The sequence below is a fragment of the Chlamydotis macqueenii genome, chromosome 1 (genome assembly GCF_036417535.1).
Source record: "Chlamydotis macqueenii isolate bChlMac1 chromosome 1, bChlMac1.mat, whole genome shotgun sequence".
Taxonomy (NCBI): Eukaryota; Metazoa; Chordata; class Aves; order Otidiformes; family Otididae; genus Chlamydotis; species Chlamydotis macqueenii.
Window position 1 is genome coordinate 53,445,968 of NC_141556.1, and position 227,769 is coordinate 53,673,736.

A 227,769-nucleotide genomic window follows, 5' to 3' on the forward strand; every position below is an offset into this window, starting at 1 on the left:
AGATATACAATCTCTATTCACCTTTTGATAGATCCTTGTTCCTGGTGGGCTTAATGGAAAGCTGGCTTGCCTGCAACAGCAGGTGCGGCAGGTGTTCTCATGCCCATGAGATGCTGGAAGATGTTGAAGATGCTGGAGGCTGGTGGGTGGCAACCTGTCCCTCTGCTTATGATGTAGGAGGCTGTGAGCTCACAGAGGCCAGGCCAGCATCCCCAGCCAGCTAGGAGAGCCGCCCATGACCTCATAGAGGGGTATGGCAACATCCAGCCACAACAAGGTAGTTTTGAGGTAAAAAACCTGCCAATCAGCTTGGGACCTTCCCAAACTCTTTCCCACAACTCTATCAATAAGAAAATCCATGGGATTTATTTCCTTTACCGACAATGACTCTGCCACGTACATGATGAGCAAAATCCCAAGGCACTGAGAGCTCCCAAAGTCCTAGCTCGAAGGATACTCCTGGGCTGGCCATCTGCTCACTTGGATTTTTGTGCACTTTGCAACTAATGTTGGTGTTAATGCAATGCATTGCTTATAATTTTGCTTTTAGTCACCCTGCAATGATCCTTCATAAAGTTCCAAGTTTGTCAACTAAATCTCCATTATTTGAAAAACTGTAACAACATTGTGTTGCATGGCACATCCATCCAGACCAAGGGATCTACAAATCCTGCTCAGAGATCAGACCACCTCTGCTCCCAGATGCATCTGTGAAAATGTTCTTCCTACTCCTCCCTCCAGCATATTAATTCTTAAAGCCTGCACCCACACTTTATTGCTTGCCCCTTCCTTATCCACAGTGATGCTACTGGTATCGATGGAGATGCTCCATGTATCTTTATCTGGGTTCTTCATGTGTCTGAGGGCTTTTGCTGGGAGAGTCACTTTGGGCAATGAGGCAGAACGGTTCCCACCAAGCGCTCACCAGCCTCTGCAAAGCTGGTCACCAGTTTGCTGCAGGGCCTTCCATGGCAGAGGGAAAGACAAATAACAGAGCAGCTCCTGTGATCCCTCCTGGAACTAAACTAGCCCTCGTCTTCTCTTTGTGTGGCCGTAGTTGCCAGAGGAACGTCATCTGGTCACTTTTCTCCAGCAGTCCCCTGAAACAGCAGCTGGCACAGGAGCCTAATGGAGGGATGCCGGCCGCACTTGCAGGGGCACTGTTTTCAGGCCAAACCCAACAAGAAACATATGGAAACCACCAGGAACTCCTTCGCCCTCAGCGTTTTGCCTTTATTCCCCACGAACAGAGGTTTTTCACACATCCCTCGGCTCTACCTTGTCCCAGGACAGGAGAACATTTTGTAGGATCTCCTCTACAGCGTGGGAGAAGAGTGACCGCGCTCACAGGCCTTCTCTCCTGCCCCAGCGCATTTCCAGCCGCCTTCTCCCCATACCCCCCCCTAACTGCGCCTTCCCCCGCCCCGGAGCCCGGTGGGGGGGGGATGGAGGCCCCCTGTTTCCCCCTCCCTCTCCGCCGCTTGAACGGCCGCGCCCAACGGCCGCGCCCAACGGCCCACGCCGCTCACGTGATCCCCGACCGGCGCGCGGGGCCCCGAACCACGCCTCCTCCCTCCCGCCCGCCCGCCCAACCACAGAGGAGCCTGCGCGCGGCGGAGAGAAGCGGACCGGAACCATAGAGTTGGCGCGAGCGCGCTAAAGCCCTCGCTTCCGGAGCGCGGTCCCGCGCGGCGCGGCGCGGCAGCCGCGCTTTACGGCAGCGCGCCACTCGGTCCCCGCTCAAGATGGCGGTGGGGCCGCGGCGGCAAGGAGCGCGGGGGTTGTAGAGGCCGTTGCAGCGGGAGGGACCCGGGCTGCCCCGCCCCGGCCGGGCGGAGGGGTGAGAGGAGCGGGACGGGACGAGACGGGGGCTGGGAGGAAAAGGAGAAGGGAAACGAGGAGAAGGCGGCGTTCTGCAGCCTTCTTTTCCTCTCTCCTTCGGGGGAGGAGGGGAGGCTTTCGTGTGCCTCATGGGAGGCTTTCTGCCTCGTTTCCCAGTGGCCAGAAAAATCCTAAATTTAGTGGTCGATTTTTTTTTTTTCTTTCCTCCTACGGCTGTTGACTTGTTGCGTTGATGCTCTTTGCTTTGTGTCCTAAAAGGATTTGAGATCGAGGTTTCAAAAGTTTATTCTCTCCCTTTACCCTTTAAATGTTAGAAATCTGGGAAACGCGGGGCGTAAAGGTAACTCCTGCCTCTGTTTGGTGAGGTTCCCACCTCAAGAAATGATAGTGTTTTGCAAGAAAATCAGTGTAATCTTATAAGTAGGAAATGTGTTACTGGTGATCACAAACCATGGGGTGCTCTTTCAAGCAGCAGGCCAGCTGGGAGCATAAGATGCTGGTATAAACCATGAGCAGAGCTGTGTAGACTTTTACTAGTCAGTGCATTGAATGTGGCCGGTTCTTGGAGGGTTCTTGCTAGGAACCCATTCAGTGAGATGCTGTGCTTAAATTTCTTTTCAGGTGGTAAAGGGAGGTGCGTCATCTAGTGGTTTGAAAGTGGCATCTTCTGTAATTAGGGAAGAAGGATGGACATAATGACTGCAGTGAGGCTGGGGAAGGCTTCAAACTGAACTTGTGAATAGTTTCACTTTAGTTACTGTCTATTTGAATGCAGTATGGTGACTACAATACTGTGTCTCGTCAGCTCCCAAATTTCAGAGGTTGTTTTAGATTTTCAGGTGGAATCTGTTGGATGTTGTGGAAGGGTTTTTGTGGGTTTTGTTTTTGATGATTTTTTTTTCCGGTGGTATTTTGGCAGGGAAGTAGGGTTGGAGGTAGGGGGAGATTAGAACTGTGAAAGAGGCAACATCCCTGCCTGTAGTGTGGACACAATGTCTGTGAATTCAAGAAATGTCTAAAGACAAGAAATAGTTCTTTCCAGAATAACCTTTTATTCTCTGTTTGTCCTGACACAGCCTGAAATAATACTGATGGAGGTAGAGAGCATAAGGATAGTGGTGTAGCAGTGGTCTATGGGGAGGAGAAAAAGACACGGATTTGTGCAGAGCACATAGTGGATGCTGGGGAGAGAAATAAAGGGCAGCTTAAAAATCTGAGGAAAGGGGGAAATTTGTGGGAAACACTTGAAAATTAGAGGAATGGAAAGGTAGAAATTGAAGAGCTCTTATGAGAGTGAATGAAAAGCTAGAAGGGCTCTGATACGCTCTTAGAAAAACAGAATGTGTATTTCACCCTCCCCTGTGCCCCTCTGTAGTGTAAACAAGAGCCGTTTTGGTTTGAGTCTTGGAGTGAATAACAAGCTTTAAAATAAGTACTTAGTAAAGGAGTGGTAAGTAGGTACTTAATTAAATCGTATGATTTAGTGAAAGTAAGGTGATTTTGATGTGAATGTCAGACCTTTTAGTAGGGTTTGAGGACTTCAAGAGTATTTGAGGATTTTGGGGGAGCAACTCTGCTGATATAGAGAAGAGAAATAAGCATACTCAAGATTCTGGTACATAGAACCTGAAACCATGTCATCTTTTCCAGGTCTCTCCCTCTTTTTTTTTTTTTTTTTTTTTTTTTTTTGAGTCGGAAGGAAACAGTCAAAATGGGACGGAGATCTACATCATCCACCAAGAGTGGGAAGTTTATGAATCCCACGGATCAGGCCCGTAAGTATCTTAAAAGCTAAGTAGATGGGAATAGGGGTGGGTCCTAGGGAAGCAGATAAAAAGCTTTCTCTGAAGATAAGATTCTCATTTATGAATCAGAACTGAGTTTCCATAACTTCAAAAATATCACCTCAGTTTTAAGTGGTGTAAAATCTTCCTGAGAAGGCTGCTTGCTTGGATACTGTTGCTTTTCTGAGTATTTACTTCTTATTTTTTTTCTGTAGTTACCAATGTTCAGAAGTCTTTGTACTTAGCTATTGGCTAACTGCAAGCTGCTTCTTGGGGCATAGTTAATTTGTTGGAGGCTAGAATTTGAGGAACAAGTCAAATTTTGCAGATGCTATGATGAGGGAGTTGTCTAACTGTGTTTTTACCTTTTGGTAACATGCTGGATGTTATCAGTGCTAAGCAGATAAAGAAAATCCAGAATTCCATGGTGAATATGCTTTATTTCAGATGCATACTCAAAGCCTGCGTATTTTTAAAGTGCATTGTCTGTTGTTGGCTCTGTTTCAGCTTCTGGGCAGCAATCCTTTCATGACTGCGCACATCACTATGACTTTTGCTCCCTATTGTTCTTTTTTTATATAGAAACACCCCTTCTTCTAGAGAAATAAAGACTACTATATTTTGTTTTCTTTCTGTATGACACACATGAAATAGAAATCTATTTCATACTGTGTTTCTCGCTCAGTGGGAAGATAAGTTAAAGATATGTATAGTCTTTGTAAAATGAGTGGACTATTGAGAAACAGCACTAGTCTTGATGAAGGAAAGGTTCTTCATGGATTTGATTGTCTCTTTCAAGTTACTGTTTTCTCTTTCTTTTTCCCACCTCTCTAGGGAAGGAGGCTCGGAAAAGGGAACTAAAGAAGGTAAATAAAGACATCAGGAATGTTTACTTGGCATTCCTTGTACTGTGTATCATGTTTATGATTGTAATGGGCTCTGACTGATAAATAAACTACAGATGTTTTGGTTGATATCTTAAGGATTCATTTTGGAAAATACTATCCAAACAAGTAGTTTAAGAAAGCTTAGACAGAAATCTTGTTTTAAGCAACCATATCTCATCATGTACTGTTTTAAAACTTGTGATGATTACAGGTTTTTGAAGCATTGTTGTCAGTACTTGGGAATTAAAAAAAACTGCAACACTCCCCCACCCCAAATCAAACCACAAGGTAGTTGATCTTGTTGATTGTATGTATCTTAATTGGAGTGAATGATTTATAGAAGCATTTGTAAATAGCAAGATAGTGGAATTAAAATTCCCAGAAGTTTTAATTACCTTTGCTGCTGATGTGTGCCATGGTTAATATTTGCAGGACACTTTGAGGTGTGTGTAGGTTTTTTCTGCAGACTGGGATTATTGAGAGGGGAGTATTTGGTTCAAATATTCTGTGTTTCTCCTGTGACGTTTTCCTGTTCTCCTTGATCTCTGATCTTCTTAGAACAAAAAGCAACGCATGATGGTACGAGCAGCTGTACTAAAGATGAAAGATCCAAAGCAGATTATCCGGGACATGGAGAAATTGGATGAGATGGGTGAGTGAGAGGTACCAGGTGTTGGACTTAGACAGTGCTTTATGTAGGTGCATAACAGAGTTTCAAGGGATGACTGGGAGACTGAAATACAGTTATATTTTTGCTTTCCTATTAGAAGGGGACATTCTATGAATAATTAGGGATTGATTAGGATTTGATGTAGTGCTATCAAAGATGACCTTTTTTTTTTAAGAAGATGGCTGATATAAAGAATGGGGAGTGTTTGCAATAGTGACTTAGAGTTGAAGGAGGGGATTGTCATAAGGATGAAGACTTCCTGAAAATACGTATTGGAAGTTGTTTGCTTTGAAATTGTTTCATTCCTCACAGTTGTGGAGTAGAGTAACTAAAGAATTTTTTTTTTGTTTGTTTGGTTGTTTTTTTTTCTGTCTTGGATTAGAGTTTAACCCAGTACAGCAGCCACAACTTAATGAAAAAGTGCTGAAGGATAAACGCAAAAAACTCCGTGAGACTTTCGAGCGCATCTTGCGGCTCTACGAGAAGGAGAATCCTGACATCTATAAAGAACTGCGGAAGCTGGAAGTGGAATATGAGCAGAAGAGAGCGCAACTCAGCCAGTATTTTGATGCTGTCAAGGTAATGGTTATTATTTTGGTATTGTATATTCTTTGTCTGCTCGTTGGGTTTGACAGTTACAAGGAAAGGGAACTTTGTAAGAGACCAGTGTATATGTTATGTGTACTTATATTAACTACGTATGTAAGTATGTATATACATATATAAGTGTATGTAAGTACAATATAAGTACTTATATTAATTTGAATAGTATCTGCAGTTACAGCATTTAAATGAAGGTAGCATGGAGGTTGTCAATCTGTATTTGTCACTGGTATACTGATTTTGTTCAACAAGAAACTAAATGGGAGAGGAAATTTTATGTTACAAATCAACAATATCAGAATTTGTTTTCTCTTTTAAAGAAAGCAAGTCTGTGAGTATGCAGTTGATATTCTTGTGAATATCTGCTAAATCTGTTGCTAGAAATAATGAGAATCCTTTGGCATTCCTTTAAAGAGCTTTCTTTGACATGCTTCCCTACCATATTGGAGAACATAATGTTGCCCAAGTGCAAGTGTTTGTAATTACCGCCCCCCCTGCTTCGGAATGTGCAGCAGCCTGTGATTTGTGCCTTCTGGATATTTTTCTCTAAAAAAAATACAACTATATCTGTCTGCAAGCTCTTTGCTTTGGCGACTGAAGTTCTAAAGGGAGATGAGAACCTGACTGGGTTTTGACTGAAATACTAAAGCCTTTAATGGGTGCACTGGTTGTGATTTGTTTTGTGTTGAAAGCTTTTATTGTTGACTTTCACAAATGTTTTTCATGGACTGCTGCAAGATAATGTGCTCTCAGAACAGATAACTTTGGCCACTGATGGCGGGTCCCATGCATTTTGTACTCTGATAGATAACGAAGTTTCACAGTAAATTCTGTGGGAGTAACTTATTCTCTTTTTTTTTATTTATTTATTTATTTTTTTTTTTTTTCCTTCTCTCTTCCTAGAATGCTCAGCATGTTGAAGTGGAAAGTATCCCATTACCAGATATGCCACATGCTCCCTCCAACATCCTCATACAGGACATTCCCCTTCCGGGGGCCCAGCCACCTTCTATACTCAAGAAGACATCAGCCTATGGGTAAGAGGGGGGAAAAAAAACCCAAAACTTTTACAGAAGGTGAACTAGAAGCAGAGGTAATATATTGACTAGGAGATGTCAGGAGTTCGGTGCGAACGAATTGTACCTTTTTTAACCAAAGCACTTCTTAATTTTTCTCTACTATTACAGATTTTTGTTTAAATTGGTTTATGAGTAATATACTGTGTCTTCTAGCATTTGTCTTTCTGCATATCGGTAAAACTTAAAGCCTTGCAACTATGCGCTTTAAATTGTCGTATATGTGTTCTTTTGTTCTGTCAGTATATTCAGTTTAAGCTCCTAGTTTACTTGTTTGTCAGGTTTCTCGTTACTAGTTCTTTACTGTTTCATTACTGGTTCTGTTTTCACCAACTTTGTGGTTACTTCATTCTGTTTCTGTGGCAGGGTTCAATACTAGCTTTTTTTCAGTCTTCTCTTCAGTTTGAGAAGCTTGCTTTTGTCTGGTCTTCGGCAACCATGTCTTTGTATGAAGTTGTAAAGTCCTTGGGACAAATCTGTACTTTGTGATCGTTCATGTTTCTTTTTAGAAGGCTTCGGTGTAAGCAATGATGAGAGAAGGCTAAAGAATTCTATTAAGCTCATACTTGTGTTCTTGTATTTCTCACTGCCTTTCTTATTTCCAGACCACCAGTTCGGTCCATTTCTGTACTTCCTCCTCCTGGACTTGGTGTTCCACGTTTACCTCCAGGCAGAAAGCCCCCTGGACCTCCTCCAGGGCCACCCCCACCTCAAGTCCTACAGATGTATGGCCGTAAAGTGGGTTTCACCTTGGAGATGGCTCCTCGAAGGCGAGAAGAGGAGATTTCTTACAGTTCTGAAGCAGGTAAGGGCTTTTATTATTACTGTCTGGGGTTTTCTTGACCTCTGTGTTTTACTCTAGATGGTACTGTTGTGAACATAGTGTATCCTAGATAAGGTGTTCTCCAGCAATATGTTAAGGCTACTTGAAGGACTCTTCTTAAATGATTGTACCTCTGAGGTGATTCTAGTATATTTTGTAATACCTGCAATTTTGTTGTTATTTTGTATTTTTAAATGCTGAAACCTCTAGTTACAGTTTTCAGATACTTTTTTTTCATGATGTTGCACAGATGATTTGCACAGAGGTGTTCTCCCATGTAGTCTTAACAAGGCTGAAACATTGTACTTATTATGCCTTTAAAAAAACTAAAACAACCGCCATGTAAAAAAACTCCAACTTTATCCGAGAAGTCTTCCCTTTTCAGAAACCCAAACAAACAAAAACCAAAAACAAACTAAAAAAACCAAACAGAATCCCCAAAAATCTGAGTGAAGCCTGAGTATGGATTTGGTATGAGAACTGAAGTCCTCCTTTTTAATGCGACTGCTTATCTTTCCTAGAAGCTTTTGTGGATGGGTAGAGCAGCTTTATTGCATACCAGAAAGCGTTGAAGTATTTCAGTGGTGAACTAATGAGTTGTGGGTTGCCTTCACTTGTTTGCTGTGCAAATGAACCAGCTGGTTGATAGGAAATCTTATAAATAGAGTTGATAGGAAATCTTATAAATAGAATCTCTAAAATATCCTTTAAGAATGTGTGCTGAACAGTAAAGAGTTGAAAATATATCCATGCTGTTGCTAGGGGAATTTTTCTAACTGTAGACAGACGCTGGTGTGAAAAACAGAATATTTTGTATTTGTAGTTCATCCATTTCCTAATACTGTGCTTCCTGCAGGACAGCGAGGACATGATGATGATATGTCCAGTACCAGTGAAGATGAAGGTTATCCTGAGGATATGGATCAAGACAAGCATGATGAGAGTAGCGACGATAGCGACAGCGATAGGTCAGATGCAGACAGTGAAGGCGAGGACTTCCTGCATCGTGATAATGACAAAGAGAGGGAAGGTGGTGAAGAAAAGAAATCGGGTATGATGGGAAGTTACAGACTGGAGTGTTGTGTGGTGGTGTGGTTTTTTTTTTCTTTTTTTTCTTTTTTTTTTTTTTTTTTTTTTTCCTTCTTCCTTCCCCTTCCTCCCCCCTCTCCCCTAAAAGAGAAACACTACTTAACAGAGTTTGTGTCTGTTTTCCTGACTGGAAGGGAAAGTAGTTTATTTAGCGAGCTAACTCTGTTCTAACTCACCTAAATTCCAGATGAAGAATTTTTATTAGTAAACAGATCAGAAGGAATCTGTCTGAAATTGAAGTATCTTTTTCAGGTGGATCAGTTTTCTTAACAGTTGAGTTAACTTAGTAAAGTCGCAAGCCATTTCTCACCTGCAAAAATTAAGCCTCTCTTCAGTGACTTGAACAACGATGACAGCTAAGTTTGACATTGATAATATTTTTGGATAACTTTTTTTTTTTTTTTCTCGATTGCTTGAGAAAGACCAATTGATAGAGAATACTAGGTTAGCCAAACTTCAAATAATCAGTAACAACCAATGTTAACTCTTATGTAAGGAGCATCGTTATATTAGAATTGATACATTATCCGTACCAGGTAGAAGTCTTAAATCTATCTGATTTCTGTTATTTTCTTCCCACCTCCCACCACCCTTGCCCATGCTTTGCTTTCCCCAGGTCATAGCGTACGGTTTGCAGACATGCCTGGGAAGTCACGAAAAAAGAAGAAGAATATGAAAGAGCTGACTCCACTCCAGGCTATGATGTTACGAATGGCAGGTGAGTGAGATTGATGTGTTAAGTGGAGATATGACGTTAGGTTTCCAGTTAAAGTTTCTCTGGTAAGTTGAAGTTACAGTAGTAACTTAAGGGTTTTTTTTATGTACTGGGATTTTCTTCTTCTAAATTTCATCTTGCTTAACTTTTAAACAATTGCTCAAATGAAATATTAACCTCCTAGTGAAAAAGAAGGGTGAGATTGTGTGTTGGCTCAGTCTGTAACCTGTAAGGATTTGTACTCCCTAAAAACACCCTTTTTGCAGAAATAAGTTAACCAATAGAGGGAAGACTTTTGGTTTGTTCTTTTTTAGAAAGACACCCCAGTATCTTTCAAAGGCAGATTATGTTTATTTTGAGGTTGTGTCCTTGTCTGCATTCTCCACCTTCCTCATGAACTTCCACAAACCATAGATCAAATAACTGCAGTTCAGTTGGTAGTAGAAGCTTCAGCTCCCACAGGAGCACATAGCTCTTGGTGGCAGAGAACTGGAACTGTGGTGGGTTTTGTTTGTGGGTTTTGGTTTTTTGGGGTTTTTTTTTTGGGGGGGGGTGGTGTTGTTTTTTTTTTTTTTAATTTTCTGTTTAACAGTAAGGTGTGGTCAGTTTCTTTCCTTTGAAGTAAGGCTTATCTTTATCTTCTTTTTATTTTATTTTCCATGCTTAAGTTTCTCTGATGTTCACAAAGATACTACCTGTAGACTGATTTTATAAGTATGTGTCCATTTCCAGGTCAGGAAATTCCAGAAGAAGGGAGAGAAGTGGAGGAGTATTCAGAAGAAGAGGAGGAGGAGGAAGAGGACTCGGAGTCTGAAGAGACATCACAACAACAACAGCAACAACTCAGTGAGGAAGCTCTTGCAGACACTGGGTCATCTACTGCAACATCCCAGGCACAACAGCAACAACAGCCTCCACAGGCTGTTCCTCCAACTCAGATACAGGCACCTCCTATGCCTGGGCCACCACCGCTAGGACCACCTCCAGCCCCTCCGCTGAGGCCTCCTGGCCCACCCACTGGCCTTCCTCCTGGCCCTCCACCAGGTAAATACTTGATTTACTCTGGTTTGAAGGGTACAGACTCTCAGTACTGCGAAGAGTATATCAGTTTAGAAGTTTTGAACCTGCAGAATGTGTTGCAGAAGAGGTACAAGATCCCGGTGTGGTGCTTGCTGAGACCTGTGTGATCTCTTCTGTGGTCAGTCTATTGTTCTGTGCTTTTGAGGCATCAAGCTCCTCTAGCTGTAGTCTGCCTGATGGGCATTGGCTTGTTCGTTAGCACCTAACACTGACAGGCAGCAGTGGAGCCAGTGATGGAGTATGAGCAAGGCCTGGTGCCATGTGCGTCTCCAGTCTGGTGGGGTTTTTTTATTTATTTCTTTTTATTTCAATTTTTTTTTCTTCCTTGTGTTATTCCTGTCACTCCCTACTCCAAATGAGACATGCTAAACAGGTTTGGGAGCTACTACCTAGTTGTAGGCTTTGATGGGTTTTTGTGGTTTATTTTTTGTTTTGTTGTGTTTTTTAACGAGCTACAGTGTGAAGGCTTTTCTGCTCTATCTCCTGAATGTATTTCAGTTTTATTAGGGAAGAAAACTATCCTCAGATGAAATAAGTACTAAATTTGAATTTATGTCAATATTAGACTGCTTGGAGACTGTTAGCAATGGGCCCAATCAGTACCTTTTCTTAATAGTGTATGGCTTTTTGGAGGGCAAATGCTTGAGTGATTTTGATTTAGAGAAAGACAGCAGTTTATTTTCTGTAACTAGAGGGGTTACCGTACAGCTGAACTGGGTAACATTAACAACTTGTTTTGTAGTTTTAAAAAAGTGTATAAATCAGTCTCTTGAGTTCTTATACTTGCATTGCAAAGATCAATAGTTAGACTATAGTGAGAAGCAGTATATACTATGATTTTAATGTATCTTTTTCTATATGTGTACATTAACAATGATTTTCTTTTTTTTTTTTTTCCAAGGGGAGTAGGGGGAGAGCAAAGTTCTTTCTGTTTAAATTCTCGCAACCTCAGCTCAGTAGCTGTTCTCTGCTATTGTTTCGTTACATGGGGAAGAGCCCTTTTTACAAGTGAGAGAAGATCCTTGACTATTATGAAGAAACTTTCCTCTAAGTCTAAAAACTGCTGCCTCTTTTTGAGAATTTTTTTTTTTTTTAGAAGATATATTTGATCTGGCAGTTGGCTAGCATTAGAACAGCTTTCAAGTTCCTGTTGAGGATCTTATTATTAGCTGATGGGATAGTTTGAGGTTTTCTTAACCATGAACTACATTTCTCTTTAATTTCAGGAGCTCCTCCGTTCCTGAGACCTCCTGGCTTACCAGGACTGCGTGGGCCTTTACCTCGACTTCTACCACCAGGCCCTCCACCTGGGCGACCACCTGGCCCTCCCCCAGGCCCCCCACCGGGTCTGCCCCCAGGTCCTCCTCCACGTGGGCCTCCTCCTCGCTTGCCCCCTCCTGCTCCACCAGGTGAAATATTCTGTTTGCTTCAGCTCCAAGTCTCTCCCTGTTTCATTTTCCCAGTTTTTGCTGGTATGACCAAGCCAGGAAGTGTAAGCGGCTACCAGCTTGCCTTCCTGTCTGTGCGGCTGCATTGTACTGTATCTTTCTCTCAGTAACAACAAGTAATTCCATAGTGCTGTGTGTACTTTGGTAGCAAGAAATCTGTCCTCAAAAGGGGAATTTTAGAGTTTAAACTTTTGCTGGACTGTTTCTGAATAACCCCAGGGTGCTATAATGGTGCTCCATTTAATGAGTTGGAGGTAGGGTTATTTATTTTTTTTTCCTACATGGGCATACATTTCTGATGACTGAAATTCCAGTGGGATGGATCATCAAACTTTATTTTCAGATTTTAACTTTAAAATTTGAAAGGGAGCAATCCACAGGCTCCTGTAGCTTTCAAAGTCCAAGGATCAGCAGCATTTTCAACCCAGCATTTGGTACAGGGTTGAAAACTTTTTGGGTTTTTTTTGGTTGTGTTTTTTTTTTTTAAAAAAAAAAACAATGCTACTGTGGCTTGTTGGTTTATTTTTGTTTTGTTTTTGCTTCTTAGCTTTCTGAGCCTGTGCACTTCTTTTGACCAAAGATTTTAAGACTCACGGGTGTGGAGGCAGCTCATACTTTCTTTTTTTCTTACAGGTATCCCTCCTCCTCGCCCAGGCATGTTACGGCCACCTCTGGTGCCTCCATTAGGACCTGCCCCACCTGGGCTTTTCCCACCAGCTCCCATTCCAAATCCTGGGGTACTGAGTGCCCCACCCAGCTTGATTCAGCGCCCCAAGGCGGATGACACCAGTGCGGCCACCATTGAGAAGAAAGCTACGGCCACTATCAGCGCCAAGCCGCAGATCACTAATCCTAAGGCAGAGATCACTCGTTTTGTGCCTACTGCCTTGCGAGTGCGCCGGGAGAATAAAGGGGCTTCAGCTGCCTCCCAGAGAAAACAGGATGATGAGCCTGCTCTCCCATTAACCAAAGCTGCCCCTAAGGCTGGATCATCTGCCCCTATCTCTGTACAGACAAAGGATGATGTGTATGAAGCCTTCATGAAGGAAATGGAAGGTCTCCTGTGACCTATCATAGTCCTAGTCAGCTTTCCTGCACCTCTGAACACAGATCAGACCACCATGGAGGGAGAAGGAGGAAAGGTCCTCCTGCAAGCGATGGAAGGGCTCGCATGATAGGGAGTAGTTCCCTACCCACAGGTTAACTTGCCAGTATGCTCTGAACAGACTGCTGCAGATGAGATGTGGCTGGAGACCTCCTTTCAGAGCTAGTGTGTCCACTTGGTGGAAGGAAATTACAGTCAAGAAGGTGATGCTGCTTCCCCTGAGTCCTCCCCCTTCCTTGGAGGGAGATAATGGTACTCTGGGGAGGGAGGTGTGGGAGTAGGGGGGGGTGACTATGCTCTGTCTAAATCATATACATCCATCCTGAATGCTCTGGTGAGGGTAGTGGAACAGGTTTTTAAGGAGCCAGAAGAATGTTAGCAGCATTTCATACACATATGGTTGTCCAGCTTTTATTTTCTGTACTGTTCTTTTCTGTAAATATTTTAAATCCCGGTTTTTAGTTGCAGTGAGATTGATCAATCATCTTTCTTCCAGGGTAGTCAGGGAGGTAATTTGTTGTGTATACTGTACACTGGAATTTTGCACCCTGTCCCCTTTATGGTCATCTTGATGGCTTTTCATCTGTGGGGAAACTTCATTTTGTCTTTTGAAAGACAATAAATGTTCAGTGTATCAAAATACTGGTTTCTTTGTGATTTGTCTGAAACTAGCATGTAGCTGGAAAGGGGGGAAGTTCTTTGCTGGCCTTGGGGGAAGATAGAGGCATTCTGAACCTCAGAAAAGGAAAGCAATATCTACATTATAAATAATATATACTTTTTAAAAACTAAATTTCTGCTATATTATTTTTTAAGTCCCTAAACATCCCCTTAAACCTTTGTTGGTAGCTAGTAGAAACCTATGTCCTGAAATACTACTAATTACAAAATTATTTATTTCATATACTGTTGTTCAAAGGCTTACTCCTTATCAAGCCTCAGATATCCCTGGATGCATCTTGGACAGGCCAACTTAAGCAAAAATTGGTTAAAAAATTTTCACTCTAAAAGCTGGGCAGAAAATTGTACTTGTGGAAAATCTCTTGATTTCAAATTCTATGAAGTCAGTACTTTTAAGTGCAGATATTTTTTAAAAAGAGCTTTCACATTTCCAGCTTAAAAAAGAATTTTTTTCTGTTTTGGTGGAAGTATTCCTTTAGCTTAACTCACTATGCTGGCAGCCAAATATACCAATAACCCTTACCACATGCAAGAAACAAATGTTTATTCTCACTTGAAACAGATTGCAAAATCTGGGATCTTGTAGACAAATTAATTTTAAGATCAGTGGGATCAGTTGTGTTGGCAATAAGTCTCTCCCAAATGAGCTGCTGCTTCAGAGAGAGAAAGATTTTAAAAATGCGAAGTTTTGTCTGGAACACTGAATTTGAGCACAAAACCTAGCGTTAGTAGTTAGCTATTTATGTGGGTGTCTTCATCCTGTTAGAAAAGAAAAGTGTGAGTTAGTGTTGTAAGTATGATAGAGTATGAAAGAGTGAGAAAACTTGTCCCTGTTGAAGAGCTTGTGGTGAATGTCTTAGTAACTGTTAAGAGTGAATCCTCTAACCGTTATCAATTTCTAGGTGAATATATCCAGACTTGTGGATTTTTAGATTTTTAATAAAGAGAATTTAAGCTGCCAGACTAGTAGATATCTCAAGCAATACCTCTAGTTGTTTGTAAGCCTCAGACTTAGCTGAATGCTCAATGTTTTGAGGTTAAATCTGTTCTAAGGAGTCAAAATTATTAGCTACCCAAACTTACACTTGAAAACTTTGATTCTGTTTTCACGAGCTCTGGACACAAATAGGTTTGTACAACAGTTCTCTTCATGGTGCAGGAATTAATTGCAATTGTGTTAGTAGCATCTTAATTTTTTTTTTTAATATTTGTGCACTATGCTTTTTATGTTTTACCTTTAAAAATGCTTTTTTTTTTTTCTTTATTCTTTAATAACTGAAATGTGTGAATGGTGGTTTTGGGGGGAAGGGGCATCATTGTGGTACCTCAGACTCTCGGTTTGGTAGTAGTAATATTGACCCTCCCTCTCACAATGCAGCCTGAGGAGAAGAGGAATTGTGTTCTGGGATGAGAACCTCCCCTCCCCATTCACCGTCATCCCCGCAGCCCTGTCATTACATTAGTAACCTGCAGGAGTCGCTTGATTCATTCCGTTCCTCCACTTAAGTCTGGGTTTCTTTTAAATCTTTTTTTTTTTTTTTTTAATGTTCTTTTGGCCATATTCTCAGATAGGTGAGCCACTTTTTCTTCTTTTGTGACAGAGTGAACACTTGTTTATTGTTGTATCTATTCCTCTTCAGACTGAGGCGAAAGGATTTGAATTTGCTACGTGTTTAAATAGGCATGGAAGAGTAAATTTCATGGACAAGGCATGTGCATAATATCAGAAAGGTAATTTCCTCACCCTGCCTAGGGTGAAGGGGGGTTGTAAAGGAGGTAGACAGTTTCCTACAACTGATAGACCTCTAAAATGGCCTGGGGACAGGTGGGGGGCGTGGAGAAGAGAGGTGGAGGTGAGGTGGAGAGAGTTCTCCTTGAATGGACTTTGAGACCACACAGAAGAGCTGGATTGACAATTCAAATTATCCAGGAGATACGAGATTTTTTTTTTCTTTTTTTTTTTTTTTTTTTTTTTCTGGAAAGAATGCAAGGCCAGGTTGCCTACTGCCCCTTATCTGGCTCTCATACAGGCAGCTTCTTGCATTCTGTTGTGGTTTTGTTTTCAGACAAATACATGAGGTCAGGAGCTGTCTGACTAGCTGGGACTGTGTGTAGAAACTGGCTGTGCTTGGGGCTGATATTTCACCTGACTGACCAGAACTCTGGTTTGTCTTCAGCTAAATTAATACAGGGCATTTTTTTTTTTTTTTCTTCCTTCCTTAACTTTAACACAGTTCTAAGTGGAAAGAGCACAAAGGTTGAAGCTCTTCCTGTTGCTTTTATCAAAGCAATAGGACCTGTGGATGCTCTGACTTCAGTCCATGCATTCAGGTAATCATCCGGTTCTTCACCAGTCACATGTATGATAGGCCATAGCAGAATCATCAAATCCAGCTTTGAGGACCACTGACAACCCCAGTGTCAGAAACAATTGTAAAGCAATATAATTGCAAAATTGACAAAACTTGCATCAGCTAAATAATTTTTTCCTCTTTATTCACATGTTATCTTTGGCCTGTAGTAACGACTCTGAGGGGGACCCTGGCGGGGGTGGATGGGGGACCACAATAGAAAGCTTGTGGCATATTCAAGAACAGTCTGTGTTGAAACACAGCCTGTGGAAACAATTATGTATTTACCTTACGATGGCTCTGATCATAGACACAACCTTGTAATGCCATCTTCTTTACAACTCCACAACAGATATTCCCAGCTCTGGACAATGGGTAACGTAAAGCAGGCCAATTTGCTCTTGTCTTTGTATCATGGTCATGCAGAGCTTTGGGATTCTGCTCTGTAATACTGCCTCCATCTTGGGGTCCTGTTTTTAATCTGTAGCTCTGAGTAGTGTTCACAGAAGAAGAAAAGATCGGGGGAGGAAAAGGGCTGGGAAGAGACTCAGGCACAGAGAAGTGATGTGCCTTGCCCTGTGTATCAGTGAAGATTAGTGATGGACATAAAGGTAGAAATATAGAATAATTCCTGAGATTTGTTAATTTGACATAACCCACCAAATCACACCACTAAAGAAAGATGCTTTCTAAATTTTACTGAACCTTCAGAACAGGTAGCTTGTCTTAGTTGTGCAGACATAAACAGGTTGCAGCTGTACCTTGTGTGTGCTATTAAGTTATTTTTATTTTGCTTTGTTTGTAATCATCCTGCCATGATTGGCATACTCTGAACAGTTTAGATAGGGATTCCTACGATCGTACCCTTCTGGAGGGAAGGACACAGTTCTCCTTTGCTCTCTGACTAGAGATGAAAGAAGATCATTTAGAAGATGAAATGTTGTCTTTTGGGTGTTTTGTGGGTTGGTTTGTTTTGGTAGGTTGTCATGGATGTCTTGATGGGAGTCATGTCTTTGTGCTTTCCCTGAAATATGACAATGCTGGTATCCAGGGTAAGTGGCATAGTCTGGTACGCACATTACTCACTTCACAAGTTAAAGTACAAAAACATCAAGGAATGAAGGTGGGGAAAAATATAATGCAGCACTGGAACTTATGGAAAGAAAAGCAGAATTTGAAGTTATCAGGAAAGTGGAGGAAGAGCCTGCTGTGCAACACTTGGGTAGCAGAAGGATGTGGTGAAGTCTAGGAGGCCGGTTCCTTCACTGCTTTAGATAAGGATAGTGTCCACTATTGCTAGAAACGCATGGAAGAAACAGGAAATGGAACAAAAAGAAAGCATGAAAAATTAAATCAAAGAAGGAAAAATTACCAGGAATGTCTTTTGGTATAGTCCCACTCTGACAAACATCCTGAATCTTTATAAAGTAATTCAAGCTTACCAGTGCAGCGAGATATTATCTAGTTTCAATAAAAGCATCATAACCTGGCTTCTAAAGCTCTGCAGAGTAGCCTTGCAACTAAAACCACGTTAGTTTGGTTAAAGTAATATTTGAGTGATTTGTATGCAGAATCAGAGAAATTAGCTCTGTTACATGTTTCTGCCTGGTTTCTACACATATCAGTAACACAGGGTTGCAAATGTTCCTACAGAAAGGAACTTTTCTATTTTGTAATAATAATAATATTATTGTTTTTTAATTAATTCTGTAGTAGCATTTCTGAGGCTCTAAATACAGGTTGATTTTCCAAAACAGCAGCGCCGGCATTAGAAGAAGCTGCCCTGGTTCCTGAGAAGCGGCTGCGCGCCTCTCCCCTCCTCAGGCAGGCCGGGACAGGCTTCCCTATAAGACGTCTTTCCCTACAAAACGGAGCGCGTCCCGCGGGGAGCGGGGCTGCTGGGCGGAAGCGAGCCACGACCGGAGCCAGGAGGGGTTTGAGCCCGCGGGCAGGCGGGGGCAGCTCGGCGGGGAGGGCCGCGCTCCTGCTCCCCCATTGGGCGGATTTGGATCCTCAGCTCCATTGGTCGGAGCGAAGAAAACCCCTCTACAGCCAATCAGAAAGCTGGCTGGGGCGCTCGAGGAAGCTATAAAAGGGGCCCGGCGCGGGGCGTAGCGACCCGTGTTTCACGTCAGTGTGGGCGGTGGCTGCGGAAGAGCATCGGCAGCGATGTCCGGGCGCGGGAAGCAGGGCGGGAAGGCGCGGGCCAAGGCCAAGTCGCGCTCGTCGCGGGCCGGGCTGCAGTTCCCCGTGGGCCGCGTGCACCGGCTGCTGCGCAAGGGCAACTACGCGGAGCGGGTGGGCGCCGGCGCCCCGGTGTACCTGGCGGCCGTGCTGGAGTACCTGACGGCCGAGATCCTGGAGCTGGCGGGCAACGCGGCCCGCGACAACAAGAAGACGCGCATCATCCCCCGCCACCTGCAGCTGGCCATCCGCAACGACGAGGAGCTCAACAAGCTGCTGGGCAAGGTGACCATCGCGCAGGGCGGGGTGCTGCCCAACATCCAGGCCGTGCTGCTGCCCAAGAAGACCGACAGCCACAAGGCCAAGAGCAAGTAAAACCGACCTGAGGGGGCGTTCCCACCTCAAAAAGTAACCCAAAGGCTCTTTTCAGAGCCACCCACTGCCTCATTAAAGGAGCTGTAGATCCTACGAAAAAAATGACAAAAAATGTGGTTGTCTTTGCTGTTGAAAATCACATTTGTGTACTCGACATAAAACAACCAACAAGACTTTTTTTTTATTTTAAAGAATTAAACTTCAATAATGTAGGACAATTTATTATTTACTGGGAAATCCATACTAAAAATCAGGTTTACGTGAAAGGAATAATTTGTTCTGGTAGGAGTGAGAATGGTGTGAGGTTGGAGGTTACTGTAAGCAGGAACCCCGTGGCCTCTCCTGTACCAGTTTAGCCCTATATGAACCTGAGGTAACTCCCTGATGTCTTCGAAAACAAGCCTGCCCCCCTCTAAAAAACCTTTTGGCCTGCAGACTTTTGGGTTTTTTTGGGTGTGGGTTTTTTTTTTTTTTTCCATAACAATAGGCATTTGGAATTAGTAATTTTTAATAAAATTTTCTCATGGCTTTGTCTGAGCTGCCGTGCCCATCTTCTGCTGAACACGTTTGAGAGCTGTCAGTCACGGCTAGACAGGCCGTTTGCGGTAAAAAGAGCTGTTGTCAGTTTGGATTCTGCCTTATATTTAGTGCTGAACACTGTCATAAAGATGTTGAAATACAAACAACAACAACACCATCAGTGCTCAGTAAACACATTTTAATAATTACCCATTTGAAAACATAAATGATTTGAATCACACCATTGTACAAAATTTTAGTTCCACTGAGTTACAATAGCAAGTGGTAACAGTTTACAGACCTTCGGCAAAACAAAGGGTTGTAGGCAATAATGAAAATATCAGAGAATAGTTATTTGAATTCTGTGTGCTCTGAAAAATAAAATGCATTGTTTTTTAATTTGTTTAAGCACGACCTTGGTAAAGTGCAGGTGGAGAGTTTCCCTCTCTTGCTAGCAGCCAGTCATTTTAGAATAGCAGATGCATCAGTTTGACACATTATATTTAATATTCTTTCCAATGCAGGAATTGGTCACTGGGCAGTAAAAAATCGAGTATTTCACAATCTGCTGTGAAACGGGAGCCCTAACTGGTAACTTGAACAAGTTTTATTTTGTAAATTATGGAAAAATCAGCTGCAGCAGTGTCTCCCTAGATAACGATGACTCAGATTTTCACCAATCAAACTGTATCAAAATAAAACCACTGATAAATTATGAAGCAATAGGGCACTGACTATAACTGTTAACAAAACCGGGCCTTGTTAAGTTCTTATTTCACCTAATTTATTAAGAAAACAAACATTTCTGTAGCGGAGCACTAGGGAACCATGTCTGCTTTGTGCACACTGAGCAACACAGCACAAGGTGCTACGCTTTAAGAAGTCATCTCCTTCTAGGGCATAAACAGCCCTTCACAGGACTTTCATCTGCTTCTTCCCTTGTTGCATAATGCACTAATTTAATTTATTTTAGTTATTTTGAAAGGGGTAAAGGACTTTGGACAAAGAAGCTAATTTCTAATCCATATTCAGTGCTCAAGATGAGCCTGTGTTACTTCCTCCTCTTTGAAATCAATTTGCGATTAAAATATCGATTCAAATCGCTGATTTTCAGTTCAGGTTAAGAGAAGACCCTTTAAAGAATAACAATTAATTACTTTGGAGATTTAGTTGCCCACGTCGCGGATTTTATTTGGAAGGAAAAACAAAAGTTTCTGTCTCCCGAGGTCTCCCTAGGTCCAGGACTCGGGGTTTATCGCCTCTTTTTTAACTCACCTTTTGCCTCTTCGAGGGGAAACTTTGCTGAGGGGAACAACAATCTGTCTTTTCCACGCCGCGGCGAACTAAAGGGGGGTCGGTGCCAGAAATTCTGCTAAAAACAGGCTTTTTTGAGTCCTAAGAAACACAAAATGAGCGGGGAGAAGGGACCATTCTGCCGTGCAGCGGGGCGGGCGCTGCAACGCACCAATCACCGCCCGGCTCCGCTCTATAAATACGAGGCCGCGGAGTTGCTCCAGGCCCAGTGGTTTCCCCTGATTCGTGGACGACGGCTGCCGCCATGTCGGAGACCGCGCCTGTTGCCGCTCCCGCTGTCTCCGCTCCCGGGGCGAAAGCCGCCGCCAAGAAGCCGAAGAAGGCGGCGAGCGGCTCCAAAGCCCGCAGGCCGGCGGGCCCCAGCGTCACCGAGCTGATCACCAAGGCCGTGTCCGCCTCCAAGGAGCGCAAGGGGCTCTCCCTCGCCGCCCTCAAGAAGGCGCTGGCCGCCGGCGGCTACGATGTGGAGAAGAACAACAGCCGCATCAAGCTGGGGCTCAAGAGCCTCGTCAGCAAGGGCACCCTGGTGCAGACCAAGGGCACCGGGGCCTCGGGGTCCTTTAAGCTGAACAAGAAACCCGGTGAGACAAAGGAGAAAGCAACCAAGAAAAAGCCGGCGGCCAAGCCCAAGAAGCCTGCAGCCAAGAAGCCCGCCAGCGCCGCCAAGAAGCCCAAGAAAGCGGCTGCCGTGAAGAAGAGCCCCAAGAAAGCCAAGAAGCCGGCGGCCACCGCGGCCAAGAAAGCAGCCAAGAGCCCGAAGAAGACAGCGAAGGCAGGACGCCCCAAGAAGGCAGCCAAGAGCCCGGCCAAGGCGAAGGCAGTGAAGCCCAAAGCAGCCAAGCCTAAGGCAGCTAAGCCCAAAGCAGCCAAGGCGAAGAAGGCGGCGCCCAAAAAGAAGTAAAGCGCCTGAGAAGTTTAGAGTTTACTCACTTAAATAAACCCAAAGGCTCTTTTAAGAGCCACCCACTTATTCTCAAAAAGAGCTGGAACGCTACAGTAACCGCAGCGGCAAAAGCAAACGTTTCCAAGGTAGAAACTGTTTCAGTAGCAATTTATACAGAAACAAAGTTACCATTTTCGAAACGTGCGTGTTCGGTTCAGCCTGCGTGGGCTCTTCCTTAAAGAGCCCGTGTCTTCCCTAGGTGCCATCCCGTAGCCCTGCGGTGGCCGCGGCGCTGGCTCCGCCCCGCCTCAAGGGACCGGCGCAGCCCTGAGCGGCAGAAGACGGCGGCCCGGACCCTTTCGCTGCGGCGCCGGGGGGAGTTTAAAAGTCCCGCGCTGGGCCAGGATTGGCCCCTTTCGCCCACCCAGCCCTGCCTTTCCATCCCGCCAGGCCCCGCCCCGTAGGGCGGTGACCCCCCCTCTCTCCCGGTGCCCCCTCGCCCCGCCTCCGCCCGGGGAGCGAGCGCTGCTCTCTCGGTTACGTGCGGCAACACATCGACCCCTCCCTCCCCCTTCTCACGGGCCCCGGGGCCGGGTGTGTTTAGGGGCTGGGGGATCAGAAACGTGCCCTGGCTCTGCCTTTGCCCCTCGGAGAAAGGCGGTCTTGTCCGGCAGCAAGAAGAGCTGTGGCTCCAAAATCTGTTACTGCCAGCCCCGGCTATCTTGCACATCCCCGACCGACACCCTAGCTTCACCCCTATAACTTTAAAAAAAACCAACCAAACAAAAAAAAAAAACAACAGCAGCAAAAAAAAAAACCAAACAACCAAAACCGCACCCCCACCCCCCCCCCCCCCCAAAAAAAAAAAAAACCAACATCACAAAAAACACCACAAAGCCCCCAAACCAAAGAACCAACTCCTGCTGAAGTTTGGACGCTGGTGTTTTAAACCAGAAAACTCCACCTAAAGAAAAAAAAACAAACTTCCCTATTATCTAACCGAGTACGGAGAGCTACTTCACTGAAAAAAAAATGGTAATGTTGGCGGGGGTGGGTGCACTGGAACACACGCGAAAAAAATAAAACAAGCTGCAAACGGGTCTAGAAGTCTTGCTTCAGAAACTACTTGCAAAATATTTATTAGTTACTGAAAAAGGCAGAAACAGCATTTTTATTTTACAGGCATAGTGCACAGAAAGCGAGTTATTGATGTCATCTAGCTTTCTCTACCGGATCTATCTAGTAAGAGGAATTAAAACCCTCAAAAAATAAAAGACTACCTACCATCCCCTCACGGAACTTCCGAGTTCTGAAAACGGAGAGCTCTTAAAGTGCAACTGTGTGCCAAGTATAGGCCGTTAACAAAGTCTTCCGCACTTCAAAATTTACATTTCAGCTACTTAAGAAGCCGAGTACTTAACTTTTCAGTAACATGCAAATAAACAGGCTACTTACATACCGCCCCAGGGGAAAAAAAAAAAAAAAACAACAAAAAAACCCACACCAAAACAAACAAACAAAAAAAAAAAAACCAAAAAAAACCCCACAAAAAAACCCCCACACCGATCAGTAATTTAGCCCTTCTACTTGAAAAATTGGTGGCTCTTAAAAGAGCCTTTGGGTTAAAACTGACGATGCGAGATGCCCTACTTGGAGCTGGTGTACTTGGTGACAGCCTTGGTGCCCTCGGACACGGCGTGCTTGGCCAGCTCGCCGGGCAGCAGCAGCCGCACGGCCGTCTGGATCTCCCGCGAGGTGATGGTGGAGCGCTTGTTGTAGTGCGCCAGGCGCGAGGCCTCGCCGGCGATGCGCTCGAAGATGTCGTTGACAAAGGAGTTCATGATGCCCATGGCCTTGGACGAGATGCCCGTGTCCGGGTGCACCTGCTTCAGCACCTTGTACACGTAGATGGAGTAGCTCTCCTTGCGGCTCTTCTTGCGCTTCTTGTCGCCCTTCTTCTGCGTCTTGGTCACCGCCTTCTTGGAGCCCTTCTTGGGCGCGGGGGCGGACTTGGCGGGTTCGGGCATGGCGAAAGCTCCGGGATCGCTGTGAACACCAGAATGCCCGATAACGTGATTACTCTCGTATTTATAGGGGCCGTATGCAAATCTCTGGCCTGAGGTATCGGCTTTTCTATTGGATAATATGGCAGTGACGTCACGCCCGACGCGAACGGCTTTGTAATTGGTCCTTTTCAAGTCCTACTCTATTATTGGTTAATATTAGAGTCTTCTCGACCAATCACAATAATCTCTTTCAATCCGGTGGTGAAGCTCGTCCTCCTCTGTCTGGCCTGGCCCCGTCCCTGGCGTCACCCCGGAGCGTCCGGGCTCCTCTGTCTCCTCCAGCTGCCTGCTCGAGCAGATTTGTACGTGCAAAGTGTGGATATGGGCAATTTGACCAGGAAAAAAACAAAACAAAACAAAACAAAACCCGAGATGAAATTGCAAGAGGTTTTGCTACTCTTTTTTTTTTCTTCGGAAAAATGTAAACTTGCATACTTCAGTTAATAGCCTGCACGTGTTAATAGCCACATGTTAAACATAAAAAGGAAAAATATAACCAGAAAAGGTAACAGATTCTCCGGAATACTAAACTTTGTTAACTGCATTTGAAATTAATTCTTCTGGCCCACAGAACATGGCTTGTTTTTCAGGACTCCAAATGAGATGGAAATTCTGAACTGATTTGTTAGTCAGAAGAACGTGGCCTTCTTTTGGGATGTAATAAATGTTGAATTAAGTTGTTTAAGTCAAAATCAAGATATTCCTGGTAATAAAAATAAATTGTGGATTTAAAATTGAATTTTGAATTTATTGCAAATCAGAAATTCTGCCTGTTTTCTTTTTAAGTTGACTTAATTGTGCAAGAAGAAATTATAATTATTTAAACAGACTGAAATTATTTTATTATATTACATGGTAATTTTTTAATATAGTAGAGTAAATATTGTTTAATATAGCATTTGTCTGTATGTAGAAAAAAGGTAATAATTTATTTAAATTAAAGTACTATGTGGCAACCTTATAAATTACAATTGTAAATTAATTAATCTGTAATTTAGAACACTATAATCCACTTTTAAATGGATTGAGTTAATTTGTGGTTGACTCAAGCTAGGACTGGATAATTTGGTATCATATAGGCAGTGCTATAATGATGTTATCTGCTTTTGGAACCCTTAAGAGCCATTCAAAGTCTAGACTTTCTTGGTGTTAGAGGAGACTGATGGTATGGGACTATATAAGAAACCTATCTGACATAGGTACATGCAGTTAAAGGTTGGTGAAACTGCTAGAATAATAAGAAACTAACTGTTCAAGGAGATTTGTAAGGACAGTGAGAGAAATTCTGGATACGGCTACCAGCAATAACAAGATCCATCACCTTACCTGGCTGGTTTTGCTTCTACTTTTTTTTTCCTTTTACCTTTCTGGACAGAATTTTGGATGCACAAAGGTTTCCAGTATACATTTAAAACAGTGCTGTCTGAAAAAAAATGAGCCAGGTGAGGAAAGAGTGGGGCCTTTCTCCTTCCCAGTGAGGAAGGTTTATTTGCAAGTGCTTCTGCTGTGCTTAACACCGAAACTGGGCAGACAAAAGCAGCCACCCGTGTTGCAGAGAGCAGCTTCATGCTGCTTCTGTGATGCTACAGCTCTCTGGTTTTATGTCCATCCCCCCAGCCAGCCCTGCTCCCTCTCATCAGGAACAGGGATGGGGTGGATACTCATCTATGTCCATTTGGTCTCCCTCCCCCCAAGCTGCCTTTAGCAGCTCAGTCAGCTTGGAGAAAATCTGGTAAGGCAGGAGGGAGCTGAATCTGTCTTTTTGAGAGAAAAAAAAAAAAAAAAAGTAGTTCTCTCTTTTTCAGTAAAGCAAGAAGGGAAGCCAGAGCAGCCCATTTCTGAACATTTAACTCCTCACATATCCTGTGAACTTGATGACTTTCTTTTGGTGACAACATTACCTGGAAAGGCAGTTCACTGAGAATACCTCTTCCTGGTAACAGGAGTTCTTTTGTGAACATCTGCGAAAGTCCACAACTTGACAAGCCACTCTGGGACAATGCGATGTAGGATCTCCAGTTTTGTTTCCACAAGAGCAAAAAAAAGCTGTTGCTCTGGTTACCCTGCTGTGAAAGAGAAAATACAGAATAATACCGGATGATGTCAGCAATGTAAAGTCCATAGATCCAGAAAGAAGAGACATTAAAAACGAAACAAAAAAAACCCCTCAAACACAAAAACTAGCTTAGGCAAACACACACCTCCCCCAGTCTTAATCTTTTCAAGTCTATTGATCAATTCCAACAAAAATTACAATTGATCCAGGTCTCAGATATTCTCAGTCCTAACAAGATTTGTAAAGATCAGCTATGGAGAAGAAAGACATCCAGGTAAGAGCTCCATTGAGGAAAGGTGGCTACAGCGAACTGAACAGCTACTGCTTGCTTTTGGCTTTCCAGCTAAAAAATCTGTTAAAACAAACAGCACCCTGCCCCCAAGAAAAACCGAAGAGGTGAACACTAACTGGTGGCCAGTCAGTCCTCATGCAGTGTCATTATGCATGCTGCCCCTTCACAGAGAGGTACTACTGGAGAGTGCTAAAAGCAAAATAATTCTGGAGAGGAACAGGGAAAGGGTTAAGAGATGTTTATAAAGGGAAATCAAGTTCTTGGAAAAAAATGATTGTGGAAGCTTTATCAATGGCAGTGGAAAAGCTGAGTTTACTACATTGTTTAGAAAATCAGGATGTATGGTCAGGAAAAACAGATATTCATTTTTCTTTTGACAGTCTGAAAAAAAAACCCATGTTGACTAAAGAAAATGAATGCAAACTCATTAACATCCACTCACATACCATCCACCACACTTCGATTACAATGAAGTTTCCAGTGACTGTTCAAGGATTTGAAGTATCCAAAATAAATAATCCTTCAGAGTCAGGAAACTTAAGTCTAATGGGAGGGAACAGAGAAAAGGCTTCAAGAACAGCTCCAGAACACTCAAGGATGTCAGAGCTTGAAGGAGTCTATTGCATGTTACTAAATGGTATGAATTGTGGGACTCCAACTTTTTCCCCTGTTGGTGCATCTCCTCCCAGTGAAGATGTTGTGCTACAGGCTTTCAGCTTTCTCCTGTTCCGATAACTGCTCCAGCTAAAAGTTTCCGGGAGCCAATGGGAAGAAACAAAGGAAAACCTCCTGTTAGTGTTTTGCCACTACAGATCCTGGGTAAAGTCTACATAGATATTTGTGGAAAATGTTCTTTCTTACTCCAAAATCTCAAGTCAGAAAGATAGTTCCTTTCTGTCTGTGCATATTGCCTAAATGGGCTTCAACAACAACAAAAAAAATTTCGAGTAGTATCTTGGCTTTAATTATCCCACCTTCTGCAGCCTCTTCAGTCAGAAATGCTGGAGGACCACTTATATGATGAGGGAAAGTCAAACAACTGTGTATTATGTTGGGCTTACAGAGTACATCTTGACAATGTCAAATGCTCCTGAAAAACAAAAAGCCAAAAAACATTAACCAAAGTAAACACACAGACATGAAAAGGTAGACTTTTAAGCATAGTAGGGTAAGTGTTGGGTATTTAGATTGGTTTCTGAATGTGTTTTAATTTCAATCTGGTGCATTCCTCTCTGTGGAATACAGTGAAAAGAACTGAGAAGTCCCAAGAGAGGTTATAGAACAACTAGACCATCAACAGAAAACAGCACACAGCATTAGAGATTATTACAAATATATTGAGAAAGAGGCACAGCTGTCTAGAGGTTGTGATTATTTTGGAAAATTTCTAAAGTGTGTGATGCACCTTAGAAGCACATTTGAGAAGTCTAGTTTTAAGGTTGTGGTAGCTACTGTAGATCTCTTGTATGTTGAGACTGAAATATTAAACAGAACTGTGTTATACACTGCATAACTTCCTATCTATAGCTGTAAGGTTTTTAGCTTTGTAAACTTCTGAGTGTTGCTATCGTCTGAAGACCTTATAACTACTTTAGAGAATCAGCAAACAGACAGGTAACATTTGAGCAGCAGAAAATAACTGCACTGAAAAAGCCAGAAGATGAAAGGAAAGTATAAAGGAGGAAGAGGAAATTGCCATGAATTTTCCAAAATTAGTTGCATTTGGACACTTGAAAACTTTAAAGAGAGTTAAGATGATGCAACTAACTAAAATGATGTGGCCTTCCCTGTCAATGTAGCTGTAGAACTACAACTAATAAAAGTACTGGCTTGTGTTCAAAAGGTAAAACTAGATGAAGGAAAAAAAAAAACAGCAAAAGGAATACTTGGAAATATTGTGAGTTAATAAAGGGTAAGAAGGTGAGAACGAAAAAACACAAGCCACATTTTTAAAGCACATGAAGCAGCATAGACTTTTAACACTGGTACGTTAACAAGAGATGCAAATAACTTTCTTTGTCAGCACCTCAGTCACATGAACAAACAAACAAACACATCCACAAAATTCTTAAATTAAAGGCGTGGGACACGCAAATGACTTCACCACCAACAAAAAATACACCTGTCATCCATACGCAAAAGGGAGCGGATTAATAACGTTATTCAGGTAGCGGTGTAAAAGTGGGGATTTAGTGAAGCACAGAGAGCACGGCCGGTCCCTGCCCATCCCCGGCCGGGCCCTTTGTTTCAGCGCAGCGAAATGGCGGCGGCGGAGCGCGGGCGGGGCGGGGCGGCACCGCGCGGGCGGGAAGCGGCGCTGCGGCCCCGCCGCCCCCATTGGCTGGATTTTGCTGCAGCCCCGCGGCCGCCGGGGCCCCGCTCCCCCGCTGCCCCCGAGCGCCGCAACGGCGGGACCGGGAAGCCGGGCCGTGCGCAGCGGGAAGGAGGGTGTCGTCCCCTCCCCGGGGACGTGCTGCGACGGCGCCCAGGTCGAGCTGGCGGCGCAGCCGGCTGCCTCCCGGCGCCAGCACCGCGCCGCCCGCCCCCTGTCGAAGGTGATGACGCGCACGTCCCTGCCCGCAGGGGGAAGGGCGCGGAGAAGAGCCCGCCCTTGCCCTGCCCCGCCGCAGTCCTCAACCAGGTCGGATCGCGCGCGATATAGCCAGGCGCCGGCGCCTGTTCCCGCCACACGCAGCTGGTGTTGTTTGTGCTGAGACCATGTCTGGCAGAGGCAAGGGCGGGAAGGGGCTGGGCAAGGGGGGCGCCAAGCGGCACCGCAAGGTGCTGCGCGACAACATCCAGGGCATCACCAAGCCGGCCATCCGCCGCCTGGCTCGGCGCGGCGGCGTCAAGCGCATCTCGGGGCTCATCTACGAGGAGACGCGCGGCGTGCTGAAGGTCTTCCTGGAGAACGTGATCCGCGACGCCGTCACCTACACGGAGCACGCCAAGAGGAAGACGGTCACGGCCATGGACGTGGTCTACGCCCTCAAGCGCCAGGGACGCACCCTCTACGGCTTCGGCGGCTAAACTCGATTCCTGGGACAGATTACCATTTCGGAACACAAAGGCTCTTTTCAGAGCCACCCACGCTCTCCGGAAAAGAGCCTTAATCACTGCTCTTGTGTGTGTTGTGCTGCTGCAGAAGCAGTAAAATGGGAGGGCTTGGGGGAGGGGGGGATCAGGGGTGTTGAGCTTTCGCCGTTGGCTCGGTGCAGCCTCTGCTGTCCACGATCCTTCTCCCAACTCCGAGCCTCGAGCAACAGGCGATGCTTGAGATGGAGAATGTGTCTCGTTGCCCTCTCCGCGAAAAACACCAGGGCAACAGCTGTAGGGCTTGGTACTTGGGATTCTGGGCTCGAGAGAAACATTGTGGGTTATGAAAGATCGGTACGTCTTTCACCCCCACCCACCCTCCTCCTTGCCCCCCTCCCGATCTCCCCCACCCGTGACTCCCTGTTGTCTTTCAGAGTGGGAATGGCAGGGAGAGGCAGGCAAGCGCTATAGAGCGAGCTGCTCCCCCACCACCAGCTCCCCTGCAGCAGCCTGAAACAGGAAGCTCATGAAATGGCGGCGCTCTCCTCTGCCGTGCAGGGGGCGGGACAAAGCGGGAAGGAGAAACAGCTCAGAGCATCCCTAGCGCCCCGGGGACTGCAGAGAAAAGAGGCTGAGAGTCCTGTGTGAAAACTCCTTCCTGGTCCTCCTCTCCTTCTGCTCAAAGGCTGCCTGTTCTCTGGCCACCAACCCCGACCCCTCTCATCACCCCCACCATCCCCTCAGCATCTTGAAAATAAGGAACGTCAGACCGGACAGCACCCATCTGTCGGGGGGTGGGGGGTGGGAGGGGTGAGGTGGGCAAGCCCACGATCTCTGTAACCGGAAACTCCCCCCTGTTATCCCAGAACCAGTGCTGTCTCGAGCACGGGGAAGCGCGCTCAGAACAGGCTGCCTATGCCTGCTACAAAAACAGAGACACAGCTCTCTCCAGTGGCCGTGTGGTGGCTCTTAAAAGAGCCTTTGGGTTTGGTGGCAACAAAGCAAGGCGCTCAGGCGCGCTCTCCGCGGATGCGGCGGGCCAGCTGGATGTCCTTGGGCATGATGGTGACGCGCTTGGCGTGGATGGCGCAGAGGTTGGTGTCCTCGAAGAGCCCCACCAGGTAGGCCTCGCTGGCCTCCTGCAGCGCCATGACGGCCGAGCTCTGGAAGCGCAGGTCGGTCTTGAAGTCCTGCGCGATCTCGCGCACCAGGCGCTGGAAGGGCAGCTTGCGGATCAGCAGCTCCGTCGACTTCTGGTAGCGCCGGATCTCGCGCAGCGCCACCGTGCCGGGCCGGTACCGGTGCGGCTTCTTCACGCCGCCCGTGGCCGGCGCGCTCTTGCGGGCCGCCTTGGTGGCCAGCTGCTTGCGGGGCGCCTTCCCGCCCGTCGACTTACGCGCCGTCTGCTTCGTACGAGCCATTCTAGCTGTACTTTAGGGCGTCGGAAAAAAAAGGCGAAGTGATTTTTGCGACTGCTATTTATAGAAAGTGAGGCCCCGCCTTCCCGTCTCTGATTGGTCAAAAAATGAAGACTTTCATTGGATAATTCGCAACGTCCCGCAACCACTGCGGTGCTGATGGAGCCCCGGCCGCAGCCCTTTACAAACAAAAGTAGTCCTTTTTTTTTTTTTCTTTCTTTCTTTCTTTTCTTTTCTTTTCCTTTTTTCCCTCAGGGAAGCCTGAAGGTCTTTTAAAGTTTTATTTCTCTAGCATTTCTTTCTTCTGTTTATTTTTCCTCTCCCTCATTTGTTTGAGACTCTCAGTTGTGCTCGCCAGGTCCATGTTTTAAATACATGATATGATAATGTATATCATCTTAACTGCTAAAATCCTCACACTAATATGGGACTTTTATTTTTGCATTGCAAATAAAATATTCGTTTCCTCCCGAATACTCCCCTAAGTAATTTAGGACGACAAAATAGAAGTGATTCCTTTCTTCATACTTAGGTTTTACTAAGTAACCTGAAGAAACTATTATTCTTGTGACAAACAGAAAATGTTAGCTTTAATTTTTGCTGGTCGTTGGTAGCAGACTCCTTTTGAGGATGGTGTGAGAAGTTGATAATTAAGTTGATGAAAGGCACAATTAGTAAGGAAGAGTCCTTAAAAAAATAGTAGCCAAAAAACGGAAGATTCAAAGATGACGTTTGTGTTCTTAACTATTACAGAGCACATTCAGCATAGAGAGGGTTAACGGGGGATTTTCAAATTGGCCCAATGAGCTGGGCTCTTTCCATCAGCCAATGAAGACGCAGAGATCGGACATAAAAAGGCATCGCTGCCGGTTCTGTGTATCACTGTTTTGTAGTTAGACGGGGGTTACTGCGGGGAAGTGGACGAAAAGCAATGGCTCGCACGAAGCAGACGGCGCGTAAGTCGACGGGCGGGAAGGCGCCCCGCAAGCAGCTGGCCACCAAGGCGGCCCGCAAGAGCGCGCCGGCCACGGGCGGCGTGAAGAAGCCGCACCGGTACCGGCCCGGCACGGTGGCGCTGCGCGAGATCCGGCGCTACCAGAAGTCGACGGAGCTGCTGATCCGCAAGCTGCCCTTCCAGCGCCTGGTGCGCGAGATCGCGCAGGACTTCAAGACCGACCTGCGCTTCCAGAGCTCGGCCGTCATGGCGCTGCAGGAGGCCAGCGAGGCCTACCTGGTGGGGCTCTTCGAGGACACCAACCTCTGCGCCATCCACGCCAAGCGCGTCACCATCATGCCCAAGGACATCCAGCTGGCCCGCCGCATCCGCGGAGAGCGCGCCTGAGCGCCTTGCTTTGTTGCCACCAAACCCAAAGGCTCTTTTAAGAGCCACCACACGGCCACTGGAGAGAGCTGTGTCTCTGGTTTTGTAGCAGGCATAGGCAGCCTGTTCTGAGCGCGCTTTCCCGTGCTCGAGACAGCACTGGTTCTGGGATAACAGGGGGGAGTTTCCGGTTACAGAGATCATGGGCTGCCCACCTCACCCCCCCCACCCCCCGACAGATGGGTGCTGTCCGGTCTGACGTTCCTTATTTTCAAGATGCTGAGGGGATGGTGGGGGTGATGAGAGGGGTCGAGGTTGGTGGCCAGAGAACAGGCAGCCTTTGAGCAGAAGGAGAGGAGGACCAGGAAGGAGTTTTCACACAGGACTCTCAGCCTCTTTTCTCTGCAGTCCCCGGGGCGCTAGGGATGCTCTGAGCTGTTTCTCCTTCCCGCTTTGTCCCGCCCCCTGCACGGCAGAGGAGAGCGCCGCCATTTCATGAGCTTCCTGTTTCAGGCTGCTGCAGGGGAGCTGGTGGTGGGGGAGCAGCTCGCTCTATAGCGCTTGCCTGCCTCTCCCTGCCATTCCCACTCTGAAAGACAACAGGGAGTCACGGGTGGGGGAGATCGGGAGGGGGGCAAGGAGGATGGGTGGGGGTGAAAGACGTACCGATCTTTCATAACCCACAATGTTTCTCTCGAGCCCAGAATCCCAAGTACCAAGCCCTACAGCTGTTGCCCTGGTGTTTTTCGCGGAGAGGGCAACGAGACACATTCTCCATCTCAAGCATCGCCTGTTGCTCGAGGCTCGGAGTTGGGAGAAGGATCGTGGACAGCAGAGGCTGCACCGAGCCAACAGCGAAAGCTCAACACCCCTGATCCCCCCCTCCCCCAAGCCCTCCCATTTTACTGCTTCTACAGCAGCACAACACACACAAGAGCAGTGATTAAGGCTCTTTTCCGGAGAGCGTGGGTGGCTCTGAAAAGAGCCTTTGTGTTCCGAAATGGTAATCTGTCCCAGGAATCGAGTTTAGCCGCCGAAGCCGTAGAGGGTGCGTCCCTGGCGCTTGAGGGCGTAGACCACGTCCATGGCCGTGACCGTCTTCCTCTTGGCGTGCTCCGTGTAGGTGACGGCGTCGCGGATCACGTTCTCCAGGAAGACCTTCAGCACGCCGCGCGTCTCCTCGTAGATGAGCCCCGAGATGCGCTTGACGCCGCCGCGCCGAGCCAGGCGGCGGATGGCCGGCTTGGTGATGCCCTGGATGTTGTCGCGCAGCACCTTGCGGTGCCGCTTGGCGCCCCCCTTGCCCAGCCCCTTCCCGCCCTTGCCTCTGCCAGACATGGTCTCAGCACAAACAACACCCGCTGCGTGTGGCGGGAACAGGCGCCGGCGCCTGGCTATATCGCGCGCGATCCGACCTGGTTGAGGACTGCGGCGGGGCAGGGCAAGGGCGGGCTCTTCTCCGCGCCCTTCCCCCTGCGGGCAGGGACGTGCGCGTCATCACCTTCGACAGGGGGCGGGCGGCGCGGTGCTGGCGCCGGGAGGCAGCCGGCTGCGCCTCCAGCTCGACCTGGGCGCCGTCGCAGCACGTCCCCGGGGAGGGGACGACACCCTCCTTCCCGCCGCGCACGGCCCGGCTTCCCGGTCCCGCCGTTGCGGCGCTCGGGGGCAGCGGGGGAGCGGGGCCCCGGCGGCCGCGGGGCTGCAGCAAAATCCAGCCAATGGGGGCGGCGGGGCCGGGAGCGCCGCTTCCCGCCCGCGCGGTGCCGCCCCGCCCCGCCCGCGCTCCGCCGCCGCCATTTCGCTGCGCTGAAACAAAGGGCCCGGCCGGGGCGGACTCGGAGGCTGCGGTGGTGCCGTTCTGGTCAGTCGATGTTTTCGACTTAGGGGAGGTCACTGTTGGGTAACGTTCCCTATGGTACCGGCCTTTCTTTTACTTATATATTTGGAGCCTTGAACCCTCGCGATACACTGCGTTAGCAGCTTTGTCGTTTTGGGAAAACATGTTGGTTTTTGCTGGAGTCCGAGGTGCAGGATCTGCTCTTGTGACTCCTGGATTCCTGGATGCATGAGTGGTGTAGAAAGCCCTCAAACCCTGCGTGTGCACACACACTGTTTCACTTTTTCTGTCTGAGTTAGTATTTAAATTTACCATGAATGTATATTTGAGAGTATTTTTAATTCGTTCTTGAAGGATAATAAAATAAATGCTATCCCTCCCTAACTATATATGTGTACAATACACAGATTTTATTTTTAATGTTTGGTTGGTCATGTATTTGTCATTTTGTTTTATATCCCCCCCTGCCTTCTTTCCCTGTTTCCTAATGGGTCCCCACAACTGTAATGCTTCCTAGTGGTGAAAAGCTTTTGCTTGATAATTTCACAGCCTTTTCCCTTTGATTTGTCACTTTTTTTTTTTGGTCCGTTTTCATCAATTTTTCTTGGAAGAATTTTATCTGTCTTTGGGGTTTTGGAGGGGATGTGGTTTAGGATCTCTCTGTCTCTCTCTCTCTCTTTCTCTCCGTCTCTCTCTCTCTCTCTCGTATGTGTGTTATTTAATTCATCTTATGTTTGACCAGCATCGTGATAAGTCGATTTTCATGTGTCGATAGCCAGCTTTGTAGTGTTTATATTAAACTTTCTTAATATCACCTCATTTATTTCTACAGAAACAGCGAAAACCTGGTTATCTTTGCATATCAGCCTTAATGGTGCTATTGGCACAGATGAAGCTCTTCAGTTTCTGTTAGAATCACTGTGTCTTTGCACACTATTTATCAGTTCACCTTTTGAGAAAAAAAAAAAGTTAATTGATATGCAGCCTTTTTCTCTCCCCCATTTACTGATTACAGCATGAACAGTATACAACAGAGAGCTCAGTAAAGCTTCTTCATAACTATAAAGTGTACTCTTTCCTGCCTATTACTTCTTTCAGTATATGATATCATACACCTTTTCCTTGGCAGTGATTAGTGTGTTTTTTTCCTTTTCTTGTCTAAATTCAAAGAGGCTCTTGTTTTCTTCAGGACCGCTGAAAGAATTATTTTTCCCTTCTTATCGGGCACATTTGGTTTTAATCACGTAATTTTTTGCAGATCTTTTCTATAACTTTGCTTTCCTTTCACTTAACAGCTTCAAATGGGGTAGGTGTTGATATTCTTGTGTATTTTCCACTTAAACGATTAAATTCTCTTTATGTGGGTTAGTGGGAATAGGTATTCTGCCTTGCAAACTGCCCTATTCTCCTCTCATGTCTGGTTTTAATTGGCACTTTAACAAAAAGTTGCAATCTCTTTTGATATCCATTTCTCCCTTCTTTTTAGTTCATTAGAGCTCTTTGTGGCATTTATTGTGTGGTTCGTATTTTTTTTTTCCATGAAGTTTAACCTTTGCTTATTTTTACATAGTGCTCTCTTGATCCTCTCAATATTAGACTTTCTTAAATAACCAACTTTTCATCCTTATAACCGAGGTCCGTTACCTCTTAAGAGTGACAACCCAGCTAAAGAACCGAAACAGTTAACATGGTAATTTGCTCCTGACCTAAGCAGAGGCTTAGCCTCAAAAGGGATAAAAAACACAGATGGTTTGAAGCATGAAATTTTATTATGACTTGTCTACGAGGATTCTGGGTAAAGTATGATAGCGATGTACAGGCACATGGAATAGACTGCTGCATTACAGTCTGCTTGGGTTATTTGAAGAAATATTATTCTATATTTCATGATTGTTAAAGTCAAGTTATGCTTACCCAATTTTATTTTTTTTTTCCCCACACCAAACAATGGACAGATTAATTGTCTTGTTTTTATTTTAGCATGTACATGTGGTATTTTTTCTAAACTTTTCACTGGCAGCTGTAGGTATGAAATAACAGTGTGTGTTATTGAACTTTTGGGGCACTTCTTAAAATAGAAAAAAAAAATACAAAAAGGAGAGGTAAACATCCTGTTTACAGGAGCTCAAACCTTCCAATGTTCTGGAAAAGAAGCTCTGAACAATTTGGATTGACTGAATTCTAGAGTAACACTTCATCTTCTAATATGACATCTTGGTCTCATGTTTTGTGACCATTGTTCACCCTTCACTCCTGATGACTAACTTGTTTAACACTGTTTAATTAAAGACAGAATGTACAAAGAACAGAGGGGCCTTGAACAGATAATGGGAATAATGTTGAGAAAGGGTGAAAGTGTTCACTGAGCTCATCCTGGGATGAAGGGGGATCTGCATGGGAAGGAAAAAACAAGGTAAGCAGAGTAACATGGCAGACGTGGCCCTGAAAGAGCGAGATGATGGCATAAATCTGCCAGAACAAAGAGACACTGAGATAAGCTCAAGGAGAGCAGACCTGCTGAAGAAATCCAAGCAGATAAGGAGGGATCTGGAGCACAAGAACATTTATGAAACTAAGGGGATGTGTATCCTTGCAGGTGCAGAACATCGATAAAGGTTGTGAATGATCAGCAAAATCCCACTAATTAGTGTCCCCAAAGTGAACTCTCTCATTATAAGATGAAAACTACAGCTCTAGTTCTAAAATCACCCCTTCCTCAGATAGTGACTCCTACTCACTGAGCACATGTAGTAAATTTAAGAAGCATTGTATCTTATACGTAATATGAGAAAATAATTAACCATTTGTAGCTAAGTAGATGTAACTGAGAGATGGAACTGTTATTCTGAATTGTATAAATATATAACGTGATTGTAACCAGGCATGCTAGCTTTGTGGATTTACCACCTAGCACCCATCTTTGCGTAAACATGAAATAAACAAACACCTCAACTCTGTGTGTGATCAGCTCTCTGCACACTGCATAAAGAACCCAGATTTGGGACAACACTCCCGGTGGTTCATTTACATGGATTTTGTTGCTCCAACATGTGAGTATACAAACTACCCCACTAATTTTTTTTTTTTTTAACAATTCAGCTTTTCCCATTAATCAAGGGAAGGGTGAAAAGTTCTGTTTTTCTCTTCCTGATCAGGCAGCATTAGTTGCAAGAGCCTTGTGCTATTTCCCACGGTGTGGGAGGGCAGCCAGGGCTCACTGGATTGAAGAAGCAGGTTGGGCAATGGCAGGAAGGAGAGAGGAAACTACTCTATTCCTCTTCTCACTCCAGGTATGTTATAGCAGATCATAGAGCTCTGCTTCCCTTCTGCATCAGTTTTCAATCTCTCATCCTACCATTTCTGCTAATACTTCTGGCCTTCCCAAAAGACACTCATCCCCTTAAGGAGGCTGTTGAGTAATGTGATTTTCAAAATTTATTTTCTCTTCAGTGATCTACTTTTCTTTGGAAGTCTGAGGAAAACTATGTAGTTATTTGAAGAAGCTGCTGATCTCTCAGTAGATCTGCCACCACATTTGTTTTCAGTTCAATAGAAGAATTAATGTCTACTTAGAAAATCTCTGTGGTGTGTTTTTTAAACCATCTAAAAGTATTGTAGTAGAAATGTTGCAATTTGGAGATACAGATTTGCTTCACCTCCTAAAGCAGAAGCTTGTGATAAATGTGCTGTTTTACTTCCGTGAGACATTTGTGAGGGAAAGGAAGAAAATAGTGACATCTTCCTTGGGAAATGTAAGCGTTTTCAGACCATAATCACACGAAGTGTAGAAGTCCGAAGAAAAGTGGAAATGGATTTTTGCTAGAGTGGTAATCAACATGATGAAAATATTGTTAAAAAAAAATCACAGGCTGTCTGGGTGCCTGGTATTATCACCATGGTTCAAACCCCAGGTTTTCCACAGCAAAGTCTCAGACATCAGATCTTAAATAAAATTTAAAAAAAAAAAAAAATTACTTAAAAGGTACAGCCCGTGGAAAAAAGCAGCTTGAGCTGGGTGCCTCTGGAAATGGATCCAGATCAAATAAGTCTCTGGACAATTACACTCTTACAATCCCTGCAGTCACCCCTCCCTCACACCCTCTTAGGGTGCCTTACACATGCCTTTTGGTCCAATAGTAAATACTGGTCTGGGGTCTTCTAAGACCCATTGGATTCCTTCTGTGTCTCCAGAAAGAGCATTAACTGTCCACATCTTGCCCAGCTGCAGCAGCTAATAATAGCTGGTTTATCAAAATTTTATCAAAATAAAACCAGCCAAGAAACACAAGATCATTCTGGTGTTATCTGCTGCGGCCTCCTTGTCTTCTGATTTGTGCTGGCCTGAGGTTCATCCTTTACATAACTCCGTGAAAGTATGTAAACTCAGTAAACACTCAGTGAAAGTTCACAGCTTGCAGGCTAAGGTTTCTGTAAATCTAGCCACTTGTGCAAGGTAAGCAATGCAAAGCAGATAGCATACCAAATCACACGTTCTATGATTCTTACATCCTAATGCTAAACGGTTGGCCCTAACATATCCATTCTATTTCTAACATCTCATTTAAGCTGAATGACTAGTATTTCTTAATAATGTTATGGAAATTGTCTAATTTTATAGGAAAAAAAATAAACTATTGTTGTAAGTTGCATCACAAATTTGCTAATTAAAGCACAAGCAAAATTCATGCTCTGTGCATCCTACTCATATGAAGACTTCAAGCTGTAAAATCTCTGCCCAGGCCATCCACCTACACCTCTGCACAGGCCATCTGCTTGTCTGAAGACAGGCCCATCAGCATGACTGGTGGTTATCCCCTCAATGTAAAGGAGAACGCCACATTTTGCACCCCAGAGCTCAATTTAGAGAAACTACTGCTGGACTGCCTGAATTTTGGTCAGCTTAACCCCAATTTTCATTTTCATTCACCTGAACTAATCTCATGGACCTGGCACCTGGACTGACCACTCCCCATGGGTCTGTCTGCCTCAGTGTGTAACCGGTTCATAGGATTCCTATGCACAAAGTTCACGCAACATATGATATTTAAAAGCACAACAGTATTTATTGCTCTATTATAGCCTTGCATAAGCAGTTACCAGCATAAGCAGTTACAGTTCCTAGCATAAGCGGTTAGCAGCGTATTGTTTTCCCTTTGTGAGAGTATTACCACCCCGACTAAGCTGGAGACACCGCCGAGCAGGAGGATGATGATCAGCCGGGTCAAAGCAGAGAAGGGAGGTAGGCACAGCACGCTCAGGGTGTCCCCTGTTGTTCGTAGAGTGAGCTCTGGGTCCTTTCTCTCCCTCTGCTCTGAGCTGCCCCTGTTCATACCCTCAGCAGATTCAGTGGCAGAGTACTGACCAGGTGTTGGTGCACGCGTGGCCAGTGCATGCAGCAAGGCCTGCCAAGTATGTGCCCTGCTGGCTAACAGCGGTTCCCAGATACCAGCAACATCCTGCTCAATAACAACCCTCCAAGCTCCCCTCTCTGAGATAACAACCCTCCTAGCTCCCCGCTCCAAGGTCAAATTCTCGCAGCTGTGTGCAGCTTGTAATTTCCCACAGTGGCCCTACACTGACCATCACTGAAATGCCTCACACACACAGCACAACAGAGTTTCTTCTGGGTGTGCATTTGCCTCCAAGCTTTACTTGCACCTGTGTGCTGAAGCCACTGCTTGCGCATTCAAAGTTGCTTTCCTCCAGGTGGAAGCTGGAGATCCTCATGTGATGTGGATCGTAGCAGCTCCTACCCCAGGAACTGTGGGGTCCACCTCTGACAAAGATTTATAAACCTCACTAAAATTATACATGTATTTATTAATTATGGGTGCTTAAAAGTTTTACTTTTTTTATGCATCGGTGTGTTTATGCAGTAACTCTTAGTAGCCCTTGCTGGTTATTCCCAAACTCACAGAGACGGACAAGGGACAGCTTGGGTTGAAAGCAGAAAAAAGCATGTAGGAAAATGTTACAAAATCCTTTTTGAGGTAATGACCTATCCACCCCCCCCCATTTTTTTTTTCAATATATAGTAAATAAATATCAGTCTTATTAGTATCACCTTGATAATAATTATCCTACGCTGTTGTTCTATATGATACTGTGCTTTTACACCTCCAGCATGTTATACGTGCATGCGCAATACACACACATCCATGCATCTATTATGACATTTTCAGTTTAATCCCTTCCACCTAAAAAAGCACTAGAGCTGCTCTGATGTAGCTGCAAGGTTGTTCAGCAGTTAGCAGTCTGCATACACACAGTGAGTGCCTAGGACTAACAACCGTTGGGAACTTCACTGCCTATAGAGGTATGTGGACTTAGACTTCTGGATCATACTGGATGGTGACAAATCAAACCATCTTTTGATTATAAACAAAATCTCCATTTGCCTGACAGTATTCTTGCCATGGTCTTTACAGCGTACTGATCTTGGAATCTCCAAGTTTTTGGAGTTTTAGATGCCATTAAACGAAAATAAACTTCAGCCTTCTCATTTCTTCGTTTTCTTTTGATCATAGTTTTCAGTTTCACTGCCTATCCCCCAGCCCTGGTCTCTGACTCAGTCTTCAGAACTGTTTTACTATCGTCTTCCACCTTCACCGAAACCTCTGGGTTAATCCTAATAAAAATATACTCCCACAACATAAAATAATAAATAAATAAATAAATGGTTTATTCAATGGGCAAAAGTACTAAAATGAAAATAACTTGAATGTCAAGAATCACTAGAAAATTAACAGAGAGCAAAACAGAGGATATTGTATCTTTCTAGTGTTGTGTGAAATAGTTGCACCTTGAGTACTGTGCATATTTGGGACCTTTAAAGAAAAAAAAAAATATATGTAGCACAACTGGAAAAGAAAGTTCTGAGAAAAGTGATAAGATGATTAAAGGTCTAAAATGACTTCCCTACTAAGGATACTAGGACACTTTCAGAACAGGAACAACTGTTGGGTGAAGATGTCCTTGTGTATCTTCTTTACTCTCTATAAAGTCAGTGGCTAAATCTGTCAAATTCAGTGAAGTTCAATCTAATAATAAAGTTAGTTACTAAACAAAAGGTTACTGAGACCAGACAAGCTGCCTAAATATCACAGGCTGTTCCCTTAAGTAAATGGACTTCTTATGCTATAGCCTTTTTCAAAATGATAGAGAAGAATAGAAGATGACTAGTCAAAAGGTGCGGATGGAGTTGTCTCTGTCCTCTGCAGCAATGAATTCTGGAGAACACAGCTGCTTGCATAACTATGAACTCTTCCTGACACTGGTGTTAAATGGTTCTCATCTCTTAAGACTTCTACACTGATCTCCGATGATATCAGTTGTCATCCAATTACAAGTACTTGTTGAGGATCAGTCTCCAGCAAACAATCCCCCCAAAATAAGCAGCCTCCTGCCCTGCTCTGCCCCTACAACCTGCTATTCACTTAACTTTTTTTTTTTTTTTTTTTTTCCCCAGGGATTCCAAGTTACTTAGTGTCCTGGTTTGTATAGATATTCTCATAGTTCTCTCATAAACTACTTGGGGATGCAATAGAGGAAGTTCTATGGCAGGAAAAAGCTGCAGCATCTGTAGGAAGTGCGAAGGACTTAATTTCTGTTTGAAATCCTTCCCCACATGTCATGAGTAATAGCATTCATACGCAGAGTGCAGAGACTTGAAACAATCAAATTCTTAAAGAGGTGATATAGAGAAATGCTGTCTGCTGAGGACAAATATTTGTATGCATAAGTCTAATTAGTATGGTAGGGTTGTTTCTGTACCATGCAGCCATGTGTCAAGTTTTCTATGGCAGAATGAGCAAAGGGGGAAACACGCTAATGATTATGGGGTCCTTATGGAAGCAGTTTATCAAGCAGAATGGCCTGTTGCTCTCTCAGTGGTGAAGTTTGTAGAATCAAAATAACATTTTCAGAGTCATAGAATCATAGAATAGTTTGGGTTGGAAGTGACCTTTAAATGTCATCTAGTCCAACCCCCCTGCAAGGAGCAGGGACATCTCCAACTGGATCAGGTTGCTCAAAGCCCCATCCAACCTGGCCTTGAATGTTTCTGGGGATGGGACATCCACCACCTCTCTGGGCAACCTGTTCCAGTCTTCCACCATCGTCACGGTAAACTTTTTTTTCCTAATATCTAATTTAAATCTACTACTCTCTATTTTATAACCATTACCACTTGTTCTGTCACAACATTAATTATTACATCAATGTGATTATATTATTATTAGAATAATTATTAAAATATAATATTATTATGATATAATTACAATATAAATATTACATTAATTATTAACATTAATATTTCTAATAAAGCAAGCTGGAGCCCTGACTGCCCCTTGGTTGGTTTTGGTGGTTTTTTGGTGTGTTTTTTTTTTTGTTTGTTTGTTTGTTTTTACCCTGGGCAGCACTCACAGTATATATAAAGCACAGTCAAAATAGAACCAACAGGCGACACAAGGAACACTGGAGGCATTCAAAACAGAGGTTGCTTTTAACGGCAACAAGGGCGGGGTGCTCACCGCCTCACGGCGCTGGCATCCATCACATTCACCGCCCTTGCCTGGGGATTAATTTGGGGAGGTGAGGGGAGGGGGTGGCGGAGAAGGTAACCGGAGGGACAGAGATTGGAAGAGAGGGAGAGAAGGATGAGGAGGAGGCAAAGCTCCTTACCGGTCAGGATTGGTCAAAAATTGCCGCAGCGGGGGCGCAGCGGAGCCGGGCGGGCGGTGCCGGGGGCAGGCCCACCCCGCTGGGCTCCGGCTGCTTCGGCTGAGCCTCCGCTGCCTGACGGGGCTGAAAGGAAATCCCCCCAAATATATGGACCCCCCCCCCCCCCGTTGCTCAGCTCTGCGACAGTACTAATAGGGAGAATCTGTGAAGATGCAAACAGAAAGTGGTCCAAAGAATTAGCTACAGTTTACGGCAACATGCTATTTTGTTGATGTTAGATACACTCAGAGAATTTCTTGTTACTGGCAGCTGCAGATTTCTGCTGTGTTTCTACAGCTATAATGCAATTGACTTTCAGTCTTAACTCCCGTCATTCAAATTTCCTGAATGTTAACATCAGTGCCTCTGAAACTGTGAATGGAGACGTGCGAGTTTTTCATGTTTACCAATGGCTAAACTGATCCTGTACTCTACACCTAAGAGAAATAAACAATATCAATAACTTTTAAACCTCATTAGTGTCTAAACAGGCCTGTTTTCAAGGAAGAACAAAAAGTAAATTACTAATTACAGTATTCAAAAGGTTTCTATATATTACACGGGATTTGTAAGATATTCATACTTGATTGTATTTTGGTTTCCTATATAAGATTATAGAAAGGTACTACATATGGTTGTAGAAAGATACTAAAGGAACTAAACATTTGAGTGAAGGGGTTTGAGAGTAATTTATGAATAGACCTGTAAATATTTAAGCTTTATGTCAATTGTGTCATATAAATGTTCAAATAAGTTTTATAAAGAACGAACCATGGTTTCATGGATATATCCTCAGTGACAGGCAAATAGTTCCGTTCATTTTTGCAAACAAATGCTCTAACTTGCATACATTTTTGTAAATACAGTAGCCTAAAACAAATTCTCCCCCAGAAAGATGGGGGGGGGGGGCGGTGAACTAAAAAAAAAAAAAAACAAACAAAAAAAACCACAAAAAATCAACACCCCCAAAATACCCCTTCCCTAATTTCCAAGAGAAACAAAATAGATCTACTTCTTTCTCTGTCACTTCAGTGTAAGAATTGGTCCTGGAAAGAGAGAAATGCTCCCTCCTCACAGTGTGTTTCTGAGGGCAAGAATGAAACCAGGGAGGCCTCCGTTTCAAAAGACAGGATTTTCAAATGGCCCAATCAGGACCACATACAAGTCAATCATCTGCTTCAGACCCACGCAATCTCTTCCCTGATAACTAAATATCCACCATTATAAGGTTATTTTGCTCAATATACTACATGTTAAAAAAAAAAAAATAAACAATAAGCAATCCTCAAATGCTTTAAGGCTCGTTCTAAGCCTCAAATTTCAGCATGGCTACTACTAAAGCCCATCTTTGAACAGTAGGTGTTCAGTACCTAATAATATTTATTTCAACAATACAGGACTGGTAAAAATAATCATAATTAAAAAAAAAAAAGTTATCTGCCTGTTTCGGGAAAAAAAAACAACCAACCAAACAAAACCCAAACAAATAGAAACCCCAATATACCCGAACAAAAACACGAAAATTGTGTAAGAAGCGAGTACTATTTAAAACCAGTCCCGCGGTTTCTCTTGTTTCCAAGCGACGCTTCAGCAGGGCACTCCCGTGTTACCTCCCTCTGCTCGAAAAACATTTTCGATTAATATGTTGCCATGATGACTCACTCCTCTGCCTCCCGAGAGAGGCCACTGCAAAAAGAAGCACGGTTTTCCTCCCCTTGTTTCTCCAGGGGCACTTTTAAAGAACAAAGAGCACAGCCCCTCCCCCAGCCTTCAGGCAGCTCGGGGGCTCCCAGGGGCCCCCTCCTGGCTCCCCTCCCGGCAGTTTTGTTTTCTTCCCCAGGAAACACTACTGAATGATAAAGAAGTCAAACCCAGTTTTACCTACGTGTGCTTAACAACAGAAGGAATGCAGTGTCCCTTAGAATGGAAGGGAAAACAAAAAAACAAAAAAACCAAACAAACAAAAAAAAAACCACAAGGAAAAAAAAACAAGAAAAAAAAAATCTCTTCCGAGTAAAGAGAGGGGAGAGGAGCCTCCGCTACCTTCCAGCGAGGCAGAATCCCCGAGGCACGAATGGCAGAAAGGCTCCTCCCTATAAATACCGTCCTCTGGCCGATTATCTTCATTTATATCCCCCTGACACCCTTTCTCCCCTTTTTTTTTGAGACAATGTCCGATATTCTGCCCGCCGCTCCGGCCCCCACCGTCAAGCCGCCGGAAGCGGTGCTGGGCGGCTCCAAAGCCCGCGGGCCCCGACGTCACCGAGCCGATGGCCGGGGCTGCGTCCCCCTCTAAGGAACGCGAGGGGCTCCCACGCTCAAGAACGCCAAGGCAGCGAGGAAAAGCAGCAAGCAATCGGCTGCTGCCGTGGCAAAGAGCCTCAAAAGGGCCACACCAAAAAGCGCGGCCACATTGAAGGTGGCACCCCAGGAGGTCATACTGTAAGAGGGCAGGAAAATTTTGCAGATTCAATGGTCGGTATAGAAGCCACTGACACTGTCAGAAAAAAAAGAAAGGACTGAAACATCGGTTCAAGTCCACATATGTACAAGATGACCTCCCTGCCACATATATTTCAGTAGTGCTTCTGTAGCAACTCAAACGCTGTGGAAAATTCAATTTTGATCTGTTTTATTTCAACTTATGACCCTCCATTACCATTTCCATGCCCCTGCATCACTTACTCAGAATAACTGACGTTGTCCTTAGCAAATAGCCCTGCGTTAGTTACGGGACAGCATTGCCGTGAAGTATTTCTAATTTACCTCTAGCGCCTGAAAGCCGTAAATTGCAAAGAAACAGAAAAAGAACCCCATGAGGCAAAAAAAAAAAAAAAACAAAAAAAACACAAAAAAAAACCAAAAAACCCCAAAACAAACCCCCAAACCCAGCCACTACGTACAAGGCGCTCGGACTCCCTTTCCGCCCCTAAAACGGGGCAGTAGCGGCTGCGCCGGGAGGAGAGCGCGCCCCATCCCGCCCGGGGTTTGAAAACCGCGCGCTCTGCCCGGATTGGCCAGTAGAGGCCCAACCCCAGCAGCAGGTGGGCACGGAAACCCCGCCCCCTCGCCCACCGCCCAGATTAGAGATGTTTCCCCCCGCTGAAGCTATGGAGTGGAAAGCATCGAGCCCACTTTTCCCATGTTCTCCTCTCATCTCCTTACACCACGCTGCGATGACAATCACATCAATCTTAAAAGCTGTCTTTTATTGGCGTTTTTTTCGTTTAGTTTTTTTTTTTTTTAGAAATGTCGAACTGAGAGACATTTACATAAGGACATTAACTTCCTAGATTAAAAAAAAAACAAACGCAGGAACCTACAGGGATTACCAAAACAAAAATGAAGCTACACACAGTTACTGGATATATCAAAAAACACGTTTCCAGAGAAGTTAAGTATTGCTCAGGTGCTTCTGCTCTTTCTGGGAAGATGTGGGTGGCTCTGAAAAGAGCCTTTGGGTTGTTTGTTGCGAGAGAGCTTTACTTGGCTTTTGCCTTGTGGCTGTCGGTCTTCTTGGGCAGCAGCACGGCCTGGATGTTGGGCAGCACCCCGCCCTGCGCGATGGTCACCTTGCCCAGCAGCTTGTTGAGCTCCTCGTCGTTGCGGATGGCCAGCTGCAGGTGGCGGGGGATGATGCGCGTCTTCTTGTTGTCGCGGGCCGCGTTGCCCGCCAGCTCCAGGATCTCGGCCGTCAGGTACTCCAGCACGGCCGCCAGGTACACCGGGGCGCCGGCGCCCACCCGCTCCGCGTAGTTGCCCTTGCGCAGCAGCCGGTGCACGCGGCCCACGGGGAACTGCAGCCCGGCCCGCGACGAGCGCGACTTGGCCTTGGCCCGCGCCTTCCCGCCCTGCTTCCCGCGCCCGGACATACTTAAAAAAAAAAAAAAAAAAAGTTTGAAAGAAAAAAAAAGAAAAAACCTACGTAAAAAGCCGCAAAAACAGAAGAAATGCAGCAAGACCTTCCACCCTGCCTTTTTATCCCTTCCTTCTGGGGTTCAGTGTGACTTCTGATTGGCGCAGGCTGAGATTGTGAGGTTAACCAATGGAAAGACAGATTAAATAGAGACCAATCGAAGGCGCTGGATGGTTTGACATCACGAACACGGGCTGTCCAATAGGCAAGAACAGCCTTGAGTCATCTCATTTGCATACCGTCCCTATAAATAAGGGGGTCGTCGCTATTGTATTTACGTCGTTCCTGCGGTAGACAGGTACTGACAGACTTGTAAAATGCCGGAACCAGCCAAATCCGCTCCTGCTCCGAAGAAGGGCTCTAAGAAGGCCGTCACTAAGACGCAGAAGAAGGGTGACAAGAAACGTAGAAAGACTAGGAAGGAGAGCTACTCCATCTACGTGTACAAGGTGCTGAAGCAGGTGCACCCGGACACGGGCATCTCGTCCAAGGCCATGGGCATCATGAACTCCTTTGTCAACGACATCTTCGAGCGCATCGCCGGCGAGGCCTCGCGCCTGGCGCACTACAACAAGCGCTCCACCATCACCTCGCGGGAGATCCAGACGGCCGTGCGGCTGCTGCTGCCCGGCGAGCTGGCCAAGCACGCCGTGTCCGAGGGCACCAAGGCTGTCACCAAGTACACCAGCTCCAAGTAAATCTCTGAAAGACCGTCTCAACCAAAGGCTCTTTTAAGAGCCACCCATATATTCAGTAAAAGAGTTGTTCACGCTGGTTTAGTCCGGTGAGTGGTACTCTTGTTTGGTGTTGTTTTAGTTCCTAGTCAAGGCATGCTGTTTATAGCAGGGAAAATGTTTCTCAAGTTAAAGTACTAGGAATTATTTGGGTTGTATTGTGTGTGCCCTACCCTGACTGTTCATCAGGAAAGTCTATAAAAAGCATGTTAAGTATCTAATCCAGCTGTAAAGCTATTAAAGTTGTCTTTCCTCATTTAAGAGTAATTATCTTAGCGCTATTTCTTGAGTTAAGTACAGGGGAACATGTACAGCAGCATTTAAGGTGCATAGCCCCCCCCCCGCTGTTCCAATATGAAGTAAAGCAGATTTTTTTTTTATTTGTTTTTGTATACAGTACTAGCCTTATCCTAACGCAGTTTATACATTTTCTAATAAAATGTCGTTGTCCCATTTAAACATTAGCTGTCCTTCTCAAACGACTTGGCTGCAAGCCAGAGCAGCTTGTTTACTCGGAGAGCTCCGTAGGGATTAGTCTGCGTACATATGATATTTGGAAGACAGCGTTAACTGAACTTAATCATGCCATGCACATCAGAATTGAAATGTAATAGACAAAAAAAATATTTTATTAATCTTCAAGATTTCGTAGAGTAGTTTTTTTTTTTCTGTTGTCCCTTTACTAGTGAATAAGGGCAGCAGAACAAAGAGGTTCCTCGTAATTCTTTAAGCAATAAAATGATACGAGAACAGAAGTAACAAATAAAGGGTGCTTTAAAAAAAAACAAACAACAAAACAAACTGAACAGGGGTGCTTTAGAGAATTTCAAGTGGTGCAGGACGTACAGGAAAGGCTTTTTTTTAATTCTTTTTTTTTTTTTTTTTTCGAAAAAGCCTTTTGCAAGTGCAAAATCCTGGGCACCCGGGACAGAGAAGGAAGTAAAAGGGTCTATTGCGGGGCCGGACTTAAAACTGCGTACGCTGGGCGAGTTACCGCCGTGGCGAGGCTCGCGGCTGCTGGCGGGGCAGCGCTGAGGGAAGAGAAACCCGAAAGCGCAGCCGCTTCCAGGCAGGAGGGGGGGGGGGGAGCACTGCGGAGGGGGAAGCGGCCGTTGGCTCTCCACCCCGTCCGACGGCGGGCTTTTCAAATCCTTCCTATTGGCCAATGGAATTTGCTCCTTTCCGCTATCCAATCACAGGGCGGTGACGTCTATAAATAGCGGCCCCCCGGCTGCTTTCTGCAGAGTGTCGTTGGGCGGTGGTAGGTGGCTGTTTCGGGAAGATGGCTCGCACGAAGCAGACGGCGCGTAAGTCGACGGGCGGGAAGGCGCCCCGCAAGCAGCTGGCCACCAAGGCGGCCCGCAAGAGCGCGCCGGCCACGGGCGGCGTGAAGAAGCCGCACCGGTACCGGCCCGGCACGGTGGCGCTGCGCGAGATCCGGCGCTACCAGAAGTCGACGGAGCTGCTGATCCGCAAGCTGCCCTTCCAGCGCCTGGTGCGCGAGATCGCGCAGGACTTCAAGACCGACCTGCGCTTCCAGAGCTCGGCCGTCATGGCGCTGCAGGAGGCCAGCGAGGCCTACCTGGTGGGGCTCTTCGAGGACACCAACCTCTGCGCCATCCACGCCAAGCGCGTCACCATCATGCCCAAGGACATCCAGCTGGCCCGCCGCATCCGCGGAGAGCGCGCCTAAGCTGCTAGCAAACGGATTTTTCAGACTACCGAAAACCCAAAGGCTCTTTTAAGAGCCACCACATCGCCACTAAAGAGAGCTGTAAACTCTTGTTAGTGCTTTGTAGGAAGCGGTGTTTCCCTGTGTGTTTTCCTGGTAGTTTTACAGTGACCAAGAGCTCGTATCTCATCAAGTAAGTACCAAACAAAATGTGTAATTCACGTTTTAAAGGGGCTGGAAAGGATCCTGACTGTAGCGAATCCATATGATATGGTTAATTCCTGTTAAATGTGATGGTGCCTGGGACAAATCTTTGTTCAGAGGGAAAACTGCTTTCTATAGCCTTTTTTTTTTTTTTTTTTTTGAGGACTTGCTTTTTAGCTGTTAAGGAAAAAGTTGTAACTGTGAGCTTTCTCTTTCTGGAGGAGAAGATACCTAGCTCTAAAAGATTATATATACCTTTAAATATTTGACTGTTAAAAGCTATTATTACAGCATTGAACACGTACAGCTCTGTGTTTGCAATTGAAGAAGATGCATTCAGAGGTAAGTGCATTGTACGTGCCTCCTGCTGTGCCACGTTTACTCAGTGGTGTTACCATAAGAACACAACAGTTTATTGTCTGATAGAAATACCGTTTTCCTTTCGAAACCCTTCGTGTGTTGTTCTGTTGGGTTTAGACGGTGGTTTTTTTTTTTTTGGTAGGAGTGTTATTTCGGAAGGCACAATAAGTCCTTTCCCACCATTTCAGGAAAAGTGCTTAGTCAGTAGTTTTCTCAGTGCTTTATCACTCATGATCTGATTGTCGCTGTCGTGAGTGATGCCCCCTCCCGCCCCCGCGTATCTCCAGCCCTTCTCAAGCACTTGCAATTTTTGTTTTTCGTTTTGTTTTGGTTTTTTTTTTTTTTGAGATAAATGTTATTTTTTCCAGACAGAGCTTGGGTTAGGATGTCTCTGACTCCCGTTTTCATGAGGTGTGCTTTCGGCTAGTGTTTTCTCTGGGACGCGCTCATGGCATCCTTGATAGTTCTGGGTATCCTGTGCAAATGGTTAGAAATGCTTGTTTAGATTAAATTTCTCCATCTGTGTTTAGGATCCTGAAAATATTCATTTAAAGAAGCACAGAAGTGTTTCCAGAGGAATATTAGTGACTAAAAACCTGACATCAAATGCAGAATTATTATAAATAAAGACTTTTCCTTATCTGCTATACTCGCTGATTTCTGTGAATCTACCTGGAAAACAGGGTTTCCTCCTGATTGGCTTCACAATCCCTTGCCCTCCTACTCAATAAGTCTGTAGGTGATACCTGAACAATGTAAATTGCAAAATTACTTCTGACTTTCTCTTGTGGGTTTTTTTTTTTAAGAAAAAAAAACTGCAGGCTTTTTAATGCAATTTCCGGAACTTACTTTGCTATTGAAGTATTGGAAATAACGTCTTTTTTTTTTTTTTTTTTTTAAATGCTGCAAACGAGTAGCTGTGGTTTTAAGGAGCTATTGGCTTGAGTTGAATACGGTTGTAATTTAAGCCTAGAAACAGGGAGTCAAGGAGAATTGTTTGGACTGAATATTTCTTTTGGAAAGCCTAAACCTGCAAGATTCTTGGTTTTGTGTTAGTTGCTAATACGCTCCATCTTAGGAAATCTTCCTTCCTCTGTGTGAGGAACTTGGACTCTGCAGCAAAATCTGACCAATCAAGTGCCTTGACACACCATTTTCCTGCCCTTGTTTTTCTTACTTTCAGCCATTTTCTGTTACTTAACCTCAGAGGAGGAAAAGGGAGGGAAGAATGTCTCAGGAATAGTACTTCAGTAATTAAGATATTCTATGTGATTTATTCCCCCCCCCCCCTTATTTGTTAATTGACATAGGATTTTTTTCTGTATATGATTACCACTGTGATTGCAGAGATGAGTCTTGATGAAAACAAACTAATTTCCTGTTACTCTCTCTGATAGTGACATATTTATATTATTTAGATATGTTTATGATAAAATGCTTAATAATTAAAGTAAAACAACTATTTTTAATACTTTATATAGTGGATATTTAATATCTTGTATAACCCAAAGATCAGAATAATTAAATTTCAGTAGAAGTTCGGGTCAAAAAATCACGCTGTTTTGCATGTTCAAGAAATAAATGATGTCTGAGGAATTAGAAAAATAAATGGTTTTTGTTAGTCTTAAGCTCTATAATTTTTCTCCTTGTCTTTTGAAGACCTTAGACTGTTTTAATAAATACAGTATTACTTGGTTTCATTCTAAGAGCTGCATGCTTGAATCATAAAAGAACACTAAGTCTCTGCTAGCGGAGGAGGAAAGAGATGTGCAAGTTTGTGGGTTTTTTTTTATTGGTTGTTTTTTTTTTTTTTCTGCAGGAAGGGCGAGCTCATATGAACCTGAAATCATATGAATTCGAAGCTACAATTCCTGCGTTTGAAATAGTTTTGGGGTGTAATACGTTATGAAAGAACTAATAATAACCTAGCATAACTTGCCCTACAGGACTAGGCTAGCAATTAGGAAGAATTTACCGTGTGCGGTTTGAAGTCTGTAACAGCTGCAGATGGTTGTGGAAGTGATATGAAGAACAGTGGTAGACTTACTGTAGCTTGTACAGTGGGCTTTGCTCTTCCCTTCTTATCAAATGCAATCTGGAATCCTATCAGTTTGCACATGATGTTGAATCACTTAACTGTAAAAAGCAACAATGAAAATCCCAAAATAGACGCAGGCTGTGGGGAGGGGGTGGAAGTCTTTCATAAAGTATGAATAAGAACGGATATCAAGGGTATTCAATTAAGACTTTTTATTTTTATTTTGAGCAAAGATAAATTACTTAAATAACTTATGGACATCTTACACTTGCTATAAAATTCAGAGAACCTAGATGTCAGTTAAATCTGATACAGAGTAGATCCTGGAAGGTATTTGCTAAAATAAAAAAAACCAAACATAATGAATGAGAAATAAAATTGAATTTGCAATAGAGTTTAGTTGACATAACATTTGTTTAGTCTAAGATACACATGTCACTTGGAGGAAGATTTCCTAACTCAAAGTGAGAATAAAAGTGGAGGTTCATTTGGTACCATCAGTCCAGCAGCATTTCTGTGCTTTTTTTTCAGGAGAGGCTGAGCTGATGAATACTGCCAGCTAGAAGCTGGCTGTGTGCAAGACCAGTGTGCTGACCGGCCGAGGACTGGCTTGCAAGCTGCCGGTGATTTGCTCCTCGTGGATGCTGGCAATCATGCAAGATGTTTTTGCAGGTCATTTTTAGATGCACAGTGTCTCAAATCAATGCTTGGAAGAATGTACTTCCTAACAGTTCCATGGGTAAGATAAAGCATGACCACTGAGGTCCTGGTGAAATACTTCCTTTCTTCAGAAATATATAAAAGAAGGTCTGATTAAAACTTTTTTTCTAGAAAAATGTTTCATCAACCCTGCTTGACATTTATTAGTTTCTGAACAACTCTGAGCAGGTATATCCATATATACTAAAAAAACCCAAACAAACCCACAAACAAAAAGCACCCAAGGTTTTCATTTGAACTAACTATTGTAATGTAAAAACTTTGTAAAGTGGTATGATGGCTTCCACGCAAGCTAGTATGTAAAGATAAATCCTAAACCTCCTATCCCATTCTTCTTATTTGCAAATACCTCTCTTCAGGGCTGCCTCACAAGTGAATCGCCTGTTGGTTACAGGCTTCAGCAACCACAAATAGTGAAGCTTGAGCTCAGTCAGTCTCAGCTCTCCTATCAGCCCAGAGAGTACTGCCTTGCTGCGTCCTTTTTTAGCATTTCTTTCTCACTTTCAAGTCATGCTATATCCTCAGATGGATATAGGCATTTTTCAGCTTGTAGATGTGCAAACATCACTGCCACAACAGTATGAACATTTACGGAGTTTTTGTTACATATAGGTGAGCTTTAGGAAGTACTGTTTGTCAGCTAATATGAAGCAAATAGTCAAATGGGAAGCTCAGTTCTCAGCACAGCTGTTACTGAAGTAAAAATGACTAATAATAAAAAGGCAACCTATTCGAGGAACATAAGATACAAACCAATGCAAACCAAACCCAAATTTAATGAAAACAGGTGCTGGTTGAAAACTAAGCTCAATTTGATACTTTGGCTTTGAGAGGCAAACTCTAACTATAAAACTATTTTGTTATGGTGTTCTGTATATTGTAAATGATGTGTTACCCTAGAAGTTCTAAAACTGGATTCAACAAACACTTCCACACCTTTTTTTAAAAGTTAGAAAAATGTAACACAGTACAGGCCACAAAGAACTGTAGCAGGTACTGCTTGTCAGTGTATAAAGTTCATTGTAATGTGAAAGTCCAGATGAGATGGCTCTAGCCTCTTTAATCTCATTTATCAAGAGACAGTTATTGCTCACAGAGCAGCATTGTGGCAAAGTCCCTAAACACCTGGGTTGCAGTCTATGTGAAAACTCTCAGCTCACACTGTAGGAGTGTTCTAATGTCATTGGTGATAGTACAGAGCTGCAGTAAGCAGCAGCCTTACAAAGAACATTTTCCTGACTTTTGGTGAATGCTTCACTATTCTGTAGCTGCTGAAATCTGAAGCCTTAACCTCACTCAGAAAAGAGTGGTGGCTGTTACCACTCTGAGTACTTTTACAACATTAATCACTGGAAAAAAAACACATTTGCCCAGAAATGTGAAAAATACATATTCATACAATTCAGGAAATAAGTAGTATATGCCAACAGCAGGAAAAAAAATAGCTGAAGAATAGCTGTAAGTATAGACTGTGTCAGTAAAGGTAACAAAGATCTCAAAATATGTACCTGCAGCTCTTCTGGAACACTCAGCCTATGAAAACAAAGCACAGCACAAAACGAAGGACAGTATAAACTAAAGCAACTGAGAGAAGATGACAGGAAGATAACGATCAGTGCTGGACAAACAAGGCATTCGGCTATGGAGACAATAGTTGGTGAGTAAATTCTAATGGTCACAGATGTGTTAGATGCTGGAGACACAGAAGAATAGAAATGCTGTCAGCTTCTAAACTGTGCCAGGAGCCTTTCAAAGACCAGTACACTGTAGCCAACAGCTCCCCCTCCCTGGAGATCTACTGGAGGCCCATAGTAAGCATTCCTTGTCCTGCCTGTCCCTGCAACCAACACTGGTCTGCCCACTTGGAAACCTGCCTGGTGTTTTCAGATTGTGTGTGTGGGTTTTAGGATGAATGAATGAACTCACTCTTGCTTTAAAAATAAAATTACTTCCCCTCTGTTTTAGTTCAGCCCAGATCGGGACCAGACTACGCAGTCTCTCTCTCACTCCCCCCACCTTCCGAGAGAATAGGAGGAGATAATATAAGAAAAATGACTCAAGGTTTGAGATAAGGACAGGGAGAAATCCTTAAAGTTACCGTCACGGGCAAAACAGACTTGACTTGGGGAAAACTATTCATTTATTTCTAAAATTAGCAGGAGAATGAGACAAGGAACAAGATAACCTCACCCCCACCCCTCCCTCTTCCCGAGCTTAACATTATCTCTACTACCTTTCCCTCCCGAGAGGCACAGAGGGGAAGAGGGAATGGGGGTCCTGGTCAGTTCATCATGTGTTGTTTTATGCTACTACTTCGTCTTTGGGGGAAGAACTCCTCACATTCCTCCTCTGCTCCATCGTGGGGTCCTTCCCACAGGCCGCAATCCTTCGTGAAACTGTTCCGGCGTGGGTCATCTCTTCCATGGGGTGCCGTCCCTCCAGAACAGCTGCCCCAGCGGGCCCTCCAAGAGCCACAGCCTCCTTCAGGCCTCCACCTGCCCTGGTGTGGGGTCCTCCATGGGCTGCAGGTGGATCTCTGCTCCGCCATGGACCTCCATGGTCTGCAGGAGGACAGCCTGCTCCACCATGGTCACCACCACAGGTTGCAGGGGAATCTTGGCCAGGAGCCGCATTACTCCTCCCCCTCCTTCTTCACTGACCTTGGCATCTGCAGCCTTTCCTCTCACAAGAAAAATTCTTCTCAACAGGCTGGCAGACGCCTCTCAGGATCTTTTTTACATCTCATTCACTTCTCATCTCCTCTCCACTTCTTGCAGCCAGGCCGGGGCCAAGTTGGGCCCAGTTGGCTGCCTGGCGGGAGGCCAGAGGGTGAGGCCTACAAGGCCCGCCCCTCCCCCTCTCTGTCCCTGCTCTACTGCTTCACATCTTCTCCCCTTTTTTTTTCTGTTTTCCCCTTCTTAAATACGTTATCGCAGAGGTGTTATCACGGAACGTTCTCCTACCAATTGGCTCAGCCTTGGCCAGCAGCGGGTCTGCCCTAGGCCCATCCCAGTCTACTGAGCAAAGGGGAGCGACTTCTAGCAGTTTCCTACAGAAGCTGCCACCTTAGGCTCCCCCTCACTAAACAAAACCAGAACACCCTCCTTGTTTGTTCTTGCATTGAGCTTTGCTGCAGCACAGCAGCGTTTAGGTGATGCGGGGTTTTTTTGCTTTCTTTTTTTCTCAACATCAGTAAATAGTAATAGAGAAATAACTACTTATGTTGTCCAGCTTTCAGGCAGTGGTATGCTTCAGTTCCAGAATGGATTCCCTGTCTTGCAGGTTGTTTTACCGCCAAGCACTGTGAGAAGTTGCTAGCGTGGGTCTGGGAAGATGCTAAAGAAAATGGGCCGCTGGGTTTGATCACTCCATCTTTGTACATGAGAAAAGGCTGTACCATACTGAGCTGTGTCCTCTGTTCTGAAGCTATTGATGCACATGTGGAGATCAAATATCGTCAAGATATTAAAGTTGCTCAAGTCTTCTCTGTATCTTTTTTTTTTTTGCTACAATTTGACCTTTATCTGGACCAATTGCTATACTTCTCTGAAGATTTTCCAACACTTTCTTGCATGCTTACCTCATCATGAATATTTAAGATATCCTCCTTCTCCCTGCTCCTCCATTTTTGCTTGTTACTCTAAACACACCACTCTCATCTGTCAGGTGTGGACCAGTAAAGCTATACAAAATGCTGGCCAGTAATAGCTTCAATCTGTGAGGTCATTAAGATGGAGGACATTTTTCCAGAGGGCACATTGTTACATGATAAAAAAGATGAATCAACATAATTTTAGAATAATATGTTTCTTGAAAATTAAATATCAACATGCGGTGATTCTTGCTAACTATAGAACTGGAGTCACATAGATTAAATTTTATATGACATCTTTTTATCCTTAAAGAGAATGGAGAGTTTTAGAATTTTTAAGAAAATACAATATTTTGTTTGTTAGAAGTTAGCCTAACATATCTGGGGTAATAAAGAAAGTTGGTAGAACAAAGGCAGGCCTCGAATACCAGATGTGAAAACAGGCCCTGAGCCAACACTTTGGTGTGAGAAAACCAAGGAGCAATGCGACCTGTTCCCAAGACCATAAATGGAGATTTTAAGGAGGGATTCAACCAGCAAATTTGAGGAGGGGGTACTCGGACTACCTTCGGGACCAGCAGACGACCCTCGACTCAAAAGACTGAGCATGCGCAAGCAGGTGGGGAATATTATCATAATTTCTAGGAAAACTGATGATTATGTATTAGTATTCAGGGAATTATTGACGATTATGTATGAAATCACTAAATATATTCTGTCCAGATTTCCAGACCAGCATGCACACTAGGTGGAAGGATACCCCATGCATCTGGTGTAACAATAGAGAATGCCTGCTTCTTAATGCTACGTTGTTGTTAAGGAGTTTGATTCCCAACTTCGGTGACATGAGACAATTTTCAGTAAGTGTTCAGTATGGTCCCATGGATTTTTAGCACAGCATGCCAGTATTGCAATGAACATGCAGATATATGCTGTAAGAAGCATGATGAAAAAGGGAAGAAGGATGGTTTCTGTGGGACAGACTTTCAGAAACAGCCAAAAATCAAATGCAAAAATTTCCATAGGTTTTAGATGCCAGTTCAATTAGCTGAGCTCTGAATACTTCCAGAATTAATTCAGACTACTGATAGTCCATAAAAAAAGCATGTAAGATCCCCAGTGTACTAATGCAATAAGTAGCGTTTGAGAATGTCTATATGCTTCACTGCAGCCAACTAGCTCATTATCAAAATCCCGGTCTTACTGAGATTAAAGGACTTCTAAGCAAAGAACCATGCTAACTACAGTTCAAGTTAGTTATATAGTGAAATAAAAAAATTAAGAAAGCTTTGCCCCCTTTTTTTTCTTTTTTTTTTTTTTCTTTTCCCTTCCTCCTAAATGAAGTATAGTGTTGGTAGTTGACAACTAATATTGTTTTCCTTAGTGATGCCAATTTTGATCTTCCCATCAGTTGTCCCAAGCAGGATCATCGCACAGGTTGGTTTGTTAGTTTTGCTTTTAGGGAAAGGGAACATGTTGAGAAAAAAAAAAAGAAAAAGAAAGAAAAAAGAAAAAGGAGCTCATTTACATGGATATGGACTAGTCCACTTCTAGAATAGATGTTTTAAAAAGTCTGAGAGAGGTAATTATACAGACACCAAAGAAAAACGTAGGGGATGGCAACTTTTGGCACTCTCAGGCTACTTGTAATCTCAGTCTAGGCCGATGTAACACAGAAGTTTCACCAGACCACTTGTGTCACCCGACTTCTTCATCTAATGCCTGGAAATTGTAAGACAGTCACCAGTGTTACCAGGCCAGTTCTTGCCGTTTCAGTGCTTGTTTAGGCAGGTGTGTGCAGCTTTTGCGTTCACCTTGCAGAAGCACAGGTGACATCTACACAGAAATAAAATGAACAGCCAGTTTAATGTGAAGTAGCCAATACAGACTACAATTGTTATACGTGTGAGTGTATGTGCATCTGCATCTGCAGTTATTATACATTTTCAGATACCTATAACTTCTGGGATCTTTAGACTTAGCCCAAACAGAAGTTCCTTAACATATCCCTATAAAATTGATGCGACAGGGATGGCCCTGGAATGAACGTCACTAAGACAATATTACAAGTATTTTAAAATACATTGTATTTTGCAAACACTTGTATACACTGTATTTTAAGAACAATTTTATACATTGTATTTTAAGAACACTTCTGAATACTGATACTTTGTGTGCTTAAAAGCTTGGGGAGAAGGGGTTGGGTTTTGGAAACATATTAGAAATAACATTTAAGAGTTACTATTTATCAAGTACTTAACTGAAAGTCCGGGTTGAAGTTCCCACTTTTTCATCACACTCTCCTAGTACACATGGAAAACTCCACTACTATTCTATGTAGCACAGCCACCCTCACTCGTATGCCCCAGAAATGTAAAGCAGAACTCCCAGAGCTTGCCTGACACCATTAATGAGGCTTCTCTGGGTATTTGCTGTTGCAAAAGGGCTGGTATTGTTCACTTTTGCTCTGATTTCGACTGGATGGAGTTTATTTTCATTTTTACAACCACGCATTTTGGATTTCAGATGTGAAGAATATTGATAAACACACTGATGCTATGAGTTGTTGCTAATGAGACCAAGGACCCTGTCTGGCTTTCCAGGTCTCACTAATGTGCAGGAGCAGGAAGCTGGGAGAGATATAGACAGAATTGACCCAAACTGGCCGAAGAGAGTATTCCATGCCATAAATGTTACGCTCAGTATGTAAGTGGGGTTTGCCCCAGGGCGGGGCGTGTGCGGGAGGGGGGAGCGTCTCTCTCACTGGGTCATTCGCTTGATGCTCGGTTTTGTTTCCATGATCACTGCTCAGGATGGGCTGTATCGATCATTAGGACATCAGGTGGTTGTGCGTTGCTGATTTTGTGTATTTTATTATCCTTATATTCTGTGATCACTGTAATTTTCATTTACTATTTTAGTAAACTGTCTTCATCTCAACCCATGAGTTTTCCTTTCTTCCCAATTCTCTCCCCCGTCCTGCTGGGGAGGTGGAGGGAGATGAAAAAACTGTGTGGTGACTAGGGATAAACCACAGCACCTTTATCCTTCTTGAGATATCTTTCCATAACTGTTTCATTTATCCATCAGTCCTATGGATGTCTTTACTTAACATTCTGATTTGGATTTTGAAGTTCCTAGTTGCTTTTGCTTTCTAAATATAAGAGGCTCACCTGACTGGAAGCTGACACACACATGCTAATGGATCTGTCGCTTTGTTGAAGAAACCTTGCTGGGTTAAATGTAGGAATGAAACAGAAAGCTGACTGGTGGTGTTTATACGAAGGTGACTAAGTGGAAAAGCCAAGAGGGCCTCATATAAATGAAGGAAAAAAAAAAAAAAAAAAGGCTATGACACTTCCCTAAATGCTCTAGTCACAATTCCAAAACAGATGGTTGCCCAAATTATAAAAGAGATTTCATCAACAGATTTACACAATTTCATAAAAGAGACTGAAGAGTTTTGAGCAAGGTTATGTCTTGTGAGGAGCAAAATGTAAAAAGAACTAAAAGGTAACAACTGAGATTTAAAGGAACACACTACTGTTTTATGTTTCCGTACTGGGAGAAAACTAATATATAAAAAAGATATATAGAAATACATAAATATTTTCTAAAAAGATAGCTATTTTCTTTTGGTGCATGCACTTTCTATGGGGGGGGGGGGGGGGGGGTCAGCACTGCTCAACTGAAACACTTTTCTTTCTTCTGTTTTCCAAAGAAGTTACATAAAATTATGACAGTGAAGATCTGATGTAATAATATGAGTTCTCAGAATATGAAGACTAAATGCAAATTAAAACAGAAACTACACCAAAACAAAATCACTGAAAAATTATTCAGTACATTATTGCTTTCACAGTTCTTGAAGGCTTACTTATCTTTATTTCAATATTTATCTACTAAATGGAAAAATGTTTATTGTTACATAATAATTGGAAATGTGTAAAAATCTGTGCTGTTAAAAACAAACAAACAAAAATAAGTAAAAAACCAAGTAGCCCCAAACTCTATATTTTCCCTTTTCTTAAACTGTTTTTAATCATGGTATAAAATAGTTTATTATTATCTGTTTCAGAGATTAAAGTTCATTACTTTGAGCAAGCCTGTCCTAAGCCAGGAAAGTTACTAACAATAAAATACTGACCTATATTTTGTTGTGAACCGTTAAAAACATATGTAGCATTTCTGTTCTAATTGGCAAATGTTTAGCAAGGGCATAACCCGAGGATTAGTGTGCGATGATTGGAATAGTATTCTGCTTCCCTTAAGGCGCTAAGCAAGAATGAGTCTCTTGCTTCCCCAGTAGGAAGCATTCCCAAAACATGACATTGCGAGTTATTCTCACAATGATCTGTTTCCTTAGAAGAGTTCTGTAGGTTTTTAGCTTTTCTCGCAAAGGTCAAAATTATGCTTGATATGTAAAGGTATAACAGATATATGGCAGATATATGTGTTTGTATGTGTGTGTGCATGTGCTGTGAGAAAAAAAAAACAAAAACAAAAACAAAAAAACCCCACCACAGAACAACACCTCATCATGTTTTAATCCACAGGAAGGAAATACTGTGTTATACAAGAAAAGGAAAAAAAAACAAACACACCCTTCTCTTATCACACGGCTTGAGTGTTTCGTTCTTCTCCTACTTTAAGCAACTGAGTCTGTAGAAGGACATAGTAACAGAAAGAAACTGTAGGTCGAAGAAGAGAAAGCTGGCAGATATTATTTAAAAATATTTGTGGAAGGCCTCTATGCAAGCAAAGAATAATAAATAATAATAATAATTTAAAAAAAAAAGCAACACGTGAAGCATCCAAAGCAGAACCGCAGCCGGGCTGGGACCAGCGGCGCGGTGGGGGGGTGGTAGGGGGGCGGCAGGGCCGAGCGCGGCCCCGGATTGGTCGGATTTTGCCGCAGACCCGCGGGCAGCGGGGAGGGACGCGGCCGGGGCCCGCGGCGCCGCAGCCCCAAACGCCCGCCCGGGGCCGCCGCCGCCCCCCTCTCCTGCCACCGGCGGAGACCCGGAGCTGCCTGGGAACAGTCACCCGCGCGGGGCGGGCGGGGAGGGGGCGTACGGGGACGGGAAAGAAGCGAAGGGACGCGCGGGCGGGCAGGCGCGGCCCGAGGGCGGGAGGCGCGGGGCGGGAGCCCAGCACAGCCCCGCTCGCCAGAGGCAGAGCCGGCCGACGCCTCCCGGGGGCCGGGGCCGGAGCCTCGGCCGCCGTCTCGGGGGAAGCCGCTGCCCGGCCGCGCGGGGGCCGCCGGGGGGCGGCGGGCGGAGCAGAGGGCGGAGACCGCGGCCGAGCCCCCGCCTCCCCGCCGCCCGCCACGCGCCGCAGTCCTCAACCAGGTCGGCTCCCGCGAAATATACCGAGGCTCCGCGGTGCTAGCGGCCGTGCGGTGTGAGGCTGCGGCTGGCGTTACCATGTCTGGCAGAGGCAAGGGCGGGAAGGGGCTGGGCAAGGGGGGCGCCAAGCGGCACCGCAAGGTGCTGCGGGATAACATCCAGGGCATCACCAAGCCGGCCATCCGCCGCCTGGCTCGGCGCGGCGGCGTCAAGCGCATCTCGGGGCTCATCTACGAGGAGACGCGCGGCGTGCTGAAGGTCTTCCTGGAGAACGTGATCCGCGACGCCGTCACCTACACGGAGCACGCCAAGAGGAAGACGGTCACGGCCATGGACGTGGTCTACGCCCTCAAGCGCCAGGGACGCACTCTCTACGGCTTCGGCGGCTAAACTCGAATTTAGAAACTTACACTGTTAAAACACCAAGGCTCTTTTCAGAGCCACCCACAAAGTTCACTACGAGAGCTGTTTATTACTGAACTTTTGAGTTTCAGAAGTTTTTTAATGCGCCTAAAATGTTAAGTAGTTTTTCAGTTACAAGCAGTTTGAAAATTTGACATCTATGAGTCTCCCTCTCTAAACCTTGTTCTGAATAAGTACTGTAAAATGCCGATTGTACTAAGATCTGTCATTCTAAATAGTTCCACTAGCAAGCTCAGTGATGATTTAATTATGTATTTAGATTTTTTTTTTTTTTTCTTAGTGAAGGCAGTATGCCATCACCGTAGATGCAGAGCACAAGTGCTGTACGTGCAGCGCCTAATCTGTGGTGGTTACAGGATGGAAGTGCCTGTAATTACGTTAAAATTTTTTACTCCAATAGGAATAGCATGATATAATCCCCTAATTTGCATAGCGCCCTTATAAATAGAGGGGTCAGGCGCCATTTTCCACGCTGTTGAAATAGAGTGAAGGTCTTTTAGAAAGAAACTTTTAAAGATGCCCGAGCCAGCGAAATCTGCTCCAGCAGCGAAGAAAGGCTCCAAGAAAGCTGTCACTAAGACACAGAAGAAGGGTGACAAGAAGCGAAAGAGAACAAGGAAGGAGAGCTACTCTATCTACGTGTACAAGGTGCTGAAGCAGGTGCACCCAGACACGGGTATCTCATCCAAAGCCATGAGCATCATGAACTCCTTTGTCAACGACATCTTCGAGCGCATCGCCGGCGAGGCCTCACGCCTGGCGCACTACAACAAGCGCTCCACCATCACCTCGCGGGAGATCCAGACGGCCGTGCGGCTGCTGCTGCCCGGCGAGCTGGCCAAGCACGCTGTGTCCGAGGGCACCAAGGCTGTCACCAAGTACACCAGCTCCAAGTAAACTGATTTTAAATTATAACCCAAACGGCTCTTTTAAGAGCCCCCCACATTTTCTTAAAAAGGGCTGCATTTGCAAAGACGTTGGTGTTCTAAGATTCTCTAGATGAGTTCTTGCATACATAGCCAGTAGTATACATTGCATGAAACAGAACACATTGAACAACTTTGACATGGATTTAGATTCTGCATAACTGGTACTTTTAGTTTTTTTTGTAGTAATAAACAGCTCTCGTAGTGAACTTTGTGGGTGGCTCTGAAAAGAGCCTTGGTGTTTTAACAGTGTAAGTTTCTAAATTCGAGTTTAGCCGCCGAAGCCGTAGAGGGTGCGTCCCTGGCGCTTGAGGGCGTAGACCACGTCCATGGCCGTGACCGTCTTCCTCTTGGCGTGCTCCGTGTAGGTGACGGCGTCGCGGATCACGTTCTCCAGGAAAACCTTCAGCACGCCGCGCGTCTCCTCGTAGATGAGCCCCGAGATGCGCTTGACGCCGCCGCGCCGAGCCAGGCGGCGGATGGCCGGCTTGGTGATGCCCTGGATGTTGTCGCGCAGCACCTTGCGGTGCCGCTTGGCGCCCCCCTTGCCCAGCCCCTTCCCGCCCTTGCCTCTGCCAGACATGGTAACGCCAGCCGCAGCCTCACACCGCACGGCCGCTAGCACCGCGGAGCCTCGGTATATTTCGCGGGAGCCGACCTGGTTGAGGACTGCGGCGCGTGGCGGGCGGCGGGGAGGCGGGGGCTCGGCCGCGGTCTCCGCCCTCTGCTCCGCCCGCCGCCCCCCGGCGGCCCCCGCGCGGCCGGGCAGCGGCTTCCCCCGAGACGGCGGCCGAGGCTCCGGCCCCGGCCCCCGGGAGGCGTCGGCCGGCTCTGCCTCTGGCGAGCGGGGCTGTGCTGGGCTCCCGCCCCGCGCCTCCCGCCCTCGGGCCGCCCCTGCCCGCCCGCGCGTCCCTTCGCTTCTTTCCCGTCCCCGTACGCCCCCTCCCCGCCCGCCCCGCGCGGGTGACTGTTCCCAGGCAGCTCCGGGTCTCCGCCGGTGGCAGGAGAGGGGGGCGGCGGCGGCCCCGGGCGGGCGTTTGGGGCTGCGGCGCCGCGGGCCCCGGCCGCGTCCCTCCCCGCTGCCCGCGGGTCTGCGGCAAAATCCGACCAATCCGGGGCCGCGCTCGGCCCTGCCGCCCCGCCCCCGCCACGCCGCCGGTCCCCGCATCCGCTTGTTTGGAACCGGTGGGGAAACGCGTTGTGGGCAGCGCTCTCTTTGTTCACTTCGGCCATGGCGACTACGCCTTTTCTTTGTCTACGCAGATATGGAGCCTGCGCTCCCGTGAGCTGCCTTCCTCCGTGCAGCCCTACGGGCCGGGCCCCGAGCGTTCCGCGCTCTTACGTCTGCACGGAGCGACCTGCGGGTCGGTGAGAGAGGGAGCAGGGACAGACGCCCTAAGCGGCATGGAAAATAGTCAGGGAGAGCCTCCCGTGGGAAAGGCTTAGTCCTGAGGCTCCTGTGAAGGCAACTCGGAGCGGCTGCGTGGGAGCGCAGGAGCCCCCTCCCGCCTTTCCCCTCTTCAGGCACCCCCAGCCTCGCAGCGCGGCCCGACGCGCAGCGCTGGCCTCAGGGTGCCGGGCTCCCTCCGGGAAACTGCCGGCCTCTGAAATAGAGAACGGCTTGCTAACGTGCAGGTGGATTCAACAAGAGAAATAAAACATTAAAGACACTACCAACAAACGTCTGTATGGCATCTCAATAGTGGACCATAACCCTATTTTTTTTTTTCTTCAAATGAGCAATCTATAAATTTCGCTGCATATTTCACAGTTGTGGTAACAAATCTGGCCTATATGCTACTTACAGTATGTTGGACTGTTTTTGAAAAGTGGCTGAATAAATACTGAAAGTTATGAGGCTGTATTTTTAAAAGAATTGTACTAAGAATTTTAAAGTTACTCACATATTCAGAATAGAAGCAATATGACTATTACATCTAGCACTTTTTATATTATTAGTATTTTATGTAGTTCAAACAGGTCTAGCTTTTAAAAATGATTGATAGCCTTTTAAATTTATACAGTTATTTCTGTAATTTCATCCCCAAACTTTATTTACAGAACATAGGTGACTTATCCAGAGTATTTATTGACAGAATACATTCCCTAAATTCAAGTGAAAATGTGATTGAGATACTCATGTATTAAGTTACAGGAGTCCAAAAAAGTACAATATTCTCTATGAATGTAATTATCACTGTAAATTCTATTTTCATTCAAACTGTTATTTTAAACAGATTAAAGTGAAAGAATTGCCACTCAAATATATATGACATGAGCAGAGAAACTAGCTTTAATATAAATTATATTTCCTCTTTGACTAAAGAGAATGAACTAAAAAATTTTATAGACTATCTGGAAGGTTTGTCACTAGCTGACCTGCTAGGCTGGTGTCTAACACTACTGTTTGGCTCCATAAAGTCTGCTTTGTTCTGTATACCTGAAGATCTCTCTCTAGATAGGTTTCATGAGACAGTTATAAAGAATCTCCTGAATTCTCAAGAAAGCCTAAAGGAATTACACAAAATCTCATAGTGTGTCAAAACTATAATTTCTTCATAATTCCTCCTAAGTGCAGGGTGAGTATTCTAGTATAACCTTTCCCTCTAGCAGTATTACCACCGTAAGACTTGAAAAATCATCTTCCAAAGTGTCCTGGCAGAAATGGGTGATGCAGAGCCTGAGACCAGTAACTTACAGATCGATTAACTGCAAACCCCTTTCCCCAAAGTCTGGGGAACATTTGGTATAATTTAATATCATGTTTTCCAGAAGGCCGTCATGCCTGTTGGTTGCTACAAGTGGCCATAGATGTGTTTTCCAAGTGTTTCTGTGAGTGGTATAGTTGGTTCTCTCACGTCCCAGAGGGCCAATAGACAAAAACTATTAAACTTGAAAGAAAATTTTACTGCTGGGTATAATTCCTAGTAAGGTTACTTTTACTGTGTATTGGATGAAATAATTGTTATTTGGATCGAAGTTTAGGATCCAATCCCCAGATTATAGAAACTACATCCTGCTTATGAATTTGGACATGTAGTACTAGGAGTTAAATTAAAAAGGAAATCTTTGCAAAACCCTGCTCCATTTCAAAAAAGAACTATAGCTTTTCAAGTGTGCTTTAATTAGGACAGTTACTCTTTTTCCTCATTAAACTATAATGAGGAAGTTACATTTGTTTGTTGCAATAAAGCAACATCGCACCATGACTGCACAATAAAGTATATAATCAGTAAAAAAAAAAAAAAAATCATTACACCAGTGTATTATATCCAACAGCAAAATTGCTCTTGATTTTCTTGAGAGCTTATATGGCAAGTTAAATCCATATCTGTATCTGTTACACCTGTAATAATAATAATACATGCAAACTAAAGTAATGTAAGATCTTTTAAATACAGTACATTATTCCTAACTCTGCAAATAAAGTAGAAGTGAAAATGGATAGAAAAGCCTTTATATTTACTTTTTAACTATGTAATTCCAAGACTTTTGATAAATAGACTGACATTACCAAGCTGTCCCTAAACAGAACTGTGATCTATAAAATTTGAGGGAGCTTGGTTGGAAGCTTTTTTGCATCAGAAGTTCTTTAGAATATGAAGGTGTATTGGAACCTGGTGCCACAGCTGAGGCACCGTATGGTCTGGATCTCCTCTTTACTACTGTATGTTGTATACACGAATGAGAGAAAGCTCATTTATTTAAACTTGCTTTGCTACATTCCTTCATCCGGTGGAATTTGCCTGAAAGTCAAGAGTCTTTAATACAGGCACATTTATCTTATAATATAGCCCATCTCATTTATAGGACTTTCACATTTAAGACCTCATCCGTGCGATGGCAGCACCGGGTTCACAACAGGTACAACCAGCAGTTAAGAATAAAAATAGGGAACGCTAAGTAGTGGTGTCATGATTTAACTCCAGTCAACAAGAGCATCATGCAGCTGCTTGCTCCCCCTCCACCTTCCCAGAGGGATGGGTGAGAGAATCATGAAGAAAGGAAAACTCGTGGGTTGAGATGAAGACAGCTTACTAAAATAGCAAATGAAAACTACAATAATAACAAAATATAAGATTATTAAAATATACAAAATGAACAGTGCACAGTTTCTCACCACCCAATGTCCCAATGACTGATACAGTGCATCCTGAGCAGCAGTCACAGAAATGAAACCGAGCAGGAAGCAAAGGAGCAAGAGGGAGAGATACGACCCCCTGTCCAACCTCCACTTACATACTGAGCACAACGTTTATGGCATGGAGTAGTCTCTTTGGCCAGTTTGGGTCAATTCTTCTGGCTGTATCCCTCCCAGCTTCCTGCATCCACACTTTGGCAAGACTAGGAAAGCCAGACAGTGACCTTGCTCTCTTTAGCAACAACTCACAACTTTAGTGTGTTTATCAGCATTCTTCACATACCAAATCCCATACTAAATCCAAAACACAGTAGCCACTGGGAAGAAAATTACCTCCCCCAGGCAAAACCAGGACAAGTAGACCTAAATATCATAGTGGGTGATATTCAAGTTACTGTGGTGACCAACGCACAGAGGGAAATAAGAAGTGTTCAGAATGAAATTCTGAAGAAAATAAGGAGATTCTTGTCAGATGGACAAGAGAATTTGGAAAGAGATGCTGGACTTACTTCCACACTCAGAGAAGGGCAGGGACCTCTTCTGTGGTACCAACTCTGATTTCCACATATAGGAACAGAGAAATCCCACTCCTAGATACTGATACCTCCCCTCCATAGGCTTTCTCTGGAATTCCAGTGCTTTGTCTAGAGATGTGCACTTGTGGCCCATAAAGCAAATCATATCCTGGGCTGCTTAAAAAGCAGCATGACTGGCAGGCTGGGGGAGGCAATTCTCCCCTTTTACTCTGCTGTCTTGAAAACCTAGCTGGAGTACTGCATCCAGCTCTGGGGTCCACTGCACAAGGAGCACTTAGAGTGGGTCCAGAGGAGGGTCACAAAAACAGTCAGAGGGCTGGAACACCTCTGCTATGAAGAAAGGCTGAGAGAGTGGGGGTTGTTCAGCCTGGGGAAGAGCAGGCTTTGGGGAGACCTTATTGCAGCCTCTCAACATAGAAAACAGGAGAGACACGGGGCAATGGTCTTAAACTAAAGGAGGGAAAATGTAGATTAGACAGAACAATTTTTTTTTTTTTTTTTTTTGTGTGATGAGGATGGTGTGACACCAGACCAGGTTACCCAGAGAAGTTGTGAATGCCCCATTTCTGGAAGTGTTTAAAGTCAGGTTGGGCAGCATTTAAAGCAACCTGATCTAGAGGAAGATGTTCTTGCCCATGGCAGGGGGCTGGACTAGATTATCTTTGATGATCCATTCCAATCCAAACCATTCTATGACTGCAATCTTCTGACACACACATATGCAGAGATCTGTTCTGGAAACTAAATATGGAAGACTCATGCACATTAAAACTATTTTTATGCCATCATAGTTCTTCAAGAAGAGAAGCAGAAGTGCCAGAAAATACATGACTGCAGCTAATGTGGATCACTAAAACATCATAATGAAAGCATTACTGTTCTAAATGTATCCATTTGTAAATAAAATCCTTAGGCATGGATACTGTCACTGTATTGGAATATTATGGTGCTCCAGACAGTTCTCTTCCTTTATGTCTTTCTCCACAAGTGATCCCTGGTGTGCCAACTCTGTTCATGGTACAGTCCTACCTAAAAAGCCTCTCTGCCACAACTTAGGGGTGGAGAGGAGAGGCACAGGGGGTAGTATCTTGCTATAGGTGGTATGTCCCTTCCTCCAGGTCCAGAGCATTCTTCTTTCTCCTCAGGGAATGGGGAGGGCAAAAGTGCTGCCACAGCAGGAGCTATGGCCTTGATGCCGTGTGCTGCACACCATCATGTACAGCTTCTGGGAACATCCTAGCAAGAGCAATCAGCTAGACGGTCTTTCTCAGGATTTATAGTGACTTGACTCTAAAGAACTTTAACATGGTAGTCTTAGGTGATACTTGTGCCAACAATATAGAATATTAATTCAAACAATATTGCCTACTGTTACCTGATATAACAAGAGGAATAGCTATGCACAGTGAGGGAATTTAAGAATGACAAGGATGGAAATCCCACTTAAAACAGAAACATACCAGTACTGCACAGAGTTTGTCTGAATGGAAAGATGCTACATTATTGTAAGTCTGATTAATTAAAAATCTAGATCAAAATGAGCCATTTCCCCTAAAGCATTTCTCGTTTTATTTCTAAATAAAGTTAAGTCACAGGGAAGCTTTACATCTTTAAAGAACAAAGGAAGCCTTTCTGCATTTCTAGATATAAATATGCAGGTTAGGAGTGGTCTCCTATTTATTTTCATGCTCTATAGCTTTTCCCACCCCTCCTCAATCTCTTAGCTACTCCTCTCCCTCATTTTTCACACCATAAGTTGCCTGTGAAGTCACAGCAGTTCAGCAAATTCAACAATAAGAACAAGTGCTTTACTCATCCTGTTACCAGACAGATACAGAATTAGTAAGTCACTACAACGTAATTAGAGATCTTTCATTGAAAAAGGATGAGCAGTTAGAAAAGAAATGTATTTAATAGGACAAAAAGTTTTAAGACATCGCTATAGAACAGGGTTTTATCTCCCTAACAAAGACAACACATAAGAAACACTGACATCAAAACACTTTTGTAAAGGAAGCAACACAACTCTTTTCCGAGGATGTGGGTGGCTCTGAAAAGAGCCTTTGGGTTATAATGTTATGTTGTGAAAAGTCTGAGCAGCTCTGCTCGGTGAGCTTACTTGCTCTTGGCCTTGTGGCTCTCAGTCTTCTTGGGCAGCAGCACGGCCTGGATGTTGGGCAGCACCCCGCCCTGCGCGATGGTCACCTTGCCCAGCAGCTTGTTGAGCTCCTCGTCGTTGCGGATGGCCAGCTGCAGGTGGCGGGGGATGATGCGCGTCTTCTTGTTGTCGCGGGCCGCGTTGCCCGCCAGCTCCAGGATCTCGGCCGTCAGGTACTCCAGCACGGCCGCCATGTAAACGGGCGCTCCAGCCCCAACCCGCTCCGCGTAGTTACCTTTTCGGAGAAGCCGGTGCACGCGGCCCACGGGGAACTGCAGCCCGGCCCGCGACGAGCGCGACTTGGCCTTGGCTCGGACTTTGCCTCCCTGCTTCCCGCGGCCGGACATGCTGTAGACACTTGAATAACTACAACCTCCGCCGCTAAAACAAGACTGAGGAAATCATACTGACGCAACACCCCTTCCCATTTTATCCCTTCCTTGGGCGGGATTAGTGTTTGCTGATTGGCTGGAAGCCGTCGTTGCTTATACAACCAATGAGAAGACGGATCGCGTTATGACCAATCAGAGACAAAGATACACCCCCGTACGAGAAGGTCCAATCGACTTGTAGGAGTTAGAAGCCTGGTATTTGCATAGCAGCGCTATAAATAGAGGAACCTGCGGCCATTTTAGGTACCGATCCTGTCCTGAAACCTGGGAAGAGCGTTGTCAAAATGCCTGAACCCGCTAAGTCCGCCCCCGCGCCGAAGAAGGGCTCCAAGAAGGCGGTGACCAAGACGCAGAAGAAGGGCGACAAGAAGCGCAAGAAGAGCCGCAAGGAGAGCTACTCCATTTACGTGTACAAGGTGCTGAAGCAGGTGCACCCGGACACGGGCATCTCGTCCAAGGCCATGGGCATCATGAACTCCTTTGTCAATGACATCTTCGAGCGCATCGCCGGCGAGGCCTCGCGCCTGGCGCATTACAACAAGCGCTCCACCATCACCTCGCGGGAGATCCAGACGGCCGTGCGGCTGCTGCTGCCCGGCGAGCTGGCCAAGCACGCCGTGTCCGAGGGCACCAAGGCTGTCACCAAGTACACCAGCTCCAAGTAAATACTTGTTGGAAAAACCTTTGAACCCAAAGGCTCTTTTAAGAGCCACTGACATAATCCCTGAAGGAGCTTTAACGCTAATGTCTCGGTCTCTTTAGGGGTGAAAATGTACTTAAGATACGGTAAATAGAATTTGAAATAAGGCTGTTAAATCAGTTACTAGAGCTTGCAGTGATTAAAGATTTATCTGTGAAATCTTTGACGAATGTTTCACAGCTTAAAAAAAATAAAATGCGTTAACTGTTACTTCACAAACGTTAACTTTCAATAGAGGTGTGAGTCATACGTGTTCTATCATAAATAAGAAATTCACATACCTTCCAGTAGATGTAGTAACAAACCCGCCGCAAAACATGAGGATGAGGGAAAAACAAAAGACCCTGGTTTTTTTTTTTTTTTTTTTTTTTTCTTCATAGCTGTCCCGGGAATTTTTTTTTTTCTTTCCATATGAGAAGACAGGAAGCAGCCTTGTAGATTAGAAGACGAGGAGAAGCGAGGACGCCTCTGAGGCGCTGTTTACGCTTTGGGAAAAGACGAGCTGTTCGGGACTCGCGGACCCCGGATCGCCAGCAGGCGCGGAGCCGGCGCGGGCAGCGCTCCGTATCCCGCCCGCCGCGCGGGCTTTTCGAAATTTTCCAATCGCCCAATAAAGCGGCTGCGGCTTCTCCCATCAGCCAATCACAACCGGACTCAGGCTCAGCACTCCCGGAGCTACCGGTGCTGCGGTGAGCTCGCTTTGCCTCCGCGCTCCTACCGGGTGCAGAAGCCCCGGACCCAAACCGCAGCGGCTCAGGACAGCTTCTCGGCAGCCAGAGCTCCCTGTCGCTCCGGCTGCACCGCCACCAGGCCGGCGTGGTGCGGGAGAGGACCGGTGGTAGCTCTACCCGCCTCCTGCCATCTCCTTCTCAAAAAGCAGGTCGGGGAAGTCACGCAGAAATTAAGACCTGCCCCGCCACAGCGCTGCCAAGCGGAAAGGTCATTGCCAAGGAAGAGGAGGAGACGTGCTGACAGCTTCCAGCTACGGTCACTAAGAGGTGTGGCAGTCGCTCCCGGGCTGTTAGGGACCGCCCTGGTTAAAGCACCGAAAGGAGCCTCCGCGCCCCAGAGCGATACCCGCCCTAAGCAGTCCCTTTAACACATACACTTTTCGGTGCTAAAAAAAAAGTCAGCCTTTAGAAAGCGGTTTCGCAGGGAATGTAAACTTTATTTTTTCCAAGTAACCACGGCCGGAAGTTTAGCGTCCTATCCACTCCACAGACGAACGTCCCACACGGATTAGTGGCGTGTGATTAGCTGTGCTGCAGGCACGGAGCTCGGTGACGGAGTGTATCAGCCCTTTTCGGGACAATAGTGGGTGGCTCTTAAAAGAGCCGTTGGGTTTAAGTACGTCCACTTCAACACCTCACTTCTTGGGCGCCGCCTTCTTCGCCTTGGCTGCTTTGGGCTTGGCCGCCTTAGGCTTGGCTGCTTTGGGCTTCACCGCCTTCGCCTTGGCCGGGCTCTTGGCTGCTGCCGCCGCCTTCTTGGGCTTCGCAGCCTTCGTCGCCTTCTTGGGGCTCTTGGCTGCTTTCTTGGCAGCGCTGGCCGCCGGCTTCTTGGCTTTCTTGGGGCTCTTCTTCGCTGTCACCGCTTTCTTGGGCTTCTTGGCAGCACTGGCGGGCTTCTTGGCTGCCGGCTTCTTGGGCTTGGCCGCGGCTGCCCGCTTCTTGGGGGCTTTTTCCTTCACTTCTCCAGGTTTCTTGTTGAGGCGGAAGGAGCCGGAGGCGCCCGTGCCCTTGGTCTGCACCAGGGTGCCCTTGCCGACGAGGCTCTTGAGCCCCAGCTTGATGCGGCTGTTGTTCTTCTCCACATCGTAGCCGCCGGCGGCCAGCGCCTTCTTGAGGGCGGCGAGGGAGAGCCCCTTGCGCTCCTTGGAGGCGGACACGGCCTTGGTGATCAGCTCGGTGACGCTGGGGCCCGCGGGCTTGCGGGCTTTGGAGCCGCTCGCCGCCTTCTTCGGCTTCTTGGCGGCGGCCTTGGCGGCGGGGGCCGCGACAGCGGGAGCGGCGGCGGGAGCGGTCTCCGACATCGCTGCAGAGACTTCTTCCTAATCAAAAGAAAGTAATTGGGCTACAGTAACCCCGATGCCTGAATTTATAGCGAAGCGGTGATCTGTGATTGGTGCTTTGCAGAGCCCGCCTAACTGTTAGCCAGGAAGAGCTTTTAGTCCTCCGAGTCTGTGTTTCTTCGGAGTTATAAATTCATATTTTTCTTAAAATGGGCGGCACGAAATCACCCCAATTTCTTGGGAGAGTGAAGAGAAGACGGTGGACTTTCATTTGGGGGAGTTTCTTGCTGTCGGGACCCCAGATGAGGGAGAAAAGATGTGTTTAACCCCGCGTTGTGAAGCCAGAGAGACCCCGAGAACGGCAAACTTTTGTTTTTCCTTCTAAATTAAAATAAAATCCGTAGATAAAAAGTCTCTCTCGTAATGCAGAGTTAATCTTTAGGGGGTTTTCTCCAGATTAGGGTAGAAACCGAGGGGGCAGCTTTAGTATTTTTGTCGTAAATTGATTTCAAAGAGAAGGAAGTAACACAATTTCATGGCTGAGCTTTGAATATGGATAAAGATTCAGCTCCCTTAACCATATCTTTAACTATTAAGGATACAGTATTTCTACAGAATTTCGTGTTTTGGGAAAATAAGAGACTTTCAGAGGAATGTATATACTGTTGAAAAGTGTTTGGAACTTGCCAGGGCTCTTCATTTTTTGTGGTGTTCTGCAAGTGAGTAGTAAGATTTTGATATTTTTACAAATAGTCTCTGTTGATTAAATGAAGCTATCAATGCCTAGCTAATGCATATAAATTCATCATAAACTGCTACTTTAACGCTTTTTCAATTACAGTAGTGTATACTATTATTCTTTAAGACTTGTAGAAGTCAGATGCAGACTTGTAGGAGAAAAAATTCAAACAGGCAGAGATGCACTAATAAGTATCGGATGCTACTGAAACACCAATGGAGCCAGCTGAAGCCTCAGTTCTCCCCGCAAAAGTTAAATAAAGTAGAAATTTGGCTTATGTGAACAGAATGCTTCAGATGCAATGTTACTTATAAATATTTGGACATAATGGATGGATTGTTTGTTTGCTTGTTTGTTTTTCTTTTTTTTTTTTCCATCGGTTTTATAAAACCTATCATTCTCTTCTTTAATGGAAAGGACAACAATTTAGGTTTTCATTCAAAATCTCCGAATATTGAAATAATTTTCAGACAATCTTAATAAATCAGAATTAGCTTTAATTATCATGATGCCACTTAATTTTTAAGTCTCACAAAGTGACAATAGAAATGATTTTTTCTTTTTTCAGGATTGCTATGAATTGTTTGGGATAATTTGTTTTATTAAAGCAGAAGACAAAAGCCTTGATTGGCTTCTAATTAAAAAGCAGTCAGCATTTTTTTTTCCTAGTTGAAAAGGAAGAACTAAACCCAAACCTAATATTTTGTGCCATTGTACTTTGTAAAAAATTCTCATGTAAAACGTCAGTGATCTGTTTCAGCAAAGGAGCATCTCTTCTAGCACAGATTAATTTGAGATTCTAGAAGACAAGTAGTATGTTGCAAAAGACCCTGGCATTTATTTTCACATATTGAATGTTGAAGACACAATTAAGTTATACTTAATAGTAAGTAGTTTTAATTGAAATTGGATAGATTAAAATGGCAAGAATAAATGAGATACATTAGAATAACAAAAGTGAAAACAATTAACTGTCACTTTGTCATATTCTTTTCTAGTTCTGTTTTTATTTTGTTGTGTCTGCATGCAGGCCAGCTAATAAAGACTTTAAAGGAGAGAAGGAGAGAAAGGGAAAAGCACAGAAAGGGAACAATTAGGCTTTTCAGTACACCACAGTAAAAATCAGGCTGAAAGACATAACGAACTGGATTGCAAAATGTGTTATGCTTCTCATATGCATGATGTCATTGCCACCTAAGCAACTAGACTAGATCCAGAGTAGCCATAGAATTTGAGAGTTTGGGCTGGTAACTCAAATGAAGAGTAGGAATATTTTTCTGAGAGGTAAAAAGGTAGTTGCTGGTAGCAAGGTGAGGTCATTATGCTTATTTTCCAGGTTAAGTGGATGGAGATGGGCATGAAGTGGAATCAGACTATGATACAAAAGGCAGAGCTAGGAAGGGTTGTCATCTATCTAGGTCTATTTAATGTAATGCACATTCTTCTGGGAATTAGGACTGAAGGAGGCTTAATGTGCCGTAATCTCTGTAGCTGTGATGATTTAGTGTTAGATCTCTACGAATCTAGTTTATTACACTAGAAATTGGTCAGGAAGCTGCAAGCAACAGGGAATGGACAATAACCGCTGGTGAAAGAGCACAGCTGTAGACCAGAGGGTGGGTCCTTTTCACCAGCTCCATCCCTCACATCCACATGTTTGGGCAAGTTTCCCTTCAAGCTTGCTTTTTGTAAACCTGTTCTCACTCCATCAGGAAAGATTTCCTTCCATTCACTCATAAATAGGTTGCAGCTTACAAAGACAGGACATAAAAAGAGATGGGAAAAGAGCTCTCAGATCTTGGTCCCTAACTAGGAGTGGTCATTTGTATTCCATCCATAGCACATAGGGATTGCTTTCCCTAGTCCGCGACAAATTTTGAGGGATCTGGTTTTGTAAGGAAAGCAGATGAAGAAAGTACTGATCTGAGGATTTCAAAAAGCAGAATTTAGGACTTCTCCCAGCATTAGTTCTGAATGGATCCGTGCAAATGTGCAGGTCTTTTAACTAGTTCCCTGCTCCAGGTGCTGAATATTTTCAGTTGCTCTTTGGAAGTTCTTTGCCTTTCCCTAGTAGCCTGAGACACCGGAAAACTTGGCAACTGACCTCTTGCATTGCATGTCAGCATCCTTTATTGTATCTATTCCTCAACCATTAAACCAGCCCTGTTCTGTACAAATAATTTTTCCTGGCCTACTTCTGAGTGGTGAGATGTTTCCTGGTCTTACCAAGCATTTCTGGAAAAATGCAATCTTTTATTAAAGAGAGGGGCTTTAGAGGTGGCGTGAAAACGGGACATTTTTCTAATGTTTTTTCACCCTCTGGCACCAGCAATGACATTTGGTAGTTAATTGGGTGAAATAAACTTGTCAGAAGCTCTGAACAATTTTTAGGTTTACATTGCAGGAAATAGCTGTTAAATGCTACACTGGACCAAAATAACATTTCTCACTTTTTAGAGAGACCAATCACAACCTACCTTGAAATACCATTGATATTGCCCTGCATATTTTACAGATAAGGGGAAAAAAGAAATAGAAAGGCAAAGAAAACACTCAACCACATAACTTAGCAGATCAGTGGTAGAGAGTGGAATATTTTTTCAACCTGATAAAAAAAATTTCTTACTGCCAAGCAACATTACTTGAAAAAAAAGGTTTGAGTCTGAGCTGGTAATAAATATTGTTTGCAATTTCCATACGAAGAAATAAATATTTAAATCTGACTCCTTTTACACTAAATTTCAATCAAAACCAAAGATTGAAGGTTCTGTTTTTCCTTCCCAAGGGGAAAGGTATCTTACAAATTTTTTAAGACAGTGCCTCCAATTTGTCAATTCATAAATTGTCCCCCATCATTCTAGCATTTCTTTGCCTGTTGGTACTCATAGCACTTCTATACATGCCTAGTAGACCATAATTCAAATAATAAATAAATTTATACTAGTTGTAGGACTGATCCTTGCAGTTCTCTGTCTGAAACAGCATTTTAATTTTGTAATTGACAATCATAAACATTTAAATGTAACTTTTTACACTTGGGGGTTGGGGGGGGCAGTGGGGGTGGTGGGGGTGTGATAGACCAAGTTTCCCTGATTATTAGTTTCACTTCTACTATTTTTCCAAAATTAAATAAAATGAAACAAAGAGAAAATCTGCAGTGTATCAGCTGTCCCTAGGGAGACATTGCATCCTTTACTGAGACTCTTTCTACAGTCAATTTTGGAGCAGGCCAGTTAAACATGGTTTTAATTTCTTCTCTTAAACAAAGTGATGCCTGTTCTGGCTACTGTAAATTCTTGTTTTATTCACAGATTATGTTTAAGGAGAGTTTGCTGTGTTTCAGTTTGTGCCCGTTGCCTCTCGTCCTGGGCAGTACTAAGAGGACTCTGGTTCTGTCTCCTTTATTCCCCTCCATCAGGTATCTGAATACATGGATAAGACTCCTCCAAGACTTCTTTTCCGAGTGACAGTCTCAGCTCTCATATGAGGGGTGCTCCAGGCCCTTAATCATTTTTGTGGCCCCTCGCTGGTCTCACTTCTGTTATATCCATATCTCTGTTGGACTGAGGAGCCCAGAACTGGACACAGCACTCCAGATGGGTCTCACCAGTGCTGATTGGAGGGAAATAATCATTGTCCTCAGTACTATTTTGCAAATAATACTTCTCCAGGTTAATTTCTGAAGGATGCAATGTCTCCCTAGGGACAGCTGATTCACTGCAGATTTTCTCTTTGTTTCATTTTATTTAATTTTGGAAAAATATTAGAAGTGAAACTAATAATCAGGGAAACTTGGTCTAGGACATCCCCACCACCCCCCCACTGCCCCCCCCCCAGTATAAAAAGTTACATTTAAATGTTTATGATTGTCAATTACAAAATTAAAATGCTATTTCAGACAGAGAACTGCAAGCATCAGTCCTACAACTAGTATAAATTTATTTATTATCTGAATTATGGTCTACTAGGCATGTACAGAAGTGCTATGAGTACCAACAGGCAAAGAAATGCTAGAATGATGGAGGACAATTTATGAATTGACAAATGCCTCATAAATTGGAGGCACTGTCTTAAAAAATTTGTAATCTACTTTACTTGGAAAGAAACATATGAAATATATCAGTATTGGACAGCAGCAGTTGACTAGCACCTGAGTAGATCTGGATCATCAGGGTGTTGTTACAAGTTGTCAGTGAATCAACAACAGGATGTTACTAGGGACTTGGAAAGGAATACAATAACATCTACAAGACAGATGAAGAAGTTCTTACTCTGTAGTCAGAAATGTTATGTCTCACAGTTTTAGGCCTAGTTTTTAGTGATGAACTTCAGGTAATTAGAAGTGAACAATGAGAGGATACACAGAAGATACCAACAGTAATTATCAGATACATCTCAGAACTATTCCCTAAAGGGAAGGCTTTTACTGTTGGAGTTCCCTGATACAAAGTGAAGTCTGAAAAAAACCAAAATTTTGTCTCGAAAACTGAAAACATGAAGAGGAAATAAATCTTCTTTCCTCAGTACACATTGTAGGAAATACAAGAACAGATGTTCTTCGCTGCAGCAAGTTAGCAGTAAGGAAATAGTTTCTAATACGGAATAGAGTAACACATTAGAAAATGTTACTTGGGAAGATAGCAGGGCCTCCAAGAATCATTGACACTGAGCAACTGTCAGAAGTAAAATGTACTCAGTTGACTCCTGATGATGGGTGGAAAGCAACAAAAATAGCTGATGTCTAGGTACTGGTAATTTCCACAGAACTGTAGATCAGATGTAATCTATGGGACAGAAAAGGAGTGCGGGATGCAATACACTGGATATTTGGTAAGGTTTTTGGAACCGTCTCACACAACATTCTGATTAGCAGTCTGAGGGAGTATGGGCATGATCAGCAGGCTGTTAAATGTGTGAAAATTGGCTGTAGAACAGAGTCCAAGGGCTGTAGTTAACAACTTAGTGACTACGGGCACTCAGCAAATAAAAAAAATGCCCCCTTAGCATGTGTGGATGATATTAAGTTAGGGAGGGTAGAGCCAAAAGTAAGACATTCAGTTTAAAGGGACTCTAATAAACTTGAGGTGTGGGCCAAAAAAAAATTTTGTGCAGTTTGTCAAAGAGAAGTGCAAAGTTCTGCACATGGACTAGAACAACTACTTGCATCAGCATGGGCTGGGAAATGACTGGTCTGACCTGGACAGAGCCTGGGCTTTATGGTGGCTTTCTCAACTGCTGGATTCTTAAAGGCAAGCCTGCTGCTGTGCCCAGAGCCTAAGCATAAATAAAACTCTGTAACCGGCTGGGGTTTCCAACTGAAATATTTGGTTTTCCAACCAAGTATTACTGTAATAAAGACAAGGCACAGCAGTAGTGTCTGGAGACACCGACACAATGCACGTCACCATTTTCCAGACTTGGCTTCCTCCAGAAACACACAACCCAAGACCAAATTCAATACTTTCCTATAGGGATGCCCACAGTAGATTCATTACTTGGAAAATTATGTCCCAGAGAGACTGTTTGGGCAGCGCAGTACTTCAGCTGTTGTTAAGTACTTACAACTCTGTAAGAGTTGGCAGAGTTCAACGGGAAAACTTACTGGCCAGTGCAGCTCTGCGGGAGCCAGGCAAGGAGAGGAGCTGCTCAGTCTCAGCTAAGCAAGAAACATTGTGATTACAGTGCTTTCATGACATGTCTTTCTAGCTTAACCAATGGCCAATGTATCAGAAGACCTACGCTGCTTCAAATGTCAGTTTAGAAAGCAAAGTAAGGATTTAAGTGAAGCAGTCAGTTGTTAGCTGTGGTTACCAAGTAGCTGGTTTGCTCTTTGCTGTCCCTTATCCAAATGCAGGAGCAAATCTGCATGGTGTGCTACATAGCTTTGAACTCCATGGGCCACGTTGTTCCTGGGAAACCACCTGGAGTGTCTATTGGAGAGGTCTGGCTGGGTTTGATCCTTTGTTGTCTTCCTGGGCGAAGCCTAGAGCTCAGGGAGGAAAACAACACGGGCAAAGGGTTGCCCCTGTCCCTTCTCTCCCAAATTCCTAAAATAGCTTTGCATGAGAAACTGGGTGTATTACCATCTTCCCAACATCTCAAATACAGTATACGAGTTCCTCCAGCCTTTCCTCATAGACTTATTCAGCTATACCAGCTATTCAGTGAGTCTGCCAGCACCCTGCCCACGCTAAGGGAGCCAACAGGCTGTAGATGTGGAGAACTGCCTGGCTGTAATCAGACATTGGAGTGGATGTTTCCTAAAACTTTGATGATGGGGGAAGGAGGGATCTACGTATCTTGGTAAGGTTGCAGCTTGTGCATGGTGTGGTGGGGATAAGGCCCATGTAAGCCTTCTTGTTCCAAGGCAAAGTGAGACACATCACTCTCACTACTGTAAAGTCATGCTAGGCTGGCCATGAACAGCTGTCGTGACACCTGGTATGTTGAGAGAAACACCCTAAAAAGTGTGTTTTTTGCAATTCTAGCACAAAGAGCATTGCTTTGAAAGGAACCTTGAAACATCTGGCTTGTTCAGGAGGAGGTGTGAGTGGTGGCAGGGCCATGCAAGTGCTTGGGTGTTGGTTTCTGCCAAGCACAACATTCCTGCGGAAGTGCATGTGCAGTGTCCCTTCCTGTGACCCACTGTGGTGGAGACTAATCCTATGATGTTGTTTTCCATGAGGAAGCAGCATTCAGCTCCTGCTGGTTTGCAGAACAACACAGAAGTGACTCAGACAACATGCACTTACCCTTGCCCGCAGCTGGTATGGCACAGGGGAGACAAGATGATTTCTGAAAGATTTTGCCTCTGTGTGGTTTATCTGCTGATCTGTATGAAATCACTCCCTGTGCATGGTAAACTGAATCCTCAAAGGTCAGCCGAGGCTGCTGGACCACAACAGAGGTCTTTTTTTTTTTTGATTTATCAGTCCCTGTGAAGTTCCTGAACATGTCAGCAAGAGGAAGGTTGGAAACAGACCAAACCAGGGCTGCAGCCCAACCTTTTGTATCTCTGACTGAGAGAAGCCTTTAAATAAAAAGGTGAGACTGGGGCTCTCCACCTCTGACTGTCTCAGACAGTCGGGGAAGGGGGAAGTGAGAGACAAAATCAGTTATCAAAGTACTGGTCATTAGACTAAATTCATAATCACAGTCCCTCCAAATCTCTTGTCCTACCTGTCAAACAGATAGACATGATCAACACATTGGGAAGTTGATCACCATAACATTTAAATATTTAAATAATAGGTGACACTGTTTGCTAGTTTTACTTAAGCAACACAAACCATTTCTGCAACTATGCCACTGCCAGGAGATTCCTTCCAAATGGCAAATCCAGACATTGACTTGGGCCTCAGTCTCAAGACAAAAGCTTTCTGTGCTTAAAATATTCCTTACCAAAATCATGTGGTCTGCTCGATCTCAGTACACACAGCTTTGTAGTGTGGCTTACATGCTGAATTGAAAGTGGAGTATGATGGCATGGGGCTGTAGAGAATGAGGACTACTGAGGTAGCTTTAGAAACCTAAAGTGTACCAAGAAGTCGCATCTTGTGCAGTTTACAGTCTTGCCCACATGGAGAGATATGTCTCAGTTGATCACATCTCCGTGCTGCCAGAGTTGGATATGCTCAAACCAGGTTCTTTTAGATATTACACATGAGGAGAGTTTAATGTTTAATATAAAATTTCCTTATTAAGTATATTTGGCATTACATGGTATTTTGATTTAGCAGAGTGATACAGCAATGTACTGAAATCACATCACAAACATAATCCAGCATTTGCAACACACAGTCAAATCCCAGTGCAAACATGATTCTCGTAACTGGTCTCCATACGCTGTCAAAATGCTGGGCCTCCCCAGCTGCTGGGAAGGAATATGTTGGTTGAAGCCATTTCAAGCCCGTTGCTCTCTTCAAACATTATTTTATTTGTTGTCCAGTTTTTATACTTCATGTTGGGCTGAGACAGATATACACCGCCCCTCCTCTCCACCCCTCATGCTGGTCCAGCTCGCTCAGGAAGACTTTGTTCTTTGTGAGGCCTCTGAGGGAACCTGATGACTCACTGGTGTAACTGTCCTGCCTAAAACCATGGTAACCCTCCAGTCTCCCTGGTGCTGAGGTAAGTTCAGCTTTCTTTACAGTATATTGTTCCTCACGCTCGTTGTCTTTTTCCCCTTCTTCTCGAAGCACTCTTCCATTGTGGGGGTGTACTGCTCTATCGAAAGTGCCCAGGTTTTCAGTACAATGGAACAATTTGTTTCATTTACCCAGATTCTCCAGATGAGATCTAGTATGTTTTCAGCATGGCAGACTGCAGGGTCATGGTAACAGTCCAAAGTAGGGGTCTGTACAACCTGTTTCATTCACAAAGGGCATATTTTTCCTTTGGAAGTGACAGAATATTTTGAAAAGGGAATGAAGCACCAGCCTCCAGTGAGTGGAAAGCACAAGGAATACAAAATCCTGTCCAGTACTCTATAAAATTCAAAACTACTAGTTTGAAAAATATGAATACCTTTCCAGATGGTTATTCATATATATTCTTACAACATAATAGCTGACAGTATTTTTTTTCCTAATGTTAATCTAAGAGTTGAAGCTTTAAATTCTATTTCCATTTCATGAATTATGGGGTTTTTTTTAAAGTCAGGATTAAATTAATAACTGTATATTATAATTTCTTACCCTGAGGTTGTCAATACAGACACAATACACTACAGGAGCCGTATCTTATAAGCTAAACATACAAATTAATTAGTCAGAGGATGTAAAACCAAAGCATAAGCAAGGCAGCTGAAAACTTACAAACAGAGACCAAAAGCTGAGTGTAGAAATCATGGGGATAGACAGCAAGTGTTCTCAGCACACTAGAGGCTTAGTCATTTGCATCTGCCTTGCAGAATTAAATCTGTCTCGATTCCATCTTGTTGTGAATCTGTCCTTAGTCTACATATGTGCTAAATGTACAAAATTTGAGGTGCTTTTTTTGAGCACTGTCACTATTAAGTATGAGCAGGGGTTGGGGAGCAGAAACCTAGGGGTACTGAAACGCAGTGTTCTGCTGCCAATGAAGCACTGGTGAATGAAGAAAATAAGTTATAATTTGAAAAGGGAAAAAAGAAAAACAAAACAACAACACAAACCAAAACTATTCTGGAATCGTTCTCTAGCCTAGTAAGAGCAGAAAGGGCCTGAGATTTTTTGTGGTTTTGTGACTTGTCACTTTGGCATAAACAAGAAAGGTAGCAAGCATAACAAATTTTTTAAGCTCCAGTATCATACTCAGCTGACCTGTTCACTCCTCCCAGGAAGAGAAAGGAGGTATACAAAGGACTACAGCAAATCTAAGGAGACTCTCCACTATACCTAAGCATTCCTCTATACCTGTGGAGAAGCACCGTTGCTACAGCCTGGGTAAAAGCTGTAGGTGAAAAATAGTAACTGATTAGAAGAATTCAGTGAGGGCTGCTTCATCCTGTAAGAGGGGAAAAGCAAAGGTCATTCCAATGTTTCTTAATATACTCCTTTTCTGAAGTGATACAGATTAGCTAGGAAGAAGAAATTTCTCATTTAAATAATATTTGCTAATTTAATCTCAAAAAACCCAAACAACAATGAAACAAAAAAATACCCCGACACCCCAAAAGATGTAAATTTGATAAGGACCATGAAAATATCTAGAGACAGTATTTGAACTAATATCTGAGATGTTAGGATAATTAGCTCTTCTTTCAAGCTTTTAATATGACCATAGAGAGAAAATCACTCCTTTGGGTTTTATGATGGAATTACATTACATCATTGTTAAATAGACTGAGGGACACTGATGACCGGTGACGGAAGTAAAAAAAAAAAACGGTGGGAACCCCGCCCCTCCTAGCTGCAGTCCCCAACCAGGTCGGCTCCCACCGCATAAAGGCCGCGGCGCAGCCGGCTGCTGCTGACAACTCGTCCCGGGCAGAGAGTAGTGACGATGTCTGGCAGAGGCAAGGGCGGGAAGGGGCTGGGCAAGGGGGGCGCCAAGCGGCACCGCAAGGTGCTGCGCGACAACATCCAGGGCATCACCAAGCCGGCCATCCGCCGCCTGGCTCGGCGCGGCGGCGTCAAGCGCATCTCGGGGCTCATCTACGAGGAGACGCGCGGCGTGCTGAAGGTCTTCCTGGAGAACGTGATCCGCGACGCCGTCACCTACACGGAGCACGCCAAGAGGAAGACGGTCACGGCCATGGACGTGGTCTACGCCCTCAAGCGCCAGGGACGCACCCTCTACGGCTTCGGCGGCTAAAGCCTCTCGCTCCGGCACCATCTCGGCAACCCAAAGGCTCTTTTCAGAGCCACCCACTTAAGCCGGAAAAGAGCTGTATTGCTTCAGAGCTGTGAAGCGTAGGAGAAGCGGTTTCCCTCTTTGTTTTCGTTAATCGCATGGTTTCTTTGATGAATTGTTCTTAAGGTTAACAAGTTGATAATTAACTAAGCGTGTGTTTGCTAATGCGTTAGGGACCATCATCGTTACCGAACATGCAAAGCTATTTGTTCCGATAGTAGTGTAATTGAAATCTAATTAGTTCAATACTTATTCTTTGAAAAATTAAATTGAATAGCAAAACACTCTAAACTTAACGTTCCTGTTTCGAGCTGGTGAGCTGTCTCGGCTCAGTGACACGTACGCATCGCCCTGCGGGCATCTGTCGTGGTGGTCTGTTTTTCACTGAGTAAACCGTAGCTGAAGCAGATACCAGCTGGTATTTAAATTATGTTAACCCCTGTACGGGCGCGGGCTCGGAGGTGTCACAGCTGATCGTCCCCTGAGCCCCTTCCCATAAAATCTTAAATACTGCAATGATCCAAAGTCTGTCCTCTTAAATTGTTTTTTAGGGAGTCGTCCATTATTATGTGTGTGTTTGGTGCGTTAAAGCTTAGGAAGCTTCTTTCAATTTAGGGCTGCTGAAGCCGGAGCAGTTTTCTATATCCAGTGTCAGCACCGATGCTTTCTTCGCCTAAAAGCTCTTCTCTGCTTGATCTCTAAGGACAACTCTACTGGATAGGAAAACGTAACAGAAATATACAGTGGGGAAAATGGAAAGCTCATGGACTATAAAGTTTGTATTTCAGCAAAGAACAGCCCAGGAATTCTTCATATGCTGCAAGAAATTCCAAGTCATTGAAAACACTATTCTTTAAATTAGAGCATTTTCACGTGCAATTCGTGTGAATTAAAAAACCTGTACCATATCAGCTACAGTATTAATATTTACTTTTTACATGTTACTGTTACTCTATAGAAAGAGAAAAAAACAAAACAAAACACAACCACAGCAATTCCAATCCCCCCCTTCCCCCCCCCCCCAAAAAAAAAAAAAGAAAATCCGATCAACTCCCCAAATACCATTTTAAGGATTCTTATTGAGAAAAACCTGTAAAACGCTTATATTTCAAAGCTAAAATCTCAGTGAATTAAAATACAGTAAACATGAATCTTCCATCCATTGAATACAACATAATTTGCAATTCATCATTCCCTTTTTGAGCAGCTTTGCTAAAGGTATTTATTTTCCAGACATACTGTAAAAATTGCTTTAAGAAATAAATAAAGATAAAAGAGCGGCGGAAGCAAGACAGGGGGAGGGTGAGAGCCGCTGGGCCGTTGGTGAATAGGCGCGCTTTCCAGGCGGGCTTTTCGAATTTAAAAGTATCCAATAAAAATTTTCACGGTAGCCAATGAGGTCGCGTTTCCCGTTGTCCAATCAGAGACGAGGCGCCTCTATAAATATCGGCGCTCCGCAGTCCGCTTCAGTCAGTGCTGTGTTTATTGGAGGGAAGTTTGTGGCTGCTTGGAGATGGCTCGCACGAAGCAGACGGCGCGTAAGTCGACGGGCGGGAAGGCGCCCCGCAAGCAGCTGGCCACCAAGGCGGCCCGCAAGAGCGCGCCGGCCACGGGCGGCGTGAAGAAGCCGCACCGGTACCGGCCCGGCACGGTGGCGCTGCGCGAGATCCGGCGCTACCAGAAGTCGACGGAGCTGCTGATCCGCAAGCTGCCCTTCCAGCGCCTGGTGCGCGAGATCGCGCAGGACTTCAAGACCGACCTGCGCTTCCAGAGCTCGGCCGTCATGGCGCTGCAGGAGGCCAGCGAGGCCTACCTGGTGGGGCTCTTCGAGGACACCAACCTCTGCGCCATCCACGCCAAGCGCGTCACCATCATGCCCAAGGACATCCAGCTGGCCCGCCGCATCCGCGGAGAGCGCGCCTGAGCCTCCCACCACAGGGCCACCCTTCCGTGATCCTTTATCCCTGCACCCTAAAGGCTCTTTTAAGAGCCACCACGTTGCACAAGAGGGCTGTGACACGGTTTTCTTGATACTGTGATACATGACTAAATCATTATCAAGTTTTTTTAAGGTAACATAAGTCTTTTAGTACCGTATTCCCATCGTTCAGTTTGTTTTTCTTACATGCTGTATGCTCAGCTGATTTGTCTGAACCCTTGTCAAGAGAGCTTTGCAATAAGGTAACACAATTTCAGTGAAAATATGCTTGTAAATCTTCTTAAGCTGTTGTCTCAAAAGGCTTGATTTTACTGAGCATACAGTGTTACACGGGCTGGTTTAGTAAGGGGCTTGGAAATAGCTATTAAACTACACAGAGTAAGTAGCTGCACAATTCAAAAAATGGGTGTTCAGAAAAAGTAAATGAAATATACGCAGGACAGAAAGCCTGCAGTAGTTATTCCATGACCACTTCCCCAGACTTGATGTTTCCTTTAAGATAACTTTATTTGCAGTAGTTTTTATGGACCAGTTCATGTTTTTACTATTGAGAAATGTGGAAGGCGTAACCTGATTTAGTATTGGAAAAGAAGCTTCAAACGACATTTTATTAAAGAAACAGTGGTGTAAATATGCTTTATCATTGCTCTGAGTAGGATATACTCCGGAAATCCTGCCACTGTACTAGATATCTTAGAGTCCTACCTCTCTGAGATGAATAAAACAAAAGCGCTAAGAAGACTGATGCAAGGGATAAAAGTGGAATATTCAATAAATTTTTCTAATGATGATCTATGGTCTCAATTTTCTGTGTCTGTAGAGGAGAAAGGAGAGCTTGGACAAAGCAGAGAACTTTGGTGGATGATCCTAAGAAGCCTGCCCTCGCGTTTTCCAAATACACAGGGAGCACTGGCACAGGAGAAAGATTTTGTGGCTTTTGTTTGGGACCAAAGCAGGTAGGGAAAAGGAATCGGCTGTCAAGCCTTGGCAGCTTTGTAACCCCTTAGTGGCCTGTAGCAATTACATTTATATTGCTTTGAGAATTGAGGGCAAGCTTTTTTTTTTTGTTTGGTGATAAAAAGAAGGTAGATTCCATAGAAGAATACACATGGAGGGGATCAGAAGGCCAACATTTGCTAGAACTCAGTTGGTTCAATAAATGTTGGTGGTCAGGAAATTACTCATGGCCTTTACTTTGCTTCAATTTCTTGGTTGATTGTGTCGAGTCTAGCAAATTTTAGCTGCTTCAGTATTTCATAGAAGTCACCTTTTTTATTAATTCATAAATAAAACATTCAGATTTCTATGAGTTTTGCTTCTTTGTTATCTTTTCCTCTGCCCTTGATAACAGTATCTATCTGGCCTGTCCAATACTCTTCTGTAAAAGTTACCAGCCAATTTGAGCTGAAGTGAAAGCTCAGGTATTTGAATGTGGCATTTGGGGAACTCTGCAAGAGGTTTCATAGAGTGTGTTCCAGAAATAGTACACAGGAGGTAAAACATGGTAGAAACTACTAACATTCATGGCATAACAAGGTAGATATGAATGTATATACACACATATATGTATGTATTTTTTATATGTGTATACATATATAAAAGCACATGTATATGCTTTTCCTTCACTTACAAATTTTAATTCTTCTCAGTATCCATCCACCTCTGTCTCTTTCCCAGTCCCCTTTGCCTCAGCAGCACCTAGCTTTACCTATATCTTTATTTTTTGGGTTCCAAAAATGTTATGTAGTAGATCAAAGAAAACACTTTGCAGATGGACTAGATCATGGTTGTACACCCTGAAATAACTGAAATATTCTATTCTATCTCTGTGTACACCACCACTTAAAGAGGAAGAGGGGACAATTCTATGAAGTTGAAAGTGGAAGTTCTTCCTCTGGAATAGCATAGAGAATGTGCCTATAAGTATAATTTGAAATGAATTACATGATTATAATTTTTAAATTAACTATTTGTCTGGATACACTCTAAGACCTCAGTAGGTTCCATCCTGATTGTAATTGTTGTTCCACATTGGCAGTGTATTATTAACTGAAATTACTTAAGTTTGTAGCTATGCACCACTTTGAGGTGTTGAAGTGTTCGAGGCCAGGATGGACGTGGCTTTGAGCAACTTGGTCTAGTGGAAGGTGCCCCTGCCATGGCAGGGAGGTTGGAACTAGATGATTTTAAGATCCCTTCCAACCCAAAGCATTCTGCAATTCTGTGAAATTGGAAAAGGTTATGATGGTTAAAACCTCAGACTTGTTACAATCGTAAATAAAAAGAGTGATGTCATGAGATTAACAAAAATAACCTTCCTAGAACAGACATTAGTGCCTGCTTACAGAGCACACCCAGGCTCTGTAAAGAGCCCTCACTGATACCAGACTGTGGAGCCTGCTCTCAAAAGTGAATGAAGAGATTCTTAATCATGACTGAGAAGTAGTAATATCTCATCTATATTCCCAGGTATCAGTTCTTGCTAGTAAGACTGCTAAGAAGAACTGTGTAGAATCTCACAGTGTTAACAAGGTGATACTTGTTAGAAATAAGAGAGTTGCTGGGGTTTTTTTGTGGTGTTTTTTTTTTTTGTTGTTGTTTTTTTTTGGGGTTTTTTTTGTCTCCTGATAAACATTAAATATGCTGCAGGACAACTGAGCCAGTAGAAGCAAAGACTGAGGTTAGGCTTTTGCCATCTGACTTTTAACAGAAAAGAGAACTTTTATGTCCTACTGCAAGGTTTCCTTGACTCTCCAGACTATAAACAAAAAGTCTCTTCTCACATCATGCTGCCTTTTAAAAAGGAGAAATCTTAGTTATGCTGTAGTACAAAAATTCAATTCCAAAGCCAGGCTTTTTTTTTTTTTTTATGCACCATTTGTGTTTCTTTTATTTTGATCCACTGTGAACTCAGAAAATCATAGAATCATAGAATAGTTTCAGTTGGAACAGATCTTTAAAGGTCACCTAGTCCAACTCCCCTACTTCATGTCTTACATCCCTGACTAGATCAGGTTGCTCAGAGCCTCGTCCAACCTGGCCTTAAATGTTTCCAGTGATGGGCCATCTGCCACCTCTCTGGGCAAACTGTTCCAAGGTACCACCACCCTCATTGTAAAAAAGTTTTTCCTTATGTCCAGTCTGAATCTGCTCCCTTCCATTTTAAAACCATTACCCCTTTTCCTATCACAACAGGCCCTGCTAAAGAGTTTCTACCCATCTTTTCTGTAAGCCCCCTTTAGTTACTGGAATGTTGTTATAAATTCTTCCCAGAGCCTTCTCTTCCCCAGGCTGAACAGCCCCAACTCCCAGCCTGTCCTCACAGGAGAGGTGCTCCAGCCCTCTGATCATCTTCGTGGCCCTCCTCTGGACCCTCTCCAACTGGTCCATGTCCTTATGTTGGGGGCTCCAGAGCTGAACGCAGTACTCCAGGTGGGGTCTCATGAGAGTGGAGTAGATAGGCACAATCTCCTCCTCCTACCTGCTGGCCACGCTTCTTTTGATGCAGCCCAGGATGCGGTTGTATGCATTGCTGGCTCATGTCCAGCTTTTTTGTCCACCGGTACTCCCAAGTCCTTCTCCTCAGGGCTGCTCTCAATCCATTCTCTGCCCAGCCTGTATTTGTGCCTGGGATTGCCCCAAACCATGTACAGGACCTTGCACTTGGACTAATTGAACTTCATGAGGTTGGCGTGGGCCCACCTCTCCAGCCTGTCAAGGTACATCTGGATGGCATTCTTTCCCTCCAGCATGTCAACTGCACCACACAGCTTGGTGTCATTGGCAAATATTCTGAGAGTGCACTCAATCCTACTGTCCATATCACTGAGAAGGACTTTAAACAGAGCCGGTCCCAATACTGACCGCTGAGGAATGCCATTTGTCAGTGATCTCCACTTGGATATGTAGCCATTGACCACCACTCTCTGAGTGCGGGCATCTAGCCAATTCCTTATCCACCAGGTGGTCAGTCCATCAAATCCATGTATTGTCAGTTTAGAGACAAGGATGTCATGAAGGACAGTGTCAAATGCTTTACACAAGTCCAGGTAGATTACATCAGTGGCTTGTCGCTTGTCCACTGATGCTGTAACCCCGTCACAGAAGGTCACCAAATTAGTCAGGCACAATCTGCCCTTGGTGAAGCCATGGTGGCTGTCACCACTCACCTCCTTATTTTTCATGTGCCTTAGCACGGTTTCCAGGAGAATCTGCTCCATGACCTTGCCAGGCATGGAGGTGAGTCTGACCGGCCTGTAGTTCCTCAGGTCTTCCTTGTTTCCCTTTTTAAAAATGGGGGCTAAGCTACCCCTTTTCCAGTCATTGGGAAACTCACCAGACTGCCACAACTTTTCAAATATGATGGACAGTGACTTGGTAACTTCATCTGCCGGTTCCCTCAGGACCTGCGCATGCATCTCATCACATCCCACATAAAGTTTTTACTTTACATACAAATAGAGGTGGAATCTATCTTAAAAAAAAAAATACTTACATATTTGTTTTAAAAATTCAGAATAATAAGGATTAACAGCTCTTTTTATTGTACATGTGGTGGCTCTTAAAAGAGCCTTTGGGTTTGGTGGCAACAAAGCAAGGCGCTCAGGCGCGCTCTCCGCGGATGCGGCGGGCCAGCTGGATGTCCTTGGGCATGATGGTGACGCGCTTGGCGTGGATGGCGCAGAGGTTGGTGTCCTCGAAGAGCCCCACCAGGTAGGCCTCGCTGGCCTCCTGCAGCGCCATGACGGCCGAGCTCTGGAAGCGCAGGTCGGTCTTGAAGTCCTGCGCGATCTCGCGCACCAGGCGCTGGAAGGGCAGCTTGCGGATCAGCAGCTCCGTCGACTTCTGGTAGCGCCGGATCTCGCGCAGCGCCACCGTGCCGGGCCGGTACCGGTGCGGCTTCTTCACGCCGCCCGTGGCCGGCGCGCTCTTGCGGGCCGCCTTGGTGGCCAGCTGCTTGCGGGGCGCCTTCCCGCCCGTCGACTTACGCGCCGTCTGCTTCGTGCGAGCCATCTCCAAGCGGCCACAAACTTTCCTCCAATAAACACAGCACTGACTGAAGCGGACTGCGGAGCGCCGATATTTATAGAGGCGCCTCGTCTCTGATTGGACAACGGGAAACGCAACCTCATTGGCTACCGTGAAAATCCATCCTGGGCCAAGGAAGCCGAATTCTCCGCTCCTGCGCTGTCCCCCACCCCCACTCCGACCCAGCTCTAGGTCACAGCTCGCTCGGTACTTGTCTAAGGTTTGTGTGGGGGGAGTAGTTCAGACACAGCGCTCATATCCCTTCTGCTGCTCCGGCTTTCCCCCTCCGCCAGGCTCCTGACATGTTAAAAGCCCTGTGGAGGCTGGAATGCGGGAGCTGTTGTTAAAACTGCAAATTATGTTAGTAGGTTTTTTTTTTTTTTTTTTGGTGAACTGATAAGAAAAGTTCCTTCATTGTCATACAGAGCTGCCTCTTACAGTAACAGGCACCTAATCTGCAAGGGAAAGATCGCCTGGTACCTCAAAACACAGACACAGACGCTTAAGAAACCTTTATATGCAAGTTCGTAGCTGTAACAGTCCAGAAGCATCTTCTAAGCTGTTTTTCTCCTGTTGTTTTATTTTCTCCGGGAAAATGGACATTAATGATTATAAATATCATCAAGTGAAACCGTGACTATGAGAATAGTTACAAAAGAGACTAATTTCTGAGATGGAGAGCTGAAAAAGGAACACGTAATTACTCTATTATCTAATTTGCCCCTACTTGCTAAGGCTGTGAGAAAACCAGAAGTGACCGCGAATATGCATTAATCACTTTTTTTTTTTTTTGGTACATGGTCAATGGCTACCGATAGTTTTATATCAACCTGAAAAATGTGGTTTTGTCCGTTTTACCTCCGGTGACAAAGAAAACAGAACAAAAATATTTTAGCAGCGCTCCTTGGAGGAGAACTCGGGAGAATCAGGAGAATGAGAGAAGCCTTTGCACAAGACTCCTTTTGACGCATTTTCTTAATGTGTGTTACCAGGGACATAGTTGTCAGTCTTGTTTACAACCCTTTCTCCACCAAATAGGCACTCTAGAAAACGGTATTTGATTTACTCCTGAAATTACTTTTAGAATTTTTTTTAAATGAAAAAAAAAATGAACTGAAAACAAGTTATAGCAAAGAAAAACATTTATTTAGAAACATCAGGAAAAAAAAAAGTCCATCTTGGAGCAACTTTCATGTTTTTCTCTAGATGATAAAGCAGCTTCTCTTTGTTCCTTGCAGAGGGTTATCTACTGTTAGTCAAACGAAAATTTTAAAGGTCAAGACAGCGCATATTCTAGATTGCTATGCTCAAATCAGTGAGGAATTTTTAAAAAAAGTGAAGAGAACATTGTCTTGATTACAAAGAGCACCGAGTAATTTTTAGCGAGGTACAGGATTTGCAACGGTATTTAAGAGTACACACAGAAAAAGCTTCTTCTACACAGCAAAGGCAATTACATCATTAACAACACAACCAAAACATTTCGTTTTTCTAACCACAAAGCTTTCCACCGGTGTTCCGCAAGAATCAGTTTTACAAAACCTTACAAACTGGATAGCACACACTTCAAACGCCTTTTCAGGAAAAAAAAATGTCACAGCTCTCCTTAAGAACAAAGTGGGTGGCTCTGAAAAGAGCCTTTGGGTTGCCGAGATGGTGCCGGAGCGAGAGGCTTTAGCCGCCGAAGCCGTAGAGGGTGCGTCCCTGGCGCTTGAGGGCGTAGACCACGTCCATGGCCGTGACCGTCTTCCTCTTGGCGTGCTCCGTGTAGGTGACGGCGTCGCGGATCACGTTCTCCAGGAAGACCTTCAGCACGCCGCGCGTCTCCTCGTAGATGAGCCCCGAGATGCGCTTGACGCCGCCGCGCCGAGCCAGGCGGCGGATGGCCGGCTTGGTGATGCCCTGGATGTTGTCGCGCAGCACCTTGCGGTGCCGCTTGGCGCCCCCCTTGCCCAGCCCCTTCCCGCCCTTGCCTCTGCCAGACATGCTGCCGCTGGATCCGGGGTGAGAACGAGTGTGGGGAGCGTGGCTGCGCTGCGGCTTTTATGTGATAGGAGCCGACCTGGTTGGGGACTGCAGCGAGGAGGGGCGGGGCTTGGGGTTCGCTCCCGCCAGATCGCCCCCCTTCCTCTATCGCGCGCCGCGCTAACACAAAACTTAAGTTTTCGTGTGAGTTTCCATTTCCGCGGCACAAGCGCTTCGGTGTTGCTGCCTGTTTTCAGTACCCTCGTAGGTTGTTTTTTTTTTTTTTTTTTTTTTTTCAGATAGTAGAGACATTGAGCCTGCATGTATAATATTTTATAGATTAAAAAAAAAAATCCACACGTCATGATCATTTAGAAATAAAACCTCGATCATAGAAAGGTATCCCAGCTACTGAATCACTTTAATTAGTCTTTGATTTTTTACTATAGTTGTTATTTTAAAATATGAGTATGCCTTATGTGTTGCAATTTCATCCCGTTGTATTGATCCTCAGCTGTGGCTTCGGTGTTTTAAACAGCTTCCCCTCATGTTTTTTTTTTTTTTTTAATGGCTTATCTTGCAGCAAAATCTGTCCAATCTTTTTTTTTTTTTTTCTGAGAATTTCTGCTTCTTTAATTTCTTTTATTACATTTCCAGGCCTTTCTGTACATTTTTTTCAAGGAGAGTTTAGCAGTAAACTAAACCAAGAATTTAACATTTAAGCACTCCATTTTATTTTATTTTTTTAAGGTAAAATGGTTCTTTGGGATGAACAATTTTACAGTACTTTCCATTCTTGTGGTGCCATAGATAATAACGTGGTTATTTTTTAGACAGATTTAAGAAATTAAACACATAAAAGAAGAGTGGTTTTGTCCTTCAGAATTCATCTCTGACTATACTTTCTTTTGGGGAGGAAGATCTTCTGAGGTTTTATTATTGAAAAGAAGAAACAGTATTTAACATTCAGTAGCTAGCTTTCAACCTGAAAGTGACCAGGAAAGGTGAAAAAAAAATCCAGTATTGAGTGTTTGCTGCCCTCTCATGGACGCTGTTTGGTTTTGTTGTTTTTTGTTGTTTCCCTCGACCCCCCCTCCTCCCCCCCGCAAGATGAGTGGCTAGATACAATGTGTCCTTACGTAAAGATACAAGAAAAGATTAATCAATAATCAGTCTCTATTTTCTCAGAGGCCAAAGATACAGATGTTGCATCTTCTATGGAACTTCACTGTTCCTGTGGACCTTCACTGGTATATTAAAATAATGTAGTCCGACATGTTGTTCATGCATTATCTTTTCAGCATAGGCCCACAGGAAACCCAAATGGAGCAATACAAAAACCAGGACTCTGAAGGAGATGTCACAGAATCCTGGAAACAGGAACAATCTGGGCAGCAGGAGTAGGGAAGTAATCGTTCCTTTGTACTTGGCATTGGTGAGGCTGCACTGTGGGAACAGAGAGTGCAGTACAGCTGCCTGATATTGAAGGATTTGAGCTATGTCCTTGAACACCACTTGCTCAATAACAAAAAAAAAAAAAAAGCAATTAGAACAAGATAAGTAAATACCAAAGGCAAAAATAGTAAAGACAACTAAAATTCTATAACCAATCCAAATGAAGTTTAAGGAGCGTGAACAGTATATTGCTACCAATTGAATTAGATGATTAAGCGCATGCATTCTGTGTGTAACTGAGAAAAGATATAGAAGACTTAGGCTGACGGACAATAAAGGTCTCCGGTACGCCATCCAAGGAGTCCGTGCCCTTATTGCAACACCGCACCTCGATTACTGTGTTCAGTTTTGTGCCTCTCAGTACAAGAAGGATGTTGAGTTGCTGGAGCGCATACAGAGAAGGGCAACGAAGCTGACAAAGGGTCTGGAGAACAAATCTTATGAGGAGTGGCTGAGGGAACTGAGACTTAGTCTGGAGAAGAGGCTAAAGGGAGACCTCCTCATTCTCTATAGCTACCTGAATAGAGGTTGTAGTGAGGTGGATGTTGGTCTCTTCTCCCAAATAACTAGTGATATGATGAGAGGAAATGCCCTCAAATTACCTTAAGTCAAGGGAGGTTTATACTGAATATAAGAAAAATTTCTTTGCTGAAAGAGTGATCAGGCATTGGAACAGGCTGCCCAGGGAAGTGGTGGAGTCACCATCCCTGGAGGTGTTCAAAAGATGTGTAGGTATGGCACTTTGGGATATGGTTTAGTAGGCATGGTGGTGTTGCATTGACAGTTGGACTTGATGATCTTAGAGGTCTTTTCCAACCCTAATGAATCCTAAAGGCTCAAACTGGTTGCAAGTGTCCTGTTCCACAAGGAACTTGACAGTATCCAAGGTCAGGCTACGGAGTACAGTGGGAATGCCATGGCTAAGTTCATGGTGCTCCCTTTTCTAAGGCCAGTTTCTCCTTCCAGGGAGGGAAGTTAAAGGACTGTGACTGGACTGTTGTGGGATACCAAGCCACCGTGAGAAAGTGGGCACTCTGTAGTCAGGTCCTTTGGCATTCCCAGGAGATTTTGAGAGTAAAGTAGCTGTATTCTGCACTGGTAAGGAAAGACACGTGGTGTAACACTTGCTGCAGGCTTTAACACTCTAAGACTTTAACACCAGGATGTTACTAGCAGGGTAATTTAGCACTACCTGCCGCAGAGCTCCCTGAATCCACTCTGCCATGAACATCCATTTTTTCAGTCTACTCAATCCCTAGGAATCTGATTGTATCACAGGACCTTCCCAGGAGTTTTTAGCACTTGCAGACCGCTACCATGAGATTACCAGACAATTCTGCGTTTCACCCAATCACTTCCCAATGCAGTCCCTGATGAGTTGCTCCGCTCTGGAAAATCGAATTTTTGTTTCTGCTCTTTTCCATTGGATAGAATTAAGTTAGAGCTTCATGCTATAACTCTGCTTTATAATGAGCTGTTTCTGCCCAGGAATCTGTGACTACATACAATATTTTCCCCTGTGTCTTCCTATCTGTCTCGTTGTCTCCATGGTCTCCTTGGCAAAATGTCAGAAACGGAATTTTTTTAAAAAAGTAGATACATACTTGTTCATAGCATTTTTTTTAACACACGACAAAAATAAATCTAATAAAGTGAAGCAAGGTTGGAGACAAATTCCCTCTCTTCTTCCCTCTCAAGTGATTCCAAATCATATATCAAATTTCATCTGGTCTCTTAGATCTGTCTGACAAAATTAAACTTTAACTGTAACCTGAAATAGAAATGTAACATCTTCTGGAAAGTTGCTAAGATTCATAGAATGATATGCATTGGGAGGGACATTCAAAGATCATCTAGACTCACTCCCTTGCTGTGGGCAGGGAGATCTTCCACTAGAACAAGTGAAGGCCCCATACAGCCTGACTTTGAAAACTTCCAGGGACGGGACACCCGAAAATTTTCTGGAAAACTTGGTCCAGTGTCCCACCACCTTCACGATAAAAAGATTTCTTACTTAAGTCCAATCCAAATCTACCCTCTTTCCATTTAAAACTTTTGTCCCCTTGTCCTGTCACTAAAGGCCATTCTGAAAAGTCTTTCTCCATCTTTCTCATAAGCTCCCTTCCCATACCAAAAGGCCACAATAAGGTCTTGCTACAGCCTTTTCTTCTCCGGGCTGAAAAGCCCCAACTCTCTCAGCCTTTCTGTATGGGAAAGGTGCCATAGTCCTCTGATTGTTTTTCTGGCTGTTCATAAGGTTCACATGGGCTCACTCCTCAGGCCTGTCAAGGTCACTCTGGATGGCGTCCCTTCCCTCTAGCAACTCAGCTGCACCAGTCTGCTTAGTGTCATCCACAGACTTGCTCAGGCTGTGCTCCATCTCACTATCTATGTCACTGATGAAGATATTAAACAGTATTGGTCTCAGTACAGATCCTAGAGAGACACCACTCTTTACCAGTTTCCATTTACACCTTGAGCCGTTGGCTGCAACTCTTTGGATACATCCATCTAGCCAATTCCTTTTCCATTTAACAATCCACCCATCAAATCCATACTTCTCCAATTTAGAGGTAAGAACATTGTGGGAGACCATTGCAAAGGCCTTACAGAAGTCCAGGTAGATTATATCAGCCACTCTTCCCTTATCCAGTGATGAAGTCACTCTATTTTAAAAGGCCACTAGATTAGTGTTGTAGTTCAGCCCTGACTGGGACCAGACTACACAGTCTCTCTCTTACACTCCCCACCCTCTGAGGGAACAGGGAGAGATCATATAAGAAAAAAAATTCTCAAGGTTTGAGATAAGAACAGGGACAGATCCTTAAGTTACCGTTACAGGTAAAACAGACTCAACTTGGGGAAGTCTATTCATTTATTATTAAAACCAAAGCAGGATAATGAGAAAGAGAACAAGATAACTTCCCCACACTTCTCCCGCTTCCAAGGATTAACATTACCTTTACCTCCTTCTCCCTCGAGTGGCACAGAGGGGAAGAGGGAATGGGGGTTATGGTCAGTTCATCACACGTTGCTTTATGCTGCTCCTTCCTCCTCAGGCGAAGAACTCTTCACATTCCTCCCTTGCTCCAGTGTGGGATCCCACCCACGAGCTACAGTTCTTCATTAACTGCTCCAGTGTGGGATATTTTTTCCACGGGGTGCAGTCCCTCAGGAACCAGCTGCCCCAGCAGGCCCTCCATAGGCCTCAGACTCCTTCAGTCATCTGCCTGCCCTGGCACGGGGTCCTCCACAGGCTGCAGGTGGATCTCTGCTCCTCCGTCGGCCTCCATGGGCTACAGGGAGACAGCCGGCTTCACCATGGGCTGCACCGCGGGCTGCAGAGGAATCTTGGCAGGAGCAGCATTACTGCTGCTCCTCCTTCTACACTGACCTTGGAGTCTGCAGCCGTTCCTCTCACAAGAAATTCTTCACAATCGGTTCAGGCAGACACCTCTCAGGATCTTTTCACATCTCACCTCCTCTCCACTTCTTGCAGCTGGGCTGGGCCAAGTCGGGCCCAGACGGCTGCGTGGTTGGAGCCCACATGGCTCGCGCCTCCCCCTTTCTGCCCCCGCTTAGCGTCTTCACATCTTCTTCCTTTTTTCCCCCTTCTTAAATACGTTACTTACAGAGGCTTTATCACAGAACATTCTGCTACCACTTGGCTTGGCCCTGGCCAGTAGCAGGTCCACCCTAGGCCTGGCCGAGTCCACTGGACAAAGGGGAAACTTCTAGAAGCTTCTTACAGAAGTTGTCACTGTAGCCCCCCCTCATTAAATAAAACCAGGACAATTAGTCAGGCATGATTTACCCTTAGTAAAGCCATATTTGCTGTCTTTAACAACCTCTTTGTCTTCCATGTGTTTCGACATAGCTTCTAGAAGGATCCGTTCCATGATCTTCCAGGCACTGAGTTGAGGCTGACTGGTCTGTGTGATCCGGGATTCTCTTTATTATCCTTTTTAAAAATGTGTATTCTCTTTTTTTTCCAGTCTCTGGAAACCTCACCTGACTGCAATGACTTTTCAAATATGATGAAGAGTGGCTTAGCATCTACGTCTGTCATTTCCCTAGGACCCTAGGATGCACCTTATCAGGCCCCATAGACTTGTGTACGTTCATGTTCTTCAAATGGTCAAATTGTCTCAAACTTGATCTTGTATGATGGAAGGGACTTTGTTCCCCGAGTCCCTGCCTTGAGGTCCAGGGACTTGACAGATGTGGGAAGAGTGATTGCCAGTGAAAACTGAGGCAAAAAAAGTGTTGAGTACCTCAGCCTTCTCCACATGCGCTGTCACTAGTTTGCCTGTCTTATTTATTTTGGGAGGGAGGAGGCTGGTGGGGTGTGTCTGTAGAGGGCCATGTTTTGTTTAATCTTCTTTTTCTGAGACAAAAAAAAAAAAAAAAAACAACAGTATCAAAAAAAAAAGATTCTTTACCATCCTTGTGTAGCTTGCTTTTCATACCCAGGCAATTAGGATTTTTCAGATAGTTGTCACACGGAATACATTGTCAGCTTTTCTTCGGCACTAGAGAAGAGGAAATACATTTGAAACACACTCCCTTTTAATGAAAGAAGTCTCCTGCCTCAGGAATGCACAAAGTCACCAGATCTGGTCCTAACAGGAGAGAGATGTTGGTGACAGTGAAGTGTTCTCTCTGACAGAAGGAGAGAAATATTTAAAGAGTTAAGATCCAAGTGGCCAAAGGTAGGCAACCAGGGAATGGGCACAGAGTTCTGTTATGAAGACTGTAAGTATACAGTGGAGAAAACAGAGAAGCAGGGAAGATTTGTCAAAACACTACAATGGTAATAGCAATTTGCATTTTTACTAGGGCAGTTGTGTACAACCCAGCATGAATATGCAGTATGAAGATCAAGTATTTACAGCCTTGGTTGACTAGTGCCGGCATACACTGGTTGCTGAAAGAACAGCAGGAACTCCTCTTTTTTTTTTTTTTTTTTTTTTTTATGGCCAGTGCAGGTCCTGACCTATGTTTTGCTTATTTTTATTGTTTTCAGTGTTTGATGAGGACAATAATCCTATTATTATTTTTATATATTTCATTTTTTTCCACAGCTCCTGGCAGCCCAATCCTGAAATCATTGAAAAGCAAAACCCTGCAGTCCTTGGGAAAACCAAGCCCTGGAGTTTCACCGATATTCCAGGAGAAGGCCTGCAGGAGTGATGAACAAAGCTTGTAAGGCACTGGAAGTGCAAAGAGATCACAAAAGAAAACAATCTGCAGAGGGAAAATTGGTATGAAACACAGCTCCAAATCTAGAAAGAGTTGTCTAAAATTGAGTATGGAGAGCAAATGAGGACCCCAGGAGAAGTCATACAGATTACTTTGTTGTGCTTTGACAATATACTCTGCAGATGAGGTATCTCAAATCCCCACGGTGAAACATGGCTGGTATCCCTCAGTACCCAGCACTGGTCTGGGTGCATTGTGATCTACGTAGTCAAACAAACAAACAAACAAAAAAAACTTGTGACAGAAAAACTCTATTGTGTAATCTTGCTAAGTCAAACGTGCCTAGGTGGAAAGTGGTTCCGCACCCGAACTCAAGCTGGCCTAAATCTGTACAGCCATGTAAGCAGCAGAGAATATGTCTGGTATTAATGATATTGATGTCGCACTCTGACTTTTGGAGAAGCAACACTGGCTGTTTCCACCTCCCTGGCCATACACTATAGCTCTCTCCCCATTCATCTCCTTCCTTTTGAGAACCTGTAAATTTGGTCTTGAAATCTGCATATTCACATCTCTCCATTTGTTCAGCCCAGGATACTACGAAGGGCCTTTTCCCTCCTTTATGCAGCTTAAGGTGCTCACTAATACTGAGGATGTGCAACAACAGCACATCCCTATTTTACATGTCTTTGAGCCTTAACTATTATCATTCCGCCTTTTATCAAAGACTAGCTTCCAGTTTTCTCTTAACAAATGCAGAAGCTTTTTTTTATCTTAGTATTGGAATAGTTTCACTTAAAATAAAGCCCCAGCCTTGATGTTTTTAAGAAGCGAACCTCTAAGGGAGTCTTTATTATTATTTTTCAAAGACATGCTGAGGCTATGCAGAATAAAGTCTTACTCTCACATGACAACAACTATAGTAAAAGACACAGAGATACATAAAAAGCATGGGAGTAACAGAACCCACTAACAGAGAACAAAGAGATAAAGAAGTACATGTACAGAAATTACCTTGTTTCGTGGTAATCTGACAGGCAATCTGTCTTTGTGGTGATTAATGCCGATGAAAAATTCTGTAACCCCCATAATACAAAAATACTCACCAGTGCAAAGTGATTTATTATTCTGTGACAGATTAACTATTTGAATAGAATTATTTTCACATTGCTGAGAGTCTGTTCTGCTATACGTAGACCTTTATCTAACTCATGGATTTATTTGCCATTATTTTCTTTTCCCATTTCTACTTTCAGTGCTGGAACATCTCATACTATTGATATCACCATTTACTAAGTAAGCAAATCTCTGAAACAAAAAGCTGACCCTAAGAAAGAGAAAACAAATGAAAGTAGGTCTTCCTTGTAGTAATTTGCAATTCTGAACCTTTTTTTTTTTTTTTTACTTTCCTCCTGATTTTTGAGCAGCTTAGCACTTAAAATCATAAAGTAGATACTTGTGTTTTCTGTCAAAGTATGACCACTGACTAAACACTGGCTTTTTTTTGCCTCCTGTTAAGCCACCTCCTCTTTGACCACTAGCAGCTCAGTTCTCCATGTCACATCGTTGCACAGAATCACTGACCAGTCTGATTCCAATCCAGCTCCCGGGTCAGAACTATTCACAGAAGACAAAATGTGTTTTGTGCCCGAGATCCATATTACCTGGGTTCCAGGCAGTGGTATTTACATTTCTTAGAGTCTGTAGTGTGGGGAAATGTCCATGCAGTGAGGGCACTGTAGAAATTTAATAAATCTGCTGTTCATCTCAGAATATACATCAGTCTGAGCACTTTGCAAATGTGGAACAGGCCAGGGACATGACATAGCCTATATAAACAGTTGAATAAATAGAAGCTACATGGCCACAAAGATGTGATGTCTCATCATATAATACAAAGTCTTGTTGTAATCTTATTTTTGGCTATTAATAGAACCTTTGAACGTGCTAGGAACTGTCTAGGGAAGTTTCTGCTAAAGTGACCAGGCCTGAATAACAGGCCTGAGCCAGAGCTGACCTGTGGATGATTCGTGTTTCATTGCTATGTTCAGCAGGATTGTGTTGTTTTAATTATAACTTCTTCAGTATACACAGAGTGTGAGAAAGTACATCATAAAAATAAGTAACAACTCCTTAGCCCTGTGTTGTTTTAATTATCACTTCTTCGGTATACTCAGAGTATAAGAAAGTACATGATAAGAATGGATAACAACTCTTTGTGTGTATGAAAAATAGAAGATACACAAGAGATGTGTTGCATCACAGCAACTCCCTTGTTTCCTCTTTCGAGCTGTGGCCAAGCTCTGGGGGCGGGGGCAATGGGGTAACTGAAACCAGATGATTCTAAATTTTAGAATAATGAAAGAGATGTCTTTATTTAGCACTATAAAAGGCTGGACCCTCTTGCAATGACTTTGGAGCCCTCACCTATGAGTGGACACACTGCATAGGACCTCCCAATTGCCAGGACATGCTCTCCAAATCCTCACTGCAACTGGGGCAGCTGATCTGGGTGATGGTAACGTACTAATAGGGCAATTGATGATGTATCTTTCTTAATCACTATACTTATTTTCATGTAGTAATAATTAGATGCATTACCTTTAAATGCTATTGCTGTTAATCCGTTGAAAATCACTACTAATCTTTTATTACTTTCTCTATTTGAATAAATCAAGTGAAACTTAATTTTGTGGAGTATTTTGGTATTTGAATCTTTTGCGCTGATCTTGCTCTGTGGTAAAACATCTGCTCATTGGTTCTTAGAAAAGGACACTCAGTTAAGAGAGAGATGGAGATAAGGGCATGATGAGCGAGGAAGATGTTCTTTGTAACAAATGTATCCAAGGTCCAAAAACTGAACAGATTATCAGTATTACAAGAAAACAAAATAAAACAATATTAACCCCTCTTGGCTGTTTTGAGGCTTGAGTTTTCCTTACTAGCACGTATCCCAAGTCCTCTTCAAGCAGCCCATCTTAGCGCATGGCACATCTTGGAACATACTGAGCAGAGCTCTTCTGTTTTCCTTCTTTCCACAGGTTCATGAGGCATCTTAACAGGTTTGAGAAAATAAATGAATGCCCAGATGTCCAAAAAGGATGTCATACAACAGTGAGATGTGTTACCTCTTCACTGCCATCATAATTCACATACTTGAAGCTCAGCTCAGCAGGTTAGCTAGAAATTTGAACCACAACAGCAAAATAGTATCCCTTGATTTTTTCTTAGGATGTCAACTTCTCTTACGATCAGAATAGGAAACTGCTCAGGTAGCTGGAGAGCAGCCTGTTGAAGATCATGTGGGGCCCTGAGGGTCACACGGTGATAGGACATTGTAGCACTGACTTGGTAATTTGAGATAAACTCTTTATGAGGGAGAATCAGTCTGGAATTGTGCACACCTACCTCGGTAACTGAGTAGGAATCCACAGGGCTAGCAGTGCACAGGCTGAGGGGAAGGACGATGAGAAAGGATTAATTAAGGGTACTGACTGATAGGCCAGTGGTGCAGTTTGCATTAACATGACATTACCCTTGTCATTGCAAGCTTGTCTTCCTCAGGCCATTCTTGCTCTTTGTCACTGCAGTCCCCTTTTCCAGCTGGGAAAAACAACCTCCAGTAGGTACCTGTGCTACATTGCCCAGTTCAGGTTTACAAATTAAACAGGATTTTTTTTTTGTTTTATTTTAATTTTGCCCCTCTACTTGACCGTATATCTAGCAGAGCCTATATAGCTAGTGCATTCAGTATTCCTGCATACACATACACTTCCTTGCTGTAGTGTCGAACAATCTCTTACATTATTTGGCAGCTATCTCCAGCTGAGGACTATAAAGTCTATTTAGCTGAACCCACGGCTCTATACTCTTTCACTTTAAAGGCATTTTAGACTGGTATCATTATACTTAGGCTGGTGTTCTCAGTCATCCCTTGTGTTCAGTGATGTGCCAGTCTTCTAAATCTCAACTACTGCAATGTCCAAGGTGGGTAACTGCTCCAACTGAATTTTCCTAAAAACAACAACAACAAAAAAATTATAATAAATCGAGTTTTCTATCTTACCTCCCAGAAAAGCAAAAGAAGCACCCTGATGCTTCCTCTAAATGAGGAGGGAAGGTAAGTTGAAACAGGCAGAGAGTGAACTGCTGTCACTCATGACTGACCTTGACTCATTTCAGAAGCCAAAATGTTTATTCCAGGGCCATCCTGCTGAGGTCAATTCAATTAGCAGGGATGTGTGATGCAGTTTTGCCTATGCTAGTGTAATTTGGTTTCACCTTTTTGGGCTCAGCTGTGAAGAAATAAATTAAGCATGAATATCATATTCGCTACAGCAGTGTGTCTGTTGTTTGACTGTACTCAGCAAAACTCTACTTTTTTTCCCATCAGTTGTAAAGGGCTGAAAAATTGCTGTTGACCCACTCTCCTCGGGTCAGTGCATCCATCTAGTTGGGTGAAACCCTTTGGGAATTAATGGGTGCGACTCCAAACACCCTTTGCTTATGGTAACTATGAGAGTATAGTAGGCACATCTCCATCCCAAACAGGGGCACAGGCATATGAGCTCAGGAATTCGGGTTGTCAGGGTGCAGTGATATGGCCCGATAATTTCAGACAAAAAGGTGGGATGTGTATGCAGGTTTGTATGTGATATATAGGAAAAGGTCGTAAACCTGAGCAAGGACTGAAATGTTGGATGCACCCTAAGAGGCAATGTAGAAGAAGAGCAAGAACAGCCTTTCCGGAACATGACTTAAAAATAGAGGCTCTGTTTTTTATTTTACTTCTTTTTAGTACAAGGATTTAAGACATGGACAGTCTTTGCAAAAACACGAGTACCAGAGAAATCCGATCCCACTATTTCTCCTCCAAACTGCAGGAACCTCGTTTCCGTGTAATCCCTGCAGATATAGGAGGTTAACAGCTACAGACTTTAGATTAGCAGTCTTTGTTGGGAGTTTAACAGGTAATTCCACGAAATTCTCCGTTTTCCTGCCCGCTGGGGAAGCGGTGGTACCGGGAGCGTGACTTCAGTGAATAAACAGCCTCTGCCCCAAAACTTATCCCCGACTGCTTCTCACTGCTGGCGCCCAGGCAGAGCCAAGCGGGGCGAAGGGCATCGCTTCTGCCCACCGCGCCCAGGGCTGGCTGCGAGCGGCTCCGCTACCCAAATGAGCCCCCGGCTATGAACCCACCCCGGCAACTCCAAAGCGCCAGAGGTTCAGCACCGCATCCGAGGAGCGGCGGGCAACACCAAGGTGCTCAAAAGGAAACTGGAAGCACCCGTGCCGTACGATTTCCAGGGAAAGGACGTGTTCACAAGGGACAGAACCGGACTGGGAGTGACAAAGCCACCATAGGAGGGGAGGCGAGCACGTACCCAGGAAGTTCATAAGCCTCTACCGCTGAGAGAGGAAGAAAAAGAAAAAAAAAAAAAAAAAAAAAGAGCGTCTGTTTAACCCTAAAACTGCTGTGCTCCAGAAGAGCCCGAGAGTCGCGGCCAATCTATGAGGAGCGCGGGCTTTTCGAAATGGGTACAGCTCCAGGAGGCGGGCGGTAGCGCCTCAGAGCGCGGATCTTCCTCCCCCGGCCGACCGGAGAGAAACTACTGGGAGCTGCGGCGCCCACCTACACTCCCCCGACTCCTCCTCAAAAGCCAGGGTGCCGTGAAAGCTGCCCAGCTTCCGCGGGGACTTTGGGCTCGCACCGATTTCTGGCGGCTAACGGGAAGGTATTTACACCCAAACCCGCGGGGGGAGTACTGAAGTGAGCTGTACCGCGGTGAGCACTGCCGCGGATGTTTATAGTTACCGCACCGACTTCAAGCAAAGAGCAGTGCCTAAAAAAGGGAAGTTCAAAGAGCGCTAGCACACACACAATAGAAATACAAATAGAGTATTTCAGCTCTTTTCAGGAAAACTTGGGTGGCTCTTAAAAGAGCCGTTGGGTTTATCTGCAAAGCAGATGGATTTGTTTCAGGGTGATTTATTTCTTCTTGGGAGCCGCCTTCTTCGCCTTGGCTGCTTTGGGCTTGGCCGCCTTAGGCTTGGCTGCTTTGGGCTTCACCGCCTTCGCCTTGGCCGGGCTCTTGGCTGCTGCCGCCGCCTTCTTGGGCTTCGCAGCCTTCGTCGCCTTCTTGGGGCTCTTGGCTGCTTTCTTGGCCGCGCTGGCCGCCGGCTTCTTGGCTTTCTTGGGGCTCTTCTTCGCTGTCACCGCCTTCTTGGGCTTCTTGGCAGCACTGGCGGGCTTCTTGGCTGCCGGCTTCTTGGGCTTGGCCGCAGCGACTGCCCGCTTTTTGGGGGCCTTTTCCTTCACTTCTCCAGGTTTCTTGCTGAGGCGGAAGGAGCCGGAGGCGCCCGTGCCCTTGGTCTGCACCAGGGTGCCCTTGCTGACGAGGCTCTTGAGTCCCAGCTTGATGCGGCTGTTGCTTTTTTCAACATCGTAGCCGCCGGCGGCCAGCGCCTTCTTGAGGGCGGCGAGGGAGAGCCCCTTGCGCTCCTTGGAGGCGGACACGGCCTTGGTGATCAGCTCGGTGACGCTGGGCCCCGCGGGCTTGCGGGCTTTGGAGCCGCCCGCCGCCTTCTTCGGCTTCTTGGCGGCGGCCTTGGCCGGAGCCGGCGCAGCGGCTGCGACATCGGGCGCGGCGACAGGAGCAGTCTCGGACATGGCGGCTGCTGCGGACTCGGCGCGAACAATAGCGGCGCCGCTGCCGCTGCCCCCTTTTATAGCGGAGCCCCGCGCGCTGATTGGTGCGGCCCGCCCCGCCCCGCCGCTCGCCGCCGCGCCCGTTGTGTTTCTTCCCGCTCCAAAAAGGGCTTTTTCCTCCCGAAATTTACAGCCCATGCACCCCGTTTCTTTCCGAGCCGGGAGAGGGGCGCCTGTCCTACCAGCTAACTAAGTTTCCCGTTGGAAGGAGCAGAAATTAGGGAAAAGCGACCCCAGAAACCCTGCGGCGTGGAGCCGCAGAGACCTCCAGACAGAGAAACTTTCGTTTTATCTTTTAAATTAAAATTATACCATCGGGTAAATATGAACAGCCGGCGTGAAATCTTGTTCTTCAGAAAGTTCTCTCCAGATTAAGGCAAAAAGCAGAGCTATTTGAGGGGTTTGTCTCAGGGGAAATTGATGTTAAAGCCGAGGAAGTAACACAGCTTCGCTCCCCGGGTCCCAGGCGCGGATGCAGAGCCGGCTCCCTCGGCCGAGCCGCTTCCCTCCGAAATCGCAAAAACCCACGCAATGTCTCTTCAGCCACCTCGGTGTCTTCCCTAATGCTTTTTGGGGAGACGCCTATGGTTTAGCAGGGTGTGTGAAAGCCGCTGCTACTTTACGTCTGCTTAAGTATTTCAGTGGAACAAAGCACCGACCTGACCTTCTGAAGGCTGATGTTCTTGTCATTGCACTTCCAGCGTAACCTTGCATGAAATATCTTTCGTTTGTTAAATTCAGAAGTCAGCGTAGTTACAATTGCAATATATCGATTTTTAGTCCTAAAACGTAGAAAATTATTTGTCTCTTCATCGCCATTTGATGGAATCCCTTGGGAAACACGATCTGGGGTGTAATGAAATTTGAACTGGACGGCGAGTTCGGTAATTAGGACACTTCATTATGCAAAACTAATTGCTTTGTTGTGATGAATGAATGTTGATTCTATAAATGTTTAGCTTTCTAACAGCATCTAGTGATTCGCCCCTTTGCTCCTTTCAAAAGTAAGATAATAATTTGCACCTTTTCAAGATAATTCCTTCCCTGAGTCAGTGGCGGCTTCATTTTCCAAACAATGAAGGAATTCTCACTTTCTTCCTTTGTTTCAATTGCAAGTTGCTTTCTTTTTAATACGAAACAGTGAACAGTCTGTCTGCACTAACCCTGTGTTTCATACACTAGGTACCGAGCTATCATTATCCCGTAAAAGCGGGTGAGGAGATCAATTCCAGGCTAAAAGAAAGTGGAACAGAGCGAATTAAATGACAGTACAAGGTGGAGGTCCCGCTACCTGGGACTGTGAAAATATACAAATACGCTGACTTGAATCTCCGTGTGACATTCGAGAAATGTCACATTATTTTCTGATTATGTATGTTTAACTGAAAATGCTAGAAGGCTACAATCAAAGCAAGGAATAGAGTTATTCTAGTAATGTGACATACTGTGATTTTTTTTTCTCTACTTGGAGGTGAAATGTGGGAAGAAATAGGGCTCTCCCAGAGAATGCATCTCAGCCTGTGTTACGAAATTAAATATGTGTTTTGAGTGACCTGGCTGCGATAACGAGCACGATGGAACAGCAAAGTGCGAGACTGCAAAACTGTGCATTGTGTATTGATTAAACGCAGAAACTGGTAGCGGATTTTAATGCCCGTTTTATCTGATGGTTATTTCCTATAATAGGGGAGGGTTAAGGTCCTCAGTGACGTGACTGAACATTGTAGTAGAACTGCTGGCATTCTGACAAAAATATTTTTTTTCTAAACCAGTAGTAGTGACTCCACTGTAACAAAGAATGGAGATTTAAAGTGCTTCCGGAGGCAGTGGAGCCAACATTTTGTAACTATCACATTGACAACTGTATATAAGTGGTTTGTTTGTCTCAAGCTATTCACGTTTAATTACAGCTTTCTGTCAATTCTCTGGACTTATACAACAAGGAATATTGTCATCCTTATCAGTCTTTGAAAGATTCCTACTAATATTTCTATTTTTTTTTTCCAAATTCTTCAAGGCAGAAACGGACTCTGAGATTCCTGGAAACAGAAACAAAACACTCATTTTTTTTTCTTTCATTGTCATGATTGTTTGGTTTTTTTTTTACTTATTTAGAAATTGGGAAATGTTTAGAGTTTTTATTCTGATCTTTCAAGCCCATCATTTTTACACGTAAAATACATTTCTGTACATCAGAGATTATCTCTGTCCACTATGCAAGAGATTTGTGGCCAAGAAAAGACAGATTGGTAGTATCAGGCTGTGGGTTCTCATAGGAAAAAAAAAAAAAAGTTATTATCTCCCCTACAATGTAGGTCAAATCAAAGACGGGCATAAACCAGAAGATAGGAAGAGCAAACCTCAGTGCTGAAGCAACTCACAGATCATTTTCCTCCCTCTGGCTCTTTCATTCAGTTACATTTTCCTCTTGGATGTTCAAGTATAATATCCTAGAATTATCTGAGTATTTGGATTGTAATCCAGTAAGTGGATTTAAATTTCTCAGCCACAGTAGACTAAAATTTAATTTTTCAGCTACTGTACAACATAACACAAAACAGAGCGCAGGTACTCAACACAGGAACTTGGTGCAATTACATAGGTACAACAGGAAGGCTTACCCAAGCTTTGATATTCCATTACTTCTTCAGGCAGAAATCATGTTCGGACTTGTGGGGATAGTCACTCCGTCCATCTTTCCTTCGTATTTAGAATCAGTGTCAACAAAAATACTGAAATATTATCCTAAAACATTATTACTTTATTTCCAGGAAATAAACTCTTTAAGGAATTAGCACAGGCCTACAGAGAGATTCTATTCAGAACTTCCATAAGAGGGTATTTGAAAAAAAAAAAAGAATCATTCACGGGAGAATATGATGGGCTCAGGTTCTACACCAAAAACCCCACACCTGCTTTAGATCAATTCAACTTTATGCAGATTGGTTAGTGAAATTGGACATCTACCTTTCATCCTATTCCATGGAAGAACATGGTAGGTAGTACCACACGATTGTTCCCCTGTGTTTTAAAGCCCTCTTTCAAAGCTTGGGCCAAGCACAGGTGTCTTAAGAATCAGTAAATCAAGAATCCCTGGTTCCTTCTGCTTAAAAGAGTCTCAGCTCCCCTTGTTTTCCTCTGCGCCTACTGACATGCATTTTCCTGAATTACTAGGTGATGAAAAATGTCCTATAATAAATGGCGATGCAGTATTTCAATTACCACCATGCACAAATGAACAGCAGCCAATTTCTTCACTGTGAATGGCGGCTTCTGCTATGATGAGCCTCTTGGCTTGGTAATCTTATTTCATTCTTCTGACAAATTTCTGGATACAGCTCATGGTGAGACATGCACTACAAAATGTTCAGAAGAGTCTGTAACATTTGTGTGAGGGATTTCAGTGATGGTACATGTAGGGCCACTGTGGGAAATTACAAGCTGCACACAGCTGTGGGAACGTGACCTTGGAGAGGGGAGCTCGGAGGGTTGTTATTGAGCAGGATGTTGCTGGTATCTGGGAACCGCTGTTAGCCAGCAGGGCACATACTTGGCAGGCCTTGCTGCATGCACTGGCCACGCGTGCACCAACACCTGGTCAGTACTCTGCCACTGAATCTGCTGAGGGTATGAACAGGGGCAGCTCAGAGCAGAGGGAGAGAAAGGACCCAGAGCTCACTCTACGAACAACAGGGGACACTCTGAAGGTGCTGCACCTACCTTCCTTCTCTGCTCTGACCCCGCTGATCATCATCCTCCTGCTCGGCGGTGTCTCCAGCTTAGTCGGGGTGGTAAGACTCATAAAGGGAAAACAATACACTGGTAACTGTTTATGCTAGGAACTGTAACTGCTTATGCTGGTAACTGCTTATGCAAGGTTATAATAGAGCAATACTGTTGTGCTTTTAAATATCATATGTTGCGTGAACTTTGTGCATAGCAATCCTACAAACCGGTTACAACATTTGAAAGACACTTCAAAGTAATGGCTTTTTTTTATACAACAGAACATACCCTGTTGTCAGGAAATTGAACTATTTTTAAAATCACAAAAACATCATTCAAATACAGATAAGAACTACTTCTCTATCTTCCAGCCTTTGTCCAGTAGCACTCTTGAGAGGATGGAAACCCTACAACTCAGCATGCGGAAGTTCCAATAGACTAGAACTTTCAGTTTTTCTTTTTCTGTCACAGGGAGCAAATGGAATTTCTGACACAACATTAGACCTAACAGCTGCTGCTGGACCTGGCTTAATGGCACAAGGATGAGAATGACATGAAGGAACAATTTATGTATACTTGGCAGTACAGATTTGATAATAAGTATGGCCTAGAAAGAATCGTTTTCCGGGTCGCAGATTCCCAAAGCTGATTGAAGAATGAGGTGACCTGCAGTGTTTTTCTAAAAAACATATTAGAGCTCCTTCGAGAATTGCAGGGTTAGGATGTGAATGGAGCCTTCTTGTCCACAAGCAACTGGCAGTTATTGCCCTTTGGAAACTCCAGATATGGCACAAGCAGATAAAGTTTTGGACAGCAGTGAGGGAACTCAAGAATGTCTACGAAACTCCTAATGCACTTGTAATTTTTTTTTTCCTTTTAATCTACATGGCAAAAGCAGTACATGGAGTTCCTCAACTGCATTGATATCTGCTGGACTAATTCCTATTACTGTGTAAGAGCCCGAGTTTTGAGACTACCTTAGACCAATCTCCAGCTATTTCTACACTGAAAGGAAAATATATTTGCTTCAAAGCCTATTAAAACAATGCTGTAGTTTTAACACTAAAAAAAAAAATTAAAAAATTGTGACGTAAGAACGTAACATGACTTTTCTTTCACTTTCTACTATACTAACATAAAATGCCAATTGTCTCTTTCGTTAAGAGATTTTTTGTTGTTGTTAAAAGAGAGATACTTACATTCCTCCTTTAATTCTTGAAGTGGCTCTTGTCCTTTAATACAACTGAATGATTAATCTTTTGTCTGAGCGTTTACGTAACAAAAGAGAATTATTTATCTATAACCTAATGGGTACAAACTGACAGCAGAACAAGGCAAAGCTGTCAAGACAGCTTCCATCCAGTTTTTGGAGCTTGGAATTTGTGAGTAAACCTCCAAAATTCAGAGGACAGCGTGTCTCAGCAGCCTAAACCCTGCCACATTACTTTTTTTTTTTTTTTTTTTTTTGTGAAGAATTTAACCTGACACATATAAGGAAATTATCAGGTGAACTCTTCAGCATGTATTGAATTAGAGAGAATGAGGAAAGATAATCAGACGAGACATAACTGAGTGGAAATGTAATCAAGAAAACTGCCACATACAAAGTGAGCAAAACACTGATTTCTAAGGCTCTGCATATTTGGAAGCATTTAGGGGCATATTCAGAATAAAAGGCCAGAGTAGACCTTTAGAAAATTACTTCTATTGTTTGCTGCATTAGGGAGTCACTTTGAAATTCATTTTACAGCTGACACGCTCACTTTTCACATCTTCAATGCTGGTCCTCATTGATGAAATATAGAGATCAACTTTGTGTTTGTAACACACAAATCAGATTTTTTTTTTCTGCGTATGGAAATATTTTTGTCCTGATTTTCTGAAAAACAAATACACATCTCCCCATCCCAAACCAAACCTACAAGTTGTGGTCTCTAGCCTGATGATTTATGAAGGTAAGAAGCTAAGAAGAAATTGTAAGAACAATTTAAATTGAGATAATCTAAAAGAGAAGGGAATAGAATTGAGGGAAAAAAAACATAAGAATTTCTGGATTTTCACTGATAGTAATAACATACTGGCTATAGTTAGCCTACTACTTTACAAATTATTATAAATTGTTCATTATCTTATGGACAATGTATATTTCTTTTTGTATGGAATGCTATTTAGAAGAGTTCCAGGATACATGTGTATCCCCAATCCCCATTTATCTATAAAAGAAAAGTGGATGAAAGGAAAATAAAATCAACCTATTGTTTCTACATGATCACATTCACTGTAAACTCTAATTGTTCCAGGTAGTTTATAACCTACTGTCATGTTCATCCCCTGTTCACAGTACACAGCACCAAAAGAGCTAAAGATAAACAGTTCAAGGATTTAGTGCTAAGCACAAAGGAAAACACAACCAACCAAACCATGAGATCTGTACCCATTCTTGGAAATAGCACCCACGAGTGACGTGGCGACTTGTAAAAAAATGTGGACATGCAAAAGGTTGTGCTGCACATACAGCAATACCATACTGTTCAAAATATTCATGAAAACACTGGGAAAAAAAAAAAAAAACCCAGCAAGAATAGAAAGTTCAATAGATGCTCTTAACAGTTAATGTTATCTTGTTGAAAAAGCGATGAGAAAATGTTTGAAGAAAATGAAATGATACCCAGCAGATGGCAGGAGAGAATGAGATCGGTGAAGTGAAGGAAAGCAGCTCCTAACCCTTTTTGGCACCACTCTCCTAGGCAAAGGCTGTGCTCAAAAGGTGGGGGACAGAAGACGGCCATCTCCTGGGTCATGGACACGTTAAGGTACAACCCATGGAGGCGCTTGAGACAGGGCCCCAGCACCTCCAGAGCGAGGCAGCCATAGGAGCATTCAAGAACCCTCGTAAAAGGAAGGTCTGGGCTCCCTCAGGCCACCCAGAGCCCTTTATCCTGAAAAATCTCCTCTGTCTCTGTGTGGATAACGATGTGTGTATCTGGCTGAGATGAATACAACCAAATTCTCTATATTGAAATTACATTAACCTCATAGCCTCAGTGGGCCCTGAGCTACAAAAAGGAAGATTACAAGGACAGCCAGCAGAAAAGAAGTACAAATTTAACCGTCATTATGACCGATTTTCAGAGCCATGAATTTGTATCAAAAAACCAAGGAGAAATATTGTTGCTGACACTGGTGGAAGGAAAACATATTACATGAAAGAAAGAGTGTCTATCGACTCAGAATTATGTCAGGGCTTTGAGCACATGGAGGTATTACCATAAAAGTTTGTCAAGAAACTCTAAGACTCAATTTGGAGTTTTAGAAAACAGGCGTTCTTTATTACAGTTCCTGATGTACAGGGGATAGCTCCACCTAACATGCATGCCATTGTCTGAAAACAAAGAAAATATATAGAGGTTATACATAAAAATTAAATAGCTTTCAGAAAAATCATTAGTATACTCATCACATTTCCTGGAACTATTTAGCATATTTAAATATCCTTTGTGCATGCATAGTGAAATGGATTCGTCGTCCTCTGGGGGTCTCCGGTGGCCACAGACCCCCAAAACTCAACGTCCTTTAGTTGAACTCTTTGCTGGCACATGCTCAGTATACATCCTGAATCTGTTGCCAAATGTCTACCAGCCCAAATTGGGTCAAAACCTCTATTCTCCTTGTTCAGGCCTTGAGCAAGGAGCTACCTATCTAAGAAAAACATTACTATCTAGCTAAGTTCAGCAACTATTCAACTTGGAGTATCACTAAACAAGTTGTCCTTTTAGTCTGGTGATTTTCTCGCTACACTCCCCTTGCAGAGAAGGAATATCTGTGAATAACTTGTTCTTTTAGTCCGCTATCAATTCTTCCTTTTCTTTAAAGGTGTTAGGTTCCAGCTGTGCCTGTATATTCCGAAGGTTACAGTGATGTAGCATATTATAGAAAAAAAGTGTTAGTGAAACATTTTACTTACAATTTCATTTTACTTACAGAGGTACACATGTACAGATCTGAAATAGGAATTTTTATTGTGCATTTGGCATGCAAGACTGATTTTAATCCAGCTAGGAGCAGCAATCTAAATAGAAATCTTATGCTTTTTGAAAGTGAGCAGGATGTCTAGGACTTAACTTGAATCAACATTCACGAGACAGGAGAGAAAATAAAGGTCCTTCTCCAGTTTCATGCTGAAAAAGCACTTTGCAGAGTAGACAGTGATTTTTCTAGTCTGAGTCAGGCACAGCCGGGATCTGGGGAAACATGGAGGCTTCCTTTCTGGTCTGAGGTGAACGCACAGATGTGATTTTCCTGGTGCTTTGCAGCATCAGCCAAATAGTAACACGAAGCCAGCGAGGCGACCTGTCAATTCTTACGTTCAGCAGCCGGTTGTCAAGACGGCCATGGAGTGCTTGGGATGTGACCTCAGAGCCGTGGCGATCCGGTCAGCGTGACCTTAACAGCGGCCCACGGGGGCCGCGAGGCCGCCGGCTCCAGAGCACGGGCGCCACCGGTCCCTCGGAGCTGCAAGGTCTGTGCGCCGGCGCCGCGCCCGGAGGAGAAAAGGCCGGGAAAGGGAGCTTCGGGGGCAGCGGGGCTGGGGGAAGGCGAGCGAGCCGGAGGCGGAGACAAAGGCGGGGACCGTGGCGGCCAAGCCGCCCGGGGCCCCGGGGAGGTGGCCGAGAGCAGCGAGGGGCGAAGGCCCCGCCTCGCCGCGGCCGCCTGGCGGGCGGAAGCCCAGGACCCGCCCCCTGCCCGTGCCCGCCCCTGCTCCCAATCAGGTCGGCTCCCACCGCATAAAGGCCGCGGCGCAGCCGGCTGCGGCTGACAACTCGTCGCGGGCAGAGAGTAGTGAGGATGTCTGGCAGAGGCAAGGGCGGGAAGGGGCTGGGCAAGGGGGGCGCCAAGCGGCACCGCAAGGTGCTGCGCGACAACATCCAGGGCATCACCAAGCCGGCCATTCGCCGCCTGGCTCGGCGCGGCGGCGTCAAGCGCATCTCGGGGCTCATCTACGAGGAGACGCGCGGCGTGCTGAAGGTCTTCCTGGAGAACGTGATCCGCGACGCCGTCACCTACACGGAGCACGCCAAGAGGAAGACGGTCACGGCCATGGACGTGGTCTACGCCCTCAAGCGCCAGGGACGCACCCTCTACGGCTTCGGCGGCTAAAGCCTCTCGCTCCGGCACCATCTCGGCAACCCAAAGGCTCTTTTAAGAGCCACCCACTTTGTTATTTGAAAGAGCTGTGTCACTTTGTGTTAAGCTTCTAAGGTATGGATGCTCCAGAGTTCTACACACTTCTGTGTCCCTTCTTTCCTTTCCTTTCTCTGCACCCTCAGACATTCGTGCAGAGCTGCATCCGGACCTGGCTGGCCCTGCAATTCGGCTCTGCCTTCCTCTAGTGCTTGGCCTCACCATTTCCCTTTTCTACTTGCTCTCCTCTGCAGCAGCTGCCTTCAGGAGAGCTGGCCTGCGGGCACCCCAGCCTTTCAGCGAGCGTTGTGTCCGTTTGAGGCTCTTTCTGAGGCGCTTAGAGGCGCCAGGAAGCCCTGGAACCTGCCGCGACCGGGAGGGTGAGCTTAGTGCCTTCCTTCGGGGGCTTCAGCGAGCAGCCCCCAGCTCCTCCCGCCTCGCAAAAAAAAGCTGGCAAAAAGGCTCTGGTCTCCCACGTTCCCTGCCGCAGCGCCGCGGAGCCTTATTTTCCCCACGCGCGAGCGGGGACGCGGCAGTGACACGCGGGGTTCGCTCCGGCCCGCGGGGCGAGGAAGCGGCCTCCTCGTTCTCGCGCGCGGTTGGCGGCGTCTGCGGCCGAGCCCCGCCTCCGGTCGCGAGCGGGTTAAGCGCCATCGCCCTTTCGGAAGGCCCGCGCGGGCGACGATTGGCTCCGAGCGGCCGCGCGCCCAGCAGAGCCCGCGCTCCGCTCCCCGAGCGGTCTCCCAGCACCGCCCCGGCCGCTGCTCGCTCAGCCCGGTAGCGCCGTCCTCCGCCCGCCGGACGGGGTGCAGCTGCGGGGCCAGCGGGGAAAGCGCCGGCTTCCCGGCCACGCCTGAGCTCTGCGGCGCAACAGGGCCAGGACAGCTGAAGAGGGAAGAACCTCCCACCGCCAAAAACACAATGCCCACCTGCCTGTCCCGCGGCAAAAACGCACACACTCACGCCCTGCCCCCGCCGCCCACGCAGTAGCGCCTCAAGCTCCTTCTCGACACTGTGGGTGGCTCTGAAAAGAGCCTTTGGGTTTTGCTTCTGTGCCGGGGACGCTTCCCCGCGACCAGCCTACTTGCTCTTGGCCTTGTGGCTCTCAGTCTTCTTGGGCAGCAGCACGGCCTGGATGTTGGGCAGCACCCCGCCCTGCGCGATGGTCACCTTGCCCAGCAGCTTGTTGAGCTCCTCGTCGTTGCGGATGGCCAGCTGCAGGTGGCGGGGGATGATGCGCGTCTTCTTGTTGTCGCGGGCCGCGTTGCCCGCCAGCTCCAGGATCTCGGCCGTCAGGTACTCCAGCACGGCCGCCAGGTACACCGGGGCGCCGGCGCCCACCCGCTCCGCGTAGTTGCCCTTGCGCAGCAGCCGGTGCACGCGGCCCACGGGGAACTGCAGCCCGGCCCGCGACGAGCGCGACTTGGCCTTGGCCCGCGCCTTCCCGCCCTGCTTCCCGCGCCCGGACATCCTCGCTCAGCAACACAGACCCCGCGCTGCAACAGAAAAACAAGGCACGCTCCCGCGCCCTGAGCACCGCCCTTATATCCCTTCCCTTTGCGCGGCCGCCGCCTCCTGATAGGCCGAGGCGCCGACCGGCGAACGCACACCCAATGGCGGAGCGAATCTCGTCCCGCCCAATAGCGAGAAGCGCAGCGCTGACAGACTTGCGCCCGCGCGCTGCAGGCGGCCAATTACGAGGCGGGGCGGGCGGGCTTCGGCGGACGGCTCCGCCCGACGGGAATGCCCGCTCCCGCCGCCGCTCCCCGGACCCACGCAGCCGCGCCGACCCCTGCTTGTATTTTCTCTTTAAAAGGAAGTTTAAAAAAATTGAGCAGCTGGGTCGTCAAAGAGCGGGCTTGGAGGGGAGAGTTGAGTACGTAGAGACGAACGAGGAGGTTACCGGGACAGGGGACATGCGCTGCACCTTCCCGTGCCCCGGTTGTTTCACTCTGGGTCTTCCCCCGTACGTAATATTTCTCCCCTTTCAAACACCAGCTCACCCCAACGTTTTCCGACTGATGAAACCGTACCAGCTTCCTTGCTTCAGGAAACCGCCACAGCTCGCTCCCACCTATCGTCTCCCCCCTCCAGCGCGCAGGCGGACAATGTCATTGCTTGTTCCTGTTGGATGTGTTCCTTTGCTATTGATAGAGAGAGAAAACAGTAGAAGTATTTCGTTCTTTGATTTTTTCTTTTATTTCCTGTTGTTCATTACTCTTTAATTTTTTTTTTCTTTTTTACATCGAGCATAATTTTTCTCTGTATTTTTTAATGTTCCATATGTTTCTGTAACATTTTAGCGTATTTAAAAATGATTCATACAGCTTCCAGAGCTATTAGTCTTTGTAGTTCTGCATGCAAATAACAATTATAAAAAAAAAAAAATCACAGTGAAAAAAAAAATTTTAAAAATTGCTTAAGTCATTTACTGCTTTCAAAATTCAGTATCAGTGATTTATAAAAGGTTTCCAGAAAAAAAAAATAATTAAAAAAAAAAAGCTAACAGAGTGATTTACTTAGTCAGTACAAAGTGTGCAGCAAGAACAAAGACATAAAAGGACAGGCTGTACAAGCCAGTGGCGGGACTTTTAAACTTTGAATCCACCAATTAGAGCCAGCCTCTCCCATCCGCCTATCAGCGAACGGGCCGGTGCTATATATGCTGCTTGAACTGAGGCAGGCTGTCAGTGCTTCTGGCCGTTGTTACCAGAGTTTGCTGGTGAGGGATGGCTCGCACGAAGCAGACGGCGCGTAAGTCGACGGGCGGGAAGGCGCCCCGCAAGCAGCTGGCCACCAAGGCGGCCCGCAAGAGCGCGCCGGCCACGGGCGGCGTGAAGAAGCCGCACCGGTACCGGCCCGGCACGGTGGCGCTGCGCGAGATCCGGCGCTACCAGAAGTCGACGGAGCTGCTGATCCGCAAGCTGCCCTTCCAGCGCCTGGTGCGCGAGATCGCGCAGGACTTCAAGACCGACCTGCGCTTCCAGAGCTCGGCCGTCATGGCGCTGCAGGAGGCCAGCGAGGCCTACCTGGTGGGGCTCTTCGAGGACACCAACCTCTGCGCCATCCACGCCAAGCGCGTCACCATCATGCCCAAGGACATCCAGCTGGCCCGCCGCATCCGCGGAGAGCGTGCATAAAGTGCTTTAGAAAATTACCAGGCATTTTTAAGACGTATGTTAAGCAACCCAAAGGCTCTTTTAAGAGCCACTACATTCACAATAAAAAGAGCTGTAACACTTGCACAATTTTTTTTAACTGCCTTTTTCTTTAAAAAATTCTTAAAGTTCACTTTATTTAAGCATTCAGATTTATACGTGTTGAAAACCCTCTGACTAAAGTTTCGGATACAATCAGGTAGTCAGCTAAGGCTGTGTTAACGACCTCCCTCCGTGTGCTTGGGGTGGATGAGACAGAAGGCAGCGAGCTGTGTCGGTTTCCCCATGTAGTGAAGCCTGCAGTTTCACACGGTCAGAAGACTGGTGTTTGAAGGGCGGAATGTTTCGGCCGGGGGAAGATGCAGCGTGAAACAAGAGGGGCAGGTGAGGTGAAGCACCTTTCATTTCTCCCGGTTACCGCCCCCTCAGTCCTGCTCACTGACACAGCCACGCTGTGTTTTTGTTCGTCTCTACGTACTCAACTCTCCCCTCCAAGCCCGCTCTTCGACGACCCAGCTGCTCAATTTTTTTAAACTTCCTTTTAAAGAGAAAATACAAGCAGGGGTCGGCGCGGCTGCGTGGGTCCGGGGAGCGGCGGCGGGAGCGGGCATTCCCGTCGGGCGGAGCCGTCCGCCGAAGCCCGCCCGCCCCGCCTCGTAATTGGCCGCCTGCAGCGAGCGGGCGCAAGTCTGTCAGCGCTGCGCTTCTCGCTATTGGGCGGGACGAGATTCGCTCCGCCATTGGGTGTGCGTTCGCCGGTCGGCGCCCCGGCCTATCAGGAGGCGGCGGCCGCGCAAAGGGAAGGGATATAAGGGCGGTGCTCAGGGCGCGGGAGCGTGCCTTGGTTTTCTGTTGCAGCGCGGGGTCTGTGTTGCAGAGCGAGGATGTCCGGGCGCGGGAAGCAGGGCGGGAAGGCGCGGGCCAAGGCCAAGTCGCGCTCGTCGCGGGCCGGGCTGCAGTTCCCCGTGGGCCGCGTGCACCGGCTGCTGCGCAAGGGCAACTACGCGGAGCGGGTGGGCGCCGGCGCCCCGGTGTACCTGGCGGCCGTGCTGGAGTACCTGACGGCCGAGATCCTGGAGCTGGCGGGCAACGCGGCCCGCGACAACAAGAAGACGCGCATCATCCCCCGCCACCTGCAGCTGGCCATCCGCAACGACGAGGAGCTCAACAAGCTGCTGGGCAAGGTGACCATCGCGCAGGGCGGGGTGCTGCCCAACATCCAGGCCGTGCTGCTGCCCAAGAAGACTGAGAGCCACAAGGCCAAGAGCAAGTAGGCTGGTCGCGGGGAAGCGTCCCCGGCACAGAAGCAAAACCCAAAGGCTCTTTTCAGAGCCACCCACAGTGTCGAGAAGGAGCTTGAGGCGCTACTGCGTGGGCGGCGGGGGCAGGGCGTGAGTGTGTGCGTTTTTGCCGCGGGACAGGCAGGTGGGCATTGTGTTTTTGGCGGTGGGAGGTTCTTCCCTCTTCAGCTGTCCTGGCCCTGTTGCGCCGCAGAGCTCAGGCGTGGCCGGGAAGCCGGCGCTTTCCCCGCTGGCCCCGCAGCTGCACCCCGTCCGGCGGGCGGAGGACGGCGCTACCGGGCTGAGCGAGCAGCGGCCGGGGCGGTGCTGGGAGACCGCTCGGGGAGCGGAGCGCGGGCTCTGCTGGGCGCGCGGCCGCTCGGAGCCAATCGTCGCCCGCGCGGGCCTTCCGAAAGGGCGATGGCGCTTAACCCGCTCGCGACCGGAGGCGGGGCTCGGCCGCAGATGCCGCCAACCGCGCGCGAGAACGAGGAGGCCGCTTCCACGCCCCGCGGGCCGGAGCGAACCCCGCGTGTCACTGCCGCGTCCCCGCTCGCGCGTGGGGAAAATAAGGCTCCGCGGCGCTGCGGCAGGGAACGTGGGAGACCAGAGCCTTTTTGCCCGCTTTTTTTGCGAGGCGGGAGGAGCTGGGGGCTGCTCGCTGAAGCCCCCGAAGGAAGGCACTAAGCTCACCCTCCCGGTCGCGGCAGGTTCCAGGGCTTCCTGGCGCCTCTAAGCGCCTCAGAAAGAGCCTCAAACGGACACAACGCTCGCTGAAAGGCTGGGGTGCCCGCAGGCCAGCTCTCCTGAATGCAGCTGCTGCAGAGGAGAGCAAGTAGAAAAGGGAAATGGTGAGGCCAAGCACTAGAGGAAGGCAGAGCCGAACTGCAGGGCCAGCCAGGTCCGGATGCAGCTCTGCACGAATGTCTGAGGGTGCAGAGAAACGGAAGAATGGAGACAACTGTGCAGAACAGTGGAGCATCCACACCTTAGAAGCTTAACACAAAGTGACACAGCTCTTTCAAATAACAAAGTGGGTGGCTCTTAAAAGAGCCTTTGGGTTGCCGAGATGGTGCCGGAGCGAGAGGCTTTAGCCGCCGAAGCCGTAGAGGGTGCGTCCCTGGCGCTTGAGGGCGTAGACCACGTCCATGGCCGTGACCGTCTTCCTCTTGGCGTGCTCCGTGTAGGTGACGGCGTCGCGGATCACGTTCTCCAGGAAGACCTTCAGCACGCCGCGCGTCTCCTCGTAGATGAGCCCCGAGATGCGCTTGACGCCGCCGCGCCGAGCCAGGCGGCGGATGGCCGGCTTGGTGATGCCCTGGATGTTGTCGCGCAGCACCTTGCGGTGCCGCTTGGCGCCCCCCTTGCCCAGCCCCTTCCCGCCCTTGCCTCTGCCAGACATGCTCACTGCTCTCTGCCCGGGACGACTTGTCAGCCGCAGCCGGCCGAGCCGCGGCCTTTATGCGGTGGGAGCCGACCTGATTGGGAGCAGGGGCGGGCACTGGCAGGGGGCGGGTCCTGGGCTTCCGCCCGCCAGGCGGCCGCGGCGAGGCGGGGCCTTCGCCCCTCGCTGCTCTCGGCCACCTCCCCGGGGCCCCGGGCGGCTTGGCCGCCACGGTCCCCGCCTTTGTCTCCGCCTCCGCCTCGCTCGCCTTCCCCCAGCCCCGCTGCCCCCGAAGCTCCCTTTCCCGGCCTTTTCTCCTCCGGGCGCGGCGCCGGCGCACAGACCTTGCAGCTCCGAGGGACCGGTGGCGCCCGTGCTCTGGAGCCGGCGGCCTCGCGGCCCCCGTGGGCCGCTGTTAAGGTCACGCTGACCGGATCGCCACAGCTCTGAGGTCACATCGCAAGCACTCCATGGCCGTCTTGACAACCGGCTGCTGAACGTAAGCATTGACAGATCGCCTCGCTGGCTTCATGTTAGTATTTGGCTGATGCTGCAAAGCACCAGGAAAATCACGTCTGTGCGTTCACCTCAGACCAGAAAGGAAGCCTCCATGTTTCCCCAGATCCCGGCTATGCCTGACTCTCGGAGTAGAAAATCACCTTTTCAGCATAAAACTGGAGAAGGACCTTTATTTTCTCCCCTGTCTTGGGAATTGTGCTTCATGTTAAGTCCCAGACATCGTGCTCACATTCAAAAAGCATAAGATTTATGTTTATATTGCTGCTCCTAACTGGATTAAATTAATCATCCATGTGAAGCACATCAGAAATGGATACATCAGGTATGTGCATATGTACCTCCACATGTTCAACGTCCTGACTTAATTCTGAGTGGACAGATGCTCTTTCTTTTGTGTAATATGTTTTCCTTTCACAAGTGTATTACAGTGACAATATTTGTCTTTGGGGTTTTTTTGGTACAAAGTCATGGATCTGAAAATCAGTCATCAAGATTATTAAATCCATACTTCTTTTCTGCTGGCTGTCCTTGTAATCCTCTTTTTTTTTTTTTTTTTTTTTTTTTTTTTTTGAGCTCAGGGCCCACTGGGCCTATGAGGTTAGTGTAATACCAATATCCAGAATTTGCCTGTGTTCATTCCGGCCCACTACACACATCATTATCCACACAGAGGAGATCCTTTCAAGATGAAGGGCTCAGGCAGATCCTTGTCAACTTTGTCAGCTCTTTGTCTTACTAACATTGGCATTAGGTTCTGTCTCAGTCACAGTGACTCCAGGAGGGAAGGTCTGTGTGAGTAGTGTGACCTAAAAATATAAGGGTAAAGTAATTATTTCCCAGTATCTTTCATCTACAATATTTTATAAAGAATGTCTCTGCCTGGCCCTGAAGATTCCTGATTTCTTTTTTTCTGTTCATTGAAATGACTTGTCATTCCCTCTGCTTCAGATATGTTCTCCAGCTACAGGGAATAAGGTTTAGTTCACACTCTATGCTGGTTGCCACTTTGTCCCACTTCACTTACAACACACAAAAAAATGCTTTCCAGCACCAGTTTTTAACACATACACACATTTAAGGAGGACATTTTACTGTATATAAATGAGATTCTCCTCTATGAAAGGGATACACAGCATGTAGTATACACATACATCCCCCACTGTACCTAATGCTCAGCCTTTTATAATTTGTCATGTATAACCCACACCCTAAAACATGAAAAATTAGAGCTGCTATTTCCAGAGAAAGCAGTCAATAAACACAGAAGAGAAAAATCCATTCAAAGATCTCTGATTCAAAGACATCCCACCTGGCTTGGTGAGTCCCTGGCCTACAAATCGCTAGGACCTGAGGCATCATTTTGATAAGATGTTATTGTTCTCACACTCTTTTTTTACTGGCCTCTGTCACAGACTTGATATTGGCCCACATAGTTTCCTGTGAATTACTCAGTTCTTCAAGTGTTATGATCATTAGACTCAGTCCAGAATGCAACTCAAAGCACAGCACAATCTTAAGGCTGTCCCACTCATAGTGCCTGTTCATTTGTCCCCACTCTGGATCCCTGCTGCTATTCCTAACTGCAGAAACAAGTTCTGCTACTACATTCTGTAATCTTCTGTCCTCTCCCAGAGTTATGGTTTGTGTGTCCCTGATACTTGCTCAATACAGCGTGAGCTAGTGTCTCCTTCAACATTGAAGAGACCATAGCAAGATGTCATGGTTTAGCCCCACTCGGGACCAAACTATGCAGTCTGTCTCTCACTTCCCCCACCATCCAAGGGAATAAGGAGAGATAATACAAGAAAAAAAGGCTTGAGGTTTGAGATAAGGACAGGGAGAGATCCTTAAAGTTACCATTAGGGGTAAAACAGACTCAACTTGTGGAAAACTATTTGTTTGTTATTAAAATCAAGGCAGGATAATGAAAAAGAGAACAAGATAACTTCCCCTCACCCCTCCCTCTTCCTGGGCTTAACACTATCTCTACCTCCCCAGGCGGCACAGGCGAGAAGAGGGAGTGGAGATTATGGTCAGTTCATCTTTGGTACTTTATGCTGCTCCTTCCTCCTCGGGGGAAGAACTCCTTACATTCCTCCCCTGCTCCCCCACCCATATGCCACAGTCCTTCATGAGCTACTCTGGCGTGGGTCATTTCTTCCACGGGGTGCAGTTCCTCCAGAACAGCTGCCCCAGTGTCGGCCCTCCACAGGCCACAGCCTCTTTCAGGCCTCTGCCTGCCCTGGTGTGGGGTCCTCCATGGGCTGCAGGGGAATCCTGCTCCTTCATGAACCTCCATAGGCTGCACCATGGGCTGCAGGGGAATCTTGGCCAGGAGCCACATTACTGCTCCCCCTCCTTCTTCACTGAACTTGGTGTTTGCGGCTGTTCCTCTCACAAAAAAAAAATTCACAATCAGCAGGCAGATGCCTGCCAGGTCCTATTCACATCTCATCTCCTCTCTACTTCTTGCAGCCGGGCCGGGCCAAGTCGGCCATCCGGTGGGAAGCCAGAGGGTGAGTCCTGAAAGGCCCGCAAAGCTCGCGCCTCCCCCTCTCTGTCCCTGCTCAGCTACTTCATATCTTCTTTTTTTTTTTTCTTGTTTTTCCTTTTCCTAAATAAGTTATCGCAGAGGCGTTATCACGGAACATTCTACTACCAATTGGCTCGCCTTGTCCAGCAGCGGGTCCACCCTAGGCCCAGCTGAGTCCACTGGACAAAGGGGAACAACTTCTAGCAGCTTCTGTAAGAAGCTGCCACTGTAGCCCCCCTTCACTAAACAAAATCAGGAAACCATCTTAGGAGAATAATTGTATGTTGTAACATGAAAAAAAAAAAGAAAAGAGAAACTTAAAACTGAACAGTTTTCAAGTGTGAGAACATTTTACTTTCATTAGTGTCAAATGCAAACATTCCTGCCCCCATCCAGTGATGTCGCTGAGAGCAGTAACTCTTGAAAGACTTTCCCTTTGAGAGCCTTTCCATGTACTCAATATGCCAAGGCCTATTTTCTTCTAAAGAATTAAATAAAACAAGCAGAGATTACACTTAAGTTTTTGTTCAACTGCTGAGCCTAAACTCTTTTTTTCTCTTTCATCTTTTTTTCTTTGTTTGTTTGTTTGTTTTTCTTCTTTCTTCCCCCACCTCTGCCAGGAAAATCTTTAAATAAATGAACATGCATTAGATCTGGACAGTTAATATCATAATTACTCAAATGTTTGCCTTATTGGTCAGCAGGCCTTTTTCTGAGCAACTTTGGGTAATTTGGACTATTAATTTTCCTTTCTTGTAGGTGCTTCCTCTTGCATTCTGAGTAAATCCAAAAACCCAGCTGATTTCTTCTTACTTACCACTTCTGTACAACTGGACACGGGCTGATCAGCTGGATCCTAGCTGCTCAGTGCCAGCCTTGTGGGCTCCTCTGGTTAACTAGACGGTTAAATGTAAAGTGTTATAAACTACTAATCTCAAACAGCACACAAATGTTACACTTGTTATTGTACTCCTCATTTCATGTGTCAATCAACCAAAACTTGATTGCATTTTCAGTGTCCAAACCAGAAAAAAACACTACGTCAGGAAGACCAAGATTTATACTTAATACACTTAACATGGAATTCAAACCTCCTTCCTGGGACCAGTTCATACAATGCAGGTTGCAGACAAAATAGGTGAAATATATTCTTCTTGAATGTGCCCACATTACATACACGTAGTCTAATGAGTCTGTGAAGCCAGACTCCTGACTTCCTAACTGTCTGATAGCAGGAGTGCTGAATGATTGGCCTCATTCGTATATTGTGAGGAAATCCGGGCACCAGCCGGCTCTTCCAGTGCCCCTAGCAGTCTGGATTACATCCTAACCAGGGACCTGACCGCTCTGGCACCAGCCCATGGACTGCACAACCGCAAAGCATGTACTGTAAAAAATACATAAGCTACAGCACAGCACCCTTACAAGCTGTACAATTCTTCAAAACCTTTTTGCTCCCTCCTATGGGAAGACAGCCAGCCTATATTGCTGGCACTCAATTGCTACCTTGCGATACTCCTGCTCTAGAAATATGACACAAAGAGCCTTATCTGGAGCCAGTAGCTGCTTCACCCCCACACCTCTGAGGAAAACCAGCAAAGCAGCACCATTTAACGAAAGCACCTTCACATGATGTGTGACACAGTGCTTTGGCTGTCATCGATGGCAGAAGTCCAGCTCAAACAGTATGTGAGTGCCATCATCATCATCACTGCCCATATGGCAAAAAATTGGGTTGCCTGCCGATCCAAACGTACCTGGAAGCCCGTCACATCAGCACCTAGGCTGTCACCAGCCAAGGAGATGGTGGATTGCAGACCAGCTGTGCATGCACTACGTGCCCAAGGACACTTATCCCTCCATAGGTACCAAACATGGCTGTGGCTGGAGGGGGCTTCTGGATTGGTTACATTGCTCCCTCCCTCTTACCGTCATTCACAGGGAGCACTGGCACACAGATAGGAAAGAGTGGAGGGCAGAAAGGATGCAGAAGTGCTGGGCTGTTGCGAGCAGATAGAGTGGGTTGCTCAGCATTGCTCTGTGGACCGCTCACTTCTCTGAGCAGCCAGGCCTCAGTGCTGATGGAGAGGCTGCTCTGAAAGGACAGTGTGGTGGCACTATTCTGTAGTGAAATTTTCACCTGCTATTAAATGCAGGTGAAAGAGAGGCACTGTGAATTCAGGAGGAGACAGTCTCTTTGGGGAGTTGTGGCTGATAGAGCTTCTGTTAATGTTGCTTGTCTTTCATGGACAGCTTGCCTCAGGGCCTCAGCTCCTCCTTGCTGGTTGATGATGACATTCAAAGCATGCCAGGGTGGCCTAGAAGACATTTTGTCAAGTGGCTTAGGTTAGTTTTGGAAGACTAAAGTACTTTAAGACATACATAATTCTGTTATTTGATATCTGACCGACAGTGAGTATATTTTCTTTGCCTGTGTGTGAGAAAAGTAAAAATGTAACAGGTTAAACTCTCATACAGTAGAGAAAAAAGAGCATCTGGTTTTCCTTATTAGTTGTTCTGTGAAGAGTTTTGATTCCCTGCATTTTTGCTGAGTTTTTTCGCTTTCCCAGGATGGGCATCCTTCTCGGTGTCTCCTGACTATGGACATATTCAGGTTTTGGACTACGGATTTTCAATTGCCAAATTGCATGCCATGGCAATGATGAAGGGAAACCACAATAGGTGCCCCAGCCCTTAACCAAGAGTACAAGGGAGGAGCGTGGAACATTCCAGAAAGCTGAATCTACAGGGACAGTCATCCATTGCCCTACCCTACTTGTCCTGCCCACTATAGATGCTCAGATATACACTGAATTTAAAAGGCCTTGTGTGGCCGCGTTACACTTAGGAGTCTTAACAACAGCAGCAGCAGCAGCAACATTAGTATTATGTAGGAAGACAGTTGTTTGCTGAGCTGCAAGGAGTTTGTAGTTTGGTAGGTACCACTTTAAAATTGCTTAGCTAAGGGTTAAAAGCTGTTAAACTGTGCTGGCTGGTTTGATCACATGAGTTACTACATTTGTAACTCCGATGAAGGATGAAGTCACTGAGGGCAAGTAAGGCATGGGTGTAACACTGTAATAAGAGTGTAATCATGGTTGCAGGGAGTATTTACACCTCTTTCCTGTGCAACATTGTATGTGGGAGTGCAGCACATAATGTAAAGGCCCTCACTTACCTCTCTCTGGAAATTGTCACCTGAAGGAAGGAGAGGGGCTGGGGTGCACAAAGGTATCAGCTGTACTTCAGCTGTCTAAGAATGACTGACCACAGCATTCACCTACAGCAGGTAAAGCAACACATCAGACAGATTCGTGTGGCTAGTTCTCTCGCTAATGCCTCCTAACAAAATTGCTTGAAAAGAACAACTGCTGTGCTACCTCTCATTATTGCAAACATACCTAAATATAACCCAGAGCTCATTTTCTTAGGAACAAGTACTGGCAGGTACTAAGCTGGAGATGGGAATGTTTGATAGCTCTCAGGTGCAGTGCCAGCCCTTGGCTGTGGCTCATGTATCTCCTTGCTTATGCCAAGAGGTCTTAATAGATAACTGCGAAAGTCGGATAGATCTGAGTATCTGAAGGGAAGTGACTTGTAGGGTTCAGATTGCAATCTTGTGCAGGTTCATAATGTAGTGTGGCCTGCTGGAGTGCTCCTGAGGGGAGAAGGAATTAAGTCATTCAGATGTAGTAGACATTTCAGTGATGCTCTCCCCAAAAGCATCTCTGGAGATCCTGATATCACTCTCCTCCTCGTTTAATGAATGATGAAGTTTACCTCCCTGCAGTCTCATTGGAAAAGCCAAATGGCATGTCAGAGTCTACGTGGAGCCATGTTCATTAAGTCTTTCTACATTACCCTACACCTAAAACAGTATTTCCTTTTCTCATTTGCTCAGCTGGAGGTGAAACTGCCATTTCTGCCTTTTATATAATCTTTCACCAAGTTTTTTGTTTGCCTGAGTATATCTATCCATTCCTTCTGAACTATCTGCTCTGACTGTGGAGCAAACTCCTTTTAAAATTGCCAAATGTACCTTAACTTCCCAAAATTTTGTTCCTGCATGTATTTCCTTCATGTAGAGAAGGGAACATGTTCCAAGCAGCAATTCTACATCGCTAAAGTTATTTTAGGTCTTTGCTGTAAAGCATTAAAAAAAAAAAAGATCAGAGCTTCTCTCTGTGTCATGAAATTTCTGAAGTTACTTTAGTTTATTTTAAGATAGTAGACTGTAAGTGTTGGAGATCAGAAGTTGCTACACATATTATTAGCTATCCCTGTTGGGAACAGGGAGAGGGTAGCAGCTCCTGGGAGAAAAGCCAGGCAGACAACTGGAATGGTGACCATTTTAGCCATCAATAAATGTGAATCAACACTCTATGAGGCCATAACTGAGGGCTGGAGTATTTAGATCTCCTCCAGTGAAGGTTACTGAAGTAAATGTTTATGAGTTCAAAATAACCAGAGTAGGCAACATGAGTTTTATTTTGTTGACATGTTACTCACAGTCTACACTTCTCCTGTCTGTGTGTTCTGATCTGTCTTGATAGCGGCTAAATGTTATCTTCTCTCAATGTTACTACTTTATTTCACTATGTAGTCAAGTCAATGGAAAATCTCATTCATTGATTTACAAACATATATAGCATATAGGCTTTAAAAAATATATATTTATTTTACTTCAGTAAAATTCGTGAAGATATATCTTCAATATCCACATACACTCCAATTTATTTAATTAATGTTTGCTTATTTTATGTTATGTAACTTTACAAACAAGACTCTGAAAGTCCCAATTTTATTAGCCTTTCCCTCAGTTATTTTCCCATTGAAGCATTTCAGAGCTCAAGTGCACTTTTCCCGCAATTTTTTTTTTCGATACATTTTCCTTCCAGGGTGCAGGTTGGAATTTTTTCCTTTCATTGCATTTATTCTTGATTCCATATTCACAGAAATCCAGTTTTACAGCAAACTACTTTTTTTTTTTCAAGTTATACACACATTCAGTATTTACAAAACAGACGTTGTAAATGAAACAATAAGGAAATAGGATTACACTTATCTATTCATGTGAAATTTTAGTTGCTAATATCTGCTTAAATACTCTTTTTACATTATATGATGTTATGTCTGGTTTTATCAATGGAAATTGGACGGCAGGGCTGAAGTGTAGTCTTTATGATTTTTAATTAACCACAAAAGACAATGGATAACACAGTTGTTCATAATCATGTATAGATTTACACAATATTATTCCAGAGCTCTGTTCTGTTCAGCATATTACATCATCTTCAACCAGATATCAATATTGATTGAATTCTTCCTGGTTCTTTAGAAAAGACCTATGGCCTATCTCTCCCCTTGTTAAAACTCGAGTTATCACAAAGTGCTCTAATTTTGGTCCAGAAAGCATTTCCTCATTTCAATTATGACTGTAAAATGCATAAGGAAGAATAAGGTGGGTTTTATTTACGGTGGAAAGAGGATTCAGAATCGGCTTTAGAGAAACCTTTGTGTAGACATGTTGTGTGAGATGTGTTTAAAAAACAAAACAAAACAAAACAAAACAAAAACCTAATACAGCTTTACATTCTACTGCTATTAGAGAAAATACATAATAAGATAATACTCTCTGGGTAGGAAAAGCATAACTACTAAACTACTACAATTGCCCTTGCACGTCTTAAATTGCTACAGAGACAAAGATAATTTCAGTAAATATGACCAGAAGTTTAGGAGCTTGCTTTCTTTTACAAAGCTACAGTTTTGTAACATTAGATATCAAATGACTGTTTCCTTGAAAGTGGCATACAGCATGAAAAGCAAATAGCTTGATTTACTTAATACTTGATACAGAAATTCATATGGAAAAGAAACAAAAGAAAGAAAACACCCAACACAAGGTAGCAGAGTAAGTTTGCCTCCCTTCTACTGAAATTCTAGGAAGAAAAAATAAACCAACTGTGCGTTTATAAATCTCTAGATATTAACAAATCGCTTATGGCTCTGTAATAAGTGCAATAGGAGGTTGTATGAGACACTATTTCACTAGACTTTAGCGTTTTAGGAGGTAAAACACATGGTCAAAGGAACCGGTTCTTAATCCATATTCAGAGCTGAAAGAGGAGTTTGTGTTACTTCCTCCTCTTCAAAATCAATTTAAACTGTCAAAATAGCTTTAAATCGGCAGATTTCCACTTTGACCCCAAGAAAACCCTCTAAAGAATCAGACTGGGTCGTTACTGTAACATTTATGTCAAAAGGAAATTTTTAATTTGCAAGGAAAAACAAAAGTTTCTCTCTTCAGAGGTCTCTCCAGCAGCAGCACACGGGATTTATCGCTTCTCCTTTAACTCAGCCCGCGTGTTTGCGGCTGGAAACTCTCCCGAACGCAAGTACCTGCTCTTCTCCTCCCTCACCGGGGAAACGGGGCGATTTGGTGGCAGAAATTCCGAGGAAAATACACTTTTGTTAGTCCAAAGAAACACAAATCGAGCACACCGAAGGGCTCCCCGGCCGAGCAGCGGGGCGGGCTCTGTAACGCACCAATCACCGCGCGGCTCCTCTCTAAAAATACGAGCATCTGACCCCCGCCAGCCCAATTGTGTTCGCCTGCTCCACAGAGGACGCTGCTGCGATGTCCGAGACCGCTCCCGCCGCCGCCCCCGATGCACCCGCACCCGCCGCCAAGGCCGCCGCCAAGAAGCCGAAGAAGGCGGCGAGCGGCTCCAAAGCCCGCAAGCCCGCGGGGCCCAGCGTCACCGAGCTGATCACCAAGGCCGTGTCCGCCTCCAAGGAGCGCAAGGGGCTCTCCCTCGCCGCCCTCAAGAAGGCGCTGGCCGCCGGCGGCTACGATGTGGAGAAGAACAACAGCCGCATCAAGCTGGGGCTCAAGAGCCTCGTCGGCAAGGGCACCCTGGTGCAGACCAAGGGCACGGGCGCCTCCGGCTCCTTCCGCCTCAACAAGAAACCTGGAGAAGTGAAGGAAAAAGCCCCCAAGAAGCGGGCAGCCGCGGCCAAGCCCAAGAAGCCTGCAGCCAAGAAGCCCGCCAGTGCTGCCAAGAAGCCCAAGAAAGCGGCTGCCGTGAAGAAGAGCCCCAAGAAAGCCAAGAAGCCGGCGGCCACTGCAGCCAAGAAAGCAGCCAAGAGCCCCAAGAAGGCGGCGAAGGCAGGACGCCCCAAGAAGGCAGCCAAGAGCCCGGCCAAGGCGAAGGCAGTGAAGCCCAAAGCAGCCAAGCCTAAGGCAGCTAAGCCCAAGGCAGCCAAGGCAAAGAAGGCGGCGCCCAAAAAGAAGTAAATTTTATGGGAAGAGTCAAGCTCTGCATATTTTGTTATCCAACGGCTCTTTTAAGAGCCACCCACACTTTCCCTAAATGAGCTGAGGCACCGAGGCCGTCAGTAACCTGCAGCAAGGATCCAGTAATTCGTAAGTCGTCAGAGGACAATTTTTTGTTGTTGTGGGGTTTTTTTTTGTTTGTTTGTTTTTTTTTTTTCTTCCCCCCTACGGTTACCGAAAGAAACGCTAACCAGCGCGGTGTAATGCGGCGGCTTTAGGGAAGTGTAGACTTTAGACTTTTATGTATTTTTTACCAAGTAATTGGTTTGACTACCAGGAAGCAATGTTTTATAATAATTATTTGATAAAAAAAAATCGATGTATTTTTTTTTTTAAAGAACGTATTTTGTAACAACAATAATGCAGTTTTCAGGCACGCTACTACTGAGCCATGTCTAATCCATTGTATGATTTCTCTTAAGGTGTCTCCTTGAATGCTATTGTCTGTTTTGGGGGAGGATGGGAGGGTTTCCTTAACGACCTGAAAATAGCCCTGAGCTATCCCATTCCTTTTGTTCCCGATGAGAAAGAAAGGCGCTTTAAGTATTGAAAAAGCCCGCCCTGACCAAGGATTGGCCAGCGGAGAGCCCGGCCCGCTGCCCCTTCCCCCCACTCCGTCGCCTCGTACCTCCGGCACGTTTCAGCCACTCCCGGAGAAGAAAAAACGCGGAAGAAGGGGGGGAGGGAGGGGACCTCTCGCCAAAAGGCACTGTTCCCGTGTTCTCCGGCTTAAGAAGTAAGCGGAAAAGACCCCAGGAAGAACTTGCTCCGGGAGGACATTTTGGCACGACTTTGTTTTAACGAAAACATGGAAGGCGTTGCTACTATCATCAAGCCAAAAATATTGTTAATAAACATGGAAAAAAAACCATGATAAAACATGAGTTGGGTAATTAATATAAAACAGCTTAACTAAGTACAGTAAGGATAACTAAGCTCTCTTATGATTTTGTGGGTGGCTCTGAAAAGAGCCTTTGGATTATGTTTTCCGGAAGAGACAACGTGCGGCCCTTCCCTTGTGCTCACTTGGCTTTTGCCTTGTGGCTGTCGGTCTTCTTGGGCAGCAGCACGGCCTGGATGTTGGGCAGCACCCCGCCCTGCGCGATGGTCACCTTGCCCAGCAGCTTGTTGAGCTCCTCGTCGTTGCGGATGGCCAGCTGCAGGTGGCGGGGGATGATGCGCGTCTTCTTGTTGTCGCGGGCCGCGTTGCCCGCCAGCTCCAGGATCTCGGCCGTCAGGTACTCCAGCACGGCCGCCAGGTACACCGGGGCGCCGGCGCCCACCCGCTCCGCGTAGTTGCCCTTGCGCAGCAGCCGGTGCACGCGGCCCACGGGGAACTGCAGCCCGGCCCGCGACGAGCGCGACTTGGCCTTGGCCCGCGCCTTCCCGCCCTGCTTCCCGCGCCCGGACATCCTCGCTCGGCTGCTCGCTTCTAAGAGAAACCAGTAACAAAACGGAGCACCCACCCCACGCTCCTCATCTATAGCCTGGCTTTCCCACCTGACCCTTCGCTGATAGGCTGATAAGTAGGTCTGCGCTGGCCAGCCAATGAGAAGGTGAATCGAATTCCGACCAATAAGAAGTGATTATAAGGGCTCTGGGCCGCGTGATTGTGTTCTGACCAATGAAAATAGTCAAAAGGAATACCGCTCATTTGCATAAGAGAGCTATAAATAGGAGGCACGCTGCTGCTTGCTTCATTCCGTCGTTTGGCTCCGGGTTGTTTGTTTCGGGGTCTGTGAGAGACGCGCGTTTGCTGCGATGCCTGAGCCGGCCAAGTCCGCCCCCGCGCCCAAGAAGGGCTCCAAGAAGGCGGTGACCAAGACGCAGAAGAAGGGCGACAAGAAGCGCAAGAAGAGCCGCAAGGAGAGCTACTCCATCTACGTGTACAAGGTGCTGAAGCAGGTGCACCCGGACACGGGCATCTCGTCCAAGGCCATGGGCATCATGAACTCCTTTGTCAATGACATCTTCGAGCGCATCGCCGGCGAGGCCTCACGCCTGGCGCACTACAACAAGCGCTCCACCATCACCTCGCGGGAGATCCAGACGGCCGTGCGGCTGCTGCTGCCCGGCGAGCTGGCCAAGCACGCCGTGTCCGAGGGCACCAAGGCTGTCACCAAGTACACCAGCTCCAAGTAAATACTTGTTGGAAAAACCTTTGAACCCAAAGGCTCTTTTAAGAGCCACCCACCTTTTCAATAAAAGGGCTGTACAGTCAAGTGTGGAAAAAAAACCTTCTATTTTCTTGGCCTGGGTTCTTAATTTACAGTCTTTCTTTTTTTAAGTCTAACTTAACTTATAACAATTTTCTGTCTTAGGGAACATACATTTAGCCTTGGTATCAAATGGTTTGCTGTAAGTAGTGTTTTTGTAACTGAAGTGTGGGTTTTTAATTGTATTTTTTTTCTATTCAATACTATTTTAATTATACTTCTATTATACTTTTCTTCTAAGATTGTGGTATGTATATTTCTTATACATCACTATTAATTTTAAGTATGCTTATATTATGTGGGTCGAAAATTGAAGTGGAAAATGGCTTCTGTCATTTCCTAGTCAGGAAAAAAAAAATACTGATTGTTTATGTACATCACTGTAACTGCTATAACAGTATCTACCACTTGATGGCTCAGTCTTTTTTTTTTTGTAGCAAAGTGAGAGGTCTACAGTACACTGTACTGTAAAAAATACATAATAGCAAGTGACAGTTATAATATATAAAGATATTTTAAGTATTATAAATAGCCAAGTGATTGATACAACACAGAAGTCCATTCTAACATTATTTATCTTCAGCAATTTTCTTAATAGTTCTGCTGTGTCTGTGATTTTTACAGTAACTTGCGTAGCTTCTCCCTAGGACTCCTTTAGGGATAGAATATTCCCCTTATAATTAAAAGCACCAAGTGAGTGTGCATGTATACACATATAAATATCTTGTATTTATGTCATTAGTTTTATTAAAACTGTCAAAAATTGAGAAACTAACCACTGTGGGCTGACTTATAACTACTAATTGACCCTAAATTTTTTCAGTCTCAAACCCCATGCTGAATAATTCCACTTCATTCTTGGGTGATTAGACACTGCTGTAAATGCAGATCCAAGCCACTATCACCTTGCGAACTGCATCTGAATAATCCTGATTTACAATCTTACTCTATGGATTTGTGAACACAATTAGCCTGTGCAAGGACCACAGAATCACAAAAGTCAATCTTTCTAGCACTTAATGTATGTTGTTTGGTAATAGAGATGGAGAGGCAGGTACCAGATCTCTTTTAAATCGGCCACCAGTTTATCAAAGTTAATTTCAGTTTTAAGACAGATGGACATCTCTGATTGTATTTCAGATATCTGGTGGTAAGAGGCACCTTCCATACTCAGTTCTCTGGCAGTTTCAAATGGAGTTTATAAATCTGCTCTCCAAGTGCCTCAGTGCAATCTCTGAAACATAGTTTGCATATTTTGGGCCTCTCTATATGTACTGTACACAAAAAGATTAATAAACCATAGTATGTTCCAGGCTCTAGGTTTTTGTCTAAGGGAATGTATGGGTCACTAGAAAGGGATTTTAGAAAATACCACATACTAAAAGTGCTCAGATTTTGACAATGGTGTGATCATTGGAATAATTTCTCTGTGGCTATTATTATTAATAATCAGTCATGTAGAAGTCAAAATCAGTCAAAAAAAAGACCCTTAGTTCATACTAGAGCTGTCACAGGGGCAGCCCTGTTGCCTGAGTTTAAGTAAAAACTTGGTGGTGCCTTTTGGCCTCCCAGTTCAGGAACCCACGAGCATTCTTTTAGCTTTTTCTGACTTTGTAAACTCCATGCTACACACTTAATTAACATAGCTTTTACAGAAATTTGAGGGGATTTTTTTTTTTTTAAAGGCTGTTTCAGAATGTGAAGTTGTTTATAGGCTCGTGAAACACTTCACTCAACAAAAAAGAAAATGTTGCTTATGGTTGATTCTTCCAGTCTAAGTATTAGTGATGAGGCAATATTAGGGGCCTGTCATGTGAATACAGCATTTTTACCTGCACATGTCATTAAATCTCATTCTAACACAGACATTAATTTTCCATCAGTGCCGAGACCAAAGTTATGAAATTACAAAAAACAACTACCATGGAAAATTTCACGTACTTGTTCTTTTCACTAGCAGTAATAGTAGTAGGATTAGGCACAGCAAGAAGAGCAAACACTACAATTTCATCCCATAGGAGGATGAACATTCAAAATTAATAAAGCAATTAGTGTGAGTATAAAATCATATGACAGCATATTCTTCCATCTTTCATGTTCTTTAGTGTTCTTTCCCATTCAGATCAATGCAGTTTTCTTTGTATTCTTAAATCCGCTCTACCCAGATGACATCACCCAGCAACAGTAAGATGGCACAATATTCGAATACATCATCTTCATATAGCAGGAATTATGCCACCTCCACCTAGATAAATAACTATTCTCCAGTTAACTGACTGGACATAGAATCAGAAATGAGAAATAGATGCCATACACCTGATCCAAAACCCAAACAGATCACACACTGACTCTAGCAATTTTGTACTACTTCCTGCTCTTTTTTTTTTTAAATGGTGTAAATCAGTATATGCTCACCTATTTATGAAAATTAAATTGTTTTTCCTAATGGCCAGAGATTATAATTACTCACACACAGAGCAAATTATTGCGATGTTTGTTTCCCAGAAACTTTCTTTTCCAGTTTTAACAGAAAATAATGTATTTGAAAATAATTAACTTTGAGGGATGAAGTACTAACTGCAGCTAGGGGAAAAAAAAAACTGGTCTTTTATACACCTTGATGTAATACTTTTGGTTAGTAATGAAAATCTGTCTGGTTCAAATTGTAAAGGAAAAAATTGAGTTCTTGAGCTCCAAGAACCTGGTCTCAGGGTGGTGCTGAATCAGAGCACAGTGCAAATCAAGACACGACACACATCTCACTGGAGAAGACAGGAATGCACCTGGGAACACCCCTTCTCCCTTCCCAGCTCACATACATAGATGGAAGGAAGAAGCATTACAATGAGCACGGGCAGCTCTTTCCTAGTTGAACAGGGGTCACAGAACCAGAGGCCTATGTAGTTGGAAAGGGTTTTTTTAGTTTTTGGTTTGGGTTTCTCTGGTGGCTGCAAAAACTGAATTATTTAACAGCCTGTCCTGATGGAGAGGTTGTTCCAAAAGCCTTTCTTGTAAAAAAAAATTATACTAAGTATTAATCACAAAGGTTCTTCATTTTTTTTTTAAAAAAAAAAAAACACAGAAAACCTCAGGAAGCAACTCTGGACATATTTGCATTTTAAATCTAGAGAATAAGTAGTTTGTGTGTGAAGAGTATCAGGACACCTGATACTCGTCTACCTGATTTCCTTAACAGTAAAATTCACAACCTTTTTTGTACTTGTAGGCATACGTGCATTGCATGTAGATTTTGTTCTTGAAAGGATCATAGGAAAATGGAAGAAATAATTCCTGAAATAAAAAGAGGGCACAAATGGAGAGCTATGGTTGAAATTTGGACTTCAGATGGAGTAAGGAATCTTGCACTACCTTTACGCAGCATCTCAGCTAGTAAGAAATGCATACATCTCTTGTATGCATCCCCTTCTCCTTTTGTAGCACGCAGCAGCCACACAACAAAGCAAAACAATCTGAACGCTCCACATGGTAAAGTTCTTTTTGCCTCATGCACAGAGGTCACAGTGAGGTTAGCATCTATAATCATCCTGCTTAGAAAAGAGGACAAGAATTTCCATGGGAATGACATATCCTCAGTCCTTCTACTCACTGAAATACGACTTTAAACAGGGCTGCCTCCTCCTGTACTCCAAGTACCAGCAGACTGGGCTGATCGCCTCACAGGCAAACCCAGCTGCCTGGGCTCAGCTGAGCTGGCTTAGGAGGACCAGGCAATTTATCTGAATCCATTCCACTCCCTACATGCAGGACCTTTTAAACCCTGTCTTTCAAAATCTCTGATACAAATCCAATGGAAGAAGTGAAATGGTCAGATGAGTGTAAGGCACATTTAGTTCCTGGAGTTTTAGGCTTAACTGATACTTCACTGATAACGTCACGCAAAACCTCAGTGTGGTGTACTGCAGACTTATAACAGCAGCTTCTAATTGTGCATTTATTGACAGGATAAAAATCAAACAAGGAGTGTTTCTAAAAGGTTGATAATGACAATCAGCATGATTAACCCTTTTTCACAAGACCATGAAGGCAGATAAGTCGTTGTATCTTCTCTACTATTGCATTTGTACTGTTGCTACCAGAGCATTCATTTATAAGGGAAAGAAATGGGGAAGACTGTCCTCTTGAAAGTTTTTACAGTCTAGAAACTAGCATTTAAATCCTCTCACACAACATGGAGAGGATGCACATGTACCCAGGAGGTTTCACAGTGCCCTTCCCCACTTTTGCTGCAATCTCTAGTGGTTCTGATACACAGACAACAATCCCATTAAGCAGAAGAAACACAGATATGCAGGGAAGTGGGAACTTCCCTCTCCTGTAGATGAGTGAACATATTGTCTACTCAGTTATAGGAAACCTAAACTCAGTGAACACCAGGTCCACAGATATGTTAAACCACATCTCTCCCCTAATACTGGAGGACAGAGATGAGGAAAATTGCAGTCATGCTGAAAACTCCTGGTGCTCCAGTGCCACCGAGCTGATCACCAAGGACACGTCTGCCTCCACAGAGTGCAAAAGAGAACCCCAGGAAACTCAGGAAGCTGACAGCCTCTGCGACCAAGAGTCTGCACAAGACTAAGGCTAGAAAAGCAGCAAGAAAAAAGTCAGATGAAAATTGGAAGCAAGCAGTGGCACCAAAGTAGAGAAATGACTTTAAGGCAATGCTGTACCCTGCTAGAACGGCAGTAGCTCTTCCAAGAACCACTTGCCTTCTACCAAAATGGGCTGAGAGCTCAAAATTTCCTGTACCTCCTGGATAAGAGGGAGCAGACCCAGCCAGTAGTGCCAGCAAAACCAAAATTAAAAGTGATAGTGCTCCTTAAAGTGTAGCACAGAGGCCATCACTGTGGTAGCAAGTCTCATGAAGCAGTTCATTGAGAACATTGGCAACTCGCCCCTACTTGAAAGCCTTCCCTAGTGCTCTGCAGAGTAAGTTTTGTCAAGGAAAGCCAGCGGGACTCTCTCACACAACAGCATTAAAATGTGGTGATACATGGAAATCAACAAAGGGCCCGAGAATACCCCTCCTGTTGCAAAGAAATTAGATCAGTCATTCCTAGTACCGCGCTATTCCTTCAGGGGTGTTTTTTGCATGTGCTTTGCTGTTTTTTGGTTTTTTTTTTCTTCCTCCCCGAGTTTGAAAACTCCACATTGTCCAGAGTTGCAACAACAAGCAACTTATCTTTGCTACTCTCCAATAGAACAGGAGTAATCTGCACTGATACCAAGGCTTTAGTTTTTATCATCCTCTAATAAATACTGGGTAGAGCACTTACAGCAAAACCAGAGATTATTTACTAAGAGGCATTATGCTTAGCATAGTATCATATAAAAATATGGTTAACACTAATCCAGACATTCCTGAAGCATAAAGTTACTCTGTTAAAAACAACATACGGTACAGCTAAAAAAGCAAAGAGCAATTAAATTGAACCCCTCTCTGGATCACTCCCAGTTTTTAAAACAGTATCACTTAGTACTACAAAAACAACAATTTCCCTAAAAAAACCCAACAACAACAACAACAACAAAACAACTAGGCAGGAAGAAAGGCATAATTAAGACAAATACTAAGAAAAATCAGCTTGGATGTTTTCTGCCTGCAGTCACTATAAAAAAAAAATAAAAAAGTGACTCAACCCTTTACAACCGTTGTGGGTGGCTCTGAAAAGAGCCTTTTTTTCTTTTTTTTTCTTTTTTTTTCCTTAGTGTCTTAGATGCATTCACTTGGCTTTTGCCTTGTGGCTGTCGGTCTTCTTGGGCAGCAGCACGGCCTGAATGTTGGGCAGCACCCCGCCCTGCGCGATGGTCACCTTGCCCAGCAGCTTGTTGAGCTCCTCGTCGTTGCGGATGGCCAGCTGCAGGTGGCGGGGGATGATGCGCGTCTTCTTGTTGTCGCGGGCCGCGTTGCCCGCCAGCTCCAGGATCTCGGCCGTCAGGTACTCCAGCACGGCCGCCAGGTACACCGGGGCGCCGGCGCCCACCCGCTCCGCGTAGTTGCCCTTGCGCAGCAGCCGGTGCACGCGGCCCACGGGGAACTGCAGCCCGGCCCGCGACGAGCGCGACTTGGCCTTGGCCCGCGCCTTCCCGCCCTGCTTCCCGCGCCCGGACATCGCAGACGCTCCGCAGCAACAAGAAAAAAAACTACCAACAAGTGCTCCGCGCAAACAGTAGCCTAACCCCAGCCACCCCAGCCCGCGGGTTTATATACAGCTGAGGGGGAGCGGCGGCTCTGTCGTTGATAGGCTGGGAAGGAGGCGTTGTTTCGACAGCCAATGGGAACGCGGATCGAGAGCTGTCCAATGGCGAAGCTTGTGGCGGCGTGACGCCCTGAAGCAGAACTTCCAACCAATGGCGATGCGCGCTCTCGAGCCGCTGCATTACACCGCTCTGCTATAAAAGGCGCTCCGGCGGGCGGAGGCGTCATTTGGTGCCTGGTGCTGTGTGTGAGTAGTTGTGTGGTAGTGGCTCGTTTGCTGCGATGCCTGAGCCGGCCAAGTCCGCCCCCGCGCCCAAGAAGGGCTCCAAGAAGGCGGTGACCAAGACGCAGAAGAAGGGCGACAAGAAGCGCAAGAAGAGCCGCAAGGAGAGCTACTCCATCTACGTGTACAAGGTGCTGAAGCAGGTGCACCCGGACACGGGCATCTCGTCCAAGGCCATGGGCATCATGAACTCCTTTGTCAATGACATCTTCGAGCGCATTGCCGGCGAGGCCTCGCGCCTGGCGCACTACAACAAGCGCTCCACCATCACCTCGCGGGAGATCCAGACGGCCGTGCGGCTGCTGCTGCCCGGCGAGCTGGCCAAGCACGCCGTGTCCGAGGGCACCAAGGCTGTCACCAAGTACACCAGCTCCAAGTAAATACTTGTTGGAAAAACCTTTGAACCCAAAGGCTCTTTTAAGAGCCACCCAACTTTTTCATCTAAAGAGCTTTAATTTCTACAGTTTATTATGGTTTTACTGGTGGTATGTTTAGGTTATCTTAGCAGTCAGTCACAGTGACCTAAAAGCCCCAGCACAGTTTAAGAACACAACACCCATGCCTGGTGTATACCTTTTGGGTTTTGTATTTTTATTGCTATATGGCTTTCTGAACCCAGCCATCTTTTGATGAATCTTCTTCACAGTGTCCGTTGTGCATAAGCTCTTGTGAGCTGCTTCAGTCACCCTGTGTTTGTAGGGTACCTTCTCTGCCCCATCTGCTTTCTCTGTGCCATTGCTCAGGGAAAAGGCCCTGGAATCTGAAATAAGAAAGGGAAAGTGGTTACAGTGCTTGTTCTCTCTGTCTCAGGCCAATTTCATCGATAGTCCATTCGTTGTCCCTGTTCTCACACCATTAAGTTCTATATAATGTCATAGACATGCTAATACAGTTCAAAAGTGTCTTTGAGGATTTAAGTAGTGAGAAAGTATTTTCTGTAGTGCTTTAAATCATTGATCTTCCCTATCTGGAACTAACCTTCTGCTTAAAATGTATGCCTTAAAGGGTTAATTTAGCTGTTTCTTAGTTCTGTGTTGTGTTGTTTTGGTTTGTTGTTTTTTTTTTTTTTTAAACAAGGTTCCTAACACAAGGCTGTTAATGGTTTCAGAGCGACCTAAGAGTCAGATAGACAAGCTCTAATCGCGCGTCAACGAGTGTGACTTCCCAGCCTCTGCTGCCCCCTGATGGGCTGTTCCAAAGCGTCTGCGGACATCAGGTGAAGACCTCAAACTCGGAGACGTAAGAAAAGCTGCAATAACAGATTAAAAAGTGGTCTCGAAGGGCACTATCTAAGTGAGACAGAAGACAGAAGTTTTATAACTGTCGGAAAATACCAGTGACAAAACTGTTCAAATGAGAGAATTGGTGGCTCTTAAAACAGCCTTTGGGCCGAGGACGTCCGGCACAGGGCGCAGAGGCAGCTTACTTGGAGCTGGTGTACTTGGTGACAGCCTTGGTGCCCTCAGACACGGCGTGCTTGGCCAGCTCGCCGGGCAGCAGCAGCCGCACGGCCGTCTGGATCTCCCGCGAGGTGATGGTGGAGCGCTTGTTGTAGTGCGCCAGGCGCGAGGCCTCGCCGGCGATGCGCTCGAAGATGTCGTTGACAAAGGAGTTCATGATGCCCATGGCCTTGGACGAGATGCCCGTGTCCGGGTGCACCTGCTTCAGCACCTTGTACACGTAGATGGAGTAGCTCTCCTTGCGGCTCTTCTTGCGCTTCTTGTCGCCCTTCTTCTGCGTCTTGGTCACCGCCTTCTTGGAGCCCTTCTTGGGCGCGGGGGCGGACTTGGCGGGTTCAGACATCGCAGCGAAGGCTTGTGTCTCACTCAACACCCGGCAGCGGTCACCAGGTACTGGCTAACGCTGCTGCCCGTGCGAGCTCTTTTACAGCGGCTCTGGCAGTGACGTGATAAAGCCGCCGGCCGTTCCAATCCCCGAACCCGGGGGGGCGGGGAGGGGGGTCGGGGGGGTGCGGTTTGAGAGTGTCCGCCCCTGGCTATGCGCTCTTCGGCCGACCGCAAGACGGTGTGTGCATCGCGGGGCGCGGAACGATGTGTACTGTGCGGGGCTCAGCGATGTGCGTTGTCGTTTGGAGAAGAGCGATGTGTTTGTCATCTCTGCAGAGCCCTGTGTCCCCTCAGTGTGTCCTACGAGCCGAGCGGCGTGGTTTTTTTTTTTTTCGTAAGGCGTGGTGTCATGTGTTTGTCAGCCGGCACAGAGCGATGAGGAATTTCTTCGGGGAGCGAAGCGATGTGCGTGTCATCAGGAGAAGAGCGATGAGTTTGTCAGCCAATGCAGGGCGCTGCGTGTTTCCTTCTGCGTGGAGTGGTGCGAGTGTAGGGGAGGAGCGGCGCGGTCTGTGTGCCGTCGGGCGCAGGGCGATGGCTGTTCTGTACGCAGGTCGATGGTGTGTGTCGGACGGCGCACGGTGATGTTTGTGTCGGGGAGTGAGAAATCTAATTATGTGTTTCGGGGTGCACCGTCTGTTTTCGGGAGCACGGTGCGATGTGTGTTTCGGGGAGACTCAGTGCAACGTGTGTGTTGGAGACGTACTCTGTGTGTGTGTTTGCATATCATTTTATGGTAAGCATTTTGGAACGTTAGGGAAGTGTATGTACACTGAACAAAGCAGTTATCACTCGACCACAGCTGTGGGCTGTTGAGAGAAGCGGTCTCTAAGGTCACTGTAACAAGTGCTCCGTACAGGCACTCCCGAGCACCTGGAAGGGGACATCAGACATTCCTTTTCCTGCTGCTTCACGACGTGGGAGTGGCGTGTTGTACCCTTCCAGCAGATCACCTTTTATCAGTTTGATTTCCATTTTCTCCAGCCGAGCTTGCGCAAGCCGCGGCGGCGCACCGCCGGGACTGCCCGACTCTGCTCCCAAGTTTCCGCGTCCCCGTTTGCCGAGCACGGCGCCACTCGGCTCCCCGCCCTGCCTGATGCTCACTCGGAGGCAGGACCCACCCCCGCTCAGCCCGGGTCAGACGGAGATGGTCACGGAGGTGCCTGTTGCGATCAGGAGCTCGGCGGCTGCGCCCGGCGTAATAAAGCCGCGGGTCCTTCCCCCCCGGCCCCAGCGCCGCATCCCGCCGCGCTCTGCTACCGGCAGCGATCCCGGCTCCTCTCCCGGTCTCACCTGGAGACTGATGTTAATCACACACACGCTTCTATAACGAATTTATATTTGCCTCATCTGGCTCTTCTTTTCTGGAAACATTCGTATTAGGTAGTCAATTGCCTTCCATTTCTTGCACCGCTGCCGGAAGCCCTGCCGCTACTCGCGGGTCCCGCATTAACCCTTACGGAAACAGGGGTTGCGCACATCCCCCGCCGTGTCCCGGAGGAGCGAAGCCTTCCTCTCCGTTCGCCGCCGCTGCGCCCCATCTCGCCCGCCATGTCGGGGAGGGACGGGTGAGGGGCGAGCAGGGATCCCCCCCCCCCGCTTCGCTTTTCGGCGCTGAGGCGCTGTCTTAGCTGAGTGTCGAGGAAAAAAAACGATTGATTATACTTGGAGGTTTTCTACATGTGGGAACTGCCGAAGTAAAATCCGTGTTTTATCCCGTATGCGGAAGTCTTGGACTCTTCTCCAGACACTCTTGTCCCTCCGTTTGCCGGTGCCCAGGCCTGTGGGGAAGCTCACTCATGCGAGAAACAGCCACGAAGGGAGAAACGGGAGAGGAGAGCGCGTGCGGTGGTCGGGCTCAGGGCTGAGTCACAGAGCCCTGCCCGACAGCCTGCTTACACAGCACCGGCCCCTCTCTCAATTTTCCCACGCTGGTTTCTTCCACATTTCTTCCAGCTTTAGGTCGGCACACTCCACCGCCTCCCGATGGCCACAGCGGCTCCGATCCCCGCACCCACGCACGGCCGCGAGAGCGATCTCCGGCCGGAGCGGGGGAGGCTCCGGCAGAGCCCGCAGCGAAGGGGTGGCGCGGAGCCCTCGGGGTCCCTTCGCTCCTGGTGGCACCGGGGAGCGCGGCACTGTCCAAACTTTTCTCTCGTCCTACACAAGAGGCAGATTATTAGGGAGGAGCAAAATACCCCCACACCCCCTTCTGCTAGTAGCACACATAAATGTGCGCAGATTTGGCAGGGAAGTCACTCTTCATCTAATTAAGAGCTACATAATAGTTATCACTAATTGATTTTCTGGGTTATCCTCAGCTGTCCAAGAACAGCTTTGTACGATCCCTTCAGACCGGAACAGTTAACAACAATGCTAAGAATATCGTGGCATGAGGTGGAGATAAAGTCCATCTTCTCGGTGGTGGGATGAAGTGCCTTCACTCCTCAAAACTATGACAACCATCACAGACATAAAGAAATATTTTATGAAACAACTTAACACTTTCGCTTGCGTACGATCTGTGCCCTTAGAAATTCGCATTGTTCCAGGATTTTTTTTTTCATTGAGATGAAGAGAATCTAAAGTAAAAACCTCTTCTCGTTGGATTTTTCTTTTTTTTTTTTTCTCAAATACGTGTCACCTCTCTGCTATTTATCGCCTGCAGAAGTCTTCTCCCTAGTAGATACTGGTGTGTATTGCATAGTGTCTGGGAGAGAAAGTTAAATACTGTGGAAAGAGATGGTGAGAAACAGCTGGAATAGGTATCAGAAGGCATGGTTAAAAGAAAAAAAAAAAAGAAAAAAAAACCCACAACAAACGAAAAAAAAAAAAAGAAAAAAAAAAGAAAAAAGAAACAGAAAACCCAGTCAGTTTTCCTTCGGCAGCTGCATGTCAAACTTTATCCGGCAGCCACAAGCGCAAGGAAACAAAAATATAGGAGCCACAGGGGTTAGTCTGATGTTTTTTCAAGACACGGACTAAACTGGAGAGCTGAAAAGGAGTAAGCTGAACTCATTCCTCGGGGTGGATCTACCAACTCGATGTCAAAGGAAATGGGAACGTATCTAAGACAAAGAAAACAATTAGCATATCTGAAGACCAGGGTTTTAGCACTCTTTTGTTCTTCCGAAGCACTGTCTTTCTCGCAGGAACAGCCCTAGGACATATTCGGCCAACTTATCCCTCTCCTAAAATTTTCTGTGCTTTCACACCTCATGGGAGAACTGTTTCCCTGAACACAGACTGACATTTGCAAGGGGAGTTCTGACTGCCAGTTCTACGTGATGGAAAACCTGCCCCTGGGCCGGCAATGCAGAGCAAAAACGCTTTATTCATCACATTAACTGTGTACAGGCAGATGTCATCGCGGTTCTGCTTGTACTTCTGCATCCAATTGCACTCTGATCCCATAAGGAAAATACGATTCTTATAGCTAGGACCCTTTCCCTTTGCCAGACTTGAAGGTGACTTGTTTGAGGATTTCTCAAGATCTTGCCCTTCACCCACTGGTTTTAACTTCTTGGCTTTGGGGTTGCATGTAGGCTCGGGCTTTACCTTACCACTCTCATTATCTTCCATTGTCTGTGTGCAGTCAGGCAATAAAGAGACGGACAAAAGAGAGAGTTAGCGGCGGAAGTGACATAGTTATGCAAACGGTTGATATCCTGAGGAGAGAAAGACATCCCAGGGCACCTGTGAATCGAAGCTGAGCAGCACCGATCACCTGCCTCAAGTGCCTGTATGCCCGAGTGACAGTTGGCAGCACCCTGTAGGGAAGCAAATGCTGGCGGTGGCCCCACGATTTCCTCTGCAGCAGTCCTACTGACGGCTGAAGCAGCCAGGGTAATCATGAGCCAGGTTAAGAAAAGGAATAATCAAAAATTAGGGATGTCATAGGTACTTCCCGCTGATTTTGCTGGTCTCATTCTGTGAATGAGATTCACTTATTCTGTGAATACTCGTCTGCATGCAGAATAACTTTGCCAGGGAAACTTCCAAAATAATCTGCAAGGCCTGTACCACTGTTTTTTTTTAGGGTTTGGGGGTTTTTTGATTGGTTGGTTGTTTTTTTTTTTTTTTGTTTTGTTTTGGTTTTGTTTTGGTTTGGTTGTTTTTTGTTTTTTTTTTTGTGAGGACGGGGAAAGGGGAAACAGTAGTTAGTGACTGTAGCAAACAACCAAAGTGGCTCCTGAGAGCACAAAGCCCACTGTGACTTCCTGGATATCACCTGGAAGGAGAGGAGCACAAACTCCTTCCGAAATGCATAGGTCTTCCCAAACTCAAAATGTTGTTGGAGAAGCCATGGATATTAGCTTTCCAGTGTCTCAGCTTTCTTCTCAGTTCTCACCTGCAATGCTCTGTTTCTTATTTATCACAGTCTACAAGGAGGAAGGGTAGCTTAGATATATTCCATACTCCGAAGTACTGCAGCAAGAGATTGCACTCTTACCGTGTTTGTAGTATTGCTTTCCACTATCCATCACAGGTCTTCTGAGCCAAGGCATCAAGGAGTTAGAAAGTCACTCAGCCACTCAGTCGCTGCCTGTACCTTGTAGGAGACCGTACAGGATGGTTCTGTTTTGCAACAAGGTGTACTGTTACAAGTTCTTACTTCACCTTGACAAAAAACAGACCCACACTGCTGCAGGGACCAGGCAGAAGTCAAAACTAGAATTTTGTACTCATCATCTCCTGGTAAAAAGGCCAGGAGGCCCACATGGATGAGCAAGGAGCTCCTGGACCAATTGAAAGTAAAGAAGGAAGCCTATAGAAGGTGGAAGCAGGACAGGTAGCCTGGGAGGATTACAGAGAGGCTGTGTGAGTGGCCAGGGATCAGGTGAGGAAGGCTAAAGCCCTGACAGAATTGAATCTGGCCAGGGATGTCAAAAACAACAATAAAGGCTTCTAAAGGTATGTTGGGGACAAAAAAAAGAGGTCCAAGGAGAATGTAGGCTCCCTCCGGAAGAAAACCGGTGTCCTGGTTACCTGAGACATGGAGAAGGCTGAGGTGCTCAATGATTTTTTTTTTCTCAGTCTTCACCGATAAGGGCTTTTGTCTCACCACCCAAGCTGTGGAAGGCACAAGCAGGGACTGGGAGGATGAAAAACTGCCCACTGTACTGGAACAGCAGGTTCAGGAACATCTGAGGGACTTGAAGGTGCACAAGTCCATGGGACCTGACGAAGTGCATCCGTGGGTCCTCAGGGAACTGGTGGATAAAGTTGCAAAGCCGCTGGCCATTGTATTTGAGAAGTCATGGCAGTCTGGTGAGGTCCTCAATGACTGGAAGAAAGGGAACATAACCCCTATTTTTAAAAAGGGAAACAAGGAGGACCTGGGCAACTACAGGCCGGTCAGTCTCACCTCTGTGTCTGGCAAGGTCATGGAGCGGATCCTCTTGGAAACGGTTCTAAGGCACATGGAGAGCAAGGAGGTGGTTGGTGACAGCCAACATGGCTTTACCAAGGGCAGATGGTGCCTGACAAATTTGGTGGCCTTCTATGACAGGGTGACAGCATCGGTGGACAAGGGACAAGCAATGGATATCATCTTGTGCAGGGCATTTGACACTGTCCTGCATGACATTCTTCTCTCTAAACTGGAGAGACATGGGTTTGATGGACCGACCACTCGGTGGATAAGGAGTTGGCTGGATGGCCGCACTCAGAGAGTGGTGGTCAACAGCTCAATGTCCAAGTGGAGACCGGTGACGAGTGGTGTTCCTCAGGGGTCCGTGTTGGGCCAGGCCTTGTTCAACATCTTCGTCAGCGACAGGGATAGTAGGATAGAGTGCACCCTCAGCAAGTTCGCTGACAACACAAAGCTATGCGGTGTCATTGACACTCTGGAAAGGAGGGATGCCATCCAGAGGGACCTTGACAGGCTGGAGAGGTGAGCCCGTACCAACATCACAAAGTTCAATCAGGCCAAATGAAAGGTCCTGCACCTGGGTTGTGGCAATCCCAGGTACAAATATACGCTGGGCAGAGAATGGATCGAGACCAGCCCTGAGGAGAAGGACTTGGGAGTGCTGGTGAATGAGAAGCTCAACATGAGCAGGCAATGCACCCTTGCGGCCCAGAAGGCCAACCGCATCCTGGGCTGCATCAAGATGAGTGTGGCCAGCAGGTCGAGGGAGGTGATTCTCCCCCTCTACTCTGCCCTGGTGAGACCCCACCTGGAGTACTGTGTCCAGTTCTGGAGCCCCCAACACAAGAAGGACATGGACCAGTTGGAGAAGGTCCAGAGGAGGGCCACGAAGATGATAAAAGGGCTGGAGCACCTCTCTTATGAGGACAGGCTGAGAGAGTTGGGGCTGTTCAGCCTGGAGAAGACGAGGCTCTGGGGAGACTTTATAGTGGTCTTCCAGTACCTCAAAGGGGCCTCCAAGAAAGATGGGGACAGACTGTTCAGTAGGGCCTGTTACGACAGGACTAGGGGTAATGGTTTTAAAATAGTGGGAGGTAGATTTAGGTTAGATATTAGGAAAAAAAAATTTTACAATGAGGGTTGTAGAGCACTGGAACAGGTTGCCCAGAGAGATGGTGGATGCCTCATCCCTGGAAATCTTCAAGGCAAGGTTGGATGAGGCTCTGAGCAACCTGATCTAGTCAGGGATGTCTCTGCTCCTTGCAGGGAGGTTGGACTAGATGACCTTTGAAGGTCCCTTCCAACTCTAACCATTCTATGATTCTGTGATTCTATGATCGTCTTGAAATGCAAATGAAAACTTGATCACGTGGTGCAGCACCTTCGCTGAGGCTGTTTGCGGAGTGGATGGCCTAGAAAAGAGAGTGCCGCCGCCTTCCCCAGAGTATCCTGCAACGGGAAGGAGCTGCTGTTCCCCAAAAAACAAGGCAAGCAACAGCAGTCCAGACAAAGTGTGTGGCTGTAAAGGAAATGTCGTGTTTATGTGGCATTGGAATGCATTATTTCACATGTTCTCTCCAAAAGATCTCAAACATTTGCCTGAACAACTAGAAATATTCAAATTAGTGATACCCACAGTTTCCTTTCTACATATCCTTCTGGTCTCGAACTTGTGCACACATTTTCCAGACACGTCGTATTTTGTGTACCATGTGACCCTCCCAGCGTATTAAAGGAATGGGTAAAGCAGAAAGGAAGAGCAGTGATGCTACTTCTTCTGTGCCTGAATTCACATTCCATATTGGTAAAAATAGGCTTTTTATTAAACCATTAATATACACATATAAATTCATCCAGTACAGTAACATTTTCGTACATACTCTATCACACTGAAACATTAAATACTTGTGTTGGTTTTGTTTAGTGTGGAGGGGTTGTACGGTGGCAGCTTCTGTAGGAAACTGCTAGAAGTTGTTTCCCTTTGTTCAGTGGACTCATCCGGGCCGAGGGAGGACCCACTGCTGGCCAGGGCCGAGCCAATTAGTAGCAGAATGTCCTGTGATAACGCCTCTGCGATAATGTATTTAAGAAGGGGAAAAACAGGAAAAAAAGAGAATGACGTGAAGACTTTGACCCAGGGCAGAGAGGGGGAGGCGCGAGCCTTATGGGCCTTATGGGCCTCACCCTCTGGCCTGCCGCTGGGCTGCCGACTGGGCTCGACTCAGCCCGACCTGGCTGCAAGAAGTGGAGAGGAGATGAGATGTGAAGAGATCCTGAGAGGCGTCTGCCTGCTGATTGTGAATAATTTCTTTTGAGAGGAACGGCTGCAGACACCAAGGTCAGTGAAGAAGGAGGGTGAGGAGTAATGGGGCTCCTGGCTAAGATTCCCCTGCAGCCCGTGGTGCAGCCCATGGTGAGGCCGGCTGTCCCCGTGAATGTGGGTCCACGGAGGAACAGAGATCCACCTGCAGCCCGTGGAGGGCCCCATGTTGGGGCAGCCTGAAGGAGGCTGTGGCCTGTGGAGGGCCCGCTGGGGCAGCTGTTCTGGAGGGACCGCACCCCATGGAAAAATGACCCCTGCTGGAGCAGTTCATGAGGAACTGTAGCACGTGGGAAGGATCCCATGCTGGAGCAGGGGAGGAATATGAGGAGTTCTTCCCCTGAGGAGGAAGGAGAGGCATAAAGCAACATGTGATGAATTGACCATAACCCCCATTCCCTCTTCCCCCCTGTGCCACTCAGGGTGGGGGAAGGAGGTAAAGATAATGTTAATCCCAGGAAGAGGGAGGGGTGGGGGAAAGTTATTTTGTTCTCTTTCTCATTATCCTGCTTTGGTTTTAATAACAAACAAATAGTTTTCCCCAAGTCCAGTCTGTTTTGCCCATAATGGTAACTTTAAGGATCTCTCCCTGTCCTTATCTCAAACCTTGAGCCTATTCTCTCAGAGGGTGGGGGGAGTGAGAGAGAGACTACATAACTTTGTCCCAAGTGGGGTTAAACTACGACAGTACTAAACAAGAAACTTTATAATTTGACTGATTGATAGCTTGATTGATTCATCGCTTGATTGATGGATCTGAACTGATTCTTGGAATTATGCCTTAACTGAGCTTGGAAGCTATCAAAAACTATGTGGTCTGGAATGATCAGGGAGTTATTTCTCTCTTGCTTTTAACCAAAATAAAACTGTAAAAAAGACCTGAATATTTTTTGCAAGGAGATAATTTTAAGAAAAATTAAGAAAGCTGTATCTATGGACCCCCTTGTAAGAACTATGTTTTCTGCCTAATGCCTAATATAGCTCTGGCCACAGATTTATTATTTTAAGAGATTACTGATCTGTCTGGGGATTTGAAATTTATATGAATGCAAAAACCTTTTATCAAGGGGAATAGTCCTTTGCTGGAGGCTGAACGGTATGCAGCAGTAACCCCTTCCCTGTCGAGACACAGTCTTCTTATTCATGTAATAATGTGTTATGATTTAGAACATCATGATAAATCAGTTTTTAAATAAAATCTATCATCCATGGACAAAAGATATCTCCCAAATAATCCAAAGTCTGCAATTACATCAAGGGCAGATTTGAATTGCCTTGACTTCATTAATGTTTCTTATGCACCTGAAGCACCTGTAAGTCAGAATTAGTTTAACTGGGTCACATATAAAGAATTATAAAGTAGGAATGCTCAACAGCACAGGCCTCAGGAAGAGTTACTTGCTTGAGAAAATATTGAAGAGGCTTAGGCTGCCCAAGGTGAAAAAACATGTTAATGGGACTTTATAGCTATAGGCTTAATGCATGACCTTGATCACCTTGTTTGAAATATGCATACATATGCTGCAGTCCTACCTCCTCAGCTGCGTCTGTGAGATGGATGCCTCCATATATATTCCTAAGCAAGCAGTAAAACTCCAGCACAGTCATAGTTCACTTTGGGATAAATCACAAGGCTGGAGTGCTGTAACTGGTGCCTATAAACTGCTCAGAAGGGACAGGCAAGGAAGGAGGAGGGGGTTGTCCTCTATGAAAAAAAAAAAAAAAAAAAAAGATTATTGATTGCTCAAAGTTGTCTTTGAAAAACAGTGATGAATAGTTGAGAGCTTGTGGGTAAAAATGAGAGGCCAAGTCAACAAATGAAACCTCATGGTTGGCATTTATTACAGGGTGCCCAATTAAGGGGAGGATGTTGAGGAAGCTTTCTTACTTCAACCACAGGAAGCACCATGCTCACAGGCTCTGAGTCTGCTAGGAGACTTCAATTAACCTGACAGCTGCTGGAAAAGTGGCACAGAAGGCTGTAAGTCATCCAGGAGACTCCTGGAGCATGTTGATGATAATTTTTTAATCCAGATGAAAGACAGACTAAACAGAGCAGAAGCACTACTGGACCTACTGCTCACCAACACAAATGAACTAATTGGAGAGGTCAAGATTGCTGGCAGCCTGGGCTGCAGCCTAGGCCCAGGCCCATCACAACCTTGAAGGATATGGGCCAGACAAAATGCAAAGTCAAGACCTTGAATTTTAGTAGAGCAAACTTTCAGTTGTTTAAGGAACTAATGGATGTGACCCCTTGGGAAACTGCCCTCAAGGTAAAGGAGCACAACAGAGCTGGCAGCTATTTACAGACTTTTTTCTTAGAGAACAAACATTTTTAATTCCCATATGTAAGAAAGTAGGCTAGGAAGACAGAAGACCAATATGTCTAAATAAGGGCCTTCTAGTTGAACTGCAGTGCACAAGTAGAGGAAGCGGGGACATGCATACTGGGAAGAATATAGGGATGCTGTCCAGGTGTGTAGGGATGGGATCAGGAAAGCTAAGGCACATCTGGTGCTGATTTTGGCAAGGGATGTGAAGAGCAATAAGAAGGGCTTCTGCAGGTACATTGATCAGAAAAGGAAGACTAAAGAAAACGTACCCCCCAAAAAATAAGACAGGAGATCTAGTGACAACTGACATGGACAAGGCTCAGGTTAACAGCAATTCTTTTCCTCACTTTTTACTGTCAATCTCTCTTCCCACACCTCTCAAGTCCCCAAACCTCAAGGCAGGGACTAGGGGATCAAAGTCCCTCCTGTCATAGGAAAAGATCAGGTTCAAGACCATTTGAGGAACCTGAATGTAGACAAGTTCATGGGACCTGACAAGATTTATCCCAGAGTCCTGATGAAATTGGCAGACGTAGTTGCCAAGCCACTGTCCATAATATTTGAGAAGTCATGGCAGTCAAGTGAAATCCTCAGCATTGGAGTAAAAGGAATATCACACTCATTATTAAAAATGGTGTGATATTCCTTTAAAATAAGGAATAGTTAAAAAGGAGGACAATGGGAACTACTGATTGGTCAGCCTCATCTCAGTGCCTAGCAAGATCATGCAGCAGATCCTCCTGGAATATATGTCAAAGTATATAGAAGACAGGGAGGTGATAGACAAGAGGCATGGATTTGATGGATGGACTGTTGAATAAGGAATTGGCTGGATTGTCACATCCAAAGAGTTACAGTCAATGGTTCAATGTTCAAATAGAAACCAATAACGAGTGGTGTCCCTCAAGGGTCTGTGCTGGGACCGAAGTTGTTCAATATCTTCATCAATTACATAGATAGTGGGATTGAGTGCACCCTCAGTAAGACAATGGATGATGCCAAGCTGAGCGGTGCAGCTGATTCACTAGAGGGAAGGGATGCCATCCAGAGGGACCTTGACAGGCCTGAGGAATGAGCCTCATGAAGTTCAACAAGTGCAAGGTCTTGCACCAGGGTCAGGGTCAACCCCAATACCAGTACAGACTGGGAGATAACTGATTGTTCAGTCCTGTAGAGAAAGAATTGGAGATACTGGTGGACGAAAAATTGAACATGAACCAGCAATGTACGCCTGCAGTGCAGAAAGCCAGTTGTATCCTGGGCGGCATAAAAAGAAGAATGGCCAGCAGGTCAGGAGAGGTGATTGTCTTCCTCTACTCGTCTCTCACAAGACCCACTCGAAGTGTTGCATCAAGCTCTGGGCTCCCCAGTGCAAGAAAGACATGGGCCTGTTAGAGCAGGTCCAGATCAGGGCCATGAAAATGATCAGAGGGCTGGAATACCTTTCCCATGAAGGAAAGTTGAGAGAGTTGGGGTTGTTCAGCCTGGAGAAAAGAAGGCTGAGGGAAGACCTCATTGTAGCCTTTCAATATATGAAGGACACTTATAAGAAAGAGGGAAAGACTTTTCACCAAGGCCTATAGTGACAGGGCAAGGGGTAATGGTTTTAATCTGAAAGAAGGTAGACTTAGATTGGTCCTAAGGAAGAAATTTTCATGACAAAGGTGGTGAGACACACTGGAATGGATTGCCCAGAGAAGTTGTTGATGTTCTGTCAGTGGAAGTTTTCAAGGTCACATTGGGTAGGGCTTTGAACCATCTTGTCTAGTGAAAGATGGCCCTGCCCACTACAAGGGGGTTAGTCTAGATAATTTTTGAAAGTCTTTTCCAATACACACCATTCTATTAGTCTATGGGGCACTAAGTCACACAGGCTCAAAGGAAGGACCTTAATGAAAGCATTTATCCAATATCAGAGTAGTAGAAAAATGAGTCTTTGCATTTCTGACTGAAGTTCAGAAAAAGTTCTGTCATCATGTTGAAATATTCCAGTCCACTGTGAGCAGTACTTTCTACCTTTTCCAATTTAATAATGTTCTTTTTGCTCAACTGTTTTTTCTCAGGGGAAAATAGGAGGGAGAAATCTTTGTCTTGTACTGAGTACATCATTGTACAAAGCTTCGTATCAGAAAATAAAGGTTAAGATATTTTTTCTTGAAGATAAAAAAAAAAATCATTACTTATTTCCAATATTAATAAGGTCGCCCATTAAATTAAAGGAACTAAAGGGCACTTACAAAATTATTTCCTCCTTCTTTCCTCAATCTGGTAACTTTGCAAGATCTCTTTGCATTTCCTTCTTTGTTGAGACTAAAAATAAATGTCTATGATTGTAAAAAAAAACCAAATTAACAAGTTCAGATATGTGGTCAAAATTTTGAAGGACTAGAAAAATGAGTTTTTAGGAAAGCATACAGACTGCTCCAGGACCATGCTGCTACATCAGGTGTTTGGGAGAAGGATAGAGGCCTAGCGTAAACCCAGGAAAACACATTTGCGAAGGATCAAAAGAGCTAAGCAGTAAATCTACTAGGGAACAGACTCTGATATGAGTGAATAGAACCGAGTAAGATACAGAATTTGAAGGAAATATGTATGCTACAGAACTAAACCCCCCCCCCCCCCGAAATTTCCCAATAGATTCACTTCCATGATAACGTAGTTCACAACCCATAACCCACAGTGGTGTCAGCAGGTGAAACAATCATGAAATAGAGCATCAGGACAGACTTTGGCTCCAAATCCACATGATATTCTGCTTTTATAATCTCTATATGATATTATTGTGATGTTTGTCTTCTCTAGACAAAAGCCTCTCTGAAATGATACCATATGTCTTGGCAATTTCTCACGCTCAGGGTGCAACCCGGTAATGGTAAACCAGCATCACTGACCCACTCTTAAAACTGATCCCTCCCATCTCCAAAACTCCACAAGATGGTGTGTGAAATTACATTTATTGAAAAAAAAAGTGAAAGAAGCCAAACAATTGCATTTTCAATTATATGACTTAATCACCAGGGCATCCTATTCTTTCCCAAATTGTACTACCTATTTTTGAACATGACAGACCTCTATCCAACTCACCTCCCAAAAAAAAATATCATTTTACGTGTATTCAGTTTATCCCACATTACAAACCTCATGGGCTGGAAAAAGCCATGCCCTATTTTATCTCAGCAGTACTGAGGAAATAATTGTTTGATTAAGCCACTTGATTTATATAATTTTATTCAAGAAATGCCTGCAACTTTACCTCTGTTTTTCATAAAGAAAACATGCACACTATATTTTGGGATTTTTTTTTTTTTTTCAGAACTGCTAATTCTCACTGACAGAATTCCTGAAGTACAATGTAAAGTAAGCAGAAAAATAAACTCTTAAAATAAGCACATACAAATGAATGTGTTTGCCTATTGTGCTTAATCAAAAGAAATACATTGCAGAAAAACATGAGACTATGGTTCATCAAAATATTAGTATGAGAATGCAGAAAAATGAGGGAAACAGTGAAATAACTTGTCTGTGTTCTTACGAGATGTTGAAGGTGATTTGAGAGAGCTGTTTTTCACATTAACGTTTCTGGTGAAAAAAAAAACCATCTTTCTATTACTTTTTATTAGCTCCAAGTAGAGCTAACTAGGGCACTATGTCCGAAGGTTTCATTATTTTTAAGAGATGAAGCCGTGTTACGGGAAACAAGGCATAACCCAGATACAGAGCCGAGTGGCTACTTTGTGTTACTTGCTTGTTTTCAAAGCTAATTTACGCTAAGAAAATGCCTCGAGATTACCTCCAGTTTGCACTACTTTGATGAAAAACCGTCTCAGGAACATGAATCCGCTGCCACTGTCACAGTGCTGTCATAAACATAGTTTTAATTCAAAAGGAAAAACAAAAATTTCAACGTCCAGCTCCACGTGCAACCCCCAAACTCAGGGATTATTCACTTGCCTGGAACTCACTTTAACTCCCAGGTAAAAAAACCGCCGCAAGAGAAAAATATATTCTGTCCTCAGCAAGCATGTTAAGAAATGGGGTGCCGCGGTCACGGGTTTTTTACGAAAAACACACTTTTTTGAGAAGGAAGAAACACAAGCCGAGCGGCAGAGCTCTGGGCGGCGGGGCGGGGCTGGCTCGAGAATCCACCAATCAGCACCCGCAGCGCTGCTATAAATGGGGGAGCCACGGCAGTCGCTGCTGCCGCCGCGCTCGAGTCCGCGCAGCATCGTCATGTCCGAGACCGCTCCCGCCCCGGCTGCTGAGGCAGCGCCCGCCGCCGCCCCGGCCCCCGCCGCCAAGGCCGCCGCCAAGAAGCCGAAGAAGGCGGCGGGCGGCTCCAAAGCCCGCAAGCCCGCGGGGCCCAGCGTCACCGAGCTGATCACCAAGGCCGTGTCCGCCTCCAAGGAGCGCAAGGGGCTCTCCCTCGCCGCCCTCAAGAAGGCGCTGGCCGCTGGCGGCTACGATGTGGAGAAGAACAACAGCCGCATCAAGCTGGGGCTCAAGAGCCTCGTCGGCAAGGGCACCCTGGTGCAGACCAAGGGCACGGGCGCCTCCGGCTCCTTCCGCCTCAGCAAGAAACCTGGAGAAGTGAAGGAAAAGGCCCCCAAGAAGCGACCAGTGGCAACCAAGCCCAAGAAGCCAGCGGCCAAGAAGCCCGCCAGTGCTGCCAAGAAGCCCAAGAAGGCGGTGACAGCGAAGAAGAGCCCCAAGAAAACTAAGAAGCCGGCGGCCACTGCGGCCAAGAAAGCAGCCAAGAGCCCCAAGAAGGCGACGAAGGCTGTGAAGCCCAAGAAGGCGGCGGCAGCAGCCAAGAGCCCGGCCAAGGCGAAGGCGGTGAAACCCAAAGCAGCCAAGCCTAAGGCGGCCAAGCCCAAGGCAGCAAAGGCGAAGAAGGCGGCGCCCAAGAAGAAGTAAGCCTTCGTGGAAGAAAAGTCTTGCTCCGCACTTAAACCCAACGGCTCTTTTAAGAGCCACCCAAGTTTTCTTAAAAAGAGCTGAAATAAGCTGTGGGTTTTTTTTTTGTTTTGTTTTTTTTTTTGTCTTGTAGGTAAGTGGCCGTGCCTTTACATGCTTCTAATCTGCCCCATAAAGCATGCACTGGGACTTGGAGAAACTTCACCAGTTCAGGAGCAGCTCTTAATGGTCCTCTAATCGTTTCTTGTTACGGTCAAAGCGGCTTAAGCACTTAGGCACCTGAAATTTGCCAGTGCTTAACACCTGATTTGCCGCATCCGTGTGTGTAAGTAGGTGAGAGGGGAGGGGCAGAGAGGGCTGCTGCAGGCTACGAGATTGTTCACCTCACCGGTAAGTAGCTTTAAAAGCCCATGTTTTATAGTGTCAGAATATATAATATTTTTACCGGCACACAAAATAAAACACTTTAATAACCCTCTAACACAGCATTTCTAAAAAATAAGAGGGAGTTAGTAAGAAAAAAAAAAGAAATGAAGTTTTCAAAAACACTTCTAAGTAATTTAGCTCTTTAAGTGATAAAGTGGGTGGCTCTGAAAAGAGCCTTTGGGTTTCTCTGGGAACAGCTTCCCGGGTGTTTTTCTCAGATGCGCTCACTTGGCTTTTGCCTTGTGGCTGTCGGTCTTCTTGGGCAGCAGCACGGCCTGGATGTTGGGCAGCACCCCGCCCTGCGCGATGGTCACCTTGCCCAGCAGCTTGTTGAGCTCCTCGTCGTTGCGGATGGCCAGCTGCAGGTGGCGGGGGATGATGCGCGTCTTCTTGTTGTCGCGGGCCGCGTTGCCCGCCAGCTCCAGGATCTCGGCCGTCAGGTACTCCAGCACGGCCGCCAGGTACACCGGGGCGCCGGCGCCCACCCGCTCCGCGTAGTTGCCCTTGCGCAGCAGCCGGTGCACGCGGCCCACGGGGAACTGCAGCCCGGCCCGCGACGAGCGCGACTTGGCCTTGGCCCGCGCCTTCCCGCCCTGCTTCCCGCGCCCAGACATCGCAGACGCTCCGCAGCAACAAGAAAAAAAACCACCCACAAGTGCTCCGCGCAAACAGCAGCCTAACCCCAGCCACCCCAGCCCGCGGGTTTATATACAGCTCAGGGGGAGCGGCGGCTCTGTCGTTGATAGGCTGGGAAGCAGGCGTTGTTTCGACAGCCAATGGGAACGCGGATCGAGAGCTGTCCAATGGCAAAGCTTGTGGCGTCGTGACGCCCTGAAGCAGAACTTCCAACCAATGGCGATGCGCGCTCTCGAGCCGCTGCATTACACCGCTCTGCTATAAAAGGCGCTCCGGCGGGCGGAGGCGTCATCCGGTGGCTGGTGCTGTCTGTGAGTAGTTGTGTGGTAGTGGCTTGTTTGCTGCGATGCCTGAGCCGGCCAAGTCCGCCCCCGCGCCCAAGAAGGGCTCCAAGAAGGCGGTGACCAAGACGCAGAAGAAGGGCGACAAGAAACGGCGCAAGAGCCGCAAGGAGAGCTACTCCATCTACGTGTACAAGGTGCTGAAGCAGGTGCACCCGGACACGGGCATCTCGTCCAAGGCCATGGGCATCATGAACTCCTTTGTCAACGACATCTTCGAGCGCATCGCCGGCGAGGCCTCGCGCCTGGCGCACTACAACAAGCGCTCCACCATCACCTCGCGGGAGATCCAGACGGCCGTGCGGCTGCTGCTGCCCGGCGAGCTGGCCAAGCACGCCGTGTCCGAGGGCACCAAGGCTGTCACCAAGTACACCAGCTCCAAGTAAGCTGCCTCTGCGCCCTGTGCCAGACCTCTACCCAAAGGCTCTTTTAAGAGCCACCCACCTTTTCACTGAAGGAGCTGATGCTGTGTTCAATTGTTTTTAACTGTCCGGTGTTTTGTGTGTGTTGGTTTTTTTTTTTTTATTGTTAAAAAACAATAGTACTGTGAAAGCACTGTCAGTTCTAGGGAACCTGCCAGCTATCTGTTGGTAATGAGCAATGAATTCTACATCCTATATCTGCCACTAATGGAGCAGAGAATGGTCATGATTTGCCAAAAATACCCTGGAAGCATTCTTTACTTTTCTGTCTGGTTTAAGGGATGTGTCCTAATAAATAAATTATGTTGTTTTTCTCTTTAAATGCCATAAAATCAGGTCAAGATGACCGTGTGCTCCCCCACCCCCCTGTTTTGTTTTATTTTTTTTTTTCTTTCCCATCAGCAAAATACTTCAGCCTCAGGTTCCTGAGGAAAGCAAAACGAAGAGCTTCACCGCGCTCTCGGCCCCGTAGCGCGCAGCACGGCATGTGGTCCCCGGCACAGGCTCGTTCCCCGGCTCTCGCCCGCTTCTCCCTGCACCGCCCTCTTCCCCTGCACACCGTAAACCCCGCAGCCGCGCAGCCCGCGGGAGCAAGGGGCGGCGGAACGGAGCCGGAGCCGCGTAGCTGCTGGGCTCGGTCGGACCTGAGTGAGAACTGCACGGCGCGCCCCCCCCCAGGCAGGCCCGGCCCGGCGCGGCGCAGCTCCAGAGAGGGCGCTGATTGGTCGCGGGGGCGCGGGCGGCTCGGGGCCCGTCCTCGCTTCACCGTGGCGCGCTCCTCCGCCGAGAGCCGGGCCTCACACCGGGGCGCCGGAGCAGCCAGGACACGGCCGCCTTACGCGAAGCGTCGGCTGCCGCCTGCGCCTACAGCGTTCCCGCCGCGGCCCTGATCCGAACGCCGTTACTGAGCGCGAGGAAGCAGCGAGCACTCTGGGGAGGAGGCGGCCGTTGAGCGAAGGAGCCTTTGCCAGCGGTCCCTGTGGTGGGGCTGGGAGGGCGGTGCCGGGGAGCGGGCTGGGAAGAGGCCGAGGCCGAGGCGTGGGCGGCAGGACTCTGCTACAGCGATCACCTACTGTTGTTGCTGCAGGCGGCTCACGCATTCCCGCTCAGACAGCGAGCGAGCCGGCGCTAAAGCGTTCTCAAAGGCCGGAAAAGAGCAAAGCGGCCAGGCCGAGGCAAGCCGTGCAGGGCGGAGGAAGGGCGGCCCCGCTCAGCGTCTCTGGAGACCAAGGGGGCGGGGCGGGGCGGGGAGAGGGCGGGTTGTCGCCAGCGAAGCGCGGGCTTTTCGAATGCTCGCGTCGCCCAATGGCAGCCGGTCTCGCACGGACAGCCAATCGGCAGAGAGATTCGGCTATAAATGTCGGCGCCGCAGAGCCGCTGCCATAGCTGGGTCAGTGCTAGGAGAGAGCCTGTAGTAGCGGGGGGAGAGCGATGGCTCGCACGAAGCAGACGGCGCGTAAGTCGACGGGCGGGAAGGCGCCCCGCAAGCAGCTGGCCACCAAGGCGGCCCGCAAGAGCGCGCCGGCCACGGGCGGCGTGAAGAAGCCGCACCGGTACCGGCCCGGCACGGTGGCGCTGCGCGAGATCCGGCGCTACCAGAAGTCGACGGAGCTGCTGATCCGCAAGCTGCCCTTCCAGCGCCTGGTGCGCGAGATCGCGCAGGACTTCAAGACCGACCTGCGCTTCCAGAGCTCGGCCGTCATGGCGCTGCAGGAGGCCAGCGAGGCCTACCTGGTGGGGCTCTTCGAGGACACCAACCTCTGTGCCATCCACGCCAAGCGCGTCACCATCATGCCCAAGGACATCCAGCTGGCCCGCCGCATCCGCGGAGAGCGCGCCTGAGCGCCTTGCTTTGTTGCCACCAAACCCAAAGGCTCTTTTAAGAGCCACCACATGTACAATAAAAAGAGCTGTTAATCCTTTTATTATATAACAATAAGGGATAATTATGAAGGCCAATTAAGTTTTTAGTAACAGTATTTTTCAGTGTCTTGAGAATGATAGTTTAAATGGGCTTCATGACCACTTACTAACTTTTGAGCTTTTAAATCCACATGCAGCTCAAATGCCCCAGATTTATTATGGGAACTATAAAAGTGGTATCACACTCCCTATGTAATTACTAATTCTCTGCAAATGTGACACATGCTGAGTGAGTGACTGGGGTGTGTTTGAGTTTCGCCCATAATTGCAACAATACTCAGTGGAACCTTGCCATACCATTACTTACAATGTAAAGGACCCCATATTTTGATTTGAAATTATAGTGCTACAGCTCTTTTTGCTGTGCATGTAGTGGCTCTTAAAAGAGCCTTTGGGTCTGTGTGGTCTGCCTCAGTGTCTGGCAGAACCAGGGAGGGGCTGCGGCAGGAGGCTCAGGCGCGCTCTCCGCGGATGCGGCGGGCCAGCTGGATGTCCTTGGGCATGATGGTGACGCGCTTGGCGTGGATGGCACAGAGGTTGGTGTCCTCGAAGAGCCCCACCAGGTAGGCCTCGCTGGCCTCCTGCAGCGCCATGACGGCCGAGCTCTGGAAGCGCAGGTCGGTCTTGAAGTCCTGCGCGATCTCACGCACCAGGCGCTGGAAGGGCAGCTTGCGGATCAGCAGCTCCGTCGACTTCTGGTAGCGCCGGATCTCGCGCAGCGCCACCGTGCCGGGCCGGTACCGGTGCGGCTTCTTCACGCCGCCCGTGGCCGGCGCGCTCTTGCGGGCCGCCTTGGTGGCCAGCTGCTTGCGGGGCGCCTTCCCGCCCGTCGACTTACGCGCCGTCTGCTTCGTGCGAGCCATCGCTCTCCCCCCGCTACTACAGGCTCTCTCCTAGCACTGACCCAGCTATGGCAGCGGCTCTGCGGCGCCGACATTTATAGCCGAATCTCTCTGCCGATTGGCTGTCCGTGCGAGACCGGCTGCCATTGGGCGACGCGAGCATTCGAAAAGCCCGCGCTTCGCTGGCGACAACCCGCCCTCTCCCCGCCCCGCCCCGCCCCCTTGGTCTCCAGAGACGCTGAGCGGGGCCGCCCTTCCTCCGCCCTGCACGGCTTGCCTCGGCCTGGCCGCTTTGCTCTTTTCCGGCCTTTGAGAACGCTTTAGCGCCGGCTCGCTCGCTGTCTGAGCGGGAATGCGTGAGCCGCCTGCAGCAACAACAGTAGGTGATCGCTGTAGCAGAGTCCTGCCGCCCACGCCTCGGCCTCGGCCTCTTCCCAGCCCGCTCCCCGGCACCGCCCTCCCAGCCCCACCACAGGGACCGCTGGCAAAGGCTCCTTCGCTCAACGGCCGCCTCCTCCCCAGAGTGCTCGCTGCTTCCTCGCGCTCAGTAACGGCGTTCGGATCAGGGCCGCGGCGGGAACGCTGTAGGCGCAGGCGGCAGCCGACGCTTCGCGTAAGGCGGCCGTGTCCTGGCTGCTCCGGCGCCCCGGTGTGAGGCCCGGCTCTCGGCGGAGGAGCGCGCCACGGTGAAGCGAGGACGGGCCCCGAGCCGCCCGCGCCCCCGCGACCAATCAGCGCCCTCTCTGGAGCTGCGCCGCGCCGGGCCGGGCCCGCCTGCGGGGGCGCGCCGTGCAGTTCTCACTCAGGTCCGACCGAGCCCAGCAGCTACGCGGCTCCGGCTCCGTTCCGCCGCCCCTTGCTCCCGCGGGCTGCGCGGCTGCGGGGCTTACGGTGTGCAGGGGAAGAGGGCGGTGCAGGGAGAAGCGGGCGAGAGCCGGGGAACGAGCCTGTGCCGGGGACCACATGCGGTGCCGAGAGCGCTGTGAAGCTCTTCGGTTTTCTTCTCTCGGTTGCCCGGGATACGGGGCCGAGAGCGCGGTGAAGCTCTTCGATTTGCTTCCCTCGGTGCCCGCGACATGGCAAACGGTGGGGGAAGCAGAGGCAGGAGCATTTTCCTGAGCGGAAAGAAAAAAGAAGGTGGGGGTGGTGCACACTGTCATCTTGAACTGGCAGTGCTATGTATCCCCATTAGCACCAGAAGTCCTCGCGGGGAAAAAGAGCAAGCAGCACCTGTGAAGACCACACCTGATTTTATGGCCTTGAAAGACAACACCGACATCGTTCTTTTATTGTAACACCTCCCCTAAACCGGACAGAAAAGTAAATAATGCTCCCAGGGTATTTTGGCAAATCACGAGCGTTCTGACAACTGACAGTATTTTCATAGTACAATTGCTCTTTTATTATTAAAAAAAAAAACTAACAAAAAAAAAAACCCACAAAACCAGTTAAGAGCAGTTGAGGACAGCATCAGCTCCTTTAGTGAAAAGGTGGGTGGCTCTTAAAAGAGCCTTTGGGTTCAAAGGTTTTTCCAACAAGTATTTACTTGGAGCTGGTGTACTTGGTGACAGCCTTGGTGCCCTCGGACACGGCGTGCTTGGCCAGCTCGCCGGGCAGCAGCAGCCGCACGGCCGTCTGGATCTCCCGCGAGGTGATGGTGGAGCGCTTGTTGTAGTGCGCCAGGCGCGAGGCCTCGCCGGCGATGCGCTCGAAGATGTCGTTGACAAAGGAGTTCATGATGCCCATGGCCTTGGACGAGATGCCCGTGTCCGGGTGCACCTGCTTCAGCACCTTGTACACGTAGATGGAGTAGCTCTCCTTGCGGCTCTTCTTGCGCTTCTTGTCGCCCTTCTTCTGCGTCTTGGTCACCGCCTTCTTGGAGCCCTTCTTGGGCGCGGGGGCGGACTTGGCCGGCTCAGGCATCGTAACTGATCACCCTCCAAACCGCTACCGAAACACCGACGATCGAGAACAGAAAGTGGACGTGCCCGCCCGCCTTTTATAGGGACCGCATGCAAATTAAGATTTCCTCATCATTAGTGTTTATTGGCTGAAGGGGGTTTACGCAGCCATACTCGTAGTTGTTGCTATTGGTTAGATTCTGATCCGCGTTCCGATTGGCTGTTTTCGTAAAGTCATCTTTTCAGCCTATCGAAATTCGCTGTTTTCGCTGAGAAGGGATATAAGGCCGAGTTGCTGAGCTGCTTTCATTTCTGTGCGGCTTCTGCTGCTCGTGACTGCGGAGCGTCTGCGATGTCTGGGCGCGGGAAGCAGGGCGGGAAGGCGCGGGCCAAGGCCAAGTCGCGCTCGTCGCGGGCCGGGCTGCAGTTCCCCGTGGGCCGCGTGCACCGGCTGCTGCGCAAGGGCAACTACGCGGAGCGGGTGGGCGCCGGCGCCCCGGTGTACCTGGCGGCCGTGCTGGAGTACCTGACGGCCGAGATCCTGGAGCTGGCGGGCAACGCGGCCCGCGACAACAAGAAGACGCGCATCATCCCCCGCCACCTGCAGCTGGCCATCCGCAACGACGAGGAGCTCAACAAGCTGCTGGGCAAGGTGACCATCGCGCAGGGCGGGGTGCTGCCCAACATCCAGGCCGTGCTGCTGCCCAAGAAGACCGACAGCCACAAGGCAAAAGCCAAGTGAGCGCATCTGAGAAAAACACCCGGGAAGCTGTTCCCAGAGAAACCCAAAGGCTCTTTTCAGAGCCACCAACAAATTCAGGAAAAGAGCTTGAAGTTCATGGAATAAAAATACCAGAAACACAGAGCGCTTTTTGAAATGTTCGCTTTTAGACTGACGGCAAAACACCCGCACCAGCTGCTGCGACAGCGCCCCGTACACCCCACCCGCCCCCCGACCCTGCTTTGCTTCTCTATCCCGCTCAGGGGGCGGGATTGGGGCGGGTCCGTCTGGGCTCCCGGGAAGAAGCTCAGCCCTTCCCCAACCGCAGCCAATCCCTGCGCCGTCCCAGCTTTGTAAAGCCTAGTATCAGCGCGCTGTTTCACTCTTCCCCCGCTAAACAGACAGCCGGCTGATGAAGTAGCCCAGAGTTTGGAGGGCCGCCCATCCGTCCCTCCCCGAACTGGAACAGAGCATTTCTGCCAGCAGGCTGCCATTCCTTTGGACACCTCCCTGTTATCTCCTTCCCCAAAACGGGTAGTATCCACAGCGATTCAGCATTTTTAAGAAAACTTGGGTGGCTCTTAAAAGAGCCGTTGACTTTAAGAGCAGAGCAAGACTTTTCTTCCACAAGGGCTTACTTCTTCTTGGGCGCCGCCTTCTTCGCCTTGGCCACTTTGGGCTTGGCCGCCTTAGGCTTGGCTGCTTTGGGTTTCACCGCCTTCGCCTTGGCCGGGCTCTTGGCTGCTGCCGCTGCCTTCTTGGGCTTCACAGCCTTTGCCGCCTTCTTGGGGCTCTTGGCTGCTTTCTTGGCCACGCTGGTCGACAGCTTCTTAGCTTTCTTGGGGCTCTTCTTTGCTGTCACCGCCTTCTTGGGCTTCTTGGCAGCACTGGCGGGCTTCTTGGCCGCTGGCTTCTTGGGCCTGGCTGCAGCTGGCAGCTTCTTGGGGGCTTTTTCCTTCACTTCTCCAGGTTTCTTGTTGAGGCGAAAAGACCCAGACGCACCAACACCCTTGGTCCGCACCAACATACCCTTGCCGACGAGGCTCTTGAGCCCCAGCTTGATGCGGCTGTTGTTCTTCTCCACATCGTAGCCGCCGGCGGCCAGCGCCTTCTTGAGGGCGGCGAGGGAGAGCCCCTTGCGCTCCTTGGAGGCGGACACGGCCTTGGTGATCAGCTCGGTGACGCTGGGCCCCGCGGGCTTGCGGGCTTTGGAGCCGCTCGCCGCCTTCTTCGGCTTCTTGGCGGCGGCCTTGGCGGCGGGGGCCGTGGCGGTGTCGGCAGGCGCTGCAGCAGGCGCAGTCTCCGCCATGGCACGGGCACCCGCAGCACTGTGCGGCAGCGGCGGCGGCACTCCTATTTATAGCAGCGTGGCGGGCGCTGATTGGTGCCGACCTCCCGCCCCGCCCCCGCCCGCAGCTCTGCGCTCCGGCTTGTGTTTTTTCGCGGATAATAAAATGGATTTTTTGTTCTTTATCAGTCACGAAATTGCCCCTTTTCTGCATCTAGGAGGGTGTGGAAGTGCCTATTTTCGCCTGTCCGTGTCTTGAAGCGAAAAGAGTGTAGTCTGAGCAGAGAGGGGACGATAAATCCCGAGTGCTGGAACCCAACGGACCTTGAGAGAGTGAGAGTTTTGTTTTTCTTTGTAAATTAGAAATTCCCCTTTAAAGTTAGCGTGAGACAGGAAACTCAGTGTTAATCTTCACACGGTCTGTTTCACATTAGAGAAGAAAGCAAACAGTTAGATTCTCATTCTTTAAAATAAAATGTTTACAAAGCCAGAGAGGTAGCACAAACTCCCACAAGCCACGCCATCGCTTCTCTAACCGAGGTTTATACCTCTGGCTACTGCAAAACACTTGATTAGGGATTTTTTTTTTTTTTCCCCCTGTATTTTCAAAGCTAAAGTTTCCAGAGGCTACATGTGGAATAATAGACAGCATATACTCATCTACTTCAGAATGGGCTACTTTCTCTGCAACTCTTTGCTATCATTAACATAGCAAAAGGCTCTCTAAGGTTAAGAGAATAAACTGGGACACCAAGACCAAAGATGAAAAGTTTTTTGTTGAATCACTGAGCTTTGTACATCTCTGGCATCCAGAAACAGACTACGCTCCAAATAAAACACGCAGTGCTATTTCTTTAAAATCTGTTGGTATGATTCAGTAACACGAGAAAAAAAAAATGGCAGAGATCAAGTCTGCAAGAGACATGAAAACAAAATTTTATTCATATTTTGATACCAAGCTGGGAAGAAAAATGACAATTATTTTCTCTCTGCTCTTTTGCCAGGGTACAGATCAAGACACAGCAGCTCCTGTTTATAAAACTTTTGGCTGTAGCAGAAAATGATGCAAAGCTGTTTAGCCACAGTGGTGACTACTCTATTAGCACACCTCCTTAACACCTAAAACTTTGTGTGTATTTTTGTGTGTCTAGCAGAAGTTCCTAAGTCATTTATCTTGAAGTTTAATGGCCATCAGCCAGTTTAGCATTGTCATATTGCTGCATTTGTACGTGATATATACAAACTGCGCTTGTAACTTCAGTGAAATGCAAGATCTGTGAGTGGAAAAATATCACCCCACTCTCTCATTCTACTACAGGGAAGGCAAATGAACCTTCTGAAGATTTTGAGTGACCCTTCATCTTCAATTAATTCACAAAATCCCATTCTTTAAAACTTCATATAAGCAGTTTGACCTTTTCTCATATGTTTAGGTTAAAAAAAAAAAAAAGACTTCAGGAAAATGAACATATTTTTATCTCCCACTTCTGTTTTCTTTCTAACTCTTCCTCATCACTGAGATCTCCTAGCTGAAGAGTTATCCCTGAGACAGGGAGAGTGAATAAGATGGCAAATTCAGCAAATCTGGACCTGGCCTTTCAAAACCGTCTTGGAAATGGGATGGCTTATAGAGCTATGTTCACGATTTTTCAAAGGCAAGAGAATTGGACTGTAACACATTTACTTCATGTATTAATAGGGACCGTAAAGAATTGGATAGTGAAATTATTAACATCTCCTAAAGTTTCTTGAAATCAAGTGGATAACTGCGTATTTGCTCCTTCACATCTAGGTCTGGTAAAAGCCCTGATGTCTTTTAAAAACTAAACTTGTTAGAGTGTCTGTAAGCTGAATCTTTTTATACTTATCAACTCTTTTCACATTACCAATGCCAATAGTGGGGTTGGGACAGAAGCCTTTCTACCTCACAATAAAACAATTTCTCCCATTCTCTGCAACTCTTTTTTTTGCAAGAGTAATAATGCAGCAAAATAGCACATTTTCTTCAATTTGTAATTTGGTATTCTCAGGACTGCTTTCCTTACACACACATAGTCAGGTGGAATACAGATGTATGTCTAAATCTTGTACAGCAGTGATAACTACAGCACCAACCATCTCCAGAGGAAAAGCCTCGAAATATGTGCCAGAGCAAAAATGCAGCGCATTGTTGTAGTCCTTGTCTTACTCCACTTTTGAGGCTGTCAGTCTCCATCAAATGCTAAGTGGCCATTTTGCAACTTGAAGCTATTTTTTTGTAATTATTTTAAGTGCTTCAATTTATTTTATTTTCCACTTACATGTTTACTCCGTTATTCTCTTCCTTTATTGTTAAGAAGACAATATATTCTCATGACCACCTCACAAACAAGCAATCAACCCACGTGCATCACGGGTAGGATGCAGAAGTACCCAAGAAAAATCACGGCATACAAGGAGAGCTGAATAGAGTGTCACCTCATTCAGTAGTGAATACACAAGGACCATGGTTCACCCTCTTCCCCCAAATACTGCTATTCCTTGCGTGACTAGCAGCGCAAAAAGCCTGAAGATATCCCCCAGAGGTCACTACTCTAGTCATGATCATTAGGATACACGGAAGTAATACACATTTCACTGCCATGCAGATAGAAAAAGGGAACAGATATGGAGGACACATACTAGGAGAGATTCTCCCTCCTTCTTTTGTATTTGCCTTCACCATTACAGCAAGCTTTGCTGTCTCATCTTAGAAGAGGTGACCATGAAGAACAAGAAGACCTCAATGATATTCCACGCTGTCTGTCTCTACTTGCTCTGCCAGTATGAACTGAGATATCTGGTGGAGTAACAAAGATCTGCCAGCAAATCCTACAGAATGTATTTTTTTGCCAGTGCTAGCAACGTGAGTCAGCTCAGCCTGCAGGGCTAGATCTGAAAACCTCTTTAGAGCAATACCCAGCCAGCATGAAGAGCATAGGTTATTATAGCTGGTAACATATACCTACTAACTTGAAAAAATATATAGTAATCCAAACCAAATGTAATGCCTGCAAGATAACAAGCAATTTTTGCACAATTAGGGTAATCTTACATTTATTGCATGCCCCTTTTGTGATACTTCACTTGGCAGTAGGTGACAAAGCATAGCAGCCACCATAGATGACATTACAAATCCTAGGAAAAGCACCTTAGAGAGGTTCAGTGTTCAGCTGTTTGTACACATACTGAGGATAGCTCTTCCTGAACTGGTTGCTCCTTTCCCTCCCCTTTTGTATGACTTCTCCACATGAGTATCTAACTGCACTGCATTTATTCATTTCACATTACTTCTTTCCAAAACACATAAAGCCCATCCTCATTTTGGAGATGGGAGAACTGAGAGTCGCTTATCCATGTTTTTAAAAAATGCAGTTACTTGGATCCTCCAGTTTTTACCTGGTTCAAGTTTTCCACCCTTCTCCTGCTGAGGCCCAACCATATGTGTTAATTCTCACCATTTCCTGTCAGCAGAAAAATGTTTCAGAGCTGATTCATCTAATTTCACAAGAGAAAAAAAATAAAATCTGTTCAAAATGCAATTAATTTGTCTGCTCATTTTAACTTTTAATTTGTAACAAACCTCAATTCCCTCCCGTACACACGTAGGCCAGGCCAGGACGTCAGTCTGCAGGTGCAGTGAGGATCAGGTCTGGTGAGGGGCTCTGCAGTCAGACACAACCCCGGGTCTGGGCATCGGACACCTCTCTTGTGCAGTGGGGCCACGGCCGGGCACGGCTGTGGGGAGCTGGAGACTGGCCCTGTTGCTGTGTTGCTAGGGCAGGGACTGATGGCCCTGGGGGGCTTAAATGGGATCTTGGGACCTGGGCAGGGTGGGGAGAGACACAGGAGATGATGAGCAGGGATAGGCAGGGCTGGTGGTGCCCTGACAAGACCCCTTTTTGGTGTAACAGGAACTATAAAAGGCTCTCAAACTTACTGCTTCAGCATTCCTCTAGATCCAGATAATGAAGAGCAATTCTGGCCAAGTTGCATGCAAATGTTTGCTTACAGTCCTAGTAGACAGGGAAGTAGATTTTAGCTATAACAAAACTCCTCAGCCACTTTCACTTATCATTGACACTGGATGTAGTCACCAGCTTTAGATTCAAGACAGCTGAGAACAATAGTTCCTGCACTTCAGTTTAGTGATTCCCAAGTCTTTTGTCTTCAAACACATCAAAATGTGGGAATGGCTTGGCTGATCAGTGGTCAGCTGTATCTGAACAACCCTTCCACCTTAATTTCATTGACCTTTACAGGGAAACATCACAAGAGGTTTTGGACTAGCAGCAGCCAGCTTCAGTTGCAAAACTGTCCTAGATAAGAGTGTTTCCATCCCCTCCAGCACAGCCAGAAAACCCAAAAGGGATCAGTAGAAAGAGCCATTTGTTCAGTGTTTTAGCTGCTATCTGGAGAAAATGTTGACCCACAGTTTTGGTCTGGGTGACGATGTACAAGCTGCTCTCCTAACTGCCAGTGGGAACTCCCATCCTTTCCCATCCCACTCTAAACTATGATACTCACGTCATAGGGGTGCCTCAGCCAGCTTTTTTTTTCCTCTAAGGCAGCTGGTCTCAAGCTTCTGGCTGGCATCCAGCCCCTTGGGGCTCACCTGCTCCCCAGTGGTGCCCACCCTGGCCAAGGAGAGGATAACTGCCTTTACTACCTATCAGCAGCTAAGCATATTAGGTGTTCCCTGATTAATCTGGACACTTAAGAGCTGCCTCTTTGACCTGTTTTTCCTCTCAAGTGCTGTGACCCACAGTTTGGGAAAAGACCTGTTTGCAGAAGAGCACTCATTGCATTTAGGCACCTCTGCAGCCTCCATGGAAAGATCCTGCATTACTAGCTTTACTTCTCCTTTACTAACTGATAGTTTTGTCTCCCCTCACTTTCTTTCTTCCACCATCAGTGACCCGCAATGCCCAAATACAGCCGGCAACCCCTCCACTTTCTGCAGAGAAGCCAAGGACATGAGCTGACACCTCACAAATACAAGCTCAGGGTGGCTCAGCACCGGTGGACAAACGTCCTTGAGGGAGAGGAGATTGGCCCCTCTCCCCGTGTTCCTGGAGGGCAGGGATTGAGGATGACGTTCCCTGCATTTTTCCTAGAGGACGCTGGGATGCAGAGTCTGCAAAGGAAAGGAGCAGTTTGGCACAAATGTCCAGCAGCTGAAGCGCTGCCCTGAGTTAAGTGCAAAATCAGCTGCCGGCATCACTGCACCTGTGAAAACACGGGAGCTGTGTGGAGCTGGGCAAGCAGACGTTTTTAGAGGGGGAGGGATCCTTCTGGTGGGTTGTTTTGCCGCCTTTTTGGACATACGTAAAGTGCATTATGTAAAGTGCTTAGTTTTGAGACCCTGAATACATCTATGTCTTGTCTCTTTCCTTATCGCTGGCATGTATTCAAATAAGAATTTCTATGACAGCTGTCACATCACTTCCATATTCAGAAAAAAAAAAAGAAAAATTTGTTCCAAAGGCCTTACAAGGGAAATATTCCTGTTGGCTTACTGATGCCTTTTCTTTTCCAAGTAATATAAAGAAAAGAATGCTGTGTCCTTGAATATAGAATTTGTATTCCCCACATTAATCTGTCTATCATCAGAAGTGTGACAGACACTTAAAAATGGGGAAGTCTCACTCTCCAGTCTTGAAGAGGCCCAGAACAAGGGCATTTAAAATCATGGCCTGATCAGTATTACAAAAGCTGTGCTAGATTGCAGGGTAGCCTCAAGGAGCAAACAGTCATCTGAAACTAAGGCCACCTACGTTCAACATTTGGTTCTGCTCATGAGACAATGAGCAAACCACCAGCTTCCTCCCTACCTCTGTTTCCCTGCATATCAGCTGATAACAGGCCCACGTCCCAAGTTCATTGAGATTGCTGCAGAAGAGCAACAACATTGAGTTGTCTGTAGCTTCATGCTGCTAATCAGAGGTCCTGAATCCAAAATGATGTGATTTTTGAGCATACATCAGGAAATGTGTCAGCCACAGTATATTTCTTGAAATACAAAAGGTGGTGAAAAGTAGGCAGCCTGATTACCAATGCCTATTTACAGTCTACTGTGCTGAGGAAAAGACTCCTACTGAGGAGGAGATTTTAAGGAAAGAGACTGCTTTTTGCTAGGCTCCTTCATGACCACTCACCGTGGGAACACCTGCCTACAGAATGGCTAAAGAAGAAAAAGTGTTTCAGGTTCAATGTTTGTTCTGTACTAAAGCTGAAAGAAGGAGGATGCTCACCTTCAGGCACTTCTCTAAAGAGGCACAAAATAAAGCAATCTATTTGCTTTCTGAGACCTGATCCATCTCCCTGACTGCACTATATTGAAGCAAGGACTGACAGTAAGAGGCCATATCCACCCTCTCTGCCCAGTTCCAGTTCTCCAAGCCTACAGAGCTGCTTCAAGTGTGCAAACATTTGTCTAGACCTATACCAGTTGAGTACAAAATGTCATCTGATCTGTACAGTCACTCAACCTCTGATACGCTGCAAATATAAAACAATACCTAGCCTAGAGGGGAGCCCTAGGATACTGCAAGAGATGTTAGTCTTGTGGATTTGGATTAAAATCTGATCTAGATATCAAGAATACAATTTGTCCATAAAAGCAGAGTTCACAACCAGTCTCCAAAGCAGATTTGTAAAATTCAGAGTCTCAGTTCAAGGTGGACATGAAGACCACCCAATAGTCAAACACCCCCTGCCAAATACTGAGTTCAGTACAGATGCGAGTAGTGGTACCTGCATGGGCAATATTTGGGACATACAGAAGGAAACCTCCCTAAGATCACGCCCATCTGCTGGCACCACCACAGTACATAGCACCAATCCAGAGAGGTCTGGGTTCTCTGGACGTGAGGATGCTCCAAGAAAAAGTGTTCTTGCTGTAAGCAGCAGCAGCAGATACCAGATCAGTAACTGCCCTCCACACTGCAGCTCTGCTGCCTCTCGTGTTAACCTATTGCAAAGTTTCTCAGCTTGAATGAAGCTTAGGACCCCTAATAACAATGTAAAGGCTCCAGTTTGAGTTATGTGATTTATGGGTCAAGGTTCCAAGTGATTTTTTTTAATAATGTCCCCCTGCCCAGAGCTGTAAGAGCAAACATGGATTAAGATTATATTTAGTGGACATCAACCTCACATTGCATTTGTGTTTATATGTACAGAAACAAAAGCTTCTCTAAACAAACAACTGCACCAGTGCTTTGGCCAGTCATATTGTCAGCAAACCCCACTACCTCACCATTTACCCCTTTTTCCACATCATTTAGGAACTTGTTAAAGAACACAGATCCTAGTGAAGACCCCTGCAGAGGTCCCTCTTGACCTTCCTCTGTTTAGTCCTATGCTTTTTTTTCCAGCCTTCTATCAAATGACTATCCATGCTAGATTTTCCCTTTTATCATGCTGCTGTTGACTTTTCTTTAAAGTCTTTTCAGAGACGCTTTGTCAAAAACCTTTGGAAATCCCAGCAGATCACCTCAATCAGGTCACCCTTCACTACATACTAGCTGACCTTGTCAAAAAAAAACTCCAAGATGGTTGTAAGGCAGGACATCCCTTTGCACGCTGAAACTATGCTGACATTATTTAAAAGGCTGAATTTGTCCAGGAGGCTGTTCTGACCCTCGTTACAACTCCACCAGTGTGTCTGGCACAGCCGGTAAGTTTATAGACCGAGTCCTGTGGTCTGACAGGCTCTCAGGCAGGATTTTTGATGCTGCTGTGACAGATGGAGGATTTAGTACTAGTTTTGATTTTTTCAACTAGCTGATCTTCTAATCCTCTTTTGGACAGCTCAATTATATTTTTACGTTTAACATGCTAAAGTTTATGTTCTTTTCTGTGTTATTTACTCAGACACACCTGCAGCTTTTTGAACGATGCTTTCTTACTCTGAAACCTCCCTCCTGTTATCAGCATCAGCATCTTTCCCTTTCTCAGGCTTTTCAGGGTGGGTGGTAGTCCTACCAGTGTGTCCTCAGCATGGTCACTTCAGCCATTTCCACCAATTTGTGAGGATTTAATCCTCCCAGCTGTTCCTTCGAGCTTCTTCTTAACAAGCTGAAGGTTTCCAAACTGCCTATCATAACAGCAAAATATAACAGTGTTCTTGTCTTGTTTCCCAGGCTTCAAGCCCTGATATTGAGACAATCATAGGATTAATTTGATTCCCTGGCCTTCTCTTTGAATACTAACCCTCTTGTTTTATGCTAACCCCTGATGTATCCTTCCGCAGAGGCTACAGAATTTGCTATGTCTTGTCCTTGAGATCACCGTCTTGATATTCCCTGTATGAACACGGGAATAGCATATTTCAGTCTGACAGTGTACTCCAGGGTTGTCCTCTGGAGCAGTCCTCCCAAGCCATGTGGATGTGTCCTCTAATCAGGAAAGAGATAGGGAGAGTGAACACGAGAGCTCGTATGGTGAGTAGACAGGCTACAAAATAATCTGAGAAAAACTATCTTAACAGCTAAATTGCCTTCCACACAAGCATCTCTTCTGCATAGTACTTGTATGGACTGTGATCCTGACATAAGCATGAGTCAGAAAAGTGGTCCTTGGTAATCTAATTCTTCCCAGTGCAGCTTAGGGTTTCCCTTTACCCAGAGCTCCAAATGTCATGGAGCTCAAAGGAAATGCTGTTGTTAAGATATTCTTTTATAGAATCATCCTTGAAAATACTTTTCTGGGTGTTTCAGAGGAGAATCTCCTCATCTCACTCCAGTGATTTTTCATCTGCCAGCAAAGCATCTTCTGGCAATGAGAAGCAAAGTGTAGACCCTGTTCTGGCTTGCCTTCAGTGACAACAGGGTTTATCTTGGCTCCATCCAGCCCAGGAAAATACAAACAACTTTACTGTCCTCTATAAGTCTTGTCCTAGGGCCACCCCAGCTAGAACCAAAAGCCAAGTCTCTCTTTACTGTTTGTGTCTGGGGTAGGTTAGAAAAAACTCAAAGAATACCTAAGGAAATATATTTTTTCTTTTTTTTTTTCTTTTTTTTTTTTTTTGTTTTTTTTTTTTTTTTTTTGCTTACACTGTTTGACTTTGGGGTGAGATTTTTTAATTTTTTTTTTTTTTTTGTACAGGTAGGCAAAAAAAAAAGAGGCACTTTTTGTACACGACAGGTAAAAAAAGAGGCACTACTCAATCTTTTCAGGGGCTGAATTTGATCAGACATAACCAGAGAGATTTACTACCCCTCCAAGCCTTTGTACCTCCCAGAATGATGCCATTTTTAGAAAGTATTTTTTAAAACTGCATGTGTTTGCAAACCACAGGGTCACTCAGCCATGCCCTGCCCTTATGGCTACTGCTAATTGTGCAGGGTGTATCTGCAGATGCAGGGAAGCCGGTTCTCTCCCAGGCTTCCTTTCCTCCCTCTCATGTCCTGATCATTTGTTTGGGAGGGTGCAGGAAGCGGGCCAAATCCACCCAGGCCAAGAGCATCTGCTGACCATCCCTGTAGTCTCGTGAAATCACTTCGGGGACACTGGGCAGCAGAGTGCTCAGGCACAGGACACATTTGAACTAGGAGCCTGGAAGAAACACCAAGCTCCTGTCCCCATCATGTCGTGGCTCTGCAGCTGGCCAGCTTCCCCTCTTCTGGAAGCACAGGCTCCCAGGCCTCATGGGAGTGGTGACTTGCTCTTGCCAGATCTCCCATTAACAGAGTTGGTATTGTGCTTGAAATATGCCCTCAGCTCTTTCATGAGACTACCACATCATAAATATCTCTTCAAACAGGTTTATATCACTGAACAGCTATTCTTTCTGATCAGGTCTAGGGAATGTGTAATAAGTACTTTCTGAGGCACTTGCACCAGATTATGCCTTAATGTTAATGCTAACAAGGGTACAAAAAGACCTATCTGGCCTTTAGTGAGGAAGCATTTGCCCTTTTCCCTCCCTCTAAGGACACTGGCAACAGGACAAAATGTTTCTGTTTATTTTTCCCAGCCCTGGTGGGTTACCAAGAGGAATCACCTCGCAGCTATCATATTTTGAGAATGGAAGACCTGACTTGAAAATAAAAGTCCTGGCTTGACAAAAATAATAATGATTTGAATTGTGGGGTTTTGTCTTAGTCTCCCTGAACGTAAAAGAAACCATTAGGATTGTGATGCAGTGATGTTACCCATCTCATGCTTTCTCTGCATTCCCAAGTGCATCTCTACAAAACCTTGTGTTCTTCTGTACATGTCCGGCTTGTACACGTCCTCTGCTAATCCTGAGAATGTGACTGACAACTTGTCCCTCAGGAGCATGGGGAGGACCACATGCCATGCACTGTGCAGTGCAGGATCACCAAAACCATGGACTTTTCTTTCCCTGATCCCACACAGCTAGCATAAGGGCCACTCAATAAAAGGAGTACATTAGCTGAAAACAGGCAAAAGAAAATACTTATTTATACCATGAGTAGCTGGGAACTTCTGGACTTTACTGTTCTGGGAGGCAGTGGAGGCAGCAGAGGCAGCTGGCTTCAGCAGGGTCAAACGTACCAGATAGATAAATCTGTGGGCAACAGGGGTCTATCATTGAAGAGAACAGGCAGGGATGTACCACTGCCACCTGCACTCTTCCACAATAGCATCTCCTACTAGCACTGCAGGACACCAAGTGGTGGGTTACAGGGACCATCTCTGGCCCACAGCAATCTCTGGGGGACAGGACATTTGAAATTGGATCATAAATCTTACAAACCTGGGGGACATCAAACGGGGCGGGAGCGAGATAAAGAATTGCTGACTATAATAAGTCACATATTGTAGAGCAGGTGCCTGAAAGAGACGGACTGAACCAGCCTTTGAGGATGGCTGCTGCTTCTCCTGGCTCTAGAGGGAGCTTAGGAAAGTTAATAAACTGGCTGTGTGTCAATGTCTGAAGAGGGCTGAAGTTAGGTAAGATGCACCCCTGTCTGAAGTTAAAGGTAACAGTTTTCAACTTCTCCTCGACTTCTTTAGTCCCTTCTGTGTCTGTCATATTTCTATGGTGCCAGATGGAAGGGTTAATCAATGTAATGAATTTCATTGTTTTGCTTTCATCACAGGGCATGTTTTATACAAAATGTTTCCTGATGAACCTTAATCCTGTTAGTAAAGGCTTAACAATATGAAATTAATAATAATTAAAAAACAAACAAACAAACCCCCCCTCAAAACCAAACCAAAACAACAACAACAACAACAACAACAACAACAACAACAAATGGATCTTGTAACTGTTTTAAAAAACTGACACCTGAAAAATTTAGAGAAATCCAGGATTTGGTTTTCCATCACAGTCCAAACTTCTCAACTTTTAGATTCCTCTTCTTCAAATGTGGCATCAGTTTCTATAAGAACTGTGGACAAACTCTCTTATATGATGATGAAGGAATGCAACAGTGACACATGACTGTGACCACTCTAGGACAAGTCAAATCCCTCTACGAAATTTGAAGTTTTCAAACTGAATATTCTCAAAACAAAGTCAGCATCATTGGTAAAACTGGTATGGAATTAACATGCAGACCTGCAATGCAGCCTCAATCTATCCAAATCACTCCATCTCCATTACCTAATTTTGATTATCAGTTCTCTTATCTAAGTTAATTTTCAGTGAAATGCCCATGTATTGTCACGAATATTAAATATCTCTCTCTCTCAACAAGCTGCAATTGATGTACAATAGAACAGTTGGTTAACTTGAAGAAGCAAGAGAAAAATTAGGATTAAATAAAAACTTACATTCTAAAAACATACTATTTCTCTTTCATATATTTAAAAAATACTAGAGTTCATTAAAATAGTAAAAGAAAAAAAAAATTCCTTTACAAAATTTAAGTCAGACAATGTCAATACACTGAGACCCCATATCATCTCATGATTTTTTGTTTTTATTTTTTTACATTCTTGGTTCAATAATGGAGCAGATGCTTTTTAGCATGTTTGAAATCGCACTGCCCAGCCACTGCCCAGGTAGCTGGTAGGGAAGCACACAGGGATGTGGGGTGAAGACAGTCACTGCAGCTTTCTGGCTTTGGCCAGTGACAAGTACAGAGACAGGCCCAGGAACTTTTCATTGTGCGAATACAGGATGATACCAAATCCAATTTTTCTGACAAAGCTATGTTTTCCTAGCCCTTCCCTCCACCCTTGCTTGGTGCCCTCAAGCCTCTGAATTCAGAGTTTTTCTAGGTACCCTCAAAGCTGAGACTTGTTTCCTCACCAACAGCCATAGTAGAGCAACTGAGAGCAAGAACTGAGGAGCAAGAGACAGCAAGAGTGTCTCTATTAGAGATCATTAACCCAGACAGCAATCTGCTACTGGCAGGGGGCAAATAGGGGAGACAGGTAAAAGCTCTATCCTGTGCTGCCTGATGGAAACATGGACACACTCTTTTCCTAGCTAATAAATGCTACATCTACCCAGTAATCTTTTATTCCAAGGCTCCTAAGACTAGTTTTGGGGATTTACATTTGAATCTTTCCAGCCCATTAATTTTCTTGGTAAAGACCTGTCGTTGGTGCCATGCTTCCCAGCTGAACTGCTTTTCCTTCCCGTTCAAACTGTGGTCCTGGAGGCACTGCCCAGACCTGTCAGTGTGCGGTACAGGAATGCCACCAAAGGCTCCTGCAGCATCTCCTCCTGCGCTGGAGGACATGAACATCACCCTGGCAGGGGGAAGACCACAGAGTAGTACATGAAACTAAAAATTGGCTAAACACTGCAAGATTCACACTGGCAAAGGGGGATAAAAAACCATGGAAGTCTGTGCCTTGTGTTTCGGTTAGCACGACACAGGGATTTGTTCTAGCTCAGCTCCCTAGAGAAATGAGGGTTACAGAGCAGGGCTGTTGGCAGTTTTGTCAACCAGTATCTTTTAAGTCATGGTTTCAAAGACATCAAGTACTAAGCATGACAGACATCTCTTGTTAAAAGGATGATATTTGAATGTAAATTTACTCAAATTTACTCAATTATTTGACCAAAACAATGTTAATAAAGGAAGCGTATCTACATTCAAATGGAAGTGTATTTACATTCAAATGTTACACTGCAGCAGCTCCAAACAGCTTCTGAATAAACACTTCTGCTACATATCCCTTCTGCTGGAGCAAACAAGAACAGAAAGATCAGTTCTTTCTGCCAAAATCCACTGGAAGGAAGAGAGCTGAGGCAATAAAACATCCTTCCTTCCCCTTGCTGGTCATCTGCTCCCACAAAATGCCTTCAGGGCAGATTTTGCATGGGTCTGGCTTTGGCCAGTTTCAAGAGGATGCGGCCAGATGGAAAGGGTGGAGCAGAGGGACCGTTCTTGGCCAGGGTAGTTGTGAAACACCTGCTGTGCCCCTTCCACCCTCAAGCCCAAGCACTTCACAAGCCAAGAATGATTACAGCAGCAGAGGGGTTGGGTGAAAAAGTACAGCAGGCAGGATAGTGAAGCCTCTGCTCTGCTAGCAGGATTGCCCAGTGAGGGTCAGACCTACCCCACAAGTCTTGAGATCCCTGGTAGCTAAGATTCACTCCAAGCAGCCCCCTGGGAACTATTTGGTGACTTGGGAGATGTGCTCACATCCAGGCAAGTGCACTAATGGCACTGAAAGCCTTTCAGTTCCTGGGAGATGCTCAGAGAAGATGGTCCTCTCCCGTACCATTCCCACCTGCTCATCTTTGCTGGAGGGGATCTCTAATTATCAGTGGGAAAGAAGACCATTACTTTCACCAAAGGGATGCTTGTCAGTGTCAGCAGGGACAAAAATAGATCACAGTGTACTGCTGTAGGGCAACTCCCTAGGAAATAATGTTTCTTATTCTAATACACATTTATTTTTTAAAATCAAGTTGACATCTGTAGCTTCTCATAAGAAATTGTTACTTTCTGGGTATGTGCCTCATTATTGAGGTGGATTATGGGGAAAAAATTCTCTTTAGATGGTGAAGGAGCCCACGGACAATCCTTGTGAAAAACAATCCTAGGCTGAGACCAACATCTCATCTTGTGTGAAGTGCAGGTCTTTCAGTGTGCAGGAAACTCTGTGAGGGAATACTGTAAAAAAAAAGTGAATTGTCTCTTCTGCACTCTAATCATGTCCTCGCCCACGCACTGAGCATCACAGGGGTTTCTGACAACATTTTGCAGCTGAGTATATTGAAAGAAGAGCACTGGGAAAGGAAGAAGAGCATCTAAAACTGTGTCATCTTCTCAGGCTCATTCTAGACCTTTTTCTTTTTTAATTCTTTGTTATTACATTTTTACCAAAAACTCACAGTCCCAACAAGGACATCATCTGCTGGCACAAGTCCTAGTGCAGATGAAGTTACATTTAAAAACCCTGTTCTATCTGGGAATGTGCAAAAGAACTCTTGTGTCTATCAACTGCAAGCTTTCACCAAGGCAGATGGGCTCCAATTCAAGAGATGTTTACTAAAACAAAGGGAAGGGCTAAAGCACAGTTTCCTTCAATGTCAAAACTGACCTTCCTGACAATCTGCAATATGTACAAAGTGTAACAGACCAAGATTGCTTATTTAAGCATCTTCAAAACAAGGTTTTATCTTGTCAGATCTGTGACAGGTTGAAGTAGCTCTTCAGTGCTCTTTATTTATTCATCCACGTCCCATCTCATGCAGGTCCACCACTGACAAAACACTTGACATATGGTTTCACAGTCATTTTAAGATGATCTAAAACCAAGCTGCCATTTAAATGAATAATCCTAGCTTTGTCTCCTCCCTGCCTCCTGCCTCTCAGTCCTTGTACCTTCTTAAGTTCAGCTCCAGTAACTGTGCAGCTACACATCTCACACATTCAACAGTAAAGCCTTGCCACTCAGTGACAGTTAGGTAGCTTCCAGATTAGCCAGGCCAGGGGACACTAGGGTACAATCAGAGATTCCTGAAGAGTAAGAGCCCAGCAAGCAAGAAAGTAGATGCCTCATTTTCAAGCAAAACTGGTCAAAACAGATGTCCCTGGCACCACAGGGCCTGTTAACAAGGATACACGCCACTTTAGTCTAAGGTGGGCTGCATCACTTAGTGCCACCAAAAAATCTTTTTTTCCTGAACTCATACAAAGAATCTGCCTTTGATCAAAGCTGGCCCTTGCTCAGTGTGAAAGGCAGTGCCAGGAATGTCGCTTAGGCTGTTCCACCTCAATACCTTCATCACTTCTTACCTCTGGCCACATCTGTATATGAGCACAACTGCCAGGCAACAGCAAGCAGCAAAAGAGGACAACCCAATGACCCTTTCTTTCTGATCATTGATTGCTGGGCAGGCACCTTAGGAAAACAACATAGTTATTTCTCAACCATCATGGGGCCCAAGGTAAAGAAACACAGCAAAAACACAGAGAGATCACTCCTTTTGCAGGATGCTGCATGGTTTTATCTACTCAGAAAGAGAAGGGATGGAATTCAGAGTGACCATCTTGCTGTAGAGCTGCTTCCCTTTTATGGAGTGGAGTACTGCTCCAGCTCTCACACAGCGCTGCTGTGCTCCAGCCAGTCACAGACACGATTGTCCCAAAGAGCTGGGATTTTAAAAGTACACTGGCCTTGAATGAAGTCGCTGGCTGGCTGATGCTCCACTGGCTCTAGACGTGTAGTGGGGGGAAAACTTCAGTCATCAAGCAATTGGTGGCTCCAGCACAGAGTAAAGTCAGTTGCTATTTCAGGGAAAGGAAAGGCAACTGTTCCCTGGGGGGAATGACTGCACTAACTCAGCACCAGGAATAGGCTGAGATTTTTTTTTAATTTTTTTCCCCCTACACTTCAGGAAAAGCGAACACACAATGTTCATTCGCAGGGATCGTTTCCTGAACACGACGTGTGCTCACTGTCCCGCAGGTCACTTTCCAGTGTGTCACATCCTTCTGCACAAGGGAGAGCAGGAAATGGCAAACTCCCAGTATGAGGCAAAGCATTCCCATCGCAGCAATTGGTCCACGGGAGCTATAAATTGGTCTCCTCCAGAAACAGATCAGAATTTGTCTTTGAGGAGGTCGGCTGGAAGCTAAAGGTAAGTTTGAACCAATCTTTTTTGGAGTTTCTCTGAGTACTGCATTAGGAGAGCGTTTGCAGATTTTGGACTAATGAATAACTTTATTGTTGGGGAGATTTTTCTCTAAGAGCAGGAGTTGGTTTTGTTTTCCTTTATGCTGGCATAAATCAGTGTATTCAAAAGACATGCATCGCTGTACAGCTTATGTTATATATTGAATGACTGTTCTACTAACTGCAGTGAAACAGCTGCTGTTATTACCTGAGACAGTTCTCAGCAAGAAAATTCGCAGAACATATTGTTAAGAGGCTACAGGAATCGATATATTTAAGGATCATCCTATCGAGCTGCTGTTAAGTTATTGACGATATGCTTATTGTTCATTTAAATACTGGTATCCATTTAACTCAGTGTTAGTTCTTGTGCTTTCAGCTTCATCTCTGATTATAGTGTAAAAAATAAGAGGACATTGTCTCCAGCTAAGAAAAGCACAATGTACTAGGTGGCTCAAATGGTCCAGTGATACCAAGAGAGACTGGGGCTGTTCTGAAGGGCATAGGGGGAGGTCCTAAAGGATTCTGCATGATATGGATTAGGATAAGTAGAAGGGGAAGAAAAAAAAATTGCAGTGAGAATTATTTACTTACACACTTCAGGATGGTAAGACTCTTTATGGAAGAAGGTTTTCTTCTTCTGAAACTGGGATTCTGCAGAATGAAAGCCCCAAGGATCCTACTTCTACAGTGTGCATGTGTGAGGGACCAGGCACCTCCAATTCATACAGCACAGAAGACTTAGAAGTGAAAAAGTGGCTGCTGCAATTAATATTTTTGCTTAATTGGCTCTCAGACAGGGTCTTTCTACTACAGAGACTTCTTTTGGCTATGAGGGTATTATGCACTGCAAACAGCTTCTTAGCTCTATGGCTAGACCTTGCCAGGTGCAGAGGCAGCACAGCTTTGTGCACAGTGCAGTGTTGTGGAGCACAAAAGCGCTGCTTTCACCTGGCGATGCTACATCACTCCTGTTGCCTCCCTTGCCTCAGTTGTCCTATATGTAAGCAGGGTTAAGGATGCCGGCTTCCTTTGTAAAGCCCTTTGCAGCCCTACAGCAACATGTAAATGCTTATTGGAACATTTCTTTCTACCCCTGTGGCAAACAATAGAGAGAGCAAACAGAGATCACCTAGGACCGAAACCCTGAATGTTCACCCTCCAGAAGGGAAGACACTCTCCTGCTATCTTGCCAGGGGAGGTCGTCATAGCCAGCAATTTTCAAGCCTTTTCTGTTCACAGGCCCCTATATTTCGCCTGTTCCCACATCCTGAAAGGAGTGTGCACTGAAAGTAGGCTTGCTTTTCTGATGTGCCCTTCATGAACCTTTTAAACAAGATCCATAGGCCTCCCTGCTGCTGTCACTGGGGATCCAACGCCACAGGTTGGACTAAGCACCACAGAACAATGGTTCCCAAGTTTGTCCAGACCCTGACGCCAGGTTACAATAGGAAAAAAAAAAATGCTGCAGGACCTTGAGTTGCTTAAGCTTAAAGAAAGGAAGGATGTTCACAATACCCATCTGAGGCATCAATGAGCTTCTCACCTCCTAGATAGAAAAGCCAGATCTTGACTCCCCTCAGCAGCCTCCCTCTGTCCTCTTTTAATGGGAAATTACTCCTAAATAGCAACATGGGATGGGTGGCTTTCACCTCCTCAGACTCTGGCCTTTCTTATAAAAGATGCCCTTGAATATCACAGACCCTCTGAATCCCATAACGAGGACAACACATTAGTTCTGGCAGCATTACTACTCTGGGCACTGAGTCACTTAAGCTCAAGTGAATTTATGTCTCCAGGGTTGGAAGAGATGTTTTGTGTCTTCACAGAGGTAACTACAACAGCACCTCTGACTCCAGCCCTTAAGATATTTTAGTCTTCTCAGAGAACAAGAAAAATATTTAAAAGTTCCTTTGTCTGAAATTTACAGTGGAATATGGTAATTAAACGTACATATGTGTACATGCACGTGTGTGGTGTGTGTGTACGTGAATATGTATGTGTGCAGAGAGTAAACCTTTCATGTAGGGAAAAAAAAAAAAATTGGCTGGATGCCATCCCTGAAATGGTGGCCCAGGCTGTGCACGTCTCGTGTCTTTTTTTAACATAAATCCCAACCCAGCCTTTTCTGTTTCCGGACAGACGCCATGGAGAGAAACGGTGCTGCCTTTCCCCAGACACTAGATCCCACAGACCATTTCCACATAGCGCTGCTGGATCAGAGACGGAGGCTGCGTGGACAAATTGCTCACCTTCACAAGGCAGCTCGTAAACTCAACAAGCTCCGCAAAAGGTCCATGATTGCCAACGTCGGTGGGAGCACCCTGACCGCTGCCGGAGCAGTCACAGCCATCGTGGGGCTGTCCCTGAGCCCAGTGACGCTGGGAGCCTCTCTCCTGGCATCGGCTGTGGGTCTGGGCCTGGCCACTGCTGGAGGGGCCATCAGCATCACCTCTGATCTTTCCTTAGTGCTGTGCAATTCCCGGGAGGTGAGGAAGGTGCAGGAAATCGCAATGACTTGTCGGAAACAGATGAGGGAAATCCTCGGCTGCCTGGAGTTCCTTCGCCGTGGGCAGGGCCCGGGTGACCCCACACTGCGCCAGTCAGAGAAGAGGGCCTCCATCTCACTGTACAACTCCGTCTGCTTCATGGTCTTCTGTGGCTCCCACAGCTTCCTCGTGCCAGAATACACAAAGGAGGTCACAAAAGTGAGCCAGGCTGTGCTGAAGGCCAAAATCCAGAAGCTGGCTGCCAACCTCGAGACCTGCACCAGGGCAATGGATGAAGTCTGTGAACTTCTTGAGTCTAGGACAGAGCTTTCCCCATGCACGAGGAGACTCAACTTGGGTGCTAAAACCACCACTGAGGTCCCAAGAACATCCAGCTGAAACAGTGTTTGTCCTGTAGTTAAAACCAGGCTTGTAAACATTGTATTGTTAATTGTCACTGTTAGCACTGTTACCTGTTCCTATTGTAATATTGATGGTGCTAATCCCCACAGGTGCACACATCTCTCATGTGCCTTATCGATATCTAAACACAAACTCCTTCCTGATAGGAAGCTAAAACTTCCACGCACACACACACTGCCAACAAACAGTAGCCACCTGATTCAGGTTGGAGGTTATGAAGGACACATGGACTATTGTGTACACAGCAGTAGATCCTGGAGCCGCTGTTCCTCAAACTCATGTTTCCCCAGCCATCTCTACGGCTCTGCTTCCCCAAGGCAGTAAAAAGAAGTGGGTCAGGAGGCTAATGAAATTTCTACAGTCCTGGTGCTGACTGAACCTGGTTTGTAAATAACTTATGAATCTATGAGTGGTAAAAGGGCTGGGGTACCCTCAAAAAGCCAGAAGCTGCCAATTTCCAGTAGAGTACAGTCCCAAGGTACATCTGGAAAGGCTGTTGAAGGAAGCAGCTCCAGATATGACAGACTGTATGGATGGCTCATTATCCCAGCGTGAAATGGCAGGACCAGAAATTGTTATCTCTTTTGAAGAAACCTCTCCAGGCTAAGAACTGTGATGTTTGTGTTCTATTTATTTACAAAGGATTTTTAAAATGTTTTTATATTGTATTTAAAGATTATTTTTTCTTTTTAAAAAGAGGCTTCTGCTCCGAAGGGAAGTAGCTGTTCTTAGAGGCAAAGCAAGTCTGTGGCATGTGAGAGCAAGTTACCTGTTCTTTGGCTGTGAGGGAGGGTGAGTCCCTGTAGGAAAAGGAAAGCATGAATGCTGGTAGTTATAAAATCGGTGAAACATGATCAACCACTTAGGAACCAAATGAGGCATAAGGACAGGTCAGTGACCCTGGAACCAGAGCCTGCCTCAGAAGACTGGTGGAAGAAAGCAGTTGTACCTCTTGCAGCAGGGATGGAAGTGTAGGTTGGTGTTACTGGTCTGGGCTGGAGCCCAGCTATGATGGGAGCACACCTGAGAGGTGGAGATGCCACTCTCCATGCAGTCAAGCAGCCTGCGAGACCCACATGTTCATCCATGAGGGTGGAGGCAGCACTCACAAAGAGCTACACATACTCCTAGTAATGCTTTCCAAAGTAAGCCTAGCATTAGCAATACATACACTGGTACTAATACTCAAGAGAGGTGCAGAGGAGTATGACGATTCAGTGGCAGAGCACTTATGAAGCAGGAGGAAGGACTGGGACCCTGTTTCAAGTGACTGTTCTGCTAAATACGTCCTTAGTGATTTTTGACCCCTCAGTGCCTCAGCTCTCTGTCTAAAAATGAGGATAGTAGCAATTCCCTACCTCACAAGGATGTTTCTGGGACAAATATTGTAAAGTGCTCAAGTACTGTGATGATGGGGATCATGTCAGTACCTGGAAGAGGTATAAGGAAGAGACCCCGGAAAACAGCTTGAGACAAGTAGAGGAGTTAATGCAGGGATAATTCCACCTCCACAAGCAGGCCCCAGTGGGTAAGGAAAACTTCCCTGCAGATGCATGAATCAAAATGATCAGAAAACCCACTCTGCAATTCTGTAATGCTGAGCAAGCTCTTAGGGAGGGCAACATTACATCTCACAAAGCTTGAATCCTTGTCCTTTTTGTATCTCCCTCTCATGATATCAACATTTGGGTTTACACATAAGAACAAATGCTTTGATTCCTTAGAGTATGACTCAGACGCCTGTAATGCTCATGTTTGTTTGCCAGAAATGAACAAGTACACTGCTGGTTCAATTAAATTAATATGAAACACTTTTGTGTCAGTCTCTCTCCACACCTGCATATGATCACATTCCTGCCCCTTGGCTCACCCTGCTCGATTACGTGCTCCAGGCACTGGACCCAGGGAACCGATAGGAGCAGCTGGATGCATTCAAAAGGGGAGAATGAGAAGTGAGGTCATCAGCTCCATGCCACGCAGCTGGCATTCGTGTATGAGTGTATGTGTTTATGTCTGTGTGAGTGCACACCTCGGTGGGCAAATTAGCCGATGTACACCGTGGGTGCTCATCTCTGATGTGTAAACACTGAGATGCGTATGTGTGAGCAAGTAAATGTGGTTTTGGAGTGTGAACTGCGCACTATGCAAAGGCAGATGTGATGCTACATTTTTCTTAGTAATCCAGTATATCACCAGCTAATTCTACCAGATCAGTTATGACTTCACCATACTTCTGAGATGGCTAGTTTTATCATTACAGGGAAAATTATATAACTTATATCGTTCTCCTACCTCCTCTCCAGTTTTACAGTAACGTAGCTTTGTCCACATGTCCACACACAGAGAATAGCATAGCAAAAACAATAGCTGTGAATGGCAGAAGGATCTGAATTTGATAGCTTAGAGCTTCACGAGAGCCAGTTTGCTCTGCTCAGCACAGTCCTGCCCTGCAATCACAGCCACTGTTCCAACAGCTGGGACAAATCGCTTCCAGTCTCAGCCACACAGGCAAAAAAAAAAAAAAAAAAAAAAAAAAATCCCACTTCTGTTCTGTTTTCCCTACATCAACTTTTCACTCAAGATCAGGATTTGGGTTGTTGCACAGTGCTGCTGTACAAGTGTGATTGAGCTCAGGTTACCATACTTTCCTGGTCACATCTCAGACACTTCCCTTTCTGAGTTTCTTTGCTAGGAATGCAAACAGATGCTCGAGCAGCGAGCGGGGCCTCCAGGCTGGGAGATCAGTAATCCTACAAAAGACAGAGGAGCTCTGTGACTTTGCTCCAAAAACCATCCAGTGCTCTTTGGATACCTTTTAAGCCAGGTGGTCCTGTGAACTTAAGTCTGCACCCTCACACCTCAGCTGCACTTGATCTAGTAACTAGCAGACAGGGCAGGAGATGGTCAGATCCTTCTCACCCAGCTACAGGCATGCCTTCCTGTCTCCTTCCATCTAGTCAGCACTGGATACCCTGAGGAGCCAGCCTTGGGGGCTGTGCTGGCAGGAGCCTACCATATTTGGGGGTAAGATTCATTTTTTGACTCCTTTTGCTCCCAGAAACAGCTTACTGCTGGGTCAGATGAGCACCAGAGCTGGTACCAAGAAAGCACCAGAAACAAGTGACCTGGGATTCTAGCATTAGTATTGGCTTAATTCCAGTATTGTGACTCCTTTAGAGTCACAAGCAACATTTGTGTGAAGTGTCTTTGGTAAGCAGCTTTTTTGCTAGTAGTTATGTTACTTACCCTTCAAAGTTGTAGATGTGCTTGTGGAAGCTTTCCTTTGGTAGCTGGGCAGCAGGGGGAGAAGGGTAAGCGTGTGATTTGACGTTTAGCCCGGGCTGGCAGTTATGAAGTCTGGCCTCCCTTTTATTACTCCCCTTTTATTGAAACTGCTGCAGGGAGGAATGATTCAAGGGTGAAGCAGGAATGCAAACATCATTTTAACACAAAGTCCCATAGTATGATTTGAAAGCATAATAAAACGTGTCTATGGCAAAGGAGCCCAAGTACAGTCAGGGAGTGAGAATATCCCAATAGCCTCCCTCTGGGCATCCCAGTGGGCAGACAGGGCCATTTACCGTTATCTGTGACCTACTCTACACACTGTCCATCTTGTCTTATTATGCATTCCTTATGAAACAGTTGGAATTATACCTGCATTAAAATTCATCTGCTCTGGATGCTCCCACCCTGTTCCCCTAAAGGAAGATAAAGCTTGTAACATGCACTAGGGCTAGGAACATATTTGGTCTAAAGCCAAGTCTAAAAGCCCTGGAGTGAAAATTTCTAAATCCAGTATAATCTGCAGTGTCCTGTGCTGAAAAGCACAAAAAGGGAATCACCATTTAGAAGCGCCACTTATTTTATCACATGTGAGTGCTCACAAAAGCAGTTTAGGACAGGAGGGAATTTTTATTCAAATACATCCTCTGGCAAAAGGGAATTACCCAAACTGGAATTTCAGCAGAATAGAATTGCTTCACCCTGCTCCCCACCAAAACAGCACCTACTATATTATATGGGCATTAAGTTCAATGAAGAGTCACAAGCAGTGACTTCCCACCACATCCCTGAATGCATTTCCTGAGGCATCCCACTGACCCTTACAAGGGTTTGTGTCTAAGTTCTGACCAGGCTTAGCCTTTAGCACTAATGATATACAGTAAGCTCATGCCTCAGACTGCTGTAATTTTTGAAACATTTGCACTGGGTGTTTCTTGTTGGGTTTTTAAAAATTTATTATTTTAAAATCATTGCTCCTGAGCACAGTGGGATGCAGCAGTTTCATTTCCACTGCTGCACAATGAATTGTTTCAGGTTTCCTCTCCTTTCCCCGTCACATAGAGAGTTTGTTCGGATTTCCTCTCACTTTCCTCATTGTTCTGAGAGCAGAGGAAACAGCACGTTTGGAATCCAGTGACAGATGCTTAGGTACGTCAGCATTTCCACTGTGAGCACACCCAGCCAGGCTTCCCAAACAGCAAGAGAGAGATAAGTCTGCTCAAAAATGCAGTCATGAGTTCCGTTTTGCAGTCAGCTCTGCTGTTCTTTCAAAGACTGAGCTCTTTGATATGTTAGCATCCTTTTCCATAAAACAAAGCATGTTCACCTAGTTGAAAGGCTGCTCTGCTGCAATCAGCATTGAGACGGAGATCAGAGAGGCCACATCCAGACCAGAGGGCAACAAATGAGCTCAGGAACTACCATCATTATGTGGTATTTTGATGCTGCTCTCCCTCAAAGGGCACTAAATCCATCAGCATTTTCACCCCTCACTGCACTTGCAGGCTCCCTGACTGAGCCACAACAGCAGCAACCAAGAGAGCTGGGGGAGTGTTTGCACCTATTCTCATTCCCTATTCTATCATTTCATGCTGCTAGTTGCCACAGTTCAGTTTATGTATTTCTGGCTCTTTAAGTGTTGCATATTGGCAATTACCATGAGCAGGAAAACAAGCTGGAACATTGACAGTTCTTGACCTCTCTTTTTTCACTAGTACTTCAAAATGCTTCATACCAGCACTTCTGAAGTTAAGTTGTTCTTTATATATACCTCATACCTGTTTATATGTATTCTTGTGGCTAGTTCATTTTGTCTTGTTCTTTCACAACTGTAGAACTCATGAATACAGAAAACCATCACGCACACTGCCTAAGCAACGCAAATGCTGAGCTGCAGGCCAGAGGCCATTCACAGTTAATGCCAAGCAGGTGGGTTTTCACACAGCCAATTCATTGTGCTCTTATCCCAGTTCAGGTGGCTATTGCTCCGTAACCCTCCCCTCCCGCCCTTCCCTGGAGAACTCTCTGGAGTTCAGTCAAAATCCACCCACAGTTTTTGATTTAGCAAAGCATAGCACTCATCACGGCAATCAACCCCCACTTGCGGAAGCACAAGCCCGATTAAGTTTAACGAAAACCTCTTGCAGAGCCAGGATACGGCCACAGACGCGGCAACTCGGCCGACATCGGCTCTCTGACACTGGGAGAGCAGAAAACGACAGCACTCAGTACCCGAGCACTGCAACCCCTTCCCAGAGGGCTGCACTCTGGAGAACTCCACTCCGGACTCAGCAGACACCTTCTGACCTCAAGAAAGCGACACCGCCTGAACCTCACGGCAGGGCTACCACGGTCGCAGCGTCACCCGCCCTCCCGGGCCGTCGGCCCCGCTCCAGCCCCCGACAGCACCGGCAAAAGCAACCGCCCCGACGAGGAATGGCCGCCGCGCCTGGTGAATCCAGACTCGCCCCGCCCGCTCCGATTGGCTAGTTCGTTCGAACTACAATTCCCATAACACTCGCAAGGGTGGGGCCTACAACTCCCAGAGTGCTCTGCGTTGCCTCAGAACGGGAGGTCCAAAATGGCGGCGGGAGACAAGGGTGAACCGGCGGCGGAGCCAGAGGCGGTAGTGGAGCCGGAGGTGGCGGTGGAAGAGCCACGGAGCTTCAAGGACTTGGTGAGGCCGAGCTGGAGACGTTTCTGCTCCAGCTGCTCCTTCTCCCGTCCCAAGGAGCGCCCTCCTGTCCCCGCCCCGCATATCAGGCCGGGAGGGTGGGGGAAGCTCCTCGCCCAGCCCCGTGTGCCATGCCGTGCCCTGCGCAGCCCCGCCGTGTCACGGCCCCGGGCTGCGGCCCTCCACGGGCTGCAGGCGGCCCCGGGCCCGGCGGCGCGCCGGGAGCAGGCACGTGCGCTGCCGTCGCTGCGTCGGTCCGCGGGCGTGGCGCTGTGCCCGGGCGGGAGGTCCGGGAGTTGAGGCGTCTGCTCCGGTGAGGCTGGGGTCGCCGCTCCCGTCTGTGCTCCTCAGCAGGTTGCCTGTATTTTCGGCTGTGTTAACTTGCCCGGGCGCTTTCCTTTTTTTCCGTGCTCTGGGTAACCGCAGAGGGGATGACAGACAGCCGAGTGTATGCCGAACGTTCCTTCTGTAAACCAGGGGAAAAAAATCGCTAGTCCCTTACTGACAGCAGTCGCCTCTAACAGGTTTGAACAGATCTATGAAGTAATTGATGGAGATGGGGATCGCTGTGAGCAGCCTGCTATTCTGTGTAGTTGCATTGAGGGCCTAACGGGCTTTGTCTCTGCTAGAGATAAGCTTGGCTCTGCCACAGCATGTATTTAACTTAACTATGATTTAATTTAGATCTCTTTGGTTATATCTGTGTCCTTTTTCACCAATGTTCAGGGAGTGACAGATGTCCTGTGTGAAGCTTGTGACCAGTTAGGATGGAAGGTGCCAACGAAGATCCAAGTTGAGGCTATTCCAGTGGCTCTTCAAGGTGAGTAGCGTGCGTCTCTGATCCCGAATCTGGGGATGTCCCAGGAGCTCTATGTGAATTAATCTTGCTGAGTGAGAAGTAAGTGAGTAAGGGATGAGAGTGTTCTCACTTCATCATGGAAGATCTCTGTCTTGAAGTAGTCTCTGTGTTCATTCTTGTATCCTTCCCAGGGGATGCTTTGAGTACCAACTTCTCCTATAACAACACCTACAATTGCAAACTTTCATGTGGGTACAAGTGTGGGTTCTTGAGCGTTCGCTACTGTGTTGTAGTCCTGACGTTCCATGTTAGGTAGAATTACTGTCAATCATTTGAGCTGCTAGTCTGCATCAACCATTTCCTTTTTGAAAGAAATGAAAAATTGTTCTTTTTTTTTTTTTTTTTATGTGTTGAAAAGCACATGTGCCTCTTGTGGTAGAGACCTATAGTGGTGTCTGAAATTAGAGATGCCTTGACTGATTACATAGCTTGTATAATCTGCTTTGCTGTGAGCAGGCAATTCTTTGAAATTAGATTTCTTGTGTAAGTGAGCAATAACCAAACCACAGTGACTTTCTGTAAACATCCTGGAATTACAGGAAAATAAATTACTGAATTCAGCAAACATTTCTGCCTCTAGACTATTTGGTTATTTTTAAAAATAAATAAATAAACCAAAACACTGTGAAGTAGGAACACAACAATGTAGTGATGAAATGGGAATAAACTTTGTGTCTACTGTGTCCTACTACTTAACTGTTGTCAGACTCTTTTATTCTACATGTAAGATTCTCTTGAAAAAAAAAAAACAAAAGTAAGATTGCATTCCTGAGAAGTTGTCTCTCTTTTAAGGCCTGTTGGCAGCATGTTCTTCTCAGCTGTAGGAGGTTAGGAAGTCAGAATGGATTCTACTGATGAATTCTACGCTGCTGCCTGCAGTGTTTTTGGGCAAAGGACTTGCTGTCCTAATCCTTTCTACTGTAAACCAATTTGAATTACTGTCTTAATCAATGGCACAAAATTGATTGTGGCTTGTGAAATGTGAATTTGGTGGTGCTGTTGTCTTGTCGTTGGTATGACCTGAGTCTCAAACACGGGAGTCTTTTTTTCCTTGTAAGCCAGTAAACAGACAACAGTTGGTCTAGAATACTTACCTAGATAGAAGCAGTAGGCTATAAATTGATAGACAGATTTGAGAAATAATAAAGCTTTTTTTGAACCTAAAGTTTGTATGGAAACCTGTATATTGGCAGAAGTTTAACTATAGAATGGAGAGGATTGAGACTGTAATTACTGTACAAATGAAATTGCACTCTAAAATTGCTGCAGCAATGTTCTGAAATTGTTTGGTTTGACCCTTTGTTCCTCTTTATCTTTCGTGTGTCTTCTTTTTTTTCCTATCCTTAGCGAATTCTTGTGCTTTATTGCACAGTACTTTGAAGTCTTCTTTCTCTGATCTAGTTTTGTAATGGTTTTTGTCCTTGCTGCTCCATGTAGGCAGAGATATCATTGGACTGGCAGAAACTGGTTCTGGAAAAACAGGAGCCTTTGCTTTGCCAATTCTTCAAGCACTTCTGGAAACACCTCAGCGATTATTTGCTCTTGTCCTCACACCAACAAGGGAGCTGGCCTTCCAGATTTCAGAGCAGTTTGAAGCTCTTGGATCCTCCATCGGTGTCCACACTAGTAAGTAGCTTTGTGACATTGGAGCAGTTTTCCTGAAGATTGCAGCTCTAGATTGCAAAGGAAAAAGTAGAGAGTATTTGTATGGAGGATTGAACAAAAGGTGAGAAGAGCTTGTGACGCTGAAGACAGAGATCTGGTATCAGGTTTGGGAAAGAAAGACTGTATGGTCTTTTCTCAGGGAGTAGTCTGTAGCTCTTCTGCGTTTTATGTCCAAACAGTTAAAGATGGAAGTAGCAGAGAATCTTCTCAATAGTAAATTTCTATCCAGTGAAATTACATAGAGCTCTACTTTGTTGTGTAATGTAGTTTAGTATTTCCTTCAGACGGTCTGTTTTGGTTCTTTCGATATTCTCTACAAACTTAAAAGCTTTGTGGGTATTTTTTAGATTCCTAGATTTTGTGCAGCTGAGAAGCTATGAGGAGTAGACTCTGCCTGTAACTCTTCAACTGTGAAAATAAAATACCAGGGGCCAGTAAGGACTTAATTATATGGCTTAAGAGGCCTGGGAAGGTCAGGTGTGCTAAAATAAAGTGAATTCTCATAAAGATAAGTAGCCTTTCATTTGTACAGAGTTGTTGTGAGTGGCAAGGAGTAGGAGGAAACACTATGGTGCCAGGGGCTGGCTGGTGCTACACTGAGAGATTAACTTTATTCTGTTTGTCTTGCAGCGGTTATTGTGGGTGGAATTGATGCAATGTCTCAATCTCTGGCCTTAGCCAAGAAACCACATGTTATAATTGGTAAGTTAATGTGCTGGGGATATGGGGTGTGAATATTATCAAACTGCAGTTGTCCAAAAAAAGAGTGCAAAAAGGTTTTGTGCATTTGAAAAAGCAAGAGTACATCCTTCATTTGTTTTTGTCCTGAGATCTGAGTACTGACTTGCTGCTACAAGCTCGTTGCAAAGCATTCCTGCTAGACAATAAGCTTTGGCTTGGTTTTTCATTCTCCTCAAGTATTCAAAATGGTGGTCTAATGCTTCTCAGTACAACTTGTCTACAGTCTGGTTTGTTTTGTGGGGTTTTTTGTGTGTTTTTGTTTATTTTGTGGTTTTTGTTGTTTTTTGGGGTTGTTTGTTTTTTTTCTTTTAGGAGGAGCAGAGGGAGGAGAGGGGGAAGGAAGGCATTCTTCAGAGAGTCTGACCCCATTAGTCTTAGTTCAAAACATTCTGAAGTTATCATATGAAAGAGTCCTTCCCACAAAGCAATCTGCCTTTACTTCTCCTGGGCAAATAAACTCATTTCTGTAACAGATTACTCTCTTGCTTTTTTGAATCTTTTCCTTTCATTCTAAACTTACTCTCATTATTTTGTTGGTAGCAACCCCTGGCCGTCTAGTTGATCATCTGGAGAACACAAAGGGCTTCAATTTACGAGCTCTGAAGTTCCTAGTGATGGATGAGGCTGACCGGATCCTTAACATGGATTTTGAGACCGAGGTAGAAATCAGCTAAAAGAAGTGTTTGGAACACCAGATGAGTCCCTTTTAAAATGGCTTCATACAGTCAAATAGTAAACACTGAGGTGTTCTATAGAAATTAATAGCAAATTGTAACTAAGATCTAATAATTGCACAAAAGTCTATGGTAGAAGTAGAACTTAGTAAAGTTCTGCAGAGCAATAGCAAGACAGTAGGAGGCATTTTGTCTCTGAAATCTACTTGTTTCTCTGGAGCACCTGACATTGATGCAGTTACTATAGAACACGATCACACGCATGTTCCTGCAGGAATATTGCCTGATATTTGCACTGCTATTGCACCTCTGGAGTTCACGCTGCTTAATTTCTCAACAACCTATCACTATACACCTTCCTTTTTGAAGGGGGGACGTTTGTTCCTACTGTGAGTCTAAGTTGCACATGTGCATGACTCTTCATTTGGGTTATCATTATGTTTGGAGGAGGCTTATCTCTTGATTGCTGTTGCATTCAGCATTTCCATTTCCTTTCTATTTTTGCAGGTGGATAAGATACTAAAAGTGATTCCTCGAGACAGGAAGACATTCCTGTTTTCTGCTACCATGACCAAGAAGGTGAGAGCAGAGTCCTCTGCTTTAGTTTTCCTTCCATCAGGTTATACTGTTGACTAGACTGTATGATACAGGTTTCTGATAAGGTCTCTGTCCATCTAGTACTAAATTACATTGATCTTCCCAGGTTCAAAAACTCCAGCGTGCTGCTCTGAAGAATCCTGTTAAATGTGCTGTTTCTTCCAAATATCAGACAGTTGAAAAACTACAGCAGTACTACATTTTCATCCCCTCTAAATTCAAGGTAATACCACTTCTGATTTTTCCCCTCTTTTGACTGTATCTTGTCTTGCTATTCCCACATCTGCCCAATATCTTGTCATCTTCTTTGGCTTATACTTATTTTTAAATGTGGCGTATGTGATTATCTCTTTTTCCTCCCCCCCGCCCCGTCTGTTTCTTTGCAGGACAGCTACCTGGTTTACATCTTGAATGAACTAGCTGGAAACTCTTTCATGATATTCTGTAGTACATGTAACAATACTCAGAGGACTGCTCTACTGCTCCGCAACCTGGGGTTCACTGCCATTCCTCTCCACGGGCAGATGAGTCAGGTATGGACGTACTTCACCGAGTGAAGTAAACAGGAGACCTGTTGCTTTAGAAATGGGCTGCACCATACTAAGTCACACCTACCTTGCAGAAGGAGTATTTCACAGACTGAGCTGATCCCTAGAAATTAAACTAATGTGAATGCTGCCACTGATTCTGTAATAGTTCAAAAAGAGATTAGAGAAGTGAGGTTTTGCAGTAGTTTCTCCCCCAGTTCTTCTGTACCAGTATTTAAAAAAGAGCATATTCACCAGGATAAGCATTATTCTCTCATTCCCTTTCTGTCCTTCTCTCTTCCAGAATAAACGCTTGGGCTCTCTAAACAAGTTCAAGGCAAAGGCACGTTCCATTCTGCTGGCTACTGATGTTGCAAGCAGAGGTCTGGACATCCCACACGTAGATGTGGTGATAAACTTTGATATTCCTACGCACTCTAAGGTAAGCTAGTCTGTGTGCCAACTGAGAACTTCTGTTCACTGGGAGGTGTAGTGAAGTTAGACAAAGCAACAAAACCACCTTTTCTCTGTTCTGCTGACTGGAAGCCTAGTTCACACTTCTAAGGCTAAAAAATGTTATTCAGCCCATGCAGTTGAGTTGGTGTCTCAGTTTGGTTGGATGACCTCATCTGAATTGTAGAACTGATGCCATAAGTGAGGAGGGAAAGTGAAGGGCATTCTGCCTCTTTGTATTTCTAGTCAGAGTATTTGTTTTGCCATATTGCATTAAAGGGTTTCTAGACTTGGAAAATAGTTTTAACATAGGTAGTCGCTTCTGTTCTTGTGATCCAGGTATGCCTTCACATTTTAAACTGTGTTTGAAAAAATAAGTAAAAATTCTCCCGTTATGTTCAATGAGGATTTGATGAAGAAAGATGTCTTTAATATGTTTCAGCTTCGTATCACAAAAATGCAGCAAGCTGAAAAAAAGTGAGTTACTAACTTTCTACCATATGTAAAGTATAGTATTATCTTAGTGGGTGTGACTTTGTTTCTCAGCCTAGTTCCAGAAAGCACACCATTAACATGCATTTCAGGAATTGCTGTTGTTCCTTATCATGATCAAAGATAGTACATATTGCAAACAGAAGAAAGTATTGTGGTTCTTCTGAAGATGCTGATTTTGACATTGTAAAAGAACAAAAGTTTAAAAAAAATAATGATTGGGGCAGCAGCTTGAATGATGTCATTAGTTTTTCTGCCCCTCCCTCATCTAACCATGTCACAGAACACATCCTTTCTTGTGATACTTCCTTTCTGCACAGATCCTGCATGGAGAAGGGAGTATTTAAATTCCCATAATGCAGTATAAAACCTGGAAAACAGCTTAGAGCTGTATAAACAGAAGACACTCAATAGATCAGACACTTCCAAATTGTTTTCATTCATCCTCTCTTTCGCTGTGCTTGCCAAATTTGAATCTGCTTGCCAGAGAGTTTGTCTGGAAGACAGGCTATGCAGAGCACTAGATCCAAGGACTGAAAATGCAGACATTGGCTTACTTTAAGTATTAGCTTTCCAAGGAAGTGATAGTTCTTTAGCCAAGTCGCATATCACAAGTCTTGTCCTGCAGTCTTGAATAACTGGAGGTGATCCTTTCTTTTAGAAAGAGAAGAATTCAAATGTTAAAGCCAAAAATATGCCTCCACAAGCTAACATCTTCTCAAATTCTAATCCTGCATACGGTCCTAAGTATTTAATCCTGTCTGTATTTTCACCTCATTTTCTTGTTCTTTCCTAAAGAAAAATTCTATGGGCTGATTTCCCTTAACTTCTGTGTTTGGTGCAATTATCTCATTGCTTATCAAGAAAATTGTTTTCAGGATTACATTCATCGTGTTGGGAGAACAGCTCGAGCTGGGAGATCTGGCAAATCTATCACCTTTGTCACACAGTAAGTGTTAAAATGTGGCTGACTTACTGTTCGCAGCTGTGTTTCAGAGCCGAAAACATCTGACCTTATCTTGAGTGAGAAGAAAATGCTACTTTTCATTTTGAGGTGCCAATTGGATTTATTTAGTTAAAGGGGAGAGAATTCAGTGGGTAAGGAGAGGGAAAGGTCTAGGATAAATTCTAGAAGCAGGCATGTAATGACCAGAACTAACTGTTTGTAGCTTGATTGTATAATATACATATATTTTTGTAACGTATAATGCAGGTTAAGTGTCATTTTTTTAATAAATACTGAAGTATTTGTCTAAAAAAAATCTTTGCCAAATACTTCTAAACAGAGATGAGTTCAATAAATCAGTGAAGCCATCACGAATATGGCATCACTTGAATGCACTTAAGAGTTCCTTGTGAGACCATCAGCACAAGCTAACAATATCTGTGGGCTGAAGATAAGGGGTAATGTCTATGGGTGATAATAGCTGAAGCCCTCTCAGGAGGGCTGATTCAAGCTAGTGTCCTGTCTTTTCTCAGGTACGATGTAGAGCTGTTCCAGCGCATTGAGCACCTGATTGGCAAGAAGCTGCCGGCATTCCCCATGCAAGAGGAAGAAGTTATGATGCTGACAGAGCGTGTGGCTGAGGCCCAGAGAATTGCTCGAATGGTGAGTGGTGGCATTTTGTCCCTCTACTTGCTTGCTGTTGTAGTCTGAATTTCCTTGTGTGACGGAACTCTTGGTCAATTGCCTCATTGCATTGCAGGAGCTGCGGGAGCAGGGAGAGAAGAAGCGATCTCGGAATGATGATGATGACACAGAAGAAGCTATTGGTGTCAGGAATAAGGTGGCAGGTGGGAAAAAGAAGAGGAGGAAAGCCTTCTAGCTCAGTATTTGGATAGACTTTTTGTTTTTCTTCTCTTTATGGCTACATGAGCTTGGCAAAAACGGTCTACCAGGCCTTCTCCAGTGGATTTTTTCAGAACTTACGAAATTGAGCAGTCCACCTGGAAAACAACTTCCTCTCTTCTGCTTCACCAGTTACAAACTAAGCTTAGCCCATTGTAGTACCATGAGACCAGTCTTTCTTTCAGAGACATCAGACCACCGCCTCTGGACCTGAAAGCAGCTGTGGTCTGGCCCTGCTCCTTCACAGAGAGGTGCAGTGTGAGTGCATCTTTTCCACTGCTGCAGCCTGTCTTAGTACCCAAACTCACTGAGTGCATCGGGGGTCAGATCGGTCTATGAGAAGAAACACAGGAAGAAGTTAAAAGGAACAACTGAACTTCCACAGCACAGCTGTGATCCCCTTGCCTTAGTGAAGGAACATGTGATGTGGAGAACTCCAAATATATTTTGCTTAATTTTAAAGCTATTTGGTTTTCTTTGTCTTAGCACTGACCTGTTTTGCTCATTTTGAGTGTTGACTCTGACAGGTTTTCTTCTTAGATCAACCTTAGCGATTCAGATGTGACATCAATACCTTAGATGTTGGCTGAAGAGTGGCTCAACACAGAGAGAACCTGTTTTGGCCGGATTAGGCTATACACTGTCTGGGATTCGATCCAGAATCTGTAATGATTGGCAAGATCAAGGAGAGGTCTGGGTTTGGGTTGGGTGTCTTTTTTGTGATTTTGGTTTGGTTTGGTTTTGGTTTGTTTGGTTGGTTGTTTTTTTTTTTAGTGGCTGATTCTTGTAGTACTAACAAGTCAACACAAGAGGGTGGTATTTACATAGCAAAGCAACTCACAACCGAGGTGGTGAAGAAAAACGGGTATGGTAGAGGTTTCTATGTTGGCCTACTAATTTCTCTGTCTTAGGCAGAGTTCAGTGCTCTATAAGTAGACTCTTGCAAGAATGGCATACATGTACTTATCTTTATATCAAACTAGGAGGTTAGAGCTGGTTCCCATTGGCAATAAAAATTTTCACACTGGACACTTCTACTGATGGGCAGAGGAGGGTGAGAAGCTCCTTTGTAATCACTCAGTGTGAAAACTGAATGTCTGTTAGAACCACTCATAAACTGGATTTTCTGCTACATGAAAAACAATGAAAGATTCTTTTTTTAGATCTCAGTGGAAAGCGGGAACTACTGCAGTAGTCAAGATGAGCAAAATGGTTACTTCACAATGTCAACAATAATCTAGTATACACATGTGTGCTGGTCAGAATGCTTTTATACTTTTGTTTGGGGCAGCACATCTTACAAAATTACAAAAACAAAAAACACAGCATGATTAGACCTAATATGGGAAACACGCTTTTTTCTTTTATTTAAAACAGCTCTGTTGTCTTCATGAGGAACAAACATACTCTGTGCTGTGAGAAGAATGCCAGTGTTCTTACTTCGTGGTTTTGGGGTTTGTTTTTTTTTTTTTTTAAGCAATCTACTCAAATCTCCCAAATATTCATCTTCAAGTTTGATGCCTCTAAAGTAGTCTAGGATCAATGGCACATAAGTAAGGGTACACATCTTGGGTATGTTGACTGCTAAGAGCATTCTTATACAGGAGGAAGAGACTGTGCATCTTCTGTGGGTCCTAGTGCAGAGAGGCAGAGGTGGAAGCCCAGTAACAAGAACATGTTAATTCTGTGGGGCCCTTTGGTAGGCATCCTCATAGATAAGAGGAAACACCCCTAGAATGCACCACAGAGAGAGGAATAAAATGAGCACGTGGATGGAGATGCAAATGCTTGTAGCTCATGGAGCAAAGGAATTTTCCTAACTGGTTTTCTGTCCTGCTGGTTACTTGAACAAGATTTCTTATTCTTCACGAGCAGGACAGGGTTGGTCCCACTATCAGCAAATGAAGACTAAATCCATTTAAGACTCTGAAAAACTGTCACTGTTATTCCCAGCTATGTAACAGGTGGCATGCACCAAGTCCTGGACCAGTCTTGGAAAGTGATGTGAAGGGTAGTTTTACTGCTGGAGGAGGTAAGGCAGGGTCATTCCTTTCAGAGGTAGTATAAGACTTTCTTTAATAGATTGGTGCAGTCTTTAGCATCTGTCTGTGCTCTTTCCTGTGTGGAAGGCTGCAACAGCAGAGGGGATCTGTCTTGCCCCTTGGTGGGATCAAAGGTTCTCTATCCCTTCTCAGCAGTTGCAAAAGTTAACAGAGGGGAGAAGTAGAGCTGCTCCTTGTAAAAGGGTGGAATCTTCCTTGAGAGGAGTGACTCCTAGACAGCTGGCCACCTCCTTTGATTTGGAATGGCAGACTGTAGAACACTTAGCACTAGAAAAGCAAAGGTCTAACCACACCCACATTCTCACTTGTGCCTCACCTGCCACAGGTATGTGCATTCAATTTCAACTAAAAATATCTCAACAGGTTGGAGGGGCGGGAAATAGTTTCTTATTGTGACTACGCCGTGAGGGTTAGGTCAGAGAGTGTTTGTATAGCTGAAGCAGAATAGGGAGTGTCTAAAGATGTATTTGGTCAAAACAGAATTTGCAGCCAGGCTAAAGCAAAATCTGTAGCTGATTAATGAAATATGAAAGGAAAAGAATGGAGCAAGACCTGTCTCTCTCTGGATTAAAAAAAAAAAATAGTACAGAAAATACCAGCACTGGTATGTGTGTGGCTGCATACTTTTGTACGGATGCCAATGTGTTCAGTCAGGAGGACCCCTGAGGGCCAGTTCTGAAGCACACCTCTATGCACACCTCTCAAGTCCCTGCACAGCAGGGAGCTGAAGTGGCATAGAGGCTTAGTGTGATGGAAGGTAGGATTGGGCTAACACAACCTGTCTTTTCTGTGGCTGAAACTTGGGTGAAGTTTCAGAAAAAGGTGTGTTCTTGAAAGATGTTCAGTGGGAATGTTTGCAGTTTGAAACAATTCTGCACTTCTCAAGTCTATAATGGAAAGGTGATTGTTTTTATACTTGTAATACGTATTTTAAATTGTGTTGATATAGTTTTGATTTTTAATACTACATAGGTGACTACCTCAGGCAGTAAAGAATGGGATTATAGTGTCTTTCATTTAAATGTTCTAGAGCTAGCAGAAGCAGGACAATTCTTTGGAGGACAGGAATAAAATTGCACATTGATGTCGGTGTGAATAACTGACTTCAAGATAAATGAGGATAGCTGCAAAAAGTATCAGTCCCTGCAACCACGCGGTGGTCCGGAGCAGCAGCTGTGCTGAATTGAGCTGTCTGAAATGGATTTGGCTGCCTCAGTTCCTCAGTGCAGTGTCCCTGCTGCCCAGGGGCTGTAAGGGAAGACATGGGCAGGAAGGCACAGCTGGGAACCAGAGTGAAGCATCCAGGGCTCTTTTCTGTGGTGGCAGCCTGAGCCTAAGCCTGCTTAAAATAATAATGAGGAAGACGGACTGTTCCAAGGACCTGGCAGCCTACCTTCCCCCGTCACCAAAAAAACAGTAGAGATGACCAAGAGGGAGAGCTAAGTTTGACTTTCTAGCAACATCATTAACTTGTGCTGAGAAGAGGCTCAGTTTAAGAGGGAACTCTCAGAAGTTATTTGGAATTTGGAGGGCTTTAGTTTACAAAGCAGGACTGAAATTAGTAAACATTCCCAGTTTAGCCACGCACTGAAGAAGGAAAGTAGGAAAGTATCCAATATACTTAGAAGTCCTTGGAGGTACTTAAGAAGGAGTGTAATTGATTGTGTGACCTGTGAAAGACACAGGCATGTACCAATCAGTTTGGTGTTGCATAAATGTGAAGCAGTGGTTTGCCTGCAATGGCATGTAGAGGAGCTTCTGTAAAAATTCAAGTGAGCAATTAATTATTGTAAATGTTTCAGAGCAAATACTGTAAAAATCCAGCTTTGGTGCCAGAAGGTAGTCCATGTAGTCATTCTGTATTTGTACTGCTCTTGGTTACACACTTACCAGTAGATTTTTGAGAGGGGAAAAAAAAAAACTTACCAGTGTGTAAACATGGAGAATCAGAATATGAGTTTCTGTCAAAATCTCAGGCTTTGGGGTTAACTCCTCAGCTTTTAGAGGAAGAAAAAAAAAAGGTAAAAGACACTTCTTTAGTCTTCAGATAACTTTTCTTCGTCGTCAGACTGTGAAAGCTCCTTCTGAATAAAAGGGAGAGCTAAGGATGTTCCCTTCCTCTGGCGCCCAAGAAATGGGAATGGTTGCTTGCTCTCTGACCCAGGGGTGAATACAGCTGTGCCTCCAGTGCTGTATCTCTTCCAGAGGACCCTTCAGGTATGGAAACTTACAATGTGACAATAGAACTTTGTGTCCAGAGCCCACCTGGGACACAGGTATGTGCCTTTCTGAACACGATAATCAAGTGTAAATCATGTCTCATGGTAGGATGTGTGTTGGACTGTGCCAAGGTCATGCCTAGTTGTGCAATAGGAGACAGTGGCACTATTCAGTCTTCAGCTGTTGACATTTTATGTCCTCAGGGATGGGTGAATGCCTTTGGAGCTTGTTCAGCATTTTTTCAGGGAAGCATCTAGAAGCCTGAACTTGTGTTTATTAGAGATTAACACAGGGTAATTTTGCATGCCCAAAGGGAATGAGTGTTTTTCTTTGCCTTCTCTGCTGGAGGATCCTCATAGTTGCAGAGATGTACGTGCTGCTCTGTTGCCTTTCACTAAAATAAAGTCTAAGAATAGGACTGTCAAAAGTTTCTGCCTTGCCTTGGGCTTGGTGCTTGCTAAGGGTTCCTGAGGGAAGGGAAATGCAACGTGGGCTTTCTGTGCAAAAAGTGGGAAATGTTTTGTCTTCCATTCAAATCCTAGCAAAGGCAGAAAAAGAACCTTGTTGACAGGTCTCTCATAAAAACTATTCCTTCTATCCTTCACTTCCTCCTCACTATTTGATATTGTCAAGAAAGGCATGTTTTTTGGCACGTTATTCCCACTTGGACTGATTTAAGTCCTCTTTAATCCTTCTCAAGATTTTCACCCACAAACACATCTCTGTGTGAAGAAAGCCAAATAACAAAACCTGCTCTGCAAGTCATCTGTGTGAGGTAGAGGAGGGTTGCATGATAAGGTTGAATTGCTTGGGTTATGCTGGCTTTCCAGAAGAAAATTATTCCATTGTGTGGTTTTTCTTCTACATCTCCTCCATCCCATGAATAAGACTGAAAAATGAAACTTCTTGGCTTTGATATAGGAAAAAGTCTTGCACAATGACAGTTGCAGTCACAAAAGTTCTTTCTTTCCTGCAGTAGCAATGTAAGGGGGCGGAGGATCTGTGGAGCAAGCCTGGGAAAGAAGGTGTGGAGACTTGTTTGATTTTATTTAAAGCAATAGAAATTAAGGTACCCCAGTCAAGCATATAATTGGATATACTTGGTCTTCTCCTGTCTTTATTGTAGCTCAGTTGAAGGTAACTTGTAACAGGAGAGACCCAGCCTGATCTGTCCTTGCCAGCTTCTGTGCTTGATGTATCATCATCAGGAAAGTAATACTACTTCTTCCTCCATCTGTATTCAGAATTATAAATTTGCCACTAATGAGTGACTTCCTATTACTGCTGCTCATGCACATACCTCCAAGTGTGTTAAACTTTTATCATGTTGCATGCCAAAGCCTATCTTTGGTTGTTAAGGACTGGTCTTCTCCAAACACAATCAACAGTATGAAGCAGATGTCTTTGACAGAGCCTAGGCAGAATCCACTTTCCGTTCCTGCAATTGCAGGTCTCGAGATGCCTCTTAGAGATTCTGCAGAGCTGTGGGCTCTTTTCCATTGGATAAATTACATGTATGTATCTTAAGCTTAGGCTCTCTCCACCCAATGGTGAGAATTGCTTTAGTATTAACTAGGAATCTTGGAGTCACCTTTCCAATTTCCAAGAAAAGTTTAGATAAAAAATGAAAAGTATTGGCTATGCTCTCCAAAATAGGTAGTACAGTGACAAGTGTTTATCTATGGAAGAAATGTCAGAAATAGTTTTGCTAGTCTGCTCTCTCCAAGATCAAATTTAGAGGTGGCCTCGCTTCTGCCTGTGTTCAGCTGGCTGGCTGCTGCCAGGCTTCATCATCTCAGATGAGTTTGTTAGAGACCCCTTCATAGAATCATAGAATAATATTGGTTGGAAAAGACCTCTAAGATCATCAAGTCCAACCGTCAATGCAACACCACCATGCCTACTAAACCTTGTCCTGAAGTGCCACATCTTCGTATTTTTTATAACACCTCCAGGGACGGTGACTCCACCACTTCCCTGGGAAGCTTGTTCCAATGCTTGACCACTCTTTCAGTAAATATTTTTTTTTTTCTAATATCCAATCTAAACCTCCCCTGATGCAACTTGAGGCCATTTCCTCGTGTCCTATCACTAGTTACTTGGGAGAAGAGACCAACACCTGCCTCACTACAACTTACTTTCAGCTAGTTGTAGAGCAGAGAGTGAGAAGGTCTCCCCTCAGCCTCCTCCACACTAAACAGTCCCAGTTCCCTTAGCTGCTCCTTGTAAGACTGGTACAGGCCTCGAGAGTTCTGCTGAGATCCTCCCCAAACAAGATTTCCTTGTGCCCAGCATGGCCCAGAATATGTTGCATTATTAAGCTTCCATTATTTGTGCTTTTTCTAGGACCTCACATCTTCTCCCTCCACCTTTAGCCATCCCTACGTATCTGAGTCCCTGCCTTCACCGGGGAAGGTCTCATGCATGCATCTCACTTTCTAGGCACCTTCTGCACTCTTCCCTGCTCACTTCTCCCCAGCCTTGCCTCACCAAGCAGCCTGCAACCAAGTCCCTAAACTGCCCCAGGACTGGTTCTTTGCTTTGCTGTTCATGCTGCACTGCAATACAGTCCTGCAGGCTTGTCTCCTGGCCGATGGACAGGTACCTGCCCAAGCCATTTGCTCCTAGTGCTGCCTGCCTTGTGTTTTCCAGGGTGCAGGTGAGATGGGAGCTGCCTCGACAGTTCCCATGTGGCTCTCTCCATCTTGATGGTGTTTTAGGAGACACCTCTGTACTTTGAAGCCTCTTGCCAGAAGAAGCTATTATAGCCCCTCTGCAGGGGGACGTCCCTCCACTGCACACCTACAGGCATATCCCACCTCAGCCATTCAGGCGCTGACTGGGATATGTGTTCAGAGATGCTCTAGAAGATACAAAGCAATGAGGTAAATGATAGAAGGCAATGGAGATCCTGCTGGGCTCTCTGGGCAGGTCTCTAATTGCTTAATAATGTAGGACTGCTTGTTAGGAAGAGATGGTTCACTTATGTTCAACAACTTCTTTCAACTCATTAATTGTATTAGTCTTGTATCCCTTTGATGAGTAAAGAGAAGGATGGTTAGACTTAGGTCAAGCCTATGGAAAATTTTATGCTGGCCTAGAAGGTCAGGATCCATCCTAACGAGTAACAGACTCAACAGTGTCATTGCTCTGCTTGATGATTATAAATGACTAGTTAGAAAAATCAGATTTCAATTGGCCAGTGGAGGTTTTAACCACGTGTACATCTAGATTAACCACTCCAGAGATTGGGGATTATCAACTGTTATGTAATATAAGACTTTTTTTTTTAATTGGAACAGGACTGCAACAGATGCTGTGTTTGCTAAAGAAGCCAGACTGTCATGTAATACATCCAGAATGTGTGTTTTCTTTGGCAGAATCACGCACATGGATTGCCGCTTTCCTTTGCCTTTACCCCTAGTAAAACCACACTGCTGGTCAGACAGGTGAATCATCATGGATTGGATTTAGTTCTTAATTGGGTTCTCAGGTAAGAACTGAAGTTGGTTTAGTTCAGTTCCAGTTCGACACAGCTTCAGATCTACTGTGTGAGTTCAGTTCTGGCTGAGAGAAAGCTAAGTCCACGTAACATAAGAACTCTTGGTAACTTCACCTCTGTGTACATCACAGCCCTGTAACTTGACAAAGCTCTTGGAGTCAGCAATAATATTTCTCAAATCCATAGCATATGTGGGATCCCTTCATTCACATACAGCATAGGCTTTTTGGGTTTTTTTTTTGAGAATATACCTTGGCTTATCCCACACATGATGGGATGAGTTGTGTGCCAAGCAGAAGGCCAGAGCCAAAATTTGTAGTGATTCCTTTTGCCTTTTAAAATATAAGCAGAAAGACAATGAATTTTCTGTCTGATTAAATTAACCTCCCTGCAGGTCCTGGAGACAGAGTATTGCATGCTTGCTGAAATGTAGCGGCACTGTCTGGTGCCGAACAGCTGCTAGGTTTTACCCTGGGGTGAGGTCCCGTCTGCAGCCAGGGATTCCTGGAAAAAGCACTTTACAGCCTTTTCAGGAGAGCTGCTCGTGTGCCAGTTGGTATTTCGTTACTGCAAACAAATGTCTCTTATGGCAGTTTGTTAATAACGAACAAGGAAAGGATTATCAGGCAACGCAACAACCCTGGAAGAGGAGAAGAGCCTGCTGCAGGGAGACTGAAGCTTCCCTTTGCCATATCACACACACACCAAGAGCCATCCTTCATCTCAGATGCTTTCCTGGATTGTTCATAGCTTTAGCTGAAGCTGTGTTTGCATTTCTGAAGAGGTTAATGGGCAAATAAACCTTCACTAAACCCTTCCCTGAAGTATGACTGTCACTGAGGGGATGTCACTTTTGTTGACCAAGCAAAACAGCCAAGGCTGCTGGGTCCGGAGAGCAGCAGGGAGCCCAGGAGCTCCCATGGGGGAGCTTGCTTGTCGTACCCACCCGGGGTCATCTAAGTGGGAGCAAAGGAGCACAGCAGGGCCAAAAAAGGGCTCCTGAGGTTGAGGTTACTGGTCCAAATGGAAGCAGATGCTCACTGCAAGCCAGAAGCTTTGTAAATCTCCTTCCTTCCAGCCAAGTCCTCTCTATTTAGCTATTCATAATGACTGCACGCTGATGTTCTTCCCATAGCTTAGGGGAGCTCTTGGGTTGTCAAAAAGTTTGGAAGAAAAATAATCAAGACCAGAGACTTGGCAATTGGCTGTATTTTCTGTCTAGTTCAGACCTCACTTCATCTCAGCCCTGGTCACAGCATTCAGACTGGAAATTCCTGGAGTACAGAAGTTTCTAGTTCATATTTAACAATGTAATGCTCTTCTCTAACCCAGCTTCTTTAGACGTGTGCAATCAGGGCAAGTTTACAATATCTTTAGTGACCAGCAAGTGAGATGGCAGATGCCCCCACAGGTTTATCTGAAATCAGGAGAGGAGTCAAATGAAAGCATGAGGTGAGACAGAAACTATCCCAGCAGTAGATCAGGAGACACTTTGTGTCCTGCCAGCTGGTCTGAATCATCAGTGGAAATTTCTGTTTGAACTTTTGATGGAATGATGCATTTTTGGTTAAAGGAGTGAGGAAGAGTGTGTGTGTTCATCTGTAGATGTGTGACTGTGTGTTTAAGACTGCGTATTTGAAGACTTATTTTTTTCTTTGCATCCATCAGAAGACTTAAAACAGTAGGAATTTTATGCACAGACTGCATTCTCTAGTCAACTCTCCCTTTGAGATTTCCACTCTTTATTGTGATAAAATTAAAGAGAGAATAATGACATGGATTACATTAGGGCCTCAGCTTCACTTCTCAAGTACTTAATCTCTCTGGCTAGGATTCAAATCTATGGCCTCAAGTGCTCCATCATTACAAAGTGCAGACACTGAATTAGATGGCATTTAAAGAGTGCAGATCTTTCAGATCTGGCTTCACAAAGCAGAGGGGTCCTATCACTGCAGCACGTGAATTTTATATAGAAAAACACTTTCAGTGGTGCTCCTGGCTTGCGATTACCCTCTCTCTCTTGGTCTGCCTGGCTACCACTTCCACCAACAGCACTCTTGTACCTTGTAAGTCCTGCATTTTTATCTGGTTTTAGTGCAACAACAGAGGCAGGCAGTGTGAGGCTGGGTGCGATCAGGCTGCTGTGTGTACCCGCTTGCACACAACATGTGTGTTTGTGTGTGGTTATGTGCTTACTGAAATTAGGTGGGAACTGCAAAGAGAGGCATCATTTTACAGGAGCAAGCACCTGAAGCAGGAATGCTATCGGGCCTCTTAAACACACCCATTTAAGTTTCTGCCTTAGTTAGGCAGACACAATAGAGCACAGTTTCCCCCTCATTTTCCCCAAGTACAGCTACTTGAATGCATGTCATGGATTTTTTTTTCATGCTGCTTAACTACCAGATGCAGCAGGCATGCAGCAAATGAACATTGCTATGGCCCTGAGGGAGCTTGATGTCACTGGTGATACTAGGAAGTTGGAGATCTCATAAAGCATCAGTTGTGATTAGCAGAAAGCTCAAAAGACCTTCACACTGATGCAACAACTGACCACTCCTGGCAAATATTGCACTGGGAAAATCATTCAAGAAAGGATTTTGGTGGGAGGAGTGAAGAGCTGAATTGCAGTTCCGGGTTTCTAGTGAGGCAGTGTCTGAGGATACTTACATGCCCGTGTTGTCCTTAAAGCCAGAAGAGCAACCCACTCACCTTAATGTACCACATGATGGAAGAAGTGGTGGAAGGAGGCCTGCATGCTTCATCATGTTCAAAGGGAAGGTGCCCAGTAATGTGCTGGCCTTTTAAATGGAGGATGCCAAGCTCTCTTGCCCAGCCTGCTCCATAGCCTTCACCCAGCATAAGGGTCCTAGGCTACTGCCTGTGCTCCCTCTGTGATGGTGGGACCCACTGCCATCTGTGTGTGCCTGAGGAGCTCCAGACCTCCAGCCTCCCAGGGCATGCCATCTACGGGTGCGACAAACCAAGTGCTTCCAGGCTGCTGCAGCTTGCAGAGCAATTCCCCCTGGCTCCTGGGTTGCCAATGGGAGCGAAGTCTTTAGGAATTGAGTGGAAAGGCATTTTGTGCATTCTGAATGGCATTTTGTGCAAAACCACACACTTTGTTGTTTGTTTTTTTTTTTTTTTTCCCATCCCTCTGAGTGTTTGCAAGGCTGCATTGGCCTCTTTGACACACAGGTGCGGAGATGGGGAAGGACTGTAGCATGGGCTGAGCTAGGGCTCCCCTCATGGTTACTGACAAATGGGTGTTTGAGCTGCCCTGAAATGCATCTGAGGAGTTTTATGGTCATATATAAACATGGTCAAGCAATTAACTTTACCTAGGATGAACTAGCAAGCAGAACTGAGGCGGTGGCTTTATAAACTGTTTATACGTATAATCTGGAACCTGTTACTCACTGGCATTTCTGCCAGGTCAGCACTGGCATGGCACTGCCAGCATCCAGACCAGAGGAACACAGATCATCTCCCCTCAAATCACGGGGACCCACAGACTGTAATGCGCATGGCTGCTGTGAAATGGCTGTGTCTGTGGAGCAGAGCAGTGCTAGAAGCCCCCACCTCCATCTTCCTGAGCTTTGCCACCAAGCACCTGACACCCTAGAAGATGAAACTGCGGAGAAGAGAAGCTCCTTCTCCGAGGGCTGTGGTAAGACATTCTTCATCAAGGCTAGCACCAAAGCCTTGTGTGTTATCATGTTCCTTGGTTACATTTTCCTGAAGCCTGACTGGGATTCCTAGGGACCTATGTGGCTCCTCAGCAGCTCTCCAGCTCCAAGAGGTCACACTATGGCACTCAGAGATCGAGAATCATAGAATCATAGAATCACATGGTTGGATGGGACCTATAAGATCATCTAGTCCAACCGTCTTCCCACTACCATTGCTGCCACAGCTACTAAACCATATCTTGTAGCTCCTCATCAAGCCACCTCTTGAACACTGGCAGGGATGGCGACTCCACCACCTCCCTGGGCAGGCCATTCCAGTGCATGACCACTCTTTGGGAGAAAAAGTTTTTCCTCACGTTCAATCTAAACCTCCTCTGGTACAACTTGTGGCCATTTCCTGCCTGCCCTGGGGACCTGCTCTAAACAGCAATAAAATATTCAGGAGCAATAAGCTGCAAATTCAATTACTTGACCTTACCTTACAATTGTTCCTTATATTTTTCTCCCTCGCTGCCCATTTCCTTAAAAAAAAAATCACAGCATTGATTAATGATTAGCTTTGGTTGGATAACACACACTGACCAAAACTGCTGGCTGATCCCAGGCCATGGTTCTGCAGTCAGCAGCAGATTTGTGCACAGCTGTATTGCTCAACACGATGTGTCTGATTAAGATTAAACATGTAAATACAATTGTAGTTTTTATAATTTAGCCAGGACAGACAATATTGAGTTTATGCCAGCTTTTATGCTGATGGTGTGAGGACACAGATCTGTACCAGCATGAAGCTTGTTGATAAAAACTAAACCAAAATCTATCAACACTTTTTTTTTTTTTTTCCCTGATGAAGTCTAAAAGGGAGGAATGATTTATGTTGGATCTCAGCTTTGCTTTCTGTCATTGCGGTGGTGTTTGAACCAGGAGCAGTAAAGCAGAATTTTCTGTATCATTGAGCAGGGAGTTTTTGTGAGCAACCTGATTCCTAGGAATGCTTCTTGCCTGGAAACAGTTCTCTGCAGAGCTTCTGACCCAAGGCACTGCTGGCAGGAGAAATCAGCCTCAGCCTCCGGGGCAGGATGGCTGTCTCAGAACATCTATTGCCAACAGATGCCTGTGTGAGAGAGGGCCTAACCTTCTCTCAGCGAGAATCTCAGCCAGTCATCTCAACCCTGCAGTATGGAGTGGAAAAGGAGGGAAAAGGGAAAACTACGCAAGGCACAGTGAGCAAGGAATACCGAAGGGAACACCATTAGGGGTCAGGCAAGGGTACCGAAATGACAGCTGGCACAAAAGGAAAGCAAAGGCTGAGTCCTCTGGGAGTGCTTTGCTGAGAGTCTGTCAGGCTTCACCAGCTAAAGATGCAGCAAGACATCTCCTCTCTCCTAAATAACTTCCCAAGTCTTGGCTTCAGCCTGTCTGGGAGAGAGAAAACACAGGTTCTCCTGGATCTCCCTTGGCACATCTTCCTTTCTGGGAGTATCAGGCGACATCCCTGCCATTTGGTAAGTTTTCAGATCTCTTGTTTCCCGAGAGCTATGCACTTCTCCCATAATGTCTGTCTACATACAATACCCACTCATCCACATCAGTGCAACTTGCTGTTTTAGGAACACATTAGCACAAAAGCAGATGAGGTTAATGCCATAAAGGAGGACTGGAGCCACCTTAGCTACTCTGGTAAATGGATGGGCACAGGATACCTCCAGGAAACGACATCTAGAAGAATGGCTCAGTTGTTGTGAGTGAAATGTTTGTTAGCATCCTGTTGAAAGTCCTAAAGGAGGTGGTAAATCTAATTATTATTTTTAACTTGCTCACAGCCTTCAAGAGCACCAGTTTTGTTGCATTAAAAGGCTCTTCCTAGCCAAAGCAATCAAGCCACAGATTCTCTTAGCTGCTCTCCACTTATTTCTGCCTGTTCTTGCTCTGGCTTCCACACTTGTGAAGTATGAAAGACAGTGTGACACCTGTCATTGTGGGATAGGAGCAAGTCTAAGGCACGAACTCAGCACAGTTTTGGTGGATGCTTCAGGAGCCACCCCCTAGCCTGGGTTTCCAGGTACTAGGCTGGTCATACCTGGGATTGCATACAGAAGTGATCCTGTTTGCATCACAGCTGAGTGTTATGTTTCTGATGGAGGACCAGGCAGTTCGTTTCCATAATGTTTCTAGAAGCAGGGTCTTCTCACCACTTAGGGATGCTCTGGCAGGTAATTCACAGGTGTCACGGTTTAACCCCAGCTGGCACCAAGCCCCACATAGCCACTCACTTACTCTCCCTCTGGTGGGATTGGGGAGAGAATCAGAAGAATAAAAGTGAGAAAACTCATGGGTTGAGATAAAGACAGTTTAATAAGTAAAGCAAAAGCTGTGCATGCAAGCAAAGCAAAACAAGGAATTCATTCACTACTTCTTATCAGCAGGCAGGTGTTCAGCCATCTCCAGGAAAGCAGGGCTCCATCACACGTAACAGTTACTTGGAAAGACAAACGCCATCACTCTGAATGCCCTCATCTTCCTTCTTCTTCTCCCAGATTTATCTGCTGAGCATGATATTATATGGTATGAAATATCCCTTTGGTCAGCTGGGGTCAGCTGTCCCAGCTGTGTCCCCTCCCAACTTCTTGTGCATCCCCAGCCTACTCACTTGTGGGGTGGTGTGAGCAGCAGAAAATACCTTGACTCTGTGTAAGCACTGCTCAGCAGCAACTACAACATCCCTGTGTTATAACACCGTTTTCATCGCAAATCCAAAACATAGCCCCATACTAGCTACTATGAAGGAAATTAACTCTATCCCAGTCAAAACCAGCACAACAAGTTTGAAAGTTTCTGTTTATAGGGCATACTCAGTAGCACTGACTTCAATATTTTAAGAAGTCTCCTTGCCCTTTTCTTGCTCAAATCTCTCCCCTTCCCAGTAAATGAATGTCCTGTACCAGGAATCTGGGGATTTAGGAGCCAGGAAGAGGAGTGGTCAAAACCTACTCATTTAAAGAAGGGAGCTTCTTTGAGAGGAGGCAGCAATCAACACTCAAAGCAAAGCACAGCACATCAGGCACAGCACATCAGTCTTACACACTTCTTGTGGTTTAGCCCCAGTCACCACACAGTTGCTTGCTTTCCCTCCTCCTCCTCAGCAGGATGGGCAACAGAATAGGGAAGAAAAGAGAACTCATGGGTTGAGATGAAGACAGTTTATTAAAATATCAAAGGAAAATGACAATAATAACAAAATATAGGGATACTAAAATATACAAAATGAACAATGCATAATTTCTTACTACTCCACGTCCTGATGTCCAATACAGCCTGTCCCAAGCAGTGATCACGGAAATGAAAACAGAGCAGCAAGCAAAGGAGCAAGGGAGAGAGAGATGCCCCCCACTTATATACGGAGCATGATGTTTATAGCATGGGATACTCCTTTGGCCAGTTTGGGTCAACTGTTCTGGTTACAACCCCCCAGCTTCCCGCCCCTGCACATTAGCAAGATCTGGGAAGTCAGACAGAGTCCTTGGTTTCTTGAGTAACAATTCATAACATCAGTGTCTTTATCAACGTTCTTCACATACCACAATCCCATACTAAATCCAAAACACAGTGGCTACCGAGAGGAAAATTAGCTCCATTGCAGCTGAAACCAGGACAGTACTATAAATGTCACCTCTGTGCCAGGCTGTTTCCAAGGGTGTCATAATGTTTACACCTGAAATGATTTAGAGACGAAGGAAATGGATGGGGCAGGACAGGGTGGAGGCTGCTGTAATGTTAGCTCAGTATGACTGATAAGTGCTGACAGGGGGGATTTTTTCAGGGAGCGAGGCTGTTCTTGTGTGGTCAATGTACTGCACAGGTAGCTAAGCAGAAGGAATGACAGAAACATATTCACAATGCAGCCAATATCAGTGACCAAAAATAAGCATGTTATTTAGACACATTCCAGAGCGCCAAGCACCATCTCTCCCCAGGCATCTACTTGCTTTATTACTTGGATTAATAAAAGATAGTAACTCAATCCCTGAACTTCCCAGGCATGCTCTCTCCCCTAGACTTGGCTGAGCTGAGAGGGGCTGCAGCGCTCTGCCCTTTGCTGGCAGCTCAGCCCTGCAACTCTGAAGCCGGTGGAGCAGGGCTGGCTGAGAGCACTGTGAGCAGCACTGGGCAATGGCATCCCATGGGAGGGAGCAGGGCCAGGCAATGCTGGCAGCAAGAAAGGGAAAGGGTCAGAACTGACACAGAAGAAGAGCCCAGCCCTCCTCCGCCTTGTCCTGCTGCTTGAGGACTGGAAGGGGAGACGTGGGTGCCTGCTGCCCAAAGGGGTCAGTCCCTACTGCTGTCCCTACCTCTCCCTGTCAGCTGTGGCCATTGCTGCTTCCCATTCACCAGCTTGCTTGTCCAGGGCTACATTATTGCTGAAGCAAGCTGTTTCACTACCAACAGCCTCCCACCCAAAGGAACGTCCAACATTACCAGCATTTTGCTACAGGACTGTGTTGAAATGATTTTGGGAACTTGCTATGCAGTTCAGCTGACAAGTGTGAAGATCTGTATCTGAATTCATTGTCTTGTCTCCTTTCACCTCTGTTGGAGAGAAACAGATACTTCTCAGGTGTGATTTTGTTTGTCATGAAGCAGGTCAACTGAAACTCCCCTGGAAGTGTCTCTTTCTCTTCACCAACTATAGTGGAAATCTGGATGACTGCCTCCAATTAAGGTGTCTGCTCTCTAGACACCTAGGACAATTTAATTGCCCATACACTGGTGCCTGGGACTATTTGAGATCCCCTGGGTTATTCAGCATGAGCTGATGCTCAAGAAGGGTAGTTTCCCACAGCTCTTGTATTCTGTATGCCATCCCTGTGATGGTGACTGAGCTACAGTACCTTCAATGAACTATTTGTCTATGCTGAAGCACCAGAATGAAGTTCATATGGTGGACATCTACATCTAGGTATCTACATATAAGATGAGCATCTCAGCTCTGAAATAGCCAGTAGAGATTCAGCACTCATTCCATTTGCTCTTACAAAGGTGATTTGATATGCCTAAGGATATCCAAAACATCTGCACAGGACTGACAGATCTGATACAGGAGATATGGGAGACACATGTGCTCCTGGAATGGTCCCTAGAAGCTGAGCAGGATACCCTGTGGCATCTCAAATGACATTATAAGCCAATATACAAGCAGCTAAGGTGAGGCCCCAGGCAATCCAGCCAACTACACCTAGGAGAATTTCAGTGTACACAGAAATACGCCTGCATCCAATCAGCTGGGTCAGTCCTTCCAACCTTTTGGCTGTTTGGGAGCTGAGACACCCAGCTCACACTAAGGTAATAACCATCAGATATCTAAATTTAGGTGCCTCTATCTGCAAGTTGCATTCCATCCCTGAAGCAAGGTGACAATCATCTCATCTTTCTGGTGTGATCATTGTGCTGTTTGTACTCACCCATGTAGACCAATGATGCTTCTTTGCTCTCCTTGGCACAGCATGTGGGCCATGGGCACCATTTCTCAGGCTACCTACCACAAATCAGCAGCAATTGGGCTCCTAAGTCACTTAGGATTTAGGTTTTTTTGTTGGTTTTGTTGTTGTTGTTGTTGTTGTTGTTGTTGTTGTTGTTGTTGTTGTTGTTGTTGTTGTTGTTTTGTTTGGTTGGTTAGTTTTTTTTTTTTTAATGTAGCCCCATTTATTAGCCTTTTGAAAGTACAGGATGTACTTGATGACTGACTCTCAAGGATTTCTCAAGCATTCTGGAAAATGCCAGTATTACTCTTCTTATCTTTTCTTCTTTTTTTCCCACAATATAATTTGACATGATGCCTTCCATGGGGTTTTGTGTGTCTGTGTAAATGTAGGGAAACAGCTGGCAGTCCATAATGTGCTCTGACAAGATGCAAGTAGGCTAGCAGTGAGCAGTGACCTTTGAAAGCTCCTTGGGATCTCTTCCTAGACAGATTGGGTCCCACTGAGCTGGTGCTAAACTCCTCTCCATCACCCCTTGTTTCCTCCTCTTATTTTTCACAATTGCCTCCTTCTTGGCTGGCTCACTAAGCTTAGGACCTACTTTAAAGTTCAGATTAATTTCATGTAAAGAAACCTGGTATGTCCTTTCCTAAGAAGCCTCCAGACTTTACAGGGAAATGAAAGTAGGAAGGAACTGTCCTAGGGCTCAGCATGGCCTACTCCACAGTGATGGCACTGAGCGTTGCCTTTCACTTGATGAGCCACTCATCCCTACAGAACCTCTTGTACTTCTAGGGGGTGTGCAAGAGAAGACTCTTGTATGTGTTTTGTGGCAATCTCCACATCGGACATTCAAAAGCGATCAGCACACAGAAATAAGCCAGGGGCCCTAAACCAACCAAAGAAAATTAACACACAGATGAGACAACCATGGGCAGTCAGACCTCAGCACAGGAATGTACAGCTGCTCCTCTGGTTTTGGGAAGGAGCACAGCCTCCATGGGGTGGGAGGGATTTTCAGGTTTAGGGGCTGTGTGTAGGGACCAAGTGCTTGATGTGGATAGGCTCTGATGTCAATTCCTTAATTAGAATAATAAAATACTACCAGTGAGTGATATTGAAAATAATAGATGAAGTCATGAACACGTTGGAGATAACCAGGGCTTTGGATGGGATTGTGCTGCTAGGTGTGTCAGGCCAGAGGCACAATGTAGAGCAAGGGGGAATTTGTCATTGCCTTCATTCATTAACCGCTTGGGCCAGCAACTTGGACAAAGTGACTCAGTGCTCAGGAGCAGACAGAACTGTGCCTTCGCAGAGCAGGGCTGGGCTGAGTGAAACACCAGGAAAGGCAAACTGCCCTTTTCGGGAAAGAAGCCTGTGGCTCTCACTGGCACGGGTGGAAGGGACCAGTGCAGAATCGTCCCCCGCACAGAGGCAGCACCCAGCAAGAGCCCCGAGGAAATAGTCCCTGGAGCTTGGAGCCAGTCTCCCTCCAGGTGCTGTGGGACCACTTGCACCCCACAAACCTCCTCCACAAAGTCTCCCACTTTGCAAGCAGTTATCTGGCAAAAAAGCACGCAAAAGAGACAAAAGGCTTGGGGCAGGGAGGGGACGCACTGCTATTCATAGCCACGGTCCCCACCCACGGGTGCCAGGAGTCAGACAGAGGAGCACCTTATCAGGTGCTCAGCCGGGCAGCATTCAACGGCTCCATCTCCACCCCAACCCGGGGGGATGGGGGGGGTGAGTGCCCCGCTGACGTCAGGAGGCCTGACTTCATTTCCTGGCACCGGGACCGTATTTTCGTAGCCGTGTCCCTTCGGAGAGGAGAGGCGGTGGAACTGGAATAGGCGTGCTCAGCCACACCTCCTCTGCCCTCCAGTTATTAAAGCTCCCGAGGAAGGCGAGCGAGGGGCTGCTGCTTGGCTGGGGTTAAGAGAAGTGGAGGTGACGGTGTTACTGGTGCAACTGGGAAGTTGACTTTTCTAGACGGAGCCTCCCCATTGCCTTCTCCAGGCAGGACTCAGAAAGGTAATTCAAGGCAATGTCCTACAGGATCCAGGGTGGACCTGCTTTCTGCGGCTGTGGCGGGATGGTGTGCAGGGTGGTGGTTCTGAGGGGTGGGAGAGCACGGGCATGGGGTGCCATGGCCTACAGAGACTGCTTCCCACCCTAATATGGGATTGCCAGCTGGGGCTGGGGGAGTTACGGCAGACTTTCCTGGGAAATGATTGGAAATTTGTGGCTGGGTGGGTATATTTTATGTACAAGTATGAGTGAGGGGGGAGGCTTAGGCCAGAGGAAAAGACTCAGCACTACAGTGAGAACCATGATTTGGGGTGAGCTGTGATGTGGACCCAGCAGTAGTGAAGTGACCAAAAGGACTCAAAGCTATGGGTGTGCTCTGTGCCACCCTGGGGTCTCAGGCTGGCTCTCTGGGCTCTCCACCTGCCCCGACAGCAGCCACCATTCTGTATCTGCCAGAGCTGTAAATAGATAAGTTTATCTGTTCAACAGTAAATTTATGTGGTTAGAATTGTAGCATTTTCTCTCCACATTTTCAGAAGGGTTCATTATTTATGACTCACAAATGTCCAGATAACTCTCATCTATTTTTGCAAGAGATCCTAAGTCCTCAAAATTTTGTGAATGGTGACTTGTGAAAACTACTGCATGTGTAATTCACCAATTCTATGCTCTTCACGACAGTCCAGAGCTCCTGCAGATTTGCATAATTTGCATTTTATTGTAGGCAGCTTTTTGAAGAGCTTCACATCTCCTTTTACACAGTGAGGTTAAAAGCTGGAAAAATGCTCCACCATTTATAACACTGAGGCATATCTGGGGCTGAGAGTGAGTCAGTGATATTTTCTCCCTTCATTCATCCTTTGTTTAAAGCAACTTCTATTTATTGAAGATTCAACCTCCTCTCCCTGAATTCTATGGGAAGGGTTTTAGAAGCAGCCTCATAACTGCAGTGTGTTTTTATGGAGGGGGGAAATGAAGTCAAATGGCATAGCAAGCACTAAACACGTAATTTTGCAAGGGGAACGTTTTTCTTTATAGCTCAGAAAAGAAAGCCCTTGCTTTTCCAATGTGGGTCACCATTAATGCCAGAATCCCACATATTTCTTGCTGATATTGTATCTAAACTGCTGTTTTGATACATTTTAGACACCCAAGCCTAACTGAGCAATTCGGTAGCTAGAAAGCAGTACCTGGTCCCTGGGACCTAAACTCGCTCAGTGCCTGCTAATGGGCCATGAAGTGCCCAGCATCCTTGTGCAGTGGTTTCTGCCCATGCCTCAGGCTCCCAAGGAAGTAGGCAACTTAATTCGCCCTTTTGCAATGGGCAAAGCTCACCTAAACAGCCCTTTTATCCCCTGGTGAGACAGGCTGAAACCAGGCTTTCTCAGACTGGTTGTCCTCATGAGGAGACAGCAGCAATGCACTGGGTGCATTAGAGACTTCGTCCATCCTTGACTTGTGGACTCCTCAAGCGGTAACTTGGTGGTTACTTCTCCTGCAATGAACAGCATTAGCTCTGACACGTCAGGCCTCCAGCCAGTGCAAGGCAGTGCAAGGGGAGGGGACCGAGGTCTTTGAGACAGTTCTTATTGCCGTGCTGCCACAAAAAAAAAAGAAGGAATATGAGTTTGGGGCTCGTGGTTGGTGGCCTATATTTGCTATTTAATTTGGAGTGAGAAGACCTATGCTGGAGGCATCCAGGTTAGTTACCTGCAGGGTAGAAGGCAGTTAAAGCTCCCCTTCATTCATGCCCATAAACCAAAGCCAAGAATCTTTCAGATCCCTTCAGTAATAGAGGGAAAATAAACAGAGTAAAGAGTTTCCTCTTCTGCATTGCTCATCTCTGAACTTCACTGGTACAAGGTACTGATGTTGTTTGAACTTGTCAAAAGAGTGTAAACTGTATTATGACTAACAGCTGCTCTTGTATCACAAAAGTGACAAGCCAGCTCAGTCTCTGTGATGCAGGGCACCAAGCTAATGCCTGTGAAAGTGCCTCACCTTCTCCCTGCTCCCCATGCTCCTATGACATTGCACAACCCCAGGCGTGGTGCAGAGGACATGCAAGGTGAATTGCCTCCTGCTAAGGGGCTTGACTTGCCCTTGATAGAAAACTGATGCCAAATAAGGGGATGACTCTGCTCCCACAGCCCCATGTCCTTAACGATTGTGGTGTCCTTGCCCAGTGAGGTGGGGATTGAGGTCTGTCCTGCCTCTTCTTCCCCACTGATGGCAGCACCCAGGTGGTTGATATGACAACCTGTGCCTTTTCTTCTACAGCTTTGGGGAAACATTTCACAGGTTGGTTGTTCAAGAAGGCAAGAAGATGACGACGTCACCTCCTCAAGGCTGTGGCAGCATCAATGCTGATTATTACCTGCTCTGTGACACGAAGGAGGCCTGGGGGATTGTCCTGGAGTCGCTGGCTGCAGCCGGTGTCCTCGTCACCATTTTCCTCATCTGCTCGCTCTTCTTTCTCATCTGTAAAGTCCAAGACAACAGCAAGCGACACATGATCTCCGTCTATTTCTTCTTTCTCTTAGGCACGCTTGGCATTTTTGGTCTCACATTTGCCTTCATCATTAAACTCAATGACAGGACTCGCCCCACTCGCTTCTTCCTCTTTGGAGTCATCTTTGCTCTCTGCTTCTCATGCCTCCTCACCCATGCCTGCAACCTCAACAAACTAGTGAGAGGAAGAAAGCCGTTCTCCTGGCTGGTGTTGCTGCTCCTTATTGTTTCCTTTGCCCTGGTACAAGTTGTGATCAGCATTGAGTACTTAGTCACCATGCTAGTAAACCAGAAAGACAAATTTCTGAGTATGTCTCAGGAGGAGACCAACAAGGACTTCGTCATGCTTTTGATCTATGTGCTCTTCTTGATTGCTCTGACCTTCTTGGTTTCCATGTTCACCTTCAGTGGGCCATACAAAAGCTGGAAGAGGCATGGGGCGCACATCTTTGTCACTATCCTGTTCTCTATTGCCATTTGGGTAGTGTGGATCACTATGCTCACCAAAGGCAACATGGTTTTAAACAAACCTAGCTGGGATGATCCTGTCGTGGCCATTGCTCTAGTGTCCAATGGATGGATCTTCCTGATCATGTATATCATCCCTGAAATTTGTTTCCTCACTGCCCCTCTGAAACTGGGGGACTACCCTCCAGAAAATGAACTCTGCCAACCCAAGTGCATAAAGCAGACAACCGGAGTGGAAAACCAGGCCTACGCCCAAGATGAAATTGTGCAAGGTATGATGAAGTGAATGACTCCATTGTCCCCCAGCCCTAAGCACACATGCACCATTCATGAGCTAAATGGGATAGGAGGGCTACAAGAAAAGATTTGAAGATGATGGATAATTTAGAGGTAGGAAAAACTTTCAGACTGATGAAACTTCAGAAATGCAAGTAAAAATGAATCTCCAGACAAGAGGGAAAAAAAGTAAGGTCCTTTGCAAAAGCCAAAGATGGGTAGGAGGAGTGATTGAGTAGGAGACTTACTGCGTGTCAGGACTGAGACATAACCCTTTATGATTCAGTTCTGTCTGGGAAGTCCATGTAAAAATCGTGGAGTTTTTTGTTTGTCTCTTAGCAGTGTTCCAGCTCTTCAGATCTCTCTAGGTATTATTTATTCCAATTCTGATCTGTTTCCCATTATCCATTTGAAAACGAACCCATCATCCAAAACAGAGGCAAGGAGGTATTACTTTTTTTTGTATGAGTCTCATGCCTGCTTCGACAAAGCAAAATGTTTTATCAGTTGAGGCTTCCCAAATCTGTGAGTAGGAGATGTGACTGCACTCCCTGTGGATCTGCTACTGAGATCACGTTTGTCCCCTAGAGTCAGACCTCCAGGTTTGTAAAAGAATAGCTGAGAAAGGCTGTACTCTCCCAGCGAATACCGCAGAGAGGGTCTTGTCATGCAGGTGGGAGGGATTTGGCTGGTGATGACAGTGATTGTGAGGCAACAGGAGGTGTCTAAACTCCAAGGCCGCCTATGTCCTGTTATTTACAATACCATTCATTCCTGCTTTCATAAGGAAATATTTAATAAGTCACCCATCTATGGATTTTAACTCATTCCTGCCTGCATATTGCATAGTTTGACCAGTCTAAAAGCAGCTGCTAACATAGCCACAGGCCCTTTGATGTGGTGTTTCCAAGCTACCCTGTAATGCTAACTCACTAACTTTCCCTCCCTCTTGTCTTATGACTCAGGAGACACAGGAGACCTCAGCTACTCCCCATACACTTCTCACTTTCAGATGAAGGTAAGTTCACAGCCCATTCACCCGTTTCACCACATGTAGGCTATTGTTCATACGCTGAAGAGAAGGGAAAGAGAAGGGGCAAAGATGTGAACCTAGAGCAGGCTTTGTGGAGGCAGGCAGGTGCTTCACATGGGGCTGGGGGATACCATGACAAAGAACCTATGGTTGGGGGGAGGGAGATGTGACATGTCTAGGAACACAGGGAGGCAAGAGGGCCCCAAGGCAAAGTCTGAGGTGTGGTTTTCAACACTTCTGGATCTGACGTCTCATAAGAAGTCCTCTCTTTGAGCACGGTTCCTGCAGCAGACTGTTCCCTTTCCTCAGGAGATCATGCTCCTTTCCCCAGCCCATGCCCTGAATGTATTCCCACCAGCAGTCACAGCTGCAGTGCAGATCCGGAGTAGGCAGTCTGCGTGCCCCCATGTCCATTCACCAGTCCTCCTTCAGACCATAGCCTAGCCAGGTCTAGTAGCTCACATCATGTCCCTACATGTCCCCCATGACATGTCTCCGTTACTAATTTGTTCTGCCAGGATCGCTTTCCACAGCCACATAGATCACACACTCAGGAAACGTTCAGCTTTATTTCTCCCTCTCCTGTTTTGTTTTTGTTTTTTTTTTTTTTAAGCCCTATTCTGTCACTTCTCTCCAGTTTTGAAAGGTAAAGATTTTCTTGCTTCCTTTCTAGACCATCGAACCCCCAAATGATTTCTCCATCCCTCGGCCCAAGGCCCGGACAAGCCCATACCATGACTACACTGGTGGGAAAGGCCCCATGTAGCAGCTCCGAGGCAAGCAGAGAGACTAAGCGCCTGTCAGTGGAGGCACTCAGAATGGGCCAAGTGTTGAGGATTGAGTTGATCCTGCAGAAAAGACAGAGTCAATGCACACTGGCAAAAGAGGAGAGTGCTCCTCTTTTCATTACACAGGCACCCTTGTAGCTCCATCTCATTCCTCAAACACAACTTTCAGACACTGCTCTGGCCATCCTGTCACTGCTTACTCTTTGTCTCCGTGGGATGGAGCTCATCTCTTCTGACAGAGGAACGTGCTGGGAAGCCTGTCCTGGCCTATTTTCAGCAGGAATGCTGTAGGGCTAGAGCAGCAGGAAGATCACCAGCCAGGTCTGCGACGGGCTCTGCCCCAGCCAGGACTCGTTTTGATCAGCATCAGGGATGCCCACGCCCCACGTCTGATGGGAGAAGAGGCAGGAGCAGGATCATCAGCCCTACATATCCCCACTCCTGCCCACTCATGGACACATCTCAGGTACTATGGAGGACACTCTTGTCTATCCTTCGTCACTTTTGTGCCTACTCCCAGCCCTGCCTGGCTCTCCTCCAGAGATCAGTGGACAAGAGACAGAGAGAGAGTATTCCTTTTTTCTTTTTCATGTTCACTTCCAACTCATTCCCCCTCACCTAGAGACCACGGTGGAGAGGGGAAAGAAAATTTAAAAATATAAAAACATCTACACCTATTTACCTTGACACATTTTCTGATTTGCACTCTAGCATCAGCCTCCGAGCTCTAGCTCTGACTCCTGACCACGTATGTGCCCCAGCTGAGCTCCCCAGGGTGCCTGCCCAGCCCCACAAACTCTCCCTCCCCACCACTGACACCCCAGGCTGTGGATACCTGCAGATAAAACCTCTTCCATGAAGCCACTTGCAATACCCTTGTGGGATTCAACCCCATGTGCCTTGGGGCTTTGCTTCCTCCCGAGTGTCTCTGTGGCATTAACATGAACATTTCCCAAGCAGCCAAGTTATGGAGGATGACACCCTTCTTCCCAGGAGTGAGTGAGCGTGAGCGTATGCGTGTGTGCTGTGTGGACTGTACCCTGGAAATGGAGCAATGACTCTGCAAAGCTGGACCATTCTGTAGCCTGCTTTGCGTTTGGTAAACAGCTTTTCCATGATATTTCGCACATAAACACACAGAGGTCTCCAAGTGGGTGTGTATGGTGCACTGGTGTCTGACACAGCTGTATATTTATTTAGTACTTTGTATATGGAATATTTAATTAATAAAAATTCAAACAGCCTGACTACAAGAGACACATGTTCTTCCTCGAGGGTGCAACTTGTCTAACGGCTGGTGGGGTGGCAGCAACACCTCTCCATGGATTGGAGTGGGCCACCTGGGAGATGGCAGCTTGGGCGAGGGGGGGAATGGTAAATAGATGCTGGCTTCTTTGAAACTGTCATTGTGAATCAGAGATCAGCTGCTTGAGGGTGCAGAAGAGGGTTAGTAGCTTCTCCATGCTACTTTTCTTGAATAAAGCAAGCTGATTCAATGTTAGAAGTGCTTAAGAAATTAAGAAATATAAACTCAAGCCACAGCAAGCTAATGCAGGAGGAAGGATATGATATTTTCATCACTGCATGTGTCTGTGTCCGCTGCATCTATATTCTTGTATTTATTCACCTGTGTCTTGCTAGGTACTTGCACAATCAAGAATAGGAAAGGACCTTGTAGGTATTCAATTCAGCTTGTAAAAACATATCTTTCTGTTGTCCTGAACACATATGATATTTTTATTTGAAAGCAGAAACAATATCAAAGCAAAATAATGATGTTGATGATGATGGTGGTGATGATGATAATAATATTTTTTAAACCTCCTCATGGTATAAGGCTGTAATCTCCTATTTTAAAGGCTTCCTCTCCCATGAGTTTTTTACGTGGTATGTTATGCTACCACATATCTATATGCTCCTGGCAAGGAAACCACTTCGTCAGGCACAGTGCTGTCTTAGAATATGCCAGGCTGGGCCTTCCCCACTCTGCCTACCAGCACTGAAAGGCAACAGTGGGTCTTCCGAATTTGGCTCTTCTGAATCCCTTGCCATGAGAAAGAGCTGTTCTAGGAGTTGGTTTGAAAAAACGTCACAGGACATCTAGCCTTTTTATAGTGAATTTAAGGTGGAAACGATACTTACTCTCCGCTCCTCCTCTCCCCTCCACCTACACAATTCCACATGTGTAACACAGAGAAAGGGAACGAAAACTCAAGGATACTAGTGTAACATTGGGGAGCAGATTGGGAAGGGAGTATGTGAAGCCATGATACAAGTTGTTGACTTGCAGACTGGAGGTAGGAGGGGTGTGCTTGAAACAGTACCACATTTTCAAGAAATTAGATTTCCAAGTTGATGTGGTACCATTGATGGCTTAAATGTAGCTAGAATATGTCCCAGGAGGAGCCAAATGTGAAATAAAACAGAGCCAGCTCTCTGCTTCAATGGGGTCTGGTGAAGCAGAGGGACAGGCTAACAGGAGAAATAGGAGCAAAGTGTGCTCTTACCGTGTGTGTTTCCACATCCCAGACACTTAGCAACTCTTTCACTGACTGCCACAGACCAGATAGTGCCTCCCAAATGCACCTTGGCCCCAGAGGCAGCAGAACTAGGAGAGATGAGGACACCAGGTGCACTCCCGTTGACGCAGGGCACAGTGATTTTCTTGATTACTTCGTTGTTATTGTGCATGCTGCTTGACAGGGAGTGAAAATCTCCTTCCATGGATTTACAGCGCCTTTTAGAGTGGTTTTTTTTAAATCTCTGTAATGACACAAATACTTATCTGCCCAGAGTTATTTTGCACTTGTTCAATATTAAGGCAGCTTTGGGTGAGGGCTGATTTAAATGCCAAATTAAATACAAACTTCTGTGGAACTTGGCGCTGGTGGGAAAGGGGTGGTGTCACTCTGCAGGTTTCTCACACCTCAGGAGAGGCTTTTGGGAAAGCAGCGATTTCCTCTTTCCTTAAAACTGAGGTTAAACCAAACCAGTCCACCATTTAGTCACACGCATACAGATCCCGGGGAAATTCTAAACTGGTGGGGCCAAACAGGCCAGATCTGAAAGGAACAAGTGGGTGAAAGAGGCATGATATTGCCTGATCTTTGTGCTGTTTTTTCTTAAAATCCGCCCACTGTAAGGCCAGTAAACCCAGAAAGCCCATGCCCACCCTCTCCCCTGCAAAGGGCTCCTTTGGTGATGGAGGCTGCAGGTCTGCTGCCTACAGAGCCCTCTGGTTTCTCGTCTCACCTCTCCCTGTTCAAGGAGACCAGAGTGCCAGAAATGTACACACTGGAGAAGGGTTGGCATGGAGCACACTGGGATTGTGCAAGTAGCCAGGATTATCGGGAGGGAGGATAAATTCAGCTGAACTTCAGGTCAGAGATGTCATGGGAAAAGGGCAGAGGCACTGTTCAAACCCAGGACCTTCAGAGTCACCATCCCGTGGGCTTGCCAGGGCTGTAGGGCTCCATGTGCCCAGCCAGGTGTGGGCACAGAGGGTGCTGTAACCCTTGAGACACAGCCCCAGGCCAGTGGTGCCAGGGCCTGGGACAGGGAAGGACCTTTCTAGGTTCACCTCCCAAATACTCCCCTGTTTTCCAAAAAAAAAGCTTCCCCTTTGGCAGCTAGTGGGGCACTAGAGTGTTTAACTCTATCCCAGCCAAAACCAGTACAGGGAAGGATCCACCCTCTCCCCATAAGCCCTGTAGCTCTTGCTGTGTCACAGGCGTGGTAAATGAGTCCCCCTCCCTTAGCTGGGGCAGGAGATTCTGGAGACTGGTTGTAGGCAGAGAAGAGCACGCTGCCAGCCAGTGGCGCTGCGGTTAGGTTGCATGCTCCTTCAGGCTCTAGAAGCAGAGGTGTTGGGAAGCATGCCCAGCTCCCCTGCCTGCCAGGCTGACCATGGACCAAGAAAGCAAGCACTGGTCTCCTGGGGTGCCAGGAGGCAGCTACATGGGATGGGGAACCCACATAGTCTTGTAAGCCCCTTGTAAGCACAGGGCACCACTTGCACCCCTCAGCCTTTTCTGAAGTGAGTGCTGAAAAGCTGCATCCCGTCTGGCCTGCTCCATATAAGTGATGGGTCACTGGCAGCCACCTTTGTTCCCTCCCTCAGACATCCCCTCTGCTGCCATCTGTCTCCTCCCTGTTTCCGGATTCAACACAAAGTGATGTCAAATGGTGACTCAGGCTGTGCCTGACTAACCAAGGCTGGTGGGGAGGCTGGCACAGCCTCATGCACCCACTTTCTGCAGGCTCGCGGGGCTGAGGGATCACTTTAATCACATCTGCTCCCCAAGGAAAAGAATCACGGGGACACATCTCAGTTGTGGCAACTGTTGGCCCAAGTGTGCATGGTGCTCCTTGGCCAACGGTGATCATCCCTGCAGCAGGGCTGATGGTACAGATGGTGTGTCTAGTCCACAATGACAGCAGTCACCTTCTCCCACACAAACCCTGCACTGTAGGTTTCAGTGTATTGCATTCCACTGGACCAGAAACAGAGGCAGCTGAAGAGCAAAAACACCTCTCATTTTCCAGGCCCCAGCTACAGGCAAGGTGAACAGCTGGGAGCAGTCTCCTTCAGCCACTCCAAGTGGCTGCACTGCAGCCTGTGAGCAGCACCTAGAGGGGACCAACACCCAGAGGAGCATCAACACCCCTACATTTCAACCTGGCCAGGTGGGTTGCTTAGCTTACACTGTTCTCTTCAACACGCACACTCCCCAGGGAGGGACTGGCTTTGCAGTGTCTTAAATACAAACATGAGATCTAAAAGCTGCCAGTGTGTAGGTCATGTGTAGGGAGCTGGTGGTTCTGAGAAGCCACAAGATTCCTCCTAATTTCCAGCTCTTTCCTGCATTTCAGTAATTTTGGCAGAATTACAGAGTCACACAAAGGTTTTGGTCAGATGACTTGGAGAAGTTTAGTCCAGCTTCTGCCCTGAACAGGGTGCACCTCAGAGCTAGACGAGGTTGTCAGGGCCTTGTCCATGTAAGCTTTGAAGATCTTCAAAGGTGGAGATCCCACAGCTTCTCAGGGCCCCTGTGCTGGTGTATGATCACTCTCTTTGGGATTTTTTTTTAAACTTGAGTCTAATCAGAATTTCCCTTGTTGCAACTTACCTGTCACCCCTTACCCTTTCACTGTGTACCTTTAGGAAAAGTCTGGTACCATCTGCTCTTTAGCATCTATTTACTTAATAGACAAGAGCAACTGGATCCCCCTTACAGTTTCTTCTCATGGCTGAGTAGGTCACTCAGTCTTTCCTCTTGGTCACATGCCCCAAGCAGCCCCTAACTGTCTCAGTGGCTCCCCTGCCAGAGTTGTTCTGCTTGATCAAGCTCTGTTGCATTGAGAGACCCAAACTGGACATAGTACTCCAGATATGGCCTCACAAGTGCTAAATAAAGGGGAATAACCACTCCCCTCACCTTGCTGACTTCACCCTTACTCATGCAGCCTGGTATGTGGTTGACGTACGTTGTCATGAGCGTGCACCGCTGGGCAATTCCTTCTTCAGGTTCATTTCTCCCAGCACCAGTTACTCCCTTTGCCCTGGAGGAGCTTCTGTGGTTATAAATAGAAGGGACTGAACAGTCCCGAGGTCCTGTCTCTAAGGCAGGTGGTTTCTGGCAGGAGCCAGAAACAGCACCCAAAGCCACTCATGAGCTGAGGGCTGCAGTGGCAGCTGCCTCTCTCATCAGGGAGCCCTGGGGAAGGAAGTCCAAGGGTCTCTGCTGGCATTTGACTGCTTTCTGGGGGCTCTGAATGCAAAGAGGAGGTGTGCCTCTGTAGCAGCAAGCACAGACCGTGGGTAGCAGCTGGTCTGTATCACTCCACCCAGGCTGAGGTTAGCAAGATGCTGCTGACCAGCTGTGCTCCATGAATCTGTGCCCTTACTTAAAGAAGAAATTTTTTACAGTGAGAATGGTGGAACACTAGAACAGGTTGCCCAGAGAGGTGGGAGATGCCCCATCCCTGGAAACATTCAAGGCCAGGTTGGATGTGGCTCTGAGCAACCTGATCTGGTTGGAAATGTCCCTGCCCTTTGCAGGGCGTTGGACTAGATGACCTTTAAAGGTCTCTCCCATCCTAAACTATTCTATGATTCTATGGTTCTTACTGGGCCACTCAACACAGAGATTCGGCCCTCTGAGCCTCAAGGTTGTCTTTCCCTCTGCACTGAGCAATGCAGGACAGTGGCTGAGAGAGTTTCTGCTGGGGGTCCTTGCCCCACTCCATCCACTCTGCTCCCTGTGTACCTGGGACTTGTCTTGACCCCTCTCCCTACCTGCAGCACATTCACCCTTCTGCACCCAGCACTGTCCTGTGTGGGATTCTCTC

The 227,769-nt window shown here is 45.9% G+C and overlaps 44 protein-coding genes and 1 long non-coding RNA gene across 46 annotated transcripts; 25 read left to right on the plus strand and 20 right to left on the minus strand.

Annotated features, from left to right (window-relative positions):
* Window positions 1-3,492: 3,492 nt before the first annotated feature.
* WBP11 (WW domain binding protein 11) lies at window positions 3,493-13,762 on the plus strand. Its single transcript, XM_010129997.2, has 11 exons — window positions 3,493-3,617; window positions 4,461-4,492; window positions 5,072-5,165; window positions 5,566-5,762; window positions 6,690-6,823; window positions 7,468-7,667; window positions 8,542-8,736; window positions 9,391-9,492; window positions 10,222-10,533; window positions 11,796-11,978; window positions 12,651-13,762. Exons 1-11 carry the CDS (start codon window positions 3,554-3,556, stop codon window positions 13,082-13,084), a joined length of 1,947 nt encoding a protein of 648 aa, XP_010128299.1. The 5' UTR covers window positions 3,493-3,553; the 3' UTR covers window positions 13,085-13,762.
* Window positions 13,763-18,285: 4,523 nt separating this feature from the next.
* Window positions 18,286-18,777, plus strand: LOC147602065 (histone H2A). Its single transcript, XM_086740081.1, has one exon. The coding sequence runs from the start codon at window positions 18,324-18,326 to the stop codon at window positions 18,711-18,713; it is 390 nt and encodes a 129-aa protein (XP_086596207.1). The 5' UTR covers window positions 18,286-18,323; the 3' UTR covers window positions 18,714-18,777.
* Window positions 18,778-19,473: 696 nt separating this feature from the next.
* Window positions 19,474-21,512, plus strand: LOC147602066 (histone H1). Its single transcript, XM_086740082.1, has one exon. The coding sequence runs from the start codon at window positions 20,791-20,793 to the stop codon at window positions 21,445-21,447; it is 657 nt and encodes a 218-aa protein (XP_086596208.1). The 5' UTR covers window positions 19,474-20,790; the 3' UTR covers window positions 21,448-21,512.
* A 1,485-nt stretch (window positions 21,513-22,997) lies between these two features.
* Window positions 22,998-23,496, minus strand: LOC147602067 (histone H2B 1/2/3/4/6). The gene has a single exon (XM_086751272.1). The coding sequence runs from the start codon at window positions 23,454-23,456 to the stop codon at window positions 23,076-23,078; it is 381 nt and encodes a 126-aa protein (XP_086607398.1). The 5' UTR covers window positions 23,457-23,496; the 3' UTR covers window positions 22,998-23,075.
* A 5,065-nt stretch (window positions 23,497-28,561) lies between these two features.
* LOC147602068 (histone H4) lies at window positions 28,562-28,964 on the plus strand. The gene has a single exon (XM_086740083.1). The coding sequence runs from the start codon at window positions 28,562-28,564 to the stop codon at window positions 28,871-28,873; it is 312 nt and encodes a 103-aa protein (XP_086596209.1). The 3' UTR covers window positions 28,874-28,964.
* An 857-nt stretch (window positions 28,965-29,821) lies between these two features.
* On the minus strand, window positions 29,822-30,300 carry LOC147602069 (histone H3). Its single transcript, XM_086740084.1, has one exon. The coding sequence runs from the start codon at window positions 30,298-30,300 to the stop codon at window positions 29,890-29,892; it is 411 nt and encodes a 136-aa protein (XP_086596210.1). The 3' UTR covers window positions 29,822-29,889.
* Window positions 30,301-31,225: 925 nt separating this feature from the next.
* Window positions 31,226-31,685, plus strand: LOC104473136 (histone H3). The gene has a single exon (XM_010128881.2). It carries the CDS (start codon window positions 31,229-31,231, stop codon window positions 31,637-31,639), a length of 411 nt encoding a protein of 136 aa, XP_010127183.2. The 5' UTR covers window positions 31,226-31,228; the 3' UTR covers window positions 31,640-31,685.
* An 868-nt stretch (window positions 31,686-32,553) lies between these two features.
* Window positions 32,554-32,956, minus strand: LOC147602070 (histone H4). Its single transcript, XM_086740085.1, has one exon. The coding sequence runs from the start codon at window positions 32,954-32,956 to the stop codon at window positions 32,645-32,647; it is 312 nt and encodes a 103-aa protein (XP_086596211.1). The 3' UTR covers window positions 32,554-32,644.
* Window positions 32,957-38,810: 5,854 nt separating this feature from the next.
* On the minus strand, window positions 38,811-44,031 carry LOC147602071 (uncharacterized). Its single transcript, XR_015257571.1, has 3 exons — window positions 43,719-44,031; window positions 42,138-42,339; window positions 38,811-39,229 (listed from the first exon to the last, which is right to left on the minus strand). It is a non-coding gene; the product is annotated as an uncharacterized LOC147602071 (long non-coding RNA).
* Window positions 44,032-45,388: 1,357 nt separating this feature from the next.
* LOC147602072 (histone H2A-IV) lies at window positions 45,389-46,074 on the minus strand. The gene has a single exon (XM_086740086.1). It carries the CDS (start codon window positions 46,046-46,048, stop codon window positions 45,659-45,661), a length of 390 nt encoding a protein of 129 aa, XP_086596212.1. The 5' UTR covers window positions 46,049-46,074; the 3' UTR covers window positions 45,389-45,658.
* Window positions 46,075-46,326: 252 nt separating this feature from the next.
* Window positions 46,327-46,871, plus strand: LOC104475010 (histone H2B 8). The gene has a single exon (XM_010115444.2). It carries the CDS (start codon window positions 46,410-46,412, stop codon window positions 46,788-46,790), a length of 381 nt encoding a protein of 126 aa, XP_010113746.1. The 5' UTR covers window positions 46,327-46,409; the 3' UTR covers window positions 46,791-46,871.
* LOC147602073 (histone H3) lies at window positions 46,805-55,294 on the plus strand. Its single transcript, XM_086751196.1, has 5 exons — window positions 46,805-46,876; window positions 47,758-48,691; window positions 51,632-51,839; window positions 53,335-53,477; window positions 55,103-55,294. Exon 2 carries the CDS (start codon window positions 48,109-48,111, stop codon window positions 48,517-48,519), a length of 411 nt encoding a protein of 136 aa, XP_086607322.1. The 5' UTR covers window positions 46,805-46,876; window positions 47,758-48,108; the 3' UTR covers window positions 48,520-48,691; window positions 51,632-51,839; window positions 53,335-53,477; window positions 55,103-55,294.
* Window positions 55,295-60,838: 5,544 nt separating this feature from the next.
* Window positions 60,839-61,265, plus strand: LOC147602074 (histone H4). The gene has a single exon (XM_086751221.1). It carries the CDS (start codon window positions 60,839-60,841, stop codon window positions 61,148-61,150), a length of 312 nt encoding a protein of 103 aa, XP_086607347.1. The 3' UTR covers window positions 61,151-61,265.
* Window positions 61,266-61,429: 164 nt separating this feature from the next.
* LOC104473403 (histone H2B 7) lies at window positions 61,430-62,210 on the plus strand. The gene has a single exon (XM_010115736.2). The coding sequence runs from the start codon at window positions 61,700-61,702 to the stop codon at window positions 62,078-62,080; it is 381 nt and encodes a 126-aa protein (XP_010114038.2). The 5' UTR covers window positions 61,430-61,699; the 3' UTR covers window positions 62,081-62,210.
* Window positions 62,211-62,225: 15 nt separating this feature from the next.
* Window positions 62,226-62,692, minus strand: LOC147602075 (histone H4). The gene has a single exon (XM_086751230.1). It carries the CDS (start codon window positions 62,690-62,692, stop codon window positions 62,381-62,383), a length of 312 nt encoding a protein of 103 aa, XP_086607356.1. The 3' UTR covers window positions 62,226-62,380.
* A 5,951-nt stretch (window positions 62,693-68,643) lies between these two features.
* LOC104487403 (histone H2A.J) lies at window positions 68,644-69,428 on the minus strand. The gene has a single exon (XM_010130349.2). The coding sequence runs from the start codon at window positions 69,289-69,291 to the stop codon at window positions 68,902-68,904; it is 390 nt and encodes a 129-aa protein (XP_010128651.2). The 5' UTR covers window positions 69,292-69,428; the 3' UTR covers window positions 68,644-68,901.
* Window positions 69,429-69,538: 110 nt separating this feature from the next.
* Window positions 69,539-70,712, plus strand: LOC147602076 (histone H2B 1/2/3/4/6). Its single transcript, XM_086751250.1, has one exon. It carries the CDS (start codon window positions 69,621-69,623, stop codon window positions 69,999-70,001), a length of 381 nt encoding a protein of 126 aa, XP_086607376.1. The 5' UTR covers window positions 69,539-69,620; the 3' UTR covers window positions 70,002-70,712.
* Window positions 70,713-71,183: 471 nt separating this feature from the next.
* Window positions 71,184-72,103, minus strand: LOC147602077 (histone H1.10-like). Its single transcript, XM_086740087.1, has one exon. The coding sequence runs from the start codon at window positions 72,066-72,068 to the stop codon at window positions 71,403-71,405; it is 666 nt and encodes a 221-aa protein (XP_086596213.1). The 5' UTR covers window positions 72,069-72,103; the 3' UTR covers window positions 71,184-71,402.
* A 10,652-nt stretch (window positions 72,104-82,755) lies between these two features.
* LOC104475366 (histone H4) lies at window positions 82,756-83,142 on the plus strand. Its single transcript, XM_010115458.2, has one exon. The coding sequence runs from the start codon at window positions 82,771-82,773 to the stop codon at window positions 83,080-83,082; it is 312 nt and encodes a 103-aa protein (XP_010113760.1). The 5' UTR covers window positions 82,756-82,770; the 3' UTR covers window positions 83,083-83,142.
* A 1,491-nt stretch (window positions 83,143-84,633) lies between these two features.
* Window positions 84,634-85,187, plus strand: LOC147602078 (histone H3). Its single transcript, XM_086740089.1, has one exon. It carries the CDS (start codon window positions 84,635-84,637, stop codon window positions 85,043-85,045), a length of 411 nt encoding a protein of 136 aa, XP_086596215.1. The 5' UTR covers window position 84,634; the 3' UTR covers window positions 85,046-85,187.
* A 4,395-nt stretch (window positions 85,188-89,582) lies between these two features.
* Window positions 89,583-90,078, minus strand: LOC147602079 (histone H3). The gene has a single exon (XM_086740090.1). It carries the CDS (start codon window positions 90,071-90,073, stop codon window positions 89,663-89,665), a length of 411 nt encoding a protein of 136 aa, XP_086596216.1. The 5' UTR covers window positions 90,074-90,078; the 3' UTR covers window positions 89,583-89,662.
* A 1,134-nt stretch (window positions 90,079-91,212) lies between these two features.
* LOC147602080 (histone H4) lies at window positions 91,213-92,086 on the minus strand. Its single transcript, XM_086740091.1, has one exon. The coding sequence runs from the start codon at window positions 92,072-92,074 to the stop codon at window positions 91,763-91,765; it is 312 nt and encodes a 103-aa protein (XP_086596217.1). The 5' UTR covers window positions 92,075-92,086; the 3' UTR covers window positions 91,213-91,762.
* A 12,513-nt stretch (window positions 92,087-104,599) lies between these two features.
* On the minus strand, window positions 104,600-105,380 carry LOC147602081 (histone H1.01-like). The gene has a single exon (XM_086751261.1). It carries the CDS (start codon window positions 105,378-105,380, stop codon window positions 104,700-104,702), a length of 681 nt encoding a protein of 226 aa, XP_086607387.1. The 3' UTR covers window positions 104,600-104,699.
* An 8,595-nt stretch (window positions 105,381-113,975) lies between these two features.
* On the plus strand, window positions 113,976-114,358 carry LOC147602082 (histone H4). The gene has a single exon (XM_086751426.1). It carries the CDS (start codon window positions 113,991-113,993, stop codon window positions 114,300-114,302), a length of 312 nt encoding a protein of 103 aa, XP_086607552.1. The 5' UTR covers window positions 113,976-113,990; the 3' UTR covers window positions 114,303-114,358.
* Window positions 114,359-115,199: 841 nt separating this feature from the next.
* On the minus strand, window positions 115,200-116,356 carry LOC147602083 (histone H2A type 2-C). The gene has a single exon (XM_086740092.1). The coding sequence runs from the start codon at window positions 115,794-115,796 to the stop codon at window positions 115,407-115,409; it is 390 nt and encodes a 129-aa protein (XP_086596218.1). The 5' UTR covers window positions 115,797-116,356; the 3' UTR covers window positions 115,200-115,406.
* A 533-nt stretch (window positions 116,357-116,889) lies between these two features.
* LOC147602084 (histone H3) lies at window positions 116,890-117,548 on the plus strand. The gene has a single exon (XM_086740093.1). The coding sequence runs from the start codon at window positions 117,056-117,058 to the stop codon at window positions 117,464-117,466; it is 411 nt and encodes a 136-aa protein (XP_086596219.1). The 5' UTR covers window positions 116,890-117,055; the 3' UTR covers window positions 117,467-117,548.
* A 741-nt stretch (window positions 117,549-118,289) lies between these two features.
* LOC147602085 (histone H2A type 2-C) lies at window positions 118,290-118,965 on the plus strand. Its single transcript, XM_086740094.1, has one exon. The coding sequence runs from the start codon at window positions 118,369-118,371 to the stop codon at window positions 118,756-118,758; it is 390 nt and encodes a 129-aa protein (XP_086596220.1). The 5' UTR covers window positions 118,290-118,368; the 3' UTR covers window positions 118,759-118,965.
* Window positions 118,966-119,798: 833 nt separating this feature from the next.
* LOC147602086 (histone H4) lies at window positions 119,799-120,181 on the minus strand. Its single transcript, XM_086740095.1, has one exon. The coding sequence runs from the start codon at window positions 120,164-120,166 to the stop codon at window positions 119,855-119,857; it is 312 nt and encodes a 103-aa protein (XP_086596221.1). The 5' UTR covers window positions 120,167-120,181; the 3' UTR covers window positions 119,799-119,854.
* Window positions 120,182-129,251: 9,070 nt separating this feature from the next.
* On the plus strand, window positions 129,252-131,410 carry LOC147602087 (histone H1.01). Its single transcript, XM_086751282.1, has 2 exons — window positions 129,252-130,629; window positions 131,070-131,410. The coding sequence occupies exon 1, from the start codon at window positions 129,841-129,843 to the stop codon at window positions 130,498-130,500; it is 660 nt and encodes a 219-aa protein (XP_086607408.1). The 5' UTR covers window positions 129,252-129,840; the 3' UTR covers window positions 130,501-130,629; window positions 131,070-131,410.
* Window positions 131,411-131,413: 3 nt separating this feature from the next.
* On the minus strand, window positions 131,414-132,108 carry LOC147602088 (histone H2A-IV). Its single transcript, XM_086751294.1, has one exon. The coding sequence runs from the start codon at window positions 131,949-131,951 to the stop codon at window positions 131,562-131,564; it is 390 nt and encodes a 129-aa protein (XP_086607420.1). The 5' UTR covers window positions 131,952-132,108; the 3' UTR covers window positions 131,414-131,561.
* Window positions 132,109-132,164: 56 nt separating this feature from the next.
* On the plus strand, window positions 132,165-132,761 carry LOC147602089 (histone H2B 1/2/3/4/6). The gene has a single exon (XM_086751305.1). It carries the CDS (start codon window positions 132,301-132,303, stop codon window positions 132,679-132,681), a length of 381 nt encoding a protein of 126 aa, XP_086607431.1. The 5' UTR covers window positions 132,165-132,300; the 3' UTR covers window positions 132,682-132,761.
* Window positions 132,762-138,395: 5,634 nt separating this feature from the next.
* On the minus strand, window positions 138,396-138,914 carry LOC104473604 (histone H2A-IV). The gene has a single exon (XM_010128875.2). It carries the CDS (start codon window positions 138,887-138,889, stop codon window positions 138,500-138,502), a length of 390 nt encoding a protein of 129 aa, XP_010127177.2. The 5' UTR covers window positions 138,890-138,914; the 3' UTR covers window positions 138,396-138,499.
* Window positions 138,915-138,959: 45 nt separating this feature from the next.
* Window positions 138,960-139,848, plus strand: LOC147602090 (histone H2B 1/2/3/4/6). The gene has a single exon (XM_086751330.1). It carries the CDS (start codon window positions 139,258-139,260, stop codon window positions 139,636-139,638), a length of 381 nt encoding a protein of 126 aa, XP_086607456.1. The 5' UTR covers window positions 138,960-139,257; the 3' UTR covers window positions 139,639-139,848.
* A 780-nt stretch (window positions 139,849-140,628) lies between these two features.
* Window positions 140,629-141,061, minus strand: LOC147602091 (histone H2B 1/2/3/4/6-like). Its single transcript, XM_086740096.1, has one exon. It carries the CDS (start codon window positions 141,059-141,061, stop codon window positions 140,681-140,683), a length of 381 nt encoding a protein of 126 aa, XP_086596222.1. The 3' UTR covers window positions 140,629-140,680.
* Window positions 141,062-154,469: 13,408 nt separating this feature from the next.
* LOC147602092 (histone H1.11L-like) lies at window positions 154,470-156,155 on the plus strand. Its single transcript, XM_086751341.1, has one exon. The coding sequence runs from the start codon at window positions 155,312-155,314 to the stop codon at window positions 156,050-156,052; it is 741 nt and encodes a 246-aa protein (XP_086607467.1). The 5' UTR covers window positions 154,470-155,311; the 3' UTR covers window positions 156,053-156,155.
* A 446-nt stretch (window positions 156,156-156,601) lies between these two features.
* LOC147602093 (histone H2A-IV) lies at window positions 156,602-157,117 on the minus strand. Its single transcript, XM_086751367.1, has one exon. It carries the CDS (start codon window positions 157,090-157,092, stop codon window positions 156,703-156,705), a length of 390 nt encoding a protein of 129 aa, XP_086607493.1. The 5' UTR covers window positions 157,093-157,117; the 3' UTR covers window positions 156,602-156,702.
* A 283-nt stretch (window positions 157,118-157,400) lies between these two features.
* LOC147602094 (histone H2B 5) lies at window positions 157,401-157,931 on the plus strand. The gene has a single exon (XM_086751380.1). It carries the CDS (start codon window positions 157,461-157,463, stop codon window positions 157,839-157,841), a length of 381 nt encoding a protein of 126 aa, XP_086607506.1. The 5' UTR covers window positions 157,401-157,460; the 3' UTR covers window positions 157,842-157,931.
* Window positions 157,932-158,581: 650 nt separating this feature from the next.
* LOC147602095 (histone H3) lies at window positions 158,582-159,795 on the plus strand. The gene has a single exon (XM_086751352.1). It carries the CDS (start codon window positions 159,309-159,311, stop codon window positions 159,717-159,719), a length of 411 nt encoding a protein of 136 aa, XP_086607478.1. The 5' UTR covers window positions 158,582-159,308; the 3' UTR covers window positions 159,720-159,795.
* Window positions 159,796-160,168: 373 nt separating this feature from the next.
* On the minus strand, window positions 160,169-161,495 carry LOC147602096 (histone H3). The gene has a single exon (XM_086740097.1). It carries the CDS (start codon window positions 160,661-160,663, stop codon window positions 160,253-160,255), a length of 411 nt encoding a protein of 136 aa, XP_086596223.1. The 5' UTR covers window positions 160,664-161,495; the 3' UTR covers window positions 160,169-160,252.
* A 611-nt stretch (window positions 161,496-162,106) lies between these two features.
* On the minus strand, window positions 162,107-162,704 carry LOC104474263 (histone H2B 1/2/3/4/6). The gene has a single exon (XM_010119290.2). It carries the CDS (start codon window positions 162,563-162,565, stop codon window positions 162,185-162,187), a length of 381 nt encoding a protein of 126 aa, XP_010117592.2. The 5' UTR covers window positions 162,566-162,704; the 3' UTR covers window positions 162,107-162,184.
* Window positions 162,705-162,725: 21 nt separating this feature from the next.
* Window positions 162,726-163,408, plus strand: LOC147602097 (histone H2A-IV). The gene has a single exon (XM_086751400.1). It carries the CDS (start codon window positions 162,896-162,898, stop codon window positions 163,283-163,285), a length of 390 nt encoding a protein of 129 aa, XP_086607526.1. The 5' UTR covers window positions 162,726-162,895; the 3' UTR covers window positions 163,286-163,408.
* A 3-nt stretch (window positions 163,409-163,411) lies between these two features.
* On the minus strand, window positions 163,412-164,705 carry LOC147602098 (histone H1.01-like). Its single transcript, XM_086751390.1, has one exon. The coding sequence runs from the start codon at window positions 164,571-164,573 to the stop codon at window positions 163,899-163,901; it is 675 nt and encodes a 224-aa protein (XP_086607516.1). The 5' UTR covers window positions 164,574-164,705; the 3' UTR covers window positions 163,412-163,898.
* Window positions 164,706-180,488: 15,783 nt separating this feature from the next.
* On the plus strand, window positions 180,489-185,355 carry APOLD1 (apolipoprotein L domain containing 1). The gene is made up of 2 exons (XM_086751435.1): window positions 180,489-180,597; window positions 182,775-185,355. The coding sequence occupies exon 2, from the start codon at window positions 182,780-182,782 to the stop codon at window positions 183,518-183,520; it is 741 nt and encodes a 246-aa protein (XP_086607561.1). The 5' UTR covers window positions 180,489-180,597; window positions 182,775-182,779; the 3' UTR covers window positions 183,521-185,355.
* Window positions 185,356-189,377: 4,022 nt separating this feature from the next.
* Window positions 189,378-197,822, plus strand: DDX47 (DEAD-box helicase 47). Its single transcript, XM_086751445.1, has 12 exons — window positions 189,378-189,506; window positions 190,230-190,323; window positions 191,800-191,988; window positions 192,658-192,729; window positions 193,309-193,427; window positions 193,950-194,021; window positions 194,146-194,262; window positions 194,426-194,572; window positions 194,871-195,008; window positions 196,390-196,460; window positions 196,991-197,120; window positions 197,218-197,822. The coding sequence occupies exons 1-12, from the start codon at window positions 189,411-189,413 to the stop codon at window positions 197,335-197,337; spliced, it is 1,365 nt and encodes a 454-aa protein (XP_086607571.1). The 5' UTR covers window positions 189,378-189,410; the 3' UTR covers window positions 197,338-197,822.
* An 18,373-nt stretch (window positions 197,823-216,195) lies between these two features.
* Window positions 216,196-222,665, plus strand: LOC104481653 (retinoic acid-induced protein 3). 2 transcript variants are annotated; one of them, XM_086751456.1, is made up of 4 exons: window positions 216,196-216,345; window positions 218,623-219,593; window positions 220,563-220,615; window positions 221,304-222,665. In XM_086751456.1, exons 2-4 carry the CDS (start codon window positions 218,669-218,671, stop codon window positions 221,394-221,396), a joined length of 1,071 nt encoding a protein of 356 aa, XP_086607582.1. In that variant the 5' UTR covers window positions 216,196-216,345; window positions 218,623-218,668; the 3' UTR covers window positions 221,397-222,665. The 2 variants fall into 2 exon arrangements, with proteins under 2 accessions (XP_086607582.1, XP_086607588.1); XM_086751462.1 differs by lacking the exon at window positions 220,563-220,615.
* The last annotated feature ends 5,104 nt before the right edge of the window (window positions 222,666-227,769 follow it).

Excerpts from the sequence above, each read along its gene's own strand:
- WBP11 (XM_010129997.2), top strand. The coding sequence starts at position 3,554 with ATGGGACGGAGATCTACATCATCCACCAAGAGTGGGAAGTTTATGAAT. Across the intron at positions 7,668-8,541 it reads TTCTTACAGTTCTGAAGCAG|GACAGCGAGGACATGATGAT; the intron begins GTAAGGGCTTTT and ends TGCTTCCTGCAG. Across the intron at positions 10,534-11,795 it reads TCCTCCTGGCCCTCCACCAG|GAGCTCCTCCGTTCCTGAGA; the intron begins GTAAATACTTGA and ends CTTTAATTTCAG.
- LOC147602065 (XM_086740081.1), top strand. The coding sequence starts at position 18,324 with ATGTCCGGGCGCGGGAAGCAGGGCGGGAAGGCGCGGGCCAAGGCCAAG.
- LOC147602066 (XM_086740082.1), top strand. The coding sequence starts at position 20,791 with ATGTCGGAGACCGCGCCTGTTGCCGCTCCCGCTGTCTCCGCTCCCGGG.
- LOC147602067 (XM_086751272.1), bottom strand. The coding sequence starts at position 23,456 with ATGCCCGAACCCGCCAAGTCCGCCCCCGCGCCCAAGAAGGGCTCCAAG.
- LOC147602068 (XM_086740083.1), top strand. The coding sequence starts at position 28,562 with ATGTCTGGCAGAGGCAAGGGCGGGAAGGGGCTGGGCAAGGGGGGCGCC.
- LOC147602069 (XM_086740084.1), bottom strand. The coding sequence starts at position 30,300 with ATGGCTCGTACGAAGCAGACGGCGCGTAAGTCGACGGGCGGGAAGGCG.
- LOC104473136 (XM_010128881.2), top strand. The coding sequence starts at position 31,229 with ATGGCTCGCACGAAGCAGACGGCGCGTAAGTCGACGGGCGGGAAGGCG.
- LOC147602070 (XM_086740085.1), bottom strand. The coding sequence starts at position 32,956 with ATGTCTGGCAGAGGCAAGGGCGGGAAGGGGCTGGGCAAGGGGGGCGCC.
- LOC147602072 (XM_086740086.1), bottom strand. The coding sequence starts at position 46,048 with ATGTCCGGGCGCGGGAAGCAGGGCGGGAAGGCGCGGGCCAAGGCCAAG.
- LOC104475010 (XM_010115444.2), top strand. The coding sequence starts at position 46,410 with ATGCCGGAACCAGCCAAATCCGCTCCTGCTCCGAAGAAGGGCTCTAAG.
- LOC147602073 (XM_086751196.1), top strand. The coding sequence starts at position 48,109 with ATGGCTCGCACGAAGCAGACGGCGCGTAAGTCGACGGGCGGGAAGGCG.
- LOC147602074 (XM_086751221.1), top strand. The coding sequence starts at position 60,839 with ATGTCTGGCAGAGGCAAGGGCGGGAAGGGGCTGGGCAAGGGGGGCGCC.
- LOC104473403 (XM_010115736.2), top strand. The coding sequence starts at position 61,700 with ATGCCCGAGCCAGCGAAATCTGCTCCAGCAGCGAAGAAAGGCTCCAAG.
- LOC147602075 (XM_086751230.1), bottom strand. The coding sequence starts at position 62,692 with ATGTCTGGCAGAGGCAAGGGCGGGAAGGGGCTGGGCAAGGGGGGCGCC.
- LOC104487403 (XM_010130349.2), bottom strand. The coding sequence starts at position 69,291 with ATGTCCGGCCGCGGGAAGCAGGGAGGCAAAGTCCGAGCCAAGGCCAAG.
- LOC147602076 (XM_086751250.1), top strand. The coding sequence starts at position 69,621 with ATGCCTGAACCCGCTAAGTCCGCCCCCGCGCCGAAGAAGGGCTCCAAG.
- LOC147602077 (XM_086740087.1), bottom strand. The coding sequence starts at position 72,068 with ATGTCGGAGACCGCTCCCGCCGCCGCTCCCGCTGTCGCGGCCCCCGCC.
- LOC104475366 (XM_010115458.2), top strand. The coding sequence starts at position 82,771 with ATGTCTGGCAGAGGCAAGGGCGGGAAGGGGCTGGGCAAGGGGGGCGCC.
- LOC147602078 (XM_086740089.1), top strand. The coding sequence starts at position 84,635 with ATGGCTCGCACGAAGCAGACGGCGCGTAAGTCGACGGGCGGGAAGGCG.
- LOC147602079 (XM_086740090.1), bottom strand. The coding sequence starts at position 90,073 with ATGGCTCGCACGAAGCAGACGGCGCGTAAGTCGACGGGCGGGAAGGCG.
- LOC147602080 (XM_086740091.1), bottom strand. The coding sequence starts at position 92,074 with ATGTCTGGCAGAGGCAAGGGCGGGAAGGGGCTGGGCAAGGGGGGCGCC.
- LOC147602081 (XM_086751261.1), bottom strand. The coding sequence starts at position 105,380 with ATGTCCGAGACTGCTCCTGTCGCCGCGCCCGATGTCGCAGCCGCTGCG.
- LOC147602082 (XM_086751426.1), top strand. The coding sequence starts at position 113,991 with ATGTCTGGCAGAGGCAAGGGCGGGAAGGGGCTGGGCAAGGGGGGCGCC.
- LOC147602083 (XM_086740092.1), bottom strand. The coding sequence starts at position 115,796 with ATGTCCGGGCGCGGGAAGCAGGGCGGGAAGGCGCGGGCCAAGGCCAAG.
- LOC147602084 (XM_086740093.1), top strand. The coding sequence starts at position 117,056 with ATGGCTCGCACGAAGCAGACGGCGCGTAAGTCGACGGGCGGGAAGGCG.
- LOC147602085 (XM_086740094.1), top strand. The coding sequence starts at position 118,369 with ATGTCCGGGCGCGGGAAGCAGGGCGGGAAGGCGCGGGCCAAGGCCAAG.
- LOC147602086 (XM_086740095.1), bottom strand. The coding sequence starts at position 120,166 with ATGTCTGGCAGAGGCAAGGGCGGGAAGGGGCTGGGCAAGGGGGGCGCC.
- LOC147602087 (XM_086751282.1), top strand. The coding sequence starts at position 129,841 with ATGTCCGAGACCGCTCCCGCCGCCGCCCCCGATGCACCCGCACCCGCC.
- LOC147602088 (XM_086751294.1), bottom strand. The coding sequence starts at position 131,951 with ATGTCCGGGCGCGGGAAGCAGGGCGGGAAGGCGCGGGCCAAGGCCAAG.
- LOC147602089 (XM_086751305.1), top strand. The coding sequence starts at position 132,301 with ATGCCTGAGCCGGCCAAGTCCGCCCCCGCGCCCAAGAAGGGCTCCAAG.
- LOC104473604 (XM_010128875.2), bottom strand. The coding sequence starts at position 138,889 with ATGTCCGGGCGCGGGAAGCAGGGCGGGAAGGCGCGGGCCAAGGCCAAG.
- LOC147602090 (XM_086751330.1), top strand. The coding sequence starts at position 139,258 with ATGCCTGAGCCGGCCAAGTCCGCCCCCGCGCCCAAGAAGGGCTCCAAG.
- LOC147602091 (XM_086740096.1), bottom strand. The coding sequence starts at position 141,061 with ATGTCTGAACCCGCCAAGTCCGCCCCCGCGCCCAAGAAGGGCTCCAAG.
- LOC147602092 (XM_086751341.1), top strand. The coding sequence starts at position 155,312 with ATGGGGGAGCCACGGCAGTCGCTGCTGCCGCCGCGCTCGAGTCCGCGC.
- LOC147602093 (XM_086751367.1), bottom strand. The coding sequence starts at position 157,092 with ATGTCTGGGCGCGGGAAGCAGGGCGGGAAGGCGCGGGCCAAGGCCAAG.
- LOC147602094 (XM_086751380.1), top strand. The coding sequence starts at position 157,461 with ATGCCTGAGCCGGCCAAGTCCGCCCCCGCGCCCAAGAAGGGCTCCAAG.
- LOC147602095 (XM_086751352.1), top strand. The coding sequence starts at position 159,309 with ATGGCTCGCACGAAGCAGACGGCGCGTAAGTCGACGGGCGGGAAGGCG.
- LOC147602096 (XM_086740097.1), bottom strand. The coding sequence starts at position 160,663 with ATGGCTCGCACGAAGCAGACGGCGCGTAAGTCGACGGGCGGGAAGGCG.
- LOC104474263 (XM_010119290.2), bottom strand. The coding sequence starts at position 162,565 with ATGCCTGAGCCGGCCAAGTCCGCCCCCGCGCCCAAGAAGGGCTCCAAG.
- LOC147602097 (XM_086751400.1), top strand. The coding sequence starts at position 162,896 with ATGTCTGGGCGCGGGAAGCAGGGCGGGAAGGCGCGGGCCAAGGCCAAG.
- LOC147602098 (XM_086751390.1), bottom strand. The coding sequence starts at position 164,573 with ATGGCGGAGACTGCGCCTGCTGCAGCGCCTGCCGACACCGCCACGGCC.
- APOLD1 (XM_086751435.1), top strand. The coding sequence starts at position 182,780 with ATGGAGAGAAACGGTGCTGCCTTTCCCCAGACACTAGATCCCACAGAC.
- DDX47 (XM_086751445.1), top strand. The coding sequence starts at position 189,411 with ATGGCGGCGGGAGACAAGGGTGAACCGGCGGCGGAGCCAGAGGCGGTA. Across the intron at positions 192,730-193,308 it reads GAAACCACATGTTATAATTG|CAACCCCTGGCCGTCTAGTT; the intron begins GTAAGTTAATGT and ends TTTTGTTGGTAG. Across the intron at positions 194,022-194,145 it reads CTGCTACCATGACCAAGAAG|GTTCAAAAACTCCAGCGTGC; the intron begins GTGAGAGCAGAG and ends TGATCTTCCCAG.
- LOC104481653 (XM_086751456.1), top strand. The coding sequence starts at position 218,669 with ATGACGACGTCACCTCCTCAAGGCTGTGGCAGCATCAATGCTGATTAT. Across the intron at positions 219,594-220,562 it reads CCAAGATGAAATTGTGCAAG|GAGACACAGGAGACCTCAGC; the intron begins GTATGATGAAGT and ends CTTATGACTCAG. Across the intron at positions 220,616-221,303 it reads CTTCTCACTTTCAGATGAAG|ACCATCGAACCCCCAAATGA; the intron begins GTAAGTTCACAG and ends CTTCCTTTCTAG.